At 39.3% G+C, this 226,194-nt stretch overlaps 9 protein-coding genes and 2 long non-coding RNA genes across 16 annotated transcripts; 8 read left to right on the forward strand and 3 right to left on the reverse strand.

Moving 5' to 3' along the window:
* Positions 1 to 10,847: 10,847 nt before the first annotated feature.
* Positions 10,848 to 15,154, forward strand: LOC112433960 (uncharacterized). Of its 2 annotated transcripts, none has more exons than XR_013093836.1 (5): positions 10,848 to 12,513; positions 12,925 to 13,408; positions 13,575 to 13,691; positions 13,808 to 13,911; positions 14,016 to 15,154. It is a non-coding gene; the product is annotated as an uncharacterized LOC112433960 (long non-coding RNA). The 2 variants fall into 2 exon arrangements; XR_013093835.1 differs by having other exon boundaries at positions 10,851 to 12,496.
* Positions 15,155 to 25,717: 10,563 nt separating this feature from the next.
* LOC143413341 (uncharacterized) lies at positions 25,718 to 30,961 on the forward strand. The gene is made up of 3 exons (XM_076876174.1): positions 25,718 to 27,201; positions 27,630 to 30,010; positions 30,958 to 30,961. The coding sequence occupies exons 2-3, from the start codon at positions 28,437 to 28,439 to the stop codon at positions 30,959 to 30,961; spliced, it is 1,578 nt and encodes a 525-aa protein (XP_076732289.1). The 5' UTR covers positions 25,718 to 27,201; positions 27,630 to 28,436.
* Positions 30,962 to 32,148: 1,187 nt separating this feature from the next.
* LOC143413226 (uncharacterized) lies at positions 32,149 to 39,200 on the forward strand. 2 transcript variants are annotated; one of them, XM_076875990.1, is made up of 4 exons: positions 32,149 to 35,669; positions 37,228 to 37,344; positions 37,461 to 37,564; positions 37,667 to 39,200. In XM_076875990.1, exons 1-2 carry the CDS (start codon positions 32,196 to 32,198, stop codon positions 37,246 to 37,248), a joined length of 3,495 nt encoding a protein of 1,164 aa, XP_076732105.1. In that variant the 5' UTR covers positions 32,149 to 32,195; the 3' UTR covers positions 37,249 to 37,344; positions 37,461 to 37,564; positions 37,667 to 39,200. The 2 variants fall into 2 exon arrangements, with proteins under 2 accessions (XP_076732105.1, XP_076732106.1); XM_076875991.1 differs by lacking the exons at positions 37,228 to 37,344; positions 37,461 to 37,564; positions 37,667 to 39,200 and having other exon boundaries at positions 32,149 to 35,266; positions 35,589 to 35,658.
* Positions 39,201 to 43,155: 3,955 nt separating this feature from the next.
* LOC143413342 (uncharacterized) lies at positions 43,156 to 47,386 on the forward strand. Its single transcript, XM_076876175.1, has 3 exons — positions 43,156 to 43,465; positions 43,894 to 46,254; positions 47,306 to 47,386. Exons 2-3 carry the CDS (start codon positions 44,701 to 44,703, stop codon positions 47,384 to 47,386), a joined length of 1,635 nt encoding a protein of 544 aa, XP_076732290.1. The 5' UTR covers positions 43,156 to 43,465; positions 43,894 to 44,700.
* Positions 47,387 to 48,412: 1,026 nt separating this feature from the next.
* LOC143413357 (uncharacterized) lies at positions 48,413 to 55,470 on the forward strand. 2 transcript variants are annotated; one of them, XM_076876250.1, is made up of 4 exons: positions 48,413 to 51,933; positions 53,499 to 53,615; positions 53,732 to 53,835; positions 53,938 to 55,470. In XM_076876250.1, exons 1-2 carry the CDS (start codon positions 48,460 to 48,462, stop codon positions 53,517 to 53,519), a joined length of 3,495 nt encoding a protein of 1,164 aa, XP_076732365.1. In that variant the 5' UTR covers positions 48,413 to 48,459; the 3' UTR covers positions 53,520 to 53,615; positions 53,732 to 53,835; positions 53,938 to 55,470. The 2 variants fall into 2 exon arrangements, with proteins under 2 accessions (XP_076732365.1, XP_076732366.1); XM_076876251.1 differs by lacking the exons at positions 53,499 to 53,615; positions 53,732 to 53,835; positions 53,938 to 55,470 and having other exon boundaries at positions 48,413 to 51,530; positions 51,853 to 51,922.
* A 20,171-nt stretch (positions 55,471 to 75,641) lies between these two features.
* On the reverse strand, positions 75,642 to 97,275 carry LOC101482365 (desmoglein-2.1). The gene is made up of 14 exons (XM_024799545.2): positions 97,088 to 97,275; positions 94,012 to 94,137; positions 93,598 to 93,756; positions 93,343 to 93,484; positions 92,793 to 92,950; positions 90,221 to 90,355; positions 89,924 to 90,109; positions 88,980 to 89,383; positions 88,729 to 88,871; positions 87,966 to 88,187; positions 78,887 to 79,129; positions 78,524 to 78,654; positions 78,097 to 78,399; positions 75,642 to 77,899 (listed from the first exon to the last, which is right to left on the reverse strand). Exons 1-14 carry the CDS (start codon positions 97,130 to 97,132, stop codon positions 76,841 to 76,843), a joined length of 3,456 nt encoding a protein of 1,151 aa, XP_024655313.2. The 5' UTR covers positions 97,133 to 97,275; the 3' UTR covers positions 75,642 to 76,840.
* A 5,958-nt stretch (positions 97,276 to 103,233) lies between these two features.
* LOC101475702 (desmoglein-2.1) lies at positions 103,234 to 117,717 on the reverse strand. Of its 2 annotated transcripts, none has more exons than XM_076875750.1 (14): positions 117,581 to 117,717; positions 114,962 to 115,090; positions 113,952 to 114,107; positions 112,178 to 112,319; positions 111,524 to 111,687; positions 109,338 to 109,472; positions 108,616 to 108,801; positions 107,459 to 107,859; positions 107,234 to 107,376; positions 106,909 to 107,130; positions 106,404 to 106,646; positions 105,715 to 105,848; positions 105,309 to 105,572; positions 103,234 to 105,059 (listed from the first exon to the last, which is right to left on the reverse strand). In XM_076875750.1, exons 1-14 carry the CDS (start codon positions 117,623 to 117,625, stop codon positions 104,049 to 104,051), a joined length of 3,375 nt encoding a protein of 1,124 aa, XP_076731865.1. In that variant the 5' UTR covers positions 117,626 to 117,717; the 3' UTR covers positions 103,234 to 104,048. The 2 variants fall into 2 exon arrangements, with proteins under 2 accessions (XP_076731865.1, XP_004565013.2); XM_004564956.4 differs by having other exon boundaries at positions 103,234 to 105,062.
* Positions 117,718 to 129,556: 11,839 nt separating this feature from the next.
* LOC101475191 (ephrin-A2) lies at positions 129,557 to 196,281 on the forward strand. The gene is made up of 5 exons (XM_004564955.2): positions 129,557 to 130,150; positions 131,235 to 131,424; positions 183,196 to 183,488; positions 186,176 to 186,241; positions 187,775 to 196,281. The coding sequence occupies exons 2-5, from the start codon at positions 131,264 to 131,266 to the stop codon at positions 187,897 to 187,899; spliced, it is 645 nt and encodes a 214-aa protein (XP_004565012.2). The 5' UTR covers positions 129,557 to 130,150; positions 131,235 to 131,263; the 3' UTR covers positions 187,900 to 196,281.
* Positions 196,282 to 213,814: 17,533 nt separating this feature from the next.
* LOC143413348 (uncharacterized) lies at positions 213,815 to 214,494 on the forward strand. Its single transcript, XR_013093965.1, has 2 exons — positions 213,815 to 214,242; positions 214,329 to 214,494. It is a non-coding gene; the product is annotated as an uncharacterized LOC143413348 (long non-coding RNA).
* Positions 214,495 to 216,704: 2,210 nt separating this feature from the next.
* Positions 216,705 to 220,022, forward strand: calua (calumenin a). 2 transcript variants are annotated; one of them, XM_004564952.3, is made up of 7 exons: positions 216,705 to 216,808; positions 217,058 to 217,289; positions 217,684 to 217,877; positions 217,970 to 218,136; positions 218,210 to 218,270; positions 218,843 to 219,042; positions 219,123 to 220,022. In XM_004564952.3, exons 2-7 carry the CDS (start codon positions 217,069 to 217,071, stop codon positions 219,225 to 219,227), a joined length of 948 nt encoding a protein of 315 aa, XP_004565009.2. In that variant the 5' UTR covers positions 216,705 to 216,808; positions 217,058 to 217,068; the 3' UTR covers positions 219,228 to 220,022. The 2 variants fall into 2 exon arrangements, with proteins under 2 accessions (XP_004565009.2, XP_004565010.2); XM_004564953.4 differs by having other exon boundaries at positions 216,743 to 216,823.
* A 3-nt stretch (positions 220,023 to 220,025) lies between these two features.
* Positions 220,026 to 221,701, reverse strand: opn1sw1 (opsin 1 (cone pigments), short-wave-sensitive 1). Its single transcript, NM_001310074.1, has 5 exons — positions 221,344 to 221,701; positions 221,099 to 221,267; positions 220,863 to 221,028; positions 220,496 to 220,735; positions 220,026 to 220,375 (listed from the first exon to the last, which is right to left on the reverse strand). Exons 1-5 carry the CDS (start codon positions 221,681 to 221,683, stop codon positions 220,283 to 220,285), a joined length of 1,008 nt encoding a protein of 335 aa, NP_001297003.1. The 5' UTR covers positions 221,684 to 221,701; the 3' UTR covers positions 220,026 to 220,282.
* Between the last annotated feature and the right edge of the window lie 4,493 nt (positions 221,702 to 226,194).

The raw sequence follows: 226,194 nt of genomic DNA on the forward strand, positions 1-226,194 counted from the left end.
TTAACTCTGTCAAATGCTTTTTCTGCGTCTAAAGAGAATATTGTAGTTTCTAGGTTTTTACTGTATGAGTAGTCTATCAAATTAAGTAATCTACGTGTATTTGTTGATGAGTGCCTACCTTTTATGAAACCAGTTTGGTCAGGATGAATTAAGAGGGGGGTTATTTTCTCCAGTCTCTTTGAGAGAGCTTTGCAGATTATTTTAAGGTCTACATTTATAAGGGATATTGGACGATAGCTTGAGGGATATACAGGGTCTTTGCCTGGTTTTAGCAGGAGATTAATGTTTGCAGAATTCATATTTGATGGAAGTCTGCCCTTTTCTTTAATTTCCAACAACGTTCTGTAGAAAACTGGTGCTAGAATCGACCAGAATTCTTTGTAGAATTCTGCAGGAAAGCCATCTGGACCTGGAGCCTTATTATTGTGCATACTTATCAGGGCTTCCTGGAGTTCACCTGGTGTCAGTGGTGAATCCAGTGCCATTGCTTGAGTGTCCAATAATTTTGGAAGAGTTATGTTGTCCAAAAACTGATCAATTTCTTTTTTAGATGGGTTTATTTGTGGTGAATACAACGTTTTATAGAAATCCCTGAAAATGTTGTTTATTTGTATCGGTTCATATAATGTGTTCCCAGATGAATCTTGAACAGCACATATAGTTGTTTTTTCTTTATTTATTTTTAGCTGGTTTGCTAGAAATTGACCGGATTTATTACCATGTTCACAATTTTGTAGGCGTAGTCTTTGTACTAAGAATTTTGTTTTTTTATCAATTATCTCATTTAATTCTAGTTTTGTTTTGCGTATTTTGTTCAATGTTTCCTGATCTTGGTGGGACGCGTAGGCTTCTTCTAGTGATTTGATGTTTTTTTCTAATTCCTGAATATTTTTGTTTTCTTTTTTCTTTTTATGTGATGAGAAAGAAATTATTTTACCTCTCATCACAGCTTTCCCTGCTTCCCATAGAACAGAAGCTGATGTTTCGGGAGTGTCATTATAGTCCAAATATGAAGTCCACTCTTTTTAAAAATATTTAATAAAGTCTTCATCTTTAAGTAGTGATGTATTAAATCTCCAGTTTTTTCTTGGCGTAGTATTATTCTTGTGCATTAGTGTTAAAGATACAGGACCATGATCGCTGACAGCTATAGGGTGAATCTCAGTGTCTGAAATGTCGTTCAGCAGTGAGCTGCTGACCAAAAAATAATCCAGACGAGAGTAGGAGTGATGGACGTGAGAAAAAAAGTATATTCCTTACTGGTGGGGTGAAGGGAGTGCCATGCATCGCAAAGACCAAAGTCGCTCATATACTGTTTGATTATATTTGTGGACTGCCAATTACGCTGAGTTCCCGCTGTATTGAGCCTATCCATGTCTTCATTTAGTCCAAGGTTGAGGTCACCTCCAAGAACAAGTGTGCCATCTAAGTGTTCAGAGAGTGCACTGAAAAAACCGTGAAAGAATGAGGGATCATCAACATTTGGACCATATACACTTGCAATACATAGCTTTTTATCACGTATAGATAGTTTAATGATTAAGAATCTGCCCTCTGGATCTATAACTGTATCGAGTACTGTGAAATTAATATTTTTATGTATTAAAATTGCTGCTCCCCTTTGTCTAGAATTATAACAAGCTGAGAACACATTAGGAAACTCAGGTGTTTTAAGTTCATTCGAACCTCTAAGAGGTCTGTGGGTCTCTTGTAATAGGACAACATCTGCCTGTAGTTTTTTGAGTTGGTTAAATATTTTTAACCTCTTTACTCTGGAGCCAGCTCCATTTATATTCCATGTAATGAACCTCAGTGTACCCATAGATGTTTGTGTATAACTATGTATGCTGTGTGCGTCGCTTAGACAGGTGGAGAGAATACGTCACTTGTTCATAAATAAAGAGAAGGAGAGAGAGAAAAAATGTGTGGCGAGATGCTCCCTGAGTCTGACTTTGTGTATGCATAGTTACTAATATGAGTAGGCTTGGCTTAAGTGTGTGTGTATCTTATATGACTGTGTGCGCTGTCTGACTGATGTAAATGTGCTGCCGTTGAGCGCATGGTGCGTATGTGTCGAAATAAAGGATGTTTGTGGATGAGTGTCGAAGCAGGTGATCGAGGCAGTGAAAGGAATAAAGAAAGAAACCAAGGACAGGGGTGAGCAGCATAAAACCAAGAGGGGGAAAAGAGAGGAGGAAAAAAAAAAGAAGAAAAAACGAGAAGAAAAAAAAAACAGAAACAAAACGTAAACATTCCAATTAAATCACTGACGGAGAGTGACGGTGTTAATTAGTGTGAATGCTTGAAAAGCATTCACAGTATTGTTCTTCTAATCTTTATTATTAGTGTGAATGCTTGAAAAGCATTCACAGTATTGTTCTTCTAATCTTTATTATTAGTGTGAATGCTTGAAAAGCATTCACAGTATTGTTCTTCTAATCTTTATTATTATATTTTCTTATTCCGTACGTTTTTTGAAAGCCTACTCCTTCAAAACCGTTCAACTTAGAAAAACCATTCAAACATCGTTAGATTCCTATTATTTTGGACATGACTGCTTCTATTTTTCTCATTTTTAACATTTATATTTTTAATTTTATTCAACTTTATTCAACAAAAATTTCCCATGTATTTCAATGGGGAGACCCTTCAAATTCTCATTCAACTTACTCATTTTTAAACTCTTACTACTTCCACATACATTGACATAGAGCCACCATTCAAACTTTAAAACGAAGACAAGACATTCAACTATTCAACTTGTATTTATCTTTTCAATATCTATTATACTTTTTCTTCAGTTCCAGTTTAAGTTTCATGATGTTTTTTCACCCGTTTCAGAGTTTATAATGGGTGTGTATGGGACGGAATGTTGGGGCTAGAGTGAGGCAGCTCAACTGCTAGAGTGAGAGGAGCAAAAAAATTAATCTTAAAATCTTTTTTAAAACTGCTGCTGTGTCCGCAGCGTTTGCTCTACAGGTATGATTTTACCCTCAAAACGTAGCCATGGCTGTCCTCTTTCATCCAATGTGTTTACTATTGTCCTAGGTGTTATGGTTCTTTCATAAATGTCACCAATGCACAGCCTCCTCCCTCCAACTCTTCCATAGACTCTAATGTTAAAATGGCTCAGAAGGTTCGTTTGAAAATCAGAAGAGCATGGTGTCTTTCCACTGTCACCACGTCCATATAATAAGCTCCACAGGCATGAAAACTGAGAATTAGGTAGACTAGACATTGCTGTCGCTCACGGTGAAAGAATTTTGTCAATACGACTTTTACTTTTCATTTGGGAGCGATTTGTTTTGGCCTGACTTTTCTGTTCATTTTAAGCAGCAAAAGTGAGGTGCATGTCTGTGTGCGTGTGTATGGAGCCATTGGGTGCGGTCACTATAGCAACCAGGCTCACACCTGCCTGCTTAACGAGCTCTCTCTGCCACTCTGCCAAAATTCATCTTAAACACTTCTCTTTCAACTGCTGCTGTGTCCACAGTGTTAAAGCCATCATTTTACCCTCAAAACGTCGCCATCGTTGTTCTCTTTCCAACATCTTGTCTTTCAAAGCTCAGACATTTAAACTTTTTAAACTGTGTGGGTCCAAGTGGAGGGATCACATTTGAGTCATTCAGTGATTCAAAGAATATGACCTTTTAATATTCTTTCAGATGTTTTCTGACTCTAAATGTTCTTTTCTCATTTCTTAGGTTTTTCTAATTTACAATTAAAACATTTTCAGCTTTTTTCCAACTTCTTCTTCTGTGTAACCTTCAGCTTTTAGCAGTTCAGCACTTTTGTTTTCAGGTTAAATTCGGGGTTTTTTTTTTAAATCTCATTCAAGATTTTTAACTTAAATTCAGTAATTAATTCATTTCAGTGCATACATTCAGATTCAAGCATTCACACTGCAGTTTCTTCAGAAAATGCACTTTCTAGTTAGTGTGAATGCTTGAAAAGCATTCACAGTATTGTTCTTCTAATCTTTATTCTATTTTATTATATTTTATTATTATGGATTCCGTACGTTTTTTGTAATCTATCTCCTTCAAAACTGTTCAACTTAGAAAAACCATTCAAACACCATTAGATTCCTATTCTTTTGGACATGACTGCTTCTATTTTTCTCATTTTTAACATTTATATTTTTAATTTTATTCAACTTTTTTCAACAAAAATTTCCCATGTATTTCAATGGGGAGACCCTTCAAATTCTCATTCAACTTCCTCCTCTTTAAACTGTATCTACTTCCATATACATTGACATAGAGCCACCATTCAAACTTTAAAACGAAGACAAGACATTCAACTATTCAACTTGTATTTATCTTTTCAATATCTATTATACTTTTTCTTCAGTTCCAGTTTAAGTTTCATGATGTTTTTTCACCCGTTTCAGAGTTTATAATGGGTGTGTATGGGACGGAATGTTGGGGCTAGAGTGAGGCAGCTCAACTGCTAGAGTGAGAGGAGCAAAAAAATTAATCTTAAAATCTTTTTTAAAACTGCTGCTGTGTCCGCAGCGTTTGCTCTACAGGTATGATTTTACCCTCAAAACGTAGCCATCGCTGTCCTCTTTCATCCAATGTGTTTACTATTGTCCTAGGTGTTATGGTTCTTTCGTAAATGTCACCAATGCACAGCCTCCTCCCTCCAACTCTTCCATAGACTCTAATGTTAAAATGGCTCAGAAGGTTCGTTTGAAAATCAGAAGAGCATGGTGTCTTTCCACTGTCACCACGTCCATATAATAAACTCCACAGGCATGAAAACTGAGAATTCAGTAGACTAGACATTGCTGTCGCTCACAGTGAAAGAATTTTGTCAATACGACTTTTACTTTTCATTTGGGAACGATTTGTTTCGGCCTGACTTTTCTGTTCATTTTAAGCAGCAAAAGTGAGGTGCATGTCTGTGTGCGTGTGTATGGAGCCATTGGGTGCGGTCACTATAGCAACCAGGCTCACACCTGCCTGCTTAACGAGCTCTGCCTGCCACTGTACCAAGATTCATCTTAAACACTTCTCTTTCAACTGCTGCTGTGTCCACAGTGTTACAGCCATCATTTTACCCTCAAAATGTCGCCATTATTGTTCTCTTTCCAACACAGTGTCTTTCAAAGCTCAGACATTTAAACTTTTTAAACTGTGTGGATCAAAGTGGAGGGATCACATTTTCTTCATTCAGTGATTCAAAGAATATGACCTTTTAATATTCATTCAGATGTTTTCTGACTCTAAATGTTCTTTTCTCATTTCTTAGGGTTTTCTAATTTACATTTAAAACATTTTCAGTTTTTTTCCAACTTCTGCTTTTGTGTAACCTTCAGCTTTTAGCAGTTCAGCACTTTTGTTTTCAGGTTAAATTCGGGGTTTTTTTTTTTAATCTCATTCAATATTTTTAACTCAAAATTCAGTAATTAATTCATTTCAGTGCATACATTCAGATTCAAGCATTCACACTGCAGTTTCTTCAGAAAATGCACTTTCTAGTTATTATTATATTTTATCTATTCCGTACGTTTTTTGTAATCCTACTCCTTCAAAACCGTTCAACTTAGAAAAACCATTCAAACACCGTTAGATTCCTATTCTTTTGGACATGACTGCTTCTATTTTTCTCATTTTTAACATTTATATTTTTAATTTTATTCAACTTTATTCAACAAAAATTTATAATGTATTTCAATGGGGAGACCCTTCAAATCCTCATTCAACTTACTCATTTTTAAACTCTTACTACTTCCACATACATTGACATAGAGCCACCATTCAAACTTTAAAACGAAGACAAGACATTCAACTATTCAACTTGTATTTATCTTTTCAATATCTATTATACTTTTTCTTCAGTTCCAGTTTAAGTTTCATGATGTTTTTTCACCCGTTTCAGAGTTTATAATGGGTGTGTATGGGACGGAATGTTGGGGCTAGAGTGAGAGAGCTCAACTGCTAGAGTGAGAGGAGCAAAAAAATTAATCTTAAAATATTTTTTAAAACTGCTGCTGTGTCCACAGCGTTTGCTCTACAGCCACCATTTTACCCTCAAAACGTAGCCATGGCTGTCCTCTTTCATCCAATGTGTTTACTATTGTCCTAGGTGTTATGGTTCTTTCATAAATGTCACCAATGCACAGCCTCCTCCCTCCAACTCTTCCATAGACTCTAATGTTAAAATGGCTCAGAAGGTTCATTTGAAAATCAGAAGAGCATGGTGTCTTTCCACTGTCACCACGTCCATATAATAAGCTCCACAGGCATGAAAACTGAGAATTAGGTAGACTAGACATTGCTGTCGCTCACGGTGAAAGAATTTTGTCAATACGACTTTTACTTTTCATTTGGGAACGATTTGTTTCGGCCTGACTTTTCTGTTCATTTTAAGCAGCAAAAGTGAGGTGCATGTCTGTGTCCGTGTGTATGGAGCCCTTGGGTGCGGTCACTATAGCAACCAGGCTCACACCTGCCTGCTTAACGAGCTCTGTCTCTCACTCTGCCAAGATTCATCTTAAACACTTCTCTTTCAACTGCTGCTGTGTCCACAGTGTTAAAGCCATCATTTTACCCTCAAAACGTCGCCATCGTTGTTCTTTTTCCAACATCTTGTCTTTCAAAGCTCAGAGATGTAAACTTTTTAAACTGTGTGGGTCCAAGTGGAGGGATCACATTTTAGTCATTCAGTGATTCAAAGAATATGACCTTTTAATATTCTTTCAGATGTTTTCTGACTCTAAATGTTCTTTTCTCATTTCTTAGGTTTTTCTAATTTACATTTAAAACATTTTCAGCTATTTTCCAACTTCTTCTGTGTGAACATCAGCTTTTAGCACTTTTGATTTTAGATTAAATTCTGTTTCTTTTTATCTAATTCAAAATTTTTAAATTTAATTCAGCAATTAATTCATTTCAGTGCATACATTCAGATTCAAGCATTCACACTGCAGTTTCTTCAGAAAATGCACTTTCTAGTTAGTGTGAATGCTTGAAAAGCATTCACAGTATTGTTCTTCTAATCTTTATTATTATATTTTCTTATTCCGTACGTTTTTTGAAAGCCTACTCCTTCAAAACCGTTCAACTTAGAAAAACCATTCAAACATCGTTAGATTCCTATTATTTTGGACATGACTGCTTCTATTTTTCTCATTTTTAACATTTATATTTTTAATTTTATTCAACTTTATTCAACAAAAATTTCCCATGTATTTCAATGGGGAGACCCTTCAAATTCTCATTCAACTTACTCATTTTTAAACTCTTACTACTTCCACATACATTGACATAGAGCCACCATTCAAACTTTAAAACGAAGACAAGACATTCAACTATTCAACTTGTATTTATCTTTTCAATATCTATTATACTTTTTCTTCAGTTCCAGTTTAAGTTTCATGATGTTTTTTCAGCCGTTTCAAAATTTATAATGGGTGTGTATGGGACGGAATGTTGGGGCTAGAGTGAGACAGCTCAACTGCTAGAGTGAGAGGAGCAAAAAAATTAATCTTAAAATCTTTTTTAAAACTGCTGCTGTGTCCGCAGCGTTTGCTCTACAGGTATGATTTTACCCTCAAAACGTAGCCATCGCTGTCCTCTTTCATCCAATGTGTTTACTATTGTACTAGGTGTTATGGTTCTTTCATAAATGTCACCAATGCACAGCCTCCTCCCTCCAACTCTTCCATAGACTCTAATGTTAAAATGGCTCAGAAAGTTGGTTTGAAAATCAGAAGAGCATGGTGTCTTTCCACTGTCACCACGTCCATATAATAAGCTCCACAGGCATGAAAACTGAGAATTAGGTAGACTAGACATTGCTGTCGCTCACGGTGAAAGAATTTTGTCAATACGACTTTTACTTTTCATTTGGGAGCGATTTGTTTTGGCCTGACTTTTCTGTTCATTTTAAGCAGCAAAAGTGAGGCGCATGTCTGTGTACGTGTGTATGGAGCCGTTGGGTGCAGTCACTATAGCAACCAGGCTCACACCTGCCTGCTTAACGAGCTCTGCCTGCCACTGTGCCAAGATTCATCTTAAGCACTTCTCTTTCAACTGCTGCTGTGTCCACAGTGTTACAGCCATCATTTTACCCTCAAATTGTCGCCATTATTGTTCTCTTTCCAACACCGTGTCTTTCAAAGCTCAGACTTTTAAATTTTTTAAACTGTGTGGATCCAAGCAGAGGGATCACATTTTAGTCATTCAGTGATTCAAAGAATATGAACTTTTAATATTCATTCAGATGTTTTCTGACTCTAAATGTTCTCTTCTAAATTCTTAGGGTTTTCTAATTTACAATTAAAACATTTTCAGCTTTTTTCCAACTTCTTCTTCTGTGTAACGTTCAGCTTTTAGCAGTTCAGCACCTTTGTTTTCAGGTTAAATTCGGTTTTTTGGGGGTTTTTTTTTAATCTCATTCAATATTTTTAACTCAAAATTCAGCAGTTAATTCATTTCAGTGCATACATTCAGATTCAAGCATTCACACTGCAGTTTCTTCAGAAAATGCACTTTCTAGTTAGTGTGAATGCTTGAAAAGCATTCACAGTATTGTTCTTCTAATCTTTATTATTATATTTTATTATTTTTCCGTACGTTTTTTGAAAGCCTACTCCTTCAAAACCGTTCAACTTAGAAAAACCATTCAAACATCGTTAGATTCCTATTATTTTGGACATGACTGCTTCTATTTTTCTCATTTTTAACATTTATATTTTTAATTTTATTCAACTTTATTCAACAAAAATTTCCCATGTATTTCAATGGGGAGACCCTTCAAATTCTCATTCAACTTACTCATTTTTAAACTCTTACTACTTCCACATACATTGACATAGAGCCACCATTCAAACTTTAAAACGAAGACAAGACATTCAACTATTCAACTTGTATTTATCTTTTCAATATCTATTATACTTTTTCTTCAGTTCCAGTTTAAGTTTCATGATGTTTTTTCACCCGTTTCAAAATTTATAATGGGTGTGTATGGGACGGAATGTTGGGGCTAGAGTGAGACAGCTCAACTGCTAGAGTGAGAGGAGCAAAAAAATTAATCTTAAAATATTTTTTAAAACTGCTGCTGTGTCCGCAGCGTTTGCTCTACAGGTATGATTTTACCCTCAAAACGTAGCCATCGCTGTCCTCTTTCATCCAATGTGTTTACTATTGTACTAGGTGTTATGGTTCTTTCATAAATGTCACCAATGCACAGCCTCCTCCCTCCAACTCTTCCATAGACTCTAATGTTAAAATGGCTCAGAAGGTTCGTTTGAAAATCAGAAGAGCATGGTGTCTTTACACTGTCACCACGTCCATATAATAAGCTCCACAGGCATGAAAACTGAGAATTAGGTAGACTAGACATGGCTGTCGCTCACGGTGAAAGAATTTTGTCAGTACGATATGTACTTTTCATTTGGGAACGATTTGTTTCGGCCTGACTTTTCTGTTCATTTTAAGCAGCAAAAGTGAGGTGCATGTCTGTGTCGTGTGTATGGAGCCATTGGGTGCGGTCACTATAGCAACCAGGCTCACACCTGCCTGCTTAACGAGCTCTGCCTGCCACTCTGCCAAGATTCATCTTAAACACTTCTCTTTCAACTGCTGCTGTGTCCACAGTGTTAAAGCCATCATTTTACCCTCAAAACGTCGCCATCGTTGTTCTCTTTCCAACATCTTGTCTTTCAAAGCTCAGACATTTAAACTTTTTAAACTGTGTGGATCAAAGTGGAGGGATCACATTTTCTTCATTCAGTGATTCAAAGAATATGACCTTTTGATATTCATTCAGATGTTTTCTGACTCTAAATGTTCTTTTCTCATTTCTTAGGTTTTTCTAATTTACAATTAAAACATTTTCAGCTTTTTTCCAACTTCTTCTTCTGTGTAACCTTCAGCTTTTAGCAGTTCAGCACTGTTGTTTTCAGGTTAAATTCAGGTTGTTTTTTTTTTTTTTTATCTCATTCAAAATTTTTAACTCAAAATTCAGCAATTAATTCATTTCAGTGCATACATTCAGATTCAAGCATTCACACTGCAGTTTCTTCAGAAAATGCACTTTCTAGTTATATTTTCTTATTCCGTACGTTTTTTGAAAGCCTACTCCTTCAAAACCGTTCAACTTAGAAAAACCATTCAAACATCGTTAGATTCCTATTATTTTGGACATGACTGCTTCTATTTTTCTCATTTTTAACATTTATATTTTTAATTTTATTCAACTTTATTCAACAAAAATTTCCCATGTATTTCAATGGGGAGACCCTTCAAATTCTCATTCAACTTACTCATTTTTAAACTCTTACTACTTCCACATACATTGACATAGAGCCACCATTCAAACTTTAAAACGAAGACAAGACATTCAACTATTCAACTTGTATTTATCTTTTCAATATCTATTATACTTTTTCTTCAGTTCCAGTTTAAGTTTCATGATGTTTTTTCACCCGTTTCAGAGTTTATAATGGGTGTGTATGGGACGGAATGTTGGGGCTAGAGTGAGACAGCTCAACTGCTAGAGTGAGAGGAGCAAAAAAATTAATCTTAAAATCTTTTTTAAAACTGCTGCTGTGTCCGCAGCGTTTGCTCTACAGGTATGATTTTACCCTCAAAACGTAGCCATCGCTGTCCTCTTTCATCCAATGTGTTTACTATTGTCCTAGGTGTTATGGTTCTTTCATAAATGTCACCAATGCGCAGCCTCCTCCCTCCAACTCTTCCATAGACTCTAATGTTAAAATGGCTCAGAAGGTTCGTTTGAAAATCAGAAGAGCATGGTGTCTTTCCACTGTCACCACGTCCATATAATAAACTCCACAGGCATGAAAACTGAGAATTCAGTAGACTAGAAGCTGCTGTCGCTCACGGTGAAAGAATTTCGTGAATACGACTTGTACTTTTCATATGGGAACAATTTGTTTCGGCCTGACTTTTCTGTTCATTTTAAGCAGCAAAAGTGAGGTGCATGTCTGTGTCGTGTGTATGGAGCCATTGGGTGCAGTCACTATAGCAACCAGGCTCACACCTGCCTGCTTAACGAGCTCTCTCTCACTCTGCCATGGTTAAAATGTTAGATTGTAGTAAGATTAACTTTTTCAATAGTACAATAAGACAGATTTGACAGGGTTTTGCCACAGATTAATAGTTTTTCAGTAGTTAGTATATGCCAACTAAGTAGAGCATTGTGATTGGCACAAAGGTTTTTCAGATCTGGGCAGTTGGAGTCAGTTGATGACTTCAAAATCATCCTTTCTGACTGGATAATTAAAGCTCTCAGCATCTATCGGTCTGTAGTTAATTTTCCCACCTTTTAACTAACGTTTAACTAATCTAATCTCATTTAATGTCTTTGTTTATAGTCTGTATAGTTTATCTCCCCACGAATACACTCAAAGTAGTCTTAAAATAAAACCCACAAAACAGTTCAAGATTTAATACTTTTTATTTGCTCATTTAATGCCAGTTGCCCTGTTTTTCTGTATGTCACTCATTCGCTTATACTTGGGCAAAAAGGACCAATTTGTACACTAGTATAGTGTATTTTTTCCCTCTATCTCTCTATGTCTGTCACACACAGAGACCAACACACAGACATGTATATGCTCATTATTGCTGTTCAAACTGATGGTCAAATTTCCAAGCACCACCTGAACGCCTCATCTGTTTTTAACCTATCACTGGACCAACTGTCGTCATTCCGCTTTGCTCTCTGCTGTGGTAAGTACAGTACACTCAGTACTGCAGTGTTTTATTTTTATGATGGAAAAAATACATGTTTGACATTTAAACTCACATATCAAGTCCAACAGAGTTAAAAACAATTCAAAGAAGAAAGAAAGAAAAAAGAATAACCTTCGCTATCATTTATATACGTTTATTACGTTTTGCTGTTAGCAGCAGTGCTAACGCTAGCTTCAATGCTAATGCTAGCAACAATGCTAACGCTAGCTATAGTGCTAACACTAGCCTTAGCAGTTGTTAACTGACAAAAATAATATTCCTGTGATATTTATTGCCGGTCAGTGAGACCAAAGTAAGAAATTAGCTTTATTATTGCCATTGTGGCTCAGTTTTAACAGTAAGAGTGCTAGCGCTAGCGCTAGCAGCATTGCTAGCGCTAGCTGCAATGCTAACGCTAGCTGCAATGCTAACGCTAGCTGCAATGCTAACGCTAGCTGCAATGCTAATGCTAGCTGCATTGCTAACACTAACTGAAGTGCTAATGCTAGCCGGAATGCTAGCGCTAGCAGCAATGCTAAGGCTAGTAACAGTCTAACAGTAGCCTTACATAAGTGGCAATACTTCAGTTAACTAGTTTGAATTGTAAAATGACTGCTGTATCAGTTGGTGTGCTATATTACTCTATAATTACCCTGCTGACTAGAAGTTCAGTGTATCATGTCGTGTGGGCTTTGTATTTCTGTTAGTCTGATAACACTGTACAGACAACTAACGTATTATTTCTCGTTTCTTTCAGGAACCTGACTGACACTGTGCTTTGCCTGGTAGGTGTGCACATACTGTAAGAGAAGTAGACCAAAATAAAAAAATAATATGACTAATATAAGCTGTAAAGTGATGGGTTCAAACTTTGTGCTAGACCTTTTAAACACAATTTTATAATAAATACACATAAGTGCAGCTTAACAATTGGGCTAAAATATTTTTTTCGTACATTTTTGTAGTCACACTACATGTGATTAATTAATGATTCACTCAATCATATTTGTATTTAAAAATATTATTGCTGAATTTAATTAAATATTTATTCTTTTAAAAAGTGCCCAATTATGCAACTTTTTGCACATGGCAGCCGACAACAGTTTAGCTTGAATATTTGTTTTGTCCTTTTGCAGTAGTCACATTTAGTTCATACAATTACCATGTGATATAATTTTAATAAAATTATTTTTTTTTCTTGTTTTTTGTTCAGAGTGTGTAGAAGAAGAAGAACAAGGACCAGATCTCCAGTCTTCTCTCTCACATCCCAACCCCCCAACCCCTCTATCCTCTGTCCTGCTCCACCTATTGTCTCTGCCTTCTTTCCATCTGTATTTCACTCTGTGGTTTGTGAGAAATTTTGCCAAACCAACAATCCTTTTGCGGTTTGATTTAAAGCCGTGTCTCTCCTGCTCTGTCTGTTCTCTCTGCTAAATTTTCTCTCTACCTGTTTTTCACTCTTGGCTTGCTGCTGAAAAACGCCAAGCGACACAGTCCTCCTGTGTCTTCTCCAATCTTCACATGTAAGATCCAACAGTGTGAGGCACATAGCAGCCAGAAACTGTAATGCCACAGAACAGAGAGGCTTCATCATCACCATCTTCATCACCGTACGATCAGAGCGTGAGACTTCACATCTGGAGCACAGGAGACATTCTGTGATAAGTCCTCCTTCTAGCTTGTCCCACAAGCAGTCGGTGAGATTTACTCACAACAAAAAGGGTTAATGACATAATTTCCATGAAAACATGTGTTCATTCTTTGTAAACTGTTTAAATTGTGTTTTCACTTGACCTTAGGAGTGTTAGAGTGTATTGTAATGTCTGTACTCAGGTGTTTCCCTCTGTGATCCATCCCCTTCAGAGCTGAGACACTCAGGACTGAACAGACTGCACAGTTTCTGTGACTGAGCCTCCAAAACACCTTCTTTGAAACCACTCATGATAGAAGGGCTTTATATTTGCAGCAGCACTACTACAGGTATTCAGTTTATTACAGGATGTGTTTGTTTCTTAGGACCAGCTCTGAGTGCACACTACCTAACATATACACCTTTCTGTTCACTACAAACCAACTACTCTGGATCATACGGCCAGTTGGCAGGAATGTTGCTGCAGGAAAACATCCCTGGAGATCACCATCATTGTCAGACTGACTGTGCCTCCTCTGTGCAGTGTCAAGATCCTCCCTAAATGAGTGTGTAAGTTAACATTTTCATTATTTTATTCCCTTTGACAAGACAAGTATCACTGATATTTACATTTACAACTACATATGTTGCTGTTTTCTGCTCTTCTTTTAAAGTTCTCAGCTATCCTGCTTCTGTGCTGCTTGCCACACATCAAACTCTGGCCGGATGACAGGGAGGATCCACTCTGAAGTCACTGGACATTATGAGGATCATATGGGACTTCATAGTTTCACAGTAACATTGTGCTCTGTGATTACAGGTTTTAAATGGATACAATGACTGCCTCTCTCTGATCAACAGGCTAAAGGATTGTTTTCATTGTTAGTGCTCTGTACAATGTATGCTTATTTAGTATTTCATCACAGAGCAAACCTTTATTTATTTAACATATTTTTATTTTGTTTTAATGTTGAATTAACTGTAGGGATTTTTTTAAGTGGGCACTCGGGATGTCATATGACCAGAAATGTGGTAACTGGAATTCAACAGTATGGAAGAAAAAATCTGCTAAGAACAAAACACACACAAAACCCCCCAAGAAAATTCAAATTCATTCCATGTAATCCAATCTAAAACATTTTAAACTGCTGAACAGCAACACAAACAGTGTTAAAAAACAGTGTTAACAGAATGATTATGATGAGTTTGTACCAAAGTTTCAGGTCACATGGCACACCTAGTGTGTAGTGTGGGGTATCAGCTGGTAAGTATAGGTTTTTTCATATTTGTGTCCTTAGAGTTCAGATAGATAAAGACTTGTGTATAATAATTAGTCATAAGCACAACTCAAAGTCAGGGACTAACTAAATTTGGGACTTTGTGTCTGAGCCCAGGTTAAAACACTGTGTAAAAAAGCATTTAGCGGCATGGCTGAACAATGCTGTAAACTATTGATACTTATTTATCCATGTTCACAAAAAGGACTAATGTTTTTATTTGATTATGATGTATATAATACCGGTACTATTAAACATGATATACATATGTGTATATGTCTGAAAAACATTATGCTGTATATGAAAGTTTGTATTTTCTCCAGAATGTTTGTTCATCTTTTCAGTTCAATTTAACAAATTTGTTTTTACATTTATTTTTATTATTTTTTTTATGAATTAGAGATTTATAAAACATAATTCCACTCTTTAAGTGATTAGAAGAATATGAACTTTTGTTATTCATTCAGAGGTTTGCTGACTACATTTTCTTTTTGTCATTACTCATCTTTTTCTAATTAAAATTTTAAACATTTTCAGTTATTTTCCAACTTCTTCTGTGTGAACATCAGCTTTCAAAAGTTCAGCACTTTTGTTTTCAGGTTAAAAATTCTTTATTTTCCAGCTAATTCAACATTTTTAGCTTAATATTCAGCAATTAATTCATTTCAGTGCATACATTCAGATTCAAGCATTCACACTGCAGTTTCTTCAGAAAATGCACTTTCTAGTTAGTGTGAATGCTTGAAAAGCATTCACAGTATTGTTATTCGAATCTTTATTATTATTATTATTATATTTTATTCTGTATTCCGTACGTTTTTTGTAATCCTATAACTTCAAAACCGTTCAACTTAGAAAAACCATTCAAACACCGTTAGATTCCTATTCTTTTGGACAACACTGCTTCTATTTTTCATATTTTTAACATTTATATTTCTAATTTTATTCAACTTTATTCAACAAAAATTTATAATGTATTTCAATGGGGAGACCCTTCAAATCCTCATTCAACTTACTCATTTTTAAACTCTTACTACTTCCACATACATTGACATAGAGCCACCATTCAAACTTTAAAACGAAGACAAGACATTCAACTATTCAACTTGTATTTATCTTTTCAATATCTATTATACTTTTTCTTCAGTTCCAGTTTAAGTTTCATGATGTTTTTTCACCCGTTTCAGAGTTTATAATGGGTGTGTATGGGACGGAATGTTGGGGCTAGAGTGAGACAGCTCAACTGCTAGAGTGAGAGGAGCAAAAAAATTAATCTTAAAATCTTTTTTAAAACTGCTGCTGTGTCCACAGCGTTTGCTCTACAGGTATGATTTTACCCTCAAAACGTAGCCATGGCTGTCCTCTTTCATCCAATGTGTTTACTATTGTACTAGGTGTTATGGTTCTTTCATAAATGTCACCAATGCACAGCCTCCTCCCTCCAACTCTTCCATAGACTCTAATGTTAAAATGGCTCAGAAGGTTCGTTTGAAATCAGAAGAGCATGGTGTCTTTACACTGTCACCACGTCCATATAATAAACTCCACAGGCATGAAAACTGAGAATTCAGTAGACTAGAAGCTGCTGTCGCTCACGGTGAAAGAATTTCGTCAATACGACTTGTACTTTTCATATGGGAACAATTTGTTTCGGCCTGACTTTTCTGTTCATTTTAAGCAGCAAAAGTGAGGTGCATGTCTGTGTCGTGTGTATGGAGCCATTGGGTGCGGTCACTATAGCAACCAGGCTCACACCTGCCTGCTTAACGAGCTCTGCCTGCCACTCTACCAAAATTCATCTTAAACACTTCTCTTTCAACTGCTGCTGTGTCCACAGTGTTACAGCCATCATTTTACCCTCAAATTGTCGCCATTACTGTTCTCTTTCCAACACCGTATCTTTCAAAGCTCAGGCATTTAAACTTTTTAAACTGTGTGGATCAAAGTGGAGGGATCACATTTGAGTCATTCAGTGATTCAAAGAATATGACCTTTTAATATTCATTCAGATGTTTTCTGACTCTAAATGTTCTTTTCTCATTTCTTAGGTTTTTCTAATTTACAATTAAAACATTTTCAGCTTTTTTCCAACTTCTTCTTCTGTGTAACCTTCAGCTTTTAGCAGTTCAGCACTTTTGTTTTCAGGTTAAATTCGGGTTTTTTTTTTTTATCTCATTCAATATTTTTAACTCAAAATTCAGCAATTAATTCATTTCAGTCCATACATTCAGATTCAAGCATTCACACTGCAGTTTCTTCAGAAAATGCACTTTCTAGTATTTTATTATTATGGATTCCGTACGTTTTTTGTAATCTATCTCCTTCAAAACCGTTCAACTTAGAAAAACCATTCAAACACCGTTAGATTCCTATTCTTTTGGACAACACTGCTTCTATTTTTCTCATTTTTAACATTTATATTTTTTATTTTATTCAACTTTATTTAACAAAAATTTATAATGTATTTCAATGGGGAGACCCTTCAAATTCTCATTCAAATTCCTCCTCTTTAAACTGTATCTACTTCCACATACATTGACATAGAGCCACCATTCAAACTTTAAAACGAAGACAAGACATTCAACTATTCAACTTGTATTTATCTTTTCAATATCTATTATACTTTTTCTTCAGTTCCAGTTTAAGTTTCATGATGTTTTTTCACCCGTTTCAGAGTTTATAATGGGTGTGTATGGGACGGAATGTTGGGGCTAGAGTGAGACAGCTCAACTGCTAGAGTGAGAGGAGCAAAAAAATTAATCTTAAAATCTTTTTTAAAACTGCTGCTGTGTCCGCAGCGTTTGCTCTACAGGTATGATTTTACCCTCAAAACGTAGCCATCGCTGTCCTCTTTCATCCAATGTGTTTACTATTGTACTAGGTGTTATGGTTCTTTCATAAATGTCACCAATGCACAGCCTCCTCCCTCCAACTCTTCCATAGACTCTAATGTTAAAATGGCTCAGAAGGTTCGTTTGAAAATCAGAAGAGCATGGTGTCTTTCCACTGTCACCACGTCCATATAATAAACTCCACAGGCATGAAAACTGAGAATTTGGTAGACTAGAAGCTGCTGTCGCTCACGGTGAAAGAATTTCGTCAATACGACTTGTACTTTTCATATGGGAACGATTTGTTTCGGCCTGACTTTTCTGTTCATTTTAAGCAGCAAAAGTGAGGCGCATGTCTGTGTACGTGTGTAGGAGCCATTGGGTGCGGTCACTATAGCAACCAGGCTCACACCTGCCTGCTTAACGAGCTCTCTCTCTCACTCTGCCAAGATTCATCTTAAGCACTTCTCTTTCAACTGCTGCTGTGTCCACAGTGTTAAAGCCATCATTTTACCCTCAAAACGTCGCCATCGTTGTTCTCTTTCCAACACCGTGTCTTTCAAAGCTCAGACTTTTAAATTTTTTAAACTGTGTGGATCAAAGTGGAGGGATCACATTTTAGTCATTCAGTGATTCAAAGAATATGAACTTTTAATATTCATTCAGATGTTTTCTGACTCTAAATGTTCTTTTCTCATTTCTTAGGGTTTTCTAATTTACAATTAAAACATTTTCAGCTTTTTTCCAACTTCTTCTTCTGTGTAACCTTCAGCTTTTAGCAGTTCAGCACTTTTGTTTTCAGGTTAAATTCGGGGTTTTTTTTTTTTAATCTCATTCAAAATTTTTAACTTAAATTCAGTAATTATTTCATTTCAGTGCATACATTCAGATTCAAGCATTCACACTGCAGTTTCTTCAGAAAATGCACTTTCTAGTTAGTGTGAATGCTTGAAAAGCATTCACAGTATTGTTATTCTAATCTTTATTAGTGTGAATGCTTGAAAAGCATTCACAGTATTGTTCTTCTAATCTTTATTATTATTATTATATTTTATTTTTCCGTACGTTTTTTGTAAGCCTACTCCTTCAAAACCGTTCAACTTAGAAAAACCATTCAAACACCGTTAGATTCCTATTATTTTGGACAACACTGCTTCTATTTTTCATATTTTTAACATTTATATTTTTAATTTTATTCAACTTTATTCAACAAAAATTTATAATGTATTTCAATGGGGAGACCCTTCAAATCCTCATTCAACTTACTCATTTTTAAACTCTTACTACTTCCACATACATTGACATAGAGCCACCATTCAAACTTTAAAACGAAGACAAGACATTCAACTATTGAACTTGTATTTATCTTTTCAATATCTATTATACTTTTTCTTCAGTTCCAGTTTAAGTTTCATGATGTTTTTTCACCCGTTTCAGAGTTTATAATGGGTGTGTATGGGACGGAATGTTGGGGCTAGAGTGAGGCAGCTCAACTGCTAGAGTGAGAGGAGCAAAAAAATTAATCTTAAAATCTTTTTTAAAACTGCTGCTGTGTCCGCAGCGTTTGCTCTACAGGTATGATTTTACCCTCAAAACGTAGCCATCGCTGTCCTCTTTCATCCAATGTGTTTACTATTGTACTAGGTGTTATGGTTCTTTCATAAATGTCACCAATGCACAGCCTCCTCCCTCCAACTCTTCCATAGACTCTAATGTTAAAATGGCTCAGAAGGTTCGTTTGAAAATCAGAAGAGCATGGTGTCTTTCCACTGTCACCACGTCCATATAATAAGCTCCACAGGCATGAAAACTGAGAATTAGGTAGACTAGACATTGCTGTCGCTCACGGTGAAAGAATTTTGTCAATACGACTTTTACTTTTCATTTGGGAGCGATTTGTTTCGGCCTGACTTTTCTGTTCATTTTAAGCAGCAAAAGTGAGGCGCATGTCTGTGTACGTGTGTATGGAGCCATTGGGTGCGGTCACTATAGCAACCAGGCTCACACCTGCCTGCTTAACGAGCTCTGCCTGCCACTGTACCAAGATTCATCTTAAGCACTTCTCTTTCAACTGCTGCTGTGTCCACAGTGTTACAGCCATCATTTTACCCTCAAATTGTCGCCATTATTGTTCTCTTTCCAACACCGTATCTTTCAAAGCTCAGGCATTTAAACTTTTTAAACTGTGTGGATCAAAGTGGAGGGATCACATTTTAGTCATTCAGTGATTCAAAGAATATGACCTTTTAATATTCATTCAGATGTTTTCTGACTCTAAATGTTCTTTTCTCATTTCTTAGGGTTTTCTAATTTACATTTAAAACATTTTCAGTTTTTTTCCAACTTCTTCTTCTGTGTAACCTTCAGCTTTTAGCAGTTCAGCACCTTTGTTTTCAGGTTAAATTCGTTTTTTTTTTGTTTTTGTTTTTTTTTAATCTCATTCAATATTTTTAACTCAAAATTCAGCAATTAATTCATTTCAGTGCATACATTCAGATTCAAGCATTCACACTGCAGTTTCTTCAGAAAATGCACTTTCTAGTTCTATTTTATTCTGTATTCCGTACGTTTTTTGTACTCCTACTCCTTCAAAACCGTTCAACTTAGAAAAACCATTCAAACACCATTAGATTCCTCTTCTTTTGGACATGACTGCTTCTATTTTTCTCATTTTTAACATTTATATTTTTAATTTTATTCAACTTTATTCAACAAAAATTTCCCAAAATTTCCCATGTATTTCAATGGGGACACCCTTCAAATCCTCATTCAACTTACTCATTTTTAAACTCTTACTACTTCCACATACATTGACATAGAGCCACCATTCAAACTTTAAAACGAAGACAAGACATTCAACTATTCAACTTGTATTTATCTTTTCAATATCTATTATACTTTTTCTTCAGTTCCAGTTTAAGTTTCATGATGTTTTTTCACCCGTTTCAGAGTTTATAATGGGTGTGTATGGGACGGAATGTTGGGGCTAGAGTGAGGCAGCTCAACTGCTAGAGTGAGAGGAGCAAAAAAATTTATCTTAAAATCTTTTTTAAAACTGCTGCTGTGTCCACAGCGTTTGCTCTACAGGTATGATTTTACCCTCAAAACGTAGCCATGGCTGTCCTCTTTCATCCAATGTGTTTACTATTGTCCTAGGTGTTACGGTTCTTTCATAAATGTCACCAATGCACAGCCTCCTCCCTCCAACTCTTCCATAGACTCTAATGTTAAAACGGCTCAGAAGGTTGGTTTGAAAATCAGAAGAGCATGGTGTTTTTACACTGTCACCACGTCCATATAATAAACTCCACAGGCATGAAAACTGAGAATTAGGTAGAGTGGACATTGCTGCCGCTCACGGTGAAAGAATTTCGTCAATACGACCTATACTTTTCATTTGGGAGCGATTTGTTTCGGCCTGACTTTTCTGTTCATTTTAAGCAGCAAAAGTGAGGCGCATGTCTGTGTACGTGTGTATGGAGCCATTGGGTGCAGTCACTATAGCAACCAGGCTCACACCTGCCTGCTTAACGAGCTCTGCCTGCCACTGTGCCAAGATTCATCTTAAGCACTTCTCTTTCAACTGCTGCTGTGTCCACAGTGTTACAGCCATCATTTTACCCTCAAATTGTCGCCATTATTGTTCTCTTTCCAACACCGTGTCTTTCAAAGCTCAGGCATTTAAACTTTTTAAACTGTGTGGATCAAAGTGGAGGGATCACATTTGAGTCATTCAGTGATTCAAAGAATATGACCTTTTAATATTCATTCAGATGTTTTCTGACTCTAAATGTTCTTTTCTCATTTCTTAGGGTTTTCTAATTTACATTTAAAACATTTTCAGTTTTTTTCCAACTTCTTCTTCTGTGTAACGTTCAGCTTTTAGCAGTTCAGCACCTTTGTTTTCAGGTTAAATTCGGGTTTGTTTTTTTTTTATCTCATTCAATATTTTTAACTCAAAATTCAGTAATTAATTCATTTCAGTGCATACATTCAGATTCAAGCATTCACACTGCAGTTTCTTCAGAAAATGCACTTTCTAGTTAGTGTGAATGCTTGAAAAGCATTCACAGTATTGTTCTTCTAATCTTTATTCTATTTTATTATATTTTATTATTATGGATTCCGTACGTTTTTTGTAATCTATCTCCTTCAAAACCGTTCAACTTAGAAAAACCATTCAAACACCATTAGATTCCTATTCTTTTGGACATGACTGCTTCTATTTTTCTCATTTTTAACATTTATATTTTTAATTTTATTCAACTTTTTTCAACAAAAATTTCCCATGTATTTCAATGGGGAGACCCTTCAAATTCTCATTCAACTTCCTCCTCTTTAAACTGTATCTACTTCCACATACATTGACATAGAGCCACCATTCAAACTTTAAAACGAAGACAAGACATTCAACTATTCAACTTGTATTTATCTTTTCAATATCTATTATACTTTTTCTTCAGTTCCAGTTTAAGTTTCATGATGTTTTTTCACCCGTTTCAGAGTTTATAATGGGTGTGTATGGGACGGAATGTTGGGGCTAGAGTGAGGCAGCTCAACTGCTAGAGTGAGAGGAGCAAAAAAATTAATCTTAAAATCTTTTTTAAAACTGCTGCTGTGTCCGCAGCGTTTGCTCTACAGGTATGATTTTACCCTCAAAACGTAGCCATGGCTGTCCTCTTTCATCCAATGTGTTTACTATTGTACTAGGTGTTATGGTTCTTTCATAAATGTCACCAATGCACAGCCTCCTCCCTCCAACTCTTCCATAGACTCTAATGTTAAAATGGCTCAGAAGGTTCGTTTGAAAATCAGAAGAGCATGGTGTCTTTCCACTGTCACCACGTCCATATAATAAGCTCCACAGGCATGAAAACTGAGAATTAGGTAGACTAGACATTGCTGTCGCTCACGGTGAAAGAATTTTGTCAATACGACTTTTACTTTTCATTTGGGAGCGATTTGTTTCGGCCTGACTTTTCTGTTCATTTTAAGCAGCAAAAGTGAGGCGCATGTCTGTGTACGTGTGTATGGAGCCATTGGGTGCGGTCACTATAGCAACCAGGCTCACACCTGCCTGCTTAACGAGCTCTGCCTGCCACTGTACCAAGATTCATCTTAAGCACTTCTCTTTCAACTGCTGCTGTGTCCACAGTGTTACAGCCATCATTTTACCCTCAAATTGTCGCCATTATTGTTCTCTTTCCAACACCGTATCTTTCAAAGCTCAGGCATTTAAACTTTTTAAACTGTGTGGATCAAAGTGGAGGGATCACATTTGAGTCATTCAGTGATTCAAAGAATATGACCTTTTAATATTCATTCAGATGTTTTCTGACTCTAAATTTTCTTTTCTCATTTCTTAGGTTTTTCTAATTTACAATTAAAACATTTTCAGCTTTTTTCCAACTTCTTCTTCTGTGTAACCTTCAGCTTTTAGCAGTTCAGCACCTTTGTTTTCAGGTTAAATTTGTTTTTTTTTTGTTTGTGTTTTAATCTCATTCAATATTTTTAACTCAAAATTCAGCAATTAATTCATTTCAGTGCATACATTCAGATTCAAGCATTCACACTGCAGTTTCTTCAGAAAATGCACTTTCTAGTTAGTGTGAATGCTTGAAAAGCATTCACAGTATTGTTATTCGAATCTTTATTATTAGTGTGAATGCTTGAAAAGCATTCACAGTATTGTTATTCAAATCTTTATTATTAGTGTGAATGCTTGAAAAGCATTCACAGTATTGTTATTCGAATCTTTATTATTATTATTATTATTATATTTTATCTATTCCGTACGTTTTTTGTAATCCTACTCCTTCAAAACCGTTCAACTTAGAAAAACCATTCAAACACCGTTAGATTCCTATTCTTTTGGACAACACTGCTTCTATTTTTCATATTTTTAACATTTATATTTTTAATTTTATTCAACTTTATTCAACAAAAATTTATAATGTATTTCAATGGGGAGACCCTTCAAATCCTCATTCAACTTACTCATTTTTAAACTCTTACTACTTCCACATACATTGACATAGAGCCACCATTCAAACTTTAAAACGAAGACAAGACATTCAACTATTCAACTTGTATTTATCTTTTCAATATCTATTATACTTTTTCTTCAGTTCCAGTTTAAGTTTCATGATGTTTTTTCACCCGTTTCAGAGTTTATAATGGGTGTGTATGGGACGGAATGTTGGGGCTAGAGTGAGGCAGCTCAACTGCTAGAGTGAGAGGAGCAAAAAAATTAATCTTAAAATCTTTTTTAAAACTGCTGCTGTGTCCGCAGCGTTTGCTCTACAGGTATGATTTTACCCTCAAAACGTAGCCATCGCTGTCCTCTTTCATCCAATGTGTTTACTATTGTCCTAGGTGTTATGGTTCTTTCGTAAATGTCACCAATGCACAGCCTCCTCCCTCCAACTCTTCCATAGACTCTAATGTTAAAACGGCTCAGAAGGTTGGTTTGAAAATCCGAAGAGCATGGTGTTTTTACACTGTCACCACGTCCATATAATAAACTCCACAGACATGAAAACTGAGAATTAGGTAGACTAGAAGCTGCTGTCGCTCACGGTGAAAGAATTTTGTCAATACGACTTTTACTTTTCATTTGGGAACGATTTGTTTCGGCCTGACTTTTCTGTTCATTTTAAGCAGCAAAAGTGAGGCGCATGTCTGTGTACGTGTGTATGGAGCCATTGGGTGCGGTCACTATAGCAACCAGGCTCACACCTGCCTGCTTAACGAGCTCTGCCTGCCACTGTGCCAAGATTCATCTTAAGCACTTCTCTTTCAACTGCTGCTGTGTCCACAGTGTTAAAGCCATCATTTTACCCTCAAAACGTCGCCATCGTTGTTCTTTTTCCAACATCTTGTCTTTCAAAGCTCAGAGATGTAAACTTTTTAAACTGTGTGGGTCCAAGTGGAGGGATCACATTTTAGTCATTCAGTGATTCAAAGAATATGACCTTTTAATAGTCTTTCATATGTTTTCTGACTCTAAAAGTTCTTTTCTCATTTCTTAGGTTTTTCTAATTTACAATTAAAACATTTTCAGCTTTTTTCCAACTTCTTCTTCTGTGTAACCTTCAGCTTTTAGCAGTTCAGCACTTTTGTTTTCAGGTTAAATTCGGGTTTTTTTTTTTATCTCATTCAAGATTTTTAACTTAAATTCAGTAATTAATTCATTTCAGTGCATACATTCAGATTCAAGCATTCACACTGCAGTTTCTTCAGAAAATGCACTTTCTAGTTAGTGTGAATGCTTGAAAAGCATTCACAGTATTGTTATTCAAATCTTTATTATTATTATTATTATTATATTTTATCTATTCCGTACGTTTTTTGTAATCCTACTCCTTCAAAACCGTTCAACTTAGAAAAACCATTCAAACACCGTTAGATTCCTATTCTTTTGGACAACACTGCTTCTATTTTTCATATTTTTAACATTTATATTTTTAATTTTATTCAACTTTATTCAACAAAAATTTCCCAAAATTTCCCATGTATTTCAATGGGGAGACCCTTCAAATTCTCATTCAACTTATTCATTTTTAAACTCTTACTACTTCCACATACATTGACATAGAGCCACCATTCAAACTTTAAAACGAAGACAAGACATTCAACTATTCAACTTGTATTTATCTTTTCAATATCTATTATACTTTTTCTTCAGTTCCAGTTTAAGTTTCATGATGTTTTTTCACCCGTTTCAAAATTTATAATGGGTGTGTATGGGACGGAATGTTGGGGCTAGAGTGAGACAGCTCAACTGCTAGAGTGAGAGGAGCAAAAAAATTAATCTTAAAATCTTTTTTAAAACTGCTGCTGTGTCCACAGCGTTTGCTCTACAGGTATGATTTTACCCTCAAAACGTAGCCATGGCTGTCCTCTTTCATCCAATGTGTTTACTATTGTCCTAGGTGTTACGGTTCTTTCATAAATGTCACCAATGCACAGCCTCCTCCTTCCAACTCTTCCATAGACTCTAATGTTAAAATGGCTCAGAAGGTTCGTTTGAAAATCAGAAGAGCATGGTGTCTTTACACTGTCACCACGTCCATATAATAAACTCCACAGGCATGAAAACTGAGAATTTGGTAGACTAGAAGCTGCTGTCGCTCACGGTGAAAGAATTTTGTCAATACGACTTGTACTTTTAATTTGGGAACGATTTGTTTCGGCCTGACTTTTCTGTTCATTTTAAGCAGCAAAAGTGAGGCGCATGTCTGTGTCGTGTGTATGGAGCCATTGTCACTATAGCAACCAGGCTCACACCTGCCTGCTTAACGAGCTCTCTCTCACTCTGCCAAGGTTAAACCTAAAAATGTTAGATTGTAGTAAGATTAACTTTTTCAAAAGTACAATAAGACAGATTTGACAGGGTTTTGCCACAGATTAATAGTTTGTCACTAGTTAGTATATGCCAACTAAGTAGAGCATTGTGATTGGCACAAAGGTTTTTCAGATCTGGGCAGTTGGAGTCAGTTGATGACTTCAAAATCATCCTTTCTGACTGGATAATTAAAGCTCTCAGCATCTATCGGTCTGTAGTTAATTTCCCCACCTTTTAACTAACGTTTCACTAACCTAATCTCATTTAATGTCTCTGTTTATAGTCTGTATAGTTTATCTCCCCACGAATATACTCAAAGTAGTCTTAAAATAAAACCCACAAAACAGTTCAAGATTTAATACTTTTTATTTGCTCATTTAATGCCAGTTGCCCTGTTTTTCTGTATGTCACTCATTCGCTTATACTTGGGCAAAAAGGACCAATTTTTACACTAGTATAGTGTATTTTTTCCCTCTATCTCTCTATGTCTGTCACACACAGAGACCAACACACAGACATGTATATGCTCATTATTGCTGTTCAAACTGATGGTCAAATTTCCAAGCACCACCTGAACGCCTCATCTGTTTTTAACCTATCACTGGACCAACTGTCGTCATTCCGCTTTGCTCTCTGCTGTGGTAAGTACAGTACACTCAGTACTGCAGTGTTTTATTTTTATGATGGAAAAAATACATGTTTGACATTTAAACTCACATATCAAGTCCAACAGAGTTAAAAACAATTCAAAGAAGAAAGAAAGAAAAAAGAATAACCTTCGCTATCATTTATATACGTTTATTACGTTTTGCTGTTAGCAGCAGTGCTAACGCTAGCTTCAATGCTAATGCTAGCAACAATGCTAACGCTAGCTATAGTGCTAACACTAGCCTTAGCAGTTGTTAACTGACAAAAATAATATTCCTGTGATATTTCTTGCCGGTCAGTGAGACAAAAGTAAGAAATTAGCTTTATTATTGCCATTGTGGCTCAGTTTTAACAGTAAGAGTGCTAGCGCTAGCAGCATTGCTAGCGCTAGCAGCATTGCTAACGCTAGCTGCAATGCTAACGCTAGCTGCAATGCTAACGCTAGCTGCAATGCTAACACTAACTGAAGTGCTAATGCTAGCCGGAATGCTAGCGCTAGCAGCAATGCTAAGGCTAGTAACAGTCTAACAGTAGCCTTACATAAGTGGCAATACTTCAGTTAACTAGTTTGAATTGTAAAATGACTGCTGTATCAGTTGGTGTGCTATATTACTCTATAATTACCCTGCTGACTAGAAGTTCAGTGTATCATGTCGTGTGGGCTTTGTATTTCTGTTAGTCTGATAACACTGTACAGACAACTAACGTATTATTTCTCGTTTCTTTCAGGAACCTGACTGACACTGTGCTTTGCCTGGTAGGTGTGCACATACTGTAAGAGAAGTAGACCAAAATAAAAAAATTATATGACTAATATAAGCTGTAAAGTGATGGGTTCAAACTTTGTGCTAGACCTTTTAAACACAATTTTATAATAAATACACATAAGTGCAGCTTAACAATTGGGCTAAAATATTTTTTTCGTACATTTTTGTAGTCACACTACATGTGATTAATTAATGATTCACTCAATCATATTTGTATTTAAAAATATTATTGCTGAATTTAATTAAATATTTATTCTTTTAAAAAGTGCCCAATTATGCAACTTTTTGCACATGGCAGCCGACAACAGTTTAGCTTGAATATTTGTTTTGTCCTTTTGCAGTAGTCACATTTAGTTCATACAATTACCATGTGATATAATTTTAATAAAATTATTTTTTTTTCTTGTTTTTTGTTCAGAGTGTGTAGAAGAAGAAGAACAAGGACCAGATCTCCAGTCTTCTCTCTCACATCCCAACCCCCCAACCCCTCTATCCTCTGTCCTGCTCCACCTATTGTCTCTGCCTTCTTTCCATCTGTATTTCACTCTGTGGTTTGTGAGAAATTTTGCCAAACCAACAATCCTTTTGCGGTTTGATTTAAAGCCGTGTCTCTCCTGCTCTGTCTGTTCTCTCTGCTAAATTTTCTCTCTACCTGTTTTTCACTCTTGGCTTGCTGCTGAAAAACGCCAAGCCAACAAAGCAATAAAGAGTGCATATTTTGCCTCAACCTATGAACAAACTGAACAAACAAAGAAAAATCTGCGGTTTGATTTAAAGCCGTGTCTCTCCTGCTCTGTCTGTTCTCACTGCTAAATTTTCTCTCTACCTGTTTTTCACTCTTGGCTTGCTGCTGAAAAACGCCAAGCCATTAAAGCAATAAAGAGTGCATATATTGCCTCTACCTGAGAACAAACTGAACAAAGAAAACTAATTCACGGTTTGATTGTGATTTCCCAGCCGTGTCTCTCCTGCTCTGCCTGTTCTCTCTTCTAAATTTTCTCTCTACCTGTTTTTCACTCTTGGCTTGCTGCTGAAAAATGCCAAGCCAATAAAGAGAGTGCATAATATTCTCTCAACTGAAGAACAAACTGTCAAACGAAAGACAACTGTTTAAGACAAATAAAAACTGAAATATAAAAACAAAGACAACATCTCCTGGTGTGTGCCACTCTTATCTTGTGAACATATTTTCTAAAGACTAAGAAACACTTGCAGGTGTGTGAAAATGCCAAGGAAGCAGAAAAAGTCACAAGCTGCAAAACAACGCTGGAAAAAGTTTCATGAGTTTCACAAAGTACCAACATGTGAACAAGCTGAGTTTGATTTTCCTCAGAGCTCTGCAGAAGACAGTGTGTCTACAAAGACCAATTCTGACAGTGTCAAACAGGCAGGTCAACATGTTCCTGCACATGTACAACAGGTATCTTATGCTGATGCTGTAAAGAGTGGACTGCAGCATAAAGTTAATGAACAACATGAGGTGTCAAGTGCCCCACAGGTGGGTTATGCTGACTTTTTGAAAAGAGGCTGTCACAGTGATGTGGCAGGACCATCTCATGCAGAAAGAGTGAACCTTGAAAACCAGCCCTCTGTTATACATGTCTGTGCATCTCGCAGCCAGGCTCATCCTAAATATGGAGACTCCAGAAACAAGCAGTGCACATGTAACTCACTCACATTTCTTGCTTTCCTTCATGAGAATGAAAACATGACTACAGCTGACCTTAATCTGGTCTTGGATAAAGGTGATGTGATGTACAAAGAGGCCAAGAAAAGATTTCCTAAAAATATTCATTTGGCAACCGATGAGCTGCCAGACAAAGTTGATGCTCGCTGGTCTATGTATGATGTCGACATGACACAGCCTTCCCGGTATGGGACATTTGAAGAACCTCCAGAGGAAGCAGTAGATACCTTTCTCAGCTTAGAAGCAGGACTGAGCTGCCTGTTGTCAGATGTGCAGTATGCCTTATTGATTATGAGTGGATTGTGTATCGCAGTGTTCAGATCCACATCAGGCAAATATGGTTTCTTTGATCCACACTCCAGAACACCCAGTGGTCTTCCTCTATTACTACAGTCACGTAATCGTGGTACAGCTGTGATGCTGAAATTCACACTCCTCAGTGACATGATTAAGAGGATCCAAGATTCTTATGAAATGATGGAGATATCACCCTCTTGTAACTATGAACTGAAGCCTGTGCAGTTCTACAGTATGAGCACAGTCAACCTGAGTGATACTATCACAGACACAGTCTGCAGACCAACAGCTGCCACTGCTGTGGCATCTACTCACTCTGATACAACTGTTGATGAAGCAAACTCCTCTACTCCAAGGAGAAACACAACGACTGATCTGACTGAGAACATCTTTTGTCAAATGTCCATTTGTACGCCACCGGTGAAACAAAAAGAAGTTCACGTGACTCAGTTCACATCATATGAAGATCAGAATGAACCTCCTAATATACCAACTGAAGAACTATGCAGTGAATTAAGTTTCCTTCCATCAAGTGATGCTTTTTCATGTCAATCAAATGCTGCCATAACAAATGTTGCTGCCTGTGACCTTTCTGATATAGTTTTACAAAAACTGAAAAAAGTTAATAAACAACAAAGGCACAAAATGAAAAGAAGATTAATGGCATCAGAGAAACCCAGAAATCAGAGAAAAGAAAACCAAAAAAGGAGAGAACAACAAAAGTATGCTTCAAATAAAGATTACAAAGAAAAGAAAAAATCTTGCGCAAGCGAGACATATAAAAACAATCCTGAAGTTAAACAAAAACAACAACAGTATATGAAAAGACGTTACTGTGAAAATGATGAATTCAGAAAGAAACAAAAACAATATGTTAAAAAACGTTTTTCTGAGAATGCTACAGTTAGAAAGAAACAACAACAATATATTAAAAGACGCTACTGTGAGAACGATGAATTCAGAAAGAAACAACAACAATATATTAAAAGACGCTACTGTGAGAACGATGAATTCAGAAAGAAACAACAACAATATATTAAAAGACGCTACTGTGAGAACGATGAATTCAGAAAGAAACAACAACAATATATTAAAAGACGCTACTGTGAGAACGATGAATTCAGAAAGAAACAACAACAATATATTAAAAGACGCTACTGTGACAATGCTGACTTTAGACAAAAACAAAAAAACTATATAACTAAAAGGTATCAAGAAAACCCTGAATTCAGAGAGAGACAGAGATCTCGAGTGACTCAGCGTTATGCACGTGACAATGCATTCAGAGTAAGACACAGACAACTAATGAAACAACTAATGCGAGACAGGTATCAAAGTAATCTTGCATTCAGGATTATGCACAACATGAGATGTGCAATGAAAATAAAAAGGAAATACAGATGGGTGAACAGACAAACCCAAGAGAGTGACAACAGTGTGATCAACGAGGCCATATCTGTGTTCAAATCACAAATCAAAGCTGGACCATCATACCCATGTACTGTATGCTTCAAGGCTTCATTTCCAAACCAAGTGCGACCCTGCACAAGGTCAAAGTATGTCAAAAACCCACATGTAGTTGCAACATGTTTGACAGGAAAGTTTGTTCATGTTTGTGATGAAAACTGCAGAAATGAGCAGTGCAAAGTGCCTGATGAGAGAAAGAGAGAGTGGATATGTCACACCTGCCACGATCATCTTAAAAATGGATCCATGCCAGCACTTGCTGTTGCCAATAAGTTGGATCTTGCTGATATTCCAGCTGAACTTTCTGATCTCAACATACTGGAGAGACATCTCATAGCCAAGTGCATACCATTTGCCAAGATCATTCCTCTTCCCAAAGGCAGACAAAGAGCAATTAGAGGAAATGTGGTCTGTGTCCCATCAGAGGTACAGGAAACTGTTGAAACACTACCTCGACTGAGAATTAATTCTCAGGTGATCAGAGTAAAATTGAAGAGACGCTTGTCTTACAAAGGTCATCAGCTGTTTCAGACTGTAAGCTGGTCTAAACTTGTGCAAGCACTGCATAAACTCAAGCAGATTCATCCACAGTATAAGGATGTGAGCATCAGAGATGATGCTGAGCTGTGTGATCCAACTCTTCCTGATGAAGATGATGAGGATGATGATGATGAAAACATGAATGAGGACGATTATGATGAGGCTGATTTAATGGAAATTGACAGCTGTGAGAAAAATGCACTGAGTGAAGCACAAAATATAAATGAACAGGACATTGACATGTTACCCTGTGATGGTGAACAATCGCATGAACAGATGAGAGATGATTCAGAGCAAGCAGATGGACTGACTAATGGTGGTTTTGCACTCGAGTCCTGTTTGCAGCCCCCTGATGTGGCTGAGGAGATATTATGTTTCAGTGAAGGAATCTACTCTGTTGCTCCTGCAGAGAGAAACAATCCAATAAGTTTTTTCAAAACACCTAAACTGGAGGCCATGGCCTTCCCTGTGCAGTTTCCTACAGGCCAAAACACACTTGATGAAAGAAGGCTGATCAAAGTATCCCCCAGTGGGTATTTCAAATCAAGACTTTTCTGCATTGATGATCGTTTTGCCAAAGACACAAACTATTTATTCTTTGCACAGTTTGTGACTGAAATACACTTGGCTACATCCAGCATGACAGTACAGTTAAGGAAGGCAAAGCCTCTGACCAGAGATGGTAGAAAAATAACCTCAGGCATGTTACAAGATAAACATGAGGTGGAGAAACTGGTGCGAAATAAAGATGCAGTGAGATTCATGCAGCCTCTGAGAGGAACCCCAGCCTATTGGGAGAAAACAACAAGAGATCTTTTTGCCATGATCAGACAGTTGGGAACTCCCACGTTCTTTTGCACATTTTCAGCTGCTGAAATGCGCTGGCCTGAAGTGATCGAGGCAATAACAAGGCAGCAAGGTGAACAAGTGAATTTTGAAGGACTCGACTGGTCAGCAAAGTGTGACATCCTGAGAAGCAATCCTGTCACAACAATGCGCATGTTTGACAAGAGAGTTGAAGCATTATTCAGAGATTTACTCTTATCTCCTGCAGAGCCACTTGGCAAAGTCATTGACTACTTTTACAGAGTTGAGTTTCAGCACAGAGGAAGCCCACACATACACTGCCTCCTGTGGGTAGAAGGTGCTCCTGTGTTTGAGGAGGATGATGAGCAAACTGTTCTTGATTTTATAAACAAATACATCACAGCTCAGCTGCCTGATCCACATAAACAACCTGAACTGTACAAAAAAGTAACAGAAGTGCAAAAACACAGTAAGAACCACACAAAGACGTGCTTTAGGAGTTTAAGCTCCGGGTGCCGTTTTGGTTTTCCCAAACCACCCTGCAATGAGACAATGATCACAAGACCCAGTGAGGATGATGCACTGGAAGTAGAAACGGCAAAGAACAAGCTCAGACCACTGAACCAGCTGCTGAATGAACCTGAAACTGCTTCCATGAGTTTAGAGCAGCTCTTGGAAAGATGCAAGTTGACACATGCAGAATATGAGAGATACCTGAATAAAATGAACATGAGGAGTACGATCATACTAAAGCGTGATCCAAAAGACTCTTGGATAAACGGCTATAATCCACATCTGCTTGAAGCCTGGAACAGTAATATCGACATAAGCTTTGTTTTAGATGCTTTTGGTGCTGCAAATTATTTAATGAAATATATATCAAAAAAAGAGGGCGGGCTATCTGAGTACCTGAAAACTGTCATTGAGAACTCCCATAAGGACAGTGTAAATGAGTGCGATGAAATGAGAGCCGTCATGCAGGCATATTCAAAGAAGCGAGAGATCAGTGCACAGGAGTGTGTTGCTCGTGCATGTGGTCTTCACATGAAGCAATGCTCACGTGCTGTAATATTCATTCCAACTGATGATAATCCTGTGAAAATGAGTCGTCCCCTGTCAGTTCTGGACAACACAACACCTGAGTCTTCCAATGTTTGGATGACATCTTTGAATGACAAATACAAAGCCAGACCTGAAACACCAGAGTATGAGGAGATGTGCATGGCAGACTTTGCTGCTACTTGCAGGATTGTCTATGGCCAACAGAAAAAAGGTAAAGATGTTTTGCCCCTTCTCAATGAGATGGGGTTTGTGCAAAGGCGCAAAAACAATAAGCCTGCTATCATCAGATTTCACCGCTGCTCACAAGAAAAACATCCAGAGCAATATTACGGAAGACTGCTTAAACTGTACCTTCCTCATCGTTCAGACCACGAACTGAAAACACCATCGTTGCCAACCTATCAGGCTTTCTATGGTGCTGGCTGTGTACAGCTACCAGGTACTGACCATCTTGAGTACGTGCAACACATTGTCAAAAGAAACAGAGAAAAATATGAGAAAAACAGTGAGGAGATCGAGAGCGCTGTTGAGGAATATGAGCAGAACAGAGGTGTGACTGACGAATGGTGTAATCTGGCACCTGAATCAGATCTCGTAAGGTTGCCACTTGTCGAACAAGAAAGAGAGCGAGACAATGAAAATGAACAGGAAGATGTGCCCGACTACAGCCGTCAGGCTGATGCTTCAACAGAAGTCAGAGCCATCAGGGAACCCCCTGCTATTGATCCCACATTGTTACGTCAGATGTTTCAGAATCTGAACAAGAAGCAAGCCTGCATATTTTATGCAGTTAGAGACTGGTGCATTAAAAGAGTCTGTGCTCTAAATCCAGAGCAGTTTTTCTTTTATATTAATGGTGGTGCTGGAACAGGAAAATCACATCTTATCAAATGCATCTACTCAGAAGCATCTAAGATACTGAGCAAAGTGCCCAGATATGCAGACGACGTTGACATATCAAAACCCACCGTCCTGTTAACTGCTTTCACTGGGACTGCAGCTTTTAACATTTCTGGAACAACACTGCATTCTCTTCTCAAGCTGCCTAGAAGCTTAAAACCTCCCATTCAGGGACTTGGCAATCAGCTGGATGAAGTCAGATCAGAACTTTTGAATGCTGAAATAATCGTCATTGACGAAGTGTCTATGGTGTCAAGACATCTGTTTGCATATGTAGATGCAAGACTCAAACAGATCAAAGGGACTCGGAGACCCTTTGGAGGCATGTCAGTCATTGCTGTCGGAGACTTCTATCAGCTACCCCCAGTGCGACAGTCTAAACCTCTCTGTGTGCACGACCCGTCTGAGATCGACCTGTGGCGGGAGCATTTTCAGATGATCACTCTGACTGAGATTATGCGTCAGAAAGATGATGTTGTCTTTGCTGAGATGCTGAACAGAATTCGTGTAAAAGGAAAGTTGGATGAGCTTTGCGAAGCAGATAGAAATTTGTTGTTACAGGCCATAACTGAACCAGCCCATTGTCCGACTGATGCATTGCACATTTTTGCAACTAATAAAGAAGTGGATGCACACAACTCTTCAACACTGGCTCTGCTCCACACTCATATCATTGACATCCATGCAGATGATTATAGAAAAGATCCTAGAACTGGCAGAATGGCACTTCAAGACAGACCATTGAAAGGAGGTAAAAACGAGTTACCAGACACACTGAAAGTTGCAGAAGGAGCTCGTGTCATGCTCACCAGAAACATTGACATACAAAATGGTTTGGTTAATGGAGCTTTTGGAATACTACTTAGAGTAGTTTACTCTGAAAATGACCAACACATCATCAAGCTTGGACTTAAAATGGATAATGAGACATCTGGAAAGAATAACCGCACACCAGCAGACGATATGGTGTACATTGAGAGAGCAGAGGAGAATCTGAAGCAGAAAGGAGTGGTACGAAGACAGTTCCCAGTGAAGCTGGCCTTTGCATGTACAATACATAAGGTACAGGGTATGACAACTACATCAGCTGTTGTCTCTCTTAAGAGCATTTTTGAGCCCGGCATGGCCTACGTAGCTGTCAGTAGAGTGACGTCTCTCAGTGGACTGTATCTTCTTGATATGGAGGAGAAAAAAATATTCACCAACCCAGAAATCACTGCAGCGCTTGAGAACATGAGACAAGCCAACCTTGATGACATGATGCCTCTTCTACACGTGAGGCAAACACTGAGCAGGTCAGAGGTTTTCACCATTGTTCATCATAATACAGAGGGACTGCCAGCTCACATTAATGACATCAAAAGTCACCATGAATTGTGTCTAGCAGATGTTTTGTGCCTAACAGAAACACACCTGCGGGGCTCTTTTGTCGCAGAGAGTCTCCACTTGGAAAATTACAATTTGTTCAAACGCAACAGACACCTGTCCTACACAAACTTTCCCCAGATGGCAAACAGAAGTGGTGGTGGAGTTGCTGTTTATGTGAAAAGTGACATTCAAGTGCATGAAAAACAGTACATCCATAATGTAACTGACCTTGAATTTCTGGCTTTAAAGGTTGAAGCACCAGTCAGTGCTCTGATTGCAGTTGTATACAGACCTCCAGACTACACTCTGAGGCCATTCCTGAAAAACCTGGTAAGCCTATTAGACTCATTGGAGATCATGGACTGTCATCCCATCATAGTTTGTGGTGATTTTAATGAGAATGTTTTATCCAGTGCAAACAAACTAATCCTGGAGCTGTTTGAGTCTAGGGGATACGCACAGGTCATCACTGCCCCTACCACAGAGAAGAACACACTGCTTGACCTAATTTTCATTTCTCAGTCAGATCGATGTCTCCATTCTGGAGTCATGAAGACATACCATAGTTACCATGACCCAGTATACTGTGTATTGTCCTGTGATGATTCATGATCTAGATCTTTGAATACAGTAAGTAATATCTATATTTTTGAATGACTTAAGAAAGTAGAGCGATATTTAAAAGTTGACGCCCTGCATTGCAGTATAATGTTTGAATTGTTTACATAAAATACAATTACATGAATTAAGTAATGATATCAGTAAAAGATGACAATTTTATTTATTACAGAAAATCTAAAATTCACTAACAGTAACCTATAAATGTCAGAAAAATCAAATATAGCAGTTTGAAACGAACAGTGTAGGCATATCCTCTCTGCAGCCAGGCTTCAACATCCTGCCAGGCTGCCCCAGTCTCACTGTGGCTGGGAGGGAGGGAGGGTGGACCAGAGGATTGCCTACACAACACATAAATGTTCAACAGCTTCTTCATTGTTTCTGAGAGAACAATAATGACTAAAGGTTGCTTTTTAAAAAAACAAACAAACAAACAAACAAACCTAATTACAGCAATAATGACAGTTAAGCCACTTTATGTGTGCCTCTATTTTGAAATAATATTTACAAAAATATTATTATTTTGGTTTGTTATAAACTTTAAACTTTTTCAAAAGTACACAATTATATTTTTGGACAAATTTTTCTATGAAACATAAATTTTTATGAGCTTTTATCATGTTTCTGGCCAGTGCAATCATCAGGGTGGGTCTGGGTTGATAACTGCACATTTCTGGCCAGAAATGTTTCAGCAGTGTTACATATGTAGTGCATATGTTACACTTGCTTTCTGTTACCAGCTGATACCCTACATTTGTATAGACATTTGATGGTGTGAGGTTGGGGAGTTGAGTGGGAGGGGGGGGGGGGGGAGGGTACGGTGGGAGTCGAGGGGGGGGGGTTTCCTTTCCTGTTAGGTTTCCTTTGTTTTTCTTTTTTTTTCTTTTTAAGAGAGACACAGTCCTCCTGTGTCTTCTCCAAGCTTCACATGTAAAATCCAACAATGTGAAGCACATAGCAGCCAGAAACTGTAATGCCACAGATCAGAGAAACTTCATCATCACCATCTTCATCGCCATACGATCAGAGCGTGAGACTTCACATCTGGAGCACAGGAGAGATTCTGTGATAAGTCTTCCTTCTAGCTTGTCCCACAAGCAGTCGGTGAGATTTACTAACAACAAAAAGGGTTAATGACATTATTTCCATGAAAACATGTATTCATTCTTTGTGAAGTGTTTAAATTGTGTTTTCACTTGACCTTAGGAGTGTTAGAGTGTATTGTAATGTCTGTACTCAGGTGTTTCCCTCTGTGATCCATCCCCTTCAGAGCCGAGACACTCAGGACTGAACAGACTGCACAGTTTCTGTGACTGAGCCTCCAAAACACCTTCTTTGAAACCACTCATGATAGAAGGGCTTCATATTTGCAGCAGCACTACTACAGGTATTCAGTTTATTACAGGATGTGTTTGTTTCTTAGGACCAGCTCTGAGTGCACACTACCTAATATATACACCTTTCTGTTTATTACAAACCAACTACTCTGGATCATACGGCCAGTTGGCAGGAATGTTGCTGCAGGAAAACATCCCTGGAGATCACCATCATTGTCAGACTGACTGTGCCTCCTCTGTGCAGTGTCAAGATCCTCCCTAAATGAGTGTGTAAGTTAACATTTTCATTATTTTATTCCCTTTGACAAGACAAGTATCACTGATATTTACATTTACAACTACATATTCCTGTTTTCTGCTCTTCTTTTAAAGTCCTCAGCTATCCTGCTTCTGTGCTGCTTGCCACACATCAAACACTGGCCGGATGACAGGGAGGATCCACTCTGAAGTCACTGGACATGATGAGGATCATATGGGACTTCATAGTTTCACAGAAACGTTGTGCTCTGTGATTACAGGTTTTAAATGGACATAATGACTGCCTCTCTCTGATCAACAGGCTAAAGGATTGTTGTCATTGTTAGTGCTCTGTACAATGTATGCTTATTTAGTATTTCATCACAGAGCAAACCTTTTTTTCTTTAACATATTTTTATTTTTTTATTTGTGGGGATAGGTTAATTGATTAATCCAAATTGTCACTAGGTGTGAATGTGCGAGTGAATGTGAGTGTGAATGGTTGTCTGTCCCTGTGTGTTGGCCCTGTGACAGACTGGCGACCTGTCCAGGGTGTACCCTGCCTTTCGCCCTATGACAGCTGGGATAGGCTCCAGCGCCCCCCGCGACCCTGGAAAGGATAAGCGGAAGCGAATGGATGGATGGATGGATATTTTTATTTTGTTCTAATGTTGAATTAACTGTGGGGATTTTTTTTAAGTGGGCACTCGGGATGTCATATGACCAGAAATGTGGTAACTGGAATTCAACAGTATGGAAGAAAAAATCTGCTAAGAACAAAACACACACAAAACCCCCCAAGAAAATTCAAATTCATTCCATGTAATCCAATCTAAAACATTTTAAACTGCTGAACAGCAACACAAACAGCGTTAAAAAACAGTGTTAACAGAATGATTATGATGATTTTGTACCAAAGTTTCAGGTCACATGGCACACCTAGTGTGTAGTGTGGGGTATCAGCTGGTAAGTATAGGTTTTTTTTTTTCATATTTGTGTCCTTAGAGTTCAGATAGATAAAGCCTTGTGTATAATAATTAGTCATAATCACAACTCAAAGTCAGGGACTAACTAATTTTGGGACTTTGTGTCTGAGCCCAGGTTAAAACAATGTGTAAAAAAGCATTTAGTGGCATGGCTGAACAATGCTGTATTGATACTTATTTATCCATGTTCACAAAAAGGACTAATGTGTTTATTTGATTATTTGCATGTGTTAAACTGTGTCACCACCTTACGCTTTCATTTGACTTTACTCAAAAATCTCTATACAGTTCTCTTTTACCACTGTGTGGACTCTGTTTACATTAAAACATAAAGAAGAATGAGTAATAAAAAGATGTGTAGACAGATTAAGTAGGACGATAGAAACAGCTGTTTAGCCATGTTCTAAGAAACCAACACAATTTAAAGGTTCAGGATTGTGGTTTTAAAAGTTGAATTTTCATGTATTTCATATCTTGCTTATTATTTTTTATTTAGTTATTTAATTTAGTTATTTTTATTTATTCTACTAGTCCTTTTCAGAAAGAAGCTGTAAAATATGACTTAAGATTTTTATGTTATTTTCTATGACATACAAAATAAATTGATGTATGTAATACTATTAAACATGATATACACATGTGTATATGTCTGAAAAACATTATGCTGTATATTAAAGTTTGTATTTTCTCCAGAATTTTTGTTCAACTCTAAATTTTCTTTTGTCATTACTCATCTTTTTATTATTTACATTTTAAACATGTTTAGCTTTTTTCCAACTTCTTCTGTGTGAACATCAGCTTTCAAAAGTTCTGCACTTTTGTTTTCAGGTGAAAATTTCTGTATTTTCCAGCTCATTCGGAATTTTTAACTTAACATTCAGCAATTAATTCATTTCAGTGCATACATTCAGATTCAAGCATTCACACTGCAGTTTCTTCAGAAAATGCACTTTCTAGTTAGTGTGAATGCTTGAAAAGCATTCACAGTATTGTTCTTCTAATCTTTATTATTATTATATTTTATCTATTCCGTACGTTTTTTGAAAGCCTACTCCTTCAAAACCGTTCAACTTAGAAAAACCATTCAAACATCGTTAGATTCCTATTATTTTGGACATGACTGCTTCTATTTTTCTCATTTTTAACATTTATATTTTTAATTTTATTCAACTTTATTCAACAAAAATTTCCCATGTATTTCAATGGGGAGACCCTTCAAATTCTCATTCAACTTACTCATTTTTAAACTCTTACTACTTCCACATACATTGACATAGAGCCACCATTCAAACTTTAAAACGAAGACAAGACATTCAACTATTCAACTTGTATTTATCTTTTCAATATCTATTATACTTTTTCTTCAGTTCCAGTTTAAGTTTCATGATGTTTTTTCAGCCGTTTCAGAGTTTATAATGGGTGTGTATGGGACGGAATGTTGGGGCTAGAGTGAGGCAGCTCAACTGCTAGAGTGAGAGGAGCAAAAAAATTAATCTTAAAATCTTTTTTAAAACTGCTGCTGTGTCCGCAGCGTTTGCTCTACAGGTATGATTTTACCCTCAAAACGTAGCCATGGCTGTCCTCTTTCATCCAATGTGTTTACTATTGTCCTAGGTGTTACGGTTCTCTCATAAATGTCACCAATGCACAGCCTCCTCCTTCCAACTCTTCCATAGACTCTAATGTTAAAATGGCTCAGAAGGTTCGTTTGAAAATCAGAAGAGCATGGTGTCTTTACACTGTCACCACGTCCATATAATAAACTCCACAGGCATGAAAACTGAGAATTAGGTAGACTAGACATTGCTGTCGCTCACGGTGAAAGAATTTCGTCAATACGACTTTTACTTTTCATTTGGGAGCGATTTGTTTCGGCCTGACTTTTCTGTTCATTTTAAGCAGCAAAAGTGAGGTGCATGTCTGTGTACGTGTGTATGGAGCCCTTGGGTGCAGTCACTATAGCAACCAGGCTCACACCTGCCTGCTTAACGAGCTCTCTCTCTCACTCTGCCAAGATTCATCTTAAACACTTCTCTTTCAACTGCTGCTGTGTCCACAGTGTTAAAGCCATCATTTTACCCTCAAAACGTCGCCATCGTTGTTCTTTTTCCAACATCTTGTCTTTCAAAGCTCAGAGATGTAAACTTTTTAAACTGTGTGGGTCCAAGTGGAGGGATCACATTTTAGTCATTCAGTGATTCAAAGAATATGACCTTTTAATATTCTTTCAGATGTTTTCTGACTCTAAATGTTCTTTTCTCATTTCTTAGGTTTTTCTAATTTACAATTAAAACATTTTCAGCTTTTTTCCAACTTCTTCTTCTGTGTAACCTTCAGCTTTTAGCAGTTCAGCACTGTTGTTTTCAGGTTAAATTCAGGTTGTTTTTTTTTTTTTTTTTATCTCATTCAAAATTTTTAACTCAAAATTCAGCAATTAATTCATTTCAGTCCATACATTCAGATTCAAGCATTCACACTGCAGTTTCTTCAGAAAATGCACTTTCTAGTTATTATTATTATTATATTTTATCTATTCCGTACGTTTTTTGTAATCCTACTCCTTCAAAACCGTTCAACTTAGAAAAACCATTCAAACACCGTTAGATTCCTATTCTTTTGGACAACACTGCTTCTATTTTTCATATTTTTAACATTTATATTTTTAATTTTATTCAACTTTATTCAACAAAAATTTCCCAAAATTTCCCATGTATTTCAATGGGGAGACCCTTCAAATTCTCATTCAACTTATTCATTTTTAAACTCTTACTACTTCCACATACATTGACATAGAGCCACCATTCAAACTTTAAAACGAAGACAAGACATTCAACTATTCAACTTGTATTTATCTTTTCAATATCTATTATACTTTTTCTTCAGTTCCAGTTTAAGTTTCATGATGTTTTTTCACCCGTTTCAAAATTTATAATGGGTGTGTATGGGACGGAATGTTGGGGCTAGAGTGAGACAGCTCAACTGCTAGAGTGAGAGGAGCAAAAAAATTAATCTTAAAATCTTTTTTAAAACTGCTGCTGTGTCCACAGCGTTTGCTCTACAGGTATGATTTTACCCTCAAAACGTAGCCATGGCTGTCCTCTTTCATCCAATGTGTTTACTATTGTCCTAGGTGTTACGGTTCTTTCATAAATGTCACCAATGCACAGCCTCCTCCTTCCAACTCTTCCATAGACTCTAATGTTAAAATGGCTCAGAAGGTTCGTTTGAAAATCAGAAGAGCATGGTGTCTTTACACTGTCACCACGTCCATATAATAAACTCCACAGGCATGAAAACTGAGAATTTGGTAGACTAGAAGCTGCTGTCGCTCACGGTGAAAGAATTTTGTCAATACGACTTGTACTTTTAATTTGGGAACGATTTGTTTCGGCCTGACTTTTCTGTTCATTTTAAGCAGCAAAAGTGAGGCGCATGTCTGTGTCGTGTGTATGGAGCCATTGTCACTATAGCAACCAGGCTCACACCTGCCTGCTTAACGAGCTCTCTCTCACTCTGCCAAGGTTAAACCTAAAAATGTTAGATTGTAGTAAGATTAACTTTTTCAAAAGTACAATAAGACAGATTTGACAGGGTTTTGCCACAGATTAATAGTTTGTCACTAGTTAGTATATGCCAACTAAGTAGAGCATTGTGATTGGCACAAAGGTTTTTCAGATCTGGGCAGTTGGAGTCAGTTGATGACTTCAAAATCATCCTTTCTGACTGGATAATTAAAGCTCTCAGCATCTATCGGTCTGTAGTTAATTTCCCCACCTTTTAACTAACGTTTCACTAACCTAATCTCATTTAATGTCTCTGTTTATAGTCTGTATAGTTTATCTCCCCACGAATATACTCAAAGTAGTCTTAAAATAAAACCCACAAAACAGTTCAAGATTTAATACTTTTTATTTGCTCATTTAATGTCAGTTGCCCTGTTTTTCTGTATGTCACTCATTCGCTTATACTTGGGCAAAAAGGACCAATTTTTACACTAGTATAGTGTATTTTTTCCCTCTATCTCTCTATGTCTGTCACACACAGAGACCAACACACAGACATGTATATGCTCATTATTGCTGTTCAAACTGATGGTCAAATTTCCAAGCACCACCTGAACGCCTCATCTGTTTTTAACCTATCACTGGACCAACTGTCGTCATTCCGCTTTGCTCTCTGCTGTGGTAAGTACAGTACACTCAGTACTGCAGTGTTTTATTTTTATGATGGAAAAAATACATGTTTGACATTTAAACTCACATATCAAGTCCAACAGAGTTAAAAACAATTCAAAGAAGAAAGAAAGAAAAAAGAATAACCTTCGCTATCATTTATATACGTTTATTACGTTTTGCTGTTAGCAGCAGTGCTAACGCTAGCTTCAATGCTAATGCTAGCAACAATGCTAACGCTAGCTATAGTGCTAACACTAGCCTTAGCAGTTGTTAACTGACAAAAATAATATTCCTGTGATATTTCTTGCCGGTCAGTGAGACAAAAGTAAGAAATTAGCTTTATTATTGCCATTGTGGCTCAGTTTTAACAGTAAGAGTGCTAGCGCTAGCAGCATTGCTAGCGCTAGCAGCATTGCTAACGCTAGCTGCAATGCTAATGCTAGCTGCAATGCTAACGCTAGCTGCAATGCTAACACTAACTGAAGTGCTAATGCTAGCCGGAATGCTAGCGCTAGCAGCAATGCTAAGGCTAGTAACAGTCTAACAGTAGCCTTACATAAGTGGCAATACTTCAGTTAACTAGTTTGAATTGTAAAATGACTGCTGTATCAGTTGGTGTGCTATATTACTCTATAATTACCCTGCTGACTAGAAGTTCAGTGTATCATGTCGTGTGGGCTTTGTATTTCTGTTAGTCTGATAACACTGTACAGACAACTAACGTATTATTTCTCGTTTCTTTCAGGAACCTGACTGACACTGTGCTTTGCCTGGTAGGTGTGCACATACTGTAAGAGAAGTAGACCAAAATAAAAAAATTATATGACTAATATAAGCTGTAAAGTGATGGGTTCAAACTTTGTGCTAGACCTTTTAAACACAATTTTATAATAAATACACATAAGTGCAGCTTAACAATTGGGCTAAAATATTTTTTTCGTACATTTTTGTAGTCACACTACATGTGATTAATTAATGATTCACTCAATCATATTTGTATTTAAAAATATTATTGCTGAATTTAATTAAATATTTATTCTTTTAAAAAGTGCCCAATTATGCAACTTTTTGCACATGGCAGCCGACAACAGTTTAGCTTGAATATTTGTTTTGTCCTTTTGCAGTAGTCACATTTAGTTCATACAATTACCATGTGATATAATTTTAATAAAATTATTTTTTTTTCTTGTTTTTTGTTCAGAGTGTGTAGAAGAAGAAGAACAAGGACCAGATCTCCAGTCTTCTCTCTCACATCCCAACCCCCCAACCCCTCTATCCTCTGTCCTGCTCCACCTATTGTCTCTGCCTTCTTTCCATCTGTATTTCACTCTGTGGTTTGTGAGAAATTTTGCCAAACCAACAATCCTTTTGCGGTTTGATTTAAAGCCGTGTCTCTCCTGCTCTGTCTGTTCTCTCTGCTAAATTTTCTCTCTACCTGTTTTTCACTCTTGGCTTGCTGCTGAAAAACGCCAAGCCAACAAAGCAATAAAGAGTGCATATTTTGCCTCAACCTATGAACAAACTGAACAAACAAAGAAAAATCTGCGGTTTGATTTAAAGCCGTGTCTCTCCTGCTCTGTCTGTTCTCACTGCTAAATTTTCTCTCTACCTGTTTTTCACTCTTGGCTTGCTGCTGAAAAACGCCAAGCCATTAAAGCAATAAAGAGTGCATATATTGCCTCTACCTGAGAACAAACTGAACAAAGAAAACTAATTCACGGTTTGATTGTGATTTCCCAGCCGTGTCTCTCCTGCTCTGCCTGTTCTCTCTTCTAAATTTTCTCTCTACCTGTTTTTCACTCTTGGCTTGCTGCTGAAAAATGCCAAGCCAATAAAGAGAGTGCATAATATTCTCTCAACTGAAGAACAAACTGTCAAACGAAAGACAACTGTTTAAGACAAATAAAAACTGAAATATAAAAACAAAGACAACATCTCCTGGTGTGTGCCACTCTTATCTTGTGAACATATTTTCTAAAGACTAAGAAACACTTGCAGGTGTGTGAAAATGCCAAGGAAGCAGAAAAAGTCACAAGCTGCAAAACAACGCTGGAAAAAGTTTCATGAGTTTCACAAAGTACCAACATGTGAACAAGCTGAGTTTGATTTTCCTCAGAGCTCTGCAGAAGACAGTGTGTCTACAAAGACCAATTCTGACAGTGTCAAACAGGCAGGTCAACATGTTCCTGCACATGTACAACAGGTATCTTATGCTGATGCTGTAAAGAGTGGACTGCAGCATAAAGTTAATGAACAACATGAGGTGTCAAGTGCCCCACAGGTGGGTTATGCTGACTTTTTGAAAAGAGGCTGTCACAGTGATGTGGCAGGACCATCTCATGCAGAAAGAGTGAACCTTGAAAACCAGCCCTCTGTTATACATGTCTGTGCATCTCGCAGCCAGGCTCATCCTAAATATGGAGACTCCAGAAACAAGCAGTGCACATGTAACTCACTCACATTTCTTGCTTTCCTTCATGAGAATGAAAACATGACTACAGCTGACCTTAATCTGGTCTTGGATAAAGGTGATGTGATGTACAAAGAGGCCAAGAAAAGATTTCCTAAAAATATTCATTTGGCAACCGATGAGCTGCCAGACAAAGTTGATGCTCGCTGGTCTATGTATGATGTCGACATGACACAGCCTTCCCGGTATGGGACATTTGAAGAACCTCCAGAGGAAGCAGTAGATACCTTTCTCAGCTTAGAAGCAGGACTGAGCTGCCTGTTGTCAGATGTGCAGTATGCCTTATTGATTATGAGTGGATTGTGTATCGCAGTGTTCAGATCCACATCAGGCAAATATGGTTTCTTTGATCCACACTCCAGAACACCCAGTGGTCTTCCTCTATTACTACAGTCACGTAATCGTGGTACAGCTGTGATGCTGAAATTCACACTCCTCAGTGACATGATTAAGAGGATCCAAGATTCTTATGAAATGATGGAGATATCACCCTCTTGTAACTATGAACTGAAGCCTGTGCAGTTCTACAGTATGAGCACAGTCAACCTGAGTGATACTATCACAGACACAGTCTGCAGACCAACAGCTGCCACTGCTGTGGCATCTACTCACTCTGATACAACTGTTGATGAAGCAAACTCCTCTACTCCAAGGAGAAACACAACGACTGATCTGACTGAGAACATCTTTTGTCAAATGTCCATTTGTACGCCACCGGTGAAACAAAAAGAAGTTCACGTGACTCAGTTCACATCATATGAAGATCAGAATGAACCTCCTAATATACCAACTGAAGAACTATGCAGTGAATTAAGTTTCCTTCCATCAAGTGATGCTTTTTCATGTCAATCAAATGCTGCCATAACAAATGTTGCTGCCTGTGACCTTTCTGATATAGTTTTACAAAAACTGAAAAAAGTTAATAAACAACAAAGGCACAAAATGAAAAGAAGATTAATGGCATCAGAGAAACCCAGAAATCAGAGAAAAGAAAACCAAAAAAGGAGAGAACAACAAAAGTATGCTTCAAATAAAGATTACAAAGAAAAGAAAAAATCTTGCGCAAGCGAGACATATAAAAACAATCCTGAAGTTAAACAAAAACAACAACAGTATATGAAAAGACGTTACTGTGAAAATGATGAATTCAGAAAGAAACAAAAACAATATGTTAAAAAACGTTTTTCTGAGAATGCTACAGTTAGAAAGAAACAACAACAATATATTAAAAGACGCTACTGTGAGAACGATGAATTCAGAAAGAAACAACAACAATATATTAAAAGACGCTACTGTGAGAACGATGAATTCAGAAAGAAACAACAACAATATATTAAAAGACGCTACTGTGAGAACGATGAATTCAGAAAGAAACAACAACAATATATTAAAAGACGCTACTGTGAGAACGATGAATTCAGAAAGAAACAACAACAATATATTAAAAGACGCTACTGTGACAATGCTGACTTTAGACAAAAACAAAAAAACTATATAACTAAAAGGTATCAAGAAAACCCTGAATTCAGAGAGAGACAGAGATCTCGAGTGACTCAGCGTTATGCACGTGACAATGCATTCAGAGTAAGACACAGACAACTAATGAAACAACTAATGCGAGACAGGTATCAAAGTAATCTTGCATTCAGGATTATGCACAACATGAGATGTGCAATGAAAATAAAAAGGAAATACAGATGGGTGAACAGACAAACCCAAGAGAGTGACAACAGTGTGATCAACGAGGCCATATCTGTGTTCAAATCACAAATCAAAGCTGGACCATCATACCCATGTACTGTATGCTTCAAGGCTTCATTTCCAAACCAAGTGCGACCCTGCACAAGGTCAAAGTATGTCAAAAACCCACATGTAGTTGCAACATGTTTGACAGGAAAGTTTGTTCATGTTTGTGATGAAAACTGCAGAAATGAGCAGTGCAAAGTGCCTGATGAGAGAAAGAGAGAGTGGATATGTCACACCTGCCACGATCATCTTAAAAATGGATCCATGCCAGCACTTGCTGTTGCCAATAAGTTGGATCTTGCTGATATTCCAGCTGAACTTTCTGATCTCAACATACTGGAGAGACATCTCATAGCCAAGTGCATACCATTTGCCAAGATCATTCCTCTTCCCAAAGGCAGACAAAGAGCAATTAGAGGAAATGTGGTCTGTGTCCCATCAGAGGTACAGGAAACTGTTGAAACACTACCTCGACTGAGAATTAATTCTCAGGTGATCAGAGTAAAATTGAAGAGACGCTTGTCTTACAAAGGTCATCAGCTGTTTCAGACTGTAAGCTGGTCTAAACTTGTGCAAGCACTGCATAAACTCAAGCAGATTCATCCACAGTATAAGGATGTGAGCATCAGAGATGATGCTGAGCTGTGTGATCCAACTCTTCCTGATGAAGATGATGAGGATGATGATGATGAAAACATGAATGAGGACGATTATGATGAGGCTGATTTAATGGAAATTGACAGCTGTGAGAAAAATGCACTGAGTGAAGCACAAAATATAAATGAACAGGACATTGACATGTTACCCTGTGATGGTGAACAATCGCATGAACAGATGAGAGATGATTCAGAGCAAGCAGATGGACTGACTAATGGTGGTTTTGCACTCGAGTCCTGTTTGCAGCCCCCTGATGTGGCTGAGGAGATATTATGTTTCAGTGAAGGAATCTACTCTGTTGCTCCTGCAGAGAGAAACAATCCAATAAGTTTTTTCAAAACACCTAAACTGGAGGCCATGGCCTTCCCTGTGCAGTTTCCTACAGGCCAAAACACACTTGATGAAAGAAGGCTGATCAAAGTATCCCCCAGTGGGTATTTCAAATCAAGACTTTTCTGCATTGATGATCGTTTTGCCAAAGACACAAACTATTTATTCTTTGCACAGTTTGTGACTGAAATACACTTGGCTACATCCAGCATGACAGTACAGTTAAGGAAGGCAAAGCCTCTGACCAGAGATGGTAGAAAAATAACCTCAGGCATGTTACAAGATAAACATGAGGTGGAGAAACTGGTGCGAAATAAAGATGCAGTGAGATTCATGCAGCCTCTGAGAGGAACCCCAGCCTATTGGGAGAAAACAACAAGAGATCTTTTTGCCATGATCAGACAGTTGGGAACTCCCACGTTCTTTTGCACATTTTCAGCTGCTGAAATGCGCTGGCCTGAAGTGATCGAGGCAATAACAAGGCAGCAAGGTGAACAAGTGAATTTTGAAGGACTCGACTGGTCAGCAAAGTGTGACATCCTGAGAAGCAATCCTGTCACAACAATGCGCATGTTTGACAAGAGAGTTGAAGCATTATTCAGAGATTTACTCTTATCTCCTGCAGAGCCACTTGGCAAAGTCATTGACTACTTTTACAGAGTTGAGTTTCAGCACAGAGGAAGCCCACACATACACTGCCTCCTGTGGGTAGAAGGTGCTCCTGTGTTTGAGGAGGATGATGAGCAAACTGTTCTTGATTTTATAAACAAATACATCACAGCTCAGCTGCCTGATCCACATAAACAACCTGAACTGTACAAAAAAGTAACAGAAGTGCAAAAACACAGTAAGAACCACACAAAGACGTGCTTTAGGAGTTTAAGCTCCGGGTGCCGTTTTGGTTTTCCCAAACCACCCTGCAATGAGACAATGATCACAAGACCCAGTGAGGATGATGCACTGGAAGTAGAAACGGCAAAGAACAAGCTCAGACCACTGAACCAGCTGCTGAATGAACCTGAAACTGCTTCCATGAGTTTAGAGCAGCTCTTGGAAAGATGCAAGTTGACACATGCAGAATATGAGAGATACCTGAATAAAATGAACATGAGGAGTACGATCATACTAAAGCGTGATCCAAAAGACTCTTGGATAAACGGCTATAATCCACATCTGCTTGAAGCCTGGAACAGTAATATCGACATAAGCTTTGTTTTAGATGCTTTTGGTGCTGCAAATTATTTAATGAAATATATATCAAAAAAAGAGGGCGGGCTATCTGAGTACCTGAAAACTGTCATTGAGAACTCCCATAAGGACAGTGTAAATGAGTGCGATGAAATGAGAGCCGTCATGCAGGCATATTCAAAGAAGCGAGAGATCAGTGCACAGGAGTGTGTTGCTCGTGCATGTGGTCTTCACATGAAGCAATGCTCACGTGCTGTAATATTCATTCCAACTGATGATAATCCTGTGAAAATGAGTCGTCCCCTGTCAGTTCTGGACAACACAACACCTGAGTCTTCCAATGTTTGGATGACATCTTTGAATGACAAATACAAAGCCAGACCTGAAACACCAGAGTATGAGGAGATGTGCATGGCAGACTTTGCTGCTACTTGCAGGATTGTCTATGGCCAACAGAAAAAAGGTAAAGATGTTTTGCCCCTTCTCAATGAGATGGGGTTTGTGCAAAGGCGCAAAAACAATAAGCCTGCTATCATCAGATTTCACCGCTGCTCACAAGAAAAACATCCAGAGCAATATTACGGAAGACTGCTTAAACTGTACCTTCCTCATCGTTCAGACCACGAACTGAAAACACCATCGTTGCCAACCTATCAGGCTTTCTATGGTGCTGGCTGTGTACAGCTACCAGGTACTGACCATCTTGAGTACGTGCAACACATTGTCAAAAGAAACAGAGAAAAATATGAGAAAAACAGTGAGGAGATCGAGAGCGCTGTTGAGGAATATGAGCAGAACAGAGGTGTGACTGACGAATGGTGTAATCTGGCACCTGAATCAGATCTCGTAAGGTTGCCACTTGTCGAACAAGAAAGAGAGCGAGACAATGAAAATGAACAGGAAGATGTGCCCGACTACAGCCGTCAGGCTGATGCTTCAACAGAAGTCAGAGCCATCAGGGAACCCCCTGCTATTGATCCCACATTGTTACGTCAGATGTTTCAGAATCTGAACAAGAAGCAAGCCTGCATATTTTATGCAGTTAGAGACTGGTGCATTAAAAGAGTCTGTGCTCTAAATCCAGAGCAGTTTTTCTTTTATATTAATGGTGGTGCTGGAACAGGAAAATCACATCTTATCAAATGCATCTACTCAGAAGCATCTAAGATACTGAGCAAAGTGCCCAGATATGCAGACGACGTTGACATATCAAAACCCACCGTCCTGTTAACTGCTTTCACTGGGACTGCAGCTTTTAACATTTCTGGAACAACACTGCATTCTCTTCTCAAGCTGCCTAGAAGCTTAAAACCTCCCATTCAGGGACTTGGCAATCAGCTGGATGAAGTCAGATCAGAACTTTTGAATGCTGAAATAATCGTCATTGACGAAGTGTCTATGGTGTCAAGACATCTGTTTGCATATGTAGATGCAAGACTCAAACAGATCAAAGGGACTCGGAGACCCTTTGGAGGCATGTCAGTCATTGCTGTCGGAGACTTCTATCAGCTACCCCCAGTGCGACAGTCTAAACCTCTCTGTGTGCACGACCCGTCTGAGATCGACCTGTGGCGGGAGCATTTTCAGATGATCACTCTGACTGAGATTATGCGTCAGAAAGATGATGTTGTCTTTGCTGAGATGCTGAACAGAATTCGTGTAAAAGGAAAGTTGGATGAGCTTTGCGAAGCAGATAGAAATTTGTTGTTACAGGCCATAACTGAACCAGCCCATTGTCCGACTGATGCATTGCACATTTTTGCAACTAATAAAGAAGTGGATGCACACAACTCTTCAACACTGGCTCTGCTCCACACTCATATCATTGACATCCATGCAGATGATTATAGAAAAGATCCTAGAACTGGCAGAATGGCACTTCAAGACAGACCATTGAAAGGAGGTAAAAACGAGTTACCAGACACACTGAAAGTTGCAGAAGGAGCTCGTGTCATGCTCACCAGAAACATTGACATACAAAATGGTTTGGTTAATGGAGCTTTTGGAATACTACTTAGAGTAGTTTACTCTGAAAATGACCAACACATCATCAAGCTTGGACTTAAAATGGATAATGAGACATCTGGAAAGAATAACCGCACACCAGCAGACGATATGGTGTACATTGAGAGAGCAGAGGAGAATCTGAAGCAGAAAGGAGTGGTACGAAGACAGTTCCCAGTGAAGCTGGCCTTTGCATGTACAATACATAAGGTACAGGGTATGACAACTACATCAGCTGTTGTCTCTCTTAAGAGCATTTTTGAGCCCGGCATGGCCTACGTAGCTGTCAGTAGAGTGACGTCTCTCAGTGGACTGTATCTTCTTGATATGGAGGAGAAAAAAATATTCACCAACCCAGAAATCACTGCAGCGCTTGAGAACATGAGACAAGCCAACCTTGATGACATGATGCCTCTTCTACACGTGAGGCAAACACTGAGCAGGTCAGAGGTTTTCACCATTGTTCATCATAATACAGAGGGACTGCCAGCTCACATTAATGACATCAAAAGTCACCATGAATTGTGTCTAGCAGATGTTTTGTGCCTAACAGAAACACACCTGCGGGGCTCTTTTGTCGCAGAGAGTCTCCACTTGGAAAATTACAATTTGTTCAAACGCAACAGACACCTGTCCTACACAAACTTTCCCCAGATGGCAAACAGAAGTGGTGGTGGAGTTGCTGTTTATGTGAAAAGTGACATTCAAGTGCATGAAAAACAGTACATCCATAATGTAACTGACCTTGAATTTCTGGCTTTAAAGGTTGAAGCACCAGTCAGTGCTCTGATTGCAGTTGTATACAGACCTCCAGACTACACTCTGAGGCCATTCCTGAAAAACCTGGTAAGCCTATTAGACTCATTGGAGATCATGGACTGTCATCCCATCATAGTTTGTGGTGATTTTAATGAGAATGTTTTATCCAGTGCAAACAAACTAATCCTGGAGCTGTTTGAGTCTAGGGGATACGCACAGGTCATCACTGCCCCTACCACAGAGAAGAACACACTGCTTGACCTAATTTTCATTTCTCAGTCAGATCGATGTCTCCATTCTGGAGTCATGAAGACATACCATAGTTACCATGACCCAGTATACTGTGTATTGTCCTGTGATGATTCATGATCTAGATCTTTGAATACAGTAAGTAATATCTATATTTTTGAATGACTTAAGAAAGTAGAGCGATATTTAAAAGTTGACGCCCTGCATTGCAGTATAATGTTTGAATTGTTTACATAAAATACAATTACATGAATTAAGTAATGATATCAGTAAAAGATGACAATTTTATTTATTACAGAAAATCTAAAATTCACTAACAGTAACCTATAAATGTCAGAAAAATCAAATATAGCAGTTTGAAACGAACAGTGTAGGCATATCCTCTCTGCAGCCAGGCTTCAACATCCTGCCAGGCTGCCCCAGTCTCACTGTGGCTGGGAGGGAGGGAGGGTGGACCAGAGGATTGCCTACACAACACATAAATGTTCAACAGCTTCTTCATTGTTTCTGAGAGAACAATAATGACTAAAGGTTGCTTTTTAAAAAAACAAACAAACAAACAAACAAACCTAATTACAGCAATAATGACAGTTAAGCCACTTTATGTGTGCCTCTATTTTGAAATAATATTTACAAAAATATTATTATTTTGGTTTGTTATAAACTTTAAACTTTTTCAAAAGTACACAATTATATTTTTGGACAAATTTTTCTATGAAACATAAATTTTTATGAGCTTTTATCATGTTTCTGGCCAGTGCAATCATCAGGGTGGGTCTGGGTTGATAACTGCACATTTCTGGCCAGAAATGTTTCAGCAGTGTTACATATGTAGTGCATATGTTACACTTGCTTTCTGTTACCAGCTGATACCCTACATTTGTATAGACATTTGATGGTGTGAGGTTGGGGAGTTGAGTGGGAGGGGGGGGGGGGGGGGGGGGAGGGTACGGTGGGAGTCGAGGGGGGGGGGGTTTCCTTTCCTGTTAGGTTTCCTTTGTTTTTCTTTTTTTTTCTTTTTAAGAGAGACACAGTCCTCCTGTGTCTTCTCCAAGCTTCACATGTAAAATCCAACAATGTGAAGCACATAGCAGCCAGAAACTGTAATGCCACAGATCAGAGAAACTTCATCATCACCATCTTCATCGCCATACGATCAGAGCGTGAGACTTCACATCTGGAGCACAGGAGAGATTCTGTGATAAGTCTTCCTTCTAGCTTGTCCCACAAGCAGTCGGTGAGATTTACTCACAACAAAAAGGGTTAATGACATTATTTCCATGAAAACATGTATTCATTCTTTGTGAAGTGTTTAAATTGTGTTTTCACTTGACCTTAGGAGTGTTAGAGTGTATTGTAATGTCTGTACTCAGGTGTTTCCCTCTGTGATCCATCCCCTTCAGAGCCGAGACACTCAGGACTGAACAGACTGCACAGTTTCTGTGACTGAGCCTCCAAAACACCTTCTTTGAAACCACTCATGATAGAAGGGCTTCATATTTGCAGCAGCACTACTACAGGTATTCAGTTTATTACAGGATGTGTTTGTTTCTTAGGACCAGCTCTGAGTGCACACTACCTAATATATACACCTTTCTGTTTATTACAAACCAACTACTCTGGATCATACGGCCAGTTGGCAGGAATGTTGCTGCAGGAAAACATCCCTGGAGATCACCATCATTGTCAGACTGACTGTGCCTCCTCTGTGCAGTGTCAAGATCCTCCCTAAATGAGTGTGTAAGTTAACATTTTCATTATTTTATTCCCTTTGACAAGACAAGTATCACTGATATTTACATTTACAACTACATATTCCTGTTTTCTGCTCTTCTTTTAAAGTCCTCAGCTATCCTGCTTCTGTGCTGCTTGCCACACATCAAACACTGGCCGGATGACAGGGAGGATCCACTCTGAAGTCACTGGACATGATGAGGATCATATGGGACTTCATAGTTTCACAGAAACGTTGTGCTCTGTGATTACAGGTTTTAAATGGACATAATGACTGCCTCTCTCTGATCAACAGGCTAAAGGATTGTTGTCATTGTTAGTGCTCTGTACAATGTATGCTTATTTAGTATTTCATCACAGAGCAAACCTTTTTTTCTTTAACATATTTTTATTTTTTTATTTGTGGGGATAGGTTAATTGATTAATCCAAATTGTCACTAGGTGTGAATGTGCGAGTGAATGTGAGTGTGAATGGTTGTCTGTCCCTGTGTGTTGGCCCTGTGACAGACTGGCGACCTGTCCAGGGTGTACCCTGCCTTTCGCCCTATGACAGCTGGGATAGGCTCCAGCGCCCCCCGCGACCCTGGAAAGGATAAGCGGAAGCGAATGGATGGATGGATGGATATTTTTATTTTGTTCTAATGTTGAATTAACTGTGGGGATTTTTTTTAAGTGGGCACTCGGGATGTCATATGACCAGAAATGTGGTAACTGGAATTCAACAGTATGGAAGAAAAAATCTGCTAAGAACAAAACACACACAAAACCCCCCAAGAAAATTCAAATTCATTCCATGTAATCCAATCTAAAACATTTTAAACTGCTGAACAGCAACACAAACAGCGTTAAAAAACAGTGTTAACAGAATGATTATGATGATTTTGTACCAAAGTTTCAGGTCACATGGCACACCTAGTGTGTAGTGTGGGGTATCAGCTGGTAAGTATAGGTTTTTTTTTTCATATTTGTGTCCTTAGAGTTCAGATAGATAAAGCCTTGTGTATAATAATTAGTCATAATCACAACTCAAAGTCAGGGACTAACTAATTTTGGGACTTTGTGTCTGAGCCCAGGTTAAAACAATGTGTAAAAAAGCATTTAGTGGCATGGCTGAACAATGCTGTATTGATACTTATTTATCCATGTTCACAAAAAGGACTAATGTGTTTATTTGATTATTTGCATGTGTTAAACTGTGTCACCACCTTACGCTTTCATTTGACTTTACTCAAAAATCTCTATACAGTTCTCTTTTACCACTGTGTGGACTCTGTTTACATTAAAACATAAAGAAGAATGAGTAATAAAAAGATGTGTAGACAGATTAAGTAGGACGATAGAAACAGCTGTTTAGCCATGTTCTAAGAAACCAACACAATTTAAAGGTTCAGGATTGTGGTTTTAAAAGTTGAATTTTCATGTATTTCATATCTTGCTTATTATTTTTTATTTAGTTATTTAATTTAGTTATTTTTATTTATTCTACTAGTCCTTTTCAGAAAGAAGCTGTAAAATATGACTTAAGATTTTTATGTTATTTTCTATGACATACAAAATAAATTGATGTATGTAATACTATTAAACATGATATACACATGTGTATATGTCTGAAAAACATTATGCTGTATATTAAAGTTTGTATTTTCTCCAGAATTTTTGTTCAACTCTAAATTTTCTTTTGTCATTACTCATCTTTTTATTATTTACATTTTAAACATGTTTAGCTTTTTTCCAACTTCTTCTGTGTGAACATCAGCTTTCAAAAGTTCTGCACTTTTGTTTTCAGGTGAAAATTTCTGTATTTTCCAGCTCATTCGGAATTTTTAACTTAACATTCAGCAATTAATTCATTTCAGTGCATACATTCAGATTCAAGCATTCACACTGCAGTTTCTTCAGAAAATGCACTTTCTAGTTATTATTATTATTATATTTTATCTATTCCGTACGTTTTTTGTAATCCTACTCCTTCAAAACCGTTCAACTTAGAAAAACCATTCAAACACCGTTAGATTCCTATTCTTTTGGACAACACTGCTTCTATTTTTCATATTTTTAACATTTATATTTTTAATTTTATTCAACTTTATTCAACAAAAATTTCCCAAAATTTCCCATGTATTTCAATGGGGAGACCCTTAAAATTCTCATTCAACTTATTCATTTTTAAACTCTTACTACTTCCACATACATTGACATAGAGCCACCATTCAAACTTTAAAACGAAGACAAGACATTCAACTATTCAACTTGTATTTATCTTTTCAATATCTATTATACTTTTTCTTCAGTTCCAGTTTAAGTTTCATGATGTTTTTTCAGCCGTTTCAGAGTTTATAATGGGTGTGTATGGGACGGAATGTTGGGGCTAGAGTGAGACAGCTCAACTGCTAGAGTGAGAGGAGCAAAAAAAATAATCTTAAAATCTTTTTTAAAACTGCTGCTGTGTCCACAGCGTTTGCTCTACAGGTATGATTTTACCCTCAAAACGTAGCCATCGCTGTCCTCTTTCATCCAATGTGTTTACTATTGTCCTAGGTGTTATGGTTCTTTCATAAATGTCACCAATGCACAGCCTCCTCCCTCCAACTCTTCCATAGACTCCAATGTTAAAATGTCTCAGAAGGTTGGTTTGAAAATCAGAAGAGCATGGTGTCTTTACACTGTCACCACGTCCATATAATAAACTCCACAGGCATGAAAACTGAGAATTCAGTAGACTAGACATTGCTGCCGCTCACGGTGAAAGAATTTTGTCAATACGACTTTTACTTTTCATTTGGGAACGATTTGTTTCGGCCTGACTTTTCTGTTCATTTTAAGCAGCAAAAGTGAGGCGCATGTCTGTGTACGTGTGTATGGAGCCATTGGGTGCGGTCACTATAGCAACCAGGCTCACACCTGCCTGCTTAACGACCTCTGCCTGCCACTGTATCAAGATTCATCTTAAACACTTCTCTTTCAACTGCTGCTGTGTCCACAGTGTTACAGCCATCATTTTACCCTCAAATTGTCGCCATTATTGTTCTCTTTCCAACACCGTATCTTTCAAAGCTCAGGCATTTAAACTTTTTAAACTGTGTGGATCAAAGTGGAGGGATCACATTTGAGTCATTCAGTGATTCAAAGAATATGACCTTTTAATATTCCTTCAGATGTTTTCTTTTTTGTTTTTAGTCTAAATTACTTTTCTCATTTCTTAGATTTTTCTCATTTACATTTAAAACATTTTCAGTTTTTTTCCAACTCCTCCTTCTGTGTAACCTTCAGCTATTAGCAGTTCAGCACCTTTGTTTTCAGGTTAAATTGGGTTTTTTTTTGGTTTTTTTTTTTTTATCTCATTCAATATTTTTAACTCAAAATTCAGCAATTAATTCATTTCAGTGCATACATTCAGATTCAAGCATTCACACTGCAGTTTCTTCAGAAAATGCACTTTCTAGTTATTATTATTATTATATTTTATTTTTCCGTACGTTTTTTGTAAGCCTACTCCTTCAAAACCGTTCAACTTAGAAAAACCATTCAAACACCGTTAGATTCCTATTCTTTTGGACAACACTGCTTCTATTTTTCATATTTTTAACATTTATATTTTTAATTTTATTCAACTTTATTCAACAAAAATTTATAATGTATTTCAATGGGGAGACCCTTCAAATCCTCATTCAACTTACTCATTTTTAAACTCTTACTACTTCCACATACATTGACATAGAGCCACCATTCAAACTTTAAAACGAAGACAAGACATTCAACTATTCAACTTGTATTTATCTTTTCAATATCTATTATACTTTTTCTTCAGTTCCAGTTTAAGTTTCATGATGTTTTTTCACCCGTTTCAGAGTTTATAATGGGTGTGTATGGGACGGAATGTTGGGGCTAGAGTGAGGCAGCTCAACTGCTAGAGTGAGAGGAGCAAAAAAATTAATCTTAAAATATTTTTTAAAACTGCTGCTGTGTCCGCAGCGTTTGCTCTACAGGTATGATTTTACCCTCAAAACGTAGCCATGGCTGTCCTCTTTCATCCAATGTGTTTACTATTGTACTAGGTGTTATGGTTCTTTCATAAATGTCACCAATGCACAGCCTCCTCCCTCCAACTCTTCCATAGACTCTAATGTTAAAATGGCTCAGAAGGTTCGTTTGAAAATCAGAAGAGCATGGTGTCTTTCCACTGTCACCACGTCCATATAATAAGCTCCACAGGCATGAAAACTGAGAATTAGGTAGACTAGACATTGCTGTCGCTCACGGTGAAAGAATTTTGTCAATACGACTTGTACTTTTCATTTGGGAGCAATTTGTTTGGGCCTGACTTTTCTGTTCATTTTAAGCAGCAAAAGTGAGGCGCATGTCTGTGTACGTGTGTATGGAGCCATTGGGTGCGGTCACTATAGCAACCAGGCTCACACCTGCCTGCTTAACGAGCTCTGCCTGCCACTGTACCAAGATTCATCTTAAGCACTTCTCTTTCAACTGCTGCTGTGTCCACAGTGTTACAGCCATCATTTTACCCTCAAATTGTCGCCATTATTGTTCTCTTTCCAACACCGTATCTTTCAAAGCTCAGGCATTTAAACTTTTTAAACTGTGTGGATCAAAGTGGAGGGATCACATTTTAGTCATTCAGTGATTCAAAGAATATGACCTTTTAATATTCATTCAGATGTTTTCTGACTCTAAATGTTCTTTTCTCATTTCTTAGGGTTTTCTAATTTACATTTAAAACATTTTCAGTTTTTTTCCAACTCCTTCTTCTGTGTAACCTTCAGCTTTTAGCAGTTCAGCACCTTTGTTTTCAGGTTAAATTCGTTTTTTTTTTTTTTTTTATCTCATTCAATATTTTTAACTCAAAATTCAGCAATTAATTCATTTCAGTGCATACATTCAGATTCAAGCATTCACACTGCAGTTTCTTCAGAAAATGCACTTTCTAGTTAGTGTGAATGCTTGAAAAGCATTCACAGTATTGTTCTTCTAATCTTTATTAGTGTGAATGCTTGAAAAGCATTCACAGTATTGTTCTTCTAATCTTTATTATTATTATTATTATTATTATATTTTATTTTTCCGTACGTTTTTTCAAAGCCTACTCCTTCAAAACCGTTCAACTTAGAAAAACCATTCAAACATCGTTAGATTCCTATTATTTTGGACATGACTGCTTCTAATTTTCTCATTTTTAACATTTATATTTTTAATTTTATTCAACTTTATTCAACAAAAATTTCCCATGTATTTCAATGGGGAGACCCTTCAAATTCTCATTCAACTTACTCATTTTTAAACTCTTACTACTTCCACATACATTGACATAGAGCCACCATTCAAACTTTAAAACGAAGACAAGACATTCAACTATTCAACTTGTATTTATCTTTTCAATATCTATTATACTTTTTCTTCAGTTCCAGTTTAAGTTTCATGATGTTTTTTCACCCGTTTCAGAGTTTATAATGGGTGTGTATGGGACGGAATGTTGGGGCTAGAGTGAGGCAGCTCAACTGCTAGAGTGAGAGGAGCAAAAAAATTAATCTTAAAATCTTTTTTAAAACTGCTGCTGTGTCCGCAGCGTTTGCTCTACAGGTATGATTTTACCCTCAAAACGTAGCCATCGCTGTCCTCTTTCATCCAATGTGTTTACTATTGTCCTAGGTGTTATGGTTCTTTCGTAAATGTCACCAATGCACAGCCTCCTCCCTCCAACTCTTCCATAGACTCTAATGTTAAAATGGCTCAGAAGGTTCGTTTGAAAATCAGAAGAGCATGGTGTCTTTCCACTGTCACCACGTCCATATAATAAGCTCCACAGGCATGAAAACTGAGAATTAGGTAGACTAGACATGGCTGTCGCTCACGGTGAAAGAATTTTGTCAGTACGACATGTACTTTTCATTTGGGAACGATTTGTTTTGGCCTGACTTTTCTGTTCATTTTAAGCAGCAAAAGTGAGGTGCATGTCTGTGTCGTGTGTATGGAGCCATTGGGTGCGGTCACTATAGCAACCAGGCTCACACCTGCCTGCTTAACGAGCTCTGCCTGCCACTCTGCCAAGATTCATCTTAAACACTTCTCTTTCAACTGCTGCTGTGTCCACAGTGTTAAAGCCATCATTTTACCCTCAAAACGTCGCCATCGTTGTTCTTTTTCCAACATCTTGTCTTTCAAAGCTCAGACATTTAAACTTTTTAAACTGTGTGGATCCAAGTGGAGGGATCACATTTTAGTCATTCAGTGATTCAAAGAATATGACCTTTTAATATTCTTTCAGATGTTTTCTGACTCTAAATGTTCTTTTCTCATTTCTTAGGTTTTTCTAATTTACAATTAAAACATTTTCAGCTTTTTTCCAACTTCTTCTTCTGTGTAACCTTCAGCTTTTAGCAGTTCTGCACTTTTGTTTTCAGGTTAAATTCGGGTTTTTTTTTTAATCTCATTCAAAATTTTTAACTTAAATTCAGTAATTATTTCATTTCAATGCATACATTCAGATTCAAGCATTCACACTGCAGTTTCTTCAGAAAATGCACTTTCTAGTTATTAGTGTGAATGCTTGAAAAGCATTCACAGTATTGTTCTTCTAATCTTTATTATTATATTTTCTTATTCCGTACGTTTTTTGAAAGCCTACTCCTTCAAAACCGTTCAACTTAGAAAAACCATTCAAACATCGTTAGATTCCTATTATTTTGGACATGACTGCTTCTATTTTTCTCATTTTTAACATTTATATTTTTAATTTTATTCAACTTTATTCAACAAAAATTTCCCATGTATTTCAATGGGGAGACCCTTCAAATTCTCATTCAACTTACTCATTTTTAAACTCTTACTACTTCCACATACATTGACATAGAGCCACCATTCAAACTTTAAAACGAAGACAAGACATTCAACTATTCAACTTGTATTTATCTTTTCAATATCTATTATACTTTTTCTTCAGTTCCAGTTTAAGTTTCATGATGTTTTTTCACCCGTTTCAGAGTTTATAATGGGTGTGTATGGGACGGAATGTTGGGGCTAGAGTGAGGCAGCTCAACTGCTAGAGTGAGAGGAGCAAAAAAATTAATCTTAAAATCTTTTTTAAAACTGCTGCTGTGTCCGCAGCGTTTGCTCTACAGGTATGATTTTACCCTCAAAACGTAGCCATGGCTGTCCTCTTTCATCCAATGTGTTTACTATTGTACTAGGTGTTATGGTTCTTTCATAAATGTCACCAATGCACAGCCTCCTCCCTCCAACTCTTCCATAGACTCTAATGTTAAAATGGCTCAGAAGGTTCGTTTGAAAATCAGAAGAGCATGGTGTCTTTCCACTGTCACCACGTCCATATAATAAGCTCCACAGGCATGAAAACTGAGAATTAGGTAGACTAGACATTGCTGTCGCTCACGGTGAAAGAATTTTGTCAATACGACTTTTACTTTTCATTTGGGAACGATTTGTTTCGGCCTGACTTTTCTGTTCATTTTAAGCAGCAAAAGTGAGGTGCATGTCTGTGTGCGTGTGTATGGAGCCATTGGGTGCGGTCACTATAGCAACCAGGCTCACACCTGCCTGCTTAACGAGCTCTCTCTGCCACTCTGCCAAAATTCATCTTAAACACTTCTCTTTCAACTGCTGCTGTGTCCACAGTGTTAAAGCCATCATTTTACCCTCAAAACGTCGCCATCGTTGTTCTTTTTCCCACATTTTGTCTTTCAAAGCTCAGAGATGTAAACTTTTTAAACTGTGTGGGTCCAAGTGGAGGGATCACATTTTAGTCATTCAGTGATTCAAAGAATATGACCTTTTAATATTCATTCAGATGTTTTCTGACTCTAAATGTTCTTTTCTCATTTCTTAGGTTTTTCTAATTTACAATTAAAACATTTTCAGCTTTTTTCCAACTTCTTCTTCTGTGTAACCTTCAGCTTTTAGCAGTTCAGCACTGTTGTTTTCAGGTTAAATTCAGGTTGTTTATTTTTTTTTTTTTATCTCATTCAAAATTTTTAACTCAAAATTCAGCAATTAATTCATTTCAGTCCATACATTCAGATTCAAGCATTCACACTGCAGTTTCTTCAGAAAATGCACTTTCTAGTTATATTTTATTATTTTTCCGTACGTTTTTTGAAAGCCTACTCCTTCAAAACCGTTCAACTTAGAAAAACCATTCAAACACCGTTAGATTCCTATTCTTTTGGACAACACTGCTTCTATTTTTCATATTTTTAACATTTATATTTTTAATTTTATTCAACTTTATTCAACAAAAATTTATAATGTATTTCAATGGGGAGACCCTTCAAATCCTCATTCAACTTACTCATTTTTAAACTCTTACTACTTCCACATACATTGACATAGAGCCACCATTCAAACTTTAAAACGAAGACAAGACATTCAACTATTCAACTTGTATTTATCTTTTCAATATCTATTATACTTTTTCTTCAGTTCCAGTTTAAGTTTCATGATGTTTTTTCACCCGTTTCAAAGTTTATAATGGGTGTGTATGGGACGGAATGTTGGGGCTAGAGTGAGGCAGCTCAACTGCTAGAGTGAGAGGAGCAAAAAAATTAATCTTAAAATCTTTTTTAAAACTGCTGCTGTGTCCGCAGCGTTTGCTCTACAGGTATGATTTTACCCTCAAAACGTAGCCATGGCTGTCCTCTTTCATCCAATGTGTTTACTATTGTCCTAGGTGTTATGGTTCTTTCATAAATGCCACCAATGCACAGCCTCCTCCCTCCAACTCTTCCATAGACTCTAATGTTAAAATGGCTCAGAAGGTTCGTTTGAAAATCAGAAGAGCATGGTGCCTTTCCACTGTCACCACGTCCATATAATAAGCTCCACAGGCATGAAAACTGAGAATTAGGTAGACTAGACATTGCTGTCGCTCACGGTGAAAGAATTTCGTCAATACGACTTTTACTTTTCATTTGGGAACGATTTGTTTCGGCCTGACTTTTCTGTTCATTTTAAGCAGCAAAAGTGAGGCGCATGTCTGTGTACGTGTGTATGGAGCCATTGGGTGCGGTCACTATAGCAACCAGGCTCACACCTGCCTGCTTAACGAGCTCTGCCTGCCACTGTACCAAGATTCATCTTAAGCACTTCTCTTTCAACTGCTGCTGTGTCCACAGTGTTACAGCCATCATTTTACCCTCAAATTGTCGCCATTATTGTTCTCTTTCCAACACCGTATCTTTCAAAGCTCAGGCATTTAAACTTTTTAAACTGTGTGGATCAAAGTGGAGGGATCACATTTGAGTCATTCAGTGATTCAAAGAATATGACCTTTTAATATTCATTCAGATGTTTTCTGACTCTAAATGTTCTTTTCTCATTTCTTAGGGTTTTCTAATTTACATTTAAAACATTTTCAGTTTTTTTCCAACTCCTTCTTCTGTGTAACCTTCAGCTTTTAGCAGTTCAGCACCTTTGTTTTCAGGTTAAATTAGTTTTTTTTTTGTTTTTTTTTAATCTCATTCAACATTTTTAACTTAAAATTCAGCAATTAATTAATTTCAGTGCATACATTCAGATTCAAGCATTCACACTGCAGTTTCTTCAGAAAATGCACTTTCTAGTTAGTGTGAATGCTTGAAAAGCATTCACAGTATTGTTCTTCTAATCTTTATTATTATATTTTCTTTTTCCGTACGTTTTTTGAAAGCCTACTCCTTCAAAACCGTTCAACTTAGAAAAACCATTCAAACATCGTTAGATTCCTATTATTTTGGACATGACTGCTTCTATTTTTCTCATTTTTAACATTTATATTTTTAATTTTATTCAACTTTATTCAACAAAAATTTCCCATGTATTTCAATGGGGAGACCCTTCAAATTCTCATTCAACTTACTCATTTTTAAACTCTTACTACTTCCACATACATTGACATAGAGCCACCATTCAAACTTTATAACGAAGACAAGACATTCAACTATTCAACTTGTATTTATCTTTTCAATATCTATTATACTTTTTCTTCAGTTCCAGTTTAAGTTTCATGATGTTTTTTCACCCGTTTCAAAATTTATAATGGGTGTGTATGGGACGGAATGTTGGGGCTAGAGTGAGGCAGCTCAACTGCTAGAGTGAGAGGAGCAAAAAAATTAATCTTAAAATCTTTTTTAAAACTGCTGCTGTGTCCACAGCGTTTGCTCTACAGCCGCCATTTTACCCTCAAAACGTAGCCATCGCTGTCCTCTTTCATCCAATGTGTTTACTATTGTCATAGGTGTTATGGTTCTTTCATAAATGTCACCAATGCACAGCCTCCTCCCTCCAACTCTTCCATAGACTCTAATGTTAAAATGGCTCAGAAGGTTCGTTTGAAAATCAGAAGAGCATGGTGTCTTTCCACTGTCACCACGTCCATATAATAAGCTCCACAGGCATGAAAACTGAGAATTAGGTAGACTAGACATTGCTGTCGCTCACGGTGAAAGAATTTTGTCAATACGACTTTTACTTTTCATTTGGGAGCGATTTGTTTCGGCCTGACTTTTCTGTTCATTTTAAGCAGCAAAAGTGAGGTGCATGTCTGTGTACGTGTGTATGGAGCCCTTGGGTGCAGTCACTATAGCAACCAGGCTCACACCTGCCTGCTTAACGAGCTCTCTCTCTCACTCTGCCAAGATTCAACTTAAACACTTCTCTTTCAACTGCTGCTGTCTCCACAGTGTTACAGCCATCATTTTACCCTCAAAGCATCGCCATCGTTGTTCTCTTTCCAACATCTTGTCTTTCAAAGCTCAGAGATGTAAACTTTTTAAACTGTGTGGATCCAAGTGGAGGGATCACATTTTAGTCATTCAGTGATTCAAAGAATATGACCTTTTAATATTCATTCAGATGTTTTCTGACTCTAAAGGTTCTTTTCTCATTTCTTAGGGTTTTCTAATTTACAATTAAAACATTTTCAGCTTTTTTCCAACTTCTTCTTCTGTGTAACCTTCAGCTTTTAGCAGTTCAGCACTTTTGTTTTCAGGTTAAATTTGGTTTTTTTTTTTATCTCATTAAAAAAGTTTTAACTCAAAATTCAGCAATTAATTCATTTCAGTGCATACATTCAGATTCAAGCATTCACACTGCAGTTTCTTCAGAAAATGCACTTTCTAGTTATATTTTATTATTTTTCCGTACGTTTTTTGAAAGCCTACTCCTTCAAAACCGTTCAACTTAGAAAAACCATTCAAACATCGTTAGATTCCTATTATTTTGGACATGACTGCTTCTATTTTTCATATTTTTAACATTTATATTTTTAATTTTATTCAACTTTATTCAACAAAAATTTATAATGTATTTCAATGGGGAGACCCTTCAAATCCTCATTCAACTTACTCATTTTTAAACTCTTACTACTTCCACATACATTGACATAGAGCCACCATTCAAACTTTAAAACGAAGACAAGACATTCAACTATTCAACTTGTATTTATCTTTTCAATATCTATTATACTTTTTCTTCAGTTCCAGTTTAAGTTTCATGATGTTTTTTCACCCGTTTCAGAGTTTATAATGGGTGTGTATGGGACGGAATGTTGGGGCTAGAGTGAGACAGCTCAACTGCTAGAGTGAGAGGAGCAAAAAAATTAATCTTAAAATCTTTTTTAAAACTGCTGCTGTGTCCGCAGCGTTTGCTCTACAGGTATGATTTTACCCTCAAAACGTAGCCATGGCTGTCCTCTTTCATCCAATGTGTTTACTATTGTCCTAGGTGTTATGGTTCTTTCATAAATGTCACCAATGCACAGCCTCCTCCCTCCAACTCTTCCATAGACTCTAATGTTAAAATGGCTCAGAAGGTTCGTTTGAAAATCAGAAGAGCATGGTGTCTTTACACTGTCACCACGTCCATATAATAAGCTCCACAGGCATAAAAACTGAGAATTAGGTAGACTAGACATGGCTGTCGCTCACGGTGAAAGAATTTTGTCAGTACGACATGTACTTTTCATTTGGGAACGATTTGTTTCGGCCTGACTTTTCTGTTCATTTTAAGCAGCAAAAGTGAGGTGCATGTCTGTGTCGTGTGTATGGAGCCATTGGGTGCGGTCACTATAGCAACCAGGCTCACACCTGCCTGCTTAACGAGCTCTGCCTGCCACTCTGCCAAGATTCATCTTAAACACTTCTCTTTCAACTGCTGCTGTGTCCACAGTGTTAAAGCCATCATTTTACCCTCAAATTGTCGCCATTATTGTTCTCTTTCCAACATCTTGTCTTTCAAAGCTCAGACATTTAAACTTTTTAAACTGTGTGGATCAAAGTGGAGGGATCACATTTTAGTCATTCAGTGATTCAAAGAATATGACCTTTTAATATTCTTTCAGATGTTTTCTGACTCTAAATGTTCTTTTCTCATTTCTTAGGTTTTTCTAATTTACAATTAAAACATTTTCAGCTTTTTTCCAACTTCTTCTTCTGTGTAACCTTCAGCTTTTAGCAGTTCAGCACTTTTGTTTTCAGGTTAAATTCGGGTTTTTTTTTTAATCTCATTCAAAATTTTTAACTTAAATTCAGTAATTATTTCATTTCAATGCATACATTCAGATTCAAGCATTCACACTGCAGTTTCTTCAGAAAATGCACTTTCTAGTTATTATTAGTGTGAATGCTTGAAAAGCATTCACAGTATTGTTCTTCTAATCTTTATTAGTGTGAATGCTTGAAAAGCATTCACAGTATTGTTCTTCTAATCTTTATTAGTGTGAATGCTTGAAAAGCATTCACAGTATTGTTCTTCTAATCTTTATTATTAGTGTGAATGCTTGAAAAGCATTCACAGTATTGTTATTCGAATCTTTATTATTATTATTATTATTATATTTTATCTATTCCGTACGTTTTTTGTAATCCTATAACTTCAAAACTGTTCAACTTAGAAAAACCATTCAAACACCGTTAGATTCCTATTCTTTTGGACAACACTGCTTCTATTTTTCATATTTTTAACATTTATATTTTTAATTTTATTCAACTTTATTCAACAAAAATTTATAATGTATTTCAATGGGGAGACCCTTCAAATCCTCATTCAACTTACTCATTTTTAAACTCTTACTACTTCCACATACATTGACATAGAGCCACCATTCAAACTTTAAAACGAAGACAAGACATTCAACTATTCAACTTGTATTTATCTTTTCAATATCTATTATACTTTTTCTTCAGTTCCAGTTTAAGTTTCATGATGTTTTTTCACCCGTTTCAGAGTTTATAATGGGTGTGTATGGGACGGAATGTTGGGGCTAGAGTGAGGCAGCTCAACTGCTAGAGTGAGAGGAGCAAAAAAATTAATCTTAAAATCTTTTTTAAAACTGCTGCTGTGTCCGCAGCGTTTGCTCTACAGGTATGATTTTACCCTCAAAACGTAGCCATGGCTGTCCTCTTTCATCCAATGTGTTTACTATTGTCCTAGGTGTTATGGTTCTTTCATAAATGTCACCAATGCACAGCCTCCTCCCTCCAACTCTTCCATAGACTCTAATGTTAAAATGGCTCAGAAGGTTCGTTTGAAAATCAGAAGAGCATGGTGTCTTTACACTGTCACCACGTCCATATAATAAGCTCCACAGGCATGAAAACTGAGAATTAGGTAGACTAGACATGGCTGTCGCTCACGGTGAAAGAATTTTGTCAGTACGACATGTACTTTTCATTTGGGAACGATTTGTTTCGGCCTGACTTTTCTGTTCATTTTAAGCAGCAAAAGTGAGGTGCATGTCTGTGTCGTGTGTATGGAGCCATTGGGTGCGGTCACTATAGCAACCAGGCTCACACCTGCCTGCTTAACGAGCTCTCTCTGCCACTCTGCCAAGATTCATCTTAAACACTTCTCTTTCAACTGCTGCTGTGTCCACAGTGTTAAAGCCATCATTTTACCCTCAAAACGTCGCCATCGTTGTTCTCTTTCCAACATCTTGTCTTTCAAAGCTCAGACATTTAAACTTTTTAAACTGTGTGGATCCAAGTGGAGGGATCACATTTTAGTCATTCAGTGATTCAAAGAATATGACCTTTTAATATTCTTTCAGATGTTTTCTGACTCTAAATGTTCTTTTCTCATTTCTTAGGTTTTTCTAATTTACAATTAAAACATTTTCAGCTTTTTTCCAACTTCTGCTTCTGTGTAACCTTCAGCTTTTAGCAGTTCAGCACCTTTGTTTTCAGGTTAAATTTGTTTTTTTGTTTTTTTTTTAATTTCATTCAATATTTTTAACTCAAAATTCAGCAATTAATTCATTTCAGTGCATACATTCAGATTCAAGCATTCACACTGCAGTTTCTTCAGAAAATGCACTTTCTAGTTATATTTTCTTTTTCCGTACGTTTTTTGAAAGCCTACTCCTTCAAAACCGTTCAACTTAGAAAAACCATTCAAACATCGTTAGATTCCTATTATTTTGGACATGACTGCTTCTATTTTTCTCATTTTTAACATTTATATTTTTAATTTTATTCAACTTTATTCAACAAAAATTTCCCATGTATTTCAATGGGGAGACCCTTCAAATTCTCATTCAACTTACTCATTTTTAAACTCTTACTACTTCAACATACGTTCACATAGAGCCACCATTCAAACTTTAAAACGAAGACAAGACATTCAACTATTCAACTTGTATTTATCTTTTCAATATCTATTATACTTTTTCTTCAGTTCCAGTTTAAGTTTCATGATGTTTTTTCACCCGTTTCAGAGTTTATAATGGGTGTGTATGGGACGGAATGTTGGGGCTAGAGTGAGGCAGCTCAACTGCTAGAGTGAGAGGAGCAAAAAAATTAATCTTAAAATCTTTTTTAAAACTGCTGCTGTGTCCGCAGCGTTTGCTCTACAGGTATGATTTTACCCTCAAAACGTAGCCATCGCTGTCCTCTTTCATCCAATGTGTTTACTATTGTCCTAGGTGTTATGGTTCTTTCGTAAATGTCACCAATGCACAGCCTCCTCCCTCCAACTCTTCCATAGACTCTAATGTTAAAATGGCTCAGAAGGTTCGTTTGAAAATCAGAAGAGCATGGTGTCTTTCCACTGTCACCACGTCCATATAATAAACTCCACAGGCATGAAAACTGAGAATTCAGTAGACTAGACATTGCTGTCGCTCACAGTGAAAGAATTTTGTCAATACGACTTTTACTTTTCATTTGGGAACGATTTGTTTCGGCCTGACTTTTCTGTTCATTTTAAGCAGCAAAAGTGAGGTGCATGTCTGTGTGCGTGTGTATGGAGCCATTGGGTGCGGTCACTATAGCAACCAGGCTCACACCTGCCTGCTTAACGAGCTCTGCCTGCCACTGTACCAAGATTCATCTTAAACACTTCTCTTTCAACTGCTGCTGTGTCCACAGTGTTACAGCCATCATTTTACCCTCAAAATGTCGCCATTATTGTTCTCTTTCCAACACAGTGTCTTTCAAAGCTCAGACATTTAAACTTTTTAAACTGTGTGGATCAAAGTGGAGGGATCACATTTTCTTCATTCAGTGATTCAAAGAATATGACCTTTTAATATTCATTCAGATGTTTTCTGACTCTAAATGTTCTTTTCTCATTTCTTAGGGTTTTCTAATTTACATTTAAAACATTTTCAGTTTTTTTCCAACTTCTGCTTTTGTGTAACCTTCAGCTTTTAGCAGTTCAGCACTTTTGTTTTCAGGTTAAATTCGGGGTTTTTTTTTTTAATCTCATTCAATATTTTTAACTCAAAATTCAGTAATTAATTCATTTCAGTGCATACATTCAGATTCAAGCATTCACACTGCAGTTTCTTCAGAAAATGCACTTTCTAGTTATATTTTATTTTTCCGTACGTTTTTTGTAAGCCTACTCCTTCAAAACCGTTCAACTTAGAAAAACCATTCAAACACCGTTAGATTCCTATTATTTTGGACAACACTGCTTCTATTTTTCATATTTTTAACATTTATATTTTTAATTTTATTCAACTTTATTCAACAAAAATTTATAATGTATTTCAATGGGGAGACCCTTCAAATCCTCATTCAACTTACTCATTTTTAAACTCTTACTACTTCCACATACATTGACATAGAGCCACCATTCAAACTTTAAAACGAAGACAAGACATTCAACTATTCAACTTGTATTTATCTTTTCAATATCTATTATACTTTTTCTTCAGTTCCAGTTTAAGTTTCATGATGTTTTTTCACCCGTTTCAGAGTTTATAATGGGTGTGTATGGGACGGAATGTTGGGGCTAGAGTGAGGCAGCTCAACTGCTAGAGTGAGAGGAGCAAAAAAATTAATCTTAAAATCTTTTTTAAAACTGCTGCTGTGTCCGCAGCGTTTGCTCTACAGGTATGATTTTACCCTCAAAACGTAGCCATCGCTGTCCTCTTTCATCCAATGTGTTTACTATTGTACTAGGTGTTATGGTTCTTTCATAAATGTCACCAATGCACAGCCTCCTCCCTCCAACTCTTCCATAGACTCTAATGTTAAAATGGCTCAGAAGGTTCGTTTGAAAATCAGAAGAGCATGGTGTCTTTCCACTGTCACCACGTCCATATAATAAGCTCCACAGGCATGAAAACTGAGAATTAGGTAGACTAGACATTGCTGTCGCTCACGGTGAAAGAATTTTGTCAATACGACTTTTACTTTTCATTTGGGAGCGATTTGTTTCGGCCTGACTTTTCTGTTCATTTTAAGCAGCAAAAGTGAGGCGCATGTCTGTGTACGTGTGTATGGAGCCATTGGGTGCGGTCACTATAGCAACCAGGCTCACACCTGCCTGCTTAACGAGCTCTGCCTGCCACTGTACCAAGATTCATCTTAAGCACTTCTCTTTCAACTGCTGCTGTGTCCACAGTGTTACAGCCATCATTTTACCCTCAAATTGTCGCCATTATTGTTCTCTTTCCAACACCGTATCTTTCAAAGCTCAGGCATTTAAACTTTTTAAACTGTGTGGATCAAAGTGGAGGGATCACATTTGAGTCATTCAGTGATTCAAAGAATATGACCTTTTAATATTCATTCAGATGTTTTCTGACTCTAAATGTTCTTTTCTCATTTCTTAGGGTTTTCTAATTTACATTTAAAACATTTTCAGTTTTTTTCCAACTTCTTCTTCTGTGTAACCTTCAGCTTTTAGCAGTTCAGCACCTTTGTTTTCAGGTTAAATTCGGTTTTTTTTTTTTTTTTTTTTTTATCTCATTCAATATTTTTAACTCAAAATTCAGCAATTAATTCATTTCAGTGCATACATTCAGATTCAAGCATTCACACTGCAGTTTCTTCAGAAAATGCACTTTCTAGTTCTGCTATGAAATCACACTTTAAGATGCGATTTGATACTGGTAAGTTAAACAGATGTTAATGCAAGTTAGTGTGAGTGGATAGGGAAATGGTGTAGCTGATTCTTATCTGGTGTGAGGTTAATACAGCCACGGAGTGATGTTGGGGTCGCGGTGGAGCTGTCCGTCCACAGCGATGACAGCGCGGGAGCCCTTCTGGATGAAGCCGCGTCGGATTGGGAAGAGGACCCTGCGTCGTTCCAAGATCTCTTTGGGGAACTGGTCGTTCACGCTGAAGTCCGTTCCTTTTAATTCCCTGCCGCGGCTTTTCACATGTTGCTTTTGTTTGAAGTGGCCGAATTTGGCCACGATAGGACGTGGTCTCCCGGCCATAGCCCGAATGGGGCCGAGGCGATGTACCCGATCGAAGACGATGTTCTTCACAGTGTCCTCCGGCAGCTTCAGGTGGGTTTTGATGAAGCTTTTTACCGTGGTCTCCGCGTCCTCTCCAGCGGCTTCTGGAATACCAGAAAATACCAGATTATCACGCATGCTACGAGCTTGTAGATCGATAACAGTTTCTTTTATTTTTTTATTTTCTCTATTGAGCTGGGTAACATTGTCTGTGAGACATTTCACCGACTCCCTTAGCGTGGCATTTTCAGCAGCAAGCGTTTCCACCTGCTGCTGGCTGTACTCCAGGGATTCTCGCAAGCATTTAAATTCTCGGTGAAGAATCTCCACCAAGGACAGCCTTGCGTCGAAACTGGACAATCGCTTGTCGATTGACTCCAATATGTCGGCAATATCTTTGCCGGCTGGCGATGTTGAGCCGGGGGAATCTGCCGGGCGTTGTCTTTTCAACGACGGCGTCTCAGCTTTGGCCGGGGAAGCTGCACACGGGGTCTTCCTCATCACGAGATCCTGAAAGCACTGATCGATGTAATCTTGGAGAGTCTCTAAACTCTCCTCGTTGTTCTCCAGGGTGTTGGATATTATTTAGACAAATAGTGTTAGTTATAAGACAATTGATAAGTGTATTTGGTAATGCTGAAGCTTAAATGAATTTGTTCAAATCTAAACTACCATTTGCTTTAATTTTCCGCCAAAATCTCCGGCGTCTGACGTCAGTTACAACATGAGTCGCTTACCTTGTCCGTCACTTACTCACCTGCTGCCCCTGCTGCCTCAATTTTCTGAGGATCCTCAGAAAAATGGACCTGCAGAAAGAGCTGCTGATTGTCTTCTACTGTTGCTCCATTGAAAGTGTGCTGACTGCATCTCTGTGTGGTTCTCCAGCTGCATCACGGCACACAAAAAGACACTTCAGAGGGTCATTAATATGGCCTAAAAAATCATTGGACATCCTCTTCCCTCCCTGAAGGACCTGTACAGCACTCGCTGTCTCAGGAGGGCACGCACCATCCTACGGGACTGTACACACCCAGGACACCGGGTGTTTAAACTGCTACCGTTTGGCAGGAGATTCAGGTTGCTGAGGTTGCAGACAAACAGACTCAAGGACAGCTTTTACAACAGGGCAATAGCCCTTAGCAATGGTAACAGCTGACCTGATTGCCTACCTCCCTGGACTCTTTTTTTCTTATTTATTTATTTTATTAAGTAATTCCTTTCTTTTTTGCTCATACCTTTCTTGCACTTAAAAAATCTGCTTTAACGTTACTGTGCTGTGTTTAGTTGTGCTTAGTGCAGACAGTTTCCAATTTCGTTGTGCTATTGTATTAGGTATGACAATAAAGAGTTATCTTATCTGTCGTCTTATCTTACAATGGCGATCTTCTATGAGGCTGAACTGACAGGGAGTGAATACTGTGTCACGGCCGTTGTGGTTGACAGGCTAAGTGAAAGTGATGTGAATAATTTTTATTTACAATGACGTGAAACTTGACATTAAACAATTGAACATGAGTGAAAGGTGCAGGGAGCGTTTACAGGAGCATGAGTGAAAGAGCTATATACAACAGTGCAGGCAAAAATCGGTGTGGAACCTGAGCACTAAAACAATGTGACCAGGAGCAAGCTATACACATGAGTGTGAGCTATGATCTATGGCTACGAAACACGGGTTACATGAACTTGAGGGAAATGTCAAGAGATAATTTTATAAACTTGGACATCATGAACATGATTATGTTACAGGGCTCCAGGAGTCAGTACATGGCGCTGACGTGGCAATGAGAATGACAAGCCGGAGATCAGAAACTTTGCAACAGAGGAAAGGAGAGTCACAGCGATGCCAAACTGACGTTTTGCTGAAATTGTTCCAGTGAGTTTTTCTTGCAGCTTACTTGTTTGCAGGTGGAGGTGTGTGAAGAGGGAAAGGCAAGACTGAGCAGGTCCGGGTGAGTTGGAGGTGATCCGATTCCAGAAGTCCAGGTGAGTTGGCAGAGAGGCAGGCAGGTGAGAGTGAAAATGGAGTCTGTGCTGGAGCTGATGTGGTGTAGGTATTTGAGAGAAGACTAGTGACCAGGTGAGGGGGATCTGTGGGACTGACTGGAGATGACATAGAACAAAGTAAGTAACAATACAAAAGCTACTCCAAAACATGAGTGAGCCGAGAACTGATGCTGGGTAGCAGACGATCTGGCGAAGAGTAGTAGTCAGTGCTGGTCTTAAATACTGTCTAAAATACAAGTGCGGCTCCATAGAGGAAAAGAGGTCAGGATTCCAAATTTACTCTCAAAAGTTTCCCAAAGCTAGTAAGGTTTGTGAAACTAACAATACAGGCACAAGTATTAAAACTCTACGGGTAGCACATCCATCAAAGAAAAGTTACTTGATGAACCACAAATTTATTTCATTGAACTAATACCATGTGCAGGTAAAAAGCATTGCTTGGTGATTGTTGACATGTTTCAAAAAATAAAATACTTATATTGATGATAAATTTATTTGTATAGCATTTTTCAAATCACTGGGATACAAAGTGCTTCACAGTTTGAATAAAAGCCACACACTGAAGATAAGTATGCAGACACATAACCAGACATAATCAACCATGCGATAAGGTTTCGGAGGCTCGCCTCTATATGTATGTAGATGGATGTTAAAATCACGTGCAATAATTATTTTATCTGTGCTGAGCACTAAAAAAAGTCTAAAAAGTCTGAGAAATCAGACTATAGATAATCATTTCTAGTTCTTAGTTCCTTGTTTAATTTTGTCAGTTCTCCTTCTCATGTTTAGTCTCTCTGTGTCCTCCCTGCATTCCTTTATTTTTGTCAGTTTTGTCTCCTTGTTTGTTTCTGGTCTCTGTCTCTGTATTTGTTTACTTTTGTCTTAGTGTCAAGTCTGAAACAACAAGGGTGTGCGATGTGCTCTTCGCTTTCCACCTACAGCTTCATTGGAATGAAAAGTAAAAGGGTTAAAAAGTGCCCTTCATCAACAAGAGCACGTCCAGCTCCAACTAAGTTATGTGCAGAGTGAGACTCCTTGTCACCAATGGGGTATCAGCAATGGAACACACACACCTGTTTAAAGAGTTTTTGTTTTGTTTTTTGTTTTTACTTAAAGTATTGGTGACTTTTCTAATCATTTTTACACATGATAAACATTGAAATGACTCACCAAACATCACAAACAGCGTGTATCAGTCACTCAAGGCACTCCTTTGCTGAGAGTTTCAACTACCCTTCACTAGTCCTGATTTTATCAAAAATAACTTGTGGCTACAGTAATCGAATTTCACAACCAATTCAGTAACAAATTACTTATGCAGAATCTGTATGGCAGCTAGAGTTATAGCGACTCTGGTACCTGATACATGATAAACCTGATCCTCATTTCCACAGTAAATATTACAATTCCAGCTGTAATCTCCTTTGTGATAACTACTACACAAATGATGGATTTTGATAAAGCACCAAATGGCTTTCTTAACTGGTCACGTCTCTCATGAATGAACAAATTAATCTTAATCCCTGGTGTGAAAGCGCTGGCATTTTTGGAAGCTTAATTTTATCAGTACTCCTATATTTTGCATCCAAATATTATACTATAAAAGTGATAAAAAATGATTGAAAGGATGGAAATGTAATGGAAAATTTGTGATTCAACTCCTCGAACCTCAGCATACTATTGGTTTGTAACGTCCCTGTACAAAGACAGGGGAAAAAACAAACAAACTAGCTGGATTCAAGGTCTTGATGCATTGCATTATCAGTCTGGTGTCTACATGATGTTGAGAGTTTATTCCCTGTGTAGACAAAGATTGCATCTGGGCAATACGTGTAAACGAGCTGTTATTATTGTGTTTATTTATCAGTGCTTGTATGAAGCCTTTTCAATTTATTTTACCAAAAGAAAGCGTAGCATCACTCTATGATATTCTTTGAGTGTTATGAAAAGTGCTATGAACCAGTCAACTTACCAATATTTAAAAAAAAAAAAGATTTTAAATAATTAAATAACAAAAATGAACTCACTATATTCCAAATTTGAGTTCATGGTAGAAAAACGTGGAACTGACACAGGGAGAAAAGTGAACATAAAACACTTGCAGACCTTTAAGTGCTCCATACCAAAGATTTTATTATCTTAAGCATAAATGTTTTTCCCCAATACATGCTTTCCCATTGATATTAGGCCACCACATGAGTGTTCAAATATATGGTAATAAATGGATTGAGTTTTTACAATTTCTAACCATTAAAAATTATACATTCAAAAGGAAATGAATGAAACCCTAATACAACATTCAAACAACTGAAAAATGTCAATGAATTACTGAGTTGAAAGTGTGTGAACATGCAACACAAAACAGGGTCCCCATGTTATCCAACATTTACTTCTAATTGCTTCCTATCTTAGGAATATAAATCTTATGAATTCCCCTGTGCCTCCACATCTAGCAAACAGAGCAAAATCAGCCCACTCAAGACAACAACAAAAGCTACAGGTAAAGCCAAACCAGTTGAAGCTGGTATGAAGGAGAGCAAAATAGGATTTTCCCTATACCACAGCAGGACTACTTTGGAGGCTTTAGTTGCACAGTGTTAGTAAGGCGCCAGCTATCTTTAAGCTGGAAGTAGTCCCATCAGTCACTCTCTCACGTTCAGATAGTCCAATTAACATACACATGCATCATAAAGTTTCCATATTAGAAAGAAAACAAACAAGTTAAAATAATGGTTATAACAAAGTTATATATTTGTAGCCATTAATTCAATTTTATTTATTTAGAGCCAATTCACAACAACCAGTGTCTCAAGGCACTTGATATTGTAAGGTAAAGCCCCTACACTAGAAACACCAGCAGTCATGACCCCTACAGCAAGTGCATTCAACAACAGGAAAAAAAACCCCGTCCCATTTAACAGGAAGAAACTTCTGGGAGAACCAGGCTCAAACTGGGGCAGTCATTTGCTGAGACCAGTTGGCAATGAGGGGAAAGAGAAGAGACCAGAAAAAAGACAGGACACAAGGAAATAGTAGTGGTTTATAAAGTGAAAAGAAAAGTGAAAAGACCTTACTAGTATTTATTGTAATGTGTTGAATACTATATTAAACAATTTGCAATGAACATTTCATTTACTGTCTGTACTATTAAACATTTAAACCATTACAGAGATCTTTTGCATGTTTCCATGTAGCATACAAGAAAATTAAGCAGCACAGCTCCCACCCGTAACCTCATATGCACATAGTGAAGTCATAAGAATAGACCTGGAACATATCTTTGCCAAAAGTTTGCACTTTTGCCTTTCTCAGTTAAGTGAATTTCTCCTGTACTTTGTGGGATACAGGGCCAGCGGATACTGTAACAGTAGAGGACCCAAACTTACTGGTCATAGAGCCAGTGGATTGGCTGTCCTTGTAGAGAATTCTTTCAGAGCCAAAGACCTCAGCCTTCTTTGGCAGACCATTTGCATCTTGAACAAAGTTCTCTCTGACCATTAGGATTTTTTGAGATCCAGGAAGGTCTCCTGGTTGTAGAGGACCTCCCTCAACATAGGAAGCCTGATTCCCCTTCCGCACTTTCATTGACCCTGCAGGGACCTTACCCTCTACAACCTTCATGGTCTGAGAGCCAGACAAGTTTGTAGCTTGGATCAAGTTTGCATGACTCCGCTGGGCACCACTGTTATCCACCAGCACCATGGTGGGCTCCTGGGCTTGTCCACTGGACAAGAGAGTGCTTCCCTGAACAAATACTCCTTGGGCAGGTCCAGATTGCGTGTTGTTAACCAGTATCAGGCCTTGAAGGTTGGTGGTTGGTGCTTCAGCCAGGATCATAGTGTTCTGAACCTGTGGTTGGACTACGTAATGCATTGGCTGCAACACAGGAGTGGTTGTGTAGTAGACAGGCTGCTGTTGCTGTATTAGGACCATCTGGCCTTGATTTGCCAACCCTCTTGTCATTGTATTCATCCCTTCCCTCACTGCAGTTGTACTTTCCTTTGCCATTTCAGAATGCTTGGTTGTCTTCATGACCATACTCTGCTCCACTTTGGGCATGGTTGGCTCCAGTTTGGGTGGAGGGGACAGTTTTTGTACACTCACTGAACTTGAAACTGAGGCTGGAGGATTGTTATAGACATTAGACACAGGAGGTGGCACTTGTTTGTCATCATAAGAAATTTTCTCGCCTCTGCACACCTCCGCGAGAGTCTTGAACTTTGGTCCAAGGTTATCAAGAAACTGAAGATCATTGTCTGACTCCAAAAGGCTACAGCAGCCTACTGAGCCAGCAGAGGACCCTTGGCCCTCATAATCATACACCAACAAACCATCTTTCACGCCAAGGTTATCATTTCCATCAGTGACTTTCTGTTGAAGTAAAAAGGACACCATTATTCAGATAGTATTTTTCATGTCAACTCTTGGTATGTGCAAGGAATTTTTATGAACAACTAAATACGTTTTCAGCCTTAAGGGCTAATCAAAACACGTCCCTATAATTAATTCAAATCTCTGCTTTGCTTTTCATTAGCTACTGAACCTTTCCAACTCATGAGATTTCTTACCTGATCGTAATATTGCCTCAAAAAGTGGTCTGGCAGAGCCATCCCATCATAAAGTCCTACACCTCCCAACGATTCTCTTGTCTCAGTCTCAGAGTAGAAACCACTTGGATCCTGTTGGTTCATGCCCCAAATTTCTTTTCTGTAACTACCTTGGTAGTTAGCCCCGTTCAGCCTATTAATGGATCCAACAGATTGTGCGAAATCAAAACTGCCCAACGCATCCATTGCTACAGGTTTTTGAGCCATGGCTACATTTAAGACATCTCCATCCAGTTGTGTTGGCAAGTTCAGTAGTGGCACGTCCTATAATTGCGCCAAAAATGTACATGTTAGTACAAAGTTAAAAATCACTTTGACACAACTTTCATGTAGGCATCACCACATTAGCCAATATTCTTCAGTGCAGTGAAGAAAATACAATTCTCACCGTGTTCTCTCCCTGACGTTCAGTATGGTAGTTGATGAGATGTGACTTTGTATCAAATGGCATCTCAGTAAAGAGGTCTGGGAAGGTTGCAGCACCTCCACATTTGCAGAAGAGTAGCAACAACGGAATCACTGTAAAACCAAGTTTTAATTAACCTTAAATGTAAGGTATGAGGGTGCAGTAATCCTTCAAGGAAGAAGCTATAATTTATATACACAATAAAGTAACAATAAATGTATCATAGTCTTACATCTGTCAGCAGCAGCTGTTTATTTAAAAAACTTTAAGGTGGTTTCCCTCTTCTCTTAATTATCCAAAACCAAAACCAATACATTATGGCAATTAGGATGAATTAACACTTACACAACAAGAGTAATAGGCCCAGGAGTAACAGCCCAATGCCTGCAGGTCCCAACTTCGCTTGTTTGCTTGGCTGACCCTTGGCGCCTTTTTTTCCACACATGATTCCATCCTCACAGGTGCAAACTTCAACCTTGACTTTCTGTGGATCTTGACACATGTGCCCCTGCTGATCCTTCACCAAAAATTCCACCTCATAGATACCAGGCCAAAGAGACTCCCGAGACCGCAAGATAGCTGCAGTGTCTGTCAGAAAACAGAAAAATATGTGAAACAAAGTGAACATGAATTAGATTATATAATTTCTGTAAAAATTGTGGTGGGATTGTTGCTACTGCCTTAATAAAATTCAATTCAATTTTAATTATCCAACAGTCGCCTCAAGTTGCTTTATATTGTAAGATAGATCCTACAATAATACAACAGAGAAAATGCCAACAATCATATGACCCTCTGAGCAAGCGCTTTGTCATGAGTGGGAAGGAAAAACTCCCTTTTAACAGGAAGAAACCTCCAGCGGAACCAGGCTCAGGGAGCGGTGACCATCTACTGCGACTAATTGGGGTGAGGGTAAGAAGACAGAAAAAAAGACATGCTGTGAAAGAAAGAAAGAGATTAATAACAAGTATGAGTCAATTCAGAGAGGCCTATTAACACATAATGAGTGACAAAGGTGACTGAAGAAGAAATCAAGAAATCAATGCATCATGGGAATTCCCCAGCAGCCTAAGCCTAATGCAGCAAAACTAAGGGAGGATTCAGGGTCACCTGATACAGCCGTAACTATATGCTTTAACAAAAAAGGTACTGTACTTGATCTGGGGTTTGCTGCTTAGTTAGCTAAAACAAATCTCAAAGTAGCCAGCATATTAGGCTACAATTGTACTGTGCCTAATAGCATGTCTAATAAAGTTGGTAGGGGTGTAGCTGATGATGTAGCCAGGTACACAGGTGCACCTTGTATAAGTACATGGTGTGGTACTTATACAGCTGTGGTGGCAGGGAAGGGTTTTTGGAGCTCCAACATGTGAGAGGTGAAGCTGTGGATTCAGGAGAAGTAGTGGAGGAGGACTGGGTGGCAGTCTTTATTTTCATGACTATTTACATTGTAGATTCTCACTGAAGGTATCAAAACTATGAATGAACACATATGGAATCATGTAGTAAACAAAAAAGAGTGAAACAACTCAAAACATGTTTTATATTTTTGATTCTTTAAAATAGCTACCCTTTACTTTGCACACTTTACATTCTCTCAATGAACTTCATGAGGAAGTCACCTGAAACAGTTTCCCAACAGTACTGAAGGTGTGCCCCAGAGAGACACTTGTTGGCCCTTGTGCCTTTTCATTCCAAAACATCTAACTGGGTTCAGGTCAGGTGACTGTGGCCATCTTGTGTGGCACTTCATCAATCTCCTTCTTGGTCAAATAGCTCTCATACAGCCTGGAGGTGTGTTTTGTGTCGTTTTTCTTTTGAAAAATAAATGATGGTCCAACTAACTCCATACTGGTTCAGTGTGTCTGCTTGTTGCTTTTCCTGAGTGGTGGTTTCTTAGCAGCTATTTGACCATAAAGGCCTGATTCATGCAGTCTCCTCTGAATAGTTGATGTAGAGACTGACTCTCTGCTGGAACTCTATGGGGCATTTACCTGGGCTCCAGTCTGAGGTGCTGTTAACTTGCAATTTCTGAGGCTGGTGACTCAGATTAATTTATCCTGAGCAGCAGAGGTGACTCTTGGGCTTCCTTTTCTCATGTGAGACAGTTTTTTTCATAGCGCTTGATGGTTTTTGCCACTGCACTTGGGATACACTGGGATACATTCAAAGTTTTAGCAATTTTCCAGACTGACTAACCTTTACTCCATAAGTAATGATGGATTGTCATTTCTCTTTTCTTAGCTGATTGGTTCTTGCCATAATAGGAATTCTAACAGTTGTCAAATAGGGCTGTCAGCTGTGTACAAACCTGATTTCTGCACAACATAACTGATGGTCCCAACCCCATCAAGAAGAAAAGAAACTCCACAAATAAACCCTGACAAGATACACCTGTGAAGTAAAAACCATTTCAGGTGACAACATCATGAAGCTCACTGAGAGCTGTGTTGTTGTTTTTTAACAATTTTTCCTTTGCTACATAATTCCGTAGTGTGTATTATATAAAAAAATATTCCCGGCTCGCCCCTGCAGGCAGTCTTTATCCTCCTAGCTTGGGTCCTCTACCAGAGGCCTGGGAGCTTGAGGGTTCTGCGCTGTTCCTAGGTCTGCGCTCTTCTGGACAGAGATCTCAGATGTTGTTCCTGGGATCTGCTGGAGCCACTCGCCTAGCTTGGGGGTCGCTGCACTGAGCACTCCAATTACCACTGGGACCACTGTTACCTTCACTCTCCACATCGTCCCGAGCTCTTCCCTGAGCCACTGGCACTTCTCCAGCTTCTTGTGTCTCTTCTTCCTGATGCTCCTGTCAGTTGGTATTTGTTACATCTATCACTACAGCCGTCTTCTTCTGATTGCCCGCCACTACTATGTCTGGTTGTTTAGCCATCACCATTTTGTCCATCTGTATCTGGAAGTCCCACAGGATCTTAGCTCGGTCATTCTCCACCTCCCATTTTGACCTCAGGACTTTCAGGCCATAGTCGGCACAGATGTTCCTGTATACTGTGCTAGTCACTTGGTTATAGTGTTCCATGTATGCCCTGCCTGCTAGCATCTTGCACACGGCTGTTATGTGCTGGACTCAGGGGCACCTTTACACATCCTACACGTCGGGTCTTACCCGGTGTGATGGACCCCAGCCTCTATGGATCTTGCGCTCAGAGCTTGTTCTTCTGCTGCCATGATTAGTGCCTCTATGCTGTCTTTCAGTCCAGTTTTGTCCAGTCACTGGTAGGATTTCTGAATGTCAGCCACTTCCTATATCTGCCAGTGCTACATACTGTACAGGGGCCTGTCCTTCCATGATGGTTAGTCCTCCTTCTTGGGTTTGTGCTGCCTGAGGTATTCACTGATCACGTGGTTGATCATGACCATCTTCCTGATGTACTGGTGGACATATGTTGTCTCAATATGGAATGTTGTACTGACACTCACTAGTCCCCAGGTTCCTTTCTTCCGCATAGCACACAGTCTCAGGGTGCTGGACTTGTGGTGAAACCCTCCGTGCATGGTCAGGAACTGCCTGCTCTTGACGTCAGTGACTTCTATCTCCTCCTGTGGCCAGCTTATTGTCCCAGCAAGGTACTTGATTACAGGCAGGGCGAAGATGTTGATAGCCCGGATCTTGTTCTCAAGGTTCAAGGTTCAAGGTTCTTTTGTCCATGAAACCATAAAGCTGCACTTTCTTTTTGCCTTATAGTCTCATTTGTCATAACTTCTCCGTTTTGTGGTAAGCTTTTCTTTGGCTGTCACTTCTTCACCCCGACCTGTCTTATTTGGCTCAGCAGAACTAAAATATATATACTGCTACTTTTACACACGGACTCACATAAGCTCAGCGATTCTCTGCGCGATCAACCTCTCACATGTTTAAGCTTGCTGCGGGAGATTTCACTTGTCATGTTTGCATAGTAAGCTAACGATTAATAAGACGATGTCAGAGGAATTGGTGCACAAATTATCATCACTCACAGATCAGTGCTGTCATTGCAAAGTGAAAGCAAAAAAAACAAGCGCAAATTCAAACGCGATTTCAATATGTCACATATTGACAGTGGCTCACCGATGCCAATGACATAATTACCCAACTACATTTCTGAAAGAATGCAAAAGCATTGACATATATTTTTCCTATAATAGCCCGACGGGCAGGGAAGAGATAGATTTTGGTAGCCCGACTGGAAAGATCGCTAGCTCCGGGACGTCGGGCTAGCGATATTGCAAGCCCTGTATCTGATTGAGGAATCACTCATCTTTGGAAAAGAGAGTTTATTACAGAGAAATGGCTCTTTCCAAAATAAAAGCTATACTATCCGCTTCTTCTGGGCTATATTCTCAGCAGCATAAGGAGAATCATGTGCTAACAGCTGTCTAAATGACTCGGCTAAAGTTAGTAGCATGCTTGCTTTTTTTTGTCTGCTTCCACTTGTCTTTGCACTAGGATGATGTCGGCATAAATGTGCAGTCATATTCGTCGTGTTCCCACTAGTGCTTTCAGGTTAATCTCGTTGAAATGACCTTAACGCCACAACACGGCAAATCTCCGTTAACGAGCTACCGCCGATCGCTCCGTGCATGGGGCTAGACGGCCAACACGTTAACGAGCTAACTGCGCTAGCACACTAGTTCACACCAATGTAATTGAGCATTGCATGGCACATCCAACATACTGTTTTACTTTAGTCCATGACTCGCTTACCTTCAGGGTCATACGTCACATGAAAACCAAAATAATTCCAAACGCCAGATCTGAATGAGGGTGGGGGAGGTGCCCTGCGCTCTTCCTTCTGACTATGCTGTCTGTGTTGAGCGCTCAGTGGATCTGCGCTCCACAGTGCAGCCTAGGCGGAGTAGTCGAACACAGATTCACTGAGCGCTCAACACAGACAGCATCGTCAGAAGGAAAATTGATAAAATAAATTACAAATGTTGTATTGTTCGATACATATGCGTACCGAACCGAAAGCACTGTAATGAACGGTTCAATATCGATACGAATATCGTTGCACCCCTGATATATATATATATATATATATATATATATATATATATATATATATAGCACAAGATCCATAGAGGCTGGGGTCTATCACACCAGGCAAGACCCCAGGTGCAGGCTGTGTAAAGATGCCCCAGAGACAATCCAGCACATAACAGCAGGGTGCAAGATGCTAGCAGGCAAGGCATACATGGAACGCCATAACCAAGTGGCCGGCATAGTGTACAGGAACATCTGTGCTGAGTACAACCTGGAAGTCCCGAGGTCAAAATGGGAGATGCCCCCAAGGGTGGTGGAGAATGACCGAGCTAAGATCCTGTGGGACTTCCAGATACAGACGGACAAAATGGTGGTGGCTAACCAACCGGACATAGTGGTGGTAGACAAACAGAAGAAGACGGCCGTAGTGATCGATGTAGCGGTTCCGAATGACAGCAATATCAGGAAGAAGGAACACGAGAAGCTGGAGAAATACCAAGGGCTCAGAGAAGAGCTCGAGAGGATGTGGAGGGTGAAGGTAACGGTGGTCCCGGTGGTAATCGGAGCACTAGGTGCGGTGACTCCCAAGCTAGGCGAGTGGCTCCAGCAGATCCCGGGAACAACATCGGAGATCTCTGTCCAGAAGAGCGCAGTCCTCGGAACAGCTAAGATACTGCGCAGGACCCTCAAGCTCCCAGGCCTCTGGTAGAGGACCCGAGCTTGAAGGATAAACCGCCCACAGGGGCGTGCTGGGTGTTTTTATACACACACATATACATATATATATATATATATATATATATATATATATATATATATATATATATATATATATACATATATATATATACACACACATATATATATATATACACACATATATATATATATATATATATATATATATATATATCTATATATACACACATTGGGTGAATGTGCAGTAGTAGCAGGTGAATTCTGTACATTAATATGAATAGACATCTGACTATTTTACAGGATAGACAATATAAACATATTTAAAATTAAAGGAATTGAAATGTACATTGTGCCTTGGTTTAGTGTCTGGAAGAGTCCTGTCTCAGTCAATTATAGATGATGTGAGAGGGCGGGTGTGTGTGTTTAGGGCATGGATGGCTTGGGGATAGAAGCTCCTCTTGAGTCTCTCTGTCCTTGCCCGGAAGATGCGGAACCTTCTACCAGATTGCAGAAGTTGGAACAGTTTGTTGCCAGGATGGGACGGGTCCTTCAGTATCTGCGCTGCTCTAGTCCGGCATCTCCTGGTGTAGGTGTCCTGAAGCGGGGGGAGAGCAATCCTGCAGCAGCGTTCTGCTGTACGGATCACTCTCTGGAGAGCTTTTTGGTCCTTCACACAGCTGTTCCCAAACCACGATGTCATGTTCTGTGTGAGGATGCTCTCCACAGCGCCTGTATAGAAAATCCTGAGAGACCCTGAACTTCCTCAGTTGTCGTAGGTGATACAGGCGCTGCCTAGCCTTTTTGGTCTGGACCTGAATGTGGGCAGCCCATGTCAGGTCTGAGGAGATGTGGACACCAAGATACTTGAAGGACTGCACCCTCTCCACTGGAGCTCCATTGATGATAATGGGCTTGTAGTCCACCACCAGCTCCTTGGTCTTGCTGACGTTCAGCTGGAGGTGGTTGTCCTGGCACCACGATGCCAGATTCTTCACTTCACCCATGTAGGCCGCCTCATCGTTGTTGGAGATGGCACCCAACACCATTGTGTCGTCAGCAAACTTCACAATGGTGTTGGAGCCATGGGTGGCCACACAGTCTGAAGTGTGGAGGGAGTAGAGCAGTGGCGAGAGGACACATCCCTGAGGTGCTCCTGTGTTGATGGTGATGCTGTTGGAGAAGCACCTGCCCACCCTCACCACCTGAGTTCTGCCAGTGAGGAAGTCCAACACCCATGCACACAGACGGCTGTTAAGTCCCAGATCCCTGAGCTTTGTGAACAGTCTGCAGGGCACTATTGTGTTAAACGCTGAACTGTAATCAACAAACAGCATTCGCACATACTTACCCTGTTTCTTGTCCACGTGGCTGAGAGTGGTGTGTAGGACGTGGGCGATGGCATCCTCTGTGGATCTGTTGGATCTGTAGGCGAACTGCAGCGGATCTGTGGTGTCTGGGATGGAGGAGGAGATGATGTTCTTCAGCAGCCTCTCAAACACCTTCATTACTACCGAGGTCAGTGCAACTGGCCAGTAATCGTTCAGGGATGAGGGTTTGCTGTTCTTGGGCACAGGGATGATGGTGGATCTTTTGAAGCAGTTCTTACTGTTCAGTTGACTCCTCAGGACTTGCCTGACCCTCTGCAGGTACTTGGTGGTTGCAGCTTTCTTAGTGGCCTCTTCATGGTTCCCATTTGCATGTGAGATTTGAAGGTGCTTGTAGCTGTCCTTAATGTCTGCAATGTTGCCTTCTGGTAGTTTGATCCCCTCAATTCTGACTACCTTCCCTCTCCTTGTTATCATCCAACTATATTTCTCCAGTCCGAACGACATTCCAATGTTGTTGACAGAAGATGTGGTTGTTTTGTTTGATTTGTAGTACCAAGTGTGAAATAAATAAAAATGAAATGAAATGAAATGAAATGAAATGTCGCTGTTGTACATCCTGGTGATGTCTCATTCGCTCTTGGTGAACAGCTACATCTATGTAAATGAGGTCGCTGACAATTGCTTCATTCTGTAGTCCCCAAAAATTAGTTGGGGCAAACATTTTCAGGAGGTAAGTGGGAAGATTTCTCCAAGTGGTGAAGACGGCTGCACAAAGGGCATCTACTGTCTGGAACTGTTGTCCATTTTTAAAAAAATTCCTTTGCCATCCATCCCCCCAAATTTGTAATTGGATTTAGATCAGGGGAACATGCAGGATGGTCCAAAAGAGTGATGTTATTCTCCTTGAAGAAGTCCCTTGTCCTGCGGGCATTGCGTACTGCAGCATTGTCCTGTTGAAAAACATAGTCGTTAACACACAGACGAGGGCTCTCAATCATGAGTGATGGTCTCTGCAACATCTGGACATAGCCAGCAGCCGTTTGACGCCCCTGCACCTCCTGAAGCGCCATTGTTCCACCAAAGGAAAAAGCACCCGAGACCATTATGACGTCCCCTCCACTGTGGCGCGTAGAGAACATCTCAGGTGGCATCTGCTTGTCATGCCAGTAACGTTGGGGTCTTCCACTTGACTTTTTTGTTCCACAATCCTTAGGATCATTTAAGAAATTCCAAATGACTGTCTTATTGTGCCCCACCTCAGCAGTGATGGTGTGCTGCAAGAGACCATACTTGTGCAGTTCAACAACCCAACCACGTTCAAATTGGGAAAAGTTTTTTTTGCCTTTGACGTCAGAAGGTCATGACAGTGTGACCACCTGACAGAAAAAGACAATGAATCCACATTTCTGCACAGATTTGGCCTTTTAAAGGTATGTGGTCCTAAACGTTTGATCAGCTGTAAAACAGCCTATTTCAGTTTAAGTGTTGTTTTCAATAAATTACATGCTCAAAAAAATGTTTTGTCTCACTCCCATTTCTTCTTGTAGCATGTTGAAAGCTCTACATTTTACCTTGTTAAGATCCAACCATGCAAAATATGATTTTTTTGCCATTTTTCAAGTGGTCTTAAACTTTCGATCTGGACTGTGTATATATGTATATACATATACAGAAGTAAAAAGGAATCATGCAAATTGAAGTGAAATATAGTGAACTAATGTGATAACTGTAATAAAGTAGCTTTTGCTAGAAAGTGGTCAAAACTTTTATGTGAGAGGTCACAGGGAGAAGGTGAGACGATGCTTGGATGTCACATCAAGTGACTGGATGCAAATATTGGCCATGTGAAGATGGAAAGGTGGAGGGAAGAGGATGTATAAAACTCTTTGCAGGTAACCATTAGCCGTTATTTCTTTGTAGTTTTGTCATAGCGAGCAGAAGATCCTCTATAGCCAGAGCGTCTTCTCTTTCTTCCACTAAAACTTCAATAAAACCAATAGATATACAGCAACAATTTAGATTTGATTATTTAAGATTTTTACTTTTTTCTAAAATTTAAATTGATTTAATTATGTGATTATTATTAACTGATTGAGCCATTTGCTTTTCCCTTGCTAAATCACTTAAATAAAGCACCGTATCTGCAATTAAAGTTCATTTTGTTTATTTCAATTTTTTTTTTGAAAACAGTTCGTCAGATAGGTTTGTTGTGGTACTGTTTTGAACGTGACCAATCACATTTGAGCCATCGTTTCCTTGGAGTCTATTTCTTAACTGTAAAAAGTCCGATAAATTTGGACAAGAAGAAGTTAACACAGAGAAGAGAGCAAGTACACACTCATCTTCTTTGGCCAGTCGGTGGTTCAGTCTCTGAATGTACCACACTCATGATATTGTGGTGATGTTTTCTACTCACCATTAAGATGCTCCACTTGCCATTTTCCCTTAGTGCCTTCTGGGAGGATCTCAAACACAAAAGGAGGTCCATTGGGAAATGCATCCTCATCATTAGCGTTCACTATAACAGCATCCACTGTTGTGCACATAGTCTCCATGTTACTTGTCAAGATGGGGCAGTGGTCATTAAAATCCTCCACTTGGATGGCTATGGTGCCAGTGGCTGTTTTATCAGGTGTGTCTGGTAAATTAAAAAAAAAGAAATAAATAAAAAGCAAGAATTTAACATTTTTCCTTTGATTATGTCCATTTTGTCAGAGATAAGTTCAAGAACTATTTGCTTTACTATTACTATGTTTGGACAAAAAGTAAAACTAATATTGATTTTGTTTATTTACATGAATCTTACTGCTGAATAGCCATTTTGTTTTTATTCATGACAAGTCGGCATTATACAGACCGTACAGATGTATTTAGCCAGCAATGTGATGCACTTGTAGTTATGTTGCATTAGGTTTTTAATCATGCATCAATACCCTGACAGTAAATAATAATTTTTTCGTCTACAAAATATCAGGCAATTTGTTTACAATATTATGTTTAGTAAAAACTATCACCGGTTGTGTTACATTTATGTTTTTTAATTTCACAGTAAAGGAAGTTGGCTTGACTAATAAGTGAGAAATTCCCAGGGGTTGCAATTCCAAAGCTACTTTTCAAGGGTACTCCCCTTACGTAAATAATTTTTGAAGTGTCGGCATTTATACAGTAAAGCAGCATACCTTCTGAAACGCAGAGTATCTTGGCAAAATATGTCCCATTGACCAAGTGTGGAGATTCCCTGTCAGGCATCTTGTTCAGTTTGATCTCAGCTGTGACTGGGTCAATAGTTAGCCAGTTGTTAGGGTCGAATCCCTTAATATACCTACAGCAGAAATAAGCTATATTGTTATTACGGTGAATGAAAGGTGAAATTGACACTGTAGTTTAGTTTTAGTGGCTTTAATGTGCACTTATTTGTATATGCACTGACCTGACATTTTGAGCGGGTTTCCTAGTGTCTCCATCTATTGCAGGGTAGCTGGCAATAACATCTTTAATGTTGAAGGAGGTGCTTCCCTCTGAGACATGAATGGCTTTAACTTTGGGATCAAACTTTGCCCCTTCAGGCTGGTTCTTCACATTGATTTTGATAGGATAGGTTTTAAAGGGTGTCCCACCAGAAATCCCAGCAGCTCCAGTTGCACCCCCTGCTCCTCCACCACCCCCTCCTCCTCCCCCTGCTCCTCCTCCTCCTCCCCCTGCTCCTCCTCCCCCTGCTCCTCCCCCCCCTCCTCCAATAGTTATTCCAGCACTTGTCCCAGATCCATATGGCTGAGCCTTGTTCCTCACAGATAGTCCAAGTTCAATGTCTTTTACATCTTCATAGTCCACAGCCTACACAGATGACAGACAGAAACAAAGATTATCTGTTACAATTCATCATAATAATGACAGATGTTTGCATTTATTAATGGTCTTCCTGAGTTAAATGAAAACAATTAATCATTAATAATTCACAAACTTACTGCCAATTAGTACATGAGGTTAAAGAAAATGTCAAAGATATACAGAAATTCTATTCATAATTATATGGACAAAATTTTAGGCAGACCCAAGAACAGTCAGATAAGAGATGATGATCTCATGGGCATGCACTACTTAACTAACCGAAAAAATTTAACTATTTCACAATATAAAACATGTATTTGTTTTTCTGGACAGTACAGTTTGCCGGACAATTTGATCAAACGGACACTGGACTATTCCACCAGATTTGGTGTTTAAAATGCATATGCTCTGAGATATCAAGATTTCTATTTGCATTGTTTTTATGCTGTATTAAAGACTAGGATTAATAATAATAATAATAATAATAATAATAATAATAATAATAATAACAACAACAACAAGAAGTTTCATTTCAAACTGCAGTACCTTATCAAGCATTAGGATTCCCTCGTTGGTGTTGGGATCTGTTTTAATGCTAAAATACCCAGCCTCGTTGCCCTTGACAATATCAAATACAGCTTCCCAGTTGTCAGTGCCTTGCAGGTCCAGGTCCTGTGCTTTGATCCTCATCACCTCCACACCTTCTGTGTTCTCCTCAATGCTACCTTCATACTATAGGTGGAGAATATAAAAAAAAATCATAGGGGTTATTTCAGCAATATGTTGCATATATTTGTAAATAACTACACAGTTGATTTAAAAGAGAGCAAGAAAGAAAACTACCTGCTCTTTTTCCAGAGTTGGTAGGTTGTCATTCACATCACCAACAGCTATAGTAACAGTGGCAGTTCCAGTGTTCCCCTCTGGTTTACCATTTAGGTCCTGACCTTTTACTGTCAGGATATACTGATCACATTTCTGAAATCACAGACCAATAAGTTACTAATTTCTTAGAGAGACTGCATCACACTTTACTGTAGCAATATTTCTGGTTAGCTATCCATTAGGTAGGTAGGCAAAATAGCTAACCAGGAACACTTTCAGTGATCAAAGGGAAAAAAACAAAAACTGTCCACTGATATAAATTTGGTGACTAGTATAGTCCATGAATTTGCCTTTGCCTCATGTTCTCCAGTGCAGGATTAGAGAAGGATCATAGGAGCTCGTACTAAAAAGACTGTTTCTCTAACTCCAAGTCTCTTTGTTCTGGTCACAAAGACCAGAACAAAGTTTCATGACTTTTCCCCCCAGCTTCCACACAGATTGAAGTTTCATTAGTCACTTTGTTCTAAAACTTCCCATTTACAAGTATAAGTCAGTTTAAGTTATTGGTGTTTGTTCTGTTTCCCCTATTGTATGTAAATATTATGGCCAAACCACTATAAAGGTAACCCTGCAGCGTCTTTGTGGTTAGGTCAGTTTGTGCTACGTCCACACTAGCCCGGATTGATTTAAAAATGGCATTTTTGTCTGAAAACGCTCCACATCCACACTAGCGTTTTCAGTCGTATTCACAGAGTTGTGCGTCCACATTGAAACGGCTGAAAGCGCTTATGTTCCAGTATTGCGCATGCGTGAAAAGCAAGAAGATTCGGCCTGCCTCATTTCTGTCTGCCGTTTATTTACTTTCCATCTCTTTGAAACGTCACGGCAAAATGTCGAGGAAAAGCACAGAGTTTTTTTAAATGGACTAACAATGAGGTGGAGTTGTTGCTGCGAGTAACACAAAAGTACAAAGTTGCAAAAGTGAGTGAGAATTAAAGAATTTGAAGAAAAGCTATCTGGAGCATGTACATACTGAGAGCGTTTTGAGTTTTGAGAGCGTTTTGAAAACGCCATCTCAGTGTGGACGGGAGGCCAAAATGTAGAGAAAACGATGCGTTTTCAAACGAAAATGCATTAGTGTGGACGTAGCTTGTGAGTTAAGGTGGATATACTTTGTTTGGTTAGATACGGTTTTTTCCAGTAGAATTTATATTTAGTAGACATCTTTGAAGGGCCCATAAATTATATTTTGAACTTTGTCCTTTTGAACTTTTTTTTAGGGTAAAATAAAAATAACACACACACAGAGACACACACTTTGAAATCCAGAGTTTTCATTAACCTTCCTGCCTTCTTGGGACCTTTTTGTGCCACTGCTATGTGTTAAATGGCTGCCATTTCCACTGTGTTCAGTGGAATATAACCAAACTTGCCACAGGATAGTTTTTACCTGTCAATGTTAATATTCCAGTGTGAATTCCTTAAATCAGCCTAAAATGGCTGAGCAGCAGAAATCCCCACACCCATCACCCTGGGGACCATTTTCTGCCCATTGACTTCCATTATAAACGCTATTTTTCAACCCCAAATTATCATCATATGATTTTATTTTTTCTTCTTTTCTTGGATGTCAATGAAGACTCAGGGCCTTGAAGTTTTAATTTTTAAATTGCAAAAAAAATGCAAAAAAAATAATGGCAGGTCAAAATGTATGTTGGTGCCAATCTTTGGTCCATCTAAAGGCCTACTTATAATGACAATCACATATTACTTCAACTGGTTTTTTGTGGAAATATTTAGTTTCGTTTTTTGGTTTTTGGGGCTTATAACACAGGGCGCTCATGTAATAACACTGGGATTTGAAGGGTTAAAACAACGAAAATATAATTAAAACTTTACATGAATATTTCAGGGAGAAGTAGTTTTACAAGGTTGGCTAATTTAAAGTGGAATAAAATATGGATATATGGTCTTTTTATGGCGTGGCTGAGAATGGTCCCTAGGGTGATGGGTGTGAGTTTTTTAAAGGATGGCAGGAGGGTTAAGCACCAAATATATTACATATCATGTTTTAACTGTTTAAAACGTTTAATGTTTGCAAACTTTCTCATATTTTCTCCGTACTCACGGTCAGGTGTTCTGTAAAAATGCTGTTCTAAGCAGTTTACTGAATATATAGATAACCAAGTTGTTTGTTGAGATTAGGGAAAGCCATATGTATAAAAACAGAATTCCAGAGTGTGGAATTTAACAACAACAACAAAAAACAAATTACCTGAGCTGCAATAAAATGGTTAATAACCAAGATGATAATTATTTTTGGCAAATAATAGAAATATCAGTTGATTAACATCACTGCTCATTACTCTAATAAACATTATGTATTTACTGAACTTTACCGTCTGAAAAAATGTCTTAAACTAGATTTTCATTGGACTTTAAAATTCAGATGCTAGAATAATTACTCTAACATCTGATTGTATTATTAATAATCATATTATGATTATGATTATTATTATCATTAAATATCAAAATTCAAATAAAAAATTAACTACATAGCTCTGAAACTGGTGTGGGGTTTAGTTCATACCTCTCTGTCTAATTTGTTTTTGATGAAGATGGACCCGTCACTGTTCATGTAAAACATGTCATGAGGTGGTGTCTGGTCTATGATGGTATGAAAAACCTGGGAATTGGGATTGTCTGGTTCATCGGCATCCGTTGCCGCGACTTTCATAACAAAAGTCCCTGTAAGCATATCAAGGAATGACATTTTAATTTCTCAAAAAACAAAAACAAACAAACAAAACCTCTCTGTGGCATCTTCAAAAGTTGAGATTACGACGACCTGGATGATGGAGAATCTACACAGACAACATCAAGAGTTCTAGTATCGCCTAATACCTTCAACACAACCCATCTCACAGCTGATGTACATTAAAAAAAAACACCCTGTTCCATAATACATTGTTTAGTTTGAGTATAACATTACATTTAAGTAAGTTCAACCTGTAAGCAATGTAACAAAAACAAAAACTTTGTTTTCATTTATTAATTGAATATTAGTCATATGGGAATATGGAGTCATCACATGCCGGATAGTGATTAGTGAGGAATTTTCATAAAAACGAAGCACTAACCTCTCGGTGTAAGCTCATCCACACGCCCAGTATAGACGTCTTCAAACACTGGTGCATTGTCATTCTGATCAGTAACCTTGAATCGTACGTCGATGTTTTCCTCTGCCAGAGTGCCATCATTGTACCTAGCAACACCAGAAAGCTAAAATTGGAAACCTCGTTAGGTTTAATTAAGACGTTACAAATATTTATGTAAACTGTTGATACGGAATGCACTGAAGTCATGATGGAAAATAACCGTTTTGTCTCACTCACATTGTACATACTGATGAACTCTCTGTCAAGTAATTGGGTCACACGAATAAATCCAGTTCTTTCGTGAACTACAAACACATGGAAGGGATCTTGGTTTGCGCCACGGCCATTCAGGAAGTATTTGAGATTTCCTTTACCATCATCTAAATCTGAATGAATCTGAAAATGAGATGAAAAGCTAAGCATAGCATAATTCACAAATATGTCATAATCATAGGACAATAACAACAACAAAGACAACACAGATTCCTTATAGATTCCTCATATCTTAGTATGTTAATGCTAAAAACCTTAATATATTGTATATCATGATTTTCTAACCCTAATAAAAATTATTTTAATCAATTTAATTAAAATAAAAAATTAAAAGATCATCAAAATAAAAAGGAATAAAAAACTAAATCAATGACTCACCCTGGCAACAGAAGTCTTTTGTGTGTGGTCCACATTTTCCTCCAATTTCAGTGGTGGGGGAAGCCAGGCTCTTTTTCTTCTTATTAGACTGTCTCCAGATTTGGCTTTCGTCACAACAGCCTGGACCTGAAATACAACACATACGCTTAAACATGTTTGGAGAAATCACCAGCCATTTAAAGAAAACAAGAACACCCATTTTTAATCCTTGTCAAGCATTTCTTGGAATTACTGTCTGTAATTTAAAACCTAGAGAGATGCTTAAAGATCAGGTTTTTGTTATATATCAGTTTGAAAAACCTTAAAAGCAACAGTCTGCAATTGTTTGTCAATCTTCTTGTCTTTAGCAGGTAAAATATGACTTGGCGAATAATTCACTCACAGCAGGAAAGTTTCAGGTCTTTACTTTCAAAAATTCTTGCTCTGGCTGAGTTGTCACACATACATGCTCGCCGCACACACACACACACACACACACACACACACACACACACACACACACACACACACACACACACATGTAAATATGTGTGTGTATGCATGCATGTGTGGCGTCTCAGCCAGCCAACAAACTCTGCAGGCTACATTGTGAACTAATCATAAATCAAGATGCTATTAAACTGTGCATGTAAAAACACACACCTTGCAGGGGCTATAAAGCTGCTAGCTTTCCCACACACAAAAGCTGACACATCTCTTGCCACTACTGGAAAGGTTCAGTTGAAGCATGTAAGGTAATAATGAGAAGAAAAGTAAGGAGTGGTTGTATACTTTTACTGCCATCAAATAACTCATTCAGAGCACTTAAAAACAACTCTCTATTCACTTGAAGAAATCTCTCTGAGGTCAGAACCTTATTTCCCACACTTTTATAACTATGAAACCAAATGTATTTATTATAGTGACCTAATGGTTTTTCAGAATGTAAAGTGAAGAATCAACAGTTATAGATAATAATAACATTCAGTTATGAACAACAGAATTTTTCCTGAGAGTTTTTTACTTTTGAGTTTGCGGTCTGAATGCCAATAGCTATTCCATCCGAATCACATCTTGATTCAAGCAACACCAAACAACTTTAGTTCGGTAAAAAGGTAAAATAGTACAAAGGGGGAAAAAAGCTCAGGCGTGTCCAAGCTGGCCTAGTTAATGCAGAGGCTGAACTAGAGTGTAAGCCAGTGTTGTGCCAAAAAGCGACTGAAAAAAAGTGATTTCAGAGTTTTCTGTGTGTGTTTTGTAGTCTACAATGCTTACTTATACTGTTAAACAGACCTTAGTGAACAGGATTTATGAATGGGTTAGATTCAGGGGTCTCAAACTTAGTGAGCTGTAGGCCACTGCTTGCGCAGTCTTCTTATTGGAGGGCTGCTTACGTGTTCAAATAGTAAGAAAAAACCCCAAGAATACACCCACAAATATGTCTAAAAATGCAGTGGTTTGTTTTTTTAAACTTTAAATATTGTATAACAAGAGAAAACTGCAAACATGAGTGCAAATCTTTTTTTCCCCTCACTCTTAACTGAAGCCTTTCAGTGAATTACCAAATACACAAACTGATACTCTCTTTCTGCCTAGACACGGTCCAGCACTTCTGCTATGATTTTGTTCGTATTTAACAAAATACAAATGCAGACATAAGAGTACACATTAGGTTTTGACTGTTAGTGAGAATTGTTTTCTTTACAAATAACTGTCACTGAACTAACACACCCGGTCCTTCAAGATGTTTGTACTCTCTGCTCATATTGCCTTCATATAAAATATATACTTTTTGCTTTTTACAGAACTTATTTTAACATTGCACTCAGCAACAAACAAATCCTCCCAAAGAAAAAACACCTAAAGGGCCAAATCGCATTATATTTTTTCACAGCAATATACAGTAGGGGTGACACAGTCGTAAGTGGTCCCTGGGCCGCGAGTTTGAGACCCCTGGGTTAGATATAAAATAGAAGAACTATTCCTTTTTGAAGTATCTTTATGACTGCATCATTTTAACCATATTATAATCAATCCAGTCCTCCTTGGTAACCTATCACATCACAGTTCTGCTCTATTTGTTACAACTTCTGCTAGCCAGCTCTCTCCCGAAAAATACATTTTTAATGTCAATGGCACTTTTTGCCGGGATAAATAACAGGATAAGTAACAGTCACTTTCCAAAAATTGATTAGAGCTTCTGATAGGGATGCTCCCTCTACCTCAAAATTACTTGATATATTTTAGGAGAGATGTGTTTGATCTATTTTTTGACAGATTATAGATCAAGCAAGTCATTTATAACAGTTTAAATGTGAGCAATCATTTTATGGCAAACACCGGGGTCTTGCCAGTGAAGCTGCCCCGACACAATCTGTTTCCCCTTCTGGAGCGCGCCCTGGGCAAGGACAGCGGATCCAGTCGACTCCGCCTCAATTCCAACCAACAGTCGTGGCTGATATTTTACTTTAGTAAAAAAAGTTAAAGACGAATGTCATTACATTGCCGTTCATTTGTTTGGGTCACGACAGAAAATTATACATTTATTGTTGTCACGTTGTGCCGGAGGGGATTATTTCAGCAAACTGAGGACGTTTTGCCTGATAAGCGCATAATCACGTCTGCGGGAAGTCGACTTTTCTAAACTAACGCTCAATATACCAGATTCTCAAACCACATTTGTCAATGATTTGGACAGGGGGAGGAAATTGCGGCAGGTTCAGCTTGATATTATTTATAACACATATTTGATTTTATTTATTACAAATTATCTCCGGGATAACTACCTTGACACGGCATCACGTTTTAGCAGACGATCGCTTTTTAGCACCGGTTTTGCTTCATATTGCCTGCTGAAATCACGATGATGCTAATTTTACTATTCATAATTGTGATTAGATTTAAAAATGCTTGACTATAATTTGTTGTCTTTAATCTATTATACATTTTGATTGATTTATGTTTTAAAAAGATGAAAAACCTAAATAATAAAAGCAACAAAAGAATCACATTATGAATTAAGCTTGTTTCATAGAAAAAAAACTACTTTCCATATGAAAGTCTTTTCTAATCGACACAAAAGTCTTTCTGGACTCACCACAAAAAGTAGCAACACAAACACGGGCCAACAAATCCGAATCATGACTGAAGAAACGTCTCAGGGGAGTCTCCCAGCGGCATGGAGAGTTTCTTACTGTCTGGATAAAAGCTGTCAAACGACTATCAATTTCACTGGCATCTACTTAAGACTTGGAAAAGAAAAACATCACGCCAACGCCAACAACTTTTACTGCGATACAAAAGACACGTGGGCGTTACACACACTCAACAAAGGCAACACCCTGGCTGTTTCGTGCAGGTGTGGCATTCACTGAGCGCATGCGTGTAACCTGCCAAGTGCAAAGTAAGCCACACCCAATTGTTCTTATAAGCTCATAAACATAAAAAACGCATAGTAACACAGGATACCTTACAATTTTAAAGATAATTTAAACATGTGAAATTATTTACTCCTGCACTAACCTCACCAGGCGGATGGATAACACTTCCCTTCCTTTTCTTGTTTGTTTTTGTGTTTTTTGTTGGCTCCCCTCCCGGCCCCTGTTTCCTCCTTTATGTGTGTGCGTGCGTGCGTGCGTTCATTCATGCGTGCCAGTTTATGGGCATCATCAGGCCAAAAGGTATTTCCCACGCTGAAGCCAGCCACACCCGTCTTCCATCAACACTCACCAGCTGCCACTGAGTACCCTCGTTAGTGGCAACTATTTAATTGTGTGGCCGACCTTCTGTTGATGCTGGATTGTTGAGTGGAAATTATCTTTACGTGTTGTGACTGAGTACACTAAACTAACCTCTACAGTACATCTTGTGTTGTTAGGAACCTAGAGAGGAGTGTGTCATGGTGGGAGTGGAGCGTTTGTAATTATCCAAGGTTGGAGCCATGTCTTTGAAAGTGTTTCACTATTGTTCACATTCTCACTGTAAATAAATGTATTGTCTTGGATCAGAAATTCCTGCATTTGGGCCCCGTTCTTGCCAACTGCATCTCCATGAGAAAATGTTTAGAGTTTTAAGGTGTGTTTCAGACCCAGTGCTCCAATGTTGGAATTTGTTCACCTCCACCATCAACGCTACATGTTGCTGCCTCCTGTCCTCTTCCTCCCTCTCCTCCCCCTGTTCCGTGGTAGCAGCACCTGCAGACACCAGATAAGTTTTCGGTAGAGTTGGAGAAAAGTGGGGGATTTCTCACCCAACGTGCGCTTGTTTTTAGGCAGCAGAATCGCACCTTTTCCTCAGACAGTGCCAAGGTTTCATTCATGGTGGAGCTGCTGATGGGACAAGCGCTAAAATGGGCTCAGGTGGTACTCAAAACTGACGGGGAGGAGCAGGCGATGCAGCTCGGACCAGCTACGCTATCCCATTCCAACCGGGGGAGAAGACTGCTGGCGGGTGAGTGTTTCTGTTGTGGGAAAAGAGGACACTAAATTGATACTTGCCCGTCGCAGCCAAAAGAGTCTGCCTGTCAGTAACTGTGGGGATACTAGGGTTCACCACTCAAGATGTTTCCCTGCCTGGTCTTACCTGCCAAGAAAAATTACTGTATATGACCCACACTCACTCGTGCGCTGTGCTGATCAAAGGCTCTGAGACTCTTGCTCAGAGCCTGTGTCCTTCAATCATGTGGAGGAGGTCAACCTGTTTTTGTTCCATGCCCCTGGTACTCCATTGGTTCTCGGCTGTCCCTGGCTTAGCCATCATAATCTGCAAATCGATTGGGCTAAGAATTGCGTTTCTGGTTGCAGTACCTGGTGTTACAAAACCTGTCTGCGGTCCACTATGCCCAGTATTTCCATTACTGAATCTTTCTCCTCTGCCTCACCGTCCCAATGACTGCAGTATTAACTTATTTCCTGGTGCTCTATTGCCCACCAGTCGGCTGTATAGACTTTCTAAAGCCTGAGAGAGAGGCAATAGAGAGCTACATCACTGACTCACTAGCTGCAGGAATCATTTGGTCATCCAAACGTCCACCTTCATCTCCACAGTCTTGAACTGGTTCAGCTCTATGTAGTTCTGCCTGCACCAGTGCAACATCTGGTCCACCTCCTGTCTGTATGCGGACTGTCATCATTCTGGATCAAACCAATGAGAGTGATATCATCCACCAACTTTCGGAGTTGATGTGTTTCATCTGCGTTCGTCCTGCTGTTGTTCCCTCCAGGTTTCAGGTTTTTCCTAGATCTTTGTCTCTGGTTGCATCTTTTTGTTAGCATTCCTAGTTTAGGTTTTTCTTAGTTTAAGTTATGGCCATTCTCTTCTCTTGTTTGTATGTTGCCTCCTACTGTAAATAAAGCTCTCTCTCAGTAAGTCAGTCTTCAGTGTCTGCTCTTGGGTCCACACTCTCTTCTCTACATAATCTGCCTTGCAGGACGTAACAAAAGTACGAATTTTAGTAATTACACATTAATAAATAAATTCGATGAATAGACCACAAAAAACAAATGTTAATTTCTCACATATGCATTGAGAAATGAACATTTTTCCCAAACCAATTGGATGGAAAGCTTCAACGCTTCATTAGCCTTCATCCGGCTGGAATGTTGGGAGGCTGTTCTGCTCCAGGTTGCCACTATATTGGAGGTACAGAGCGTCAAACATGAAGTGGCAAATTCCAAGTCTTTCTATATTAGGGTGGAACTGAAAGCTTACCAAGTACTTAAAAAACAAAGGAGAGTTTGACAGTCTTTTGTTTGGTATTTTTATCATTGTGAACTAACTTCTATATTTGAATAAAATCATTAGAAGTAGTAAATAGAATATCTTTGTCATGATAATAGAAATATCGATTAAGGTTAGATGATTGATGCATGTATGGTTTGTTCTGGGGAGGGGGCTTAAGCTTTAACCTGTCTTCAACCTGGCAAGGTGGCACTGTAGGATTCAAGTTTTGACTAGTAAGGTTATTATCATTAATGAAAAACAACAAAATAACTAGAACTAAATAAACATTTTTTTTTAACTCAAATAAATACAAACAAGGGTTTGTAAAAAAAGGAAAACTAACTGAAACTGTATTGAGCGTTCCCGAAACGAATTAAAATCAACTAAAATAATCGAGAAAACGTGCTTAGTTTTTTTTAGTTCTTTGTTTTTGTGTGCGTCAAACAATAGTCCACGGTTAATGTGAAGTCTAGTTTCTATTTTTTTTTTCTTGTTGTGTTGCATTATGCCAGCAGATGGCAAGTGCATCATCATGTCAGGAAACATTGGGAGAAAGTGCAAGAGTCTAATTTGAGATTACTTTGAATATGACTGTTTTTTTGTTTGTAGAAAACAAAACAAAAAACAAAACACACAGTGCTTTTCTCTTTTTTTTATTTTTTACATTTTATTTTATTTCTTCTTTAATGCAGTGCTTCTAACAGCAACCTGATGGCTACTGGTCAGTTCGTAGGAGCATCACAAACAAGCGGAAGCATTGCGGAATATGTTTATTGAGACTGGGATATCAACATAACTATGTGAGTCAGTTGCTTTCAAAAAGTTCAAAAAGCACTTCACTTGAATCAAAAAATCACAACACTTAATGCTGCAAGAATCAATGGTCTCATAGGGACTAACACTGATATAGCAAAGCAGAAAAAAAACTAATAAAAGAGGCAAGAAAGCAAACCCTTTGTGTAGCTGGCTGAAGCATAAGTGTGATGATTCTGGGTCTTTGACCCAGTGGTTTGTGTTTCAACCAGACCTAAACTAGTATCGGTATTTTGTAAACAAATTGTATGTGGGATGAAAAAAATTCCTGTGTGCAAGTGTGCCTCCTCCATCGCGTCCACCTGCGACGGCTCCCGGGCCTGGCAGATCCCAATGTACTAAATAGAAATGAAGAAGTTAAAGAACTGAGAACAAGGAGGGAGGGAGGGTGGGGCACGTAAACGAGAATGAACAGCTTACAGAACTGGGGGAACCTATATAGATGACAACTGGAGGGAGCGTGTTTGGAGACGTGGTCCCGCTCCTGAAATTCCGATACATAATCTCTAATAAAAAAAGAAATCCCCCACTCGCCCTTGCTAGGTTAATAATGAGAAGGAAGACAAAGATGCCAAGTTTTCACAATTTTATATCAACCTGTTACAATTTCAATTTCACTTTTTTCCGTGGTGCCATGGACTTCAGTCTCTCTGGCTCAGAGTGTCTCTCTGGTCTCTGGTCACTCAGGAGACCCAAACGAACAAGGAGCACCACAGCCAGGCAGCAAACACCTTTACTGCGGGCCACAAAAACAAAATGTTAACATAGTTTGATGAGGTTTAAGTCTGGAGACTGTGCTGGCCACTCTTTGTTTTCAAGCTTACCTTGTTCTTTTTTCCTGAAGTAGTTCTGGCATAGCTTGGACTTATGTTCTGGGTTATTACCTTCCTGTAGGATGAACCCTTGACCAACTTGGTACATGCCAGAGGTATTGCATGGAGCTGGTTCAGGGTGCCTATCACTCTGTACAAGTCACCGACCCTGGATCCAGCAAAACAGGCCCAGACCATCACACTTCCTCCTCCATGTTTTACATTTTGCTCCATCAGTCCATAATAACATCTTCCAGTCCATGGCGGTGTTTCATCGCCCAGGCAAGCCTCTGTGTCTTATTCTGATGTCTTAGTAATGGCTTTCTTGCAGCAACAAGTCTTATCAGACCTGCATCTCTCAGCTAGTGTGGACAGAGTATTCTTACAACTCTTTGACTTCATCACCCACTGGACACTCATGCTTCAAATCATCCTGGGGCTCTTAGCCACCCCTGTTTTCTTCTATTGAAAGTAAGTGCTCTGTGTCGTCAGTTCAGCACCATCTCAGCTGGTGTCAGCAACTCTAAGGGTGACACGGGCTGCTCAGACCGAGGAGTGAAATAAACAATGTGCAGATCATCGTTGGACTCCTGAACCCCGTTATTAACCTGATCACAAAGTATGGCTCTCTATCAAGTATGTTCCCTTACACACTGAATCATGCAAACTCTCACCTAACCTTATTAGACCTTTTAAAATAGAGGCTCTGATCAACCCTGACTCTGTGCAGCTGAATCTGTCATGCAAGATGTGCATTCAAAGTGTTTTTCATGTATCTCAGTTAAAACTCACCCTTTCCAGTCTCCTGTGCCGCCATCTCACCTCACCTGACCTGCCCAGCTCATTGGTAGCCCCCCAGTGTACATCGTAAGGAGGACTGTGGACAAGAGAAGATTCCTGGAGTCCACAGGCAGCTGCTCTGGACAAGGCCATGCTCTGGGCCTTTCACCGCCTCCACATTGATAAACATGGTTGGTTTCCAGCATGTTCCCATTAGGAGAAGGGGGTTCTGTCATAGCCCACCAGTCCTCCTGTGTGTTTGTGTGTGTGCACGTGTGCACATTAGTTAACCACACTTTACTTTTACTCCACCTTTTTCCCATGCATACCTGTGGTAATCAACCCACCTGCTTGTCGCCTGGTGATCGGCTGGATCACCACATCCAGCAGAAAGGTGGCATAATTCCCTGTAAAGTATACGCTCTACAACACTGGTCATAATTTAGAATTTTATATGTTTTTATTGGCAAAAATATTCTTCACAATCACATAACACCCCAGGTTTTACATATCAACGCAGCCACAAATCCTTACCAATGTAATAGAAAACCCCAAAGATTTAAAAATAATTCTCTGACTGGGGGGTCAGCCCAGAAATACCTATATCACCAGAAGCAAACCTATTTTATTAAGCCTTGCATGAATGTTTGAAAGCTCTTGTAATCACAGTGTATTGTTGCCTGCATTGACATGATGGTATATATGACCACACATGATTGTATCTGTCAAAGGTCTATTTGACCTTTGATAGGTCAAGGTCACCAAATTATTCAAGTTCACTGTTAGTAGATATGCCTATGGTATCATAACTTTTCTTGAGTTATAGCATGCACCAGATTTTCAGAAATGAAATCTGCGAGTTTTAACAGATGCAACTTATGGTATCAATTTGAAACTTATAGATGACGTCTTTATCAAATTGTTAAATTCGCAAGATTTTCAGAAAACTTGACCTCTGTCGGCAAGATATGAACTTGTCTGAGACTTTTAGTAGACGCACCTATGGTTTTCTAAATGCCACATCACATCATTCTTGAGTTGTGTTCACAAAATTGGGTTGTTCATTCTGCAGTACCCATCAGTCTAGGCTGAGCAATAACAATCAAATTCAATGAGCTAAAAGACTTTAATGTTTTTATTTTATTAGTGTAAAAACACACAGATTGTATATAGGTATAAAAATAAAACAAGACAATGAGAGCAGTGATGACCTAAAATATAACATGAGAATGTAACAATTGATACCAATTATACCCACACACATAATACAGTGTTAACTTGAGAACAAAGAAGAGCAGGTAAAGTTGATAGTTACATGAGAAGATGATGTCCTGATATTGTAGTGAGCATTTTGTTGTCATGATTTGAGTCCACTTGTCTTCTTAGAGGCAAAGTTCATTCCAATTGGAAAAACACATTCTGATTTATCAGCTTTATGATGTGATGAGTAATGTGAAAGTGATCTCTTCAATGACATAAATGCACCATCCAAAGGAGATTATGGATTACTGAATGGTTTGATTATTCCCACAGGTCTAAGTTTTGCTTGATAGTAGCAACATTTCAAAGTGCAACATCTACTAAAATGTAATAAGGGTATCCTTTAATCTGTGAAATGATTACATTTCATCCAGGAAAAGCTGCACAAGCTGCATATCCCTCCACACACACACACACACACACACACACACACACACACACACACACACACACACACACACACACACACACACACACACGCACGCGCACGCCACCACCCTTCACCACCACCATTTGCTCTTACAGGCTTCCCATGAAAATACTGAAAGCATAAGAGTAATGCACTATTTTGAAACTAAAAAGGGTCGTCTGTTGTCCAGGAATTCATCTGCCATTTAATGATTTTCTCTTGTCACCTTAAAAACCAGTAGGTGGGTCACTACAGTGAATGCTCTACTGATTTGCCTTTAAGGCAGTAGATTGGCTGCTCCTGCTGTAGATGACCTTTTCAGAGCCAAAGACCTCACTCTTCTTTGAAAGACCTCCCTCTTGAACCAGCTGCTCTTTGGTCATAGTTGGCACTCCAACTGTCAGCACTTTCTTAGATCCTGAGACCCCTTCTGACAGTAGAGTACTTCCCTGAACAAGACGACCCGGGCTCCCCTTTAGCACTTTCGTTGACCCTGAAGGGGCCTTGCCTTTGACAACCATCATGGTCTGGGACCCAGACAAGCTCCCAGCTTGGATCAGGCCATCACTCCAACTATGGGTGTCACCATTCTCCACCAGCACCATTGCAGGGCCCTGGGCTTGTCCACTGGACATTAGTGTCTGCCCTTGAACGAATACTCCTTGGGCAGGTCCAGACTGTGTGTTGTTAACCAGTACCATGCCTTGAAGGTTGGTGGTTGGTGCCTCAGCCAGCAGCACAGTGTTGTGGACCTGTGGCTGGACTACATAATGCATTGGCTGCAACACAGGAGTGGTGGTGTAGTACACAGGCTGCTGCTGCTGCTGCATTAGGAGCATCTGGCCTTGATTTGCTAACCCTGTTTTCATTGTGTTCATCTCTTCCTTCACCTTGGCTGTACTTTCCTTTACAATTTCAGAGTGCTCCGTTGTCTTCCTGACCACACTCTGCTCCACTTTGGAGATGGCAGGCTCCAGTTTGGGTGGAGGGGAGAGCTTTTGTGCACTCATCAAACTTGATACTGAGGTTTGAGTATTGATGTAGGCATTAGGGGTAATGGGTAGCGCTTGTTTGTCATCACAAGAAATTGTCTTGCCACTGCACACCTCTGCGAGAGTCTTAAACTTTGGTCCAAGGTCATCAAGAAACTGAAGGTCATTGTCTGACTCCAAAAGGCTACAGCAGCCTACTGAGCCAGCAGAGGACCCTTGGCCCTCATAATCATACACCAACAAACCATCCTTCACGCCAAGGTTGTCCTCTCCGCTGACTGTCTTCTGTATAAAAAAAAAATCAATCAATAAAAAAATCAATACACTTTAAAAATAACGAAAGACATATTTATTGACGACAGTGACAGCCAATAAAAAGTGAATAATATCCACATAAACATTATTAGTTGCAACATTAACACGTGTGTTCACCTAACATCATTAGTAAAGCTACTACATATCACATTTAGTGTTAAAACTTTCCATTTAATTGGATTTAGTTGTCCATTTAGTTGTCAGCTAATTTCTCACCTGAGAGTAATACTGTGCCAGGAAGTGACGTGGCAGGGCAATGCTATCAAAAAATCCACCTTGCCTTGATTCTCTGGTCTCAAACTCTGAATGGAAATCAGTGAAACCCCTCATTTCTTGTCTGTAGTCAGTTGAAAAACCACCTTGATAGGTGCCAAATTTCATCCCATCAATGTCAGTGAGAGATGCCTCATAACCAAAACCTCCCGCTGGTGCCATTGCTCCATTTTTAACTGTGCCAATAGTCACAAGTAGTGGCCCTTCCTATAAAAGTCATACAATTGTTAGAACAGTGAACAGTTTTTTATTGTGATTAAAAATCACTTTGAAGGAGCTTTCACAAAGACATCATCATCGATGCCGAGATTATTCCCGTTTTCAACACTTAAGGTAGTTGCAGTCTCACCGTGTTTTCTCCCGGCCCTTCGGTGCGGTAGTTAATAAGGTGTGACTTGGTCTCAAAGTCAGGCATGTCACTAAAGAGGTCTGGAAACTTTACAGCAGATCCACATAAGCAGAAGAACAGTAGCAGAGGAATGACTGTAAAAAAAAAAGTTTTATTTAAAGTTAAAGCTACAAATGTGGTGTGAGGTCAAAAGAAGGTGAAACAGTTTTTCAGAATGTGTAAAATCCCTAAAATAGATGTAATTACTGGGATTCCTTTAAGCTTTGGTAAGCTTTGGGGGATTTTAAATTGTTACAAAAGTCTAATCTGTTTAATTTTTGTAGTTATTGGTAGCAAGTGTAGAATAGTTTGGTCTGTAATTACTTTTGGCTATGTATTTCCTATTGGGAGAGACACAGGGTTTATTAGGTAAACCCTGCTAGTACCAGTTTATGCCTCTTTTCCTAACCTGCCTTTATTCTCCATAGATTCCCTATAGATGGTGTTGTGATGTGATTGGCTGATTATATATTTATATAATTAAAAGCTGACCAAGTCTACCTATAAAGTAGTCAGTAAGTGTTTTATTTAAATTTCTAGGTAAGAGAGTTACATTTTGTTATGGTTCGAGTATCAGTATAATTCTTTCATTGTCCTTTTTTATCTTATCAAATTTCTCAAATAAAAAAAAAAAATCACATAATGCTTACTCAAGAGCAGTAGTAGGCCCGCTAGTATTAGCCCAATGCCCGCAGGTCCTAATGATGTTGTTTTTCTACCACGACCATTGCTGCCTTGGTTTCCACACACAACTCCATTCTCGCAGGTACAAACTTGGACCGTCATTCTCTGAGGTTCAGGGCAGGCGTGTCCCTGCTGATCCTTCACCACAAATTCCACTTCATAAACACCAGGCCAAAAAGCCTCCTGAGACCGCAAGATAGCTGTAGTGTCTGTCAGAAACCAGAAAAATGTGAAATAAGTATGTATATGCATTACTCATAGATTTAGTCTTAGAGTGTATATGACAGATTGTAATCCACATTTTTATCTCAAAATAAAATTTTAAAATTTGTAAAACAAACAAAGCAAACAACAGCAACAACAACACTTTAGTATATTGACCTTTTTTTGTCTTTTGTCATTGTTTTCTTTATTTAACTACTACATCTAAAAAAAAAAACCACCCCAAAAAAACTGAAATCATCATCTCACCATTTAGACGCTCCACGTTCCATTTCCCTTTTGTGTTTTCTGGGATAATCTCAAAGTGAAAAGGGGGGCCATTAGGATATGCGTCTTGATCACTGGCATTCACAATTACAGCATTTGCTGTGGTGCACAGAGTCTGGAAATTGCTGGTCAGGGTGGGGCAGTGGTCATTAGAATCTTCCACTTGGATGGCTATCGTACCAGTGGCTGTTTTACCAGGCATGTCTGTGGTGTAAAACCAGAAACAAACATATATAATCCAGTATTTATTTATTTATTTTTTTGCGTTGATATTTCTCCAGAGAGTTCTTCAACATTCATGCCGTACCATCTGAAATGCAGAGTATTTTGGCAGTATATGTCCCATTGACCAGGTATGGAGATTCCCTGTCAGGCATCTTGTTCAGTTTGATCTCAGCTGTCTCTGGGTCAATCGTTAGCCAGTTGTCAGGGTCTGAGCCTTTGGCATATCTACAGCAGAAATAGACCAGTTATGAGTATCACTATTATTGTGCACAGAAAGAGAAGCTGACACATATGTATGTGGACTGACTTGACTGCCTTAGCTGGTTGTCCAGTATCCCCATCTTTTGCAGGGTAGCTTGCAATAACATTTTTAATGTTAAAGGATTTCCCTTCCTCTGAGACAGGAATAGCTTTGATTTTAGGATCAAATCGTGGCCCCTCCGGCTGGTTCTTCACATTGATTTTGATAGGATAGGTTTTAAATCTTCCACTGCTTCCGCCACTTGCTCCACTTGCTCCACTTGCTCCACTGGCACCACTGGCACCACTGGCACCAGTGGCACCACCTCCACCACCACCTCCACCACCACCTCCACCACCGCCTCCAAATGCTGCACTTGCTCCACTGCCTCCACTTCCAACTAATGGATTCTTGTTCCTGACGGCTAAGCCTAGTTCAAGGTTCTTTACATCCTCATAATCCACAGCCTGTAAATGACGGATACAAGAACATATCTTTTAGCTCAAAAAATAATTAAAATGATTGATGACACATAAGAAACAATACAGTGTTTTATATGCATCTATAATTGGAGTGTTGCTATTGTTGATGCATTTTTGCTTTTTGTAAAACAAAAGGTATTATGGATTTTATATAAACTAACCTGCAAAATTATGCTCCTGTGCTATGTGTTATGAATGTTCTGAAAAAAATTGTTAAAGTAATGGGCAGTAGTCATATAGCAATGGCCAGTAAACCTCATACAGTGGTAATAGTTTTGTCTTCCAGCCAAGTACTACAGGGTAGTACAACAGGGACTTGACGCAAGCTGAATAAGCAAGTCAATGACAGCTTAAAATATTGGAAGGCAAAATTTAACGACTCCGAGCTTTATCGATAAGAGACACTTATCAAATTTTGGAATACTTTGAGTCTAAGTTCACATTGTAGGGTGTAATGCGTTCCAAAGTAACATATTATTGGAATGACATTATATAACTCTGTAACAAAGTAATGAAATGTGAAACCAAAGTAAAACAAATCTTCATATATGTGAATAGCACTCTTGTGAATGGCAGCATAGTCAACCATAGGAAACAATCATCACCCTGCAGTGATCAAGGTTCTGATCCTTACCTCATTCATAAGAGGGCCATTTGCCACAGAGTTTGACTTTGCATTTGCCAGATAGTAAAAAAGCTGAGTAACAGCACATAATTTCTTCTTAATTAAAAAGGTTGTACCTTGTCAAGCATTAAGATGCCTTCATTGGTGTTGGGGTCTGTTTTAATGCTGAAATACCCAGCCTCATTGCCTTTGACAATTTCAAACACAGCTTCCCAGTTGTCTGTGCCTTTTAGATCCAGGTCCTCTGCTTTGATTCTCATCACCTCCACTTGTTCTGTGTTCTCCTCAATGCTTCCTTCATACTGTAAGTGAAATGCATAACATGAAATTAGAGTTCAGCTGTGTCCGGATGTGTTCACTTTGCCCTAATCTCCTCCTATGTATATACTGTCTGTGCCACTCTGTTCTTGGTCACATCCTCACTCATGTTGTGTGAGCCTCCTCAGTCTGTTCTGTCAGTCCTATCCTGCACATTATTTGTTTTCTGTGCCATTTGAAATAACTTTTTGATTTCAGCCAACGAAATAGTTATTTCACGCAATGACATGCAATTGGCTATTGTTCACGTGTTACTGTAAGGTGACCTTGAGGGTCTGAAAGGCGCCTATAAATAAAATGTATTATTATTATTATTATTATAAATCAATTCATAATTCTATGTAATGTTCTTTTTTTCTGGATTTTTGGTTGATATTTTGCCTCTCCCATTAAAATGAAACCACGTTAAAAATGAATACTTTTCTCTCTATGTGGCAAAATCACAAATTCAGCAGGTGGTCAAATAAATATTTCCCCTGCTGTATATGTTAATATAGAGAAATATAAGGAAGAGAGGTACCTGATCTTTTTCCAGTCTGGGAGGATTGTCATTTACATCAAGGATATTTATGGTAATAGTGGTAGTTCCGGTGTTTCCCTCTGGATGTCCATTTCGATCTTGACCTTTTATCGTCAGAATGTACTTACTACATGTCTGAAATTAAAAGACATCAAAATAGTCATTAAACAAATACGTTTGTACTAGAGATGGCACGATACCACTTTTTTATGTCCGATACCGATACCGATATCATAAATTTGGATATCTGCCGATACCGATATGAATCCGATATAGTGTTTTTTAATCAACAAAACTGTTTTTTTTAAATATCTTGCTGCATTTTGTATAAGTTCATACTCAAGTTTAAAACAACAACTACACTAAAGCTATTCTGTTATACCTGTATGCAAAAAAAAATATTTCATAGTTCAGCAATACTGATCAATCTAATAAACTTAGACCTACACCATCCTCCCTATTCTGGTATTTTAAAGAGTACTTAGCATAAATATTAAGCAACCTAACTAATAGGGTTCCAACTCCCAGCAACAACAAAAATAAATAACTAAAAAATAGGGAACCACCCCTCACGCTCCACCTCATGATGCTTAATCGACGTAATCAACCTTAATTTGATGCAGTGTGAAAAAAAATGCACAGAAATCAATTATTTTTCAAGAAATATTAAATAGATTCAACATCTTTCTTCAACAGAATTGCAGACTGCACAGATGGTGCCTTCCCAAAGGAAAAAGTACTATAGCTTACTAGGGTATATATATTAGACTTAATAGTTACTATATACAGTAATTGACTTCTATTCATTTTACATCAAATTAAAACTTTGGGTGTCAGATAATTATTTATTAAAAGCTAGACATTTTAAATGAGAATAAGAAAGAAAAGTATGTCTTTGTGCCCCCTTTTCCCTGTTCATGCCCTATCGGCCCCCCTGGCTAAACTTTGCTAGATCCGTCCCTGCACAGTTACCAGCGTCAGCTACGTAGAAAAAGATCCTCGAGTAGAAAGTAATATTAAATACATTCTAACAACAGCTGATCAAGCTTAAACGTGCTGCTGTTGTTCAGCCGCTGGTTTCCTCTTTCTGGTGCAAAGTGGGCCAAAAGCAAACTAGAGACACGGACTCGCGACAGAAAAGCCGATCAGCTGATCGTTAAGCAGTTTCATGATTGAAGTAGCAGCAGGAGAGGCAGTCGCTTGTTAAGCTTAAAGCAGGAATGCTTTACAAACAGTTAGAGATGGACTTACACACTTGCTTTACTTCTCTCGGGAAAACTTTGTCGGAGATGAAATGCCGGGTTGCTAGCGAAGCTCCAAATGCTATCCAGACCACCACAGGTCCCGCATGCCACAGCCGCTCTATCACGTGATGCATACTGCTCCGACGTGCTAACGTTCTGAGGTGAGTTACGGCGTGTTGCAAGTTTTGTGAGGTGCTTTCGTGATATTTAATGGATCGGATTACATTTTTTTATTTTTCTCCGATATCCGATCCAGTAATTTAGGTCAGTATCGGACCGATACCGATACGTAATATCGGATCGGTCCATCTCTAGTTTGTACAATACTGGAGTTAGAACAGAGACTTGGGATGTTATCAAGATGTTTCATTCATCATTTTTGTCATAGTATCTAACTGAATGGACTGAATGAAAATAATCATTGTTATCTTGTAATTACTTAAAGGATTTGAGTTTCATTAACACAAACACAATAGAGACTTTTATTTATGGAATGGTCAAAAGGTTGACAGATTTGTTAAATAGGGTAACAAGGACCCTCTGCCTTTACTGTATCCAGAATATTTGCCCTTGGATGTTTGCTCTGGCTTGGTAAGCTTGTTCCATAATAATGTCTCTAAAGGCCCTTTCTGAGGACACAGAGATCGAGGAATGAATATGACAGGCCATCGAAACACAAAATAAAAAACAAGCTCAATTGTGTCGACGACTGTGGTTTACTGATAAAACCTGCCCCTTCAGCTGCCACTGATTTTACTATATGCTCTTTTACTATATGCTCCAGTGTATAAACAAATTTTTTTTTCTGATAAATAGTTATTCCCCCCCCCCCCCCCCCCTCCCCTATATATAGCCATATATAGTGGTTATATATCTCACCACTATCCCATGTTATTAAAAGAACTTTCTTGAATCATATAGTCAAACATACATAGTTCATACCTCTCTGTCCAGAACAGGCCTTTTAACAAAGATGGATCCACTTTGTCTGTCTATGTAGAACATATCTTCCGCTGGATTCTGAACTATGATGCTATAAGCAATCTGAGAATTGAGATTTCCTGGTTCATCAGCATCAAATGCAGTGACTGTCGTAACCAAGGTATCTGTAGCATTAAATGAAAAAACAAAACAAAACTCAATTTAATTTGAATTTTAAATTTTAAACAAAACTTAATTTCACATTCATTGACACTGTACATGAGAAAAACAGACATTCTGTTCTCCATATTGATATTGTGCAGTGTCCTGCCCTGGTTTTAAAACAATGATACAAACTTGTCAAGAAGAGCTCCTAACTGTTGTGTGCCAAATAATGCTTTTTACATAATGAGCAAATGTTAACAGAAAATTGTTATTTACAAGATCAGACAATAAATAAATATAAAATAATAATAATAGTGAAATAACATGAACTGCAGAACGCAGGCTGTCTGTAACCTCCAGCAGCTCATTGGAAAGACTTTAGCAATTTGATCACTCAATTACACAAACACTAGAAAAATCAAAATCCTTTTTGTTTAATTTATAATTCAATCATTTCGTTTTACACCGCTCACTACCATTACAAATTTGAATGAGATTCACACCACTGACCTTTAGGACTGAGCTCATCTACTTCAACAGGTTCAACATCTGGAAATACTGGAGAGTTGTCATTCTCATCTACAACCTTGATTCGTAAGTCAATTTTTTTTTCTGCAATTGTGCCATTCTTGTACATAGCAACACCAGACAACTGAAAGAGTAGTAGATAGAAATGTAACCATTGTTGTTCGTTATTTAGCTTGACATAAACTACAACGCCTTGCAGTATGGATTTACCACCAGTAAAGGTGCATTTTACAAGTTTAGGTGACAAAGGTTAGTGAAACCAATTTAATATCAGAGCAAATACTATATATTACAGTGAGCAACAGAAAAAATATCTTTGTAGAACGTTATATTAACATGGCAAAATTGGTCTTTCTTCTTTTCTATAAAATGCCATCACTTCATCTTTCTTTACACAACTATGACTGAAATGGTATCCTGTAACCTTTAACATGTTTCTAATTGGCCATTGATATGGTCGACAGCTGTGGTCACATGTTTACATGCATTCATCATAGGCATGAGTGCCATGGTCGTTTGGAACTTTTAATTATTTCTTTGAAGTGGTCCCAATTATATATACAGGCTTTTAAGCACAGTCCACATTCATTTGTGCAATGTATCAGCAGCACTGGGAGCAAATAGTTCCAGAACATGGTGCAATCATCACCATGCTGAAAAGCTGGTACAGGGTTTTCTGGGCTTGAAAGACCGAATAGCCTAATCTTTGTCTCGTCTGCGGCAATAAAGCGCAATTTTGGCTTGATCATGTGGGCAGATATAAATCTGTGTCAAACTTTGAAGTCGTAGATTTTGGAGCAGGAGCTTCATTCTTGGTCAGCACCCTCTCAGTCCATGGTGATGTAAAACTCACTTCACTGTGCACAGTGACTCTGGTGTTCCAGCAGTTTCCAGTTTATGGCAGGCTTGAGTGTTAGAGGTTCCTGGATTGTTGTTGTTGAACCAATGTCCTCTCATCTGAGGGTAACAGCTTGGATCTTCTTCCAGAACTTGGCAAAGTGGTGGCATATCCAAAAACTTGTACTTGTATATAATTATTTTGATGATGACCTTGGAATCTGTAGTTGTTTAAGAGTGGTGAGAGGTGACCTTCCTAACTTTTGTAGATCTGCAATTCTCCTCCTTAGTTATTCACTAAGTTCCTTGGACTTTACCATTGTTCTGAGTTCTTAGTGAATCCAGTGAGTGGTTCAAAAAAATCCTTTTTATGCTGTTAAAGAGAAACTACCTGTTGTAGTCAATCATGACTAACTCACTAACGAGAAGTTAATGAGTCAGTCAGCCTGTACAATGACTGTGCAGCCGAAATGCTGTACAATCATTTGGAAAAATGATTGACATTGGATTTTTTTTTTTAGTCCTTTATTTAACCAGGTAAAAAAAAAAATCTCATTGAGATTAAAAATCTAATTTCCAAGAGAGACCTGGCATCATGGCAGCAAAAGTCAAAAATACATGTACCACATGAGTACATAAAAAGAAGAGGTCAAAGAAATGGCCCAAAATTACCATGACATTCATTCCGATGATGAGTATTTGTAAACGTCCACCACAGCTGTAGATAATTCTTAAACTATGTAGACTAAAGCACTGTATGAATGTATTGCTTAATGTTTTTTATAGTCTGAGGTGGTCATTAAGACGAGGAAAGGCGTATATAAATGGCAGTCCATTTTGAATTATCTTAATATTTAATGTATTGAGGACAGCTGTTGAATCTTATTCCATACCAAAGAAGAACTACAGGAGGACTCACGTTGTAAGTATCGATCACTTCCCTGTCAAGCAATTTAGTGACACGAACATCACCAGAATGTTGGTCAACCACAAAGACATGGAAAGGAAATTGGTTTGCCCCAACACCTTCCAGGGAGTAGAGAAGATTTGAGCCAAACTGAAGATCGGATCGAATCTGAAACACAAGGTGGAAGACTTCATTATTTCACCACATATGCACCAAAAAACTGAAGTTGTCTATTTCTTTAAATAATTTGTTTTTAACATGAATTCTTATTATGTGTGAAACTGATTTATTCTTATTCTTACAGCTGGTGGTGTTAAATTGTCAAATAATAAAACATTTTTTAAACAGTATGCTAATAGTCAAAATCAAAATATTTCAATACATAAAGGAAATTAGGGGGTCACAGGTGCTCCAAGACAGTAACTAACTAAACTAAATTAAATAATACAATAAGGAAATAAAAGAAAGAAAGTAAAGAAAGTAAGAAAGTATGGAAAACTAAAGCAGGCTGCATGATGGCTGACACATGCACACTAATTATAGGTAATAAGTTTATTACAATTCTTCAGTGTTCTCTTCTATATGTTTTTGGTTGCATAACTTTCAAATAATAATCTGAATGCATTTGAAATCACTGTCAGCAAGCAAGAAAATAATGGGGGTTTAAAGATCCCTTCACAAACAATTAGACAGTCTTTATATTTCATGAAAGCCCTCTTACAATTGGCACAACCAAATCCAATAGGATCCCTATTTTGAGCCAGCACCTAGAAATGCTAATGCTATTGTTCAGAGGACTGATTGCCCAGTGGTTTCTTACAGTCGATGCTTTATCTATAACATAAAATGTTTCAGAAAAGGTTAGGCGATACCTGAAGAAAAACCATCTTGGTGGCACTAAAAAGTCATGGTTAAACATTGAATTACTTCACTGATACATGGGTATTTTTTGTTTATGACAGGCATTTATGCTTAATAATCAGGAGACAGAATTAAAGTGAAATTAAGTATCAGTGACTTACCTTAGCAATCGCCTTCTCTTTAGTGTAATCGAAATTTTCCTTAAGAGGCTTTGGAGGAAGAACCCATTCTCTCTTTTTTCTTACCAAACTGGATCCAGAGTTGTGATTCTGTACAGCAAGAGCTTGGAGCTATAACACAACAGACACAACACAACAAACTTCAATACTCTTACATAATAGCTTTAGTGTCTGTGATCCAGAGTTTATGTTTTGGGCATTTTTGACCTTGTTTACTTTTATTGTAGTGATCTGTCATCCTATTTGCTGGTGCTTCCTCGCTTCCTGAAATGAATAGTTCTTAGTTTCTTGTTCGTTTAGTCTCATTCTTTTGTGTTTCCTGTTTTATTTTGTCTGGTTAAGTCTGATTGGTTCCTCGTTCCACAGCTGCCTCCACTTCCCTGATCATCCTGCTGTGTATTTATTGGGTGAGTTTCCCTTTGTCCCTCGTCGGATCATCAGTTCATCTGCTCATGTTTAGTTTTGCCCCGGTTAGTTTTAATTTGGGTCCACTCTCTTTCCACTTCACACGATCTGCCACCGCAGACCGTGACAATAACATTTAGGGCAAAATTAGAGTTTGTTTGATTCTAGCAATCAAATTAATATTTAGTATGACCACCTTTATTCTTTAACTTTGTTAGGCAAACTTTCTTGTAATTTAAGTAGTTTTCAAGAACAATGCTTGTCTCTTTTGCCTGTTAACTGCGTTTTGTCTCATTCTCTGTCAAGATGATGTTGAAGTCTCTAACCTCTTAATACCTAGTGTGACATATTTGATACATACAGTTTTTGTGAGTTTCAAAACTTCTACATTATCAGTTTGATTTCCCCCTCCTGAAAAACCTAAAAAAAAAGTGGCACAACACACTTTAAGTAATTTTAAAAAATGCCAGATGTAGCAAATACAATACAAATTAAAAGTCATATATGGAAGTTAAAATCTTATTAATATTTAAACAGTTTTGTCAGATGGTTCAATAAACTCTCCATTTCTCCAACTTTCCAAAAAAGTTGACTTTTCTGGCAATTATTTCATCATTCACTGTGGGTTTTTCTATCCATGTATCCTTTTAGTGTACTGACAGTACACTAAAATTATACAATATAACTGTCATACAGAAAAATGAAGCCACTCAGATGGTCCTGGCTATACTTCTGTTCTGTTTTCATAGTTCCATCAATTTTGACAAGAATTTCCACCGTGTTTAACCATGGCTGTAGACACTCGCTGTTGGAATATCTCAGCCTTTTCTCCCTGTTTTCCTATTTTAAGAATGCCTTGTTAACAGCCACCCTTCCACTAGGACCATTTCTGAAAAGGCTTCAGTGACCAATAGATGGACCAAATGGAGTGTGAGATTCTTCTCCTAAGCCTTGCGTCAGTTTTTCCCACTTCTTTAGACATAGCTTTAAGATGCTGTCCATGTACAGCACATATTTTTTTAGGCTGGCCGCATTCTTTTTTGTCCTTCACTTTTCTAGCTCCTCAAATTTGTCAGGGACATATTAATGATAATATATGTCAGCACTCTTAGGACCCAGTTTTATATTGATATAGTTTATTTTTGCTCTCACGTTTACACAGACTTGTTCTTTATTAGTCAGGATCAACGTTAGAAAGCCTTGCCAGACTGTTTGTCTTTGAAAACATATAGAGGACTTCTGCCCTGTTTTAATCATCCTGATGTCAATGATGCGTTCAGTATCACTTGTATTGCCTTCGATATGTGCAAAACTACACAATTAACAATATGAGTGTCAAAAGTGTCAAAACATTAAAGTAATGTTAAATGGTTAAACAGAGAGACAGACAAGGAAACCTGAACAGACATCAAAAAGATAATGAAACCAAAACTAGAAAAAAAAACATTTTAAGTGTATCTGATGTCTGATATCCTCGTGTTTGTGTTGTTCCTGTGATATGAAAATAATGCTAATTCAGGCTTGTCATTGCATTGTATGTCGTATGTTATTAATGTTGGTTTATTAGTGATAGTTTTTAAAAACTATATTGTCATTATAATACTGGTCCAGGATCAGCATCACAACTGACCAATGGCAGTAAATAATAGGAACAACACCAGCACACTTCATCACATACACCCCTGTATGTCATACCTCTCATTAATCTAAGTGGAAAGGAGCTGAAAGTAACTTTAATGTAAATGGCTCGACCTTTACATTTTCTAATCTAATGTTTTGAAATTAGAATCACCAGTTAATCTAACGTAAGTCGGTAAACAGCTTTCTAGCTGGTAAAGTATTGGCATCACAGGAGAAACACACCCAATCACTCCATCTAGAGAAAATTTTCACATGGAATACTTCAAGCTTCCAGAGAAGGGAGTGCTAAGTAGAAGATGCACGGCCAAGTATGCAATGACGGCTAAACATTTTCAATTACACCTAGTTATAACTACTATCAGTGAGTTGGATGAGAAAATTATGTTGTGTTTCTATATAATAGCAACAACTCATTTGCTGAAACATCTTCCAGAATTCAGATAACAAAAAATAAACAAAGACATTTCAAAACCAGTTTTGTTAAGTGGTGAAATAGCTTTTTCTTTTTTGTCTTCTTCTTTACTTTTTAAATTAAAAAAAAAGCACTGAACTCACCGCAAACACCAGCAACACAAACACGGGAAAAGAAGCCCGAGTCATGATCGGGGAAAACTCCAAACGAATGTTATCCGATCAAGTGAACCGACAGAGTTCTGGAGGCTATGCTTCCTGAATGTGACAGCTGAAGTGAGATGAGGTGGCTTATCACAGAGCTTATCAAGGAGGAGGGACTCTTTCTCCCTCTCTCTAGCTCAAATACACAATGACACCCCCCCCACAGCATCAAATTCAAGAGAAACATAGATAGTCGATCTTTTACATGACTGTTCATGTAAAGACTCCTGTGTAAGTGTGTGAAGTGAGGGCAAAGCCAGGGCCTTGTAAGGTGAAGCATGTAAAGGTAACTCAAGGTAACTTTAATGCCAGTGTTATCTGGATTCACTTATCACAACATCAGCAATCAACTGTTTCACGTAGCTGGATAACAACATGCTAAGTTAACCCAGGTTTTATTCTAAGCATTTACATGACAGAGTTGGCGTTGGCAGCATGTGGCCATCCGTAACTATAAATAAGTGTTGTGCCAGCAGAAAGACTGATTTTACAAGGGCAGATAAAACTTTGTAGCCGTATAAATGTCTGTAATAAATAATAAAATTATTAATAATAAAAAAGTTGGACAGTAGTTTAGTATTAAAAACCTGTTCGAATGTTTGCGTGCTATGTTTAAGAACAGAAAAGAGCTACTATTTTTGGCCTATGTGTAAGTTAACAGACTTATCAATATGACACTGATATAGTCGACACCTTCATAACTTATTACTATCATAGGTTTGAGGAGTCTTTCAGCAATGATGGCACTTTTTTCCAAAGAGACTGGTCAGTTGTCCGAGATCAATAGATGTAATTCTATACCTGCTCCAGAGCAGGTGAAGTTTGAGAAGGAGATTGAACGGAGGGAGACGGACAAAAAGGACGAGACAAACAAACCTAAAGACAGGACTGACTTAACTGGGAGACATAAACTAGAAATACTGATAAACTCAAGAGCACAAGCAAACTGAACTAGAAAATAGAAGACACACACAGAGAAGATAATAATGAATAAAATAGACTCAAAATTGTGTAAACAGAAAACACTGGGTCAGTAATCCAGGTAATTTTCACTTCAGCCACAGTTTATTAATTTAAGTATTTATTTGTATTATATGTTGTTTTCCTTAATATGTCAATATAGTGAACTTGGAAAGTGTTAACTGAGGTTCCATGCAGTCTGATTTTTAAAAATGTGTTTATTTTTTTCTCCATGAGAAGTCAGACCCTTCTGAAAGATTAAATTCACTGTCCACACTTACATTAATTATTCATGATTTCTTAGACTTTTCCCATTCAAATTTGAAAGAGTTTTTTCTGTGGGTTTACCAGTCAAAATGTGAAATTCTTTTTGAAAATAATATCCTCTCTAAAGACAGGGACTGTCCATACTATGAACTATTTGTTTTTAAATAAATGGTAAATGGTCTGGTTCAGCAGCACTTTTCTACAACTTTCCTATTTTTTAATCTATGCTTAAGTGCTCTGACAGTCCCACACATGCATCCTTCGATTGACGCATCACAGAAGGAGCAGCCAGGATCAGTAGATGACCTGCTCTACTACCAAGTCATTACTGCTTATCCAGGTCCAAATGAATGAATGTGTCGAAAAGATTAGAACAAAATACATGATTTTAGAGCAACCCTGAATTTGTTGGATGAAAATATTAAGCAAAGAACAACAGTGCTCACTGTTGGGTTTGATAATATGTGCCACACCCAGACAAGTCATATAGTCTAAACATGTATGTCATTGTTTTTGGTTAGGGTTTTTTTTTTTTTTTAGGTATATACCTTATTTTTGGCACTCAGATATATATATCCTTATATGCTGCCATGATTATTTCCCGCTCATGATTTGGATTTCTTCTGTTAGTGTATACTGGCCTTTGTTGAATATGAACCTTGTTAATCCTTGTTTTTATTTTAAGCCTGTGTTCTATTGTCATATATTCACCATAGATATGGTTTGTTTGTGTAAAGTGCTACAGCCTGAAGATAACCTCCTGGCTTCTTCCAACAGGAAGAGGTGTGCTGATATATTCACACAATGTATAGAATCATCTATAGCTCAGGTAATAGCATTTTTCTAGTCTTAGTAATCACCCAAAGCACTCCAGACTACAAGCCAGATTTTACCCATCTTCATCTAGCTCATATGATTAACTAATTCGGAATCACCAGTTAACTCAAAACATGGCTTAAGACAAGGGAGGGAGGGAGCAAATCCCATACAAGTGCAGGGAGATCATGCAAATGTTTTACTTCTGATATTTATCTAACGGAAAAAGCAACTGAAATGTGAGAGCAATTCTGTGGAACTCCATAATCAACTTAAGTGTTTGGAACTGCCCAAGACTGTCATAGTCAGGAAAGGTGTGGTGTTTTTCCACTTCAAAACAGGTGTGTCTCTATGAGTCATCATGCTACAAAACCAGTTTTTAATAGCACTGAGTTCCTACCTTAGGGCAGATACTGCCGTTGGAAATTTGGATTGGTTTAGCTAGGGAAAAAAAAGAATGTTGGCTGCAGAATACAGAAATAAAAGCAGCTGAAGAAGAGTTTTTGGCATGGTTAGATTGTTTTTGTCAAAACACAGGGAGGGGCCAGTCAACCAGGTTCAGTGTTCTCACGTCCTGTTCCAGGAAGTTTCACAGCGTTTGTAGATTGTCAGTGAATAGATTTGTAGTTTATTGTATGTTCATGTTAAAGCTTTTACAGTTTTGCCAGAAGGTTGTAATTTTGACAAAAGGAACAAGATGACTAGGTACAAATTTCAACCAGCGAGTATTGAGATATAGGTATTTGGCTATGCAGAGTAAAGCACTCTCAAGTAAAGGAGTATGCATATATGAAATTTTCTACACTGTGATAAACCCTTGCATGCAATACGTTTGTTCCTGTTCCTGTATTTTCCTGGTATAAGTGCAGTAGAAAAACTGGGTACAAAAGTGCTGTATAGGAACCAGTCCATTCAATAATTCAGTAATTCATCTGGCAAAATAAAATCAGTTTACACTATTAACACTGTATAGGAAACCCTTCTAGGTGTGCAATCAAGGGGAGATTCGAGAACTGAAATCGGGACCAGTTTAACAACAAAAAGGTGGGAAGCAGCAACCTATGCAAATCAGTGACAGAGAAATGAACAACTGAAATACCACCTCTCACCCCCTTACCCACCCCAGTTGCTTATCATGTGGTTTATGGTGTTGTGATGTGGATATGTGTGTGCTCTCTTTGTTTTCTGTTCTCATGCTGACCTCCCATAAGGAGCCCAGCAGAAATAAAAGCAATTAATTATTTGATTAATTAATTGATCGATAAATACACTCACATCTATTAATTTTAAACTAAACAACAATACACAATAAAATAACAACCACAAGCTACAAAACTTGATGGCACAAGGATGGACAGCAATGGGAAAGGCATGGTTAGCAACAATACTGAGCTATAATACTCAGGCCTAGAACGTATCCCCTACACCAGTATCACCAGTCTTGTGCTGTCCAGTTTTGGTGAGCACATATTGCTTGTAGCCTCAGATTCTTGTTTTTAGCTGACAGGAGCATTACCCGGTATGATCTTCCACTGCTATAGCACATCTGCTTCAAAGTTTGATCTTTTGTGTATTCAGAGAAGTGATTATTTAACTACTGTTGCCTCTCTATAAGCTTAAAGTGGATGAGCATGTCTGGCAAAACAACCACACATTCAAAGTCCAGTAAAATCTCCTTTCTTCGTCCTTTGTACCAGGTTAGATCATTACATGCATGTTAGCTGGCTGAAGCAATTATAAGTATGCATGAGGATTCTGGCAGTGAATTGTTGTGTTCTGTACAGGGGCTGGTTGAAGTGGGTCAGAAATCATAGGATAGAGTCATATGTTTCAGACTGGTTGAGAAAATAGTGCTTCAGTTGACTGGGTTTAAAGTGTTTCACCTACCAGTTAGCGAAGAGCTGTTTACTGTCATCAAGGGATAGTACCACAAACAACAGGCTGGTGAGCTACTTATGCTTGTGCTGTGGTGGCTCCCTCTGTGAGTTCCGGAGAAGACAATAGTTATAAGATACAAAAAGCTAAAGTGAAACTAAGTGTTAAAGTAAAGTTAAAAGATGCCGCTGCATTTTTTTGAAGACTGCACACATACACATTTGCGTAGGTTGCACACTCCCTCATTTCAGAGTGCTTCACTCTGCATAGCCAAATACCTTTGCAAATGACACAGTCACAGACAGAGACGGGGTGGTGTTTTCTTTCACTTGAAAACAGGTGTGTCTGTATGAGTCATGGTCCCAGAAAATAAAAGTGTCTATAACGTCAGTTAATGTCTATCTTAAACATCTACTTTCATGAATTCTGCATGAAAAACAATTAACAAAAGACTATCAATGGGAATAAAAAACACTTTTCACTGACCTATAACAGGATGGTAAACGTATTAGAAAGTCAACTAGGCAGCCAGAGTCTGGAATGTCTGCTGGTGACTACCCATCAAAGCAATATGCAAAAGTGAATTCCTTCCTGTATGGACATGCTTTTAGACATTCACTGTTAAATGAATGACTAAGTTAAAGGAGGGGTGGGGGTGGGGGGGGGGGGGGGGGGTTCTTGCTGCCAAAAAGTCCGCTGAATCTTTGGGAGGACATAAACAAAAGGTTTTTGTGCCAAATGCTGATCACACACTGAGTCAAACAGTCAAAATTAAGGTAAAAAAAATTGTCTCAGAATCAGTTTCCTCACCAAATCCAGATTTTGTGCCTCCATTAACTACACTAAGATTGCTGTTGCTCTTTTGTAACCTATGGCCATTGGTATTTGTAATTTATAAATATTATATCATTATTATTTATTATTCATAATGGTCATGATCAGAAGAAGAAGAATTTATTAATTATAATACATTGGGAATCTGCTTTATCACAGTAGCTAAAATATGAAAAAAATGAAATAAAAATAAAACGACTGACTGAATAAAATCATGTATAATTAAGTGCATGGCCAAAAACAAACACATGCTGAATTTCTCAGTAAGTCGTAAAGTAATGTTGGGAAATTTTTAATGGAACCAGAATGGTTCCACAACAAACATGAAAACACGGGGTGTAAGGACGGAGAGGTGTGTCTGTCTGGTTTTTCAGGTTAGGCTTCTCTGTTATGTCCCTGATCTTCTTCCTTTGTCCTCTAAGCTCCCTCCCCACTCGAGCTTTTACAACATTGCCTCTATAGTTTAAAGAAACCTGTTGTAGATTACAATGAGAAATTACATGAGCCATTCAAACAAAGACGATGTCTTTCACAGAAGACTAGAGAACCTGTAAATTTTGTGTCGTTTTGGTAGTTTTACAACATTATTTGAAAACAATGAAGTGATGATTCATGTAGAAATATACTTTACTGTAGCTAAATTATAAAACACTTAGTTCTGCTAGACCACATTATCAATAAAAGTGCCAAGTATTTTATAAATGAACTATAATGGCAAAAAGACTAAAATATCTGTGTATGTATATAAAACATTATAAATAAATGCATATGTTAGAATTTTTTAAAAAAAAGCAAGCACACTGTATTATTAATTAATTAATTATTAATCCTTATGATTAATTGCAGAACCCACAATATGTTTCTGTGTCACGTTACCAGCTTTATAGTTGTGTGGACTGAATTAATGTGATGTTTAGTTACACAACCACACAAAGGGGCGACCGTGGCTCAGTGGGTTGGGAAGCGCATCTGTAACTGGAAGGTCACTGCATTTTGCAAAAACAAACCAAGAGTTTCTCACAGCAGAGGAACGGGATAAAAAAAGACCTTACATGACTGAACATGTATTACTTGTTTGGAAACCATTCAGATGCCATGTTAAGAGTTCACTGGAATTCTCTTCTGTGGGAAAGAACAAAGCTGTGACAGGTTGGTTGTTAAGTCTTGTTGTTTTTATGTAACATAACACTCATTTCCAAGAAGGAAGTGGCTCAGCAGTCAATTCCATTTAATTATATCTCTTCTGTAGAAGCCACACCACAAACTGCATCAGCTAATAAAATTAAAAAAAAAAAACACACAAAAATATCAACACTGTCTGGGTGCAGCGGAATCATGCTTAACCAGCATGTATGTGTCATCAATGGAAGTCCCCCAGTGTATGATAGTGCCCTGGTTTAACCTCCTAAGACCCGAACTCTTCCACGGCATGCATTCTTAATTTCTCTTTGATATTTGGGCTGATTGGGACCTGATGAATGTAAAAACAAAGAATTACCAGATTTTTTTTTTACCTAATTTTTGTTTCTAAGAAAAATGAGAGCCACCTGTGAGGATATTCATTTAAAATTGTGATAGAACAGTTGCAGTATAATGTCCTCGTAAGTGGATATCAGGCCCTTGTAGAGCAAGATTTAGTATTTTGGTCTAATTAACCCAAAAGGTGATGTCGCCAGGTCCTAGGAGGATAATGATGAAATAATATGGGAAATGAATATTAAGTCTTATCTGTACAACTATATATATTTTTAAATGTATGTGCAAAAATCTTTATGCATGTTATTCTTTTCAGCTCCATGTCTACTGTATAAATACATATATGATTACATACATATATACACAAGAGTGTGTCTGTGTGTAGTGTATATGGCTGAGTCTGAGGTTTGCTGTGTCTTGACTCCTGTGGGACATTGTCATGGAGGACGGAGGGTTGCCACTCCGTACCAAGCTTAACTGGTTGTTGGTGCTCTCCAGTTTCTTTGTCTTCTCCTCTCTTATTACGAGTATGAGTTTTTTATAATCTGGTAGGACATTGCTAATGACTTTAATTTCTGTATTTTTAAAAGCCAGCTGTCAATAAGCTTGAGTGGGATCTTTAGTTCAGGTCAAAACATCATTCATATTTTTAAAACAAATGTAGAAATGAAAAAGATTTTCACTTTGGTTCTGAATGCTGAAATGAACAAGGGAGTTGAGGGAGTGAAAATAAACCCTACATATATTAAGTGAAAGTTTTTAGTGCGTGTATAGCACCATCTTGTGCCAGTACAAAATGCGACGTCACTGGATTCATTTGGTGCACCAGTAGTACACTGGACTGGCAAGCTGGAATCAGACAGTGTTTGATTTTTCAGCAGAAAACTGACTGAATTTTTGATTGGTAAATTTACATATTCCTTCATTTTTCTACTCATTTATTCACTGAGGTTGTCAACCTGCAAATTGCTCTTTAAATCTATTTTCTAAATCATTGTCCTCAATAGGATCAGATATGAGAATTAAGCAGGAGATACTCATTCCCTGACCACAAGCAAGTGCCTTCCCGGAGAATTCTAAAGAAAGACATCAATCCCATAGTGCCGACTGACATTGATATTTTACATTACTGCCATCTTGTGATTGTCTCTTGAAGTCAGCTAGACCAACAGCTATTGAACTTGCTGCTCTATCATTTTTGTGGGTGTGTTTCCTGTTGAAGGCTGGAACAAAGGCAAGGTGAGAGGGTGGCTGCTTTTTATGTCTACTAGCATATGCCCATTATAAATAAACCTGTCCTCTTTAACAAGAGACTGAAAAGACCTCGGTGTGTTAGAAGTTGCCCCTGTCTCTGCTTTCACTGCTTTGACATCAGTTACTATTTGTGCATTATCGTGTACATGCACAGATGTGTATGTGCAAATGCAAGTAGAGAGGCAAATTACTCTGTATTTTTTCATCTCAAGTAATGCAAACATGTCAACATGCTTAAGAACAGTGTTTAAAAAAAACACACATAAGAAATTACAGGCAGGCATAGATTTTGCAGTCAACAACTGTTCATGGTAAATGACATAGTAAAAAACAGATACAGCCAAACCAAGACGCATGGTTAAACTTTAAGTTTTTACATTTACATAGTCTCTCTAAAAACATACTTAACTGATCCAGCTGCGTGTCCAATATGCAGATAAATAAGTGGTGAGGTTTTGTTTAAAACACCATGCCTGCATGTCTACATCAATATGAAGAATAATTCATGGGAGAATAAAGAAACATGACAAAAACTAGCCACTTGCCAAGGAACAACTGGAAGAACTGACCCAAGCAGTCCTTCTTCCAAAGACGGTGGCTGTCATGAAATGCAAGAGACACCAATGAAACTCAGCATGTGTGGCTAAAGGAAACAAAGCAGCTGACCAGGCAGAAAAAAATGGAGGTCTTGATGGAAGAATAGTGGCACCAGCAAAACTCTGCCAGCTTTTAATCAAGCAAGTGCGTGTCAATAAAAAGCTAACTCAAAGAAATATGGAGGAGTTGTGGTAGCACATTGTGAGTAACCACGAAGCTGAGTGTGTCACCTGTAATGACCACAACTCGAAACAGGTGTTCCATGGGAAGATTTTTGGTCCCAGATGCCCCATTCAAGGACATTGCCACTGATTTTACTGACATGAGAACACAGAACAAAGGGATACCAATATCTACTGGTAATGGTGGACAGATTTACCGAATGAGTGGAAGCAATTCCCTGCGAGAAAGAAGATGCAAAGACTGTAATAAAGTGGCTGAGGAATGAATCAATAGCCAGATATGGAGCGCCAAGAATCAACAGGTAATGCATCACATTTCAATAATAAGCATCTATCAAAGTTGAGAGAGCACTAGGCATAACAGACCGATTTGGGGCAGTATATCATCCGGCATCTCAGGCCATTGTAAGAAAACCAAACCCTGAAAAGACAAAATGCCAAAATACGTATGCCACTACACTACAATGACACGGGTAGATGCATTACCATTGGCATTAATGTTTTTGGGATTCACACCACATAAGTAGACAAATTTGACAACACATTAACTGATGACATTGGTGTGAATTTTAAGAGACTGTGAGGCCTGTGTTTGAAAAACACGGAAAGGATTTCAGCGAGACATCTGCAACAGTCTAGTTCATCCACTAGCTGTACAAGGGATTTGTTATAATTGTCTTGTAATATTGTCCAAATTTATAATCTATGGTGTTCTAATTATTTTATACGTTAATTTCAAATGCACAAGACTATAAGGTTATTCCTCTAGGATCTCCAAAGCGGGAGGTTACTTTTAAATGACTGAAGTGCCTAAAGCATTTGCGTTTTATGTTTGTAGTTTTCACAGTGTTAAAAAAAATTAATTAAAAAAGCAAAGCGCCTTTCTTGAAGAAGCAGTGCTGTGTTGTCATTTTGGAGATACAGTAAAAACTCGCCCTAGCCCGCACTGGTGAGAAGCTGCTGGTAGAAGCTGCAGCAGTGAGTGGCAGTACAGCGGTGAGACGCAAGAGGGCGCCATCACACAAGCTCACTGTTCACAAACAGCCAAGCACAGCAGCAGCAACGCTGGGTAACTGGATTAATGTGAAAATTAACAAACGGTAGTGTTTAAAGTAGAATAAGAGTGGTTAAATTCAAGTTTAAAGATCCACAATAAGTTTCTATAACACATTTGTCAAAGGTTACTTAATTTCTACAGTGTTTCAAAGTGATGCTTTGTAGTTTAGGAAAGAGTTTTGTGTGTTTGCTTAAGGTCAAACTATATGTGAAGTTTACAAAGTTCTTTAAGTTAAAGTACATCTGTATTAAGAGTGAAGCTCAGTACAGCTAAAGTATACAGTAACAGTAATCCCAAAGTAATACTTGAGATACATATAATAAGTTACAAATTTAAAGAAGTATTTTGAAATTTAAACATAATGCATTGACTGACATTTAACTAGACTAACAAGATGGTTGACAATGATCATGAAGAGCACTGTGCTGTTCCACCTACTGACTGAAGCAGAAGAAAATGATGCTGAGCAACTTATAAAACGGCAGACCGTTAGTTACTCTTTCGCTTTTACAAACTGAAAAGGGTAAAAAGCTTCAAGAGAAGAAACTTGAAAATCTCCAATACATATATGCAGTTGTTTTTGGAAAACGGAGATATGAAGCAAAGTAATATTAAGAAAAGAAGTTTCAGAGAATGAACTGAATGAGCTGATTAACAACGCAAATGTCACCTGCGAAGATGTACAAACCATTTATGAACAAATACACCAAATACGAACCCCTGCTGCAGACGCAAGGCACAAAATAGATGCATGTACATCACTTTCCTCATTCATTGCTAAAAGAGCTGAAAAACAGCCAAAGGCCCGATGCTGGGCTGTGCTTAGGATCTGAAAGTATTAAAGCAAGGTCAAAATCGCGAAGGTCTAAAAGTGGTTCAGGTCAGTCATACTCACAAACAAGCGATGGAAGCAGAGGTTGAAGTAGCTGCATTTCAAGAAATATTAGCAGTCATGGAGGAGCAAGAAAGGGAAGCAGCTGAACTACAAAAACTGGAACATGAAAACTTGGAAAGGCAGCAAGCAATGGAAACGCAGTGCAGAGAGATCGAACGCTTGGAAGAGGTTAAAAAATTGAATGCTACAAGAGCTAAAGCAAAAGTTTATGAGGAAGGGGAAAGAACAGGCATGTTCAGCAACAAAAGTCCCCTTAAGCTCCTTAATAAACAATTTAAGGAGTGGACTAAACTCGCTTTATACACACGACTGCACCCCCGCCCACCAGAGCAACACCATTGTAAAGTTCGCAGATGACACTACTGTGGTGGGGCTCATATCTGGGGGAGATGAGTCTGCCTACAGAGATGAGGTGGAGCGGCTGTCTTCATGGTGCAAGGATAACAACCTTCTCCTAAACACGAAAAAGACCAAAGAACTCATAATTGACTACAGAAGACACAAGACAGAAATCCAACCACTAATCATCAGCGACGACTATGTGGAGAGGGTGGCAGACTTCCGCTTCTTGGGAGTCAGCATAGAGGGAAACTTATCCTGGAGTGTGAATACCTCTGAGCTACTGAAAAAGACACAACAGAGACTGTACTTTCTGAGAGTGCTTAGGAAGAACAACATCACACAGAGACTGCTGGTGTCTTTCTACAGAGCCTCCATCGAAAGCATACTAACGTACTGCATAGGCATATGGTACGCTAGCTGCACAGTGGCTCAGAGGAAAGCACTCCAGGGAGTAATCAACGCTGCCCAAAGGACAATCGGCTGCCCTCTCCTCAAACTGAAAGACCTACACAGTTCCCGCTGCCTCAAAAGAGCCCATAACATCATAAAGGACACCTCACACCCTGGACACTCCATGTTCGAACTGCTGCCTTCAGGTAAACGGTATAGAACAACATACACAAGGACTAACAGACTCAAACACAGTTTCTACCCAATTGCAATATCATGTCTCAATGCTACTAAAAGTAGATGACTTTCATTGCCCCTGTTGTCATTTGTGCCCTTGATGTTGGAATGCTTTCAGACATGTTTTGTTGGATGTGCTAACAAATTGACTGAGTGATTGATTGTTTGAGTGATATATCAACTAGGTCGTATGTTGAGTGTCTGTATGGGGCCTTAGGCCTGGATTGCTTGGGTGTATTTACTGTATGAGAATACTGTATTTTATATGTATTTCTATCTTTTATATCATATCTATTATAGTTTATAAGTATTTATCTTTCGTGATGTTGCACTGACCGGAGACATCTTTCAATTTCATTGTACTTGTGACAATGACAATAAAGAATATTCATTCATATTCATTCATTCATATTCATTCAATTCGTAGGAACACACAGGAATTGGCTGAGACAGTAAATAAGCTTCTCTCCATGTCAAAGCAGAAACCCTCCGCAACAACAGTCCTCTCCTGAAAATGCTTTCAACATAGGGGACACAGTATCACAGAAAGCAGCCCCCATAAAAGTCAGGGCAGCCGGCACCACCCCTCTGAGCTCGGCAGGAGAGGACAGTGGATAATTTTGACTTAATCGATTCAACTACCTGAGCAAAAACAGTCGAGCCTCTGAGTCATGAGCACATCTTGGGCTCCAACGAATTGCAGGGCAGCTGTGTGTTCTCTTAAAAGGCACCCCTGCTTATCCAGTGCTGTTCCGACCAGGTCTGCTGACATGGTGGATAGATTATATAGTCAAGTTTTAGCAAACAACATGTGTAGGACTCAAGTGCCAGACACAGGCAGGACAGAGAGCAGTGGAGTGCAGCTTGAGATTCTTCATTCACTTTGAGAACTTGAACATGAATTAACTTAGGTGAGCTCTACTCACTTTAAAGAAAAGCAAACATAGAAACTAATTTTACTTAAACACAAGGCTGAGCTCAACTGAATCCAATTAAAATGGAGAGAGACACACATGAGGAGCGGAGGATGGTAACGAGAGACCAGGAGAGATCTGTGAGAGGAGATTACAAGTTAGACTGGGCAGAGAATCCAGGAGATGAGTTAGGTAATATTATCCAGAGGATTATCAAGAGAACACCTTTACTTGAGATCCAAGCTAGTGGGGAAGGGGGAGGATGCCAGAAAACCTTGAATCCATGAGGCGGCTGGTGGTGGGTGGACAGGCAGGTGAGCATGGGCATGCACTGAAGAGCAGCGACAATATTCACTTGGCCTGGATCTTCTGACCCTCCAGAGCAAGCCTTGCCATCGCTTGAGCCATTCACAGGTGAGCTAGGGCACATGTCCACAATGTATGCATGTTTTTAAGCAGTGACAGAAAACAAATGCCACTGACTTTGGACATACATCAGATTTTTATCGTTAATAGTTTTTTAGAGCATCATGTTCAAACACTGTCTCAGATATCAATGCAGCATTTTATGACCGAACCAATGAAAGAGTGAGCTGTGAGTAGGAGAACGCTGTGAAGCAGAAGCTCCGCCCTCTGGGAGTCATTCCGAATAACAGTTAGTAGTTGAGCCCCGGTAACCAAACCGAACGCTCCTCCTGCTGGTTCGTCTAAATTTTCGCTGCTTTGTTCTTTTTGTGTCTGGTCCAAACCGTTCGACACGGCTCACTGTGGAGAGAGCGAAAGAAGAGCGCTTACCTCGAAAAGTTTTCTTTGACGAGAAAGAGCGGGTCCAGTTCTACTGCGGATTGACGGCGAGGTCTTTAACTTAAAGCAGCTCCAAACAAACCTAGAAAACTAGTGAGGTCTTTGCAAAGGGAAAAGTGGATGAGCAGCTCCTCTGTCATATTTCAAAGTTTGTTAGACAGCAGCAGACTGTAAAAGTATTCAGCATTACATAAAAGACGCAAAAAAGGCATGAATCCTTAATGAGAACTCCGGGGAGTGAGCAGACTCTCCAGACTTGTGCACTGCGCAATAAAGTGGGACTGAGTTCCAGGCAGAAAGCTGGAGAGCAAGACGTATATGGACTGATTGGCTGTGTGGACGCTGCCCTGGTGTGATGCTCATTTGGTTCTGTTTGAGTGAAAATGAAACTTTGGGACAGTTTGTCCCATTGGACCCGAATTTGGGACAGTTTAACGGCTTTTGCGGTCAAGCTTTAGCCGTGGACATTTTTTTTTCTTCCTCAAACAAGAGGCAGTTGATGTCGTCGCATATCAATATGAAATGGATTATTATCAGTTTGTTTTCTTGGAAATAAATTCAGTTAAAGCTTTGAGAGCGGGAATATGCAGCCAGTGAATATTGAGTATTGATCTTACGTGGATATAAAGTGCACAAATTCTCTTTGCTTTTCCTTGAAAACCCTGGTTCGGGGAATTCTCTCTGCGGGTCTCAGTGCGCTCAGAGCTCAAAGAAGAGACGCGGATGTTCGCTTGGGCGCAGCGTGCAGCGCCGCTGCACATGGAGCGCTCGGGGCGGCCGCCGCTGATGTTGCTCGGTCTGCTACTCCAAATCTGTTCCGCCGTTACCACTGATCGCATGAACTCCGACCGGTACGCGGTCTACTGGAACAGCTCCAACCCTAGGTAAGACCCAGACTGGGCTTTTACACAGAGTGGGTATTGAGTAGAACACGGGAAGTGCCAGAAATCATCATTAAAGGAGGGGAAATAAATGGGACTCAATATTATAATGATCCTTTGCGCAGTCGGTGGACATAGTTTGTAAAAAGCAAACAAAACAAAACGCTTATGTTAACAAAGCTAACAAATGTTAGCTTTGTTAATGAAAGCGAGTAGCAGCAGCATGGCAGGGCTGCATGTTGAACTGTCCGAGGTCACACAGCCAGAAAGTGAGTCCATTATCCGCATCTGAAAACTTTCTGGGGCTGTAACAGAAACGTTTGTCAAAAGGGAGCAAAACGGTTAGAATCGTAAAATTTGTCTCAAACAAATGACACTGTTCAGTAGATCAAGATTTTTAATAAATAAACCGCAGGTGCGCTTTCAACATCCATACTACCGTCATCCAACATCCATTCTCCTAGTCTTCTGACAGAGAGCACAATGCCAAATGAGCTACATAAAATATATATCAAATAATTCGTGTATGCCGAGAGTGAAGGCTGAGCTGATAAACTAAAGGAATTTTGTAGAATGTGCACATGTAATTTCTAACGACTGTCCATGGAGCTTAATATAAATTTTGTTGCCGCAATGTCAGCAACCTCAAAGAAAAAAACGTAATAAAATAAAATTCCAGTGAAAGCTATTCTCGGTTCAAGGGGTCTCTAAATTTCTTTGTTTTGGTTTTTTCAATATTTAGTTTACAGAGGAATCAAACCATTTGACTCTGCAATAACAAGATGTGTTCTGTGTTCTGCTGTGTAATCAGCAGCTGTTTTGTTAGATGTGATCTTTTCTTCTGCAGGATTATACAGACCTCCTTAGATCTCTTTCGCTTTTCAGCAGTTGGTTGGACAAAATATCTGAACATATGAAATGCTTTAAACATTTTCTGACATTTATTAACAACATGATTCATGATAATTGTTGTCAGTATAACTTTTTTTCTTTCAATCAGTCATTCCTCAATGAAAAACAAGACAAGAGAAACAAGAGAATCCACTGCAGCTTTGTGGTTGACAAGTTAAAGTTGACACCTTGTAATCCAAATATTGGATTACAGTAAACACGATAATCAAAAAACTGAAATTTTGGTCACAATTTTGTTTTAAAGATGTGAGTAATGATAGGGGTATTATAAAAGTCTGCCTGTGTCAAAAACAATTTTGATCTAAATACAAGTCTAAATAATCACAGTTTCTATTTTCATCTCCTTTGATGTTTTTGCTTTCACACACGAAATTACATGTGAACTCAAATCTTAATGTGCTTTTCACTGATGGTTGTACAAAAATTAAGTTTGGGGAAAGTAAATTTGTTATATAATTTAAAGTTTTGAAAAAAATATATGGACTGAATAACTTAAAATGAAAGTTGCAGACAGTGAAATGTCTTTCTCTGAGAAAGGTCACATAACCTTAATGTTAGAAATAACTGCAGTTACCACAAAATACAGACAAAGAAAAGAAACAGACATCCTAAATGAATGTGTTAAATGTCCAGAGTGGTAAAACTGACCCTGATTTGACTAACTGTGGAATAATTTCTCAAGTTGTTTTTCAGTAACATTTTCAAGACTTAGGTGTATTATGTGCCTGGCAGCAGAGCATTGATGACTGTCCATTCTGTCTTCTGATTGGCTAAATGGTATCTGAACAAAGCAATAGCAACGTGCAGTGTTCGCAAATCATTGTAATATTTTAGGGATTTATTTTCATTTTGAGGTGTAAGAGAAAGAAAAATGTTCAGATTTTACTTTTGTAAATTAAAAAATGAAGAGTTTAAGAGATGCTGAACAGAAATGTTATTGAAGAGGAAACATGTCTCACATTTCAGTTCTCAAAGAGAGCCTGTAGCAGGAAAAGCTCTTAGATTCCAGCCTCATAACATGTTTCCATATGCACATGCTGTTTGCATCTGGAGGACCATATCTCAGGTTTCCAAGTGCATGATCTGCGCTTTAGTGTCCTTATAATATTCCTCTAATAATTGAGGAGTAATATTCCAGTTTGGCCAGTTTATTATAATTTATGCTTTCACTTGAATACCAAAATATTTTAAGTGATTCCTTTAATTTGAAAGGTCTCAAAGTGTACAGTTCTGTGAATTTAACTTTGATCTAAATATCACTTAAACAGTTGAGGTGTAACAGTAAACATGACATCTAGGAGACAAGGTTGGCCAATGACAATATGGCGTGTTCACACTGCAGAGAAAGATTTCAGTGACGATGGAAAATTACAGAACAAAACGCCTTCACTTCTTTCTTTGTAGAAGGGAATTTATTACATGTACAAATATGTGCACTTTTCCCACATGTTCCAGATGTGATTGAAATTTTGCCAGAGTTGATATTCTGGCATGTTTTGGGGAATCGCAGCTTTGCTGAGCCAAGAATGACATCAAGGCTTTTGTTCAGTTTTTTTGAAAAGACATCCCCAAAAGTTCCACATCTTGGGGGGCAAGAATCTGAAAATGTTTGAGAAATTTCCACAATTTTATAGGAAAAAATAAGAAAATATTCCTCAGCATTTCCTCTCTTGGCTCTTTTGGTTATTGATAACGAAGTGTTTTCATCTCCAAATATCATTCGTTATCAAACTTTTAGTTTTTTAGAAGATTAAGTCATATTTTCTGTCCTTCCAGAAAATCTGACATTCATTTGCTAAGGTAATCAGAGGAACATGTGTGCTAACATTTGTACTAGTAATTTATTAACAGTTCACGTTATTAATCTCCGTTTTGGTTTTTCTTTCAATTTTTTGTAAATTAAACATCAAAACAATAAATGTCCAGTGCAACCTTGTTGATGTCTTTTCATCCATTCACAATTCCAAAATCACAAATATTCAGTTTACAATTACATGACACAAAGACAGGAGAACAAAGAAAAACAGGAAATTGTGTCATCTGAGAGGCTGGAATACTGCAATATTCAGTCTTTACTGGCTAAAAACTGATCGAAATAATCAAATGCTTTTTTGTCAACTGATAAGTAAAATTTTTTCATCAAATAACACTTGCCGAACGTCCCGTGGTGTAATTAGTATGCAACACGAACGCTAAAACAAAAGTGGACGTCGAGGCGACGACATACCTGCTGCTCAGTCTGTGACTTTTTGTCAGACTTGGGGACAACTGTGGGCTTTTTGTAGCCATTTCCCTCAATGCCGGGTTTCAAAAATGTCCTTTCACTTCAGCTCTCATGACTCATCGAGTGACGCTACTGATTAGTCAGTTGGTGGCATGCAGTCTGACGACGTCACATTTATTATCTACCTTAAGACCTGGATGACCTCAAATTCCCTGCTTCTAAAATCAGAAAAAACTGAGAATATTGTACTTGGGCCTTAAACATGGTATCTAACTAGGTATCTAACTAGATACTGACTTTAAGTGAGATTACTTTGGCCTCCAGTAACACTGAGGAATCTCGAGTCATTTCATGTATTATCATGAAGATATGTCCTCTAGCTGACCAAGCGACTATTTTTTTTTTTAACCACTCACAACCAGCCAAGGGAATGTTCATTTTTCTTTGGCAAGCAACAGTTGCCAGGCAGTCGCCAATTGGCCTCTATGCCTGTGTGACAGAGGCCTAAGTTCAGAATCAGAAATGGAGCATGTGGAGTGAATGGGCGACCAACTCTGACAGGGGGGGCTCAGATCAAACACAAAAAAAACAAAAAAAACAAAAAAAACCCCACATATGTGACCTTCTTGAATAAACCTGTACACTGTGCAACCTTTACAGGCTACATAACAAATTTAAGAATAAAGAACCTGCTTTAAATGGCATCATGATACAGTTTGCATAATTACAACCATACACTCACAATGGAATTAGTAAGTGAGGGAAGCTATGAAGAGAAGTGGAAAGACAGTTGGTCCAGATGACATACCTGTGATGTGAAGAGCTCTAGGAAAGAGGGCAGTTGGCTTTTTAACTAGATTAAGACAGTCCAGGAGATTGAGAGGATCCCTGACGAATGTACTGCTATAGAGTTTGAGAACAAGGATGATGTGAAGAGCTATAGTAACTACAGATGCATAAAGCAACTTGGAGTTAGTATCTTTTCCAAGGATATTTGGCATGCAGGGATCGAACCACCAACCTTCCTGGTAGTAGATGACCTGTTCTACCTCAGTTACAGAAAGGTGACTGTCGTATAGTTTCATGTGGAGAGAGAACAAGAACTGTGGCCAACTACTTGTGTTTAAATAGTGTCTATATGACATGAGGGGTACTTCTGAAAGTCTGACCTGTGAAGGATCATAAGCTCCAAAAATAATGTCATTGTCAATCATGCTAGTTACCTCGATTGCTGTAGAAGCACTAAAATACTGAACCATTAACTTGAGCTGCAGTAACTTATTGGCAATGTTGGTCTTTAAACATTTCTTTAACAAATGTAAAAATGTATCAGTACACGCTTTTTCAACAACAGTATTCAGCTGATGAGGTGCAGTCACCAGGATCCCCAAAGCTCATCAATAACACAAATGCTGCCTATGTTTATTATTATAAAAATATTATAAATAAAGGCAATTATTATTAATATGAGGTGTTTAGTACAATCAGTATTATAAATTAAGATATGTTAAAAGAGGAAAAATGAATAATCTAAAGATTAATCCATTAACGTTGTTGCTGGATAAGACGAGAGACAAGCTCCTCTTGTTAAACATAGAATATAACTGCTATGAAACTTTAGATGCTAGTTCAACCTGACTTAATAGTTGTAATTTTTGGTCTGTTGTGTTCTCAGCTCACTGAATCCTTTTGTGTAGATTTGCTGCAGTTTTCTGTAACCACACTCTCTCCTCATACTGATGTGAATAGGCGATATGGCCTAAAATCCATATCACGGTATAATTTGAAGCATGTGCGGTAACGATATATTTGCGATATATTTTCTTCTGTATAACGTACTTTACACAATATAAGGCACACTTAAAATCTTATAATTTTCTCAAAAATCGACAGTGTGCCTTATGTATGAATTCTGGTTGTGCTTTCTGACCTCGAACCAATTTTATGTAGTAAACGTAATAAGTAATCTGGGTCCTAAACACTGTCTTCTTCAGGTCCCAAAGTCAAACGAACACTGCAGCATCACTGAGAGTGAAAAACTGTCTTAATTCTTTCATCTTTAATAAAATAATCAGCGTTGCTGCTTTACCAGGTGTAACAATTAAGTTTAACATCCAGGCATCCATGAAAACAGAATTTATTAAATTCAACGCAGTTAGAAGTTAACAGGAAGTTAGTTTCGCTAGTTTCCACCTAAACATGATATAGCATGTTCTGACTGAGAAATTTCTGAAAAAATAACATAAATGAAGACAGAAAACTAAACAGCGGTGACTTTTGTAGGATTACTGAAGTCGGACTAGCTGGTATATAATGTTGTGCTACGTGATTGCTAGCAAAACAGCTACATTAGCATAACATTAGCACAGTGAAGCTGAAGGATGAATGCTAACTTTTTTCCACGTGATAAAAGTTAACGTGAGGGTTTCTGGTGGTTAGGGACAAATGCAATTGCATGGCAGGATGCTATAAACGGACCAAACTTTGACCAAAACAGGCGCAGCTTGATGACGCCATCAACATGCGCTATCGCGGTAGAGCGGTATAGTGAAAATCTCTACCGTTGGCCAAATTTATATCGTTTCTAGCCTATACCGTTTATACCGCCCACCCTTAGTGGAAAGCACTTTCAGTGCTCAATTAGAGTAAAAAAAGGCATAGATTATCTGAGCACCAAGGTTCTTCTTTCCTTAATTCACATGAATACTCCCTCATATATTTTTTCATGTTAGGTTGTTGCCTGTTAGTCCTTCTCTCTGCCTGGTGGAGGAGAAAGGGGAGGTTTTGTTCAGTGAAACAGAAATTTATTTCTGCAGCAGCCATTTTCTTTTGTCACTTAAGTCTAGGCTCAGCCCCTTGTCGTCTCCTTGTCTCCCCTAACCCCTAGCTGTTGCCTTTACCTAGGGTTGCCAACCGTCCCTTAAAATACGGAATCGTCCCGTATTTCGAAACAAAAGCACACGTCCCGTATTGAGCTAATAAGGGACGCACTTTGTCCCGTAATACAGTGAGAATCAAAAGTAGTCTATAAATGTTTATGGAATTAACACTTTGTTTGAAAACATAATTCCCAGCCCCTCTCCTGCTTTGTTACCAATGAGCTGACAGCACACTTATGACAATTCGAGTATGACAATTCAGATTACCGCTCATCTCATTGGTCGAGGAAAGGTCGCTTGCGGAGAAAATACCGGAAGACAACAGATGACCACAACAAGAAGCATGGCCAACAGGGGAACAAACGCCGACACTGCGGTGCAAGTCTCGGACGACAGTACACCTAAAGCTGGGCAAACACTGTGCGATTTTTTTCAGTCACGTTATTCAGCTCCTGCTCAAACTGCACGATTGACTCGCAGGGGTTAGAAGTTCGTATGTCACGATGTACTCTCACACTATACCGCCCGATGCTCTGATGCGACCTGAGAGCTCACACTGTGCCTCCATAACATGAAGGTTATAACAGATAATCTGTCGCTCGCTCTCTCTGTCTTTCACTCACACAGACACACCACCACCATCAACTTTGCTAAATTGCTAATGAAAAACATTGATCAGGCAGCTGTGATTGAGCAGCGATGTAGATCCAACTATTTTCACGGTTGTTGTGGTCGTGATAATTTTGTGATGCCACATCGAAAAGGCTCGGATGAGCTTTCCAAAGTTCTACAAGTTGTGCCTCCATCGCTTGTGTCCAGATCACACGCTGCACAGCCGTGCTGCTCCGTCTTTTTCACCAACGTTTACGTTTGCGCGTGAGCAGTGTGAGCCCCTGTGGTGAGACCCTCACGAGCGATTGATGATCGGGAGCTGGTCGTGAGGTGTTAATCACTTCTCGTTACCCCACGTATACTACACGATGCACGATGAAGGCCAAAATCGGTCCGATCACTCAAAAATCGGCTCAAAATGGGCCAAAAATCGCACAGTGTGAGCCCAGCATTAGAGCAGCAATGTTTGTTCCCCTCAGAGAAAGGGAAGAATGGGAAAAGGAAAACACCTGGCTGGAAAAAGTTAATATGGGCATGTGCAGTGAATATCAGCGCTATGTGGCCAGAAGTGTGATAATATAACTTATTTTGTGTAATAAACAACTGCAAGGATAGATGATTACAACAAATTGATGACTAATACATAAAAGTAATACATAGATGAATAATGATGATGAGTTAAGATGCGTAATCATGGGAACAAGCGGGTTTACAAACAGGAGCAGCTGATTAGCATTAGAAAAGCTGAAATAATACCTCAACTGAAGCCAATTGTACTAAATGCACTAAATGTGCACTGTTACAAGAATATTTTTCTTTCTATTGTTTTCTATTATTTTAAGTTAAGCAGGACAGAGTGCTTTTAAAGAAAGATTTACTTATATTCTCAAAAGTTAAGCATGACAGGCTTCTGTTTAAGAAAGAGACCTGTTTTACTGTGTTAATGTTGTCATTTTGAGCTAAAAATAAATGGCTAAATGATCATTTGTTTCACATGTGTTCATATCACAAAGAATAGAATATGCATCTACTTAAATCAACTTCAAGTCAAATGGTTAAAAAAATAATTTCACACACAAAAAAAGAGCTAGAAAATTCACCACACTGGGAAGGGTGAAGACAACTGGGTCGCCCGGCCCTGGCCACGAGGTGTCCCTTATTTATTTTTCAGGGAGTTGGCAACCCTACCTTTACCCCAGTGTCCAGGAGGGGGGCGGCGGCAGAAATATATTTTCCATAATGAGTAAAACTGCAAACTTCCCCAAACTACATTCTTAATCAGTAGTAAGCTCATCATATTTTACAAATTCAGTAAAATAGAACTGGGGAATCTGCAGATCATGTTTTGGTTTTCAGTTTTTGACAATTCCCTCAAAATTCAGCCGGACACACAGGTGGGGGTCATGTTACTTGGAACACTAGAAAATTAGTGTAGGTTTAAAAAGGTTTAGAATTAACAAAATAAAATCCCAAAACTTCAGAATACTGGAATATGTGGACATATTCAATATGCTACCAAAGGTACCAAGCTTCGTATTCTGTTCTCTGCATAAATCAAGGCTCTGAAATGGAGACTGTAATTGTAAAATATTTTAAAATTTGACAGATTTTATTTACACATATACATTCAGAGTCTAGGATGCTTAAGCTTTAAGTCTGGTCTTCTGTGTTTCAGCTTGCAGAAACATTTAATGTTACAACAGAGACTGACAAATTGATAGTACAGGTTTATTTAGAATTCTATCTTTGCAAAGTGCTTTGCTAATTCAAATTAAGTGAAAAAAGTGGCGTCCGTGAAGAAAAAGTAATGTAAATACACTGAAAAGGTCAGTATTGAAGCCACGGTGCTGTCTAAAGTATGTCACATAATGAGATGGTGTCGGTACAATGGGTCTCATTTGGCGCTTTATAGGTACTCTATTTTTTCATCTTCAGTAAAGGTTGGGGTTGTGTTGCTGTTTGTCAGACAGATGTGTATTTTACCTCAAAAATCATTTGTTGTACTTAAACATTTTAGTTACACTCAGTTTATAATTTCATCAGTGGACACTAGTTAGACCCAGCCTACGTCGGGGTCTAACTAGACCATTTCAACATGAAAGATTAAAGCCTGGTGTTTGGAGCCCTAATAATAAAAACATTATCGTTTGTTTTGTATGCCAGGAAATTGGCATACTTCTTCCAGGTTAATGCTGAGGTCTGTCAGCAGTGATGAGAGCGTTGCCAACTGTCCATGCAGCAGGAAACATGCCTCAATTTTTTTTTTTCTCTCTTTTGGTTGGTTGGTTGTGTGGACCAATGGCATGGTAGTGTGGCGTCAGCAGGGAGAGGCTTCTGTCAACTGCTCCTCCAGTTATTTTTACATTCTATCCTCTTTGTGTCTCAGCACTTCATCATGCTTTCTGCTCCCAGCTCATGCATTTTAATGTCTGACCCATATTTCATAGGATCTGTGCGCGCACACACACACACACACACACACACACACACACACACACACACACACACACACACACACACACACGCGCACCAGGGTAACTTTGAAGTCCTGGCTTGGGAAAAAAAGAAACAAGGTTGTGGGTGAAGAGCTGCAACCTTTCACTGTTGCTGATTAAATTTACACTGAAAAGCAGCAGAAAAACTGTGGATCAGGTTCAGATCAGGAGACGAGCAACCAAAACTGAAGATTTTGGCTTTAATTGCATCATTACTTAACAGCAAATGGGTTGTAGAAAATTTTTTTTAAGAAGCAGATGAGTTTCATCTCTGTTTCTGGAGGATGACTCGGTGGATGAGAGTCCTATCCTGTAACATGATTTACACATTCTGTCTTTGTGTATGAGCATTTACAAGAGAAGAAAATCCAATCTTGTGTTTTTACCAGTCAGGATACCAAAAAAGTTCTTATTTTAAACAAATGAAAAATCATCAGGTAGCATAGGATTGTTTCTTACTGAAGGAAGAATTCCTTGGCATCAGTCTCTCATTCGGCTCGTTGAGGATTATCTACTTTTATATTGTACTGTGTTTCATTTTAGTGAAAGAACAGGCCGCCGCTTGATATCTGTTGGATAGGAAAATCTAATCACTACTACCATTAAAAATAATCTTAAAAAATATTTCTATAAAATCAAATGAAACATGAATGACTACTCCAAAGAGAGAAAATCTGGCATTTGTATAGACTTGGATAGGGGTCTGCGGTGTAATGCAGAAATTGTTTCTGTAAATCCAATAGTACAAAATATTTTTGAGCTGAAGAATTTCTCTAAATATTTCCAAATAAATAGTTCAAATGATTTTCCCTAGCCTGGCAGATGCTCATAAATTCAAAAATAAAACTACATTTGATTTTGATAAAGTAAAAAATAAATCCTCCTTTAAAACGTCAGTTGAGAATTCAAGTTATTGCAATAGCTTTCATTTGTATTTATCTCCATGTCAGGTTTGGCTATGTTGCAAGTATGATATGACCCAATAGCACAACTAAGAGTCAAAAGAATTAACTAAAGTAGGCGGTTTTATTGCTTATTTTGCTGACTCAAAAAATCCAGGCCAGGGGAAAAGAAGTAAAAGAAAATTACAAGTAAAACACGAGAACACACAGTGTGAGGGAAGGACATGCGCCTCACGAGGAAGGCTGAGGGCGCGCTTTAATAGTCAGTTTTGCTTAGGAAGGTTGAGAGACATGACCCAGATGTATCTGTGTGCCGGCCATAATAAGAGCTCTTCTCCAAATGCTAAGGAAAGGAGCTTCAGTGCTTCCTTTAGCATAGGATACACTGGACCATCCTTTATGAAAGAGGAGGACAACACGCCGTCCCATAATTCATTGCAACAGACTATGTGACCATACGTGAAAACAATAGACATAATAAACAAAGATGCATTGATCAAGTAAATTTTGAATTGTAACTGCATTTTCTATTTCGTGCCATAACCTGTTGACATATTTAGAATTTTTAACAAAAGTTTGTTAAACTCACAGCTGAATTCTGAACAACACATTGCTGGAATAAAAACTGCTTGTTGTTTGCCTTGCATGAAGAATGCATGAATGCTATATGAGCTCAAGATTATCATCTATATTAACTGATAAAAAATGTAAAGGTGCAGTAAAATCAATGTTCATTAGTAATAGTTGCTGTGTTCCAGTCTTTAAGATTAATTTGTACTTCAGGACAGCTGGGATAAGTGATTTCTGTTACTGCAGTCATAGAAATCCTAAACAGGGAGGAGGAAAGGAGTTGCACTGGATCTCAGCAGTAAAATATAACAAGTGGATTTAGATGGCTGACATTTTGTAGGTTGTTTTATAGGCTAGATTTGATATTGTGATTCTGTAATTTCACTTTATTATATTTATATAATTTATATTTATTTATAATTATACTTTACTAACAATGCATTTTAATTTGTTTGCAAAAAGGCAGCTAGTTCACTTCAATAAAGAGAGAGTGTGAAGTAGGCTACGTTCACACTGCAGGCGAAAGCGCATCAAATCCGACTTTTTTGACCCTATGCGACCCATATCCGATCATGGTATGACAGTGTGAACGGCACAAATCTGATATTTTCAAATCCGATCTGGGTCACTTTCGTATGTGGTACTGAATCTGATACATATCTGATGTTTTAGAAACCGACTGCTGTTTGAACAGTCATGTCGCATTAAATCCGTCTTTTACGTCACGGACTACAAGACAGACGCCAATTAACAGCACCGGAGAAGCGCCCGAGGACGCTTACTGGCCATCCCGTGTAGATGTTAGTGAAACTGTTGGGAAGACAACGTTGGACAAACGTGAACATTTTATTTGTACTGTATAATCTGCAGATTCTGACAGAAATCTGCAACTATCCTTTGAAGCAGCGCTCCTCTAAAACAGCAATAAGCATCATTATTAGGCCATTTGTAAATAACAAAATAACTTTATAACTTAAAGCAAAATTTGGAAACGTAAAGTCCGAAACAAGTCTTTATATTAAGGGCCATCAGTCAAACAATACTGTTTGGTCTGGGTCTATACAGAGCGCGTTGTGTGTGACGTCTTCTTTTGCGCATGTGGGCCGCTTTGAGCGTTCACACTAGAACGCGTTTGCTGTCACATTTTATTTGTAGTGTGAACAAGCAGACAAAAAAATCGGATTTGATCAAAAAATCGGAATTGAGCATTAAGACCTGCAGTGTGAACGTAGCCTATGTAGCTCAAAAATCAGCAGACTCCAAGAGAAGCATGAGGCTGCAGTCTTGCTAACCAAAATAATGCAGCGCAAACCCCAGTTTCATGCAAGTGTTAATTTCAAGTGTTAATTGCCCTGTAAGACATTAGTGCAACATTCCCCACTGTTGACCAAAATATTTTATTACAGAGATTAGAGCATGCTGTGGGTATTAACGGTACTGCAAAGATGTGATTCAAATTATACTGTATCTGTCAAATAGATGGCAATTTGTTAGTGTGTAAAGAGGACCCCCTATTTACACAGTGCACACAGTGCTATGACCAGTTCTGTTAAGATCATACATGCTTCCCTTGGGCAGCATTAGAAGGTATAGCATACAATTTCACCAATATGCAGATGACACAACTTTATCCATCCATGAAGCCAGATAACACACACCAACTGGTTAAAATGCAGTAATGTCTTAAAGACATAAAGACCTGGATGACCTGTAATTTCTTGCTTCTACATTCAGATAAAACTGAGGTTATTGTACTTGGCCCTAAAAATCTTAGAAACATGGTGTAAAACCTGATAATTACTCTTGATGGCATTATGTTGGCCTCCAGTAACACTGTGAGAAATCTTGGAGTTGTTTTTGACCAAAATATATCTTCAGTGTGCATATTAAACAAATAGTAGAACTGCTTTTTTCATTTGCACAAAATCCCTAAAGTTAAAAACATCTTGTATCAGAGTGATGCTGAAAAAGCTAGTTCATGTATTTATTTTTTGGTTGTAATTCATTATCATCAGGCTGCCGTAAAAACTCCTTGAAAAGCCATTAGTTGATTCAAAGTGACTCAGCAAGCGTAATGACAGAAATCGCTCCCTGTAAAATCTAGTATCAAATTTAAAATCCTTCTCATCAGAGCTCACCCTAATTTGGCCCGAGGGTGAGCTCTTGGGGGTTTTTTTTCTTCTGGAGTAATATCCATCACCCCGCAGTCAAAGCCAGATATTAGGATATGTTTTTGTTTTAAAAAGCAGCAGCACAAATGAAGTACAAATTAATCAAAAGCTTGCTCCAAATGTATTAAAAATGTAATGTTTTTTTTTTAATTATTGAGCTCTGACTAGATCTGACTTGCTGGTCATGACTGTTGCAGAGGTTGCAAAGAAAACTGTGTAAAACCAGCGTGATCACTTGGTGTAAAATCAAGTGACCAGTGAATTTAATTTCACTGCATGTCTTTTGTCTTGTTTCTCTCCCCCCCCCCCCCCCCCCCCGAACTGGTCGTGGTAGATAGCTGCTCCTCCCTGAGCCTGGTTCTTGCCATTTAAAGGAGGTTTCTCCCAGTATTATTGTAAGCGTTTATCTTGCAGTCTAAAGAGTCATAAGGTGACTGTTGTGATTTTGCACTAAATAAAAGTCAATTGAAAATTGAGTTAAATTTTGCTTGATCAAAAATAATGCAATATATGTTGAACAAACAGTCAAGTGTGTTGTTTTCACATTTATCTTAGAAAATCAAATTTATTTATTTTTTATAGGATAGGATATATTTAGGATATAGTTTGATAATGAAGGGAAGCCAAATGCACCCTCTTTCCAGTCCCTGTCAGTAGTCGTGCTGCAGCATTTTGGATTAACTGGAGGCTTTTCAGGGAGTTTTGGGACATCCTGATAATAACAGTAGTCCAGCCTAGAAGTAATAAGTGCATGAACTAGTTTTTCAGCGTCACTCTGAGACAAGATATTTCTGATTTTAGAGATGTTGTGCAAATGTAAGAAAGCAGTCCTACATATTTTTTGAATATGTGCATTGCAGGACATATCCTGTAATCCAGATCTTTATATCTTGAAGACATTCCTGCAGTATAACTAACTGGTGTGTGTTATCTGGCTTCATGGATGGATTAAGTTGTGTGTCATCTGCATACCAATGAAAATGTATGCTGTGCCTTCTGATGATACTGCCTAAGGAAAGCATGTATAATGTAAACACAATTTGTCCTAGCACAGAACCCTGTGGAACATGTACTCCATTTACATGAACAAATTAGAGCCTATTACATAGATATGAATCAAACCACTGCAGCGCAGTACCTGTAATACCTACAGCATGCTCTAATCGCTCTAATAGAATATTATGGTCCACAATATAATAGTGGGGCACAAGATACTAGCTGGCTGGGCATCCATGGAGTAATATAACTAAGTGGCTGGCATAGAATACAGGAACATTTGTTCTGAGTGTGACCTGGAAGTCCCAAGGTCCTTACGGTTTCGATGAAGGGAATGCCACGCATCGCAAAGTCCAAAATCGCTCATGTGCTGTTTAACTATATTTGTGGACTGCCAACTGCTGTATCGAGCTTGTCGATTTCTTCATCCAGTTCAAAGTGAGCAATCTAGGTCTTCAGAGAGTCACTAAAAAAGCATGAAAGAATGAGGGGCCATATACACTTACAATACAGAACTCTTTGTTAAGTATACATAATTTAATGTATTCTTAAATTATGTAAGTATAGTTAACGAGGAAGCGTGTATGCACTTTTGCGCATGTGTCCTACATGTCTGTGTGCGCTGTGAGGCTGTAGTGGATGTGCTGACGCTGAGCGCCTATGTGTGTGATCGTGTAGATGTGGTTCTGATCTAGCATAGCTGTTTGCCGGTGGAGCCTGTGGGCTCGTTGCTGCGGCCCCCTCTGGCCTTATGGCTGCTGGGTAACCGTCCGGGGGCTCTCAGATGTCTGGGAGCTGGGTGTCTACCATGCCTGCTTCATGTCCTGGGAGGCTATGGTCCACCCACTATTAGTTATTTACACACAAGCGCACTCACAGACACAGGTGTGCACACAAGTGTTCACACAGGTGTACAAACAGGTGCATCTGTGCATGATGCACATGTCATGTATTATTAGTACTGTGTGCTACTCAGTAACATTTAATATTTATTATTCACTGTTACTTTTGCATATGTTGGTTGTTTCTGTGGTTTCCCTACTGTTTCCCTTCATTTTTCTTTCTCTTTACAGTCCCCAGTCCTGTCTATTCTGGTTGTAATAACTGAAAAAACCTTATAAAAATCTAATAAACTATGACTACTAAGGGGACCAGTATAGCAAAAACCATAATGGTCCACTTGGGGAAAGTAAATCCAAACAGGACCCGCCCCCTAGGGTGGTTGACAATGACCAAGCTAAGATCCTGTGTGACTTTCAGATACAGACAGACAAACTGTGATGGCTAACCAGCCAAACATAGTCATGGTGGACAAGTAGAGGAAGCCATATTGATAGATGTAGCGATACCAAGTGATAGCAACATCAGGAAAAGGTAAAACGAGAAGCTCGAGAAGTACCAGGGGCTGAGGGAAGATGCTGTGAAGATGTGTAGGGTGAAGGCATCACTCGTCTCAGTGATAATTGGAGCACTCGGCGTAGAAACCCCAACCTAGGTGAGTGACTCCAGCAGCTCCCAAGAACAACATCTGAGATCCCTGTCTGGAAAAATGCAGTCTTAGGAACATCAAAGATACTGAGCAGGACCCTTAATCTCCCAGGCCTCTGGTAGAGGACCTGAGCTTGAATGATAACGACTGCCCGCAGTGCGAGTAAGGAGTGTTTTTTTTTTTTTTTTTTTTTTTTTAAATATATAGATATATATCCTTATATCATATATCCTAGTGCAAGATGTATCCATCAGAGCATAAATGTCTGTGGATGTTAGATAGAAAGCACGTAGAAAAAGTACTCGTGTGAATGGTTGAACCAGGCAAGTTGTAAAAAGCGCTTTGAGTCCTTAGAGTAGAAAAGCACTTTATAAGAACCAGTCCATTTACCATTTTAGCAAATTGTCACTTTTCAAATTTATTGACTTTCACATTGACGAACATGATTTCCAAGTATGGTTCTTTTCTATTTCACATTAAAAGCTCAAACATCGATTTTAATTTCAGATTTTTTAAAGGACCACATTCAATTCAGAAAGTACTGTAATCGAAAACCTCTGCAACAGTGGGAACCAGCATAGAGCAGATATGTTTTACTTTCTTGATATCTGTTTGACATGGATCCGAAGGTGGATTTTAATGAGGAGCATTTGAATTTTAACAGCAGGGTGGGTAGAATGAAGGCGGTAGGTTGGGGGATGGGGAGATATCTAAATCGGGTTTTTTTTTGTTTTGTTGTTTTGTTTTGTTTTTACACAGAATTTCTCTTAATTTTCATGTATAACTTTCCATCCTTCTCCTTCTATATCTTTTAGCTGTCTTGAACGTTAATTAATGTCTTTGAGTTTATCTCTGGCCAGTCTGGATCCAGCCTCCTCCAACTCTTCATTTTTATTATTTTCCACTGACACCATTTAGCATTGCCGCAAACAACTTGTTCAGTGAAAAAAGTTTTACGAATAAGCATATTTCATTTAGCTTCAGGATTCAGTTCCTATATTTACATTTTAGAAGGAACTCTGGCAGAAAGTCAGAAGAACTGAAACTTAAGTAAGAAATCACAATTACAAGTTAAAAATTAGGGGAATTACTTAAGGGAATCCCCAACATCGTGTGTAGCAGTGCAGTGGGGGGAAATGGCTTGTCTCAAAATTACTCCCAAATTCCCTTGTATTCTTTTTTTTGGGCAGGTTGAAATCAGCTAATGTGCTACTGTTTATGGATTTTGCCAAGTGAATTCTTCAAGATCTGTAATGTTATCTTATCTTACTTACAGCATGAAGGTGGAGTTTTAGAAGAGATACTGAAGAGCACCTAAAGCTTAAATTCCACTTGATGACTAACTGATCAAACTAACTTAATGGTGAGCATAAAGACAACTGTCTGTGCCCATTACTGTAACCTCTACCAGAAAACTGCAAATTACCTCCACAAGACAGTTATTTAAATCTATTCACTACTCTTGCAAATCATTTGTATTATCCCCGAATGACTTCACTTTATAACATCTGAAAATGGTAATAACTGTAATATCCTCTAAAAAAAATCTGAATTGTATTATTTATTTAAACTTTAAATTTTGTATAGTTTTTAACCCCTAAAATAAATCTTTTTTTCATTTCCTTCTTATTTTGAGTCCTTCTCCATGTTGCAAACAATAAATGCAAATTAACATCAGGGTTTCAGCCAATGCAAAATAATCCCAGTGTCCCATTTAAGGATGTTTTAAATACAAACGCTTTTCTATGACCTAGATGTTCAAATCACAATAACACAAACTATGGAGAAAATTCAGGATTTTTATTAGTCTTCCTAAGAATGAGCATCCTGGTCATCACACCAAGAGAGGTACAGTCCCAAATATTCCCATAAATCAAAGCTTTGCTTTACTGTATTTTAGCCTACGTGTGCTCTGATACAGAAATGATCTGTGCACACACAACATCGTTAACCAGGGGAAATCACCATAGTAACTAGGTTAAATTAACCTATTTTAGACCAGGTGATCTGAGGAAGAGATCACAACAATGTGTTTTTATATCAGTAGGATGGTTTTATGTTGTTTCACTCTTATGCGTCTTTTTGTCGATGCGTGTTCATGCACGCAGCTGGCTGGACTCAACTGATTCTGTGTAGTTGTAATCAGTGTTAGTGCGGTGTTTACATATCAGAGTAAACAAATGATGCATTGTTGAGTTGTCCTCTTTTCTAAGGCTATGTAACCACAATAACAAGTTTATATGCTGTAATTAAACATGATCAATTGTTGGACTGATTTTATGAATAGTCTAAGGAGCTTGGAAAGAAAGCGTCTGTACTCCTTTAAATTAAAGAAATCCATTCGCTTTTTCCAAGCTCCTTAAACTACCGTGACTTGGATGACTGAGAACCTATACAGACAATTTTATGAATAGTTCATAAGTAGTCTATCTCTTGAGGTATATCTCTGTCAACCATATTTCTTGCTGCACTCCCTTGCTGTGTCCCATTATTTATTTTTTTCTTTCCATGAGTTGTCACAAGCATGATCCACAGTGGACTCTCTCCAGTGATATTTGATACAGGAAATGTTAGTTGCATGTTAGCTATCATTTTAACAGAGCAGATGCTTATATAAAAAAGAGAAATTGAAATACTAATCTTGGTTTTAGTTAAGATTTACTATTTTGATGATTAAAAAAAAAAAACACTATTCAAAAAACCCTATTATAAAAACTATTTTCTGTATTTTCTATTTAATAGATACACTAGGAAAAAAAGAAAAACGTTCTCAACCAATGCTAGCAATAGCTACCACTACACACTGGTTCTGTGTAGTAGAATCAGTGTAACGAGTTTTGATTGGCTCTATGTAGTTTTATCTATTGGTCTACTCACTGTCCAGTTTACTCAGTCAAACAAATTGGTTTAATTGGTTGCAGCCAAACAGTCTGAGCTCTCCTTTTCTCCCAGTGTTTTCTTGCAACATGTTCTTTGGTCTCTCAGGTCACTATTTGTGTTATTTTAGTATTTCTTCAGAGCTTTGTGAGTTCGAGACAGAGCAGAAACCTTCTTTAATGTTTGCTGTTATTCATTATGAATGATCTGGAATTCCTGCTCAGAGATGACTCATGAATCATTGAAAGCAGACCAATCAGAGCAGGAAACATTCTGAGTGTGCATGTGTGTGTGAGTGTGTGTGTGTGTGTGTGTGTGTGTGTGTGTGTGTGTCCATGTGAGTGAGTGAGAGAGAGAGAGAGAGAGAGGGAGAGAGAGAGCGAGTGTGAGGCTGTGTTTTCTACATGTCATCGGGACTCAAGGCATATGTTCTATGAAACGAGTTCAACATGGCCAGGCTTTCTTTGTGTTGTCCGACTTGACAGAACCTAAAACCCCAGTCATAAGTAATGAGTATCACAAGAGTAATTATCAACTTTCTCAACCTTATATGAGCTCTATTAATTGCAATTCCACCAATGTTCAATTCAATTCAATTTTATTTATATAGTGCCAAATCACAACAAAAGTTGCCTCAAGGCGCTTTATATTGTACAATGCTGAAGACCTATTTAGATCATGTATAAAAACATTTATACATTTTCTGTGACACAAAATGTATTTCTTTAATAGAAAGTTAAAGTTTACTTGTCTGTTCTGTTGGTCCATGCTCTGCCACTTATATGGGGCCCTGTCATAGAGGCAGCAGCCTAAGCAAAGAAGCCCAGACCTCCCTCCAGTTCATCCAGGGAGCACCGAGGCATTTCCAGGCCATCTGAGAGATGTAATTCTCTTCAGCATGTTTTGGGTGAAATGCCCGAACCTGTGTCACCGAGATGTGGAGGATCTGTGGCTCTATTCTGAGTGCCTCCTGAATGACCCTGTCTCAAACAGAGAGGTAAATCAACAGCTTCACTTTTATGCTCAGCTCTCTGTTCAGCACAATGGACCTATGCAGCATCTGTATCACTGCAGGTAAAAAGGAAAAAGAGCTGCCTTCACCTTCATGACACTGAAAACTCAGCATACAGTCAAATGAAAGTGATAAAGAGAAAGTTCACTCTCTTTAAATGATGTATCAGGACATGATAAAATAATCTGGTCCTAAGCAGGTTTAAATTAAATAAAATTAGGTAAATATAACCTCAGATGAACAACAAAACTTGACATCATCAGAGCTGATCACAAAAAGAGACATTTACAAAGTGATTCACATTTTGAATGAAAGCCACATTGTAAAGATAAGTATACATGTTCCAGCATACAGACACATAGTCAACCACAGGGTCTTAGATTTATCACAACCTACACACTTCCATAAATGCATTAGAAATAAACTAGAGCAGACATTAATGTGAGAAATATTAATGAAAAGCTAACCTACAGAAGGGTAAATTGCAGCCGGGTCCTGCTAATCAAATACACCTGAATAACTGATTATCAGCAGAAGATCTGGCAATTTGCTGGTCTGGAGCATTCAAGTGTTTAACACAATGTCAGGAAGAAAGACATCAGCAATAACCTTAAATTAGGGAATTGTTGTTGCCTATCAGTCCGGGAAAGGTTACAATGCTATTTGCCAAACACAGAAGATAAAATCATAAAAACCTATGAAGGTTTACAATGCCTTGAGGCAGTGAGGGCAACCAAAAAAAGAATTATTAAACAGAACCTAAGTGTAAGCTTAGGTAAATATAATGGCTTTGACTCTGTTTTTGAATCTATGCACAGATGTAATTGATCTCAGGTCAGCAAGCAGCTTGTTCCAAAGAACAGGAAAGGTCAAAGATCTGCAGGTCTGGTTGGATATGATTCTTTATAACAGTACCGATTAGGAGGATGACAAGGTTAAAGAGGAATGGACCAAACCTCACCTGTTAAACCCAGTGTTGGGGAGTAACGGAATACATGAACCACCGTTACGTATTTAAAATACAAAATATGAGTAACCGTATTCCGTTACAGTTACCGTTTTAAAAGGTGGTATTCAGAATACGGTTACTTTGTTGAAATGAATGGATTGCACGGCGGTATTTTCCTGTTTCATAAGGCTATGAATTCTATATTTTTGGTGTCCACGCCAGTGGCTGTACTCCTTTAAATTAAAGAAGCATGTAAATATATAATATATATATGTACAAAGTTGACCCAGACAAAGTAAAGTTAGTTTTCGGCTACGAGCCCGACACGGAACCTGACGTATTAGCCAGAGGTCTCTTTACGGTTTTATGCCTTTACGGTTCGGAGCCGCGGACCTGTTTTATATTTGCGTGGAATAGTTTTCTATATGAGATCGCTGCAAAAAGTGCAGCCTTACCTAATGTCCACCCTACTGTTACTCACTTTATATTAAGATTTAAAAATCTAGTTGGTATTGGTATGGTGAATAACCTTCAGTAAAAGAAATAAATAACACAGCAATAGCACATTCATGTAGTTGTACAAAGCATGATAATATATTAAGTAACCCAAAGTATTCAGAATACATTACTCTCACTGAGGAACGTAACGGTTACGTATACGTTACATGGCCCAAAATGTATTTTGTACTCTGTAATCTGTAGTGGAATACATTTTAAAAGTAACCTTCCCAACACTGGTTAAACCAGCTGAGTCACTAAGCTTACGATGAATGTCTCGATCAGAAGTGTTGAGTGCAATGAGACCAAGAAGAACTAAAACTGAAACTCTGCGAGTCAATGTTGATCTTAAGGACTTGAGTAAAAGCTCTTTCTGTGCTATGGCCAGTTCTAAATCCTGATTGGTACTTATCAGGAAGACTGTGGGATCAAAGATGTTCTTTCATTTGTTTGTAAACATGTTTTTTTTTCTAATCATTTTTGAGGAATGAAAGATTAGGAATTGTTTTAGAAATATTAGTTAACAAGGGGTCTAAGTTATTTTTATTATTTTTTTGAGTAGTGGTGTGATTACAGTACATCAGGGAGAAACAGAGTAATATTTACTAAATAAGTTCTAAAACGGTGAGATGCATGTTTGAACAGTTTGGTCATAATGGGATTTGAGTAAAGAGGTACAAAGCTTTAACTGATTAATAATTTTTTGCAGATCTTTAGAATTTTTGGGTGAGAATGAGGTAATTGAGCTTTTTTTTCCATTTCAATTTTATTTATATAACATCAAATCACAACAAAAGTTTGTAGTTGTGTATTGTCTATAAAACAAAACTATTGTATTTATTTATTCTCATTCTTTTCCATTTCTTATTCTATTTTTATTCAAGTGATTTGGGAAAGTTATGTAGTTATGTGTTAGTATGCAAGAGTATAAAAACAATCCAAAAATATTCAAGACTGACTGAATTTTCCAAGTCACTCATGATGAAAAGAGACCTGCTAAAAGTGATGTCAGTTTCTTGATCATTTATATCCAAATTGTCATGACTACTGATCAATGGCCATGGGTACTGTTCACAGAGAGTTGGGGAATGGCTGCTATCACAGCATTGTAAGATGGTGAAAGATGTAACCTTCGGCCCCCTCCTCGATTCTGACATGGTCTTTCCCTTTTGACCTCACAGCCCACTGATCGCCAGTGGTAGTAGTGTCAGTCATTATGCAAATGTATGCTTAAAAGGTTGGGGAAACTTGCAGTCAGCTGAGATTTGGATGAGTGACTCAATGTTTCTCCCACTGAAAACGCTAAGTTTAGATGAACAGACTCAACTTTTTGGGATTTACTTAGCTGGAAGATTGAGCATGCATCAAGAAGTTATGAAAAGGTTGAAATAAATATGGTGCAGCACACCTCGTGCCCCCCTGTAGACTCGTCCCTGCTTGCTGCAGGTATGCTTTCATGTATGGCTGTTAACAGTTAACAGTTCGTCTGCATATTTTCATGATTCTGAAGGGCTACTGCAGATTTTTTTTGCTGTGTAAAACAATTGGTGGTGGATGGAGCTGCGCAGTTTTGTTGATCAGGTGGTTTGATGAACAACTCTGTGTTTTTTGGGGTTTTTTGTTTGTTTGTTTGTTTGTTTGTTTGTATGGGTTTCCATTAAAGGTTTTAATGGTGGTTACAGGAACAGCGCTGCTCTTTTTTTCTAGCATCCAAAGCTTACCGTCTTGCTCAACATCTTGGTAACGGCATCGCCTCTTCGCTCTTTGCAGTGTCTAAACCGAATCCGGCTCCATGTTAAACTGTGCTAGCCTCATCATCACTGCTGCTCTTCTCTTAACACGGTTTTTGTTTAAAACTGTGTGGGTCTAAACAATGTTTCGGCTGAAACGTTCAGGTTTGTGTTTTCATGGTGACAGAACCGTGCATTAAATGAAGCATCAAAGGCATCATTTTGTGTCGACAATTTTTTGTAATCGAATTATTCTAAATACTAGATGAGTCGTTGCAGCCCTATTACACATGCAAGCAGCACAAATTCGCTTTCTTCTCAGGGTGGCCTCTCTCGTAGTGATAGTATTTCTTTTTCCTTACATGCATTTTTGTGTAAATTCTGAACATCTTTTGGTTTATGGTGTTTTGGAAAACCATAAATATAAAGACAATATAATATAATAATAATATAATAATAATAATAATAACAGCAACAACAACAACAACAGTAGTGGTAGCTGTAGTAGGAGTAGGCCTATTCATTTTATAAACTTGTTTTTAATTTCTTAAGGCAGCCCGACTTACATTTGTTTGTAATAATGGTCAGAGAGGCCTTTAAATTTGTTATTAAAGTATGAACAAATTCAGGTAAAAAAATACATAAATCAGGGAATTTTGTGTGAAATGTTTATATACACAATTTATACAAAACATTTTTGTTTACATACTGTTAGTAAATGAGGCCCAGTGTCCCTAGAACAGATGATGCCAAAGTGGGGGTGTTTGGCCATAATGCACAGCATCATCTTTACAAAAACAACCACTGCTTCAACCATGGTAGAAGATAACAGAGTAACAGCCATCTGCAATAACAGATGTATGTACTGAGGTGATGATGAAGATTGTGACCAGAATGAAGCAGGGAGAACATTTTATCTTCTCTCTCTGGTTTTTAGCACTATGTCTTGAAACAGTCTGTGGCACAAATAAAGAAATGTCAAATGAGAATCTGACTTTTTAGCGCTTGTAATCCCATTACAGTGGAGATCACACTGCATGGGCAGGATGACCGTGATCAGAGTGAAAATTGTGTCAAATTATATATTTTAAAAAATGCTAGAAATACTCTATACCTACAGAGGTGAGTTGTTCCACCATCTTATTAAATTGCTATGCATCAGAGCTGGTGTCTGCCACGTGCTGCAAAAGTTAAATGCATGGTTTGTTGACTTTGTCTGATGGTAAACCTGCTGTGATAGGCTGATAGGGAGGAGATAGGGTTATTGGCTGTAACCCCCCCTCCCCACACATACACACCCACCACCACCATTTGTATATATTGCCGATTAACCTCACCCCATGCATGCCTTTGCATGTCCTGCAGATGTCTGTGTGGGTTCAAACTGCACACAGAAAATCTCCGCCTACCCAGTGAATTCCAACTGAGGGTCTTTTTATCATGAATTAGCACTAATCACCACACAACCGTCCTGCCATATGTATTGTTTTGTATGGTTTACTTCATGACTCAGCATAATAGCTATTTTATTTATTGTAATAATGGATATTAATAGATTTTTGTGATGAAGTTATAAAGTTTCAATGGAGGCAGTTTTGTATTGATTTAAGAGAATATTTATTTATTTATTTATTTATTTCAATTCAGTGTTATGCACAAACTGCCAGTTACACCAGCAGATGTTTTAAGGTGCTTTATGAAACCAGTTAATGTAAAACTTTGAATATAGTGTCTGCTTCTAGATGCACAGCAGGAACACTTAGTATTTATAATCTGAGAAAAAGTTTTAATGTTTAAACAAAAAGTCTGGATTTTTTTTTTTTAGACACTATAGAGATACGTGGATGCATCCCATAATTATCTATTAGTGGTAAATGCAACAAACATGTTTTAATAGTTTTTTGTTGATAGTTGGAAGTTTTTCTAGAGTGTGTGAAGTTGTTTCCTGAAAAAAAAGTCATATATTTAAAAAAAAGAAAGGCAGTACTTGACGTATTATTGACTTCTGTTAAACTTAAGAAGCTGCAAAAAGAACTAGTTATTTTTGATCAGTGTGGTTCATTAGTGTTTCCTCTGGATGCATCTGTGGTTTATTAATCACTAAACCACTTTGCGACTTTTCGTCAACCTTTTGATCTGTGATAGATGATTTATTTTGTTTGTTTCTGGGCGCTCAGGCCTCTCCAGGATCTTTACCCTCTGCTGTCTTTTGGAGAAAATGTTAAACTTATTTTGGCTTTGTTGACAGGTCAGGGTTTTGTTTTGTTTTTTTGTTTGTTTGTTTGTTTTTTCCTTTTCAGATTTGCTCGGACTCCAGTGGAGTTGTTTGATCAGACAGGTTTTTTTTTGTTTGTTTGTTTGTTTTAATGGGTGTCAGCACAGCGGTGAAACACCCAGATTTTAGTCCGAATTAAATCTGACCTATTTTCCTTGTCATCAGAATCTGAATCTGTTTTTCCTTCTCATTCATCAGAGTAGGTGAGAAAGCAGAGATAGGAAACTGTGTAAGTGGACTTTTCCCTAGACAGAGGGGGAGCACCAACGGATTTACATCAGGATGAGGTTTTCCGATTAAAAAGATTTTTATTTTGTCTCCTTTGAGCAGATTTGGCTCAGCCTCCATTGCCGCCTTAAACTGTCAGGCTTCTCCTTTGCTTGTCTTTTATTCATTCAAAAACCTGACACTAACTAAATCTGCCTTTTCTATTCTATTTTTTCCTTCCACCTGAGCTGGAGCTCCTACTGGCTGCAGTGGCGTTGTCTTGGCTGTGGTGCTGCAGCTCCAGAGTTAATGGGATTATGCAGATGGCAGCGCTCTTAAAGCACCGATTTGAAGTGTTTAATGGAGATTATGGAAATGGTTGAGCAGCTCAGACCTTCTCTTACTGAATGAAAAGAGGACACAATGACAAGAAAGGAGCAGATGAACAGCTGTTGAGAGTCCACCCAGAGAAGTCGGGGTGAAGGGTCAGCCTGGTGATTGACAACTCAGTGGCTGTTTCTAAAGCCTGGCAAAACACACGCATGAGTTTTTGGACTTTCTAATTTGGTTTATTTAAATCAGGGGTGTCAAACTCAAATACACAGTGGGCCGAAATTCAAAACTGGAACAAAGTCGCGGGCTAACATTAATATTTATTGAAAAAAAAAAAATCTTCCTCCAGATATAAGAATGAATCTTTTCTTATGGACTCAAATAAGTTTTGCTGGAAAACTGAATATGGAACAAGCAAAGCTTAATACTAAACAATATATATATTAGCTGTATAATACCAGTAGGCCAGCTCTAATAGTAATTTGGTATGGCTTCGCGGGCCAAATGTAATTAGGCTGCGGGCCAAATTTGACATCTATGATTTAAATAGTCTATGATTTTCCAGGTTTGCGTAATGCTTATATTACTTCTTGTATTCGCATTTTTTAGTCTATTCAGTCTTGTTCGAACTTTTAAATTACTGTAGAGTTTAATTCCCACCCTAGTGTTCCTTCCTCCTGTGTCAAGTCCGTTGTATTAAGTTCATTCATTTCTGTGTCTGTCTTCCCTGTTTGTTATCACACTCACTCTTTTACCTAGAAAGTCAGTGTTTTTGTGCTTTTCTTTTAGTCTTGCTGCCTTTATGTCGTACCCTGTGCTTTACTTGAACGGTTTCATTCACCCCAGCTGTCTCCACTTCCCAAAATTACCCTTCTGTGTATATACATTATCACTGCCTCCCCTTGTCCTTTCACTGTTCTCCTCATCCCACTGTTTTTGTGTTAGTATGTTGTCCAGTTTTTATGTTTTCTTTCTCAGTTTATACTTTTCGGTTTTGTATTTTTCTGCCTCCCTTTGCATCCTGCATTTGGATGCTTGCTCCTTACCCTCTAAACTCATGACAAAAGAACCCTTGCATTCCTGTAAGTAATCCAGGTTGGTTTTGATATTATAGAGGGTACTTCCTTTTCAGTAACCTGCAGCCAACCTTGGGAAGAGTGTGTCCTAACTTAGCCGTTCGCATTCTTAAATATGAAAAATGTGCTATTATCTGATTGGACAAAAAGCAGTTGGGGACGGCCATGGTTTAGACTTAGCCCTGCTTATAGGCGCTCAAGCTTGTCCCAACTTCTTGGCGCTCTTCTTCTCCTCCATCTTGGGTGCAGCTTCACCTAGGGATGGAAACCTGCCTTCTCCTATCGCTGCCTGACTATCTCCTCTCACACACAAACACACACACACTGGGGGTGGAGAATTTTCTTTAGTTAGTGCTGTAATGAGTAATCAATTAATGATTATCAATTAATAAATTAATTCTAATGCAGGGTATACAGCAAAGAAAGCCATAGAAATCATTATAATCATGACTAACTCCTTATACTTTCCAAAATAACTCTGCATCCAATCAGTCGTTTCTCCCAGAATTCTCTGCCAATTCTTCCGACAGCAAGGCCAGACCGGCAAGAGCTTTTGTTATGCTTCCATTGGCTGCAGTGTTATTTGGAATGTATGTGCAACAGTAATCCTCAAAAGCCCCCCCTTTCAGCTGAAAGCATGTCTAAAGCCATTCTATTTTGCCACGCCATCAGTGAGGTGGGCTGGAACAGCTCAAAGAGCCCCTTCAGGTCATCCCTTGTGCAATTTAAGAATCTCTGCTGATTATAGTACGAGTAATTAAGCCAATCTACGTTTTTTGTTTTTTTTGTTTTTTTTTTTTGTTTTTTGATTGTTACCAGAAAAGTGATTCAAACCCGGCAACTATATGATTTCTTGCTTTAAACTCATCAGGCATCCCACTGGGTACTCCAATAGCATCTATACTCCAATACTATCTACACTGCGGGATCAAATGACCCCTCTAATCCATTGCTTCTCTTTGCTTGCACCAAACCCACTGTGAGTGTTCCCCCAAACCCTCACCCTAACCCTTTGTACACCACAACCTAGCTAGGCATGTCAGTGCGCTCGATTGCAGGGTACAATAGACTTAAAGTTTTACAGAGTCCCTCCCTCAGATTTGGGTTCGTCCCAAATACGTCAATTACACAAACCAACCCAACTGCATCAGTGGTTTTGTTTGTTGTTTGGTCCCCAGAGTTGGGTGTTCTATACAATCAGATTTACCTGTTTCTATTGCCTGTGCTTCTTCAGTGGTTAGGCTGGCTAAATAAGTGACCTGTGGTCCTTCCTGCCCCTGGTTCTCTTTCTGAACTTCCTATGATGCCAGTGCTGGGGAGTAACGGAATACATGTACCGCCGTTACGTATTTAGAATACAAAATATGAGTAACTGTATTCCGTTACAGTTACCGTTTAAAAAGGTGGTATTCAGAATACAGTTACTTTGTTGAAATAAATGGAATACACTGGGGTACTTTCCTGTTTCATTTTGTCGCGGGTCAGGACTGTTTGGGTTTTGTTTGACAGCTATGTTCTGTTGTTCCAGGCGGCAGCGTTACGGTTGCCATGGTTACAGGGCGACGCTCTCTCTCTCTGCGACTGTGTGTTTCCTGGGTGAGAGAGCGCCTTTTCGTTGTTGTTGTTGTTGTTGTTGTTGTTGTGCTAAGCTAACAGGCAGAATGCTACAAGCATAGCTCTAAAGAATGTAGCATCATGTTCAGTGTAGTCCGTGCTGCTGGGAGAATGGACTGCCATACACGTTATGTGTCTGTGAGCGCTAGGAGGGAGAAAAAGGGGAGTGGAAAGGTACGAGCAGTCATCGAGCAAAAACGCGAGCTGGAAGCATGTAAATATAATAATAACCACTGCAGCCAAGAAGAGTGCCTGACGAGCCCAGTTGTAAGTAAGCTATTAAGACTCGACTGTACACTGTGTTCGTGTTTTCCTCCGAAAACAACAAGTTCCGTTGGAGCAGCCTTTCAACGCCTCTCTCTGTCTGTCGCAAGAAAAGTTGACCCACACAACAAAGTAGAGCTATTTTTCGGCTACCAGCCGACAGGGACCCCGCCGTATTATGCTGGGCTTACACTGTGCGATTTTTTTTCAGTCGCGCGATTCAGCTCCTGCTCAAACTGTACGATTGACTCGCAGGGGTTAGAAGTTCATAGGTCACGATGCAGGGTCTCACACTATACGGCCCGATGCTCTGATGCGACCTGAGTGCTCACACTGTGCGTCCATAAAAATGAAGGTTATAACAGAAATTCTGTCGCTCGCTCTCCCTCTCCGTCTTTCACTCACACAGACACACCACCACCATCAACTTTGCTAAATTGCTAATGAAAAACATTGATCAGGCAGCTGTGATTGAGCAGCAGTGTCGATCCAACTATTTTCACGGTTGTTGTGGTCGTGATAATTTTGTGAGGCCACATCGAAAGGGCTCGGATGGTTCTACAGGTTGTGCCTCCATCGCTTGTGTCCAGATCACACGCTGCACTGCCGTGCTACGCCGTCTTTTTCGCTGACATTTGTGTTTGCGCGTGCGCAGTGTGGCAAACTGCGGTGACACCCTCACGACCAAGCGATTGATGATCGGGAGCTGGTCGTGAGGTGTCAATCGCTTCTCGTTACCCCACGTATACTACACGATGCACGACGCACGATGAAGGCCAAAATCGGGCCGATCGCCAAAACGATCGCACGACTCAAAAATCGGCTCAAAATGGGCCAAAAATCGCACAGTGTGAACCCAGCATTAGTCAGAGGTCCCTTTACTACAGTTCGGAGTCGCGGACCTTCAGTAATAGTAATAAATCACACAGCAATAGTACATTCACGTTGTTGTAAAAAGCATGATAATATTGTAGCGGGTCAGGGCTGTTCGGGGTTCTGCTTGTACAGTTATGTTTTGTGTATGTTGCCATGGTGACGGGTGACGCCCTCTCGCTGCGACGGTGTGTCCTTCCGGGGTCAGAGGGCGCCCTATGTGTGTTGTGGTTGCCGCGCTGAGCAGTTAGCTAGTAGCAGTGTGTTCTTCTGCAAATTTAATAAACGGCTGTGCTCCCTGGCTAGCTCACGGGAAGCAAGACCAAACGATACCTCCGTCTCCTCTTTGTCTGAACTCGCCACAATATATTAAGTAATCCAAAGTATTCAGAATACGTTACTGTCATTGAGTAACGTAACGGAATAGGTTACAGAATACATTTTGGGGCATGTATTCTGTATTCTGTAATGGAATACATTTTAAAAGTAACCTTCCCAACACTGTATGATGCATGTTTTATGTAGGGCTGGGTATTGTCACTGATTTCTAGAATGTATTCAATTCCAACCGAATGCGCTGTAAACAATGGTGGGTAATAAGCAAACGAATAATGCCAAAAACTGAGATTTGAGATGGGGAAACTGTTCTGGAAGTACACACTAAAAGAGAAAGAAAGAGCTGTGCAGGAAATGTGATTTTTATTGTGGTGAAAGCAAAACAGCAAAAGTAAGGGAATTAATGACTATGTTTATGTGAAGCAAAATGTGAAGTGTAGTTTTGATCTTCTTTTGCTGCTGGTTTTGGTTTGGAGGGTGATGAAACCTGCAGCAAGAGAATCTGTGAGTTGTCGGCTTTGAGCCCCGACGGCGTGTCTGTGTACGTCCCGTCAGCAGAGATGGGCAGTAACGCGTTACTGTAATCAGATTACTTTTTTCAAGTAATGAGTAAAGTAAGGGATTACTATTGCAAAAACAGCAATTAGATTACCTTTACTTTCCCGTAGGAACGCTGCGTTACTGCATTACTAAAACCGTGATTTTTGTGAGAATGTCTCATGACAGTGACATAAGCAAGTGCGATGTTCATGACAACAGCTGTGTGCAGATCAACAATGGATAATATATCAAGTATGGGAGAGAATATGAGCTTGCAGCGTTTAAAGTGTGGAAGTACTGACCTTACTTTAAGTTTGATTCCATAAAAAGTGACAAAAACATTAGTGTCCGCCGTGCGTGGGAAGAAAACTTCTTTTTACAGCGAAAAAACCCCCCTAAACTTCCGAGCAAGCACCGAGTGCGCAACGACGTAATGGGAAACTCACAGAAAAACTCGCGGATTCTTCCACTGACTGCCGCGGCACACCTGCACCAGAGTAAACCTCCGCCTACCCTGCTCCTGCGTTACAGGTGAAAATAGAGCAAAAGGACCGCTGAGTCTTTGACTTTATTTATTTTCTGCTGTGTTTTACTTGCATCTATTTGAAAGAGTGAGTGTAAACACAAAAAATATTTTATTTTATGTGCTGGAATGTGTAGAAAATAGGTTTAAATATTAAACAAATTTCTTCCAGTCAGAGAATGTTGCAGATAATTAAATTTTTGCTTGATGCATAAAGTTAAAAGATTAAAACTAATAAAACAAGTTTTAAAAAGGGACTTTTCCATTTGATTACATTTTGTATGATGGATTATGTAGAAAAAGTAGAATTGGGCTGAAAGATCTATCGCTTTATCACCTATTCAGGTTGTAAATCGTGTTTTTAAAAACTAAGTAACTAAGTAATTAATTACTTTTGAAAATAACAATCAGTAAAGTAACGGGATTACTTTTTGGGGAAGTAATCAGTAATTAGTTACTAATTACTTTTTTTAAGTAACTTGACCAACACTGCCCGTCAGTTGAGAAAAAACGAAATCTCACAGATTACGATGCGTCGGGTTAGTGCTTTGTGTTTACGTTTTTTTGCGGAATCTGTTTACCTGCTCTCATTTACTCTTTTAACTGTTTGTTGGTTGTTGAATTCATGAGGGTTTAACCTGAGATTCTGGCGTTTCTGGCAAAATACATTTATATTTGAAAATCAATTCAGGACTTAATGAATCGATATTGCTTTATTCAAGCTAAAATCGATTTTAATTGGAAAATCGATTATCAAAACCCACCCCTAGTTTTGTCTGTTATGATAAACTGCCCCAACACATATGCTACCAGTCAAAAACTCTAGAACGCCCCAATTTCTCCACTTATTTATTGCAATTCAAGTTGTTCAATTCCAGTGAATAGCTTAAATGGGTGCAAACATAAGTAGTGAAGGCCTGAAACAAGCAAGGAGTGCCAGAGCTTCTTTTATGAATAAAACAGAAGAGAAACAGACTCAGAAATACTAGCATATTTTTAAAAATGTGAATATTGTGAAAAATCTTTTTTTTTTCTTCATTTAAATAGAAAGTCATTTTGCAACCTTCTTCCACTGACCTGTTTTTTTCTTCTGCGAAACTCCTGTAATCTGTCTAATCTTCAGACTTTATTATGAATGCCAGATTGTCAATTTACAAATGCTTCAGACTAAATACAATTCACTGGCAAGGATATCAAACCCAAATATGAATGACAGAGGTTTTTTGATAATGACTCAACAAGTTAGGCCAGAGGATGCAGTTTGGGGAATGCCCCATCGAATATTGGTGGTGGCTTCTGGACCCAGCAGATGCGCAAGTTGCCTTTTGAGAGAAGTTGGCAAACAAAAATAGAGAAGGGGCGGTTTTGGCACAGAAACAAGAACAAACTAGTGTGTGGCATAAACAGGTATTTGCAGATCTGTGACGAGGAGGGGAGTAAAGTTTTTGGAAGAGAGTTTTGGCACTGTGCTCAAAGCTTTGACTCATCCAAAGTACCGATTACTCAATTTATCTGATCTTCCCCTCCTAAAAACAGTTCTTTTACTTCTTCTTCAGTTCTGATTTCTTTCCATTTTCAGTAAATTGCATGGCAGAAACCTTTCAAATCACATTTAGATCACTGATTTAAATTCTTCTCCTGAAAGCAAAATACACACAAATTAAAATTCCAAACTTTTTCATGAAGGGATATTTTTTAAAAAGGCTGTTCCTGTTTAACAACCTGCATAAAACAAGTCTGGAACATGTCATGAATTAAGACGTGTGTTTTTGTCCATTGTAGTTTCAATATGGTAGGCAGCCGGTGTCACAATGTTAAGGAGACTACAGGGAGTGCAGAATTATTAGGCAAATGAGTATTTTGTCCACATCATCCTCTTCATGCATGTTGTCTTACTCCAAGCTGTATAGGCTCGAAAGCCTACTACCAATTAAGCATATTAGGTGATGTGCATCTCTGTAATGAGAAGGGGTGTGGTCTAATGACATCAACACCCTATATCAGGTGTGCATAATTATTAGGCAACGTCCTTTCCTTTGGCAAAATGGGTCAAAAGAAGGACTTGACAGACTCAGAAAAGTCAAAAATAGTGAGATATCTTGCAGAGAGATGCAGCAGTCTCAAAATTGCAAAGCTTCTGAAGCGTGATCATCGAACAATCAAGCGTTTCATTCAAAATAGTCAACAGGGTCGCAAGAAGCGTGTGGAACAACCAAGGCGCAAAATAACTGCCCATGAACTGAGAAAAGTCAAGCGTGCAGCTGCCAAGATGCCACTTGCCACCAGTTTGGCCATATTTCAGAGCTGCAACATCACTGGAGTGCCCAAAAGCACAAGGTGTGCAGTACTCAGACACATGGCCATGGTAAGAAAGGCTGAAAGACGACCACCACTGAACAAGACACACAAGCTGAAACGTCAAGACTGGGCCAAGAAATATCTCAAGACTGATTTTTCTAAGGTTTTATGGACTGATGAAATGAGAGTGAGTCTTGATGGGCCAGATGGATGGGCCCGTGGCTGGATTGGTAAAGGGCAGAGAGCTCCAGTCCGACTCAGATGCCAGCAAGGTGGAGGTGGAGTACTGGTTTGGGCTGGTATCATCAAAGATGAGCTTGTGGGGCCTTTTCGGGTTGAGGATGGAGTCAAGCTCAACTCCCAGTCCTACTGCCAGTTTCTGGAAGACACCTTCAAGCAGTGGTACAGGAAGAAAACAAGAAAAACATGATTTTCATGCAGGACATCACACGCGTCCAAGTACTCCACAGCGTGGCTGGCAAGAAAGGGTATAAAAGAAGAAAAACTAATGACATGGCCACCTTGTTCACCTGATCTGAACCCCATTGAGAACCTGTGGTCCATCATCAAATGTGAGATTTACAAGGAGGGAAAACAGTACACCTCTCTGAACAGTGTCTGGGAGGCTGTGGTTGCTGCTGCACGCAATGTTGATGGTGAACAGATCAAAACACTGACAGAATCCATGGATGGCAGGCTTTTGAGTGTCCTTGCAAAGACAGGTGGCTATATTGGTCGCTGATTTGTTTTTGTTTTGTTTTTGAATGTCAGAAATGTATATTTGTGAATGTGGAGATGTTATATTGGTTTCACTGGTAAAAATAAATAATTGAAATGGGTATATATTTGTTTTTTGTTAAGTTGCCTAATAATTATGCACAGTAATAGTCACCTGCACACACAGATATCCCCCTAAAATAGCTAAAACTAAAAACTACTTCCACAAACATTCAGCTTTGATATTAATGAGTGTTTTGGGTTCATTGAGAACATGGTTGTTGTTCAATAATAAAATTATTCCTCAAAAATACAACTTGCCTAATAATTCTGCACTCCCTGTAGTGTAACGTTGTTCCATTTCTGAATGCATAACTGTCCTGTTTGCCTTCTCTTCTCTTTTACTCTATCAACTTTCCCATCTTACAAACAGGAGATAAGAGGTACTTTTCGAAGACACCAATTGTCTCAAGTCAGAGAAACTGGCAACACAAACCGATTTAAGGGTTTTGTCCAGCTAATCATTGCACCCCGGTTCGATGCTGAATAAATTACCTGCTGTTTTTAGCTGCTGTTACAGCTAAGTGTAGAAAGTTTTAACCAAGTTCAGCTTTATGGAAACATCATAAACCCCAAAAACAGTACATCACTCTAACCATTTGCAAAGTGATCGAATAATCTTCACAAAAACTTTATAAGCTAGACAAACAGCACAGGCTCTTCCGTAACTGGATGTGAGTTGAGTGCACAGAGATTTTCTAGTGCACCACCCAGAAAAAACTGAGACAATACAAAAATATAAAGTTATGATTGTGCAGTGTCACAAAAATAATTCCACAAATCACTGGTTTCCTGTTGGCTATCCTACTAACTTGGTTCTTGTGTATTTAAATTTGTTAGGAAAATATTTACAACCTCACACACCTGTGGTCTATTAAATATGATCCAAAAACTAAATTGTCTTAGGTCAGGTGGGTTGGATGGATAATTTAAATTCTTCTCCCTATAAGATATTTAGCAAAACATTTGGTTGTACTTTTGACACTGAGTGTCAAAGTCACTGGATGAAATCACGAAGAGCTCTAAAATGTCCCAGTAAACAACTGGGTTGACTTTGGACCTGATAAAACACAATGAGCAAACACCTCCATGTGCAGCAGATGGCACCTTAAATCATCAACAGACTGCAAAAACGTCACACTGAACTTCAACTATCTAGTAAGTCAAGATTGTTCCTTTACTCTAAATGGCAGGTTCAGCTCATTTGATGCAGCAGAAGAAATGCTGCATTAGATTGGCCAGTCAGTGGGCCAAACAATGACAATGGTGGCTTCAACCAATCAAGATGCAGTGCAGAAAGAGATGATCTCTAGCGTCTCAGAATTAATTCTCTGTTATTGTGTCCCCTGGCAGAATTTTTGTTAAATGTTAATGAGTAGTCAGATTAGCAGAACTCCCAGCAGCCACTGGGCAATATAATCCAGGCTGTGTTGGGGTGATGATAAGACCATGGCAAGTGACCGTGGAGGACCCATTGAGGAGCTGACGAGGTGTTTGCTGGCCCCCTCGGAAATCATTAGTAGTTTGAAGAACTGTGTTTGCAGAGGCAGCATTTATAAGAAATGTTTTAGGACAAAGACTTTTGGCACTGCACTTACAGCCTTGAACCATCAACAGTACTGGTTACCATGGGCCCGCTTTACAAGTGCTCTTTAAACAACTGTAACTCCGTCATCGATTGCGCTAGAGTGAAAATGGGAACGGTTTTGAAAAGAAGAGAAGCTGCACTTTACAGGGATATTTGGTGTATTACGGTAGCACAAAGGGTTCACAAGATACTGCTATCTCTTTTTTTTTTTTTTTTTTTTTTTTTTTTGGCCTGTCCCGTTTGGCTCTTTAGACAACAATTCTGATGGCAAAAGGCAAAGAAAGATGCCCAACGGATTTACTTTACCAAACTGACCATCCCAGCCTTGCCGTAATGGTCCATTTGATTCACCTTTTATTGTTTATTTTATTTTCACTTACTGAATACGGGACAGACTTGACTGGGGGAAAGAAGGGGAGAAAGAAATAGGGAAAGAGAAACAGCTGAGAAGAGGTACGGGGGAGAAGGGCAAAAGACAAAAACCAACAGAACGGGCAGAGAAAAAAAAATGCATATATCAATCACCTGGATCACCTGCTGAGAAAGAAAAAAAGAAAACAAGCAGAAGAGAACAAGAGTAATAGAATAAACAACATCACAATGATATATGGGAATATGACAGTAAATACTAAATGTTAAACATTATTGTGCAGCACATAAGATCAACAGAACACAGTGTGCTTTGAGGTAGGAGCCAAAAAGGGTGTAGTTTGTGGGTGTGATCACCCGTGTGTACACCTGTGAGCATGGACGCACTTGTTTTTTTTGTTTTTTTTAAAAGGTTCCTTCATGTAATAATCTGCTAGAGGGTGTGGGGGGGCCACAGCCCCGTCCTCCAGGGCATGAAGCAGGTGTGGAGGAGATCAAAACTCCAGACATCCAGAGGCCCCCAGAACACAAGAGACCAAGGAAGACCAACAGAGGGGCAGCTGCGCCACTGTCCCGGAAAGAGCTGAGGAGAGTCCCAGATGAGGGCTCACTCAGCTGCCGCGGAGCAGAAGCCAGGGGGAGTTGCAGTGACGCGCCCGTGAGCTCCGCCGGCAGCCAGCTGCGCCTGAGTGACCGAGCCCCAGGCCGAGAGGCCGGGGGCACCCCACCTCCGAAGTGGCCCGAGCGAGCCCAGCGGCCGCCAAGGAGTGAGCCGGTGTGTACCTGGACGCCCATCCCCGGACACAAAGAACCACCAACGCACCGATGTCTGAGGGGGTCCGCCACTGGCAGGGGAAGTGGTGGTAGGGGGAGATAGGCCTCCAAACCTTGGAGGGCCTGAGATGTCCCCAGAGAGGTGGCGCCTGACACCCAACCTGACATATAGACACAGACATACAGGCACACACAGATACAAACATCCATTCCCACCCTCATGCTCTCATATGCACTTACTCCACACTCAACCAACGTGGAGACAGACATAAAGAGAGGTTGTACACACGATCACACTCCCCAAGCGTACTCTACAAACCGGGTCTAGGTGCCCCCGCCCCTGGAGGGGGGAACTGCACCCAGACCTAGGTGGTGTTTCCCTTTTCCCTGCGGTGGGGGGAGGCAGACCGCCCCGACTCCGCAGCAGCAGGAAGGCTCCACACTCCAGACCGCAGTCGGACGGCCAACTCCTCCTCCTAGTCCTAGCCCCCCTGCTCCAGCAGGTCGCAGAGAATGGGGGTGAGAGAAGACTCCGAACCTCCCTCCACCCGCTCATTGTAGTGTTGATGCATGTGTGTTCTAAGGTGCATTTAAAACCCAGGAGGGCTTGGAGCTACCTGCCAGAGAGCAGCAGGTAAGCGCATGGTCCCTCCTGCTAGCCCTCAATGTCTACGTGTATTTAAAATTGAGAGGTGGGCAACGATGCCAGGGGTGGGGTGTACACCCTGATGGTACTTTGGACTCCGTGTATCGTGCCCACCCCCAAGATCCTATATGTATGTGTAATGAGAGTGTGAGTAATGTGAATGTCTAAGTTGTGGGATAAAATTGAGGCAGAGGCAGCCAGAAGGGGACAGAGGGGGGGGGGGTAGCCTCCTCTGCACCCTGGTGACATACCCCTACTCCAAGGCCCTGCATGTGTGGGTGGTTGTGGTGGAGCGGGAAGAGGGAGGCAGCTGGAGATGGGGAGGGAAGGAAGGGAGGGGCAAGTGACCCCTCCCTGGGGCCAGCTCCCCCGCTGACCCCAGTAGGCACCCCCATACTCCGCGACCCGCCAGGGAAAGGGGGCCCAGGCCCATCCAGACCGGGGCCCAGTGTAGCAGCGCCGCCCGGCCCCACAGAGCCCGGGACAGTCCACCCAACCCCTCCACAGAGAAAACTGCACCCACCCCACCATCCACTCATCTTCCAGACTACATAAGACAATAAACACCCAGGCTGAGATCTTCCTCCACCTCTCCTGTATCTCCCCCTCCTGCAGAGGGAGCTCCTGAGGAGAGGAAAGCTCCTGCAAGATGTGACAATCTCCCCCACCAGTTGAAGAGCCCCCCAGGTGGCTCGACGCACCGGCGGCACCCTGCTCCAGGGCTGGGCCCCCATGCACCCACCCGCCCACAACCCCGGCAACACACCAACCAGGACCCAAGCCCCCGAGGCCCGGTCCGGGTCCCAGCCCAGAGACGGAGCGCCCCCAGAACCTCACGCCCATCCCGGACCCACCCAGGGGCAGCCAGGCTACCAGGTCAGTAACCCACGTCCGTCAGCACAGACCCTCCCCTAGCCCCGCTGCACGCAGCCGCGAGGAAACAGTCACCTGAGAGCCAACAGAGCCCCTAACCGGACATGACCGCTACCCTGGGTTGAGCCCCCCAAGGAAGATTCCTCCGGGGAACCCCCCGACGCCCTAAGCCTGTCCCTACCCCCACACCAATCACAACAGATACTGCTATCTCAACACAGAAGGAAAACTTGACTCCGCCTAGGTTTGACCATGTGCGCTTCGAACTACCGTAACTCCTCGACCATTTGGGCAAGAGAGACATTTCAAACGGTGACTAAAAGACGAGAAAACGAGCTTTATGAAACTTTACGGTGCATCATTAGGAAGCACGAGCTGCGACGGTCCAATCACATGTAAGAATTGATGACTCACGGAGCAGAGTGACGAGTGTGGCGAAGTGGCAATGCCCCCAAAAGGCCTGGATATTTAAAAAACTGAGTGACCTAGGCCCAAAAACTTTATTGTACATATTTAGTATAGTTGATATTTAAAGTTGATGTTGTGTTACATTTTGTTCCTGTTGAATATCAGTTTCCACTTAGCTATAAATCTGAAAAAACAGAGTCAGATTTTTATTTTTTTCCACTTTTAACTGTTGTTCCATTGTCACAACAATACAATAATGTAAAATGACTGCCAGATATTGAAAGCTGAGGTTATTCTGAAAAAAGGGGCAAAAGAATTCACTTATAATATGATTTTTGGCCCTTTTACAGCCAAAATTACCAAATATGTCCAGACGGCCTAAATGATGCTTGGTCAATAAAAGGTTAAATTATTATGCACAGCTTTTCATAAATTGCTTGGGTTAAGACTTATTCGCTTTTATTTTCATAATGCACTTCGATCGCTAAATTTTAGTGTAATCTAGGGACATGTGAGATGATGATGAAGTAAACTGGCTCAGATAATTTATACATATTTAAATAGTTTTACAGTAAAAAGTAAAATAATTCCAAAAACCAAAACATTCATTACTTCCTTTCATTCTGATGTCAGGGTCCTGGCATCAGCTTGTTTCCATATACAAAAGGTTGTTCATGATCTATATAACACAAATATAGTGGTCAGAATTATTGGCTAGTTTATAAGCCAATAACATTTAAAATTAGAAGATTACAAGGTATTCTGTTACTTTTCAATGAGGACCTTAACTGTTCATTTGCTTCTTAATTTTTTTTCTTTGTCTTCTGGCTGCTCCCTTTAAGGGGTTGCCTGTTTCAGGCTAGGTTTTTTTGCTGTATTTTTAAATGGATCAGAGAGAATAATAAACACCTAAATATATGGACTAATAATCCTAGCTATAATAAAAGGACTCACAGATATCACTAAATTCTTGGAGGGAGACTGCAGAAACTATTGCAATGGACTTTATGAAATCACATGTATAAAGAAGCGGACAAACTTGAGTTTGCCTCTAAAGCACAAAGGCAGAAAGAAAGATACACAATATTGTGGCTGGTAACATACAGGGGTGCCACCAGAGACTTGGGGCCTCATGAAAAAAAATATCACTTTGGGTCCCACCAACTTAACATTACAAAACACGCCAGCCTTAAAAATATAACACTGCACTGGAAGCCGGAAGCCAGAAGCTGCACAACATGGCAGCGAGGTGGCTGTGGCCCGCACCGTTGGAAGGAGGTGCACGGATGCTGGCTCTGGTGGCCCTAGCGCAGTTCGTGGAAAGGCTGCACAGAGAGACTGGACGATGGGCCTGGGAAATTATTTTTCAGGTGGCTCATTATAACCTGATGGCAGGGCATATGGGATATGATAAGACTCTGGAAAGTATAATGTCCGTTTGAGCACATTGGCATGGACCTCATTGGGCCATATCACTTCGTATTAGTTCTGGTGGATTATGCAACACAATATCCCAAAGCAGTGCTGCTGTGCAACATTTCTGCAGAGTGTGGCGCAGGCACTGTTTTAGGTCATCTCTCGAGTCGGTATCTTGAAAGAGACTTAGGCTACGTTCACACTGCAGGCGAAAGCGCATCAAATCCGACTTTTTTGACCCTATGCGACCCATATCCGATCATGGTATGACAGTGTGAACGGCACAAATCTGATATTTTCAAATCCGATCTGGGTCACTTTCGTATGTGGTACTGAATCCGATACATATCCGATGTTTTAGAAAGCGACTGCTGTTTGAACGGTCATGTTACATTAAATCCGTCTTTTACGTCACTGACACAAGACAGACGCCAATTATCAGCTCCGGAGAAGCGCCCGAGAAGACATCGTGAACGCTTCCTGGCCATCCCGTGTAGATGTCAGTGAAACTGTTGGGAAGACAACGTTGGAGAAACGTGAACATTTTATTTGTACTGTATAATCTGCAGATCCTGACAGAAATCTGCAACTATCCTTTGAAGCACCGCTCCTCTAAAAGAACAATAAGGATAATTATTAGGTTATTTACATTATTATGTAAATAATAAAATAACTTAAAGCAAAAATTGGGAAACGTAAAGTCCGAAGTCTTTATATTAAGGGCCATCAGTCAAACAATACTGTTTGCTCTGGGTCTATACAGAGCGCGTTGTGTGTAACGCCTTGTTTTGCGCATGCGGGCCGCTTTGAGCGTTCACACTAGAGAGCGTTTGCTGTCACATTTTATTTGTAGTGTGAACAAGCAGACAAAAAAATCGGATTTAATCAAAAAATCGGAATTGAGCATTAAGACCTGCAGTGTGAACGTAGCCTAACTGACCAGGGCACATTGTCTCGCACACTTAAAGAGCTGAAGGAATTATTGGGCATTAAATCGGTTTGGATCAGCTTCTACCACCTGTTGGACCTAATTAAGGAAAACTGGGACGAAGGTCCAAAAAATGAGATTCACTACATCCTGGATCTGCGAGCAAAGCTTCACACATTGGGGAAGTTGTCATGTTAGAATTTGCTCCAGGCCCAGGAACGTCAGCAGTCCTGTACAACAGATGGACTAGACTCAGGCAATTTTCACTGGGACATAAAGTGTTTGTATTACTCACTTGTACAGGCTCAAAATTACTTGCCAAATGGCAAGGGCCCTTTGTGGTCACACGGTGAGATTTATCACCTCAACCTCCTAAAAGCATTGCAAGAGGCTAAAACCACTTCTCTGGTGAGCCTGGTTAAGGAGAGAGATAAGTTGGGGCTGGAGGTGCGAAATTCCACCATTCTTGCCTCCCTCAATTGTGATAACCATCTCACACAGGCCCAGAGAGCGGATGTTGCTGCATTGCAACAGCGTTTTGCCCAGCTGTAGGAATCTCACAGAGCACCATTTCGAAAGCCAGCCTGGTCTGGTGGGTAGTTCACTGCCCTACAGGTTACCTGGACATAAAAGACCATTTTTTTTCAGAGAGAATTGACCAAAATGCTGAAAATGGGGGTGATAGAAATGAACCACGTCATGTGGTGTAGCCCCATAGTTCATGTAGTTAAGACAGATGGATCTATACGGTTCTGTGTCAACTAATGCAAGGTGAATGAGGTGTCACAGTTTGATGCCTACCCCATGCCTTGGATTAATGAACTCCTGGAGTGGTTGGGCACAGGACAGTTTTTTACGAAACTGGATTTAATCAAAGGCTACTGGCAGATTCCCTTGACTGACCTCACCCAAAAGGGTGCCCCAAATCTGGTCCAGTGGACAGAGAAATCCCATGCGGTGTTTGTGTGGGTGAAAAAGGCCCTCTGCTGGGAGCTGCTGCTCCACACTCTTAACTTTTCCCTCCCTTTTATCCTGCCTCGAACAGAGGGCTGGGGGCCGTTTTTTCCTGGCAGGTAAGGGGGGGTCGATCACCCTATCCTGTACATTAGCTGGAAACTGACGGAGCGATAGAGCAAATAGAGCACAGTGGAGAAAGAATGCCTGGCAATCCGGTGGGCGGTCGACTCCCTTCACTATTACCTCCTGAAACACTCGTTCACCCTCTGCTCAGATCATGCCCCACTGCAGTGGCTCGACCGCATGAAAGATGCCAAGCCCAGATCACCCAGTGTTTTCTGGCGTTACAGCCCTTTGAAATCAAGACAATCCACAGGCCGAGACAAAAAAAAAAAAAAACGAAAAAAGTGTGGCAGTTTAAATAAATATTAAATATCTGATATGAGCCAAGTCAATAGTACAAATAAAATTAACCTTATTTGCAGCCCAAAAGTGAAACAGATCAAAAACAATCTGAAAGAGTAATTGTAATTTTGCTAAGGTACAGATTTTGTACCTGTCTTCCAGAAAGATAATGATAATAATCAATAAAAGGTTTCAGGATCAATATTGTTAAAGAATAAATGTAAAAAAAAGGTTATGATAAAAATTGGCACATAATGTTTTTACACCTTTTTTGTTGTTTTGTTGTTTTGTTTGTCTTGTTGTAAAGTAAAGACACACACACACACACACACACACACACACACACACACACACACAGATTAAGGAAACGACAAAATATTTATTTCATTATATTCCATACGCTGTCTGATGTCCTGCAGCATCAAATTGAACCAGAGCCACTCTGTGCTGTTTGGTGCGGTCCAGAATTTGAATCTGTCCAACTCCAGACTCAGAACATTAAACTTTTCATTACTGCTGGCCAGGCGAGCTATATTGCTGAAGTGGAAAGACTCTTCTCCCCCCTCACACACACTATGGCTAAAAGATATAATGTCCTGTATGGATTTGGAAAAAATTAGATATACAGTTTGTGGGTCTAAAAATAAATTTTATAAACTGTGGTCCCCCTTTCTGGACTTCTTTGAAAGGCCCACAACTACTGTTACTGAGTAGTCCAAGGAACCCCCCCCCCCCCCCCCCTTCTTATTATTTTTTCTTTCTTTTCTTTTATGAGTCTGTGTTTGTTTGTTTGTTTGTTTGTTTGTTTGTTTGTTTGTTTTGTTTTGGGGGGTTTTGTTTTTTTTCTGTTTTTGGTTTGGTTGGGCAGCAGGCTGCCAATTATTTGTTGTTTTAAGGGTCAGGGTGGGAACAAGATTGAAATTTTGAAAATTCTGAAGCATTTTGTGTTATTGTATACATTGCATTGAAACCTTTTGTCTAATAAAAAGACTTTTGAAGAAGAAAATGTTATTTTTAAATTTTACTATTTTAAACTATAATTAGCAAAGTTGTAGATGTTGAAACTATATAAAAGATGTACTTCTGTTAAGCCCACACCATTTATTGACACATACTTTGACAATTGATGATTTATATAATTTAACATTTAAACAAGAAAAAGTAAGATAATAGTGAGAAAAGTAAGAAAATATGGAACAGTTCCTTTTTTCTTCCTACAAAGACGCACATAATCACAGGTCAAAGAGTAAAACCAGACTTATAAAGTTTGTTATTATTTTAAAAACTCTTGAAAAAGTGAGGGTACTATGAAATAAATTGCACTTTTTAAAAGCTACTAAAACCAGAAAGCAATAAATACACTAATAAAACTAATTAAAGTAAATTAATAAAATATCAGATTCTAAATGTTGTATTTAATGTATTGTTCAGATTTCATTTTATTTAGCTGACATTCAGGCTCAGCCAGACAGGATTTTTTGTTTCTAACCTGGAAAAGTTGGGGTTGAGAAAATGGCAACCCCTCCCACCCACTGTCTTTGTGCCAGCTGTCAGCAGTTGACATGCTCCACCAATCACACTCTGCATTCAACAATAGCACCATCATTCCCCAAAATCCCAGAGATGAAGGAAAACTGGACGACTGTCACTCCTCATCAGAGCTCAGGTTCGATTTATGCACAGAGGGCTGTGGTCATTTACTTTTTGTGTGAAAACAGTGAGAATGTTTTTCGGAATTACCCAAATTATCTGTTTGTGTTCGCAAAGTCCAAGTTAATCAAATAAAAGTGCAATAAATTATTGACGTTTATGCGACCCTAATTCCAGTGAGCGAAAAAATGAAATAAATTTTATGGACTTCATGACAGACTGTTACTTAATAGGAGTCCTCGCAATTAATAAAAGTAATTAAAAACAAAATTTGAAATAATGAAATGAATTATTGCATTAACAGTCTAAACTTTTTTATTATTATTAAATGTTATTTTTTCAATACTTGGAAAGAATTCAAATTCAAATTCAAATTTTTATTTGTCACGTACACAGTCATACACAGTACGATATGTAGTGAAATGCTTGGACAACTGCTCGTGACCTAAAGAAAACAAAAAAGGAAAAGGCTATGAATAAGATAGGAAATAAATATGAAAAATTAAAAAGGGTAAATTTAACTAGGAAGGAATAAAATATAAATTAAGGTTAAAAATGAAATAATTGTACAACACAAATTAGAATGAAGGGTAAATTTAACTGGGAAGAATAAGATAAAGATAAATATATAAATTAAAGTTGAAAATAAAATAACTGTACAACAAAATACACAATACACAATATAGAACTATATAAGAATGTATGAAGAAATCTAAATATAAATAAATATATACACAATAACAGCAGCTGTACAAGTATTAACCGGAAATGAAGAATATAGTGACCAGTGTTGTGCAAAACCAAAGTCCAGAAAGTCCAGTGTGTGTGTAAGAACCATATGTGTGGGTCAGTACTGTGTGGTGGTGTGATTGAGAGACCGTATCGCCTGCGGGAAGAAGCTCCTCCTCAGTCTCTCTGTGTTGGTCTTCAGGGAGCGGAATCGCTTTCCTGACCTCAGCAGAGAGAACAGTCTGTTGTTGGGATGGCTGAGGTCCTTCACGATCTTCCTGGCCTTGGTCCAGCACCGCCTGCTGTAGATTGAGTGCAGGTCAGGGAGCTCGGAGCGGATGGTGCGCTCAGCTGACCGCACAACCCTCTGTAGAGCTCGTCTGTCCTGCATGGTGCTGTTCCCGAACCAGGTTAAGATGGATAAGAAAATGGAGAGCTTACGTTCATATTTTTAAGGGAATAACTTGAATGTCTAAAACCTCAAAGGAAGAGATTTATTTGAGCTAAAATCACAGTTAAAATAAAAAAATTTTCAAATAGTTTATTTCAAATTATTCTAAATAGTGTATCTAGTCAGCTTTCAAACTTAATTTTTTTTTTAAATTCTATAACTCTTAATATATTTTGGATTTGAAATATGATCTCAGAAATATTATTAATAAAAAGGAGAAAATCTTGAAGCTGTTGTCTAATGTCAAAGTTACTGAAAATTTTGATCATTAATTATTCCGATTATTAATATGTTCGTAAAAAGTAATTAAACCAGAAGCTAAACAGAGCTATAAAAAATAAAAACAATTGTTCTAATCATTTTACTCATGGTAAATTCAACATGTCAGGTTTTGTATATATTTGTGGTTTGGAGATTTATAGCAATTGATTCTGCAGAAAGTTATTGTCATTCCCAGTCACATCCACTATGTAATAATTCTACTAAGAGCTGACTGTGGAATATTTAGTAGTGAGGAAATTTCATGACTGGTGGCATCCCATCACAGGACCACTCAGTCCATTCAAACCCATTCTTTCATAAATGTTTATGGAAGCAGTCTGCACGCCTGGGTGCTTGATGTTATACACCTGTGGCCACAGAAATGATTAGAACACCTGAATTATTTGGATGGGTGAATATTTTTGGCAATATATATAAAAGAAAATACCAGGAAAGTTAAAATGACTAAATATGCCTCAATCTGTGATTTAACCCTGACTCGCTTTCTGCATCACCTGCTTTGGGTCTGTTTCCACTTTCTTCAATTTAATCACATGAAAACATCACAAAATTTGATTCTCAAATGAAAAACTATAACACATGCATGCTTGGTTTATAGAATTATGTTATTAAATATATAACATTTAATAACTTCAAGACTTTTTTAATTTCATGAATATAAGTAGCCAATAAATCTCAGACATTTGTTTGCAGCTTTCAATTTTGTTTCATGAGCAACTTTTTTCACATGTAAATTAACTGTAAGACTCTAGAATTTATTTTAATCAACTATAATAATGACACCATAGCATTGCTCCATTCACACCTCCACACTCCTATTATTATGTTACAAATGCCGGCATCATAAATTCTAAGATGAGTAGACAAATACAGGCACGTGGAGGCAGGATAAATAAATGAAAAGCGAGTCTCTATTTTTGTTGGTAAAAGTCTACTCAGACAGACCAGGTCCATCTACCAGGAAAGCAAACAACTTACAATATTATTTATATTTTTAACCAGTTTATGGAAGCGTTTGTTGATGAGTGCCTCCTTTTTATGAAACCAGTCTGGTCAGGGTTCTTATAATGAATATTGGACAGTAGCTGGTGGTGAAATATGGGGTCTTTGCATGGTTTTTGAAGGAGACTAATGTTAGACTTCAAATGTGGTGCCATTTTCCTTGATTTCCTGCAGCATTCTGTGGAATACTGGTGCCAGAAATGTCCAGAATTCTTTGTAGGATCCTGCTAGAATCCATCTGGACCTGGAGCCTTGTGATTGGGCGTACTTTTCAGGACTTCCTGGATTTCACCTGATGTCAGCGCTGTGGCCAGTGCTATTGCTTGACTTTCTGATAATTTATTTATTCGTCTGTTATCAAGAAAAAGATCAATTTTGCCTGTAGATGGGTTCATCTGTAGTAAATATAAAGTTTTTTAAAAGTCCCTGAAGGTGATGTTTATTCTTTCAGGGTCATATAGTGCGTTCCCAGATAAGTCTTTAACAGCTCCTAAAGTCATTTTTTCTTTCTTTATTTTTAACTGGTTGGCTAGATATTGACCTGATTTGTTACCATGTTCAAAATTTTACAACTGAAGTGATTTTACTAAGATTGAGGAAGGGGGGGGGAGTATTGATAATGTCATTTCATTCTAGTTGTGTTTTATGTATTTTATGTTTTATGTATTTTGTTCAGCATTTCCTGTTCCCAGGAGGACACATCGTCGTCTTCTATGATTTGATTATTTCTTCTAATTCCTGAATATGGTTGTTTTCTCTTTTCTTCTTCTGTGATGTGAATTAAATTATTTTACATCTTATCACAGCTTTTCCTGCTTCTCAGAGAACAGATGCTGATGTTCCAGGCAGGTCATTAGTCTAAATATAAAGCTCACTCTTTTTTAAAATATTTAATAAAATCTTCATTTTTAAGTAATGATCTATTAAATTTCCCGTTTTTAATTGGCGGAGTGACCTTCTTATTTACTAAAGTTAAAGACACATGATCGCTGACAGCTATCGAGTGTATCTCAGTGTCTGAAATGTCACTCAACAGTGAGCTGCTGACTAGGAAAAAATCCAGAGTAAGAGTGATGGATATGTGAGAAGAAAGTATATTGCCTATGGTTGGGGTGAAGAGAACGGCACGCGCCATTCGCTCATGTATTGTTTAACTATATTTGCGGACTGACAATTGTGCTGAGCTCCTGCTGTATTGAGCCTGTCCATTTCTTAATTTAGCCCAAACTTGAGGTCTCCCCATGTCTATGTGTGCCGTGAGGCCGTAGTGGATGTGCTGGCACTGAGTGCAAATGTACCTGATCATGCCGTGCAGACGTGTAAAGGTCAAGGGTGCTCTGTGTGTAACTGACTAGGAAAACAGCCGATCGGTGCAGTGAGAGAAGGGAGAAGAAAGAAAAACATGCAAAAGCGATGCAGGAGGAATGAAAGGGAACAGGACTTTGTGTCGCTCCATGATCTCTCTGGGAAACTGGTCGTTTACACTAAAGTCCATTCCTTGTAGCTCCCTGCTGTAACTCGCCAACGGCTCCTTCTGCTGAAATGTTACCGAATTTGGCCACAAAAGGACGCAGATTCCAGACACCAGGCCCATGTTCTTCACGGTGTCCTCCGGAAGTTTCGGGTGGGTCTTATAGTAACTTCTGTGTCCTCTCAAGCAGACTCTGGGATACCTGAAAACACCAGGTTATCTCTCATGCTACGGGTCTGAAGACCGATGGCAGTCTTTTTAATTTTTAATTTTCTTAACTGAGCTGGGTGACTTTCTCACTTAGAGACTTGACCGAGTCTGTAGCATGGTGTTTTCAGTGACATTTCCACCTGCTGCTGGCTGAATTCTAAAGATTACCTCAGGGATTGGAATTCACGGTTTAGAATCTCGATCAGAGACATGCTCATGTAGAAGCTGGACAGTCGCTTATCGGTTGAATCCAGGACGTCTGCAAAGTCCTTTACCGGTCGACGACGTTGTTCCGGGGCAATCTGCGACTTCTTTGGATAGATATCTTTTCTGCTTTTACTCCTATGTTTTTGGCCTTTTTTTTTTTAAATTAAGAAACGAGTGTTGTTGTTTTTTCTCTTTTCACTACACTTTTAAAAATGCATAGAAGCTTCTAAGCGAAATATGGTGGGTGACTCGACAGTGAGCAATGCCAGCTAACACAGAAATGAACTTTAGTAATCACTAACTTCAATGAGCGATTAGCAGCACAGATTCAACAAAAACTTCTCATGAGAACAGCAAAGCAAACACCGTCATAGTGCTTTGAAACTTGATGTGATGTGCAAGGGGCGGAGCTTACTGAGAAACCAAGGGCATGCATACTAACTGTTTAATGACTTTTAATTAAAAAATATAGCTCTAAAGTGCTTTATCTAGTCGGTAAAAATTGAAAGCTGCTATATAAACATCAGTACATTATTATTTATTATGACCTGAAATTAGTTCATCTGGGGAAAGAAACTGGTTGAATACCTCACGACACAAGAGACGTTTCTTTCTCTATCCAGGTGGACTACTTTACCTTCCCGATGGTCATTACACACATATTTACTGCATAGTAATTCATTATTACATAACCTCGATATAAAACAGACATGAGGCCAGCAATACCAAACAAATAAAGATGCAATGAAGCAGTTTATTGGCTTCAGCATTGACCGGTGCCAAAACAACAAACAAACATCTTGTGTTCCTTATTCCCACCTAACCTAAAATAAAAGGCAAAAAAAGAGACAAATCTCTAACCTATGCTCCTAACTAATAAATAGGAGAAAAAGGATTTCAACAATTCCTCACAATTGCACACTTTTCCTGTAATGACAGCAATCTATGCTAGGATCTGCTGGGAACTACTGATTAACCTTTACAGCTTTGGTAATAATTAGGGATCCAACCAAACAGAATTGCTGTTTAGTTAAATTCTAGTGGGATTACTGGGGATAAAAGGTTTTGGATTCATTTACGTGACAATTTCCATATTCTTTTGTCTTGCATATTGAGATGAAGTAATTTTTCAAAAATCATCATCTTGGAGAAAAAATCACATCACATCTCTCATCACAAAATATCCTGATTTGAGAGTTAAGCAGTCTCAGACTGCCAGCTCTTATTCATTTTGTAATTATGGAACTTATAAAACAAAACTGTCAGAGTTAGAAATATCAAGTTGTAAAGGTTGACTTTACAAAGACATCTGGCAGGAAAATCAGCCATTTTCCCCACTATTCTTAAAGTTGCTGTAATGTTTTTTTCCTAATAATTTCTGATGATTTTTCTATTGGTTTTCGAACCAATTAATCCACTAATCATTGTGGCTTTTAAGATAATGCTGATTATTGTGGTAGTGACCCCAGTGATCACATTGGGACAGACCAAGAACCTTACTCCATTAGAGAGATAAGTGATGATGTGAGAGCTGCAGGGGCACAGTTCGGCGAATGAATTTCCTGCTCTGTGAGCTGTTGGCGTCACCTGATCCTTCAGCTAAATGAGTTAAGCTGCACTTTGCTAATAGTGTTAGAAAAGACAAAGAGGGTGAGGCAGAGGAAAGTTGCCTTCCTCTCTGCAACAATAGCTGCTTTTATGCGCCTCCCAAATTTAATCAGGATTACATTTTGTTGCTACTTTCAGGTGATATTGGAATAATCAGTGCTATGATTCAACTTAAGTCACTGAACTCTGAAGTGGCCCCCTAAAGTGCCTTAAATAATTATAATGCCATGTGTTACAGGTTTGTGAAATGTAGTCCCTAGGTAAGAGATTTTTGCCATTGAAAAGTCTACTTATTTCCCCTTAAATGGTGGCACGTTTGTAAAGAAAACGCATTTTGGGGTTGAACAGCAGAGTTGAGTATGTGGATTGCACCCTTGAAAAAATTGCCAAATCTTCTTTGCCAATGCCAAACAGCTTATTCTGCTATTTACTTTTGTTCTGTCTCCATTGTGTGTCTGCATTTAAATAAACCATACAAGTAACAGATTAAAAAAGCAGTCGTGTTTGTGGTAATGAATCATTTCAGTTCAATTCAATTTTTTTATATAGCACTAAATCACAGCAACAGTTCCCTCAACGCACTTTATATTGCAAGCTCCACAATAATACAAGATCTGTGATCATCAATATGTGATTTGTGACGGCTTGGGGTTTTTTTGCAGCACAGTAGCTCTACATTGAATCATTAGTTTCTTTTAGTGATAAAGAAGAAGCAGTGTCTCTAGACTTTCCTTCAGTCTGCATAGATCCTATTCACTAAAAGCAAGAAAAGCCTGTAGCCTGAAATGCAAAACTAAGATCAACTGAAGGCTTTTCAGGACGTTTTTAGGACACCCTGATAGTAATGAACTACAGTAGTCCAGCCTAGAAGTAATAAATGCATGAGCTAGTTTTTAAGACAGGATGTTTCTAATTCTTGAGATGTTGACAAATTCAAGAAAGCAGTCTTACATATTTGTTTAATACGTGTATATAAAGGACATATCCTGGTCAAAAACAATTCCAAGATTCCTCACAGTGTTACTGGAGGCCAGGGTAATGCTATCCACGGTAAGCATCTGACTAGAAACTACATTTCTAAGATTTTTGGGGCAGAGTACAATAATCTCAGTTTTATCTTAATATAAAAGCAGAAAGTTAGAGGTTATTCAGGTCTTTATGTCTTTAAGACATTCATTCAGTTTAACTAGGTGCTGTTTTAATCTGGCTTCATGGATAGATAAAGTTAGGTGTCATCTGCATAGCAGTGAAAATCATATGATCATATCGTATCATATGCCCTAGGGGAGCATGTATAATGTAGACAGAGTAGACAAGGCGGAAGAATTAAATCTCCTCCTTGCATCACTGAATCCAACAACAGTTTTTGGTGGATTTGCCATAAAACTGATCACCTGTGAAAAACCACAAAAAAAACCCTGAGGTCTCCACACTTCACTTGTCTCTTGTCTATCTTTAATGGCATGGCAAAAAATGCATTGAGCCTTGTATTTCTCTAAACTACTTGCAGTAGGAAAAATTAATCCTAAGGCTCTCTTTGATACAGTCAACAACATAATTTCTCCTCGAGAGTGCCTTGGGTGTCTCCCAGGACACTGATAGGGACCTAAACCTGGATGTTTTTTGGGGGTTTTTTTCAAGTTTTTATATTGGATACTGAAATAATGAAGCGTGAATGATTAGCAAATTAATTGGTTTGTTATTTGTTTAACAAAATATTTAATTTAAAAATGAAATATTACCTTTTTTTTTTTTTTAATTATTAATTAAAAAAAACTTGTTTGCTCACTGTTTAATAACAAAATGTTCTGATACAGTTATTAAAACTTTACTTTTAAATCCTCAGTAAAAGTATTTCGAGTATTCAAAATACTGTCCCTAAATATGTTGATTTTGAAATCTTCAGACTGTCCCCATTGTGTTACAGATTAAAGTTCGAAAACGCAAAGACTAAAAAAAGAGTGGTCTGTTTTGTTTGTTGACTTGTTTATGGCAAATTTTACAAAAAAAAAATCACTTAACTATAACTCACAGTTTACTGAGCCTGATTTAGACAACCATTTCAATGTTTTTTTTATGTGTGTATGGAACAAACATTTGTAACTATTTAATACTGAACATCTAAAAGAATGTTCAGATTTTAAAATGCAAGCCCACAAAACAATCTCCAAAAGTTGATTAAATCAGTAAATAAACAAATAAAGTTTGCTGTCTAACTGAACGCTTAAATGAGGCTTGCAGGTTGTAGTTTCACCGTTACAGCTCTGTAAGTCACGTATTATTCATGTCACATAAACATGTATTCTGGATTCTGTGTTCTTATCTTCTTAAATAAAAAAGAAATGACCAAATGTATTCTCTTCCTCAGGTTTTTTCAGGGTGATTACACAGTGGAGGTGGCAATCAATGACTACCTGGATATCTACTGTCCTCACTACGAGGCGACGGAGTCAGCCGTGCACATGGAGCATTATGTGTTGTACATGGTGAACTATGACGGATACATGTCCTGCGACCACCACAGAAAAGGTTTTAAACGCTGGGAATGTAACAGACCACAGAGCCCCAATGGGCCACTCAAGTTCTCTGAGAAGTTTCAGCTCTTTACACCCTTTAGCCTGGGCTTCGAGTTCAGGCCAGGACATGAGTACTACTATATCTGTGAGTACATAGCAGTGTACATACTGTCTGTTTTATATTGCTAAACTGAATATTACTACTTACCGTGTTATTAGGGTCAGGCTCGCTGTGCAAGCTAGATTGATTCCTGCTTGAAGTTGCCAATTTGAAACTATTTTGGAGTCTGAATTATTATTTTTCTGGTCAGATCAGCTGGAATGATTTACTATCAGTGACAGGAAGAATCAGCTGTTAGCTTTGGGGGAAAAAGGCAACTCTCAAAAATATTAATGTAGACACAGATTTTCCTTCCTGTCACACAAAGAATCATACATCCAGTCTTAGTCATGTAACAGACTGGTTGCTACACTGAGTAAATCAGAGCTTCCCAAAGTGTGGGGCCCGCCCCCTAGGGGGGGCACAGAGCCATTGCAGGGGGGGCGAGGTATGAAAAGGGGAAGGAAAAAAAAAAAGGCTTGGACACTGCTAGCACGGGGCGCCCACACAAACGCAAAGCAGCAGATGAAGCATCGCTGAATATGTTTGCAAACCAACTTCATTCTAAGCCAAAGACTAGAAAATATGGTGAAGCATGTCTGCCCTTTGGCTTCACCTGCACAAGTGCCGAGGTAGGTCTCCTCATCAGAACTGGTTTTCCCTTCGTCAGGAGCACGCGCTGGGCTCTCCAAATCACGGGACAACCGTATCCCACATTCTTGATCTTTAGTTCACAAACACTTGTTGTAATGACTAACTACTCCTGACATTTTGGAGATGTTAGCTCTTTATACAGTAAAGTTACAGCAGGATACAAATAACATCAGGCTCATCCTGCCACAATTTGTTCCCCCTGTCTAAATCACAGACAAACAGTATCCCACAGTTTTTCATGTTTTTGAACCTATTTTGCACAGAGAGGCATTTTTTGATTTGATTGCAATGTTGAAAATTATTACACAGGAAAAAAACAACTACACGCAAAATAATCACACCGTGACGCCTCTGCCTTTCTAAATAGAGGGACAGTAACTGCGTGTGTATATGTAAGGTGTAAAACCTGAAGATAGTCATATTAACAGTATTTTGTCTCTATCTGCCATTCTGCAATTCATCTCATGTAAACAATAACGTAGCGCACAGCGTAATGTGAAAAAAAGGCACATACCTTTGACGTTGCGTGACGAACTCTGTGTTCCTCGTCCACACATAAACGCAAAAAAGGAGTTTTAAGAAATCTCAGTTTTCGGTGATTCGAAATGCCGTTTACGTGTGGACGAAACAGCTGCGTTTTCAAAAATACCCGTGTAGGTGTGGACGTAGCATAAAAGAGTAGTTTATTTTATTACTACCTGTAATTTATTGCAGATTACTTTTATTTGCTTAATTATTTACTAAATGTTTGAGGTGTGAAATAAACACCTTTAGCTCTTCATTAAACAAGAGCTCAGGAACATGTAACAATCTAGGCCAACATTTCCTTTAGCTGGATAAGATGGAGGTCTCAGAGATAGTCTAGAGATACAGTGGGGTTATTCTTAATTGCCAGTGTTGGTGTCGATACTATCAATGTTTGGATTGATCTGCCCACCTCTACTTTGTAGTGGCTGAGGCAACATGCTAGTAATGTTACTGCTGACACACTTCCAACAGTGCAGCCACACTAATAGTAATAAAAATACTATTTTTTTTTATTTTTTATTTTTAGAAAAGAATAAAACTAAATCTATAGCGGAGTAAATATCCTAAACATATGACCTTACCTAAAAATAAATTGCCTTTATGTTGTGGCAGCAGACCAATGTCAACAAGCTAGTTTTTTCCCACATGTTGCATTACCTTGTGTAATTGCACTACCACTTACTACAGACATTGGTGAAAGTTTGTAATGGTCTGTTAATTTAGGTTTGAAACTATACAAACAATCTTAACTGACATTATATTTGATTATAAATAATTTGATTATGACATCATTTGATGTTAGCTAACATTAGCTAACTGAGCCTTACGTATGTTTCATGTTGCTCGATAACCAGCCGACATACCAGTAAAAAAAAGTTTAGTTTTCAGATTGAAAAAAGCAAAATCCCTCCATGGAAAGGTTGTTGTCACACTACACCACACACACACCATTAGCTCTATGACGCCTCCATATTCAACATTAGGAAAACTCAGCGGATACAATTTCCACTACTGGGCAGGGTTACAACAATGCAAATAAATAATCCACACAAGCACTTTGTAAATAGTTCAACAATCTTAGAACAATTTTTGTGATGTATTGCTTCTGCTTGTGGGATTGCTCAAAAGCCAAATAAAACCCAGAATGACAACAGAAAAGCTTTAAAAAGGAATTAATATACTCTGGAATGGTGGTGCTCTGCTCTCCAGTGCTGCAACACTTGTAACCAGAATATCATGGAAAGGTCATCTTAAGAAAACCTTTTCTCTATTGTCACTGGAGAATTCAGCATGAGAGGTTTGCAAATAAACATCTAAACAAAGCAGTTTCCTTTGGAAACAAGTACTTCAAAGTTAAAATATCAAAAGTATTTAGAATCTGCACATGCCAACGAGATTGACCAAAAACGTTTTCATGACCTATGACTGGAGAAGCCCCTGGGGGATTTGGAGCAGTCTTCTTACTAACCAAATCTGGGGTAAAATGTTTGTAGTTTACCTCATGACCATAAATTCTCCATGATTTTCTATGGCCTTTGTTTCCTTTGTAGCATCACCGCATCCAAACTTGGGTAGGAAGCCTTGTCTGAAGCTAAAAATCTACGTCAAGCCAACAAGTAAGTTTCTTTCCTTTTTTCTATTTCATATTGTTGTATAATTTTACACCTCTTCTCCCTGATTTGACTATGAAAGTAAAGAGATTTCTCGATTACAATCACAACACACCATTGAGTTATTAGAAAATATTACTGAAGTACTACTTGAACTCAGTGGAATATTAACCGAACTCAAGTTTCATATTTAAAATGCAACATGTACACAAGCTCACTAAGCTGCTATTCTTTCCTCTAAAGCTCAAGATGTGAAACAATTTAAAGTGCTTTAAATTCTGAAATTGTGGGGGGTAGGGGTCGTAACAGGGACTACGCTACGTCGGACTGGACCAGCTACAGGGGCCTGGCTAGCTACGGGTTTTTCAAGGGTGCAAAGCCTGCTCTCCAACTTATTGATCCTGGCCTCCAGAGCTGCAAACAGACTACATTTATTACAAGTATCGTTGTCACTAAGTATCGTTGTCAGAGAAGTAACGAAATATCTGACACAATGAGCAGGGAAGTGCAGGAGGGACAGGTGAAGAGGCACAGGGAGTAAATACTGTCAATATAATTAGTGAGTGAATCAATAGTGAGTGAGTGAGCACTTTGGATATTGCATATGAAGATTACACTATGAAATAAGACCTTATGTATAAATTTTTAATCAAATTGGCTACACAGATAAGCTACACAAAAACAGCACTGTGCCTTGTAACAGGAACAGAAAGTGATACTCTACCAACACCAAGGCATATAGAGCCGAAACCAAACAAGGAAGTGCTTAACTACCTGGTATAACTCAAATGTGCATCTTAAAGCAAATAATCTGTAAGGTGGAGAGGAAAGGCCATCTCACTAATTAGGAAAATCTTGATTTGGAAAAAGCGTTAATTTCTCTGTTTTTGAAAATGCCCTCCATAAAACTACAGCATCTTACCATTCATCAGTGGAAAACAAATAAGAGCCCCAGGTTTCTCTTCAAAGTGAGAGCTCTGATGAGCCAAACATTCCTTTGATCTGAACTAGTAATGACTTTATGAATTTCTTCACAAAAAATGTAATTATTAGAGAAAAAAAAAAAATCAGGGCCATCTCATATATATATTATTATATACAGTAACTTTCAAAACTACTGATTTATTTTTTTCAGTATTTACTTTATCCAAACAATCAGTGTGTCTATTACACTCCAGTCCTACAAAACCACTCAAAGACGCCCTAATTAAGGCTTTGATCTTAAATATAATCAGTCTTTTGCTATCAATGGGCTGAACACAACAGGCCTTTAATGTGCCAGTAATTAACCCCTTACTTAAAAAGCTATCACTTCACCTAGCTTCTCTAAGCTAATTATAGGCTAATCTCTAACATTTCTTTTATCTAAAAATAATTGAAAGAGTAATTGTACAACAGCTAGACTGGACAGGCCCCGTCCCCACCCTGATGTACAAAAATTGGATGGATGGAGGTCTGTGAATAAATTAAAACATTTTGTGATATGTTTACTTGCAGCTCATATTAATTAATGTTGTTCTGATGTTAACTCATTTTCAGATGATTCAGTGTACGACTCTGCGGAGCCCTTCCTGACTGACGATACCACTGGTGGCTGCAGCCTTGCTTTGCCGTCTGCCATGTTGCTCACCCTCCTTCTCATACTCCTCATCTCCTATTCATAGCAGCTTTCTGAGTCAGACCAAGCACCGCCCCATCGCCGCTACCACTCTGAAGAAAACTTGATGAAGGAAACTAATGTAGCTTCCTCTTACTGAACTTTGGCCTTTACCTCAATAATACTCAAAGGCTCGAACAATCAGAGGAGGCAAGAACAGTGGTGGGGGGAGCTTGAGGCTGCATATCAACTCTGTGTGGAATTTCTGGGATCATCCCTGCTCTTCTTTTAATGTTTCTGTCAAGCTGTCATATAAAATTGTGTTACAGATCCACAAGTCAAGACATTAAAGGATCTCATGTTAACATTTCCAGGTTCCATCTCTGAATATTGGTGCATAATGCTTTATTTTTAAAAACTGTGAGGATGATTTATTGTATTTACATCCAACAGCCGCTTCCTGAGTTTTAGACATTGACTGAGATTTATATCCTGCTTAAGACACTAGAGATCTTGTCCTGGTGCATGGTCAATAGTCCAAGTAAATACAAGGTCATAATGACCAAAACTAGCAATATTGCCTTACAATGAGCCATGACCTCAGTTTCACAATCAACCATTGATCAGTGGCATAAGTATCAATCACAGCTAGCTAGGAAAAGGCTGCGAAGAGAGCAATACAAGATGGTGAAAGATGTGCTCTTAGGTCTCTTCCTCAGTTGAGCAATGGTCGCTCACTTTTCACTTTTCAATGTCCTTGACTACCTGCTCAAGTCTTCCTCTTTGTCCAGGATGTGCTTATCCTAGTCTGTCTAGTTCAATGAAACTGTGCACCTACCCTTGTTGCCACAATGGTGATTCTATCTTTACAGAATAACACGTGTGTCTTCCTCTTCTTCATGCTTGTATTGGATGTTGGGGGCTTTGCATTTCTGAGGCAGGCTGCAACTTTCATCTGAAGTTGCCAACCACAAAAATTGTTTCACGATGCATATTTTATCCCTGTTATTAGTTACACTAGCTGGATTTGTCTTGCCGTGAAAGCTCAACTCTTTCTTAAGAATGGCTTTCCCTGCTTGAGAGAGTTGTCTGTCAGATACATTCATCACCCACTAGTCAAAGTGCTTGGTGTGAATTTAGCATACATCTGTCCGTTTCCACCATGCAGCAAGTAGCTCAGACTTCTGCTGTCTCATCTGTGACTATTCATGCTGTTCTCATCTAGAAGCTATCGGTTCCTGGGTTTTTGCCTATTGTGCCTAACTTTTATATGAATGAAATGGAGAAGAGCTCTGATATCCTATCTTGGAACACAGCTGAGCCTTTGGTCCAGATATAAATGACAATCTGGTGGACAAACACATCAAGTTCATCAGTCTAGATATAAAAACGTTACAGGCAATCATTGTCAGACTGTGAAATTACTAATCCATACCCATGCATACCGATCAGTAGTACAAGTTTGACTTTGTTTATCCGCATGACCACAATGTGGGTGTCATCAGGACAGTACAACAGAGCAAACATTTTCCCATACACACAGTGGCCAGGGAAGCTGAAGAACATCATAACAAAGAGACCCTGCATAGATTTGTTTTTTGTGATTTGGTGCTATGGAATAAAATATAACTGAATTGATTGTCCCAGTGGAGCATTTGTCAAAGCTGGCAACATGCTGACCAAACAAAAACCACTGATGAACTGGTGTTTGTTAGGATTGGACAGCTTTTCTTCTTATTTATTTATTTATTTATTTTCACCATTGTGAAATCAAACTCTAAAACATAATACACCAAAAACGAAACAACCATTGCTGAACCAAGGAGGGGGCATAAGAGTATGTCTTTCACCATGTTAAAACGCTGTGATTGCAGCAATTTCCCAGCTCTGTGATAGTACTCGTCTGCTTTGATCAGTGGTAATGGCAGTTTTCATATTAATGGTGGTACTTGTTTTTGTCATGTAACTGCACTGTTTAAAGGTTGGGGAAGCCTACAGTTAGCGCAGACTGAAGAAGTCATTTGTGTTGCAAGGTTTCTTCCACTGAAAACCATGTGTAGAGATCAAAAGAATAAAGTTCCTGGCACTAAATATCTTAATATCTTGCTGTGCAAGTGGTTTCAAGCTAAAGTTGATAATTGAAGGATTTTAGACAAGACACTGGATAAAAATCTTGGCAATATAGGTAACTTTCTTATTATTTAAATGAATACTTTCATCTGTAATTAAAGTCATGGTATTGGTTACAGACAGGCCCCTTATTTTCCCAGTAAACTCCCAAAAACCAAGCTATTAACTTAGCTGTAAATTATTAGTGTATTTGCAACAATGACCCAGACAATTACTAACTACAAACTGTAAAAGAAATTGTTTAAGTGGTGATAACTACACTGTGAAGTATTGGCTTGTTATATTTAATGCAATTACATTTTTTTTTGTTGGGACAGTATGCAATTTTACCTTCCCTGCGAGCAGCACCATGTGACAGCAGGGAAGACAGAATCCCTTTAAAGTAGAAGAGCAGTCTTGCAAAAGCTAGATATAGGGAGGGGCAGCTTTCTGCCATAACTTTATCTTTCAAGAAAAGTGTACATTTATTATGAAAACTTACTGTGAAGTAACGTTAGATAGGGACTCATTTTCAGGAACGTATATGAGCAAAATAAGTTACCTTAAAATCAACCAAAATGTTATTGTATTTTTTCTACTGTTCTAGGCAGCTGTTGGTTTCTGCACTTGTTGGTAACAAAATTAAACATATTATGTAACAGATTTACACATTTTAATTTCTGTGTTAAAATGTACAACTGCAGGTACAGTATGGAACATTTCCAAAATAAAATGCTCAAGAAATTACTAGACTAGTGGTACATATCTAAAATTAGAAACATTCTTTCTCAGAGTGATGCTGAAAGTCACGTTTATCACTTCTGTGCTGGACTACTGTAATTATCAGCATTTCCTAAAAACTCCCTGAGGAGCTTTTAGTTGATCCAAAATGCTACAGCAAGAGTACTGACAGGGACTAGACAGAGAGGGTATTTCGCCCATACTGGCTGCTCTTCATTGGCTCCCTGTTAAATCCAGAATCAAATTTAAAATCCTTCTCATCACATACAAGGTCTTGTATAATTAGTCCCCATTTTATTTTAAAGAGCTTTACAGGACTATATCACCCCAGCAGAGCACTTCACTCTCAGACTGTGGGCTTATTTGTAGTTCCCAGGTGCTTGCTCATAGGCGGTTGACTGATTGTTGGGTTTATTCTGGGGTTGGTTATTGTTATTCTAGGGCAGGGGTGTCGAACTCCAGGCCTCGAGGGCCGGTGTCCCGCAGGTTTTAGATATCACCCCGTTTCAACACACCTGAATCAAATTATTAGTTCATTAACAGGCTTCTGGAGAACTTCAAGACATGTTGAGGTGATAATTTAGCCATTTAAATCAGCTGTGTTGGATCAAGGACACATCTAAAACATGCAGGACACCGGCCCTCGAGGCCTGGAGTTCGACACCTGTGTTCTAGGGTCTTTACCTTACAATATATTACAACAAATTTATTAAAGACATATATACACTACCAGTCAAAAGTTTGGACACACCTTGTCATTTAATGGTTTTTCTTTATTTTTGCAAACACATACTGAAGACATCTATTATATGAGTCAAGCTATATGGAATTATGCAGCAACGAAAAAAGGATAAATAACTTTATACATATCTTATGTTTTAGAATTCTGAAAGTAGCTACCATTTGCTTTGCTGACAGGGCTGCGATAACCTGAAATGGTTGAAATGAAATGGACCATCAGTTGTGCTGTGCAGAAGTCAGGTTGGCACAGAGCTGACAGCCCTAATTTGACAACTGTTAGAATTCATATGGCAAGGACTAGTAAAGAGAAACAACAGTTCATCATTACTTTAAGAACTGACAGTCCGTCAGTCTGGAAAATTTTGAATGTGTTCCCAAGTGCAGTCACAAAAACCATCAAGCACTATGATGAAACTGGCTCACATGTGGACCGCCTCAGGAAAGGAAGACAAAGAGTCACCTCTGCTGCTGAGGATAAATATATCCAAGTCACCAGCTTCAAAAATCACAAGTTAACAGCACCTCAGATTAGAGCCCAGATAAATGCCACACAGAGTTCGAGTACCAGACACATCTCTACATCAACTGTTCAGAGGAGACTGCATGAATCTGCTATTTGCCCTTTATGGTCAAATAGCTGCTAAAAAGCCACTACTAAGGAAAAGCACCAAGCAAAAGAGAGTTGTTTGGGCCAATACAAGGAATGGACATTAGACCAGTGGAAATCTCTGCTTTGGTCTGATGAGTCCAAATTTGAGATGTTTGGTTCCACCCTCCCTATCTTTGTGCAATGCAGAAAAGGTGAACTGATGGTCTCTACATGCATGGTTCCCACCATGAAGCATGGAGGAGGAGGTGTGGTGGTGTAGGAGTGCTTTGCTGGTTGAGGATTTATTCAAAACTGAAGGCACACTGAACCAGTATGGCTACCACAGCATCCTCCAGTGACATACCATCCCATCCAGTTTTTGTTTAGTTGGACCATCATTTATTTTTCAACATGACAGTGACCCCAAACACACCTCCAGGCTGTGTAAGGCCTCTCTGACCAAGAAGGAGAGTGATGGAGTGCTGCGCCAGATGGCCTGGCCTCCGCAGTCACCTGACCTAAACGCAGTTGAGATGGTTTGTGATAAGATGGACTGCAGAGTGAAGGCAAAGGGGCTAACAAGTGCTCAGCATCTCTGTGAACTCCTTCAAGACTGTTGGAAAACCATTTCAGGTGACTTCCTCATGAAGAGTGGCTATTTTTAAGAATCTAAAATATAAAACATGTTTTGAGTTATTTCACACTTTTTTGTTTACTACATAATTTCATGTATTCACTGATAGTTTTGATGCCTTCAGTGAGAATCTACAAAGTAAATAAACATGATAATAAAGAAAAAACATTAAATGTGAAGATGTGTCTAAACTTTTGACTGGTAGTTTATTTACACATACTTGTATATAGTCCCATAGTTTTCAGTGAATGTAAACTGACATCCACTGTGAACTAATAGACAAACCAGGTTAAGCCATGAAGTCCAAAGAATTGTCTGTAGATCTCTGAGACAGGATTGTATTGACAAACAGATCAGGGAAGGGTACAGAAAAACATCTGCAGCATTGAAGGTCACCAGGACTCTTCCCAGAGCTGGCTGCTCAGCCAATCTGAACAGTATTATTGCCAAAAGGCACTATCCAGGTAACTCTCAGAGCATGATAAACAAAATTCTCTGCTCTGATGAAACAAAGATTGAAATCTTTGGCTTGAATGCAAAGTGTCATGTCTTATGCAAACCTGGAACTGCTCATCACCTGGTCAGTATAATTACTACAGTGAAGCATGGTGGTGGCAGCATCATACTGTCAGGATGCTTTTTTTGCCAGCAGGAGTCAGGGTGGAAAACTGTAAGGCCTAGTTTAGGGTTAAGGGAAAGATTAATACAGAAATCTACATGGAAATCTTTGATGATAACCTTTTAGAGCACTTTGAACCTAAAGGATCAAGACTCTAAGCACACAGCCCAGATAACAAAGGAGTGGGAGTGGCTTTGGGACCAATTTGTGAATGTCCTGAACCAGAGGCTAGACTTGAAGCTGACTGAATATCTGAAAGGATCTGAAAATGGCTGTTCACCAGTTCTCCACATCCAACCTGATGAAGCTTGAAAGATTCAGCAAAGAAGAATGGGAGAAATTGTAAGTAGGTATGTCAAGCTTGGAGCATCATACTAAAAAAAAAATCTGAGGCTGTAATTGCTGCCAAAAGTGATTCAACAAAGTATTCACCAAATACTTATGTACGTTATATTTTTGTTTTTTCTTGTCTTGTATAATATATTTTGCATAAAGTTGCACGAGATATTGTACAAGTAGATGATTATCCCACAAAAGCCTTTAAAGTATGTTTTTCAGCAACAAAGTTTGAATAGTGAGATCAATAGGACCTAAGGAATTATATCTTGTTAGAATACTTGTGTTGTTTTTAGTACAGCATCTTACACACTTACACAGACAAATGCTGACATACACTGTTAGGATTTTGTTAGGGTTGGGTTTAGACCTTTGTCTGTACAGTTTCTGATTCTTATAATCTTGAGGTCACTTGAATGTATGTTTGACTTAGCATGACCTTTGTCTATGGCTGCTGAAAGCAAGCAGACAACGTGAGGTAAGCGTAGACTTTATTAAAAGTTTACAAAGCTCCCATGTATGAAAACAGAGGCTAATGTGGAAGTGCCTTGAACCTTCTTTTTCATGGCTAGCACGGTGTAACGCCATTAACCGAAAGAAATGAGATGTGTATATGGTCTCGATAAATATTTTCCCAATTAGGTTATTAGTCAATCACTATCTTGAAGTTGCCTTCAGTAACACATTATGTTTGTCAAATAAACTGTAGTCCAATTTAGAGTCAAAAGAAAAAGCATGTTATGCTTTGTCAACCAGTGAAAACAGGATCTCATGTAGAACTATTGTGTGCCCTTCAGCTCAGTCTCTCATTCAAATTGATAACTTTGGTTTCACAAAACAAGATGATAATTACTTAAACCAACACTTGACTTGACAGTATATGTACTCCTTTTATATACTCTATGAAGTTTCATGAACTCACAGCTAACATTGTGTCACAAGTAAAGTAATTTAAAGTAGCTTCACTAACTGACAAATCAAACTATTACATGTATCTATAAAACCAAATACCTTCACAGGTGTGAAATTGTGTTAGTTATTGTATTTCATAGTAAGTAGTCACTTTTGTAAAAGTGTTATTCTGAATTAACAACATAATTAGTTCAGAAATTCATACTTTTTCAATAATGTAATAAAAGCTCTCTGTAATCACGCTCTCAGTTATAAACCCCAAGAACTTGATTTTGTTTGTCTGGATGTAGCGTTTTCAGAGGGAGAAATGCTTCGTCAGTCGTGGTCTCACGGCCAATGATGGATGGTCTTTGATCATAATAATTATCAAAAGCTGACCTCACAGCCCATTCTTCACCAGTGGTGCTAGTTTCAGTCATTATGCAAATGTGCTGTTTATAAGGTTGGGGAAACCTGCAGTGAGCTGAGACTGAAGAAGTTACTTGGATGAGTGACGAAAAATTTCTCTCTCTCACTGAAAACGCTACGTCCAGATGAACAGAATCAACTCTTTGAGATTTCTTTACCTGGATGATTGAGCATGCATCAAGATATCAGTTATATAGAAAAGAGTAAAGTGGAATAATGTGGCTGATTTCACTCTCACATTATAAGTGTTAAGAAGAAAATGATAGGGAAGCCTATCTATGATTCTTACTGTTCTAGTCAATGGCCTTTTGTTTCTGCCAAAGACTCTTGTGAAATATGTCTAATGGATAAATCTTTAGGGTCAGGGTCAGTTAAAGGGGAGGAGTGTGTTTTATTATTTTCTGAACTGTGATGTTTTGTTGTTTAAAAAATGTCGTGTGCAAAACACAAATGAAGAAATAGAAAAATGGCCTTTTACCTCACTGGTGCTGGATTTTTCATAACTGATAAACAGCGACACAGTGTGGTTTTAGATCTAGTCTTTTTTTTTTGTTCTTCCCATCTCTTCATACCATCCCCCTTTTTTTCCTGATGGCTGGACAGTGTGTCCTTGGAAGTAAATAAGCAGGGACTTGTTGAGAAATGCAGTATATCCAATGAACACACTGAGATAGATTCTGATGATGACAAACCACTTGTACTCCAATGAAGAACTAACAAAACAAGAGGATGTAGATGCTAATGTCTGTATCAACAACACGTTGTTTTTTAAATTTGTATTTTATTTTTTTCCATCTTTCTGTTTATGAATTTATTGGTAGAACTGAGAAGTGATCTGTCTGATGTTTGTAACTGTTTGTTGTTGTTGTTTTACATGCATTGCAATGGTCTCTTGTTGCTTGGTAAGTAATAGATTTGATTTCTTTGTTGAGTTCAGTCATTATGTAGCATAAGATGATGTGATGGAGGGGAGGAAAGAAATCTACAGGAAATTAGTTCTGATTGTGGTTTTTGTGAGTGGGAGTGAGAGCGAGCTCTCCCTGTCATCTGGTTTACAGCGTCTGAGAAAAAGTTTTTCTACACTCGAGTGTCTGAATATTTTATTCCTTTTAAGAAAAAAGTAATAAAAGTTCTTGTATATTTTCATATTGAATGCAAATGAAATCCTGTTGTAAAACAGGTATTTTTCAGATTAGATAAAGAGCTATGGAAAAGTTAGATGTCATCAGGACTTGTGCTAGCACTGCAGGAAGAATAAAACTTCAAAATGCATTTATTTAATTTAAGTAATCTCAGAGAGAAAATGTGTGAATCTTTGATAAACTTACCACAGAAACAAATAAAAATAAAATCCACTAAAGGTGCATCTTCCTTCATTGTTGCATTTGACCAATTTTTGACAGGTTCCACTGGCATACAGGGGCCCGTGTGCTGTCGCGTATCACACGCCCTGTATAAATGCGTAATTAAAGGGACCCCCCCTCAAATATTCACTGTTCTTCCTCCAGACAAATTATTTACTGTTATTTCTGTACATATGATAGTGAACTTATCTCTATTTACAAATAAAGACGTGTTTGCATGCAACACACTACCCCTCCCTCTCCCATAATGATAATGAACAGTTCTCAAACTGAATTCACCTTTATTACTTATGGATCAAGTACTTAAAAGCAGAAGGTAAGAATACTCAGGTAAGTATGAACCCATTTGTATTCATTTTACTTAATTTTTGTGTGGGGCAAAAATTACACAAATAATGCAGTAAAGTCTATTCTCTCCTCCCTGCAAAACAAGCAAGAAGTACAGAAAAAAAGAGACTGGATTATGCTAAAGATCATATCAGTGAACCGGGAATATGAAACCCTGAGAGAAGTTGCCTAATCACAAGTTTAACTGAAAGAGGCAGCCTTAAGTGTGCTGTGAAAACTCAAATACTAGATACGAGGAACAAAACATAATAACAAAGAAAACATAGCAAAACTGAAAACATTCAGCAGGGGACGCAAGAGTGTCAAAGTAAAACAGGAACCAAGAAACATTCACAAAGACGTAGACTTGACACTGGGACGTGGAGACATAACTGACTGGGGAGACAGAAGGAACATGGAGACAAGGGTGACTAGACATGAAACGTGGAACTCTGGGAAGGCAAAGGCAAAAACAATAAAGAGAGCCAAAACCACGAAGAACAACCAATCCAAGAATAAAACTTAAACTTCAATAAAACCCAGTACCATGACACTCCTACATATTGTGTTCCACACTTCTTACAAGTTATTGATTAAACATAGTTCTTAGAACGCTGATTACCCTTACATTGTGAAAGGAAAACACTGTCATTTTAAAAACTGTGCAACTATTTACGGTGCTGAAAAATTTGCCTCTGAGGTCTGGGTCTAGCCTCAGAGAGTGGTCCGATTTTGGCCTTTATAAGATCATCTCTTGGGTTTTTATTTCTCCTAAAGGCTGCAATTAACTTATAATCTCAAAACATTTTGGTGTCCTGAACAAGTTTCTGAAAGTGGTTCCTAACAAACGTGGTAACCACTGGGAGAAGAGGAGAGACATCAATGGGCCTGATCTGTAACATGGATTTGAAACACTTCCTTAAGGAAAAGCGACAGTACCCTCTTGTGGACAATGCCGAGAATCGAATTTTAGTAGCTTTCCTGAAATCAGTCTGCTGAGTTCAGATCCTGTGAAATCTCAATAATTGGGACGTAATTAGTCCAGCAAATGTATGCTTTGGATGAAAGCTTGTCTTAAACAAGAGGACATGTGTATCTGTTTGTTTGAAAAATACTGTTACATCCAGTCCATGGTTATTCAGAAAATTTGGCCCCTTAAATGTGGTTGTATCCAAGGAATCAATTGAGTTTTTTTAAATAATGGATTTAAGCTTAATCGAGGCATTATGGTTGTTCAGAGTCCTTAAAAACACCTCAAAATCTTGTTCAGAATGTTACCACATTCCCCAAATATCATCAGGAAACCGATAATAATGTAATGTTTTTTTCTCATATTTTTTTAAGACAGAGGTCTCCCACTCTGCCATGATGTATGGCGTATGCAGGGGCAAACATTTCACCATCACCACCCCTTTTATTTGCAAATAGAAGTCCCTGTTGAATTCACAATCATTTTTCATTAGGATGACTTCCAACAGTTCCAGTAATAATTTGTCTGGTCTTCTCTTGTGAGAATTTCTGAAAAATTCTCCTTACTGCATTTATTCCTTCTTTAATGTCTATATTTGTATAGAGGCTATCAATGTCAATTGTAAACAGAAAGGATTCAATGGGGGCTTCTAGTTATAGAAGAGCCCTGTCCTTGGCTCAATAAATACTTCTTGTGCTTCTTCTGATACAAGTTATTAATTACCTTTTCAACTATTGGTATTGTGTCTAAATAAACTGGTTTCTTTAACTTGAAGTAGTACGTTTTGTCATTCAGCTGCCTGTAGCCTCTCTCCTTCTCTTTGTCCAAAATCACGTCAGCACTCGCCTTGTCTGCTGGTTTTAGAATAATTTGTTTTCCTAGATTTTTTTAAAGCTTTTGTTTCTGCTGTAGTTAAGTTAGGTTTGATGCAACTTATTCGAAAATAGTTTTGGAAATAATCCCAGTACAGCTCTCACCAGGTGCGGATGCTGACCTATGTGGCGAGACCAGTCAGATTTTAGGGTAAAAGGCTGAAGTTCCGAATCGTTTTTATTCCAATAATATATAGCCAATTTGACCCTTCTATGATATTGTTGGATATCATATTTACATTGGAACCATAGATTTTTATTGTAGCCCTTTGTGGGAATTAAATTGCGACCCCTATTCAGCTGAGGAGTGGAAGGGTGAAATTCTTTAGAAAGGTTTACTACACCATTCTCCCCCTCCCACTGCTTCGAGCTTATGGGGATGTTCGATTTACATATTCATTCTAATACTGAAACACAAACATTGCATTAATTTTTTAATCCAATTAATACTGTCTCAGTGCAAAAGTTAAAAGCAGGATATACAGGAATGTGTTCCTCCAAACCTTAAAAGTGTTCTTTGTGGGGAAGGGCATTGGAGAAACTGATGACCGGGATAAAGATTTCAGCTTCCGGAAATCTCTTTTGGGCTGTCTTCAGTGCCCCTTTCAGCTCAGTCACCGGCATTTTTTTTTAATCCTTCTGTGACCTGTTGTTCCGGCCAAAGGATAAGACAAATTTATCCACCATCATGCTGCAGGTTGCTTTCTCCAGCACGGCTTCTGCTTGGCACTATTTTGCTCCTGCAAAGCTGTCAATCTGCACTCCCTTTTTTGCAAAAGGTGGGAGTCTGGCAACATTGGAGTCTCAGATGAAGGTTTTGGTGAGGGCGATGAAGCAGGAGGAGAATTCTCTGCTGGTTTTGTTTGGAGGCGGGTCTGCACACTGGACCTCAGTATATTTAGGTTTATGGGGGTCAGTCTGTAGTGTGCTACAGTGTGTGGTATGGATACTTTGGTTGTTTTGCCTCCACTGGTTTCTGAGGGGTTGGATTCTGTCTTTGCGAGATCAACCACATTGCTACTCAGCTCCACAAGAGGTTGGGGTGGCTGGGCAGGGGGAGGTGATCCCTCTCCGCCAGGGGCCTTCCGCTCCCAGATTGGAGATCGTTTTAATCCTCTGGTCCCTTGGCACTGATTGGCCGGGGTCAGTCTCCTGTAAGTTAGTAGGAGGGGTGTTCATCAGACTGTTCTCTCTCCCTTCCTCTCTGTCTACAAAGGGTGATGGGATCGGTCATAGTTGAGGGTGTGTTTTTGGATGAAGTACACATTGCAGGTTTGTAATCAAACCTTCATCAGGCTGGCTTGCTTGTTTTCAGTCTGTATACAGGTGCAGATTTGTTGAAGATCACACATGTGTGTTCGATCACATGTCATAATGCTTAGGCTTTTCAGTGTCCACAGCCAATCAGAGAAAATTACAGAATGACTGTAGAAAACATGGCAGATATGTCTCTATCGCCCCCTGGTGTCTGGCAGCAGTATAGGTCATAAACCCCGCCTCCTCCATGTTGGCGGATAGGACTGGGGTCGGTCTAAAATAAATTAATTCTCCTCAGATACATTTTTTCCAAAGATTCTTTCTTTTGTTATCAATAGTTCTCATCACGCTGATTTATGTCCAAGGGGTCTCCTTTCCCATAAGTTTGATTCTAATTCCTACTATGTTAAATTGGGTTGTAACGCCATCATGAGAGCTTTGACTGGCAGCTGCAGTCACGGAGAAACTTCCGTATCTCTGTTCGGGAATAGCAGATAGAGCGTAGGCTCTGAGAGGAGGGCCAGTGTTTATGTTACGAAAACACGACCGACTGTTTTAACCTGACAGCCTGAGGTGTTCTTCAGTAAACTGGACTAATTTCAATTACTGCAGAAAACTGTTTTCTACAGTCATGGAAATTACACGGGTCAAAGATCTTTGTATTAAGAGGGACCTGATTGGTCACTCACCTGCATTCAGGGACCTCATGAACACAAATTTACAATATCAGATGTGATTCAGAAACATAATTGAAAATTGCCCTGACAAATGGCTCTACACAGTCCTATTTACATATGAGCAAGCAAGCAAACAATTTATTTACATAGCACTTTCAGAACAACTCCGAGCTGAAAACAAAGTGCTGTACACTTAACATGCCCCAAAATGATACATTGAATAAAAATAGAAATAAAAAATAAAATTTATGATAATTAGCACGGTGGCACGGTGGTTAGCACTGTTGCCGCACAGCAAGAAGGTCCTGAGTTCAATTCCACCATCAGGCCGGGGTCTTTCTGTGTGGAGTTTGCATGTTCTCCCCGTGTTTGCGTGGGTTCTCTCCGGGTACTCCGGCTTCCTCCCACCGTCCAAAGACATGCAGCTTGTGGGGATAGGTTAATTGATTAATCCAAATTGTCACTAGGTGTGAATGTGCGAGTGAATGTGAGTGTGAATGGTTGTCTGTCCCTGTGTGTTGGCCCTGCGACAGACTGGCGACCTGTCCAGGGTGTACCCCGCCTTTCGCCCTATGACAGCTGGGATAGGCTCCCGCGACCCTGAAAAGGATAAGCGAATGGATGGATGGATGGATAGAATAAAATTTAAAACAATAAAATCAGGGTCATACATATTCCAAGAAGTAAAAATGGATTTTAAGAGGTGTTTTAAATCCATTTCCATCCATTTTCTTCCACTTACAACACATTGTACAGGATATTGCAATTTGGGCATCTCACAACCTTTCCTTATTGTTGTTTTTCCACAGGAAGTAGGCGCAGTGAGACAAATTGCACCAATAAAATATGTAAAATTAAGCAAATTATAGGTTTCAAATTGCCCCCCCCCCCCCCCCCCCCGCCCCCCCCCAAAATGGATTGTGTACATTTTTTTGTAACATCCTAATGATACAAGGATTATGAAACACCATACAAGTCAGAGAAAGCAGAATCATATTCCTATCACATTCAATTTGTTATGTTGATTCATCAATTTTACAGTTCAGGCTCCTACGATAAAGATTACCTTATGTCATCATAGATGAAGGTATGCACAACTGCATCTGAACTTCCTGCTGAACTACATGACTGGATCACATCCAGACTGGAGACAGCAACTCCATGTTGGACTTCTGGAGGCTGGAGCTGGTTCTGCTTTGGACCGGAGAAAACCTCCAGTTGTTCAACAATCAGTTCATCACAGGTATGTTGTCACTGGCGCTGTTGAGCTATGTTTGAGCCTCTGATGAGATCTTTGTTTTCTCACGATGAGACATTGAACTCTTTTATTATCCAGTATGATCATGAAGGGTCCTGACAGAAAACATTCACCTCTTCATGCAGCTGTGGCTGCAGATGTTTGCCTTGTGTCAGCTGACCTGTGCTTTCTGTGTGAAGAGGGGTGGAGGGCCTCTACCCGGAGGGGGTCACACAGCAGCTGAAGTATAGTAAGTAGGTGAGCAGAAGGAGAACTGGAAAAATTGTTTTGAGCACATGAGGTACAGACAGACATTGTCCTTCATTAAAATTGGTTACCAAAACAAACTCTGAAGGAGAGTGATGTTGGAAGAAATTCAAATCAGAAATTAATTGTTGGTTGTGATTATCTAACCCATGGCAGTGGTGCTCCACAAGAACAAATGTTACATGCTGAAAATAAGGGGGCGTTAGGGGATGTAAGTGAAGAAAATGGTGAAAGTTGTCTTTGTGAGTTAGAAAACAGCTACAGCACAATTTAATATCTCTTCTGTTAGAGAAGCAAGCTGTTCTGCACATACCAGAGAGTGCCGTGGCAGAAGTAATCATATAGCTTTGTCAAATCAGTAAGCTGTCAGAGTCACTTCCACAAAACTGAGTGAGGGCCGCATTAGAAACAATATGAAAGAAGCAGTGCTAAAAGTCACAAACTAACTTGATGATAGTTTGTGCCAAAGATCTACAGAGCTGTGGAGAAAGCTTAGTTGAACTGAGCAGAGAGCCCAGAGGGTGGAGAACCAATTGGAACAATAAACAGAAATCTGGAGCAGAGTAGACAAATAGGAGTCTCAGGCCTAAAGAGCAGAGCTCAGGAGGTGAAGCTAAGAGTGAAAGACTGGCAGGGGAGGGAGGCTGTTCTCCAGCTGTTACGATAAATAACGTTTTTGGGGGGCTAAATAAAGTTTTTTTTTTTACTTTGACTTGACTTGACTTGATAAAGTTTAACATTGAGATGTTAATGAAAGTGAATCTACAAGGTCCAAGCCCAGTGAAAAATAAAATTGAATTCATTCTGGAACTAACAGCAAAGCTAACTAACAGCAACCTGTCCACACAGTGGGCAGGTTGTCACAATAGAATTTGCTCCAGGCCCATCAACGTCAGCAGCCATCAGAGAGAGAGACCAGCAATGTTCCTTCTAAGCTGCGCGCATGCGCAGTTGCGCACTGCTGGCACGGTCTCTGCGCACAGAAAATCTGCGTTGCGCACAAAAAAAAATCTAACGTGAATTGAAATTAAAATGAGTACGTTAACAATTCTGTTTTGCAGTGTTAGTCAGTAAGTGACTGGCTGCTCCCGTATGGGATTAGAACGATGCCACCTTATCCGATAGTCCAGCCAATAATGCAATTCACATTCGTATATAAGCAGATAATCAACGTCGCTGACAGGCTATGACAGCGTCCTTATGTGCCAACACCGGTGTTTTAGCTAGCAAAGGGGCGTGGCTGATGTGGAGAGAAGCCACGTTAATGACAACGTGGACAACCATTGGAGATGTGAGCAGGACAGACGGAACAATTGATGGAAAAAGTGTGGACTTTATACCAGTTTTTAAATTGTGTTGATAGGCCACGTAAAACCAGAGTTATGATTAAAAATATTTGCAATGTTTGGTTTTCTTCCTGAGCACTATCCTTGTTTATATTTACTGCGGGAAGAAACGGTAAAAAACGGCGTTTTATAAGGAAAATGCTCAAAAGCACTCTCCGCCTGTGAGCAAACACGACACCAAAAACCCCCCACACTTTCCTATTGGTCGCAAAATGTACCATGTCGACCAATCAAAAAATGATATGGCAACATGGCCATGACCAGTTGTTTAGGAAGGGGGAAGTTTTAGGAGTGAGATGTGAGAGATTTGCGACATTTGGCGCAAATCTTGTGTAGTTAGTGTGTAGTGTAGTCAATAGTTTTGTTGTGTGTGTCAGAACAATTAGGCGACTACTGAATATTACAGGTGTTACAGGAGTGATACATCTCCTGTTGTCAGGCCTGCAGGTATCAGGCTGTTGTTCTCCTTTATCTCATAGTGGACAGAAATTATTTTTTGGAGTGGCACAAATTTGATGCAGAACAGCTGATTGTTCTGTAAATAGTTTGAAATGTTTGTTTAAAAACCACCTTGGCAGCATTTTTAGGTAAACAGCTGCAAAAAACTTTGTTTGCATTACTCTGTGACTTTTTTGAAGAAGTAACTATATAATTATTGCCCAACATTGGTCATTATTTACTGTATTTTGCAGACAGAGTTACAGGACTCGCTCCCAGACCACAGACTCATAATAATGCATAATACAAGTCAGAGCTTATACATACACACACACACACACATATATGTATATATTAGGGGTGCAACGATATTCGTATCGATATTGAACCGTTCGATACAGTGCTTTCGGTATGTATCGAACAATACAACATTTGTAATTTATTTTATCAACTTTCCTTCTGACGATGCTGTCTGTGTTGAGCGCTCAGTGAATCTGCGTTCGACTACTCCGCCTAGGCTGCACTGTCGAGCGCAGATCCACTGAGCGCTCAACACAGACAGCATAGTCAGAAGGAAGAGCGCAGGGCAAGCTAGCAAGACAGAAGTTAAGCTATCCTTGCAACATGGACCTCCCCCACCCTCATTCAGATCTGGCGTTTGGAATTATTTTGGTTTTCATGTGACGTATGACCCTGAAGGTAAGCGAGTCATGGACTAAAGTAAAACAGTATGTTGGATGTGCCATGCAATGCTCAATTACATGGGTGGGAGCTAGTGTGTTAGCGCAGTTAGCTCGTTAACGTGTTGGCCGTCTAGCCCCATGCACGGGGCGATCGGCGGTAGCTCGTTAACGGAGATTTGCGGTGTTGTGGCGTTAAGGTCATTTCAACGAGATTAACCTGAAAGCACTAGTGGGAACACAACGAATATGACTGCACATTTACGCCGACATCATCCTAGTGCAAAGACAAAAACAACAAGCATGCTACTAACTTTACCCGAGTCATTTAGACAGCTGTTAGCACATGATTCTCCTTATGCTGCTGAGAATATAGCCCAGAAGAAGCGTATAGTATAGGTTTTATTTTGGAAAGAGCCATTTCTCTGTAATAAACTCTCTTTTCCAAAGATGAGTGATTCCTCAATCAGATACAGGGCTTGCAATATCGCTAGCCCGACGTCCCGGGGCTAGCGATTTTTTTCAGTCGGGCTACCAAAATCTATCTCTTCCCTGCCCGTCGGGCTATTGTAGGAAGGAAAAATATATGTCAATGCTTTTGCATTCTTTCAGAAATGTAGCTGGGTAATTATGTCATTGGCATCGGTGAGCCACTGTCAATATGTGACATATTGAAATCGCATTTGAATTTGCGCTTGTTTTTTTGCTTTCACTTTGCAATCGTGCGAACTGTGTATAGAGAGCGACAGCACTGATTGGTGAGTGATGATAATTTGCGCACCAATTCCTCTGACATCGTCTTATTAATCGTTAGCTTACTATGCAAACATGACAAGTGAAATCTCCCGCAGCAAGCTTAAACATGTGAGAGGTTGATCGCGCAGAGAATCGCTGAGCTTATGTGAGTGCATGTGTAAAAGCAGCAGGATATATATTTTAGTTCTGCTGAGCCAAATAAGACAGGTCAGGGTGAAGAAGTGACAGCCAAAGAAAAGCTTACCAAAAAACGGAGAAGTTATGACAAATCAGACTATAAGGCAAAAAGAAAGTGCAGCTTTATGGTTTCATGGACAAAATAATTTCTGTGGCTGCAATATGACGAGCTAAATAACCAGGGCTGCACATAAGTGGTCCGCAGGTGCGCATTCGCTGTCAAAATAAAAAACACGCACAAGGGTTAGGGTTAAATTTAAAAACTGTACTTTTGAGTTAAAATATATATTTATAATTTTAATAAATGACAAATTAAAAAGGCATGAACATTTTTTTGTATCGAAAAAATATCGAACCGTGACACCAAAGTATCGAACCGAACCGAACCGTGAATTTTGTGTATCGTTGCACCCCTAGTATATATGTATATATATATAAAAAAAAACCACCCAGCACGCCCCTGCGGGCGGTTTGTCCTTCAAGCTCGGGTCCTCTACCAGAGGCCTGGGAGCTTGAGGGTCCTGCGCAGTATCTTAGCTGTTCCCAGGACTGTACTCTTCTGGACAGAGATCTCCGATGTTATTCCCGGGATCTGCTGGAGCCACTCGCCTAGCTTGGGAGTCACCGCACCTAGTGCTCCGATTACCACGGGGACCACCGTTACCTTCACCCTTCACATCCTCTCGAGCTCTTTTCTGAGCCCTTGGTATTTCTCCAGCTTCTCGTGTTCCTTCTTCCTGATATTGCTGTCATTCGGAACCGCTACATCAATCACTACGCCCGTCTTCTTCTGTTTGTCTACCACCACTATGTCCGGTTGGTTAGCCACCACCATTTTGTCCGTCTGTATCTGGAAGTCCCACAGGATCTTAGCTCGGTCATTCTCCACCACCCTTGGGGGCATCTCCCATTTTGACCTCGGGACTTCCAGGTTATACTCAGCACAGATGTTCCTGTACACTATGCCGGCCACTTGGTTATGGCGTTCCATGTATGCCTTGCCTGCTAGCATCTTGCACCCTGCTGTTATGTGCTGGATTGCCTCTGGGGCATCTTTACACAGCCTGCACCTCGGGTCTTGCCTGGTGTGATAGACCCCAGCCTCTATGGATCTTGTACTCAGAGCTTGTTCTTGTGCTGCCATGATTAGTGCCTCTGTGCTGTCTTTCAGTCCAGCTTTGTCCAGCCACTGGTAGGATTTCTGGATATCAGCCACCTCCTCTATCTGCCGGTGGTACATACCGTGCAGGGGCCTGTCCTTCCATGATGGTTCCTCGTCTCCCTCCTCTTTCTTGGGTTTCTGCTGCCTGAGGTATTCACTGAGCACTCGGTCAGTTGGGGCCATCTTCCCAATGTATTCTTGGATGTTCGTTGTCTCATCCTGGACTGTGGTGCTGACACTCACCAGTCCCCGGCCCCCTTCCTTCCGCTTAGCGTACAGCCTCAGGGTGCTGGACTTGGGGTGAAACCCTCCATGCATGGTAAGGAGCTTTCTTGTCTTTATGTCAGTGGCTTCTATCTCCTCCTTTGGCCAGCCTATTACCCCAGCAGGGTACCTGATCACGGGCAGGGCATACGTGTTGATGGCCCGGATCTTGTTCTTACCATTCAGCTGACTCCTCAGGACTTGCCTGACCCTCTGCAGGTACTTGGTGGTTGCAGCTTTTCTAGCGGCCTCTTCATGGTTCCCATTCGCCTGCGGGATCCCCAGGTACTTGTAACTGTCCTCTATGTCTGCAATGTTGCCTCCCCTCAGTTCTGACTACCTTCCCTCTCTTTGTTACCATCCGACTACACTTCTCCAGTCCGAACGACATTCCAATGTCATTGCTGTATAGCCTGGTAGTGTGGATCAGTGAATCGATGTCTCGTTCACTCTTGGCATACAGCTTGATGTCATCCATGTACAGGAGGTGGCTGACAACTGCTCCGTTCCGTAGTCGGTATCCGTAGCCAGTCTTGTTAATGATCTCACTGAGGGGGTTCAGGCCTATGCAGAACAGCAGTGGGGACAGAGCATCTCCTTGGTAGATCCCGCACTTGATGGTGACTTGTGCTATGGGCTTGGAGTTGGCCTCTAGTGTTGTACACCACATCCCCATTGAGTTCCTGATGAAGGCTCTTAGGGTCCCATTGATCTTGTACAATTCTAGGCATTCCAGTATCCAGCTGTGGGGCATTGAGTCATAGGCCTTCTTGTAATCAATCCAGGCAGTGCACAGGTTGGTCAGTCTGGCCTTGCGGTCTCGGCTGACTGTTCTGTCTACCAGTAGCTGGTGTTTTGCGCCTCTGGTATTCTTGCCAATTCCTTTCTGTGTCCCGCTCATGTATTGACCCATGTGGCTGTTCATCTTAGCCGATATGATGCCTGACAGGAGCTTCCATGTAGTACTGAGGCAGGGTCGGTAGTTGGAGAGGACCGGTCCCTTCTTGGGGTCCTTGGGGATCAGGACCGTCCGACCTTCGGTTAGCCATTCCGGGTGTCTCTCGTTAACTAGCAGCTGGTTCATTTGTGCTGCCAGACACTCGTGGAGTGCAGTCAGCTTCTTTAGCCAGTAGCCGTGAACCATGTCGGGCTCTGGTGCTGTCCAACTCTTCATACTGGAGACCCTTTCTTGGATATCTGCCACTGTGATGGTTACTGGACCCTGTTCAGGGAGGTCGCTGTGGTCTGCCCTCAGATCCACTAGCCACTGAGCATTGCCGTTATGGGTTGCGTCCTTCTCCCATATGCTCTTCCAGTATTGCTCCGTCTCCAGCCTTGGTGGTGCTGTTCTCTTATTATTATTGTTCCCTTGCCACTGAGAGTACACCTTTGCTGGTTCTGTGGAGAACAGCTGGTTTATTCTCCTGCCTTCTGTCTCTCTGGTGTACCTCCTCAAGCGGCTGGCCAAGGCTGTGAGTCTTTGCTTGGCAGTTTCCAAGGCCTCAGGTATGGACAGCTTGCTGTATTTCTTATGCACCTTCTTTGTCGCACCTTTCTGCAACTCCGTTAGTTGGCTAACCTCCCTCCGTGCTACTTTGATCTTGCCCTCTAGCCTCCTTCTCCATGGAGGGTACTGCCCCTTGTGGCTGTTCAACTTGTAGCCAAGCATCTCACTGATCACTGCTGCCGTATTGTAGATCAGCTTGTTAGTGTCGGTAATCGTGGTTGTAGGTATCGTCCGTAGTGCTGCATTAACATCATCTAGCAGACCTTCTGAGGGTACTTCACGTAATCTTGGTAACCGGCTACGGGGGATCCAGGTTTCAAGCTTGGCCATGATTCTATTTTTCAGGTTAGTTCCTCTCGCACTCAACGATCCTTCTCCTATCGCACTTGGGGCTATGTACCCAATCTCGGGTGGGGGTGATGATATCGCCCCCCTGACCTGGCGTCCTGACTCCTCCTTGCCATAGCATTTGTGTTGTACCTCGTCAATCTCTAGCTGTGAGAGCAGTCCCTTCTTTCGAATGTTGGAACACTGAGCTACTAGTTGTTTCGCCGTCATTGCGGATGTTGGGTATCGAAAAATCCATAGGTCCTATTCGTGTAGCCCCTTCCGCCGGGGTTACTTGCGTAGTAGCATTCCAACAACGCCCTGTTTTCGTCTCTTGCCCACCGATGCCTTCTTGTTCCAGTAGCCCACTTGTCGTCAGGGTGCCCTGGTTCCTCAACACCTGACGCGGACCTTGTTGATCCGGGCGACGACGTATGTATATATATATATATACATAAAAACACCCAGCCCGCCCCTTTGGGCGGTTTATCCTTCAAGCTCGGGTCCTCTACCAGAGGCCTGGGAGCTTGAGGGTCCTGCGCAGTATCTTAGCTGTTCCCAGGACTGCGCTCTTCTGGACAGAGATCTCCGATGTTATTCCCAGGATCTGCTGGAGCCACTCGCCTAGTTTGGGAGTCACCGCACCTAGCGCTCCGATTACCACGGGGACCACCGTCACCTTCACCCTCCACATCCTCTCGAGCTCTTCTCTGAGCCCTTGGTATTTCTTGGCAACGAGGATGGGATATACATATATATATATATATATATATATATATATATATATATATATATATATATATATATATACACACATATATATATATATATATATATATATATATATATATATATATATATATATATACACACATATATATATATATATATATATATATATTTTTTTTTTTTTTTTTTTTTTTAGGGGTGCAACGATACACAAAATTCACGGTTCGGTTCGATACTTTGGTGTCACGGTTCGATACTTTTTCGATACAAAAATTGTTCATGCCTTTTTAATTTGTCATTTATTAAAATTGTAAATATATATTTTAACTCAAAAGTAGAGTTTTTACATTTAATGTTGCTGAAACAACAAAGTAATAAAAAAATAAATCTATCTGATCCAGAAATCACTCATCTTTGGAAAAGAGAGTTTATTACAGAGAAATGGCTCTTTCCAAAATAAAACCTATACTATACGCTTCTTCTGGGCTATATTCTCAGCAGCATATTAAACATATCAGGTCCCCATAAGGAGAATCATGTGCTAACAGCTGCCTAAATGACTCGGGTAAAGTTTGTAGCATGCCTGCTTGTTGTTCTTGTCTGCTTCCACTTGTCTTTGCACTAGGATGATGTCGGCGTAAATGTGCAGTCATATTCGTTGTGTTCCCACTAGTGCTGTCAGCGTTAATCTCGTTGAAATGACGTTAACGCCACAACACCGCAAATCTCCGTTAACGAGCTACCACGGATTGCCCGTGCGTGGGGCTGGACGGCCAACACGTTAACGAGCTAACTGTGCTAACGCACTACTTCCCACCCATGTAACTGAGCATTGCGTGGCACATCCAACATACTGTTTTACTTTAGTCCATGACGCGCTTACCTTCAGGGTCATACGTCACATGAAAACCAAAATAGTCCCAAACGCCAGATCTGAATGAGGGTGGGGGAGGTTCAATTTGCCATGTTGCAACTTCTGTCTCGCTAGCTTACCTTTAAAAATTTGTATTGTTCGATACATACGCGTACCGAACCGAAAGCACTGTATCGAACGGTTCAATATCGATACGAGTATTGTTGCACCCCATATATATATATATATATATATATATATATATATATATATATATATATATATATATATATATATATATATATATATATATATATAAAATTTTCATTGTAAGTGGGCTGAAGAAGTTAATTAACAGTAGTCTAACATAAATGTAAATGCTGTAATTTGCTTATTTTAATAAACCATGTAACTTGGATGGATTTGATGCTGGCGTGACCACAGTGCACACGCCTGCTGTTGCTCACAGTGGTCCAAGGGATCGCTCAGGGAGTTTGTGTGTTCGCTCAGACACATGAAAATTTAGAGGGAACATTGGAGACCAGCATGGTGGAGAAAAAGTGTTTGGCCATCCGGTGGGGAGCACCAGTTTATGAGAGAGATTATAGTATTAAATGTAAAGCTGAAATCAACAAATACGGAGGGCCTTGAGTGCCCAAACAAATTAATTAAATCATTAAATATGTCATTTATGTATCATTATTTCAAATTGGAAACAAATATATAAATTAAATATTAATTAATTTCATTTAAAACATTTAATTATCTCCAGTTTTAATTATTTACCATTATTTAATGACATCATTGATATTGGCACTCCTGGCCCTGCTGCACAACTTTGGATTTGTGTAGAATTACTTCTGCTAGGACAAATGAGCATACTTCCCAAAGACAAGCGGTAGGGTATGATGTTCCGCACTGCAAAACTTTACCTATGTCACTCATTAGAAGAATTGCTGCAATTAAAATCAATCTGTTCTCGCCAATTCCTTAGAAATCCTCTTTTGCTCGGTTGAAGTCACCAGTTTCAAACATCTCAAGATTTTTATGGATAGACGAACAATCCAAAATACGTTTAAAAACTCACCAGAAGCTAACACACAATAGTTGTTTAGAGCTACCAAAGTCAAATCACTACTGCTTAGCTAAAGAGAACAATATCGCTTTTTAATTGACACATCACTACAGTGGTATGAAAGTTTTTGCACCCTTCCTGATATCCTATTTTTTGCATGTTTGTCAAACTGAACTATTTCAGATCATCAAAGAATTATAAATATAAGACAAACACAACATAAGTAAACACAAAGTTTCTAAGTGAAGGTGTTTATGATTAAGGGGGGAAAAAATCCAAACCTACATGGCAGAGTGTGAAAAAGTGTTTGGCCCCTAAAACTAATAACCAGTATTATACAAACTTCACTGAGCTTACAGCTTATCAGTATGAAAGGTGGCTGGCACTGAAAGAATATTGAATATTGATGACATGTATTTAAAGACACACACACGTTCTTTAGCTATGCCGTTGTTGTTAGCTTGGCCTTGGTGAGCCTCAGCAGATATTCCTGAACTTTGTTCCTCAGAAATTTTGTAATCTCGCAAGATTTTCAATTTTACCTTGGCAGTTCTTTTCCAGTGCTAAGACATGATTGTAGATGTCAGCAAAGTCCCTGAGCATGGGACAACATTCCTCCTCTCACATTATTGGTTACTGCAATTTGGAGATGATTTTGTTCAAAATGCACCCATCTGAACCCTCGTCCCCCTCACCATCCCTAGTCCGAGGTGGCTGTGATTGTGGAAGGCTGTGGTTCCAAGAACTGGAGGTTCTTGGATAGGTCTTCGCTGTGTGTCTTCTTTAAATTACTCCACCTAGAGTTCACAGCTGGTGTGGGTGGAGAATGCCCACAACTCAATGACATCTTCAGCCACTGGAGTGTCTCCCTTCGAGGCCTCCCTGGGATACCAATCCCCGTTGCTGTCTGTCTCGGAAGGGGAACTCCCTTCCCTTCAATCCAGAATCACGTGCGTCGTTGTTGCCACCTCTGGAGATCCAGATCCTCAGGTCAGTGGAACAAAATAAACGTTTGGCAGATTGTCATGTTTCAGCTCCCACATATCAGGCTGATAAGAAGGTCTGGCTCTCCACCAAAAATGTACCTCTGAGGACCAAATCTAAGAAGTAGGAAATTTGGTTCATTGGCACATTTGAGGTGCTGTTAAATATTAACCCAGTGACTGAGCGTTTTTACAGTGGAGCATTTGTAAATATTGAGTGTTGGAGTTGTTTACCTGTCACACCACTGACCACAAGAACTGAGCGGGAGTCAGGAGCACATTTACAGAAGCCACGTCTGTGGAAAGTCTTTCAGTATTGTTCACATTCCCACTGTGAATAACAGTGAGAATTTACAAAATCCTCCATTTTGGTCCCGTTCTTGCCATGCACTCTCAATGTAGGATGTTTCTAAAATGTAAAATGTAGCATGTTTTGGATTTAGAACATCGGTTCGACTACATGTGTAGAGAGTCATTTAGCAGCATCACCTAAAGAACACCACTACACCTGTCTCAGCAGCATCAATAAGGGTTTAGACCTCTGCTCCATTATTAACATATAATAACTCCAGCGTCTTCTTGCTGTTGGGTAATTAAAAAATAATAATTACCTATGAAAGAGAAAAAATGTGATGTAATCTTCATGTACATAAAGTTCAGAATCTCAGGTTTCCAGAAATTTTTACTTTAAATTATTTGGACTCATTCTAATCATTGTTGAGCTTTTGATTTTGTTTAAGTATATGCCAAAGGTCTAATTATGATGTATATGGAGGTAAAAGGTGAGGTAAGATGAGTTAGTTCCCCTTCCAAGTTACTCAACAGTGAAGCTTGGGAACAATCCCACAGCTGAAAACATGGGGTGGTTCTATTGATTTATCCTCTGAGCAGTGCGGAAGATGGCAGTGTTGAGGGCATGGTGATGGATAATCAGTAAAGCCATCACAATTTACTTTTGCCAACACCTTTATTCCAAGACACTGACATTGTTTTAAGATGTGTGGATAAAGTTTGGCATTCCAGGAAAACCAGCTCTCTGATGCAGCGCAGAATCAGCACAGAGCTGTGTGTCTCCTTTTGCAGGGCTGATAACATGAAGGGTTAGTGGCTAATTCTGCAACACTGTTGTAATGTTGTGAAATGACAGTGAAAGGGGAAGTATAATGATTGTGTTGCTCCAAGGTGGTTTGACAATAGCGAGCAGTTTACTGCAGGCTGGAAGAAATTTCAGACATGGGGTTCATCCAGAGTGCAGTGCCTGAGCACGGCCACGAGGTGGTGATAGAAGTTGAGGTGGGTCAGGGTTAGGGTCTGATGAGGGCTTTGATGGGTGACCTTCAGTCCAGTTGGTGTTGTTTGCCTCTCCTCAGACCTGGCTGCAGTCTGCTGATTATGGAAGAATCTGCAGTACAGAAAAGCAAGAACAAGCAGACCCCAGACCCACTGCAAACACTAAATAACGAGACGACTCCATGTGGGTGCCAGACTTAAGGAAATCTTTGTGCAGAAACGAATCGTGTTTCTCTCCAGAGATTCGTGGGATGATGTTTGCATGCTTCAGCTCCACCCTGAAGCTCTGAGTCTGCCATTGGATTTTACCATTCAAAGTGAACTTGTCATGGTCCGGGTGTGTGCCAGTGTGTCTCCCTCCGAGCCGGCGTCTCCACCCCTGGGAGGGGCCTCAGTGTTTTTGCTGATCGCTTACATCTGTGGGTAATTAGCCGGGGACTCATAAGGCCAGCGTTCTCAATCTCTCTTCGCCAGATTCTCTGCTAAACATCAGTCAGTGCAGGCCACCACCATAAATTCCCTACGTGTTTTTTTGAATCACCTTGCCTCACTGTATGTTTGTTTTTTGTGCGCCTCCTTTTTCAGCTACACCTAACTGTCAACCCCTGGCGAAGAGCTTCTACTTGGATGCTGGACCTTCTGGCAGTCCCTCAGGCTATTACCAAAATTACCTACCTGCCTCTCTGCCTCCACGCCAGGAGTTTTTGGATTTACACACCCGGACTACTCACCCCTCTATGTCATCCCCGACCTCCGTTGGCAAGTACGCAGTACGAAGGAGGATTCTGAGCCAAACAACATATTCATATGCCTCCTTATCTATGTTTGAACATTTGCATTCTGTTACAGTGACCCCGACCTTTTTCCTGGACCCTTTGTGACTTGCTTTCCAGTCCAATCCCCGGAATAGCTGTCCTTTCTGACCCGGACCAGATCGTTATTTAGTTTAACGTCTACGCTCACCTTTTGTTTATGAATATTTTGTGTAAACATTAAACATTATTCTTAAAATATACTTACGAGCTGTTCGGCGTCTTGCGTTTGAGTCCTGTCACTCGTCTGAAACGGTCTCGGCCGTAACAGAACTCCGATGGAGGGCGTTCTTAAATGCAACACGGCGCCACCTTTTGATTACAGTCTCTCACAGAGGGCCTCACCTATTACTGCTGCACTTTGCTTAAGTTTAAAACAACTTACAATATCAGATCACAGCTCATCATTTTCGTACGAAACTTGGAAAAAAAGAAAGTATACTTTATTGATCCCCTTGGGGAAATTCCTCTCTGCATTTAACCCATTCACTCAGTGAAGCAGTGGGCAACCATTGGGCGCCCGAGGAGCAGTGTGTATAGACAGTACCTTGCTCAGGGGTACCGCAGGGTAGCTGTTCAGTGGATTTGAATCACCGGCCTTTCGATCATGGGGCCACCACTCTACCTACTGAGCTATCCCTGCCCTAAAAAACAGGATGCTATGTCAGAAATTGACTGTGGTCAAAGAACAAATTTTGATTTTAATGAGCCAAATAAAAAGAATCACATAAATTAAAAAGTCAGCGACAAACAGGTCATAAGACATTTTTACTATTAGTAGGGGAGACCGGGGATAGTTGTAACATTTTTGACATTTCTGTCTGTAAATTGAAGCTCTTTTAAGGTAGTGGATTCAAAATGTAATGCAAAGTATTTACATGTCTCTGCTATTAAATAGTGCAGCTATTTTCTCTGCAGCACAATTACCCATTGCATGGTATGGTCTCAAACACGAAGAGTGAAATGTTACAATTAACCCCATAGTCTGGGTTAGTTGTAACATATCCTGGGGTGAAATGTAACACAATGAAATAAGGGTACTAACAAAACATTAACATGTAATCTTTGTTTATTCAACACATGAATGCACTTACATCCATTTATGTAGCTCTGTGTGTGTGTGTGACAGAATGCAGAAATCTAGCTTTTGAACATATTCCAACCCCCCAAAAAAGACAAATTATGGAATTTTCTGCAACCGAATATTTCATTAATTTTGGTTGGTCTTCCTTGAGTTTGGCCTCATTGGCTCAGTGGGCATTATAACCTACAACTCTTGCACCAATTTTGAACATAACAATGAAGCTGAAAAAATGTAGTTGTTCACCAGCATCGCAATTCCATTACTTTTTATCATGGCTTACCTTGGTGTGGTTTGCAAAGTGCTTCAGAAAGATGAGGGAATCTGTTTCTTGCACCCATCCTGATTTATTTCCACTACCAGTACTTCCTACTGGTCCATCTCTGACACAGTGGTCTGCATAATGTATGCGTGGGAACACAAACAGTGGAGGAATTGTGTTGCCAATGGCATTAACCGCATATACAAATGCGACCAGTGAACCTCTCTCTGCTGATGTCGTTGCCCCAACTTGTTTAATATAAGTTAAAGTAATAGTGTGGCAAGTTGTAACATCTGCATTATTGTTACAACTAACCCAGACTGTTGCTGTTACAACTGACCCAGACTCCTATAGCCATGAACTAGCTAACATTACAGGCAACGGCTAAAACATTAGCACTAAAGACCTACACAGAATATATCCCCATAGACATACAAATAACATAATTTAAGTTTGATGAGTTTAACTGCAAAGCAGATAATGCTATTAGAAATTGAAATAAAGTAGAAAAACTTACTTTTTGGCATACAAATTACTTTTTTTCATGTTAAATTGTCTGTGTTTGACAAAATGTGCTGATTTTTCACATGTGATAGCAGAACTGAATTGGGCATGCACAGGATGAGTCACATCATTTGAAACTTAGCCCTGATTGGAGAAATTGGAAGTGTTACAACTGACCCACGTTACAACTATCCCCGGTCTCCCCTACTTTTACTTTATTTAAATGTTGCTATTTGTACGTGAGATTATAGATAAAGTTTTATTGGGGATAACCACAGTGGGGGTCACGTGTTAAAGTTGCAGTTAAATAAACGTGAATGAAAGAATCTGCAGGAAATAAAGTTTCATCTTTTTTAAACTTCATGATTTTTCCGCCCCGCCCCCTGTATGTCAGCGCGCGGGTCTGCGGACGTGGCATGCGTGCTTCCTTCTTTCCTCTCGTGAAGAAGGACCAATGAGAAAAGAGTCCGCGGACAGCAACCCTCTGACATCACCGAGGGAGCATGACGTATAACTGAGGTGGACCAATCAGGTCGAGGGAAAAGTCTGACGCGGGCTCTGATTGGCTGCGGAGGCCCAGAGGCGGCTCCGCGGGGTCGCAGACAGCGGGGCTCGGTGTGAGGAACGAGCAGAGCAGCGGTCGCCAGGTGTAAGAGTAGCACGCGCACAGGTGAGAGGAGAGCAGGTGAGCTGATGCTCCAACAGCTGTAGCGAGTTTGAGGCAATCAGCAGTTTTATGAATATTAAACAGAAACTGTGATGTTTGTAAAACCAGAGTTTATTATCATGTGACTGACGTTTGCGAGAGAAGCTGACTGTGAGTGAAAATATTCAAAGAGGAATTTAAAGCTTAAAACGTAAACTTTGTTTCTGTGTGCGTGCGCGTGCGTATGTCTGTGTCTTTGTATGTGTGTCACAGTGTGTGTCGGGATGGTGCGTCCAGTGCTTGTGTTCCTCATCCTTGCTGTGGTGGTCAGCAGCAGCAGTAAGCCCACAGAGAGGAAAAGTCGGGTCCATCATGAGGAGCCTCTGAGCGCCCTTGAGCATGACGACCAGAAAAACTTCGACTACGACCACGAAGCATTTTTGGGTCAAGAGGAGGCCAAAACCTTTGAGCAACTTCCTCCAGAGGAGAGCCAACGCAGACTCGGGTGAGTTCAGGTCATCTGAAGCTTCGCCTGGTTTTTCTGAGTGATGAAGAGAAGCAGGCCGGCCTCGGGCATAATGAGAAATTCAGACAATCACTTCCTGTAGCTGTGTCATGCTGACCGTGAGGAAATAGACGTCCTCACTGGTCGAATCGTCTCCACCTCCAGCTGCTGCAGACGCAGGAGAAACTTTACAATTTCAACTCACATACTCAGCTCAGCTGTGTTCACAGAAAACTCAATACAATTAAAATAAAGTCCAGTGTATTTCCTGGACCTGTGAGCTCAGTTTGGGTTCAGTTAGGTTAGATATTTCTCAAGTCTAGTCTTTATTTTTGTTGCCTCTCATAAAGATGTTGTTTTTGGCTTTGCGCTCTGGTAATTCGTGTCTCTGCAGCATCATCATGGATAAAATTGACACTAACCGCGATGGTTTCGTCTCTGAGGAGGAGCTGAAGGCCTGGATCAGAAATGCTCAGAGGAAGCACATCTATGACAGCGTGGAGCATCAGTGGAAAGACTTCGACTTGAACGGCGACGGCCGCATCAGCTGGGACGAGTACAGGAACGTGACATACGGCAGTTATCTGGGTCAGGACTCCATCTGAGGTTATTAGGTCTTCTTTGATAAATGTTATTGTGCTGTAATCAATCTGATCAGGTCTCTCATTGCTTGGTTCCAGATGACCCTCCAAAGGAACCAGAGTACAACTACACCTACATGATGTCGAGGGACGAGCGGAGGTTCCGGGTCGCAGACAGGAATGGAGACCTCATCGCAGACAAACAGGAGTTTACCGCTTTTCTTCATCCTGAAGAACACGAGTACATGAAGGACGTCGTGGTGCAGGTGAGACTGATGTCGTGGGGTCATGTGACCCACTGTTTCGTTTCAAATATTTAACTTTATTTTTTTGTCACAGGAAACGATCGAAGACATCGACAAGAATGGAGACGGGTTTATCGACCTGAAGGAGTATATCGGTGAGGTTTTATCGATCAGGTGGAGCATTAGAGGAAACAGGAAGCAGCTGATCTGAAGGTCAGGAGGTCAGGCCTTTACCTTATCCTGACAGACGGACTAGACAGTGATGGTCTCATGGAGCCTATGCATGCTTTTTGTGATGTCAGGCAGCAGGGGGCAGCACTGTGACGAGCTCGCTGCTGAATACCACAAAATTTACCTGCGGCTGAATTTATTCTGTGTGCTGCAGCTTTCCTTTTTATGATTAGCCAATCAGAGTGCTTGTTAGGTGGAAGTGTGTGTGTGTGTGTGCGTGCGTGTGTGAACAGACTGTAACCAAACAGATAACAGATTTAAGTTCCTCTTCTAAGTTTGGTCACTTCTTGTCACGTCCAATTGCCCCTCCCTGAGCCTGGTTCTGCTGCAGGTTTCTTCCTTTTAAAAGGGTGTTTTTCCTTCCCACTGTCACCAAAGTGCTTGCTCATAGGGCGTCGTATGATTGTTGGAGTTTCTCTGTATTATTGTATTGCCTTGAGGAAAATGTTGTTGTGATTTGTGCTATATATAAACAAACTGAATTGAATTGTCGTAGGTGACATGTACATGTCTCAGGACGGCGAGGAGGAGCCTGAGTGGGTGGCGACAGAGCGTCAGCAGTTCTCGGAGTTCAGAGACAAAAACAAGGATGGGAAGATGGACAAAGAGGAGACGATGGACTGGATCCTTCCCTCTGACTATGACCATGCCGAGGCCGAAGCCCAACATCTGCTGCATGAGTCTGATGCCGACCAGGTGAGGCTGAACCAAATGCGCCCCTCGCAGCTTTCGGTTTACCTGCTTGCATGTGTAACAGCTGATTTTTGTGTCTTCAGGATGGAAAACTGAGCAAGAAAGAGATTCTGGACAAGCATGAGGTGTTTGTCGGAAGTCAGGTGACAGACTTTGGAGAGGCGCTACTGCGACACGACGAGTTCTAGAAGGTCACATGATTGAAGCGTCGCTGGAACAAACTGCTTCTGAATTTTGGTGGAAACTTTATGGAGATAATTTATTTTTAGAGCCAAAGAAGAAAAAACAGTTTTGATGTTCAACAGTTACTGCCAGGTTGTTAGGCCAGACTTTTTTATTTTTCGTATGTGTTTTTGCTCCTCACGAGTTTCTGCAGTACAGAAGCGTAAAACACTGACCCGCCATTTTTACTAAAATCCACTTTTATTTCATTTAGCGTTGAAGAAAATTATGTCATTGGGACACAGTTGGACTAAAAGGAGTGCTCATGTGATTTCAGGTGAGAGCGCCTTACTGTCGTAGCTGTGTTGGTCATTTGGAAAAAAATCTCACGTAAACGTTTTACGCTTCGTCCTTCAGAGCGTTGCCACTTTGGAGCAAATAACAAATGGTTTTTATAAAGATTTAAAGATGCCTTAAAGCATAGGTGTCAAACTCTGGCCCGCTGGCCTACTGGTATTATACAACTACCATAATATATATATATTGTTTAGTATTAAGCTTTGCTTGTTCCATATTCAGTTTTTCAGCAAAACTTGTTTGAGTCCATAAATCTGGAGGAAGATTTTTTTTTTTTTTTTTTTTTTTCAGTAAATATTAATGTTAGCCCGCGACCTTGTTACAGTTTTGAATTTTGGCCCACTGTGTATTTGAGTTTGACACCCCTGCCTTAAAGCTTAAAAAAATCTACAGACAAAGTCTGAGTTTTATGTCGCATTTTTACCTGTTTATCAATAAAAAAAAAATAAAAAAAGTGAAACTCAGAGTTTGGTTTCGTGAACGTTTTATTCAGAAAGTCTAAAGAAAGACACTTCACTGTTTTTAATGTTTATTTTTGCCTTTTATCTAAACACGTATGTTCTACAGGAACATAGATATCAGCTGATCGTGTGTACGTATAAACTTTATTTACATAACGATGAGAATACAGGAAACATTCGTCCTCCAAACTCGGACCTGTGAAGGTCCTCTTCAGCTCAGTCACGCCCTCTTAAAAGTTCTTTGTGTCACTTTGGTGTGAGCATTAAGAAGCTGTGGACACTTCAGTCTTTGTGGAAACTTCGGAGGATTCGTCCATTGTCTTTCCAAACACCATCTCCATGATACAGCCATTAAACTGAGAACAGAACAGAAGAACTCATCATCACTTCAGTAGCAGGGACAACTCAAACTGTCAGAGAAAAGCTGCGAAAAACTAAACCCTGCGTTCTGCACTGTGTTATCTGAGTGTGCTCACCTGTTTGTTCATGAAGACGTAGATGAGTGGGTTGTAGACGCAGGCGCTCTTAGAGAAAAACGCCGGGATGGTGACAAGTCGATAGTCTTTGTTTTCATCTGTGGAGTAGGCAAAGTAAAGAGCTGCCAGGGCGTACGGGCCATAGCAGGTGACGAAGGACCCCACCATAACGATGATCATTCTTGACACCTCCTTCTCCGCCTTCTGGGTGGAGGCTGACTCAGCCTGCTGGGCTGCAACCTGCAGAGGAAACAACAAGGCTAAGCTTTAATGGAGTGAAGTTCTCAAGCTCCAAACACACTACCAGCACAGAGACTCAGTTAATCACTTAGTGCTGGCTGATTGATTGATTGATTGATTGACTCACTGCTCTCAGAGCACCCAGCAGCTGGGAGTAGCAGAAGATGATGATGGAGAGAGGTATGATGAAGCAGGTGACCATGAGGAAGTGTGTGTAGCTGGTCGTGTTGTACTGCTCATTGTGAGTGTACCAGTCGGGTCCACAGGAGCAGCCCAGACCTTCAGGGATGTACCTACCAACACAGACAGTCAGCTCACCTGTGCAGGACACACACGGCCAGAATCACCTGATGCCTACAGTACCTGCTCCAGCCAAAGAAAGGTGGGCAGGCACAGCCGATGCCCATGAACCAGGTGAAGGCCACTGCAGCCAGAGCGTGATTTGAGCCAAACTTAAAGGCTCCGAACGGTTTACAAATGACCAGGTACCTCTCAAAGGAAAGCACCGCCAAAGACCAGGCGGTCACCAGACCTGAGGAGGAGGGAGAAACACACCATTGCACCTGCACACACCTGTACACATCCTGCCGATGGATTGGGTGGTTTACCTGCCACGGAGCCCACAGCACTCTCCAGAGCACACAGCGTGTGACCCAGGAAGTAGTAACCTCGCATGGAGGCTAAGAACACCTGACTGACAGAGAAGGTGACGAAGATGAAGCCGGAGAAGGAGATGTTGACAAGAATGAAGTTGAGTGGGACTCTGAGCTTCTTGTACTTCATCGTCGCCACGAGAACAATGAAGTTTAAAGGAGTGCCAGCAAAAAAAACAAAACCCATAAAGGCGGCCTGCAGGTAAAAGGCCCAGACAGGGGCCAGGTAATACTGGGGCCCCTCAAAGGGACTGATTTTGGAGATGTTCTCGTACAGGTGGAAGTGTTTTCCCATTGTGACCCTGAGCTCTTTGCCGCTGCCGCTGTGTCAGCCTCTTATATACGCTCGTAAACCACTTACAGCAAAGATTATGCTGCTGGGATTTTTCTAAACTTTCAGGATTAAGAACTTCTGACTCCTTAATCTGCTTACAGAAGGTTTTCTCTGTGAACACACAGATCCACCCGAGTTCACCTCACTGCTCAAAAAAAACTTTGTGCTTTAAAGGTGACCGCAGTCGCATGCACGTCTTATTTAAATATTTATTTATTATTTTGGTAAATGGCTCTGGGATTAGCCCTTTAACTCCAAGGAATTGAACCTAGAACCATGTGGTCAGTGGATGAGTTTTCCCTCTTTTTCCAAACAAACTTAATTTAATGATTGATTTAATTAATTAAATTGTTAGTGATCAACACATACTTACAACAGCAATCATATTAACAGCCAATAACATGACAGTAAAACTTTAATTATGCTAAATGATTTATCTGTACTCTTTAAGTTTGGTTACACGTAATAACTAGAAACATTAGCATCCCGCCAACCAGCTCACTGTTGTGGAGAGGTCAGTGGGTGAGAAGCGAGGTACACTTGGACAGGTCACAGATTCAAACAAAGATCTCTTTTAGTGAGGCAACAGAGCTGACTGTTGCTCTGCTGCCAACTCTAAAAATCCTTCTTACAGATGAAGAGGTAAGTCCCTGCTGTGTGATATGGTTTGTGATGGGTTTATAAAGTTTTTAGTGTAATAAACACAAGCTGTTGTCAGGCCCACTGCAGGGCGATGAAGACGCCTGATGATGAAGAGCAGCAGCAGGTGGCTGACGGATCTAAATCCAATAAGAGTCTTTTGTTTTTCCGTGTGCTCAACTTCCGATGTAATCCGGATATTTCAGATTTACCTGACCAGGTGATCCTCCTCAATCCTCCAAATCCTTAAAACATCGTCACACAGTCAGATTAGAAGACTCACGACCACTGAAACGGTTAAAGGGGTTCAGCGTGAGGAAGACTGTGAGGAAGAGGAGGAGGAAGAACACTGAGCCTTTAAGAAGGAGCTGTCCTCCAACCTTCATCACTTCTCCTGCTCAGAGTCCGGAGAACGTCGCGGACAAGAAGAAACTGCACTGTCTCCACTTCTGTTGCCCATTTTCATCCTGGACCAGACTGAAGAGGAGACACATTTATTGACTGATCGATTGATCGATGGCTGTAATGATTGCTGACCTTTAGAGCGGGGGCTGTATCATAACCAGGCTGTGAGCTGCATGGAGCATGGGTATGATACGACTTCAGTTTGGAGGTGACTTGCAGCCTTAAAAGACTGATTAATCACTGATGTATTGACTATTGATTACTTGCTACTATGGATTATTGATTAAGCTCCTGGTGGTTCAGGTATGAAGACCGGAGATTATGTCTGCTGCTTTCACTGTTTAATGTTAGGTTTCTGTTTGTTGTGAGTCTGTGCTGTAACACTTAAAGGTCACAGTGGCCTCAGGTGTTCATGTATCCTGTATTATTTATTTTCATCTTTAATGTCTGTTAAATAAAAAAGAACCTGCTGATCAATGAAGTAATTTGATTGTGTGAATCATTACTTTACTTCAAACATTTAAATGAAACTCAGAAGCTGTTTTGGTTTAATTATTATTTTTTAATAAAATTCCTTTTTGGAGCATTGAGGCACACTATTATTCATCAGATTTATTATCCTGTTATTACAGTTATAACTTCAAAAATGTTTTTAACTTCCAAACTTCTGATTATTGAAACTGAATCAAACTCCAAGCAGCTCAGTTTTTTTCTGTGAATAAAAATGCCCCACTAAAATGACTTATTGATCAATCAATGCCCTAAATTTTGTTCACAGATGACTTGCCGTGTTTCTTTGGGTTTTAGAGCAGTTAAATTCGACTCGATCATTAGAGCTCCGAGCACGTCATCAGGTCCCTGAACGTCTCTTTATCCAGGATCTCTTTTCCTTATAGGGCTTCATTTATACTAACATCATTAGTCAGGGTCAGAGGTCACAGGAAGTGGGAGATGAATGCGAGAAATGAACCCAAGGTTTGTCAGTCTACCTGAGAGTAGTCGCCACAGCCTGCATCAGGTTTGGTTTAGTTACAAAAAAAATAAATCTGGAAGCGTCAGAAACATGTCAGTCATAAGAACTTTAGCTCATATCATCAGCTGTTGTTGATCTGTCTGTAACTTCCAAGCCTGAACAGCTTCATTAAAATCAGAAATGAAGCTGAGCAGATGTTGCCACTGGTAAAACTCTTTAACATTGATGTCAGTGATGAAACTAACATTGTACCTGCTACTTGTTCATGTTCCCCTAATAAACGAAATGATCAAAAGTGTATTTGTATTCACTCAGATTATCTTTGATATTAAAGTTTGTTTGATCTGAAACAGTGTGACTGCACACGCACACACACTCAGGGTTAAATGTGATGATTTTAAATGTGTGTAGGTTCTTCAATATCCAGGTTCAGCATGTTAATTTAGTAATTACAAACATTTCAAGTGTAAATGTTTGTGAACATATTTATTTTTATTTGTACTCCTCCGTGTACGATCCCCTCCGTAAATCGCCTTGCTGTAGTGGAGGACTTTTGTGTCCCAAGTATCCATGGAGCTCTGTTGGCTTGGGGGGCCCGGTGGTAGGGCTGCTCAATCTGCTCAACATTTGGCAATAAACCCTATTCGGATTCTTCTGAAGTGTGGCTGGCCTCTCTGTCACAGACAGGGTGAGGAGTTTAGTCTTTTGAGAGGGGCTCAGAGTAGAGCTGCTACTCCTCCACATTAAAAGGAGCCGGTGCGGTTTTAGATACAGGCGACACGGGCGGTTGCCCGGGGCGGCATCGTGGTGGGGGGCGGCATCACGGGCATCGTAGTACTCATGCTGCCCCGACGTCAGCCAGCGCATATTGGGAATGGCATAGGCACCGATCGGTTTTCCCTCGCCCATTTGCTGGGAGTAAGGGCGCCCTCCGTTTGCCAGGTGCGCCTGCTGCTTGCGGCGCAGAGAGGAGAGGGCGGGGCGGCGGGGGATTCACTGGCTGGCTGGAGCAGCATCTAATAACCAACTCGCAAAATAAAACAAAATTAAAACAAACCAGCAAACATGAAAACACCAGACATTATGATACAGACTTATAATTTGCACCGATGTTTTTTCTAAATTCTATACACAAAAAGTGAGCGCGAGAGCCTTCGGTGCGCCTGCTCGCTGCTGAAGTCAAAGTAAACTTTATTGTCATCTCCGCTACATACAGTCCAGTATATAGAGAGACGAGGCTCCAGTTACAGCAGTGCAAGTAAACAAACACTATATATAAGAAGAGTAAGAAAATAAATACACACTTTAGGACCAGGGGTAAAGGGATCAATAACATCCATCCATTCGCTTCCGCTTATCATTTTCAGGGTCGCGGGGGGGCGCTGGAGCCTATCCCAGCTGTCATAGGGCGAGAGGCAGGGTACACCCTGGACAGGTCGCCAGTCTGTCGCAGGGCCAACACACAGGGACAGACAATCATTCGCACTCTCATTCACTCGCACATTCACACCTAGTGGCAATTTGGATTATCCAATTAACCTATCCCCACAAGCTGCATGTCTTTGGACGGTGAGAGTAAGCCGGAGTACCCGGAGGGAACCCACACAAACACGGGGAGAACATGCAAACTCCACACAGAAAGACCCCGGCCTGATGGTGGAATTGATAACAATTTAAAATTTACAGTTTGATGATTTAAAGCATAGGTGTCAAACTCTGGCCCGCGGGCCAAATTTGACCCGCAGCCTAATTACATTTGGCCCGCGAAGCCATACCAAATTACTATTAGAGCTGGCCTACTGGTATTATACAGCTAATATATATATTGTTTAGTATTAAGCTTTGCTTGTTCCATATTCAGTTTTCCAGCAAAACTTATTTGAGTCCATAAGAAAAGATTCATTCTTATATCTGGAGGAAGATTTTTTTTTTCAATAAATATTAATGTTAGCCCGCGACTTTGTTCCAGTTTTGAATTTTGGCCCACTGTGTATTTGAGTTTGACACCCCTGATTTAAAGTCTCACACACATAAGCCATCAAAAGGGGAGGGGGGCCGGCTGCTTCCAAATAGAGCACATTTCATTCATAATGATGTAAATCCAAGCTCATTATGTATTCATGATTTGAATCCTGGGTTGTGTAAAATCTCAGAAATAAACCCTAGACAAAGTGAATCTGTGAACTAAGGTGTAGGTGTGTTAGATCATGTTGTGGTGATCCTCGAGCTGGGGGATATGTGTTCATACTGGAGTGCAAAATTAAAACCAATGGAAGATGGACAAGAAAAGTTCAATAATGGCAGGTCATCCTGAAACAATCAGAATCAGTATACTTTATTACTCCCTAAGGAAATTATGTGCGTTACAGCTGCTCCAAGAAGAAATGGTAAAAATAGCAACAGTAACAGACTAAACTCCAAACAATACATTATGTTACAGATTATAATATTAATT

This window comes from Maylandia zebra, linkage group LG17 (assembly GCF_041146795.1).
Source record: "Maylandia zebra isolate NMK-2024a linkage group LG17, Mzebra_GT3a, whole genome shotgun sequence".
In the NCBI taxonomy this organism is placed as follows: Eukaryota; Metazoa; Chordata; class Actinopteri; order Cichliformes; family Cichlidae; genus Maylandia; species Maylandia zebra.

Excerpts from the sequence above, each read along its gene's own strand:
- LOC143413341 (XM_076876174.1), top strand. The coding sequence starts at position 28,437 with ATGCCAAGGAAGCAGAAAAAGTCACAAGCTGCAAAACAACGCTGGAAA.
- LOC143413226 (XM_076875990.1), top strand. The coding sequence starts at position 32,196 with ATGCGCATGTTTGACAAGAGAGTTGAAGCATTATTCAGAGATTTACTC. Across the intron at positions 35,670-37,227 it reads GGCCATTCCTGAAAAACCTG|AGCCGAGACACTCAGGACTG; the intron begins GTAAGCCTATTA and ends CATCCCCTTCAG.
- LOC143413342 (XM_076876175.1), top strand. The coding sequence starts at position 44,701 with ATGCCAAGGAAGCAGAAAAAGTCACAAGCTGCAAAACAACGCTGGAAA. Across the intron at positions 46,255-47,305 it reads CATATAAAAACAATCCTGAA|GCAGACAAAGAGCAATTAGA; the intron begins GTTAAACAAAAA and ends CTCTTCCCAAAG.
- LOC143413357 (XM_076876250.1), top strand. The coding sequence starts at position 48,460 with ATGCGCATGTTTGACAAGAGAGTTGAAGCATTATTCAGAGATTTACTC. Across the intron at positions 51,934-53,498 it reads GGCCATTCCTGAAAAACCTG|AGCCGAGACACTCAGGACTG; the intron begins GTAAGCCTATTA and ends CATCCCCTTCAG.
- LOC101482365 (XM_024799545.2), bottom strand. The coding sequence starts at position 97,132 with ATGATTCGGATTTGTTGGCCCGTGTTTGTGTTGCTACTTTTTGTG. Across the intron at positions 92,951-93,342 it reads GGATGAGCTTACACCGAGAG|GGACTTTTGTTATGAAAGTC; the intron begins GTTAGTGCTTCG and ends ATATGCTTACAG. Across the intron at positions 90,110-90,220 it reads CAACTCTGGAAAAAGAGCAG|TATGAAGGTAGCATTGAGGA; the intron begins GTAGTTTTCTTT and ends CTCCACCTATAG.
- LOC101475702 (XM_004564956.4), bottom strand. The coding sequence starts at position 117,625 with ATGACTCGGGCTTCTTTTCCCGTGTTTGTGTTGCTGGTGTTTGCG. Across the intron at positions 114,108-114,961 it reads AAGAGAAGGCGATTGCTAAG|ATTCGATCCGATCTTCAGTT; the intron begins GTAAGTCACTGA and ends CTTGTGTTTCAG. Across the intron at positions 108,802-109,337 it reads CCAGACTGGAAAAAGATCAG|TATGAAGGAAGCATTGAGGA; the intron begins GTACCTCTCTTC and ends TTTCACTTACAG.
- LOC101475191 (XM_004564955.2), top strand. The coding sequence starts at position 131,264 with ATGTTCGCTTGGGCGCAGCGTGCAGCGCCGCTGCACATGGAGCGCTCG. Across the intron at positions 131,425-183,195 it reads TGGAACAGCTCCAACCCTAG|GTTTTTTCAGGGTGATTACA; the intron begins GTAAGACCCAGA and ends TCTCTTCCTCAG. Across the intron at positions 183,489-186,175 it reads ACATGAGTACTACTATATCT|CATCACCGCATCCAAACTTG; the intron begins GTGAGTACATAG and ends TTTCCTTTGTAG.
- calua (XM_004564952.3), top strand. The coding sequence starts at position 217,069 with ATGGTGCGTCCAGTGCTTGTGTTCCTCATCCTTGCTGTGGTGGTCAGC. Across the intron at positions 218,137-218,209 it reads TGAAGGACGTCGTGGTGCAG|GAAACGATCGAAGACATCGA; the intron begins GTGAGACTGATG and ends TTTTTGTCACAG. Across the intron at positions 219,043-219,122 it reads ATGAGTCTGATGCCGACCAG|GATGGAAAACTGAGCAAGAA; the intron begins GTGAGGCTGAAC and ends TTGTGTCTTCAG.
- opn1sw1 (NM_001310074.1), bottom strand. The coding sequence starts at position 221,683 with ATGGGAAAACACTTCCACCTGTACGAGAACATCTCCAAAATCAGTCCC. Across the intron at positions 221,268-221,343 it reads TGCTGTGGGCTCCGTGGCAG|GTCTGGTGACCGCCTGGTCT; the intron begins GTAAACCACCCA and ends CCTCCTCCTCAG. Across the intron at positions 220,376-220,495 it reads ACGTCTTCATGAACAAACAG|TTTAATGGCTGTATCATGGA; the intron begins GTGAGCACACTC and ends TTCTGTTCTCAG.